The following is a 282,400-nucleotide window of genomic DNA, read 5'->3' on the forward strand; positions in this document are numbered from 1 at the left end:
AGAGACTCTAAACCTGACACATAGATTAAAAAGTGAAATGATGCTCATTTACAAGTATGTAGCTCTTAAACTGCATTAATATTTGCTGATATTGACTAATTGTCACGGTACCAGAACGTGAGCGTGTGGTTCGAGAAACGACAAACCCCGGGGCGACTGGATGCAAGGAGGCAGGTAAGTTTCCTCTGCTTTAATATGCGAATATGAGCCACAACACCAAATGGATGTTGTCATTCGCATTCTAGGTTGAATCGGGGAAGGGACAGGATGAGAGGGAAGAGTGGCCAATCAATGAATGAGCAGCTGGCAGTGGCCATCTTGCCAATTTATAGGAGTCATGTTACCTCATCTCCGTGTTGCTCCCGGTCACATGGATGGAATCATGTGACACTAATTTGCTAATGTCTTTGACATTTTGTGTGAATGGATGTATAAGAGGCATGATGTAGACCTGTTGAATATATGCTTTCTTTTTGTAAAAACTATATGCGTTGCTGACCCTTCTCAACTAGATGAAATAAAAAAGGTCCACATCAACACTGCAATGTTCAGGCCACAATAGACTGGGAAGTGGGAGGTGCTTGCATGGCAGCACATATATTCATTTTGAAGTGCGACACAACTCATGTCCCCAGCACCCATTCCAGCCAGCCAGGCTGGATTTCCTGGAATTACTCTGGATTGAAGTCTTCCGGTTTGCATTTTACATTATGCGGCTGTAGTCCATGTCGTCCAGGGTCGAACGGGACACTGGAGGCCTCATACCATATTTCATATGCAACGTCATGCTCCTCTGTTTGAGACTGCTGATGTGTTTGTGTTCCTTGTGTACATTCTTTATACTAACACTGTGCACTTTTGGACCTATGGAGATATTCATGCAAATTACTCTGAAATCTAGTTATGGCCCTGATGAAAGTAATGCACAATTTTTTGGATGTTTTTACTAATCATTATAGCAGCATTAGCACACACCACATTTATTTTGCATATACACAGTCCTTGAAAAGGACGTGTCTAATTAAGACTGACCAAAATGAATCATGGAACAGAAGCAAATTATATTTGCCCGCTGGCTTATTTTCATAGTAATTACACTCATATATGTATATAAAACATAAATTGTCATTTTCTCAGCGTGATTACATAGAATAGTCTTAATCCAACTCCTTTTTTCTGTACCGAAGTGAACGCGAACAATGCGTACTGCCAGAAGCCGGACCATTCGAGTTTGCTTTATTTGTCAAAAGCGGGCAAAGTAGCCGCGAGTAGCGCTGACCTGGCCGTCGGGCTCTGGAGCCAAATGTAATTACAACGCAGTGGCAGGAGGAGAGGCTTTAGCTCCACCGGCTCTTGTTCGCTTTTCAAAGTCTGACAGGCGGCACATCCTTCCTCCCACTGCACCTGACATCCAGCTGCTTAAATCTCCTCTCCACAAAAGGCCATCGCTCTTCCTCTTTCCTCCTCCTCCTCCTCTCCGTGTTCTCCTTGTTCTTTTGTTCCCCGGATCCTGCACATCACTATTAGAGGGAGTGGAAGTGGTTATGAAGACATTCCATGCCGCTGCTCAGCCCGAAGCATGGGGCGCTGATTTAAATACCTTCACCGCTCTGGAGAATGACACTGCAGGTTCCATGTTAATTTGTTACAGGCGTTTTTCTTTCTCTTTCTGTTTCTAGAGTAAAAGAATGAGACCTGCAGTCCGGTGTGTTCAACATGAGGGATTTCAAGATGCGCGGGACAATTAAAATTTTAACTCTACCTCTCCACTCCCGGCTAAGTGTGCCTACAGAGGTGACATGAAAGTATAAATATAACAGCAGAAGGAGAAAGCAGGATTGCACGTACGTATGAGCGAGAAAGAGGGTTCACTAAAACAATATCATCACAGAACTCCAAGCAAAGGGAACATGGTTCGGTACAAGCAGAACTTAATATTTCACAGAACCCATCCATCCGTCATGAGGATCTCCAGAACTAGGCCCACAGAGCCCTGGATCTAGATAACCAGAATGCACTGCTGTCACTCAATAAATTATTACCCAGCCATCACACTGCCATGTATATATATATATATATTTTTGCAGTCTCATTGAAAACTATATATATAAAACCATGGTTGGGGGTTCTGATTAAAAAATAAAACAATTTAACATATCTTTGATCCTAAATTCAACCATGTATATTCTTCAATATACATATAAATACACCTTTTTTGTATTTGGTGCATTTGTCTGCTATTTACATAAGCATCTGTTGAAATGTACTTGATGATCCTTGGAAGTGAGAAAGTCAAAATTAGATCATTTTCAATGACCGCATGATTAGTGCATAAAGTGGGAAAATTATTTACGTTCAATTTATATTTTAATATGTTTTATATTATAGCAATTCACATCTATCATTACCCTTCAATTGACTTTCCAGTTACTTTCAGTTGAGTCAACAAACCAATGCAAAAGCATGAAATGTAGATTTTTCAGGATGTTTTTATTTCTTAAAAGCAGACAACACGCTTAATTAGGTGTAATTACACTAATTTGACATTCCTTCTAAATTGCAATGTTGTGACATTTCGATTGAAGAATTTCCTCTCTTGCAGTATAGAATTATGGAATCGCAAGACAGAAATTGAATAAAATATGTCTCGTTGATTAAAAGCCAATGTTTCCTGTTGGTTAAAAGGTAAACATTTCATGATACTAAATCTTCAAAGCCTAACCTATCAGATTGTGAGATGCGTTTACATGGCAGCAGCAGTCAGTAGCGGTATAGAGAATGTATTTCTTTCACCAGCACAGAGTGCAGCGCCGCCTCGCCACGCCACTCAGCTCCAATCATATGAGTGAATATCATGTTACAAACATGTCAAGGGCACAGTGCGTCCGCCTGGCCCGGTTTCAGCGACAACAGTGCCAGTCACTGGACCTTAGCCTTGCTCTGGCCTCCACAGAATAATGGCACAACTAACTGGGGTCAGTGTAACAAGTCGCGTCACCCGGTGTGTGCTCCAAGAGCGGCGTGTGTGTGTGTGTGTGTCTTCCGAAAAGGACAAGAGTCGAAGCCTTTTGGAAGGAGTGAGTAGCTGATTGCCCGTAGCTACATAACTCCCCTTCATTCCTTTAATCTACCGAGCCTCCCCACCCGTTTCATTCCCCAACCTGCGCCACTTGCTCCTCTGTTGAGATACACAAGCCCTCCTTTCTTGGTGGTGTGTGCTTGTGTGCTGCCCCACTATGCCCTGTCATGTTCAAATGTAAAAGGGATCATCGTTAGATAGGAAAATGGAGATTTCAAGCGGTGAGAATTGAGTAACAAGACGAACAGTCAATTAACCAACAGGTTCCGAAGAATCCCATTAGAGTGAGAAGAGAAAAACAGGAGGAGGGTGGAGGGTACAGACTGTGTGCATGAAAGGCTTCTTCAATCAAATCCATTTAAGATCTTAACACAGAAACTAGTCTGTGCATTTGCAAGGCTGATGAATTACAGTTGCAGTTAGGGTCTTCATGCCGATATATTCACCCACAGAGGGCCATTTTACCTCATTAATATGCACTTTCCAGGCAGTGATGGCTTTTAAAGAAGCGAGGTCGTAACGGGAGCAGCCGACAGGGAGTAGACCTCCCTCTGTGGAGAGAGGAGAGATGGGTCTGCTCAGCCAGCCTCTGTGGAACACATGGCAAGACTACCAAGCAGGGCGATCAAACTGGGGGCTTACTGTAATTACTGGCATGTACGCACGCTGTGTCTCAGTGTGTGTGTGTGTGTGTGTGTGTGTGTGTGTCTTCACCAGAGATGAGCCTTAGTCTCTGGCAGCAGAGTCATCATCGGCAGCAGCAGAGAGTATTTGTGACTGTGGATTGATGTGAGTGTTATCAGACCCATCACTGGGGACACCGATGTGTGCTGCGACCTCCATCCTATCAGCAATCCTCCACTCTCATCATCGGCACACAAGTCTTTTTAATCTTAGTCGCCCTTTTGTTCCCCTTTGGGGAGCTGGGTGGGTGGGTACACGTGTGTTTGATTTGCAAGCTGACCAGACGTTCTGCAGAACCTGGTTTCCATCATTTATTATGGTCAGACTGATCAAATGTGAGCATTTCTTTTTCCATCTCTGAACTAACATGTAGCTGTACAAATAAATGTAAACATTTTCCAGCTGATTTACATATGCACTAATAACAGAAAAATAAAATCACCAGAAAGCACAATATTTTGTTCCACTTCTCCAGTTGAGGGTGCAGCAAATGCAGCAATATCAAGGTGGCCATCTGAGGTGCAACATGTGATCCGAAACCATGTGAAGCTGGTTAATTAATGGAGGCGGCAGTGGCTCTCAAGCGGCTGTGATAGAACCCCCCGCAATGCTCACTCATTTCAGATCCAATCTCAATACACAGGGGCTACACTGCCCTCTAAAGGCCAATGTGAGGAGTGGCCCTGGGGTCTCACCCTCAGCCAGGTGCGGTGGTTTCACTTCACATGTGCAGGCATCGATCTGCTCGTTGTCTTGCATGTACCGTATATGCAAGCAGTTGATGTAATTGCAAGGTACAAGCACTTCCTGTGATGGTTTATTACAGACATCAACCATGATGTGCTATCAGAGCTGCATGCGTCATCTTCATTTGCTGTCTAACACAATCCTAGCAACAACAACATCAAACAAGTCGTCAATGCCGGGTTTGAATGGCCCCACACCTACGTTAGGTGAAAGTGAAGTGATTGTCATTGTGAAGCACATCAAGCACAGCACACGGTGACATATCGAAATGTGTCCTCTGCTTTTAACCATCACCCTTGGTGAGCAGTGGGCTGCCATGTCAGGCGCCCAGGGAGCAGTGTGTGGGGACGGTACCTTGCTCAAGGGGACCTCGGTGGCACATTGGCGGTTCGGGATTTGAACCTTCCGATTATGGGTCTGCTTCTTGTATTTGGAAAATATAAAGAATAAAATATAACACAGTGAGAGTATTGAGAATATGTACATTGAGAAACTATTGCAGATTATTAGTATAATTGTGCAATACTGCAGAGCCTGAGTGAATCTTTTTTTGTTCAGTTCTCATATGCTAACAGAGGGCTTCACCTTTTTTTTTGCATCGCATTTGGAATTCAGTCAGAGGCTAGAAAAAAAGTGTTATCTTTCTCAGGAATTTCCATCACACTCACATGCTGTGATAGGAGTCTGGAAGACTGTTTAATCGTCTCAGAACTGGGATGAACGGAACCCACTGGGATACCCCGCTGACACGTACATGCCCCTGATAGAACCAGTGCAACATAAGATATAAGAGTATATAATGTTAAGGCAATAGTGAGGTAAACCTACAAATATGGATCACATTCATTTATAATTGGAAAAGCTGCACAAGGATCTGGCAAGTACTTTCTGTCTCAGGATGATATAAAATGTAGGCCAGGAAAAAAGAAAAAGACAAGTGAATAAATGCACCCTTACATTCTTTTCCCTCAGTAACTCCAACAATAGCCCAAGCCGTTGCTTCGTTAGTGTCAAAGGCAGTGGTTTAATTTTCCCTGTCAAAGATTAACTGTAAATTCGCCTGTGGTGGCAGTGGCACAACAACGCGTTTTCGCTGTAATTAAAGGGAGCAAATGTGCAGGGGGGCGTTTGGGCCACACTCGCCGGACCCGTTGCCGAGGCTAATGAAGCGGTTTAATGTCAGTATTCAGCCCTGGCGTCCCCACCTCAGACCCACACAATGTCAGATTACTGTTCACAGCCCTGCTGTTCCAGGCTGGAACTATCAGCCACTGTGGGCTGCACATAAAATGTTTGCTGCTTTCTGTCAACATCAAATGCATAAACTGCACAATAATGCATAATAAAGTCATAGCATTCTGCGAAAAAGATGGATGACTTTCGCCTTGTTTAAGCCACTGAAGTTTTTATGACATGTTTTAAAATTGAATTTGTTCAAGTCAAGCTGGCGTCAGTTTCATGTCCTGTCCTGGCAGGACAAGGTCACAAGGGGCCGCTACTGAACCATTGACACTGAACTTTTTTTTTTGTTTGTTTTTGTGCTTTTTTGTGTGTTCTTTTGTTGTGCCTTATGTCCATACTTACCTATACAGTGGGGTAAAACTAACATTTGGCAGGCACCTATTGTGCAAGTTGTCCCACTTAAAAATATGAGAGGGGTCTGTAATTTTCATCATAAGTACACTTCAACTGTGAGAGTTACAATGAAATCACATTATATGATTTTTAAAGAATTTATTTGTATACGGTGCAGAAAATAAGTATTTAGCACCTACAAACAAGTAGGAATTCTGTGCCTCATAGACCTATTACTTCTTCTTTAAAAAGCTCATCTACCCTTTACTCTTTACCCGTATTAATGGCACCTGTTTGATCTCATTATCTGTATAAAAGACACCTCTCCAAACCTTCAAACTGTCAGAGCTGTTGAGCTTGGTCCCCACACATGCCTCTCATGGCTGCCCACTTCTCACCAAGGGTAAAAGCAGACGACTCCTTTTGTGAGAATGGTAAGGAAACAGTCCAGAACTACACAAGGGAAACTGGTCAATAACCTGAAGAGAGCTGGGACAACCATAACAAAGGTTATTATTAGTAACCTTTTCCTTCACGGACAACTTTGTCGTCATGGATTAAAATCCTGCAGTGCTCTAAAGGTCCCCCTGTTTAAGGCAGCAAATGTCCAGGCCCGTCTAAAGTTTGCCAAAGACTCGTGTTTGGAGGGGGAAGAATGCATCCCAAGAACACCAAACCCATTGTGAAGCAATGGGGTACTTCCTGGAAAGTGGACAGGACGACTGATGAATGGGTCCATGTATTGTAAGGTTTTGGGCAAAAACCTCCTTCCATCAGTGACAGTATTGAAGATGAAACATGGCTGAATCTTCCAGCTTGACAACGATCCCAGACACACTGCCCCAGCAACGAATGGATTTCTACGTAAAAAGCATTACAAGGTTCTGGAGTGGCCTAGCCAGTCTCCAGACCTCAATCTAATAGAGGATCGGCTATTTTTACTATTGACCAAATACTCATTTTCTGCAACATTATACAAATAAATTCTTAAAAATCCTACAGTGTCATTTCCTGGATACATTTTACATTCTGTCTCTCACAAACTAATGATGAAAATTACAGAATTCTCTCAACTTTTTAAGAAGGACAACTTGCACAATTGGTGGCTGCCAAATATGCATTTGCCCCACAGTATATGTTTGGACGCTTGGTCTCATTCTTGCGTATGTGTTTACAAAAATGTGCATATTTTCTTATTTTTTTGCATTCTGATGTTGTGATGTTGTGATCAAGATCATTTTTATGTTGAAAAAAAACTTTCATCTTTGTAAAAATGACTCTTACTGCTCTTTCCTTTTAGGGGCATATATTAGGGGCATTGTTTAATTCTGCCTGATCTTCTGTTTCACTGCGAAATGCCACCCACAGTAAGTCCAGGCGAGGGGGCAATGTATGTCAGCAGAATCTTCTTCCATGAAGGAAACAGGACACACACCTACAGAATGAGGCCTAAAACAATTCACTGCACTGTATGTGATGAATCTACCCAGAGGGACAGAGACATCAGTGCAGCACTTAATCACGAACAAAAACAAGGTCTGTTCTCCACCTCTCCGAGCGACTGAGGTTTCCTGGTAGAAAGGTTGCCCCTGTTTGCCTGCTGTGTGGCAGCAGATGCCCCTCTGCAGTCATTCATGTCCCCAGTGTGGCGAACGATGGCCAGTCTCCCAGGTCAGCTCCTGGGGGAGCCTATGTCCTTTCCCATAACACAGGCAGGCATGGCAACTTTGGCCTACAGGAGCTTCAAAAAATCTCACCTCCCAGAAACCCTCTCGCACCTCATTGATGCAGAAACTTGTTCCCAAATGTGTATCTTAAATGTAATACGTTTCCCGGACACAAACGTGTAGTGAAATTTGTCATGGGAACCTTTGTCCTATATGTATTTCTCTTTCAATTTTGACCACTATAAATTTGATGCGGTTATAAACAACAGAGCTCTGCAGAGCTGGACTCTATTCACAGGTGTATAAAACACGGACATTAAAATGTTTTTCTGCAGCCTGTATGAGTAAAATAAATGGCTTTCAATGTGTAGAAGAACATTGCCATAGTGCCACCATCAGTACTAGATGTCCTAAACATAAGGCATCAATTCAAACAAAGGTGGGTAGAGAATAAAAGAGCTATGATTACTGGTCGACATCAGTGATTAATTCACTAAATGGAGGAGAAAAAACTTGCAGAGAACTATATTTCAAGAAGCTGTGGAAATGCATGTCAGTTCTCACTGGTTCCCAACTTCAGCACACGTCAATTCCTGGCACCATCACCATTTCCAGCATGAGTGTGGTGGAAACTGGGTATCTGTTAAGTTTGAAGTGAAAATAAAACTGGTAGTACAGGCAAAGGAATGAATGTTTGAACCATGACCATCTTGGGATTTTGGAGGTTTTAGACTGCATGCATTAACCATTGACCAGATTAAGTTGTGTTTTTGTGCCGTTCAAGAACCCCAATACATTAAAACGTTGTCCATCATACATTGCAGTTCATATTTATATGACCATATATACATAGTTCATCTGTGTTTGCTGCATGCATGAATGTACCTTCATTTACAGCATTTATCAGACGCCCTTATTCAGAGCGCCTTCGAATCAGTAGTTACAGGGACAGTCCCCCTGGAGTCACTCAGGGTTAAGTGACTTGCTCAGGGACACAATGGTGGTAAGTGGGGTTTGAACCTGAGTCTTCTGGTTCATGGGCGAGTGTCTTACCCACTAGGCTACTACCACCCACCCACCCATATTCCTATCCATTCTCCTCTAATAAATAGTTCTCTCTTGTAATAATTTATGTTGTAGTTTTATGAGGAGGCCATAACACATGAGAACAATATTACAGAAAGCAACCACAGCAGCTGAACTCAAGAGCTCACCGACACAAAAAAAAAGATAAGAAAGAGCATCTGAAAAGTTTGAGATAAAGCGCCTGAGACGCTGATAGACTCTGAGCCTCCAGTTTACAGACAGTCGACACCTGCAGGTTCATATATATGTAGACAGGCTTCTGGGCAGGTTTTATCTGAGAACATGTAGTCATGCTCTGCATAGTGCAGATACTGTACATCCTCTCTTTGTTTCTCGGAGACACGGAGAGGAATGTACCACTGCGGGTAGCAGCTGGTCCTTAAAAAAGTGAGTTACAAATAAGCCGGAACAATTTCTAAATTGAAAGGTCCGATTTAAGCAATGTAAGGGAAATATTTTTTTGGCATGCAATGTTGAAGTTACTTAGGCCTGCTTGAGTTATTAAATGGAAATGTTATATATGCTGTACACGCCTGCTGCCAAACATGGTCAACATCTGATGCGGCATTGAGGCTGGAGAGAAAAATAAAAACATCTACAGGACAGTGGCTGCAGATTCCAACCCCCCCTTCCCTGACTTCTAGATGAGCAGTTTAGACAAGTGATCGTGGCAAATACTTCTAAATATCTCTCAAGGTTTCAGATGTATCTCAGACAGAGCAAAACAGACAGTACTTGCTTGTCTTTGCATCAGACCATGTATGCACACACACCCACACACACACACACACACTCACAAACACACTCCAATGATCCATTGTTCATTATTCAATCTGCCTCAGCCCATAACACCCTTGACTAATGGCAATCACACATGTTTAAACCCAGTGAGACCCCAAGCATTCACAACAAAGGTCCTTCAGCAATGGGCACAGGGGATCAAGAGACCTGCTGCTGTTTTCCCCTGTGCTCGTCTCCTGTGAGGAGACATGAACAAGTCTGGAAGTGCGACGGGAAAAAAATACACCATCAAGGCCAGTGTTGCGGCAGGTGCAAAACTTGCTGAGAAAAGGTCATTCAAATCTGAGTGTGATTGTTTTCTTCCATTCCCTGAATAAATTCATTCTGGTTGAGCCTGGTTTATTGTGATCCCATCCAATTTGAAATCCATTTTTATGCATGGACAGGTGAGAACCCCAGAGAAGTGGAGGAAAGGCAGCATGATCAGGGCTGCCAGTGACTGGCATTCTGGGATTAATTGGAGACAGGGGGGAGGTGTCTGTTCTAGAATTTAATCCAACAAGTGGAACAATATGGCCATTTTAAGTGGGAAAAAACAGCTGTTGCAGACTTTGTAACACAATCCTTTTCATTTGTATTTGAATTATTAAACTGATCAGCTTTGAAAGCCAAAAGTCTTTTGGCTTTAAAAGCTAAACGTATTTGGCTTTAAATTGATCAGCTTTTAAAGCCAAAACAAAATACATTAGGCCATTGATTTTTAGAAAAAAGAAAGGGTTAAAGGTCAATAAGTGGTAAATGTAAACATTACATATAGCATAGATAGTTATAAGCAGTTCTGTATATTATATAGTATAGAATATACTATATAATAGGTATACTATCTAGGTATATTTACCCCCTAAAAAAAGCATTTTTATTTATCGCTCGTGTAATAAAAACGCTACCTTTAGCATACCTACTCTGTGGGGGCTATGGATGCTACGGAGTTAACATAGGAAAGCAGACTACGTTGGCAACGTTGAAGACTGTAAAACAAGGTCTTTTTGTCTACTACATGAAAAAAACAACTACAATGAGCTAAAATGAGTAGATGTTTTGAAAAATGTCTCTTACTCTGTACTTAAGATGAATGCAGTGTAACATGGTTCACATTAGCTGCAAATGTGGAGCACGCATTGCATATTGATTTAAGCATGTATATATTTATAGATGAATCCAGATACTAAACAGCTAGGTTTGACCACCCCAAGGTACCCAGACTGGAATTGGGTTCTTCAAGTTATTATTCTTCCAATAAGGGTTCTCTAGCCCTCAGAGTCAAACCCACTCTGTAGTTGATTAGACTTTTAATTTGGTTATACTTCCAAAATGCTCAATAACCACTCAAACCAAGGGTTCTCTAGCCCTCAGAGTCAAACCCACTCTGTAGTTGATTAGACTTTTAATTTGGTTATACTTCTAAAATGCTCAATAACCACTCAAACCATTAACCCGCGCACAGCCGGGGGTAAAGGACCATCAGTCGCTGCTCCAGAGTGAACGCACCTGCAAAGCTAAGAGTGAAATAGGTTCTTATGGCATCACAGGCCGCACGCATTGCACTTCCATTATCTGAAACAGCACCTGCTCACCGAACAGGATCAATAGGCCTGATTGGAAGCACCGGGGGAAATTACATTTCCAATTCAACATATATATAGTTCTGCGGGTAAATAATACAATCTCCACTAGGCCTATATCAAATGTTATCACATTCTCTGTCATTATATTCCGACAGTGCACTTCATATAGTTTACCACCGAAAACTTGCCCCTTTGGGTAGCAAGAAAGCCGTTGCCACCCACAGATATAATAATTATTTTATCAGCTATCTAGAGCCGCAGGCTTGTGCACGCCAAAAACCGATCAGCATGTCAATAAATGCTGCCAACAGACGAAGCAGCGAGAAGTGCAGTCTTCTCCATCACACACTGACATCTGGGATCAGCAGGATATTTCACCCAGACGTTACATCCAGCAGTGGAGAAATTCTCCTTTTCCTCCTCAAACTTTTAGAAAGGGACATTTGCCATCAGTAAAAGTAAAGACACTCATTATGACCCTAAATGTTACTCTGTTCTCTAGGAGACAGAAAAACGTAATGAGACAAATGGCACTGCGGAACACACCTTTGCAATCTAATTACGTTCAGTAAAGGGGGGGGGGGGGGGGGGGGTTTAATGACAAATGACAGTGTTAAACTTACACGAATAAGAAAAGACAAAAGTCGTGAGACTGACCAAAAACGGAAAGCTCATTTGGCACAATTTGGACAATTTCACTTAGGGGTGTACTCACTTTTGTGAGTTACTGTGTATGGTAAAACATAATGTAATGGACAATGTCTGGAATACATATCTGGCAAAAAATGTTTACAGTCCTATTTCTAACAGTTCTGTTTTTAATCATTGTGGTTCTAATCTTGCACACTGGACATTTCGGCAGTTTTGAACATAGCTGGGTGTATTTATGTAATGTTTGGTCTGGTCTGCATTGCAGGCACATCCCCTTCAGCTATTTTCTGACAACACAGAAAACCTTGAGACAGCTTTACAGCTTTGATAGAACAAAGGGCAACGCTGTTAATAACTGGAGACCAGAGGGGAGAGCTTGCCATTTCGAATCACCTTGTGGGATTCACTGGGAAAGGAAGTATAAGGCAAGCAGACTATAACTGAGCCCATTTCTGGTCGCATTTCTGTCAGTTTGGACAAAAATCTGTATTATTTAGCAGGATATCTGAAGCATGACACCCCTCTGAAGGATCAGCGTTTGGTGGAGGGGGCTGTGTAAGACACACCTCTCTGTATCTGCAGCTTTCCCCTGCAATCTGAGGCCGTGATCTGCCCACCACTGTCCTCGGTGGACATTTCCGTGCTGAGGAAACCCGAGACTCCCTCCAGTGGCAAGCTTCTTATGAAAGACACATTGTGGAAGCAAACACCATCACTGAAATGCACAGGCAAGGTTCCCTGTGTCTTTAGCCATCATCCCCTCCATCATCCAGTTTGGTCTCAGAGAAGTATTCATTTGAAAGCCCCACTGGATCAAATCTTCCTCAGACAAAGTACCTTTTCACTCCCGTCCGAATGCCACACCCAAATCCAAAATCAGCAAAACAGCCCCACCTGCTGGTGGAGAATCAGGAGGCCAAAGCTGTGGTCCATCGAGCAGAGGTCAGTCATCTTCGAACGACCCCTCGCAGCAGCCATTACAGAGTTTCAAGTGTCATTTCTTCTCCACAGGACACTAACCATGGCTGGTCTCTATGTGGAGAACATTGGGACCTACTAAATAAGTGTACTAAAAACAAAGTACAGGCAGGGCCATTTATATGGATACACCTTAATAAAATGGGAATGGTTGGTGACATTGAACACATTTTATAAGTTCACATTTATAAGTTGTCACCACCCATCTTGAAAAGTTTGCCCCCTCACATATACTACTGTGCCACAAACAGGATGTTAATATCACCAACCATTCCCATTTTATTAAGGTGCTTCCATATAAATGGCCCACCCTGTAGTAACCTTATGTGCCATGACAAGAACATACCAACAAAATAGTGTCGGCTGATTAATCAGGCAAATCAATACCATTCTGACAGTAGCATGCCACTCCTATTTAAATATTCAACAACTTCATAATTCGTGAGCATTTCTAATTAGAATTTTTTTATTATATTGTATGAAGCTGAATGTAATATTCTGAAATGCTGTAAATTGTCTGGTTGTAGACTGATAGACTGTTGTTAAAATTAGGTGACAGGAGACTGACAAATCAGGAACTTATAAATCCGACCTCATAAAGAAGTTTCTGTTTGCCTGAAGACTGAGGGTGTAACTGTGCGATAAGGTGAGCGTTCATCACATTATTGATCTCCTGTTTCTCCTCTCTCCGCCCTTCTCCAGCCTTTCACGGCGGACAGGAATGAGGGACAAAGAGAGACACAAGTAAGACACAAAACGAGCACAAGGCTCCTCAACGTCGCACACAAGGACATCTCAAGCACATGTGGCCGTGTGACCTTCACTCCATCTGTTCGAGTCACTTCCTTGCTCACGTTCACTAAGCACAGAGGTGACTTGTGGGCAGGTGGGCACCATCACAGATGGCTGTTCGCAGCTTTGTTTTCTGATGTGGCGACGCTTACGTGCTGGTGATGGACTGTTCTTGTCATTTCTGCTCTATCTCTTCATGGCTTCTTCAGTGGTTCAGTACTATATTAAAACAACAATAAAGTGCAATATAGGAAAAGTGCAGTTAAAAACACAACCTCTTCAGATGGTTTTTCTTGAAGTAAGAATATAAATATGTGTGTGTGTGCATGTATATATTCTCATTCAATGTGTTTTCTTTATTTTCATGACCATTTCTCACTGAAGGCATTAAGCTATGAATGAACACATGTGGGGTTATATAAAAAAAAAGGTGTAATAACTGAAAACATGTTTTATATTCTAGTTTCTTCGCTCTGATTACTGCTTTGCACACTCTTGGCATTCTCTCGATGAGCTTCAAGAGGTCGTCACCTGAAATGGTTCTCCAACAGTCTTGAAGGAGTTCCCAGAGGTGTTTAGCACTTCACTCTGCCTTCACTCTGCGGTCCAGCTCACCCAAAACCATCTCAATTGGGTTCAGGTCCGGTGACTGTGGAGGTCAGGTCTCCACTTTTTGTTAAGTACATAACTCCACATGTGTTCATTCATAGTTTTGATGCCTTCAGTGAGAATCTACCAATATAAATGGTCATGAAAATAAAGAAAACACATTGAATGAGAACTTTTGGCCTGTGTGTGTGTGTGTGTGTGTGTGTGTGTGTGTGTGTGTGTGTGTGTGTGTGTGTGTGTGTGTGTGTGTGTGTATATATATATATATATATATATATATATATATATATATATATATATATGCGCGCCTGCTGTGTGCATTGTGAAATGTTATATTATGGCCAGGGCATATTTTATGGAATTTCAGCCAAATGCCAGCCAAGAGAGCTGCAGCTTGTCAACGCAACACTTCTAATTATCTCTGCGTGACATGTCCATGGGGGCCAAAAAAAAAAATTATCCTACACCACTGACAGCTCTGGGCTAAAAGCTTCTCAGAAAGCTTTAGTCCAGTCTGCCTTCCGAGGTTTGACATTTGGAGAAGCTCAAGCTGAATACCTGATTCTCTCTTTCAGTGGGGGGGCAGTGGTGGCCTAGCGGTTAAGGAAGCGGCCACGTAATCAGAAGGTTGCCGGTTCGAATCCCGATCCGCCAAGGTGCCACTGAGGTGCCACTGAGCAAAGCACCGTCCCCACACACTGCTCCCCGGGCGCCGGTCATGGCTGCCCACTGCTCACTCAGGGTGATGGGTTAAATGCAGAGGACAAATTTCACTGTGTGCACTGTGTGCTGTGCTGCTGTGTATCACATGTGACAATCACTTCACTTTATTTTTATTTTATTCACCGCAGTTCAGTGAAAATGGCGTCCTGTCTCCGACAGGGGGCGCCAGCCACCCGAACCGTTACTTGCAAATGAACGTGATTCTTCTCTGATTTCTCATTTCATTGTAGCTCCCTGCAATGCTTATTCCAAAAGTACAGAAACATGTGTTTCCATTTCCCTCGCCATATCTGGCAACCCTGTTTCCATTTCCACTCATGAACATACATGTAATAAAAATAGGATTATGGAATCAGTTATAATCATCCAGTGAATTTTGGTGCTGAAATGTGTTTTTTCCTTTCATCTGAGATTAAGTGTGACCGATAACCCCCTTTTTGCATCAGGAGAAGTAAAGTTTCCGAGGAAGTCCAGAACTTAAATGTTATCAGAATTTACACAGCCTCTTAAATGAATAGTGGGGTTTCCTCCTGGCTTTTAGCAAAACAAAAGTTCTTCTGAGATTAGATTTAATCAGTGCAATGAAACTAAGGCCTTATTAATTTCCCTTGTGGGTCTGTATTATTCTTGTGAAATTTTGAAAAAAAATGTGAAAAATGAAGCAATAAATAATAAAATATATTTATTTATTTTTCCTGGAATAAAGAAAGGAAATTTCGGTTCATATTTGGCATACAGAGTGCGTTTGGCAATTATTCAGTGTTAAGACAATGCAGCAGATTATTAGGCACAGTAGATCGGGACCTTTACCATCTATTACTCTCAATCTGTTCACACCTTTCCAGACTATAAATATACATCCATGACGTCCACCTCCCTCCCAGAAATGCTGAAGTGCGCTTTTTAATATATACAACCAATCAAATAAATCAGGGGACGTTCCTACGACAACTAAAAATATTAGAAAAAAATAATTACATTAAAAAGAGGAAGGAAAAAAAATTATCATATGCCCTTTGATTATAGCACAAGTCACTTTGTGGCACAGACCTTTTCCTGGTGATACAGAGAAGAGTGTTTAAGATTTGAAGAAGTAATTCAAGTGGCACTTTGTGAACAGTAGCCCTGTCCGTAAGGCACGCTGAGAAAATAAAAACCCTAATGCATCAATACACTACATCACGTGCATAATATAAATGGCACTTGCCAAAAACACAGACACTATCAATATACTCTACATGACACCTTTTCGTGGTTCCAAAAAGGTGACAAGACGTCTGACACCCCCATACCAGCCCTATCAGTGTTTTTAAAAGGGTAGGCACTTGAATTATCGCTCGGACACTAACAAGCACATTTGCCCTTGTCCTCATTTTTAGGCTCCATAAGGTCACTAGTGCTGTGGCCGTTTGAGCGCACGGTGCCGTCCGGAATCCAGGACTTGTCAACGCAACGCTCCATCCTCTTCATGATCAGGTCCAGCAGAACGTCCACAGCTTTGGCCACGTTCTCGGCATTTGCCGCGCTGGTTTCAAAGTAAGGAATCCTGTAAGGAATGGTAGAAGAAAGCTGTTGGTTGGGTGTCATCCCATTCCAAATATTCAAATTATGCAGAAATGTATACATCTCAACCAATCAGAGCCCACGGCTGAGACCTACAGAAACAGCAGAGACAAAATGTTCCACAGAACCTATCTACAAAACCATAAAAATCATTTAAAAAATGAACACATTCAGCTCATGTTCGCCGCCAAACACTCCTCTCACAGCCACTCCCGACTGGAGTAGTCGGTTCATTTTACAGAATTGGGAAAAGTTTGCCACATATGGCACATTACATGGATATAAAATGACCAGTTCTTCAAATAATTCATGACAACACCCGCTTTCGTCACAGAAGCTGCTTATTGGTAGTCTGGGTTGATCCAGGATCCCACTCGGCCTGCCGAGGGCTCTGGCCCTGCGCAGGGCTGATTCACGGCGCACGAAGGCGCAGCCCGTCCCATCGCCCTCGATAAGCCGGTGAGTGATGCTTAAGAAAAAGCAGCCAGAGGAACGAGTAAATATTTGATCGGTTTTTCTTAAAGGAAGGGCCCTGTTTGTACACCGAAGCGAATTGCTGGCAAGCTGCTGTACAAACACGGGCCAGACACTGCCCTGTTAGCAAATGCATGCGAGGAGTCACCGCCATCCCCGTATACCCACCCATACTTCTCTGCCAGCTCCCGGGCCTCCTGCTCGCTGACGGCCCTCTGGTCCTCCAGGTCGCACTTGTTGCCGCAAATCACCACATCTGGGTTCTCGCAGTAAGCGTGCATCTGTAACTGACCTGAGAACAGCCGCCATCAGACCACCCACCCCGACGCAGGCCCGCACGGGCTCCAGCTCTGTTAGCAAGGAACAAGACGTACTCATCCAGTTTCTGACGTTGAGGAAGCTCTGCTCATTGGTCAGGTCGAACAGGAGGAGGAAGCCCATGGCGTCCCTGAAGAAAGCTGTCGTCAAACTCCGGAACCTTTGAAAGTGGGAGGACACAGGCCTAAATCTCAGCTCGCGAACCGTGAACTTGTCTGGTCCGAGTTTCCTTACCTCTCCTGCCCGGCTGTGTCCCATAGCTGCAGGTGGATCCTCTGTCCCCTGCCTGCGGTCCCATCTGGGCCATTTGATTTGTACACCTTTGAAGGAGACAGAAACGGTTGAATTATTAAGAGATAATTACTGTTGTGGTCTTCCTTTTCTCAGGATATAAATGTATTTGCTTTAATAGCCCTACGCAAGAGGCATGTTTGGTTAAGTGACATGCACTGTTTATTCTTTAGGAGTTTCCTCTCACTCGTGTGTGTCATGCTCTGGAGGACTGGGAGCAGCTGAAGACAAGTCAGAGATCCTGGACACATGAAATCTCCGTAATTAATAATGACTATTGACTATTGATCATGCCAGTAGCAAATCATTACTGGTGGGACAGGCTGCTGTGATGGCGACGCACAGCATAACTGCTGCGATCATGTTTCTGTAATTAAAAAAATATATATACATCTAGATAGACAGATGATGCAATTCATAGATATGATCTTTTCTCCGAAACACCACATGCTTTTCACCTTTATTCCAGAGTGTACAGTCTTCCATTCATCCTCAAACTGATACATTTTAAACTGCAAATAGAATCTACACCTAAAGGCAAGTCATCAATCAATCGATTCACAAAATTGCAATGTCATGGAACGTCTGGAGAACAGAGAAATGAGAAGAGAAACTCCTTTTTTTCCTCATAACACCTGAACAGAAACATTCATGTCAAAAGTGTGCTTCATTCAACATTTCCAGAATATTGCTGTAGTGTCGCTACATGGAAGTGCAGGTATTGTTCTCTTCTTTAAGGTGTGGCCACAGCAGTGAACGGGAATAATGGACAGACACACCCTCTGCAATTTAATTATTTTTAGCAAATTAAATGTAATTAACACTTAACCTGCGGTTTGAAGTAATTGATAAAGTGCAGATTAAAAAAAGGATAAAAAATGTGTTTTAAAACATTACAACACTCAATCACATCCTAATTTAGGTCACAAATCAAACAATGTGATTCCTGAAGCTGATGATCGCTAATAAATATTTACAGCATTTACCAGACGCTCTTATCCAGATCGACTTACAGTCAGTTGTTGCAGGGACAGTCCCCCCTGGAGCAACTCAGGGTTAAGTGTCTTGCTCAGGGACACAATGGTAGGAAGTGGGATTTGAACCCGGGTCTTCTGGTTCATAGGCGAGTGTGTTACCCACTAGGCTACTACCACCTTAATGTCGTCTTCCAATACTAATTAACAACTCAGTCCTGTGCTCACTGACATGCATGGGGGTACCAGCACCCTGAAACAGGAAATCTCTTATTCAGCTGGGACATGAACACACACGAAGTCCCAAAAATACCAAAATACTGACACCGCACATGCTTTTTATTACCTGCATGCAATAATGCTCATCCTACTGCGGAGCAGTAGACAAGCACCTTTTCCCACGATACACTTTACTATTTGCACTTTGGGTCGAATGCGAAACTACTTCATTACTCTTCAATTTACTCTTCGAGTCGAACATTGAAGATCAACATACTCACCACCCGCTTTTCTCTGAAGTCTATGCCCACTGTGGTGATGAATTTGGAGTTAAACCTTCCATCGGTGTACTGGTAGAGAAAGCTGGTCTTCCCCACCCCCGAATCCCCCAGGGCTAGGAACTTGATGAGGTAATCGTAGTCCCCATCAGACATAGTGAGTGGTTATTTCTGACCTGCGGACAAATGCAGACAAACACGGGCACTTTACACGTTAAAGAATCTATCCACCAAAATAAAAAAATTTAAAAACGGCTGATCTTTCTGGCGAAGGACTTGTGGAGATTCACCACGGTTAGGCGCCTGCAACAGCCCGCCACAGATAAGGCCGTTTCACAGCCAAAAATGCATTTTTTTCTGCTTATCTTTGCTGACGCAGTAACAGGAAACAGGATTTTTTTCCCCTTCCTCCCCTCTTTCTGCCACAGGTGTCCCGCGCCGACCCCGCCTCACGGCCAACACCGTGATCAGATTAGAGCCAATCGGGGGGAGGGAAAGGTCTGGCTGTAAAATCAAGGCTTCGCTCCGAACAACGGGTAATTAGTTCACAGGCTAAATGCCATTAGGATTTAACGATTGTGCATCTCACACGTCTTTTGTTGGACGAGCACATGACGCCAGGCTTTCCTTGTGATGACATCCGAACGACACGGTGCATGATTCCGGCGATGGCATGACATCCATCATATGACCACGAACAAGTCCTGCATTCTTTCCCCCTCAGCCACGTTAAGACCCCCGTCCATAAGCAGCTTAAGACTTTCAAGAGAGGTTGTTTCTCAATATTACAGCAGAACTGTGCTGGACCGTGTGAACAGTGAAGGCAGAAAACAACCCCACCCCCCCCTCCACACACACACACACACACACACACACATGGGCGCATGACGTCTCGCCGGCCGTCTGGTAATGCAGGTCCTGTGCTGATGGCCCGTTGGATAAAACCCCGCCTGCAGGTGCCGGATCAGAACCAAGGGAACAGACGCAGATGCGTCTATACCCTATATTAACGATCAAACTATATGAAGTTTGATCGTTGAATAAAAGAAAATTACATTATATATATATATATATATATATATATATATATATGTATGCAGTATTTTATTTTCTGTATATATACACAAGTACATACTTCCTCATTTCTTCAGAACTAAATTCTACAAACACACCCCAAGATCTTCACCGTCATGGCTGAGGTCTGAGCATGTCTCAACACGGCGGCGAAGTTTAAAAGGAAGCTACAGCAACGATGAAACGGCTGATACTCCGTCAATATTAGCCAATAATGTGGTGGAAGTTTCACGCATTGCAACGTGCCCGAGTGGGCGTGGAACCTTGTCATGTTACAAAAAAATAGACACAAAAGTATTGCCGGCATAGACAGTCTATAAGTCACTGGTCAGAAAACGTAAAAAATAACAACAACTTTCTGCTCTTACCCCTCCACGGTGGGCCAAGAAAGCGAAGGAATGTGACGGGCAACCCCTCCTTCAAAGCTCACACCATTATGAGCTCCACACCACCGAACTCTCCCAGAAAGGAGGCGTGGAAGGAGGGCGGGGCACCAGGCCCACACTCGCCCGGCTTTTTCTTCCTTTATTTATCCCTGCTTTTCCATTTTAAAGCCTTAAGTGGCAGGCCTTACACTCAGATGTTCCGTCTGAATCGTGGTCTAATGAAAAAAAAATGATATTTAAGTAATACGTCAGACGGGGTTTATAGTTATAAACAGGCGAGGTGCATAATTCCCCAGAGTTTCATGTTTCTCCGTTTTACCAGGACTTCAGCGGGCCGCTTAATTGCACTGTAACAGGAGCGGGATAAAGCGGAACAAAGTCTGGTGGCGGGCAGCCCCGGCGGAGCGGAATTCGGTATCCACCCCGGGCAGGAATCCAGCTGGGATGGGGGGGGAGTCCGGAGACGGCAAGTAAAGTGGAGACGGGCCGTAGCGGCCGCCACTTACATATCACTTCCTGATTTACGCCGCTCCGCTGCAAACACCGATGATCAAAGAAGCATTTCGCAATAAATCATCGAGTTACTGCAAAAGCAAAGGGAATAAAAGGAGAGCCGCTGGCATGCGGAGCAAGTGCATCTCTCTGGAGCGCCGGATTTGCCTCGCTCGTTTGAATACGGCATCAACAGCCAAACCGGCAGCTACTGGGGTCAGTCTGCACGGCGCTAGGCACCGCTTATCTCGGCCGTTCTTCATCCCCATCCCCATCCTCAGTGCTTTATCCTGACTGGTCAGGTGACATCAGACATGCCACCAACGCAACGGATCTCGGGTCTCACGCCGCGGAGGGAAGGCCGACTCGACTGCCGGAGTTGCACCGTGGCACGCGGGCAAGGGAAGAATGGCTCGGGCTGGGATCCGTTGCCAAGATAACCCGTGTTTGCATAGTGTGCAAGCTATTTACATACCGCCTGTGTACATTGTGCACAACTCTCGATGCAATAAAGCGAGGGTCGCACATTAGGGGTCGGAGGTCATCCTCTCCCCAATATGGAGCCCCTGCCTGCATGCCGGTGGGGAGGAGGCTCCCATCTAGCGCAAATCTCGTTTGAAAACTGGAAAAAGATGCTCCATGTTTTGCATCGACTTGTGCAAATGCTGGTCGGCAGGCACAGCCAGTGATCATGAGCCACAGAACCATATGTTCGGAAACCATTTCAATTTTTACAATAATTCTCATTATTATAATAAAACGGTATAGATGGACATGGGCCAAAACATAAAACTACTGCAAAAAATACTGCAAAAGACTATTAGATATTAAAACTGGTGATGGTGTGAGGGGCTTTTTTTGGGGAGGGGGGCTTATTTCTAGCTCTAGCCGATCGATCATTTTATTTTATATAATTTATGGGGGGAGGGGGAGCTGCATCACTACTTCGGCAACAAATAAGGAGGAGAAGGATCATAGCGACCATAGTTTCTGGCGAAAACTACAACTTATGAGAAGTATCGCCGATAAACACCCACCGAGAAACCACGTGGGCGCGACCACCGCGACCAGGCTGGACCCCGCTCGCAGGAAATGTCGTCATCTGTCGCCTTTTCCAGGCAATTAAACACGCCACACCGGCCCACCCGCGTATTAAAGCGAGCGCGATGTCGCCACGGCGCGGAAAGTGACATTCTGGGGCAAAAAATATGTCGGGATGAACGTGTCGCACTTGCCTCCAGCGGCGCGACTCACCGGCAGATGCGCGTCTGGCGTGGCGGAGGCGACGTGGCCGCCCCGAGGTCCGAGTGAGAGGTGCGTAGCGGCCGCTGGCGTCGACCTCCGCGGCTCTGATCATTCCGTGCGCCGCGCTCGGTGCTGGAGGCAACTTCACATCACTTCCCGTTTTACTGCCCCTCCCTCACATACCGATCCAGGAGGGTTTTTCTTTTTTTTTTATAGAATTCACTCCACGGCGCAGTGCAAATAAGCATATAACTTGTTTTATTACTTTCAAATAAAGAGAACCTCAAAAAGTCTCACTTGACTCCGTGTTTCTGCTAATAGCTGCTTCATTGACGTGTGGATTTTAAAACGTGGCTGCACATTTCATCTTGCGCCTATACCGACGCCGGTGCTGTGGCGCCCCCTGGCGGCGTGACGCTGTACCGAGCTCCGTATGGCAGGCCGTCGCTGTCAGAGATAAATCCGAGCGTTCGGTCAAGTCTGGAGTGAGTGGAGTTAACACGAGCTTCTGTTGCATGGTGGACTGGGTATCTTTACCCCCTCTAAATAACCGACAGCACACAGGGGAATTAAAATCTGTCTTATTTTTTATTTTATTATTCTTCCTTCATCATCATCATCAAGGCACGTGGTTTATCATTATCATAGCTAGGTATGAAGGTCCACGCTAGAGATTGTAAACCAGGCTCCAGAAGGCCTCATTTCTGTTGGTCACCCCCTGATGGGGCAGCAGCGTTTGCATCTTCAGGCCGCACCACAGACTCGGGGTTCGGACGAGGGGGTTCGAACATGGGCCGGTACACATAAATCCCCCCAGCAACTCCGAGCAGCGTCGCAAACGCAATCTGGTGAAAGGGGATCCTTCGTCGAAGCATTGCTCCTCGGGTGCGTTCACACCATCACTTGCTGCTGCGGGGTCCAAGGCTGCTGTTGAAGGACAGAAGAAAACAAGGCGGCTTTAAATCCATCAAATTAAGAAAAAAAACTATTCCGTTCGTGTCCTGTTCAACTCCTGCCTCTGGGAATCCTATGTACGCTTTACTTAGAACGCAAACCATTCAGTGCACTTGCTCATTTATAACTCTTATGTGAATAATATGGAAAAATCGGTTTTGGGGGGCGGGGCGTTGTAAACTAAAAATAAAGATTTTATTTTTTTTTTTATTTTTTAGACTTTGCCAGTATCATTTTAGATTCTGTTCCTACCCTCTCCTTTATCGTGCTGTACTTTTACATTTACGGCATTTATCAGACGCCCTTATCCAGAGCGACTTCCAATCAGTAGTGACAGGGACAGTCCCCCCCTGGGGACACTCGGGGTGAAGTGTTTCGCTCAGGGACACAAATGGTAGAAAGTGGGGACTGAACTCGGGACTTCTTTATTTGACAGTGTCTTACTTGTGTTCAACGGCAAAGTTCAGAGATCACGGCTCTAGCTGCTAGAACCTTTCCTTCCAAACCTACTAATCCTTCCAGAACGCATCAGTTAGCCAGCATGCTAACTGATGTTTAGTTTCCGTTTTTAAGATACGCACCGCGCGATTCCACGCTGGAGAAAAGATGCGCGCCCAACTTCTTCAGCCTTCACAGACAAGCTGACACGAAGACGACGCGGGAAGAAAAGAAAATCTCACGGTTGTACGAAGCTACGTGTCCAACTGGTTCGGCACAGCAAGGTCACTACGCGACTACGGCAGGCATGCGAGGTCCAAAGGCGCGGCGGAAAAAAGCGATTTGCATACGTTGAAATAAATGCGGCTTCTTACGGGTGCCTTTATCTTTCTGCGTGCTATTGTGGATCGGTCAATATAATGTACTAAACTAAATAAACGAATTAGCCTATTCTTCATTCGAAAGGCGGCACAATGCAGGTTCGCGTCGATTGGTGACGTCACGGAACACGGAAGTGTTGCGGGTGACTGCATTGACTGTCATGCCTGCAGCGTCTGCCTGTCAGGCTGATGTATAAAAACCACTTGCTCGCAGAATGGAAGCGATTCGTCGACGGATCGGTCTGCGTAGCAAGTCGACGCTTATTGAACCAGTTAGGTTGAGAAAGAGAAAGTCGAAACTGTACAATAACGATGATCCTGCTCAACATCGTAATGGTAATGTTGAGCTTATTTTTGCGAGCAACACAATGCTTTGTCTGCATATCGGTCGGTTCCGATTCTGTCAGCTTTTTGTATGGATTCTGATGCAATGTGTCACGTGCAAACATCGCACAGGTTTCGAAGAGGGAGTTGGTGTTCGGCATGTGAATGATTTTTCCTTTATATGTAGCAGCCATCAGAAGCGCCTTTATGATGTCGCGGTGTGGAATGTGTCTGCGCTGCTCTTCCCATGTTAATCGTGTCCGTTCTGCTCATCGTGCAGGCGCCTTTGGGCTCAGCGTCACAGCGTTTACTGTCGCTCTTCGCCTCATCAACTGCTTCCTGGTGCAGACCAGCTTTGTGCCTGACGAGTACTGGCAGTCCCTGGAAGTTTCCCACCGCATGGTCTTCAGATATCCTCTGCACGTCAAAGCACTGTATTTAAACTGATGTTACCTGGCACAATAGAGGTTACAGGAATGAACAGTTTCTAATTGATTAGGTAGGTTAATATTGTTCCAGTTTTACAGAAAACCCCAAAAGAAAAGAAAGGAGAAACCGGGGGGCAGAAGCGGGGGGAGAACCCCCACTGGAGAGAAACTCTTTTACACTCGACATTTGACTCCCAAAAAACTCACCACAGACAAATCAAATTGTCCTTTGATTTCTCTGCCTTGACCAAACAGGAAGACAGTGGACACCCACTCGAGACATGGCCTTCCCGTCATAGCACCTCAGGCCATTTGCTGGTCTTTTGGCACCCTGGTAGTACTTCTTGTGAGTAGAAGGCCACAGCTTGATAAAGATACAAGCAGGGGTCATCATTAATGATAAGCCATCTTTAACGGCCTCAGCGTCAGGTTCCATAAATTACAGGCTCTTCCTACAAAAAGGAAAAACACAAACAAGACAGAGAACACAGACCACACATCACATGAACACGGGATGTAACAGTATCATATAATAGTAATACATAATTTAGTTTGTATGGATCTGTTTAAATCACAGTGTAACTCCTTAATGTATTACCTATGGTTATGTGACCTGGGAATGGACGGAGGGAATCAGGGGCTACTCCTACCCTCTCGTCTTTGCAGTAGTATACAAATTACTACATATGCTAAGTTATGACACGGTTCTGCTTTTGGTAAGTGGCAAGCGCATCTCTGTATTATTCAAATTTCTAGGCATACAATAAGAATACATTTGATACACTGCAGCCATGTTATGTTCTTTTTCTGTTTTCTCCCGACAGGTGTGGTTACCTCGTGTTCTACAGGCGCTCCTTGCTGCATTGGCCGACATTAAATTGTTTCTGCTAATCCAGACTCTCGAACGGCCAGATGTTGCCAGATGGACAGTGAGCATTATTTATTTATTTATTTATTTTTAAAAATCCAAAGTGAATTCATTGTTATTTGTTGACTGGAAGTATTTCAGTCAACTTTGCTCCTGGTTCACATGGTACTGCTGCACACGGACCCTCACCAACACCACAGAGACCATGTTGACCACGCTGGCGCTGTGCTACTACCCGCTGCCAGGATCGAAAACACAAAGCCGGTTGGATTTATTGTTTATGAGCGATTCTTGTTGCCACTTTAATGAGGAAGTGTGAGCCTAATGCAAAATTTCTTTGTGTCTCTTTAGTTCAAAATATTTGGCCCTGGTTGCACTGGCCATCGTTGTCCGTCCTACTGCCCTGATAGTGTGGCTTCCTTTGTTGGCAGTCCACATCTGGCAGGAGGATAAGAAGTTGAAGCTCATTATTTACCATGGCCTTCCTGTAGGGTAAATATAGTAAATAGAAATTTAATAGGAGTTATGTACTTAACAAAAAAAGGTGAAATAACTGAAAACATGTTTTAAATTCTAGTTTCTTCAAAATATCCGCCCTTTGCTCTGATTACTGCTTTGCACACTCTTGGCATTCTCTCGATGAGCTTCAGGAGGTTGTCATCTGAAATGGTTTTCCAACAGTCTTGAAGGAGTTCCCAGAGGTGTTTAGCACTTGTTGGCCCCTTTGCCTTCACTCTGCGGTCCAGCTCACCCCAAACCATCTCGACTGGGTTCAGGTCCGGTGACTGTGGAGTCCAGGTCTCCACTTTTTGTTTAGTACATAACTCCACATGTGTTCATTCATAGTTTTGATGCCTTCAGTGAGAATCTACCAACGTAAATGGTCATGAAAATATAGAAAACACATTGAATGAGAAGGTGTGTCCAAACTTTTGGCCTGTACTGTACGTTTGTTTGTTTGATAGATGCTTGATGCATTCTATTTAAAGAAATATTAAAGGTCCCCTATTATGTTTTTTTTTTTTTTTTGCTTTTATGTTGGTCTGTTGTCCCCTAATATTGTATCTGAAATCTCTCTCTGAAATTCAGCCGTGGTGCAGAATTACAGCCACTTTGATCCAGTCCCACAATGAGATTTCCCCGGGACGTGCCGTTTCAGTGTCTGTAACTTTAAATGCTAACGAGGAGGAGAGAGGCGGAACGAGGAGGAGAGCAGCCTTTAGAAGTTGAGGGGGCATTCGCGGAAACATCGACACTTCCTGTTTGCCGCAAACCTTTTTAACTTTTTAGGGGAGGGGTGGAAACTCTCTGGGTAGAGAAAGCATGAGAAAGGGGAGGTAACCTTTCCCCTTATGATGTCTGAGCTGAATGCAGAATGACCAAAGCACTCTTTACACCTATCACCATCTCTAGTCACTGCAGGACCATAGACAGGATAAGGGATTAATGTTAAATAATCTCACAAAGTGAAATTTTCATAATAGAGGACCTTTAATGTAATACTTTCATTCACAGGGCAATCACCCTAGGAATAACCACAGCAATTGACAGTTTGATACATGGAAAGGTAAGCTTATTTGTCTAAAATTATTGGCCATGTTAATAGGGACACCTGGCCAGCAGGTTGAACTTGTTTGAATTTAAGCATCTTCGAGTTATCAATAATTCTGTTTCTTACCGTGGTATTTTGGATGGCTATACCTAATAAATATCTGGTCCTTATTAATAATAGCTCTTTAGTCAGAAATGTTCTATTGAGGCATGGAATGAATATAGATTGCCTGAATTTCAGTAAATGGTCATAAATCATCACAGACAGGATGTTTGACTGCTCTGTTGTTGCACCTTCCCAGTGGATCCTTGTCCATTTCAACTTCTTCAAGTTTAATGTCTTCCACAATGTGGCTGAATTCTATGGATCCCATCCATGGCACTGGTACTTCACTCAAGGATTTGTGGTAGTTCTGGGTCCTCATCTCCCATTCTTTCTCCATGGTTGCACTTTGGCTTCCAAAAGAGACAGAATATTGATATTAACTATTTTCTGGACAATAGTTATTTACAGGTAAGAACACTCCTATATCCTATATAATATACCTATTACTGGAAATATATGCTTAAATGCTGCATTTTTAGTGGATGTTTTTCTGACAGTTTGTTAGGTCACAAGGAGTTCAGATTCATCTACCCGGTGCTCCCCATGTGTATGTTATTCTGTGGTGAGTATTTAGATATACATGTTTCTTAAAGTATATTTATCAGCATTCATAAGTCAACTGGGGTAGTGATGGCCTAGCGTGTACATTTACATTTACATTTACGGCATTTGGCAGACGCCCTTATCCAGAGCGACTTACAACGTGCTTTCAAGTTACCATCGATGAAGAGATCAATTCCGGTTCACTAGGACCCCAACTATGAATACATCTATTTAATTCACTCTGTTGTAGATTCTGTACACAAAGTTTGACAAGAAAATTACAATTTAATCTAAATATTCTTTAAAGAGGAAGGTCTTGAGCTGCCGTTTGAAGGTGCTCAGTGACTGAGCTGTTCTGACCTCGAGGGGAAGTTCATTCCACCACCGAGGGGCCAAGACGGAGAAGAGTCTGGATGAATGTTTTCCTTTTACCTTCAGAGATGGAGGGACCAGGCGAGCAGTACTGGAGGCTCGGAGTAGACGAGGTGCAGTGCGAGGTGTAATGAGGGCTGTGAGGTAGGATGGTGCTGCTCCATGTTTGGCTTTGTAGGCCAGCATCAGTATTTTGAACCTGATGCGTGCAGCTACTGGGAGCCAGTGAAGGGAACGTAGCAGAGGGGTGGTATGGGAGAATTTGGGAAGGTTGAAGATCAGTCGTGCTGCTGCATTTTGTATGAGTTGTAGAGGTCGGATGGTACATAGAGGTAGACCAGCTAGAAGGGAGTTGCAGTAGTCCAGTCGTGAGATTACTAAGGACTGAACCAGTAGTTGGGTGGCCTGGGTTGACAGGTAAGGGCGGATTCGTCTGATATTGTAGAGAAGGAATCTACATGAGCGGGAAAGATTGCTGATGTGAGTTGAGAAGGAGAGTTGGTTGTCTATTGTTACGCCAAGGTTGCGGGCTGTTGCAGAAGGAGAGAGCTGCGAGTTGTCTAGGTAAATAGCAAGATCCTGATGTGGTGAAGAATCTGCTGGAATGAATATTAGTTCAGTTTTGGTGGGATTGAGTTGGAGGTGATGGGCTGCCATCCAAGACGAGATGTCTGTTAGACATGCAGAGATTTTGGAAGCAGCATGTAGATCAGAGGGAGGAAAGGAGAAGAGGAGTTGTGTGTCGTCAGCATAGCAGTGGTAGGATAATCCATGTGAGGAAATGACCTCACCAAGTGATCTCGTGTAGAGGGAGAAAAGGAGAGGACCTAGCACCGAGCCTTGAGGGACACCAGTGGAGAGTCTACGTGAGGTAGAGGTGGATCCTTTCCAAGTCACTTGGTAAGATCGCTCATCAAGGTAGGAAGCAAACCACTGCCATGCTGAGCCCCGAATTCCAAGCCTCTTCAGGATTGACAAGAGAGTCTTGTGGTTAACGGTGTCAAATGCAGCAGATAGGTCAAGGAGAATAAGAACTGATGACAGTTTTGCCAATCTGGCTGCATGTAGCTGCTCGGTAACCGCCAAAAGGGCAGTCTCGGTGGAATGAGCTGTTCTGAAGCCAGACTGGTTAGGATCCAGGAGGTTGTTCTGTGATAAATGGAGTGATAGCTGGTTGTAGACACAGCGCTCAAGGATTTTGGATAGAAACGAGAGGAGGGAAACTGGTCTGTAATTGTTAATGTCTGTAGGATCAGCAGTGGGTTTCTTTAGGATTGGAAGAACCCTGGCTGTTTTGAAGGCGGATGGTACGTGGCCAGATGAGATTGAGCCGTTTATGATATAAGAAATGAAAGGGATGAGGTCAGGGGAGATAGTTTGAAACATTGCAGAAGGTATTGGATCTAGTGGACAGGTGGTTGGGTTGCCTGTGGAAATAATCTGAATGATTTCATCAGATGTGATTTTAGAAAATTGATTTAGAGTAGTTGTCGAATTTTCAGAGGGAAGAGTAGGATTAGTGGTGGAGAATGTCTCACAGATTTTTTCAATCTTCCCTGTGAAGAAGTTGGCAAAATCATCAGCTGTTAATGAAGTTGGGGCAGGGGAAGTCGGGGGGTTGAGTGTAAGGAAGCGGACCCATAATCGGAAGGTTGCCAGTTTGAATCCTGAAGCAGCAGAGTAAAGTACAGTCCCCACACACTGCTCCCCGGCTTTTCATGGCTGCCCAATGGGCTGCCCAATGCTCACTAATGGTGAGGATGCTTCACAATGACAATCACTTCACTTAAAATTTGATTGCAGGCAAATCATTGGCAAGCCTGAAAGTATGGAGGAAGCCAGCAGCATACACCTTATTGACTGCAAACCTGATCACAGCTCTGTACACTGGACTGGTTCACCAGCGGGGCACCCTGGATGTCATGGGTCACCTCCAACCCCTGTGTGACCATGTGACCCCTAATTCATCTCAAACACAGGTTCTCTTTCTGATGCCCTGCCACTCAACGCCCTTCTTTAGGTATTCAAATAATGACCCAGCTCTTCATTAAAAAAAAAAAAAAAAAAACTATTTCCCATAATCTTTTTTTTTTGTTGTTGTTTTCCAGCCATATTCACTGTCCTCTCAAAATGCGCTTCTTGGAGTGCCCTCCAGATCTAACAGGTGATATGAACTATGTGGACGAAGCAGATGCCTTCTACACAGACCCGGGTAGATGGCTAGCAAGGACGTATCCCTACAAGGAATCTCTACCCTCCCATATAGTCTTTTTTGATGTTCTGGAACAGGTATGTAAGAGTAATGGTTTTGGTTTTTTGCTGAAAATAATTCTTAATTTCTCTGAGGCACACCCTTTTTTTTAAAGGTGCAAAGCTGAAATACCACACATGACATTGTTGTCCATACACTGAGCATTATTAATAATAACAGCATGATGGGAAGATTTTTTTTATTCATCATATACTTTCTTTCCCGACAGGACATCTCCGCCTTCCTCAACGCAAATGATTTTGTGAAAACTACTGACATTTTTCATACTCACATTCCTGACGGCAGAGTGGGAAGAAGTATACTCATTTATGAGCAGAAGGGCTGACCTTGTATCATAGTCTCCCAGGGAAACAATTAAAGTGGTCATGACCCAAAATGTGCATTTTATATTTGTAATTTTTCCAAATGTGAATTAAAATATTTTTTTAATAAATAATGTATTTCAATGGAAACTTTATTAATTCATAACAAATGATAATCAACCACTGTTCTTCCAAATGCCAACTGTGTTTTCGATACGACTGCCTTAAACATACATTTTAAAGTTGTTACTGTAGCCCATCTGCTGCTGTTCCATTACTCCATTCATCATTGGTGGGTTTCTGAATAGATCCAAACTGACAACAGCTGGTCTATAATGTACCTCTAAACACACACGCACACACACACAGGGGTAAGTGTTTTATAATAAAGTGGACCAACAGCAGTCCCAAACACGGTTAATGGCACAACATTTACAAGCAGGAGAGAAGAAAACCACCAGCCACAACTTTGACATAACTTTTATTTCAATAGCGTATGTGCAAACCACACAAGTGCCAGCCTCATGAGAACATCCTGCAGCTGGAATGTTGTGTAAAGGTTCAGGAGAGCAGAAGCTTACGTCGCAGCATGGAAGGAGCTAATTACACATCTGATGCACAGCAGTCCTGCACTCTCAAGGCCTTCATGTCAGGGTGGAAATGGAGCTGTGCGTTGATGCCAGTTAATGCCAAGACTTCCTGTACATGCATACGTACAGCAGACTGAATTTCAGAGGAATCACGTTAGATTTCAGTACGTACTTTTTTTTTTTTTCTTCAATCAAATTGAGCGTGGATGCTTTGTCCTTCCACACCTCCCCAAAGAACACTGTAACATGTTTTAGAGACATAGGGCAATGCCTTTCAGAAACGAGATCAATGCAGATCACCATTCAAAGAATCCAAAAATGCGATTTAGCCAATTAGAACAAACAATTTTTAACCCTCAAGGCACCAACTGGCACCAACTTATATATCTCATATTTCACAATTCTTTTAACAATGCAATAATTTATGAATAGAATGAACATTGATTTGCACAGGATTAGATGAAGTGACACTTCAGCATACACCGAGCAACCACAGCAAAAAAAAAAAACAAAAAAAAACAGCAGCAAAGATACTATTGTGCAAAGTTACTATTAAGGGAAGTTTTAAAATCAGACATCCAAAAATAAACATCAGCCAGACCATTTAAGCCAGTGGCAATTCTATACTTATAAATTACTTTTTTTTTTTTTCCACTCTTTAATATTTGGGATCAAACGGCATGGGACCCAGCTCTATTTTGACTTCTGCCATGTGTCTGTCTGGGCGTCCTGGTCTGTTCCACTTCCGCTCTTTGTGTGGCCGCGGGCGCACTCTCTCCTGCTTTCTCTGCTGCCTGGCCTGCCTGCTTTCTTTAGTCTTAGAATTGGGGTCTTCAAAGGGCTGACTGAAAAATGTACAAACAAGACAGGAAGGGAGGGGAGGGGAGATTTACCCATGAGCTTCATTCCTGCTTCACTGCACTCATTCAACATGCAGAAACCTACTGAGATTCAGACCTAGTGACAAAGAGAAGACAGAGAACAGCTACTGAGATGCTCAGTGTACAGTTTCATGCATCTGGCAGGACTGGGCAACATATCTTCAAAAAAAACATCTACGATACTCACAATGACAGTATTTCAGATATTTAGAAAAGTGGATGTCACTTAAAGCAAGCACCGTTGAAACTTTCCTTTCTACATTTTTATAATATCCATGTTGTTATGGCATTTAGTGTGTTTAAATGCCAGAAATGTGTCCTGCTTTTAACCATGGCAGTGGGCAGCCATGACAGGCGCCCGGGGAGCAGTGTGTAGGGACGGTACTTTGCTCAATTGCACCTCAGTGGCACCTCGGCAGACTGGGATTCAAACCGGCAACCTTCTGACTATGGGGCCGTTTCCATAACAGCTATATACATATACATTTTCTGGTGGGAATCGTAAGTTTGGACAACATGAATCAATTTATTACATTTACTAAAATGTAAAACAAGATACAAATGGACCTGATATTTTGGGGATATGCTGCCCAGCTCTGCTCTACCAGTTAAAGCAGTGCTCTTACCTTGGCCCATACCGTTTTGAATACGTGTCTCCAAAAAAGTGCTTATAAATGTAGTCGTCCAGGTCTTCAAACACATCATCACTATGGCCGTGGTACTCGTCCATGTCTTCGAGATAGTCCTCCACCCCGCTGACAAAGTCTGTGAACAGCATCTGGTCGTGAATGAACACTCCATTGTGGAAGAAGTTGTTGATGAAGCCCTCCAGCTCGTTCCAGTGGTGGAAGTGGTCCACCTCCTGCTGCAGGTAGCTGTGGAGCAGCTGGTTGAACTCATCTGCACGTATGGGGTCCATGGCTTTGTTGAAGAGGCTCATGGACTCCTGGTAAGCGCAGTCAAACACTCCAGTGCATCCTTTGAGGGAACCTTTCTGGCCCGCTGTTCCTGCACCCTTTTTGCCCCCTGGTTTTCTGGTGTTACGATCGGCATAAGATGAGGAATCCATGGTGGACTTCCGTGGGTGTCGATGGAGGGGCTTTTGGGGTTTATGGTGCCATGGTGCATCATCTCCATGCCCTGTAAATTTATCTTGCACACGATCCTGGTTCCTGTGTTTTGTCTCCATCTTCTCGTGATACTTCCTTTCATGGGGCCTGCGGTTCCTGTCAAAAATGCCTGAGGCGCTGTCCTTGAAGTGGCGGAAAGTGGATTTGACAGAGTCAGAGAACTTCCTTAGGTTTTCCTTCACGGCCTCTTTGGCCTTCTTAATCTGCTCTTTGTGGTGGTGAACAAACTCTTTGGTGGAATTCTTCACAGCGTCAAACGTTTCTTTGACTTTTCCGAACATGCCGTCCTTTGGCTTCTTCACTTTGGACTGCCTTTCGCCCTTGGCCTTCTCACCTTCTTCTTTGCTCTCCACATAAAGCCTCTCCCACAGGTCAGAGCGCTGCTGCTCAAAGCTCAGCTTCTTCTCCAGCTCCGCCAGTCGATACTGAAGCTCCTCGGTCTCTGGGTCAGCACCACGGCTCATCAGCTCTTCCTTCAGCTTGTCAGTGACCTGCCGTTCGCGATCCAGCTCCCCGCGCAGGGCCTGAGCCTCCGCCACCAGCGCCTCCCTCTGGCCGAGGATGCTGCGTACACGCTGCCTTTCCTCCTCCAGGTGGTCCTTCAGGCGCTGGTTCTCAGACAGGATGGAGTCGGCACCAGTGCCTCGCTCCTCCAGCTGCCGGATCTGAGCACGCAGGCTCCACAGCTCGTCCCTCAGTGCGGACAGGGACGCCTCCTCATGATCCAGTAAGTTCTTCAGCTGCTGGTTCTCCTTAGCCAAGCGTTCCTGGTCAGACTCCATCATGCCTCTCTCCGCCACTGTTTGCTTCAGCTGCTCAGACAGAACTTCCTTCTGGGCCTTATTTGAAATGTAGAATTCAAACAGGTCAGTGTCAAAATAATAATACAGTCTAGAATAAATACTATTTATTCCCGGATTAATAAACAGCTATGGTGAAATTTGTTGCAGGGTGTACAATGCAGTAAGCATTTTCTGTCCATGTTGTTCCAATTCTGACAGAACATCAGGTCCACTGAGGCAGAATCAGCAGCAAAATGGATTTTTGGTTACCTGTAACTCAGCCTGTCTGAGTCTGAGCTGCTGGTTTTCTTTAGTTAACTTATCCACAGGCCCAGTGAGGGAGAACATCATGTAATGCTTTTCTAGGTCTTCTCTCAGACTCTCAGACACTTCCTGAATGTGCGGAGACAGCATTTGCAACTATGAGCACAAGACACACTCGTGCTCCCAATCATGTACTTACCGTTAAAAAAACGCCCATGCAGGTTAATGTTATGTACATGCAAAGAAGGGGAGTAATTTAGAAAGAGAGGAAAATAGCAAACCATTTTTTACATTTATAAAAAACTTCAAAAGGCGTGATGAGGCACATTATAAATAGACTCCCACATGGACAGCATGTGTCAGCTGGGGTGTGTGTATGACCCAATTTCTGAAGCAAGCGCTTCAGACAACAACAGAGAATGATTAATTTATTAAGGAATTAAAAAAAAATATGCAGGGTTATAAACCAGCCTATGTTGGTGCTATTATGTTTTTTTTTTTTTTAATACGATGCTGTGCTGTGTTTTATTAACACTACACAATGTATATCTTGGCACAGGAAGCAGGTTAACCATCAAGTACATGTCTGCATTATTAAAATTGAATGCAGCAAGAAATTGCTGCTGAGTAGTGAATAGCTCCTGCTAGTCTGTGGAATTTTCCTGCTCAACTGTACTTGGCAGTGCACCCTGTAGCCAAAACAATAGGAGATATAAGCTTAGAGAGATGGAGCTGAAACAAACTTCACCAAAGAGATCATCACGAGAAGAAGGAAGACAGGGAAAGGGCAGAAGACCAAAACATAACGCATGAATGTCGTTATTTGTATAACCTCAACATCCGGTTCACACGTCTGAATTGATGGGTCATCAATGTCAATGTCAAGGAAGCTTCTTTGCGCCATGGCACGCTGTCTTTCTCGGATCTGCACCGTACCTGTGAACACCACACACAGCCAGGGACCATGAATCACATATGTAACAGTTTTGCATGATCTGAAACAAGGACAAGCACTGCAATTCTATTGTGATGTCAAAAAAGTGACCAAAATGTCCATGTCAGGGAGGACACTGTTCAGGTGTCACACTGAAGGGCTCCTGTTAGTGACACATGCAGGACAAGAAGAGACTAAACCAATCAGCACAAAACAAGAACCATGTGCTGAAGTGAAATCCATGTCAGTTATATTGATGTGGCAGTTTGGTGTCCTCCCTGACATGGACTTAATGAAACATAACTCTCGGGAAGAAAATAGCATGTCAATGTAGTAAATACATGCATTTCATAAATGGATATATATGCAGAGCAATTTTAAGGTGACATGAATCAAACATACTGAAATGACACTGAGTAATCCACATATGCAACATGAACAGGCACATTTACAGCAAAATGTAAATGAGAAATTTGGATTTTTCCACTGCAGAATACATTTCAGCCCAGTAACTGTCTCCTGTCTCAGAAAAACATCCAAATTGGAAATGACGTTTGTCATGCCTTTAGATGATATTACATATACACATGCAATATCATTTTGATTAAATATACGTACAGTCGTGGCCAAAAGTTTTGAGAATGACACAAATACTGGTTTTGGAAGCAGTTTGCTGCTCCCGTTTTTATTATGGCAATTTGCATATACCGGGGTAAAGTCATTTTCTCCGATGAAGCCCCTTTCCGATTGTTTGGGGTGTCTGGAGAAGAATAAGTGAGCGCTACCATCAGTCCTGTCTCGTGCCAACAGTAAAGCATCCTGAGACCATTCATGTGTGCACAGCCATGAATAGAGAATGGCACAAAAACATCCTCCGACAGCAACTTCTCCAAACCATCCGAGAACAGTTTTGTGAAGAACAATGCCTTTTCTAGCATGATGGAGCACCGTTCCATAAGACCAAAGTGATAACTAAGTGGCTCTGGGAACAAAACATTGGAATTTTGAGTCCATGACCAGGAAACTCCCCGGTTTATAATCCAATTGTGGTCAATCCTCAAGAGGTGGATGGACAAACAAAAACCCAGAAATTCTGACAAACTCCAAGCACTGATTATGAAGGAATGGGTTGTCATCAGTTAGGATTTGGCCCAGTTGTTGATTAACAGCATTCCAGGACCAATTGCAGGTCTTGAAAAAACACTTTTTTTGCAAACACTGCAAATATTGACTCTTTGCATAAACCCTTTAAAACTATAAAAAAAAAATAAAAGCCTTTGAAACGTATATGCTTGTAATTATACTTTTTGGCCACAACATAAGTGATTAATGACTAACACAGGAAATAAAGCAATACAAGTCACATGACTTATCCATCTACGTCAGATGAAGAGCTTCCAACTAGCCCATACCTTCATATTTACCTAGAAGAGCAAACCAGGAACAAAAATATGTAATGCTAACACAAAGCCACTCCCTGTTTTGAATATTTCAATTGGAATCATTGGTAAAACTCACCATAAAAGTGGCCGAAACCCATACTGATGGCGATGACCAGGGCCAGGAGGATGCACTTATTGAGGGTACCATTAACCTGGCCCTGGTGTGTCTGTGATGCACGAGGCTCCGGGGCTTCCTGCACCTCTTCTGCCTCCATCTCCACAGGCTGCCGCTCCTCCTCAGGTTCTGAGCCCACTGTGCTCCTCCTCAACCTGCGCCTCCTTACGGCTGGGCTGGCATCAGTTTTCAGCTCTTCATCGCTGCTGCTCGACTCCCTCGGTGCGGGCTGCTCCCGGGGGAAGGCGGCTGGAACATCCCATGGTTATGGTGAGTATTCCACAACACAATAACCTAACTAATGACAGAATCATTATATTTATATTATATATTATATTTTCATAATTAAAAGGTTACATTTTTCAAAATAACACTCAAGCTAAAATTTCCACAAACAAAACTCATGGCTTCTCAAATTACAAATGCCTACAGAGACCTGCAGGTTATGCAATCTCACAATCTGACTTGCGAAATGTTATTAAGAAATCACACTCCTTAAACAAATTGACACACGCGTCAAATCTGGTATTTGAATAATCTCTAAGTATCTATGTGAATGAGAGATTTTATTTAAAAAGTGTCCCACAAGTAAACACACAGCAGTACAAAAACCATGCCATGCTCATACAAACACACACACACACACACACAAAACCAGTAAAACTAGTTTACACCTGCACCCTTTATAGGCAGGCATGCGACCAGACCACAGTTCGACCCAGCAAAGACCACCTGAGAAAGAACGGCTGCCAGACAGCTGCTCTTTCAGATGACTGCCAAAGTCTCGCAGACTCTGAGAAAATGACCACTGGCTCATCATCAAACCTGTTTTCACACGTGGACAAATAAAAAGGAAGGATGCGGTGTTCTTTTTCCGTTCTGAGGTTAAAACTGAAGAGCATAGCTTGAAACATTATCTTATAATCACATTAAATGAACCTAACATTTCTGAGAATGGATAAAGGCAGATATGCCCATTAACAGATTGCTGTGTTTGTAGGACACAGCACAATAAGAAACTTTTTGTGATTACCACATCTTTAATTTAAGACCTATTGCATGGTCTAGTGCATCAAGCAGATGTGACATTTGGAAACATGCTTGCCATTAGTGGCTGTAGTTAGAAAGAAAGATCTTTATTTCATTTTTGCTTCATGAGAAGATTGAAATAATTGCAATGTTCATGTTTTTACAATAAAATCTATTTAGGGCATCTACCTCACCTTATCACACACTGTTGGTATTTGCTAGGAAAGAGCATGGCGCTTACTGTTTTCTGCAGCACTGAAGGTGTAATGGCTGCTGCAGGAGGTGCCCATGTAAAGGTCCTCACTGCCATTGGCATCTTCATCTTCCTCACCAACTACACGCTCCTCCCTGGAGGAGTCTCCAAGAGTGACTATGTCGGAGTGATCACTGGAGGAGCAGAGGGTCACATGCTCCTCTGGGACAACCTCCGCCCCCGCCTGAAAATAAAAAACTTAGACCTCTCATTTTCTTCTTTCATTGTATTCATTCGACAACCTTAAATGTGACGTCAGCGGGCTACATGGATCCCACCTCAGGGACAGACTGTGCCTTCTCAAAGCTTTCTGCTTTTAAAGTGGTATCCAGGGATGATTCATCCAGCTCCTCCTTCTGCTCATCTAAAACATACAGAGAGAAATGCCGAGGCGATTGACCCTCAAATGACTTCGCAAAGGCAGTTTAGATACACATTTTTTGTTCAGTATTCCACTATACGACTACCGGATCAGAGGCTCCCGTGTAAAACTAAAATTTACTGCCCATCAACTTTGAGTGCAACGTGAGAAGTTGGTGCCTCATACCACAGGCAGAGTGTGACTCGTCCAGCTGTACAGGGCCACTCTCTGAGACTTCGGGCTCACTTTCAGGAACATTCTCTGGACCAATGGTCTCTATGTCTGAGCCCTTAAAATACGGGGACGGACATTAAAACAAAGTATAGCAAAAGACCAGCTTGCTTTAATAAAATGAGCCTAAACTGAGACACGCATATGAGTGAGAGAAAACAAGCATGAGTGAAAAGCATATAAATGAATTGTGATGGTTCAGTTCTGACCTCAGTACTAGTGGGCTTAACACATTCATATCTAATCAGCACAATGTGCCATTTACCTTGGACTGAAGTAACTTTGTTTATGAGTGCGTATTAAATTTACTTATATCGAGGGTATGAAATCCGGCAGCTAGGTGAGAATAGATCTAATATTACAATGTGAAGATCAACCTTGGTTCCAAAAGACTGTTGCACGGGCGGCATTGACTTACCTCATTACTAATGATGGTCCAGCCACAGGAGGATTCAGTGTCGCTCGAGCTCTCTGACATTGCACCGTTTACCAGCTGCAATAATGCCATGGCGAAAGTCAGCAAAAGTGATTTTTTTTTTTAAATAACAAGGCAAAAGAAAGGTGCCTTGTTATTCATGCGCAAATGTTCATCTGATTAAAAAAAAGCAAAACCTCAGGGTCATATTTAAACAGAATGTTTGTTTAACTAAAATGTCACTCTGACCACAAAACTAGTGGAGTCAATCACTTTTGCCACGGAGATGACATTCTGTTGCATTATAATGCACTGAGCGCGCATTTAAGAGCAGCTTTCCGTATGTGCGCTTTAGCAGGAGAAGTGTAGAGCTGGATCTGTCGTGGGATGAATAGGGAGGAGAGGAAATGGAAGCAGACTGTTGCGGTGCGCTGGCCTGTACAGAGCTTCAGACACCAAGCTAACCAGCGGCTAAAAACGAATACACACAGGCCTAAACGTATTCAAGATAACTGCAATGTCACGTAGCTAAGCAGTCGCCAGCCTTTTAAACATATGCTACGCAGCTAACGTGCTTGGAAATTCATTCAGCACGAGGTACAAATTGCGCACCAAACTGTAGTCTACCTTAGTCGACCTGCAAATCAAAAATACATACATACCTGCTAAATATTATCTTTATCCAGTGTAGATAAGTGTATGGAAAATCTCAACGCAACTGCGCCCTCACTTGCTAACCTCACCACCAACAACAACAAAAACATCCACCCACCGACGTGGGAGAAACGAGGGCTGCGGAAATCCGGAAATGTAGTCTTTCTCAGTACTGGCTGAACCAATAAAGGTGTTACGCTTTGTGCGTAGACTACATTTCCCACAATCCAACATATTTGCGCAGATAAGTTCTATTGGGCCGCCCCAGCACTGTTATGATCACGTGGGTTGTATCGTGGCAAAACTAGTGTCGCGTGATTTTGTGTCAGCATTTCGACGAAATAGCCGTGCAACAATGTAAGTTAATATATTAAATAATACAACAATAATAATGACGTGTCTTAACTAGTGCCAATAAGCATGCTCACAACTTACGCTAGGCTTTTACGTCAACGTAACGAGGCCGCAATGAACGTTGCTAAGGAAGCTCAACTAGCGTATCCACAACAGAGATGAGCAGCGGCATGTGCGGGTGTGGATAACAGCGTCGAGATAAGAAAGTCAGAAAGTGAGGCAAGATCCAGTCGCCATAAAGGTATGAGCGTCATTTTCGGCTGAGTAAATGTGTATTATTTGTACATCTGGTTAATCATATTTTAATTGAAAAATGCTTCTAATGACTACTTATCACAGACGTAGATGTTTTTTAGACGTATTGGTTAAAAACCAGTCGCGTACATTTTGTTTTATGTAATTCTAAAGTACAACATTTTAAAGTGACTCAAATTGTTGACTTGTGAAATAATTAAACATGGAGCCTGTAGTTGAGGTATTATGTGCGCTAACTGCTCTCATTCATTTGTTTGTTTCGTTCTTTATTTAAAGGAAACCACGTAGCTCAGAAACATGACAGACCCGGCGTGCAAGGGAAGCAGGAAAGACGCACCCTGTGCCAATCCTGGTAACCCCGTGTTTTCATGTATGGTAAAAGGAGTCCCACGGATGGCATCTCAAGAAGTACCACTGGCAAAACCGCAAAGAAGCCCATTTTACAGGATAACGTCATCTGATTATGGGGGCCTGCCACCAACGTTTGAATCGTCACCCTGCACCTACCACCCGCTCTCTCAGAGATTCACTGAGGACCTTGGAAAGTGTGGCATGTACAGAGACAATACCTTTAACACCAGTCTGGATAGGAGCAGAGTTTACGACTGTCCCAATTTAAGTAACACAATGTGACTGTTTGTGTTTGTGAACATTAAAAGCAAACTTTTATTGTTGATCATAACAACAGAATGTACGACTGTGTTCGCATTGATTTCTTTCCTGTTGCCCAAATTGAGTAATTGCCAAAAGGAATTGGAAAATGTTTCAGGTTTTTGAAGTTTCTGAGCCCCCTTGAATAGTTGCCCTAATTTTTTGCGTATCTGCCTGTAGTGCACTATTGCCAGGGTCAATCTTCAGAGCAGCCTGATAATCCTGGAGACCTATAAAATGTAAGAGAGATCATTAAAATAGTTACACAGTGGTCCATTTCCATTAGATCCGCAGTTGTTTGGACTCCGTTCATAAACTCATTTATATTCAAGAGCATGTTTAAGTTCAAGGCAAACCTTCAACATAAAGCTCCAATTCACAGAACGCTGTGCCTCGTCTGACGTGCGCTTTCATCCTGGCACCAGCATTGTCTGCCACCGGTGGAGTCAGCAGCTCCAGGGCCTGTCACAGCACACGTTTCATTTTTGTACAACGGCGACAACAGTCACACTGCCATGATAGAACATGTGCAAAATGCTTACTTTGGAAGAGTCTTCGATGGCTTTGTGAAGATTTCTCATCTTGAGGTGACATGCCGCCCGGTTTGAGTACAGCGCTGGGATTTTTCCGTTCAGCCTCAAGGCAAGGTCATAGACGTTGATGGCAGCCTGGTAGTTCCCAGCAACGAACAATTTACTGAAACAGTGCAGGAAAATCCGAAATTAGTTTTGTCGGGAAAATGCATCACGTCCACAATTGTGAAAACTGGAATGGAATTCTACTCACTCCCCCTTCTCCTTCAACCAGTCAGGGTTTCTCTCCTCTTCGCTAAGGTCCTCAAATTCATGCAAATCGGCACAGACGCCACCACGTCTAATCTCTGCTTGTTTCTTAAGCCACTGGTCAAAAACAAATCCAGATGTATGAGCACATTTGTGAAAAAGCTTCAATAAAACACTGTGTTTGATGTAAAAAGAGAACCGACTTCCTCTTCTTCAGGAACTCTGGACTCCCGTAATGCTGTGGGGAAGACCCTTGGTGTAAAATGTATTTTAATGGCGCCACTGGACCTCGGTGCCGGTAAATCAGCTCGCTTTTCTTTCCTGGAGCAATTCTGCAGACCTACAGAACAGCCAAAAAAATGACAATGCTGCTGTTTCAGTGAAATTTCCTGAAAATGGCTCTACTGACCTTGCTGGACGGCTCTAGTTGTTTGTGAAGATTTGGGCAGTGATGGAAGTCCTGGCTTTCTTGATCTCTGCTCTTCTGTCATCCGTTCTGATTCTTTTGCCTGTTTCCTTCGACGGCCTGCCTCCTCCTCCTCTCTTGCGCTCTGTTGCATCTTCCAGGCCTCCAGCTCCGCTGCAGCTCTGTTCCGTTCCCCGGCCTTCATTTTCTGAATCGTTGCCCTCTCCTCGTCCTCCAGCTAGAAATGGAAGACATCACTCAAAGCAAGCGAGCATGCAAGCTAATATTACCGGTGCACAGTAGGAAGAGACCAATTCACCTTCATCATTGTATCCAGTGTGTATTTTTTCTCCTCTTGCACCTTCTCTGCTTTTGCTTTAGACCTGGCAACGGCCTTTTCCTGAGCCGCCTGAATGGCTCGAAGCCTGAGATCTTTTAATGTTTCTTTGTCAGCTGTCAACACGACAACAAGACATCATCACTCAGCTTCTAGTCTTTCTAAGTGAGGACCAGCAAAGTCGATCCACTTGTCTACACATACCATGTTTTACTGTCAGATGGCTCCACATTTCTTTGCTCCTTTTCTGCAGGGTGAACAACATTTCACCTTTTTTGATTGTCGCAGTGCTCTTGTCATCCTCAACAGGAGCAAACAGAAAAGCCTCAAATAAAAAAGGAGGGAAGCGCACCTAGAAAAGAACAGCATGGCATCACAACCCATACAATAAAGTTAGCTAAGGACTGGCTATGAATGGATAGATAGAAGCCGGTTACACGTTAGATTATTAGCAGAGATGAAGACGACTTGCCTTTAAATATTCGTCTGTCGAAAATACGTCGACTTGACTGGCAGACATTCCCTTCAAAGGCACGCTTACGAACACGGCGGAGTCCGTCTGCTCCCATTTGTAATCCTGCACAATCACCGGCATGTTTTTTTTTGTTGTTGTTGCAAGAATAACTTCAGTAACACCAGAGACGCTCTGTCGGGTTGCTAGGGTAACACGCAAAGCTGACTGGGCATCGGCGTCATGACGTCACAGGCACGTCCTCACGTGTTGGTGGGTGATGACCCCTTTCCGCAGGTCTGGGATCAGACCTCCGTGTCTGAGAGAGCTGTTGCCAGATCCGCTGCTTATTAGCGGAAACTTGCACCCTTGTTTCAACTAGCTTGACAATTAACATTAACTTCATTCTATTCACAACTACGTCTATGCAACGGATTAGTTATACTTTTATATGACGTAATACATAAAGAAAAAAAAAATTAATCGATCAACCATACCAGTATTGCGGGTCACAGTCTGTGTACCGACTAAAATGACTTTGAGGTGACAGCGACTCCATTGCTGTTACTTTGATCAATAAACTTATTCCTTACTTTTATGCTGTTTTGAAATTTTACTCAGGTAAAAAAAAATCTAAATCTCAGAACACAAGACAAAATGATCATGCTACAATAAATTTGACCTTACGCTTGGCCTTCTGACTTCTAGTAAACCTGCAAACATATTTCTGATCTATGTGTTTATAACACAATCCATGTCCTTAATTTCAGCCCAGATATGGTTATTTGTAACACTGTGGACAGTCAACAGTAAATTCCATGAATGTGTCCACTATTTCTGTTTCTTGCAAGGGACCTGTTGCAGTTGGTTCAGCTTTCAGTTTTGTATCAAATGTATGTGCCATGCTATAATAAGTTATCACAAGATTAAAATATAAACACTTTTTCAACTGGTCTCAACAGTGATCTTGTGGACAATGGTGAAAAACAGAACCATTTAATGCTCCTTGCATTACATTGTTATTTATTTGTGTCTGCTGGACTGGACTGGCACAGTACCCAGTATCAAATACCGTGTCATCAGTATAACTTCTTTCAACGACTTTCAAAACAGCAGTAAGATCTAATAAATAAATTGTTTTCTGAACATTGTACCTGGCAGTGACATTTATAAAGATGGCAGATGTGTGTTACAGAACTGATGGATTTTTTTTGGATGGATTTATACATGTAATCTACATACCCGAGTAACATAGCACACAGTTTACATTCACAATGCCACACTACTCAGATGAAACCATTTGACCGGTTATTCTGGAACCTCTGGGACACAGGATCCTGATCAATGGGGAGAAATAAAATTACAAAAAATATATGTTTTTCTTAGAGGAAGAATAAATCAATACTATCTCTGCTAAGAAAAAAATAAAATTGAAATGGAGAGACAAAATGCATATGCTATACATATTAATAAGACGCAAATAGGAAAGCAATGCTAATACAGAAATGCAGTAATTACAAAGTTAATCCATCTCGTACGAACCAGAAGCAAAATAAAAACAGATTGTACTGTAAAAATTGTAGGCCTATAGATAAAGAAAAGTGCCGAACATAATATACATTTTTCATAATCACCACCCTCATTCTACAAACCCCAGCAGAACATTCAAAGAAGTGCATACTGCATGAAGAAGGTATTTATAAAAAGCAATCACATACAGTATATCTAAAATGCAGATATACTCGACTCCACTGCATGCTAACATATATTATTTCTCTCTTTATCGTCGTACATTCATACAAATTACGTCCCTCTCTCCACTGGATACCCACTGACAATATGCTACAATATTTCATAAAAAATAACAAACAAGTCGCTACATTCAATGGCAAATCCATAACAGTAAAATATTATTATATTATTATCAGCGACATAAAAAATATATTAGCGACAGGAATATTATCGGAGAAGGTACGAGTCACCGTGAATTTCCACCTCAATTAAAAATCCCAATTTGTTGTTTCATATTTCACACAAACTGCAATATGCCAAATATGACAAGCACTTCAATGCACAGTGGACCAACAATTTAGCAGGGCGGAATAGCAGATTATGTTGGATTACAACTCTTATCATACTAAAAAGGCAATAAATGGCACCTGAAGCAAACTTTTTAATCTCTTCAATGGATTCTGGTAAATATTCGTTGCTACTTCAACAAAAAGAGCTGAAATAATTGTGTTACTAGACCATTTTAATCGTGAAGATTATCTTTCTTGTGCGTGTCCGATCGACCTGACAGCCCAGCCACTGGGACAGTTCTTAATGGCGCCTTCAGTAGAACTCAGCAGATGGAGACGATCAGCTGGATGTTGGATTTTTACTTTACTTTTCTGAAATAGATCAAGTTTGAAAAGGACCGCAGTTGAGCGACACACTGGTGGTTATCCGTCGATATTGACCGGGGCTGACCCTGCCGTGTCCCTTGTTCTCACCAGTTGTGCTCCCTTCTCCTCCATGCAGGTGTCACAGCCCCAGACGGCTGATGCCTCTGCCGCCAGCAGGTTGTAAGCCGTCTCCGTCATCCCAGTGCAAACCCGGTGAAACCATTTCTGACATGAGGCATCACACAAGATGGCTTCCTGGTCGTCATTGACCTCACTGAGGCATATGCCACATGGGTACACAGGCTCGGCAGACGTTGGGACATTAGGGCGTTTGGGGTGGGCTGCAGACTTGCCACCGCTGCTGCTCCTTCGCTGCCTATCGAGGGATGGCGGAGACTTCTTCAAGGCATCCTGGATGGGGTGGATGACGCCGTTGATTTTTTCTGCGGCGTCCTGTCCCTTGGGGGCACCCCTTGTTTTGGACTTCAGGTCGGGAGTGCTGTCCTGACACGCCTTCTCCTCGGAGCTCTGACTGTGCTTTCGTGGAGACGTGGACAGCGCTGTGCTTTTGGTCAAGGCATCACCCCCGTCAGCTTTGGATATTAGCGGGGCGGCCTGCTGAGATGAGTGCTGCTGTGGCGCTTTTGGAGGTGGCTTTCCACTGTTGGGTGCGTTTTCAGGACCGAACCCGGGGCCCGGACTAGAGCTTTGGTTGACACTGTGATGTGCCATCTGATTGGAATCCTCTCCTGGGCGGGGCCTGAAAGGCTGACCTGGTGGGATTGGCATGTTGCTGAACATGGACTGATTGCCGTAGTTGAGGTTGTCGGGCTGGCCGTAGGCCATCGGATTATGAACGAAGAGCGGGAGCTGGCTGCGCATCTGGTACGGCTCCCCATATGGAGAAGGCATTCTGTTGGGCACATGTGGAGGCATCCTTGGAGGGCCATACCCACCTAAACCCGGGTAGTGCGAGGGACCGAAATAGGGGTTTCCAGTAGTCAGCTGCTTGAACGATGGCACACTGTAGCCATCGTCAAAAGGATTGGAGGCAACTAAATGATCAGCACTTGGGTTGGGTGGCGGCGCATACTCTGAGAGTGGAGCGAATGATGGAGTCTGAGGAAACAATGACAACGCAGATTATTATATGCCAAAGAAAAGATTTTCATACATTTCAGAAGACACTCACTGGCCACTTTATTAAAAACAAGCACTCAACCAGTTATAGTGTTTTTGTCAGGAAAATTAGACATCAGACCACAGGATTGTTCTGTGTTCTGATAAAAAACAATCAGGAACGTTCTTGACCGTGGCACTAAAGTGTAAAAAAAAAAAAAAAAAAAAAAAACAATCCACCACCCACACCGAGGATGGTCTGTCACCCGAATGGTGCCCTTCGGTCCGCTGACACCCATCTGCTGGTCAGTGAGGCTCGTGTCCCATTCGGATTATTTCCTTGATCCTGCCCTTTAATGTAATGCAGGTAACCAGAGTTGAATTTAATAAATTGGCCAGCATTTTTTTTTTTTTACGGTGCATCCACTACCTGTGGGTTTGATTTTCGTTTTCTCTTATCCGGACTCCCCAGCAGCACTCCTGGCCCACCTAACCCTTCAAGTCCACCATCAGCACCTGTAAATGTTCATACAGATCTCAAACACACAACATGCTTCCCACGGACGGATTTAATAAGGCGCGACTTGATTTCCACGCTGGGAAAGAGTCCGGATTTTTTTCCCCAGTTGACCAGTCTTGCTCAACTTCTGAAAAATGAACTTTCGCTTTTAGGACGTAAAAAAAAAAAAACACGGACAGACCAACCAAGTCCATTTCGATCGTGGAACTTGACCTGTGCGCTTTACTGCAGTTTTGTGCGGTGTGGGGTGGGGGTCCGTGGGCGCGCTGCGTGGGGTCTTGCCCCGTGTTGGGTGGGGATCGATGCTTTCGGCAGCTCGCAAATCGAACTGCGCAAACTTTTGCGTCGCGCCGCTTTCCGCGCATTCCGACGCGGTCCGCGCTAAAATGCGGGGGGGAAAAAACGCGGAAACTCCGGCCACTTTCCGCCTCCGTGGGTTCTGTTTTTTTATTACCCCGCTAGCCGAATCGCGGCCGCCACGCGTCCCGCTGTCATTCAGGTTGCCCAGAAGGCCCCGAGGTAGGCCGGCCAGCTCCGGCAGACCGCGGCGGAGCGCAGACGCGCCCGGCCCCGCCGACACCGACCCCGACACGCCGGCGAAAAGAAGCGAGAAAGCCGCGTTACCTCTGGCGCGCTTCACGCCGTCCTGTTCCGCGGACATTACGGGCTCCTCACATGACGCGGGGCGGGGGGGTCGAGAGAGCTGACGCGCTCGCGTGTCGCCGGTTCTCGGTGTTGGGTGTGTGTGTGTGTGTGTGTGTGTTGTGTGTGTGTCGCCTGCGAAGTTTAAAAGGAGCGGACCGCTTCAACTTGGCGGTATAGAGCCGCGGGAAACGGGGCGCCCCGGGCAGACACCCCCCTCCGCCGCGACATGTGAGCGTGTCGGACGTGGAACTCACACGCGGTTTCCGAGCGCTGCGTTCATCGTCGAACCGCCTATTGGCCGCCATTCGTTTCCGACAGAAAATTTTGAAGTGAATTTCTGACTGTAAAAAAAACTCTTTGCTACGTGACATGAATTATCGGGTTCGTGGCACCAGAAATGTGGGAGGGGTGCTCATACTGAAAAAAAAATCATCTTGAAATATTGTGAAATATGTATATTTTCGCAATCTTGCCGCCAAAGCAGCGCTGACGTCTCGAAGCATAAAATAAGATGGCCCTTTAATAACCCCACTTGTGTGGGATATATGTTCATATATATATATAATGTATGTGTACATATGTGGTGGTAGCAGCCTAGTGGTTACCACACTCGCCTGTGAACCAGAAGACCCAGGTTCAAACCCCACTTACTACCATTGTGTCCCTGAGCAAGACACCTAACCCTGAATGTCTCCTGGGGGGTCTGTCCCTGTAACTCCATTTACATTTAACTACATCAAAGTAATGTGCAGGACCCGAGGTTTCCCAGGAGAACACGGTCCAAAGCGTCACACTCTCTCTGTCAGCTTTGCCTTCTCCGCATAGTCCAAAAATCTCTCAAAACCTTGCATTTGCTCTTTTTTTTCTGCTTCCAACAAATCAACTTCAAGGAAAAAACTTGCAGCCAAACATATCCCACCCACAGACGCCACTGTAACAAGATAATGTTGTGGCTGATTGGTGTATACTACTGTAAAAGGAACCACACTTTACATTGTAAATAACCTTTATTTAAAACTGGTAATCATTCACATTAATACTTTACGTTTGAATCATTTTTGGCTTCCATATATATAATGATTTTTTTGGCATAGGCATGGTTGTATAGAAAGCACACACTAAACACCATCCAAAAAGCTCAAGGTAAAAAGTTGCAAGAGTGAAACAAAACAATGAAACCGCCAAAAACAATACTTATGAGAGTTACATTCAATTTTCAAAGCTTGTGGGCAAGTTTACAGTGCCAACGGAGAGGCAGCGCCCATGAGTAAAACGCCGTGCAGCCCACAGTCACCTCGCCGTTGCACTTTTAAACCTGCGCACAGCTTTTACAGGAAACACAAAACATGGCAGCAACGGTAGTGGCGTCTACCGATGCTGTCCACTTCATCCCTTTACGCAATTCACGAAAAAAACGGAACATTCAGTCACTTTGCAGGAGTAATTTGCGTCACAAAATTCTCTGAGCACTGTGTTGCAACGGCCACCCCTGTTATGTACCTGAGGTAGACGCTTTGTTGGATCTGTAGCACGGCCGTCAGAACCAAGATCTTAACAGAGAAATTTACATTATCAAGAAAAACAAAATTAAAATGCAGAACAGAAGTCCATAGAAAGTATAAACTTAACAATTAAACACAGCTTTCTGGAACAATGTTCATCTGCAATACTTTAACATTAATCACATTAAAGACATTTCAAAGGTAAACCAAAATTCAGTCATTTGTATAAAACAAAATGTGGTCTCCTAAGGAACTGCATTCTAGTGAGAAAAAAAACTGTTAAAAACAAAGGTAGAAAACAGAATATGTTCAACAGAGGATCACAACCAAATGCCAATGTTCTTATAGTCTGTGAACTATCACCATATAAGCATGTGTTGGTAAAACCTGAGGACAAATTGAAAGAATAAAACTCCATGCACATTAGCCAATGTGCAACGCTGGCTGCCAGTTCTTTGGTTCACATTGTTTGCTTTATAAATTAAAGTAAAACTGATTGTGTCGCTCTGATTTGTACAAAAAAGTCCTCCTGGGACCCAAAGGTCTCATTGGCTTTCCTTTGATTGAAAAGAAATTTGCATCATGTGACAGAAAATAGTATATATATATATATCTCTCTCTCCATATAATATTCACCTACAGAATAAACATCCTGCCACACTGGCAAATTTCTTTAGAGGAAACCAATTCAGACGATTTGGTGGTTGCACACGTAACTGATTATTATTTCTTTTTAGGATAAAAGTAGCTGACACCCCTGGGGCACAGTAGGAGTTTAGCCACATCTCCATTGGTCGCAGGAGCTGGCTACACTTGCAAGGAGCATCTAAGATGATCCACAGGAGACTTTAATCTTTGGTCTAGTCACCCCAAAAATGGTTGGGTGAAGAAGAATTAAAAAAAAAACAACAACAACAGAAAAGAGCAAACAATTCTTTGGGTAATAGCGGCAGCCACCGTTGCACATTAACAGGGGACAAACTGAAACTAATCTGAACGACAAGTGCTAAACTCGTGTTTCTACTCTATAATAGTATCCACTATTTCTAGAATAAAAGTAACTAGAATTTGTACTCAGTAGTACATATGAACCCAGAGAAAATATATATTTTATTAGGTAAAAGATTTTTTTTTCTTTTTGGTATTCATGCCATTCTTCACTTCCATTTCACTGATTCCACTCCTCTTTTTTGGTTTTCAACAATCATTCCTCAAACACATTAAGGCCATCTGTATGGTTTTTTTAAGGTCTGCTGTGTTGCACGTGGCAATACCAGCTATTTTTGGTTAGAGCTATTTTTGAGTAACGCAACAAAAAGTGGAAATCAAATCTACCCACAACAGTAAACCTTCCTCAGTGCACTCTAGGGTTGGGCTGATATTACATTAAATGTCTTGTTCATAATATCTGGTGACTTAGCAGGTGACTGTTTAAATAAAAAGGAATTTTAAAAAGCAATGAGCCAACGGCCTGGTCTCATCATTGCAAAATTGGTGACGGATTTCTTATTATAATATAGTGTAGCCCAATTAGTTGCTGTTACCCGTTATCAGTACTGTTTGTTATCTGCCCAACCCCAGTACACACACAAACGGCCACAAAATAATCCTTGGCCGTCTCCTCCAGAGAAGCGGCCATAGAGAGCACAGATCTGATGCTGGCACAAGATACAAGAGAAACATTCAAAAGCAGATCTATGGCAGCTAGCCCTAGTTGAGCGTTCCAGCTCTGAGAAGATACCCTGTCAACCATGCAACCATCGGGACACAGCTTCTTCAAATGTACTAAACCTAATTCCCTGAGTTTAGAAGAAGAAAAAAAACCACTACAAAATAATGCTTAAAGTGAGGTAGTATAAATCTGGGACTGCAAGAACACAAACTACTGTATGGTAACAAATAAACTTTCAGAACTGTATGCTTGCTGCTGATGAGTTTAAAAAAAAACAAAAAAAAAACCTTATTGGATGTTTCTGAATGTGGATGAATCGAAATAGACCTGAAAGCTCCACAAACAGAGTTATGTGAGGTTACTGTCATAACTACAGAAAACCCCAAATGGCTACAGTGTCCTTACAATCCCATACTTCAAAACATACATGAAAAAATAAAGACAACACAAATCTAAAAGCTAAATTAAAGCAAATTATTGCTATCAGGAAATTGTGTGTCAATGGGGGCACCCATTGCAAGTATAAGTAGATATTAAATATATCGCTGAAGTTTACCGCAAGGTAAACTGAGGTAGATAATAAGCAAAGAGAGCTCCACTCTCATGTTTGCTCCAGTGATAAACTTAAATAATGTCAAAAAGTGTGACAGTCATTTCACACATTTTGACTATAGTTTGGAAACATTCATGGTGGGTGAGGTTTTTTTTTTTTTGGGGGTTTTTTCAAACACTTAAACAAAAAAGAGAAAGAAAATGGATCACATTCAGTAAAGAGAAGACTTAGAAAGAAACCTAAAGCCAGCGCCCCGGACTTCCAAAAAGCCTCCTGGTTTTTGGCTTCCCGCTCATTGTCCATTGGAACAGGGAGGGAGTAGGGGAAGGGACAGTTTTGGGCTGGACAGGAGGTAAGGCGGACACACAGGACTAAAGGGAAAGTGCAGGTTGGGACATTTCTGAGGTTTGACGTTGTTCCTGAACAGGGTTGTCTGGGGGCAACTTTGCACGAGGATATGCCCCTTCCTCTGGGCTACCACTCTCCTCGGCCCGAAGGGAGGGCGACTGGGGGCTCTGGAGCGACAGGTTTGTCATTTCTGTTTCGTTTTGGGAGTATCGGCCAGAGTCCCCTGTCTCATGGCTGCCCTCGCTACTCTGGGATCCTTCTGTGTCCATCGAGGGCCCGAATAGAACCTGGAGAGCAGTGGACTGATGTGGCGACTCCTCATTAAAGCAGAGCATGGTGGTCCCTGGCTGGTAGAGACACACGCCATGTGATCTCCTCTATGTATTAAATAAAGTGAAAAAAAAAACAACACAACATGGGTTATAATTAAAGTTCACAAATCCTTTCAGAGCAGCACAATCAAATTTAAATTAAAAGGAATAGCCCTAATAGTGAAATTCTTCTTACCTGGCCTGTTTCTTTCTCCTCCTTGTGTGAGAAAAGCCATTTCTTTTTCTTCTGTTTTTGTGTATTGGGCCTGACAGGTCCATAACTATTTATAATTAAATTGCTCCCACCCTAAAAAAATGATAATAAAAGGGAAGCTTGTTTGGTTTGTTTTTGTTTGGTTGCAAAACTGGTTTAAAAAAACTAGCATGGTCTTACCTTGGCATCAATGAAGTGGCTTGTGGCCATCATTGGCACCCTGACTTCAGTGTGCTCTGTCTGAACCTCACTGGCCACATTATGCAGTGATGGAGGTGTCTGTCCACTGTTTTGCCTCACAGTTTTAGTACAGGTTTTCCTATAATTCAATTATAATGAGATAATAATGGTCATCGCTTTTGGCCATAAATCTGTACATATTACCACCCAGGCTCAAGCATGGTAGAAATGAAAACGGGCACATAATTACCTGGATTTTCCCCGGCAGACAAGGATCAGGGCACAGATGACGATACAAATCAGTGCAATGCACACACCCACGATGATGCCAGTCATTGATTTCTCGTCGAGGTGGTAGAAACCATCGGAAAACACTGTAGGGCACATAATTAGTTAGTGAGAAGGTGCACAGTCTCTGCAGTCTTCACATGGACACGTTCATCCAATTCATTCACAGCAGGGAAAGTGGGTCACGCTAACAGATAGCAGACATGCCCATTATTCACAGGGCAGCCTTGCAATGTAAATAATTGAACTGGGAATGGAGGGTAGAGGTTAAGCCACTGGATGCAATACCTGTCCAGCGAACATCAGGCTATAATGATGAGGGAAATATGGAAAATGAGGCTGTCAGAATGAGGGAAATATGGAAAAGCGCCCAATCAGGGTGAGAGGCAACAGCAGGCGATGGTTTTAAAGCCCACTCACCTTTGGCATGAGGGATGTAACCAGAGGAAGGTCCATTTGTGTTGACAGCCAGCTCCACCGCACTGGAGAATGGCCCATCGCCCATCTCGTTGGAGGCAGAGACTTTGACCAGGTAGATGTTTCCAGGTTGTAGGTTCTCTAGTAGTGCCATTGTGATGCTCCCTGAAAAAATGGACCAGAACTGTTGAAGAACCACGGCTGAAATGGTTTAGTTTAATTAAAAATGATTACAATTTGCAAATTACTGCAAATAATAAAATAACATGATACTGTTAATGCCTGTCTATTCAAATCTGATCTGATTACATTTCAGTTTAAAATCTTTTTTAGTCAGGTAGTATTTCACAGGTAGAATTATTTGAAACACAATTTTGAAATTTCAAATTGTAAAATGTCAGTATTATCCATTTGATATTTTAAAGATTGTCATTTGTCCTACTTAGCAAACACGGGTATTGATGTTGCACGTTCCAATTTGAATACATCATTAAATGTGGTGATAATATTTTACTGCTATGTCACTAACCTTAATTTTCAACTAACCCTGCTGAAACTAGCTAGCTGTAAATTTATGTTACAGCCATAAAGTGGAAGAACTAGGATTTACTGCATAGTGAAAAAAAACGAGGAGAACCTCTTGTGACCATGCTTCACTAGGAGGGTCAATGGCCGAGGGTGGTGCCCATTCCAGTCCCTAGAGCCACCCAGCCCTCGGCACTACTGCAGCTGAGCCCTTGGCAGTAACTGTTGTGAACATAAGGATGATTTACACAGCTGACGGCCCAAAGCAGGGCAAGGGGCCTTTGTGCATGACCTTAAATTTGACCCTCCTCAACGACGGACCTGGGATGCCTTAGACTTCCAGCAGTCATCTGCTGTCAATTATGCTTATGCTGCAGGAGTTCCTGAAGGTTCGGGACACTTACAACTTCCTGGGATTTGCCTGCGCCTGACCTGGCATGCTTGATTTATTCATGCGTGTATGAACAAGTGCTTTCAAAGCACTTAAACTTCATGCAATTACACTATGGAACTTTTAATGACAGATCTTTCAGAAATCTATTCTTCAGCTGATTCGATAACAGCCAGCTCTCTGCAAGTAAGCAGGAATTATAATGGCTAAATGACAACTATGGACATATATTGAAGAATGGGATGACATATTGATTTCCAATTGATGGTGTAGTGAGGAGAAATTCTGTTTTTCACCTTCTCTCTGTAAGATCTGCCACTCTCCAGCCACCCAGGCCTTCCGCGAAGCATAGAGGATTGTGTAGCGTGTCACTGCCACATTGGCCTCATCTGGGAGTTTCCATGACACCAGGGCCGTGTCGTCCTCGATCAGAGTCACCTTCACCGCTGATGGTGGCTGCGTGGGCGCTGTAAGAGACAAGGTGAAAGTTAAACTTGGCAGGGCACAACCATCAATAAAAACAACGACCCACTGAAAGTCACTTCTGCCTCTTTTATTTTGAAAAATGAAATGCTCAACCGAGCTCAATCTGAGATGAGTGCCATGTTCCAATATATGTGGTTTTCACCCAGCTAAGAAACTAGAAACCTGATGGAAAAACAGCTACTGAAATATGATGCATGGAGAAAAAGTCGATCCCTTTGCACACACAGCTTTTCCCCATGAGCTGTGACATTCAGCCTTCTGAAGAAGGGCAGAGAAGGGATGGGTGTAACAGAGTGGGCACACACCACATTAATGAATACTTGGCTTGAGACTGAGTTTAGTAATGAATGATGTGCTTAGACCTTAAAATGCCAGATCTTATCATGTAGACATTCAAAGCAGCAATGGATTCTACTATATAGGTACCTTTGTATCCATAATGCAATACTAATATTCAACGAAGCATGGACCCCAGTGCTTGAAAAGAAGGTGCTTTGTTGAGCTCACCTTCAGGGAGCGTGCTCTGGTACACAACTGGACTCCAGGGACTGGAGAGCTGGTCTACGTGGAGACGAATGGCAAACTCATAGCGGGTGTTGGGTTCCAGGTCCTGTACCATGAGACTCTGCTCACCACTACAAAATCCAGAGGAACACCAGGGGGGGATTTTCAAAAAGTAACTTCAAATATCTACATTTACATGTTTCCAAGTCATTCTAGCTCTAAGCACTGTGGGTAATGTAAAGCCGGTTGAGTAACAGCAAGAACCGGAGACACTCACGTCTGCAGGTAGAGCACCAGCGAGGCATTCTGCAGCCCCACCGGGTTGCAGCGGATGGTGTAGTTCACTGCTTGACCCGAGCTGAAGGCAGGCCGGCCCCAGTGCAGGTACACTGCAGATGAGCTATTGGTCTGAGCATACAGGTGGTGAGGAGGCGGTGGAGGGGGAACTAGCCGATCACGGACAGCTAAGAGAGACGGAGGCAAGATACAAAACATGCTCTGGTTACCACAATATTGTACATATATATGAATGCATAACAAAATACACGAGAGAAATACACAATATTTTGTAAGGGTGGCCGTATTATACACAGGCCAATATGGTAAATATTACAAACACTTACAGACACATCCAGGGGTGCTAATGGTCTGGTCTGCTTGATATCCTTCACCCATAAAATTGTAAGCCAGGAGCCTCACGTGATACTTTCTCCTCGGGTCTGCAGAGAAAGGCCCAGAATATATATAATAATCATACTGACGTTATTATAATTTAACACCCTATCTGTGAACATATATGTAACTCTGAGGGACCCTGGTCTACGAGGTAGGGTATGAATGGATATATGATAGGGGATGCTGGAGGATCAGAGCTATAGGTCTGTGGTCAGCTCCTGCCCTTTCTCCCCTCACCATCCATCACCCTGCCAGCCATCTGTGGATGAATGGGGGGATCAGAGTCTGTCCTCAGACCCCCTCCCACCCCCAGAGCTGAAACACAGCAAGCCTGCTGGCCACTGATCATTTCCTAGTCAGTTCTCGGACAGGGACGAAGTGGGGGTGGTGATCCCATGGGAAAGGACGATTGGTCAGTCACATGGCCAAAGTCAGTAACCTCCCAGATCCATGATGGAACAGATGTCTTATGGAAAATCCCTACTACCATTTGGTCAATTGAGTACACTCAAGTACTTTCTGTGTTTACCTCATGCTTTACTAAAAGTAGACTTAATGTAATATAACAAGTAAAAAAATACATAGAACCTAGAAAAATATGGGTCATTTCTATGTTTTGTTCCAAACACATAAAAAAACAGTACAAATAAGGCAGGGTGTGTTTACAATATAATTAGTAATCATTACAGAAACCACACCAATAGTTCAACCTTACAGTCCAAGTAATGACTTACTGCAACCCATAAATTCTAGCAAATTCTGTCACTGCTCATTAGACACACTGGAAGATACTTACATGTTACAACATACACAATTAAGAATATGCAGCAAATGGGTCTGGTCTAAGATACAATTGCAATTATTATTGTATTATTATATTCAAAATTATTGGAAATTATAATAAATTAATGTACATTATTATTATAAAGGCATTGTGAAAATAGTTTTTATGAAACTGCATTTTGTGCAGCACTCAACTCAGGCAGTATGCGATAATCATTGTGGCCACTAGAGGGGGCAGAGATTCTAGCCATTATTGACGGCAGAGAGTAATGAGGCATCATTGAGAAGAGCAGCAGGGATGTCCCTCTCCTGGGCCTAATACATTTGGTTTGAAATCAATGTGTGAAACAGCTGAGGTAAGAGCACATGCAAAAGTGAAGGTCTTTTAAACCACCTATCTTTATTCCTAATATTCTTTTTAATACGGCTGAATCACTTTTTCTTTAGGAATCCCTTAATAGACAAGAAGTATTTAGCTTGCAGAGAACAAAATGAGGGGAGAATGTTAAAAATATCACAACACCTCTAAGGAATCATAAACAAATCCCATGCCCTGTTCCCCTGTTGGCAGCAGAGCTTGTTTGCTGAGAAAGGTGTTAGGGTTTCCAAATGTCTGCCTGACCTCTGACCCCAGGGGCCTTCTAGTGGGAGGGGGCAGTGCCAGGCAAAAATGGGGCTTAGGGAGGGGTTCTGTGGGCTGGGGAGTTTCATTGGAGCCGGTCTGAGGTCATAGGGTCATCCTGAGATAAAAACTCCAAAGAATCCTAGGTCATGGGTGTGGAATACAAGTCGAGCCTCCCCCTCCTTCTCCGGAGCCTCTCACTGCCCCCCAAGGCTCTAATGGGAGAAGATAAAGAAATCGTTTGGGAACGGGGGAGGGGAAGGATAACAAACTTTTTTAGGCTACTCCTGAGGGCCTGCAAGTTATCTTTTTAAGATAAGGTATGGTTAAAAGATTAAATCAAGTTATGGAATAGAAATATCGGCTGAATTTACTCAGCCTTTTCCCTCATGAGAATACAAAACCCGAGCTGGGGTATCTCTATATAAAAGTTGTCTTGTGTCAGTGTCCCCTCTGAATACTGTGGCCAGGGTGACCAGCACCACAGCACGGGGGCCTAGTGACGAGAGGCCAGCTCAGAGAGGGGAGGCTTTGACATCTGGGCCATGACCTCTGACATGGTATGTGGGCAAGCTAAATCTTGTCCGGGCATTTTAAAGGGGGGAGGGAAGCCTTGGGAAATTGAGCAGAAAACTGTTTGGAAATACTAAGAAACAACAGGGGTTAAAATATTTCAATTTTAAAGTCAGATGCAATATGTTATAGTTATTGCTGTACAACTTATAAATGTAAAAAAAAAAGTTTTTATATTTTAAAGCAGAGTGGTTTCCAACACCGAGGGAAATATTGTAATGAAGGTCAGCCAAGCACCGTGAGAAACCCTTGATTGCGGTGAGAGATATTGGGTGCCCGGCACACTGCACACAGGGTCACCTATGCATGCACTAATTGCCCCTCACAATAAACAGTGCTCAGAGGAATATGTGTATTAGCCAGTGTCCATTCAGCCAAATCCCACCCACTGATAAGAGAGCTTTAGCTGTCATGTAATAGCAGCCAATAATGTGTGAATGTGTGACACAAGGTGTTTGTTCTCCTGCTACTGGTGGAAAATGAGTAATGCTCCATTCATTTAAAAATGCCACTTACAATTTGAAGACAATTTCATGAACTGTATGTGGTCACCTGAAGTTTTACTGGCCATGTGTGTATTCTGTGGGAGTCCAGGACTGTGAAAGCCCTCCACAGCATGCAAACACAACCATTCATACGTTTACGATCATTAATAAATGAAGAAAAAAGAGAAAACACCAAAAAATGAATCAGTAAAAGCCATTAACAAAGTTAATGGTCCTCTGTACATTTACGTAATTCTTTAACAGTCATAGTCTGCAACCATAGTCTGTACAGGAGTTTTGATGAACCACCCCAAAGCAGTATATTTTACTTCACATTCACACACACAACTTCACCACCAGGACAACACGCTCCTCTGTTTCCATGCACATAGCAGACCTCTCTTCTGACATGCAGCCATTGAAATCCAGACAGTTGTTTTATGGCTGCATCTAGCCCACATGTATCTTACCCTCTGGCAGATGCCTGACATGTAATAATTAATTGTTTGGTGTGGCAAGGAGTAGCAACTGGCCCGCAGCGTCAAAATAAATCTCAGCAGCCAAAGGCCCTCAGGAGGTCGCGAGAAAAATAAACTACAGAGAACATTACATGTTAGAATGGTAGTATATTTTAACCTTTGACAATTAATAATACATAGAGTAATACCATAAGCACAGAATAGGCAAGAGCAAATATTAGAGTAAGGAGAAAACAAGAAGTATATTCAGCACAAGCCTTTGTTACTGCTATTTCACCAGTGTTCTTACTGACTCTGCTTAATGAAAAGCAGCCTCTCATGTATAACCTGGTAACTCTTGCGTACAAGGCAAATAAATTAAGGGACAACATTTGGTAACAAAGAACATAAAGTGGGAAAGACAAAAAAAAGCGTAACTATCTATCAACTAGTATACAAGTGACCATCAGGAAAACACCGAATAAAGGTCAATGAATGGAGTTAATGTTTCAAATTTAAGTCTCACAAAGGACAAAGCTGTCATTTAAAGACATGCACAGACATACTCAGTTTTTCACAACTGTTTTAGCATGACATATAATGTCACAGAAACACGCCAAGCTCAGCCTAAAGCATGCACATGAGCTTTCCCTCAGAGGATATGCTCAGGGAAGTGGTGACATAAGTCACATGCTGTCACTTGAACTTTGGCATGGAGGGAATCAGTGCCGAAATGCCCTCCCTGGGGTCAAATACTGCCACACACTTCTCAATTATAGACAAACATGAATGCTGGGACAAATGAATAGATGATGCCCAATTTTAATTAAAAACAAATCACCACAATTTAATGCAATACAAATCACTGTTATAAATATTAATATACTAAAAGTAATTGTGCAAGTAATTAAGGCCTAGTGCAATATAACCTTGATTGCTGTGATACAAACTAATATAAATGGACTTTTTAAATGATATTGTTTTGTCATTAACCTCACAATAGCAGCGATATTGAGCATAAACAAAGATTTTAATTCAATCTTATTAGCTCCTAAACATTTTTGTCCATAAGCAAATTAGCTAATTCTTTTAAATAAATGCCTATGACACTGGATAACATATGCTGACAGTGTCATGCTGTCATTAACACATCAGGCTGATACCAAATGCCCTCATCAGCTCACCCAGATCAAAGGCCAATTAAACAGAATCTTAACACCGATCCTCTCACGTGAATCCACCAGCCGTCACAACTGACCCAGGAAACCCGACTCCTCGCCTTCAGCACCGCACATGACCAGTATTTTCCACAAGCGAAGAGCACGGGGCCTCAGGTGAGTCGGTAGCGCAAGTACACGAGGTGGACGGCTGAATTTAGTTGCATGTAGACCACAATAGCAGCACAATAGCAGGCTTTGATGTAAGAAGCCCTCTAAGCTCAGAAGCCAACAGTTATAAAACGCGCCATAAATCTCCCCCACAATAACAGACTCCTTCTCCTGGAGACACGGCCATTCCATTCACCTACAGCAAGCCTTTTGTCAAACAGACTTAAATGAGGCCATTAAGGCAGTCCAGATTGATGCTAACAGAAAACAAAGACCTGGTATGAACTAAGGGCACATTTCTAAGCCATAAGCGATAACTTTCCTTTCTTATATAAACTGTACATTAATTACATTCATTTTTATATTTTTTATATAAAATTAAACAGAAATGAATATAATTTTTTTAGCAATATCAAAATATAATGTAGCATTAGCACTTTGAATATCATGATCCATGCTAATAATATTCTATCATGCTACACATGTTTTATGTATATTATATATGTTTGCACATATTTTCACAGTTTAAAAGGATGCAAGCATCATTATTTATTAAAAAAGTAAAGTCTTTTACAGTTAACTGTTATCATTAAAACATAATGCAAAAAAAGCTGTCTGTTTTCCACAACGCCTTAAGCAAATGGACAGGGGTGTCAAATGGCGTCACTTCCTGCTCTCATCTTGCCTGTTTTCTTTTCATCTTACATCATTGTTACAGCACGTCAAAACCTCAAAATGTGATGACGCGGCAGCTTCATAGAGGAGCAGCTTCCACCACCTCCCTCTCCTCCGCACCCTCGTTCTATCTGGCCCACACTGATTTAAAAGTCAGTCGCTGGCCACCTGGCTAGCCTTCTCCCCCACAGATGGCTAGCTGTCCACTCACAGCACACCAAAATCTGACCTCTGGGCCAGAGAGGGGGAGCAGCTGTGCCGGACATCCATACGCCAACCTCAAAGCCCCTCCTTCTCTAGGTGGACAGCCTGGTGGGAAGCTGCTGGATGGACACACACTGAGATTTTGGGAGGTCGTGGGGTCACGGAGAGAGGTAAGAAGCGGAGGCCAGAGGCCTGAGCGCCTTTTCACATGGAAAGACCCCTCTGGAGATAAACCACATGTCTGCCTTGAAAGGCCTGACTTGATATATCAGGCCAGTGCCCTTAGCTGTCAATAGTTACCCCTGAAAGGAGTTTGCTCCATTGTTCCTTCCCAAAACCACTGGCTTCTTTCAGGCCCAGGAAAAGAAAAAGATGAATTGCAACAACAATACCCTGATGTCTTTAATCAGAATCTAGAGGCTAAATGGCTAAATGACGACAAACAGAAAAAGGAGTGAAGAGGTACATACGTACCCAGACCACCGATGGTGTAGTGGTTGTCCTTGGCATGCAGCTGGATGGGTGGGCTCTCTGGCTGACTCTCCTCATGGTAGTAGAGACGGTAGCCCTGGACTCCTGCAGCATTGCCTGGGGAGGGCTGCCAGTGGACCACAATGGTGGTACAGTTGAGAGGCTCTAGCTGCAGCTCGGGAGCCAGGGGCACTGGGAGGGAAGGGGCGGGGGGGTTCAGAGAGACACGGAGAGATGAATCAGCTAAAGTCTCAATAACAGGATCAATAGCAGCGGGACGTTGAGAGCACAACCTTTCCTCCAGGCTTAACAGTGTGCTAATCACCTGGGCTTAATGTGGGAATTAAAGCAGTCATTGGTGACCAGTGTTTAAGCTTGTCATTAAATACCAAGGTGCCACTGACAAAGCACCGTCCCCACACACTGCTCCCCGGGCGCCTGTCATGGCTGCCCACTGCTCACCAAGGGTGATGGGTTAAAGGCAGAGGACACATTTCGTTGTGTGCTGTGTTATGCTGTGTATCACAATGACAAAAACAACTCACTTTCACACTCAATATGTAAATACCAGAAAAAAGTTGATATTGAACGCTACATAATACAAATATTGTGATGTCACATTTGAACTGTGAAACAAAGTACTCCATTTATCATCAACACATCTACTTATCATAGAACAATACAATATATAAAGTAAAATCTATAAAAACTGAGAACTTTTTTTAAAAATATTCATAATATAGGTCTTCAAACTAGCAAACTAATATTGTATTGACTGGATTTCACACTTTTTGCTTCCCTCAACCAACTTAGGTTAGACACTGGGGATAGTTTTCCATCAGTCCTGCATGTGATTCTAGTCTGAATAGTTTTCTTCAATAATCATGTCATGATTTACAAAACAAGTCGTGAAACATCATTTGTATCATTTTTTCAAATAAGTGTGTCCAGTTTTTGACTGGTACTGTAGCTGATAATTGCCAGAACTACCAATAAGCACTGTAGACTGATTACACAAACAAAAGAAATAATACAGAAATAACAATAGTTGTGATACCTCAGGATAATCCCATATTATCATGACTTTTGGGTATGGTTAAATATTTAATTCATACTTCAGTTTAATCAGTAGTCAGAAAACGCCTCCAGGCCCTATTAATACTCAGCTACATTATTGGTGGCACTTTGACCACAGCAGCTACTACAAAAACACGAGGCTGGAATCAGCGCTGGGTACACAGGAGAGCAGCAAGCATCGGTGGAATGTGGGCCCGAGTTTGCCTTCACTCCAGCTCTTGCCCCTCGCATCGAGGAATGTTTCCCACCCAGCTGTTGCCTTGCTTTATCTGATGGGAATAACAGGCTCTCGTACCCGCCTCTTCAACCCCCTTCCCCTCTCCTGAGGCCCACTCGCTCCTCACTGCGTGACAGGCAGATCCACGAGCAGCCAGAAATCACACTATCTCCTCATCTGAACACTCGCTGATCCTGTTGAGCTTACCTGGCTTTTTGGGAACTTACAGAGAATCCCCACTCTATAGTTTTTTGGGGTGGGGGTAAAAGAGAACCTTCCTCTGTCTCTCAGTTTCTTTTTATGACCCATGACTGAGGCCATTCCCATGTTCCCTGACAGTGCGGGGCAGGGGTCGCTGGGTAACAAACCCAAAGCTTTAACAAGATTATTTGAGCAAGCTCTTCACACAGGTTCCTCTCGCCTCACAGCTTCTGAGTACACCGGGGCCTTTTTATTATATTATTCTAATTTATTATAGTACATTTGGTTTTGACATACCTTAAAGGTAAACTGATGACACTAACAAAAATGCAAGAAAAGTGTACAAACCAACAGGAATACAAAGTATTGTCTTCATATGGTATACAAATCAATAAATAAAGTATGAGCCACACCTTGTGTATTTTAACCTGTCTTCACAGACATCTGGTGGTACTGTGTGGTATAAACGGTATGAGATATAAATTTGACCAAAATTGATTTTGATTTTACCAGTCAACCGCAGAAATATCCGCTCCTCACCAAAACAACAAAGTCGCATCACCAGTTTTGGGCAAGAGCACAGAGCGAATGCCCGTTTCCACAGATCTTCAAAAAGTCTTAAATTCAAGTTTCCAAACAAATAAGGTCTTAAATATCATTAAAAATGACTAGTAATCCTTAAATATAGAGTTTAAAAGTCAGAACAACGGTTCACACCGAATAAACAAAATAAAACAAGCCTTCAATCTGTCAGTAATCTGCCGGTCACTGCGCACCTCCAGGTTTACTAAATGCAGCGAGCATGGAAGTGACCAGGGGCATCCTAGCCTGTTTGGTGCAAAATAGTCATTATGATCATAAAAATCTCAAAGTAAAATCTTGGAATCCTGGAGCGATTGCATGATAAAATATGAACACATTATTACTGGTATTTCACTCACCTTATGAGTGTGACAGAAAGTCCACTTTCAGAGATATTGTTTTATCTGGTATACAGTTAAGCTATATGTTATACAACGTCCTGCTGCCATGCCTTTGCTATTGATACGTTACCCTTTCAACAGTTACATTTCAATTTATAAGCCGCAATATATAAAATATACCATCTATCCTCTATGGTTCAATTTGTATCGCAATATGAATTTTATGCCATATCGCACAACCCAAACATCTGATTACTAAATTATCACAGTCATAACAGAAATGTGATTTACCTTTGTTATTAGAGGCTTTGGGTGTTCGATGGGAGGTCCAGGCTGACTGCTCCCCCCAGCCCACCTTGGTGGCAGCAGCAATGCGGATGAGGTAGATGGTGTCAGGCTGCAGGCCCACCAAAAGGTGCTGGCTGTGTTCTCCAGACAGCTCCAGTTGGGTGACGGAGGTGTCAGTGCTGGTCCGGTAGGCCAGACGGTAGGCGGAGATTCTGCCCCGGCTCAGCTTGGGTGGCAGAAGCTGCCAGGATAGCTTGATGTCTGTGGGGCTGCGGCTGGTAAGGCTGAGCTCAGGGGCCCGCAGGGGGACTGCAGCAAAGTAAAAGTAAAACATTTTTAGACACTGCAGCACAGCACACGATGACACAATTTGTCCTCTGCATTTCACCCATCACTCTTAGTGAGCAGTGTGTGGGGACAGTACCTTGCTCTAGGGGACCTCAGAGGCACCGGAATTCAGGATTTGAACCCACAACCCTTCGGTTACTAGTCTGCTTCCTTATTAGCCCGCCACTGCTATCTGAAGAATGTTTAACTAGCCATGGCTCCTTTAATAGCATCCCTTAGGATATTCAGCTGACATTTGTTCTTTGTGGCAAACCCGAGTCATACCATGTACACATGCCTTTTAATATCTCAGCTCACATTGAATGGGCTATGGAGGATCCAGGCTGCTGGGTTACTTGCAGAGAACATTGTTATGAACTTGACTCATTATTACAGTGAATCGGCACAGTTATACGTGAATCACTGTACAAACGTACATAGTGCTTTATCATTATTTATTACAAAAGTACATATTTACATACATGTTCTATCTGCAGTGATGTTCTACCAAGAGACATCCTGTTGGAAATGGTGTAGATAAGGCTGTGTGTGTGTGTGTGTGTGTGCGTGTGTGTGTGCGTGTGTGTGTACAAGCATATAGCTGTGACTCACCATCCTCCAGAGTGTGCTGGATAACATGATCAGACATGCGGCTTGCTCCCATGGGCATATAGGCCACGATGTAAAACGTGTAGTTGCTGGCAGGTTCCAGGTCATCAATAATGTAGCGAGTGGTGTCGTTTCCAATAACAACCTGGTATTCTTCATTATTCATACCTAAAAAAAGTATTCTGTTTAGATATACTCCCCCATGTACATCTTTACTACTTTTAAAATGCCATGCATCCCTTTTTATGAAAACTGAATGAAATGGGCTGAATGGAGTGTATGAAATGGGCTGAATGGAGTGTATGTTTGACTCATACACAAAAGATTCTTAGCTAGTGTGAAACACCCTGACCTTGAGCACATGAGCATTTTCTTCTCCGCCGCCTTGGAAAGACTCAACTTATCCAAGTTCTTAAATATTGATGCGTTTCCATCCATTAATTAAAAATACGGTTAATGGAAACACATCAGTTTTGAAATGAAAATGTTTTTATGCTCACAAGGTGGTATTTGAGACTATTCAACCAAAGGCATGGACTGGCAACACTTTTAACAAGTCACATGACATTCTACAGTACATGCCATGGTATGTCTGGACAGAGGAGGAATTACTTTTTTTGTCACACAGCATCACCGGATAGACAAAATTTTCTGTGTCATGCAGAAACGGTCTCAGGGAGGACACAAACGTCCATACAGCTTAAAGTGTCTGACATTTGCATGTACAAGGTCAAAGCTGAATTCCTTGCATCCATTTTCCCACATTCGCGCCTTCGTACCTGATAGCAGTTTAATTAGGACTTATTGGGAAGGTCACACAAAGAACTCATTTAAAGCCTGGCGCCCTGAATCGGCTTGTCCCGATTTCTGACCTGGTAAACAGACTCCTTGAGAGTAGGCTAAACAGAAGCAGCCCTTGTTAAGGGAGTCTGAATGTGCCTTTTTTTAAAGGGAACAACACAATGCCTGACTTCCAGGAGGAGTTGTGCCCTCCCTGTGCCTCCATAAACTCTACAGTGCCGGATTAACGCTCTTCAACAAGCAGCCTAATTAGCCACCACTTTCAATGGGGCTCCCATTTATTTCCGATGTTTTCTGGCCGCACCCGCAGACACACACTGTTGCACTGTTTCAGCCATTCTTATCAACCTAAATGGCCGGGTATTCTCTGGCCCTGGACAAAATGTGTCAAAAAGTCCTCATCAATTATGTGAAAACTCTTACAGATGCCAACTATTCTGACTTTTTGTTAATCGTAGTGCTTATCAGTACATAGTTTGACAGGTGTTTCTTTTACAATAAAAGGCTACACGGTGTGAAAAGTGCTGCTTCTGCCTCTTCAACAACAATTACTATTCAACAGCGATTCGGAAATTACTACCCAGCTACAATAGGGTCCAACAGCAACTACCGTCCAGACTGAGATTCCTCTTCAGATTATACATATTCCCACAGGATGTTTCTGCCACCCACAATCTCTCAAAAACAAGGATTTTTGGTTACATAAAGGAGGCACTGCATCTTTAAAAGCAGATGTTAAGATGTAAGGTGGTGAGGCCGGTCCTGTTTGTATAGAGAAAGCTGTTGTTCTTGCTTTTGGTGGGATAGTCATTCTTTTTCCTTGACCTCAGCCCGGCAACCAACTATTAACAACAGATGGTCAATCTCCCACATTCCTATTTCAGGGTATGGAGGAAGTGGGAGCATCAAGAACTCTAAACATTCGTAAATCTAAACTCCTGAAGAAACAAAGTCCATTAATCTGGCCTGGTCTTTGGTTATTCAGTCCCCCACTCAGCAAATGCATGAATCAGCTAAATGGTATCTAAGTGAATTGGAAAATAAGTGTTTATCCTGCACTTCACAGTTTTTCAATTATGCAATTAGTAAATAATTATCCAAATGATCCATTGCCCCTTTGAGGTCCTCTTATGTTACTTTTGCTGATAAGTTGCTAGGCAACAGTCACTGCCTTTGCAGGAGACAACCTCAGACAACCTTAAACCTGAAACCATCCATAAAACCTGACCTTATGCAATACTATAGCTACAATCTCTAAATCAGCCAATTGAATGATTCTCATTAATATTACAACAAATATGAAAACTGAACTGTCCAAATAAAGCATGACCACAATTAAGTTTATTTATGAATTCTCTTAACAAAAATCTAATTTAACAGTTAGAAACGACTTTTATGAGTGTGTAGTTCTTTTTTAGGCCTACCTTCAGCCTTCATGTAGTGTATAGAGTAGGCGATGACTTTGTCTGAGTTGTACAGCGGCCTCTCCCAGGCCAGCAGGATGGCAGAGCTGGACACAGTGTCCGCACGGATGTTCCTGGGAGCGCTGGGACGATCCTCTGACATGACTACAATCAGCCGGGCCATAGACAGCACTGAGCCCAGATCATTCTCCGCCTGACACTGGTAGATGGCATCATCCTCTGGGATAATCTGATTGATGACCAGTTTGCTGAAACAAACAAGCACAAAAAAATTTCAAGCTTAAAGAGGATCCAATAAATGGTAGGACAATTTCCCAGGTTAAGGGGATATTGTCATTAAAAAAATGCCATTAGCAGTGTGGTAAAATATTATCACCTAAAATGGCATTAGCAGTGTGGTAAAATATTATCGCCTAAAATGCCATTAGCAGTGTGGTAAATTATTTAGGTGTCTCTTATTTGGCTGACATGCTAATTAATTTTTTATTGCAGAGGAGCTAAGTGAAGACAATTTTGTTTAAGGGTATTCCTTCTAGAACCTTAAATAACCTGGTACACAGTATGGTAAACACTTCAAAACAATTACATCTCAGGCCTTTTAGATATAAAAGTTATACATTTTTCATTATTCTTAAATTGGAGTATTCTTATTTAGACTACATTTAACCAATTAAAACAATTTATAAAATGCCTATATTTTAAAAAACAAGGAACAGTTACATAATTGCACTAAAGTTAAAGTGATGTGATTGTCATTGTGAAACACTGCGTATAGCAGAGCGTCAGTGGTACCAAACCGCCAACTTTCCCATTTTGGGTCTGTTTCTTTACCTGCTAGGCCACCACTGCCCCATACTAATTATGTAATTAGGAAAGCCGCTTTTTCCTTGAACCAACCTGTTGTACATCTTGATCCTTCCATTAGAATGGATCCTCTCGCCATTTTTCAGCCACGTGATGTGAGGAGTGGGCACTCCCTCGGCCTGGCAGACGAAGCGGGCAGTGCCCGCCCGCGGACGTGTCAAACTCTCAGGCCACTCCACAAAAGATGGGGGAGCTGTAAGATACAGCAGTCATCAGCATCCTTCAACACATTAACAAACAGGCTGTGGTTGTAATAGCTAAAACAGAAATGAGGCACGGCTTCTGTACCTTGAACAGTGATGTTGGCCACTGCGATGGTGTAGTTGCGGGTTCCGGGAGTGGTGGCCCTGCAGATGTATACTCCTGCGTGCTGGGGCTTCACATCAGAGATCATCAGGTTCCCGCTGCCGAGCACTTTAGTGTTAAACACGTCGATGGACTTGTGGTCGGCTCGGCTCCAGGATATGATGGGTCTGGGGTTGCCGGTGGCCATGCACTCGAGGATGGCACTCTGGTGCAGGGACACAGTAATGTTGTGCGGCCCAGCGATGATGCGAGGCTTCTGGGGGAGTTTGGGATGTGGAGCTGTGGATGGAGGTGGAATTTGTATGCTGCTGACATTAACAGAAAAAAACATGACCTGTACCTCAGTGGAAGTGCTATTTTGTGTGGTATACACACCAGGGGTGACAGTTAGGGTGGCCTCTGTGCTCCTGCGTCGGCTGGCAATGTTGGTTGCCACACAGCGGTAGTTTCCAGCATCCTTCTCTTCCACACCATGGATCTGCAGCACGCCACTGGGCAGCACAGTGAATCTGAACCAACAATCATCATCAGAGGACAGGAAAGTGAGAAGCGAGGACAGCAACACATGGCATATTAATAAAGTCTATGTTTAAAGATCTGAATTAAATAATTAGTCAAAAGCAAACATTCTACAACACATACACAAAAGACATGTTTTTGTAAAGCATTTTCTTAAATTCATGAGTATTTCATTATCACGTTGCAAATGTATAATGGCATCCCTGTCATACCAATCCGTGAAAAGAACTAACCTCTCTGTAGCAAGGGGTAAAGTGACTCTGTTCAGCTCCCACGTGATGATGGGAGGAGGGATTGCAGTGATTTTGCAGGTAAAGCGTGCAACAGACCCCTCTGTAACCACTATGGAGGTGGGCTGGATTGTAAAAGGCGAAATAACTAGAAAAAAAAAGATAAAAAAAAAACAGGGTTAAAACAGTGTTCAAGCAATGTTCATGGCACATATGGCCTCTACTGATGACCTGACATTAAGTTCCAATCTGTCAACTATGCCAATGATCTGGGATCTGGGAAAAGGCAGGTAACAATACACATTCTTGGAAGAATTAACAGATATAATGAGAACATACAATGCAGAATTGCTGAATTACAAAATATTTCAGAACAACCACTGTTTAAGGGCTCGACAAAATGTTTGTATTCCAGTTGAAATGTCCAAAACGCATTATGTCACAGAAAATGAATTTAAGAATGTCAAGAGAGCCAGGAATGTAGTCTAATTGTAAGCCATCATGGAAAGATCATACACACTACTCTTAAATACAGCAAAATTTGTGCAGTAAGAGTTCTTCAAACTACTATGCTGATCTACCTGTTTCATTATTAATAGATCTGTGAATTCTGGAACAAAGGGGGTTTGTGGGCTTTCTTGTATCTTACTTGACATCTAGATTCTGACTCTGACTTCTGTAGATGGAGCTGAGAGTTTCCTGAAGCAACAGCACATTTAAACTCTTTGCTGAGATCACAAGAGCAAACTGAGCCTCATTAATCTCATAAATAAAACCCCTGAGCAGCTTTGCTAACAGAGACCAGTGGATCCGATGACACTGACGCTCAGCGGCAAGCGTTCCATAAAGCCACCAGCAGAGATATACGCTCGCAACTGATTGATATAACCTGATCTGAAGCAATTGATTTGTTTAAATATTGTCTTGTCCAATCAACTGAAATCCAAAATGTTACACCGCAAAACCCTACAGAGAGCCATGGCTCAAAGAAAGAGAATACACAATAGAGAGAGAGAGAGAGAAAGATTGAGCCACTGTGCTTTGAGATCACTGATCTACTTTCCCATGTTGCAGTGGGGGGAGGTTCAGTGAAAGGTGATCTGGTGACTGAGAGCAGCAGAGAGGAGATGAATGACCAGTGGCCACCAAAAGGGCCGGAGCTGCTCTGTCTCAACATCACATGAAAGGCTGGATCACGTGTACCCAGCCTCAGCCTCCTGTCTCCATACAGCATCGGTGCCCATCTCACTGCATTCCATTCATGAACATAACTTTATAAAACAGTCAGCACTTTTTGTCAAATATGAAAATATATATTTTTAAAAAGACAGATTTACATGTAAAATACTATATTTTGCAAGCATGAGGACAACTGGGGAAAAAAATGTCACAAAATGGTGTGAGTTACATAAAGCCTTTGTGCTTTTAGCTTGACATTGGTCAGCCAGCTGAACCAAGTGACTGACAAAACAGAGCTCATTGTGCCCAAATCTTCCTATCTTGTTGACTCTGTCTTCTAAAAAACAAAGGGGGTGGCCTTTCAGGCCCCCTTGGAGCGTACAATACATTACTACAGCTCAATAACAGCTTGAGAGGGTCACTGGCGAAATGCTGGATGGGCTGTTTTCTTTTAAGGCATAAGGCCGTAAACCCCCCCCGCCGTTAAAAGCCTCCCTCCCGGCTCCTTCTACTCCTGAAGAAGACCCCGGTCAATGATTTGTTAAAAGAAATCAATGCCGACCCTGGCTCTAATGCCAACACACGCAGGATAAATCACATTTGCAGGAGGTCTGAGGTAATCTTTACACAAAGGTCCAGGGATTGATACAATCTACTTAATTATAATCTACAGTAATCAAATCAGCCATGTTTCCACATCCCACTCGCACCAAATAATCATTAGTTAAGGCAGACAAGGATAAAGAGCCAATGACCGGCTTCGCGTCTGAGGAGCAAGCACTGCATTTACGGTGGATTACAAATTTTAAGGGGAGATTCACCTGAGTTGATGAACTGTGACTTTCTGAATTGTGAAACCCACAGACAGAGCCATGTATAAACAGACAAACTGCTGTGACCTCTGACCCTTGAGTTTAGTACAGGAGTGATGGGGAACACCATATCCCACCATCATTCTCCCATGCTGAACCCTCAGGTTCCTGACAGGAGATCAGGAAGTAGGATGCAGTCCTCAACACTGGTTCCTCCCTTTTAAAAGTCTTCTGGGTGTCATAAATAATGACACGGCAACAAAAAGGCCATGGTAGGTAGTTAGATCCTTCTCGTCAAGATACGGATAATGAACAAGCAATAGTAGTGGAAGTGGTTTCTTAGCGAGTAAGGAAGCGGCCCCTTAAAATAATAAAAGTTGCCGGTTCGAATCCCGAGCCACCAAGGTGCCACTGAGCAAAACACCGTCCCCATACACTGCTACCTGGGTGCCTGTCATGGCTGCCCACTGCTCACTAAGGTTGATGGGTTAAAAGCAGAGGACACAGTTAGTTGTGTCACCCGTGTGCTGTGTTGCAGTGTTTCACAATGACAATCCCTTCACTTTCACTTGTACTTGTTACTGTAGCTTTTATTATGATGCTAGCAAATGTGACATACAGTACAGGCCTAAAGTTTGGACACACCTTCTCATTCAATGTGTTTTCTTTATTTTCATGACCATTTACGTTGGTAGATTCTCACTGAAGGCATCAAAACTATGAATGAACACATGTGGAGTTATGTACTTAACAAAAAAAGGTGAAATAACTGAAAACAAGTTTTATATTCTAGTTTCTTCGCTCTGATTACTGCTTTGCACACTCTTGGCATTCTCTCGATGAGCTTCAAGAGGTCGTCACCTGAAATGTTTTTCCAACAGTCTTGAAGGAGTTCCCAGAGGTGTTTAGCACTTGCCTCCACTCTGTGGTTCAACTCACACCAAACCATCTCGATTGGGTGACTGTGGAGGCCAGGTCCACACTTTTTGTTAAGTACATAACTCCACATGTGTTCATTCATAGTTTTGATGCCTTCAGTGAGAATCCACCAATGTTAATGGTCATGAAAATAAAGAAAACACATTGAATAAGAAGGTGAGTCCAAACGTTTGCCTGTACTGTATATCATTTTTTTGATAAATATAAGCCTTCACTCAGCCATCTCAATACACACTGACAACAGGCTACTCCCAGCTCTGCAGGCGTATAGCCTGTCGTATCAGGCGTTGGCACACTGAACAGCAGGACTTTGGCCACGGCCGCGTGGCTGCTCCTCTGGAGAATGGTTGCCCTCTCCCCTGCCTTTGGTGAGGTAGTGCACCAAATTCCTTCTCCTCAAGACTTTGCTGACCTTTGACATGTCAGATGTGAGGGGGTTCCCTGCCTTTAAACACTTGGCCCCCACTTCTGCCTGCCAGCAGCACCATGGTTGCTCCTCTTCGAGGCAGGGGTAAGGGAAATAGTAGGTTCCACTAATGGGCCGCACCGCTGTGCCATTGACACCCATTGATATAAAGGTCAGGCCTTTTGTTCCAACAAGGGCCCACTGGTTTATACTGAGCGTGCAGTTAGCTGCTTTTAATTAAATTGGTTCTGAGCTGCTGAGCCTCTCCTCTCCTGGTGCATCTCTACAAAGCTGACCACTAGGAGCACAACCTCAGCCCCCGGGGCCTTTTGGGCGCAGTCCGAACGCAAGCACCGCTCCTCTGTGTGTGCTGGAGAGGGGGTTAGGGTACGCACCGGTCCCAGTCAACATCAAACACATTCCTCGCGGTTGCACAACGTAACTGCTGTGACAGAAGAGGGTTCTTGGAAGACCAGTGCCTTGGGGCCAGACAAAGTCGAGCTTCCGAAATTCTCACACACACACACAAATACACCGTCTGCTCCTGAGAGGTCGCATCAAGAAATGGCTTTATTGATTATTGAACAAGCCCCACTGTTCTACCCTGACCAGGCAGACTCTGCCCAACAGAGGTCTGTGCTCCTGCCCCAAGCTACTGAGAAACACAGATGACCTTTTGTTAACCAGAGAGATAAAATTAACAATGTCCAATTCTTTTCAGATAGAAGTTAACACGAACTGCAGCTAAAGACCACCCAAATCAACACATTATTTCATGCAAGCCGCAAGTGTGCTTAGCGGATTGAGTTACAAGACATCTGTGCAATAAATACAATAATTCCCTCCAGACGTTGCACTATGATCTTTTATTTCTTGCATATTTTATTCCACAAACCATTTACCACAAAATGCCTTGCTGTTAAGGTCCATTTTCGCTTATTTGTAGTGGGGTAGTTGCTCAAGATGGTAGATTCCTAACCAAAAACCCAAAGAATATCTGTCCATCTGCCCCCACCGCTGACCTCACCCCTGACCTCTGACCTCCACAAATCCTGGCCAGGGCCGGGCTCATTCAGGCAGAGCCTCGCAGGGCCACCCCAATGCAGAACTGAGCCTGCTGGCTCCCTGCACACTGCCAATCAATCACCCAGGGGCTCTGCAAAGGGATCCGCCCGCAGATCACATATCCCACATATCCCTGCCCCTGCACAGACCTGATATAGTTTCAGGCCATGGGCACCCATCTACTGCAATTTCCACAAGTGGAACCTGCGGTGCCACATGAGGTTATCTGTTTTCTGTGGTGACAATAGGCAGCAAAAAGAATCCTGTTTGTGTTGATTACAATCACTTTATTTCAGCAAGTATGTTAGGAATGTTAGACACGTTTAAGACAAAAAAAATGCTAATGAGAAAAATGCTAATAAAATCATTTATTTTTTACACGGCCATTGAGCCACAGTGTATTTTGTGTAGTGTAGCTGTCCCATGGTCTCCCATATTTTCCGAAAACCCCCTCTGGCCCTGGTTGTTCAGAGCACATTTCGTGTACAGATGGACATCAGTGCTTAGATGTCAGCCATGTCTCGGTTTTTATTCAATTTGCTGAACTGCTGCCCAAGAATACATTGTTTGGTGTGGAACATCTGTACTTAGTTTCTGTGTAGAACACAGAGTTGCTGCACCTATGGGGTTCAAAACAGGATATATAACCTCAAACTAAGGATCTGGACTGAAAAGTTATTGAAAAAGTTAAATCCAAAAAGAGGGAAGAGGCAACTGTCACATTTAAGACATTATTCCAAATCCCCACTTTTTTCCTTTTGCCACTTTTGCCAGTTAACACTGGGTCACTGGACAGGTCAAACATGGACAAAGGTTCCCTTGGAGACTCCAGGGGCCAGTGTCCCATCCCACCACCCCCCTGGTCACTTCGACCCCCACCCCGATCCACAGTCAACACTCGAGGGTCTTCCAGACCCCCCCTTTCGACTCTGGATAGAACAGGATTGTTCTGCTCTTTTCACGGACTGTACAGATTACAGCAGCAGCCGACTGTATCTGATTCAGTCTGCGGCGTTTCACAGGAACACCGGGAGGTAGAGGAAGTCCAGGCGGTGCTGTTAGGGACTCTTTCAGCTCGTTGTGTGGAGAGGACATTATTATGGAAATGAGTCTCCGCATAGGACACGTCCACTTTCCTCTCCTGGATCATTAGCAAATGAACCCATCATGCTTAGTGCCACACCAGCGCCTCATTCATGCTGCTGTTTTCCTGTCCCCAACATTACGTCCTGTGCGTCTTAGCGAGGGGGTTAAACCCCTTGTTTTTCTAGGCCTTCCTTGGCGTGTCCAGCTTCTTCTTTTTTTTAAACCACCAGTCTGAGTCCCAGGGCATCTGTTGACAGGTCAATGGCTGCACCGCTCTGCTAATTCACTCCAGGCCCCCGCGTGTCCCTGGCGGTGCTAAAATGCAGGAAGTGGCCGGAAAGGATGCAGATCTTTTCCTCTTCAACACCCAGGCTGTTTGTGGCTTTGTCCTTGATTAGAACAAGCTGCGACTGCGGGGGTCTGAGACTCCGGTGGTCTGGACAGTGACCGGGCGGAAGCACAGCCGTGAACCGACCCACCGAAACTGAAACGGGAAAGAATTTCGGGTGCCCTGCTCGCTTTTCCCTTGCAGGGCGACTGGTTTGGTTAACTAAAGAAGGCATTCAGGCCCATTATTAAAACCTTTTCACAAAACAATAGCTGTGTATCAGGTAAGAAAGCAGGGCAACAGAACGCAGTCCTCTCGGTGTCATGTCTTCTCACGTTACTGTATTTAATGGGAAGACTGCCTTTACCAAAACTAGGTTGGCAGGAGATACATTAAAAGGATCAGGTCTCAGCACCACGCAATTGTCCATATAGTCAAGTGTTTCAAACCTTATTCAGACTTTTGTAGACTTTGCCTACATGTGATTATATCTTTTTATATAATCACATGTAAGCAATATATATAAGAAATGAAATCTGAACTAGTGTTTTATAGATGAATCATTTTTCATAAAAAAAAGCAATAATATTCGCATTTCAGAGAAAAAGGCTTGCTTGGGCTTTGGAAGTGCACGTAGGAAGCGGCTCTAAAGGAGAGGAGCATTTGCCCAAAACCAGCCTCGACGTTTCCATGTTGCCTTAAAGGTCCTGAGGTGACAGAAGTGACAGAAATAGCAACAATGGTAACCTAATCCAGCAGCGAAACTAAATGCCAGCAATCAGTAAACTGAGAGCAGTGAGGTGCTGAGGTAAATAACCACAAATTAATTCACCCTAAATGAAGACTCCTCAAGACAACGCAGCTATACGCACCACGGCATCGCGTAAGCTCACGTCACCGCAATAATTTAGACGTCATTGTGCTTATATTGCAACCTCGCTCCTGCTCGTTTTTTAAGGAATTTTCTTCAGGCTCAACTGCACCCACTTTGAAAGATTTGTCCAGGGTCCCTTTGTGTTTCTGAAAGAGAACGCGCCTCTGAAAAGCACAGCAAATCAATCACCGCTGCACCGTCACCCAGACTCGGAGGCTACAGGGCAGCCCACTGGTCACTGGCCTGGCCAAACAAAGAGCGGCTCCCAAGAGTTGAGGGCAGCAGGGGGCCGGGGTGGCCGATAGACAGTTTTCCACCAGTCCCATCGCTCCCTTTCTCTCGCACGGACACGCACACGCACATTTATCTCATCCCTGAACTGCTCTGCCACAGACCGTCATGCCCCCGCTTCTCCATTACAACTGTGCTGTTGTTCTTAATCTATTTCTGGCCGGGTCAAACGGTCAGCCAGTGAGTACACTGGGCTAAATAGCCTATACACAGTGCAGTGATCACATGACCGGCATTATATCAAAACCAAAATATGATTTCTGTCTTAATGAAAAATGCCTGGCCTGGCAAGGGACGATCCAAACAACTGATGGGCAAGAAGACCTGTGACCTCTAACAGCACTGCAGGAGGAAACTATGGCAACCTTTCATGCACCATGAACGAGGGAATAAATTATTCAGGAGTTATTCCGCGCCAAATTCTTGAAACAGTCCCAAACTGTGCAAGCAACGCCATGCCCCACGTCTGCGTTATTAAACTGCTAAGCCAGTGCAATTCTTGTGTTATTCCATGGCAACAGAAAACACAGGCAGTGCAAACGGAGAGGTCAGTCATTTCCCGGTGTAAAGGCCGTCTGAGCGGCCATTCAGAAGGCACACAAAGGACACAACATGAAAGTGAAGAAGAGCAAAGCCATGAAAACATTTTATGCCAACCCGTTCAAACACATAAAAAAATGAATACATCTGTTCCATGAAGGAATGCAGGATAGAAGCATGGTCCCCAGGGAACTGAAGTAAGTAAGTAAGACCCCATCAACCACTTCACAAAAAAAAAACCACATTACCGATGGAGAAGTTTGTAGTGAAGTGATTGTCACATGTGATTTAACCATCACCCTGAGTGAGCAGTGGGCAGCCATGACAGGCGCCTCAGTGGCACCTTGGCGGATCGTGATTCAAACCAGCAACCCGCTTCCTTAACCGCTAGGTCTCCACTGCCCCAGACACGTTCCCTACATGAAAAACAGCCCTGACACCAAATTTACTGATGTCACCTGCAGATGAACACACACACTCACACAATGAAAGTGAGACAAAGATCTCATGATAACCATCGCCACCGTAAGAACTAAGAACCGCTGTTATTTCTTTACCTGATAATGCAGCATATCTCCTGGGGTCAGAGGTGAGCAGAGGCAACAAAAGGTGCACACATGCCGTCCCACCAGTCTCCCCCCCGGCTGAAGGATGCAGCACGCAGTAGGCCACGCTTTCCCATAATCCTATTCACAGTGACCCCCCCCCCCAAAGTGCACACACAGACCCGTCACAAGTTAATACTTCATAGTGCAGCAGAGTGCCAGTGTCCATGATGACATTCTAGTCATTTCCGTGAGCATAAACTTAACCAATCAAACTACGTGGATTTCCAACGTTGAGGTTGTACCTATTACCCAAAATATATTTACATTTTACTTTTTGAGGCAGGATAATAAATGAAGCTCAGACTGCTGGGACCAAATGTAATATGAAAAATAAATCTGTCAGGAAAAACAAAACTGGACAAATTAAGCAGAAAAAAGATACCTTGACAGCTAGCAAACTAGCCAACAAACCTCCTCAATACACACAGTTTTTCGTTCTCGCATTCTCATGAACCAAGCACTGTTCATTCATAAAAACATTAAATTAACATCAACTTGATTTTTAATATCCTTTATATATATATCCTTTTTTATACTTTCACACTTCGGATTGGTGTCACTTGTTTAAAATAATGGTGAGAACGCATGGATTTAGCATTGTGTAACTGTGCTACCTAGCTAAATAGCTTTTTTACTGTTACATATAAATACATTTTTTATATGATACTTTAGTATCTCTCACTATTCATTGACATTTATGGACTGAGATATAAGTAGAGTTTAAAAACTGCATCGAACTTTTACAGACCTCTGTCATTACCATTATTGGCCTTCTCTGTGTGAATAGGGCCAGCTGTCCTGTCCACTGATCTCTGGACAAACAAATGCCCTCAAAAGAAATCCCTTTCTTCACAGGGGCAGTTGGGGGCAAAAGGGACAAAAGGAGGCCGGAGTGAAAAGCTTTTCATTAATTCCAGAGTAGCAGAGCAGAAAACTGTCACATGGAGCCCGCTGGACTCTTCCGGGGGAAATCACGTCAGTTTAAGTGATGCAGATTGTGGATTTTTTTTTTCTCAGATTGTGTCCCTCTGCCTGCGGAGGTCTTTTTTCGTTTTACTGAGCACTTCTCAGGTACCTGCAAATTTTACAATCTTCCAGGCAGATCGTCAGGCAGGTGTAAGTGTGCCTTTAAAACAACCCTGTAAACTCGAAAGTTCATTACATAAACCTGCAGACGTGCTCCATTAATGCAGCCCGGACACACACCCACACCACACACGCGTCCGTGAAGGCATTTAATGTCAACCGGTGACTGAAGGCAAACTACTGGAACGTGCTGTAAAGCCGGGGGAGGGGGCGTAACACTCGTATTTTGTTGCTTTAAGACATTTGCTGCTCTGAAGGTCCATTCCTCATCGGCCTGTTACACAACCTGAGCCTCATTAACTGTCTTTTACTACGTCCACACTTACAAGCCTGTGTGCCGTCAACAGCAATTCCTCATCACAATTCCAATTTCCCACCCAGATTTACCATTTACAGTTTGATGTCCTGGAAGAGTCCGAAGGAATCCGCTCAGGACAAACGCATTCTTGTCTGTCAACGTGTACTTGTGAGGGGACTGTGAGGGTTTGACGTGTTTCCAGAAGGGTAGAGACGGTTTCAGCACGGCGCGCGGACAGCCGTTCGCTTTCAGAGGCTCACGTCCCATGCTGGGACACTGAGACAAGAGGTCAGCCTTCTTAAAAAAAAACCTTCAGAAAAGCTTCATGCGGTAACGCTAGATTATACCAAAAAACACACCAGTTCCAATGGTACAAAATGTCACTGCACACTAAACCATGAATCATTACGAATTCTCCATCCAAAAATGTGCTTTCACATAGTGGATATCGTGGTAACTTACTGTGATACCCACTATGTAATCCTGCAACTACAACCCAGTAAACTTTTTCTGTGCGAATTCCTACTTCCTGCAGCGAAAGCTCAGATTTCCTCAATGAAACAAAATGCAGAGGGGGGGTATGAAAGGAAGGTAAACTCCTTTGTGAAAAAGCAGCCCAGCAAGAAGGATGGCCTGGGGGGTGGTGACACCCGGGAAGAAGGACCCCAAAGGCCAGCGCTGCCTCACTGGCCAATTTATTGAAAGGACAGAGTCACGCTCACTCCACACGGCAGGAGAGAGAGAGGGAGAGAGCCCAGGCATTCCCGAAGAACAATCCCTGGCCATCATGAAAGTCTGGGCTGGTGAATGGGGGTCATATGCTCTTTAGCACCAGGGTTACCAGCTCCCGGTCAGCTCCTAACCTTTCAAACCCGCAGCTCGGTCATTTGCACACCAATGGCCATCTTCTCTTCAGAGGAGTATCTTTTTGGGCTGCAGGCCCGTAACTTTGAAGGTTTAATGCCCTCCCCCACACACAATAGAGTGAAAAACTTTTCCGAAGGCCCTTCCTTTCCTCAACTCTTTAAGATGAATTAAGGAACGCTGGTCGGGCATTACACCACCAAAGTGGGGATCTCGCAGGGCTGGAGGTTAGATGCCTGAACAGGAGTGGAGCGCACCCCACCGGTAGATTGAGAAGTACCTCTTGGCCGAAGAGATTTCCTGTCTCTTGCCTGTTAAAATATATCGGTGCAATGCTCTCCATTGACTATTCCATTATTTCCACTCCAATTATGGCGTCTTTCAGCCACCCACATCCAAACCCATTCTGGCAAATCTTATGACTGATACCAAGTAAGACTGCTCTTCATGGCTGGGAAGTCACAGCAATATCTGGAGCGTGTCAACATACCTGCAATAGTAAGGCGAGCTTTTTGGCTCAGGATGGCTCCATATTTGTTCTGAGCGAGGCACTGGTAGAAGCCCTCATCTGATTTGTCTCCTCTCCTGCTCTCCACCTCGGAAATGAAGAGCGAGCCATTGGAGAGCAAGTAAACGCGGTCGCTCTCCGCAACTTTTACTCCGTTCTTCAGCCACTTGACGGCAATGGGTGCCTCTCCGTGGGCCTGGCAGTCCAAAATGACAGGATCCTTCCGCATCACCGTCACATCGTGCGGCTCTTTGATGAAAAAGAGCTCACTGAAACATAACACACCTGGGAAGAACAACGGAGAAAGACAGATGAGAACCAACCAGACAGACCTCATCAGACAAACTTTCAACACTGCGGGAATAAGGACTCTCCGGCAGGCCGGAATCATGTCCGAGTTTCCCATTTAATCTGATTACTCACGGCTCATAAAGTCGCGGGCTGAGAACAATTTTGGTTCTATGCGTCACATAGAACACTTTACTGCATTTGCAGCGTGAAAGTCTATTAATGCATCAGTTTCAACTCATTTCAAATCAAACTTGTTCACGATATACATGTATTCTGTCACCAATTCATATTATAGTAATTTTATTAACTGATGTCTAGTAATGTCTTTATATCAAACATATGATTCAAATACTACAACAATGACAACAATTCATGCAATATTTTAGAATATGGGTAATAAAGCATAAAAGAAGGGAAATATATGTCTTGCCAGTTTAAGCTGAATTGATCATGAGGAGCTGTCAGTTCAAAGCCATGCATTAAAAACTTGCCCTCCTTATTGCAATGCTTATTTCTATGTAGTCGACGCTGTTTTAATGGCATTTTGCACGTTTTTGTAGTTCGTTTCAGTGATGCATGGCACTACACCTCGCACAAGTTGTTCATTCCGAAGAGAAACGGCCAGTGCTCAGACCGACGGGCACATAAAAGTGCGCCCCGACACGCAGGCACAGACAAACATGCAATTATGACCCAGACATTTTTAAATAGTCAAAAATGGTTGCCGAGAGCGATCCACGTGAGCATGCTGAGTAAGGAGCGTCTCCCGCTGATGCTGAAAACTATTTCTCATCTCCGCTATTTAAATAAATAATTTTTAAAAAAGACGCGGTCTTACCTGAGATTGGGAGAAATACCGCAAAAAGCAGCAGGCGCTGGTATAATTTCCGTTTGAAGCCAGCCATTTATTCTGGATGTTCGCTCATGCTAGAACCTTTGGTTCCTGCCTCTAGCTGTGATGGCCACTAATGCGGGACTTCGCCGCGCGCTCCTCGGATCGCTGCAGGGACTACTTTCTTTTTCACTCAGCTGCCGGCGGAGGAACACCTCCTTTCCCTGCGCGGTGCGTTTGAGGTCCTTGGGAGAGTTCTTCCGCCAACTTGGGCAGTTGGACCCGCTGCTGGGTCACCAAGGTCAGAATTAGCATACGATCAGAACAGTATGATATCTAAATTGCTTAACAAGCATATTTGCTCACCTATAAAATGTATATTCATGTTATATGTGCTAAATTTGAAAACGTATAGCTCTTGAAAGTTTTTGTGTTTAAACAAAGTTAAATTTTCTAAAGTGAAAGTGCAGTTTAGAATATAAATCTAAGTGGGCCATTTTTTCCCATAATTTTAAGTCAGTATGAACTCGCATTAGTTCCCATGAAAAAAAATGGGAAAAGTGAAAGGTTCCCATGGTTCATTTACTCCTTGTCTTATTTTCCACCCACTTTAACATACTGTAGCCCATGCACTTGTCTCCTCGTGCGAAACAGCAATCCTAATCTTGGACTCACTTTACCTTCTCCATCGCCGTGGGCATACATTACATCCTGCATTATTCACAGGGGCAGTTTATCCTGTTCAGAAAAGCTTTCAATTTCTTATTCTTAAGCAATCTTTAAACTTTAGCTTTAGCTTTAGTCTCTGGGGTACATAACTTGTTATAAACTTGATTTAAAGATCTAGAATAAAGACACACTAACCTTGTGCAGACCTTATTACGTTAAATAAACGTACAGTACATCAACTTGTAAAGGTCATAACTGAAGTGTGATGTTAAATGTTACAGTATTTCAAATGTCTGATATAAATATAACAAACATGAAACAGGAAATATACAAAGATGCAAAGAAAATATGAAGACATCAGAGCTGAAAACAGGATATAGGGCAAATAGAGCAGAAAATTCTCTGCTACATTCCTGATGGTTCCGTTTTGAAGTGAGCATTTTGGCAGATGCCAGATTCTCTGTAGTCTATGCATACATTTTTAAAGTGCTTTAAAAGCACCAAACAGTCCAATCAGGGCGATCCGTGGAGCATCATCAGGTTTACAGATGGGCTTATAGCCCATTTGCAACATTCAGTGTGACCTTTTAAGTGGCGAATAGACTATTGAGGTGCATGCCATTATGTTTAGACAATTTCAGCGATGGTCCAGCACATGAAAATTGTAATTGTAAAATAAACTGAATTCAGGGAATTTTCCATATCCATGTTTCTGAAAATTGGATAGTTTGGGGTCTACTTATAATTGATTGAAATGTCATCTGTATAACATTTATTTGGTTGAAAGTATTCATTTGAAAGCATTAAACCTATTACATGTATCTGTGTCCTGTCATTATTAAATTATTATTATTCAGTACCATAACATGACAAAACATTCAAATCTAGAAATGTATGCCAGAAGTGTTTGCATGAACACATGTCCCAAAATCAATTATTTTTGGTTCCCACCACATAAAGTAGGCAGTTTATGTTAATAAGATCTCCTCCAGCGAAAAGGAGTCAGCGATCCACAGTGCAAGATGGCCAGGAGGTGGCCAGCCAGCTGCTGGGTAAATACCGGTATTGATCGGCTGTCCATCTCTTTTTGTGTCGCCGGACTGACCTCTTCTCCCCTCTCCGGACCTCCATTCAGAATAAGAAAATAGGCCCAGCTGTATCATGGACAGCACCCCACGCAGCGGTCGATGTATGTGTTATTTGAAGGTGAAGGTGATTTTCCCTTGCTGACTGTGTTTGTGCTTGGATGTTGAAAAAAAGTCCTCTGAACATTTACTTCCAAGCGTGAGGAAGATTTAATATGAGCATTAAAATAGCAAAGTGATTTGAGATTTGAAGTTGTCATCTAACAAGTGTTACATGGTGTGGTGGTGTAATGTACTCAAATGTATATTTGTGTGTATATGTATGCGTGAGAATGGGAGATAGGAGCTGCCAATGTGCTTATGTTTAAGGGTTAGCTGTGCAGGTCCCCTCAGAGGTCAGATCAATAGAGTAAAAGTCATTATCAGGTTATGAATGTTCAGACTGCTCAGCGAAAGGAGATCCGGCAGCAGCATCGCCCTCTGGATCCCCCACCACTGGATAATTACTTAGTCACCCTACCCCACCACAGGCCCATCCCCACTGACCCTTGCATCCAAGTGGATGAATGGGATTGTTTGTGACCTATCACCTGACCCCTTGGAGAAGTGGGGGGTGTCCCTTCCCTTTCAACAAAAGTACCGCTCTTGAGAAAGGTTGGGAAACTCCTGGTTCCCTCTATCAGAACCCATGGTATATCACAGGAGAAAAAAAAAGACTATTCTTGAAATCCCTGAATATTAGGTATTAAATTCAGTAAAATATCATTCAGCGAAAATGCACAACCATCTCAATGAATAAGCATACATGGTTCACGTAACGACACTAAATGGCATTAAATAGAAGTTTCTTGAGTAAATGTATTTTAAAGCGCCATCTTGTGGACTGTTTTAGACCTGCAACGTCAGCACTTTTTATTAGAATGATAAATGACGTGTCCATTATATGTTATCCCAGATTTATCCCATAGTTCACATTTACACTTCAGATTCATAAAATTTTTTGGATCTATAAATAAATGAAAAACATGTATTTATTGCACTTTACAAGAGAAAAATTCATGTTTCATTTTATGTACATAATATTATCCTTATAACAGCCAAAAGCCACTAGAAAACATTGGTGGTTTGGGATTTACAGCCCCCTTCTTCAGTACATGGGCCAAGACAAGACAGTAATACACACACACACACACACACGCTCATCTTAACAAGATGTGCCTTCTTACAATTTATAAGCCAAGGTTTTGACAGCCCAACCCAAATCTCTTTGTTATTAGTGCAAAAGATGCTGTATATGGTTTACAGCAGATATTCATTTTTCTTTTTGCCACATATTACGGTCATTCCCTGAATTTACATTTAAATAATTTTAAGACATTTTAAGAAAAAAAATGATTGGATGGACTTTCGTAATACTGTAATATCATAGACTTGTTTTATTTTGTCAAAGTGATCTCGAAATTTACAAAGAAAGCAACTAATTAGGTCAAATTGAGCAAAGTGCTGAAGTCCAATAAAATACATGACAACTTCTGACAATTCTCTCCAGGACACACACACAGCAGCTTCAATTACATACCACTGTAAATCAGAGCCATGGCTCACTTTTATTCTGACTTTCTAATTTTGATCACATTCAGCCAGAAAAGGCAAGACAGAGGAACAGAGTGCCTTTCAGATGCAATTACAACAAAATGATGAAACATCAAAGGCTCTAGAAACATAGAAACAAAGGCGTGTGATCACCATAATAAACAAGTCCTAAACAGTTAAGCGTTTTTTTTCTATGTTTACCTTAGTGAAGGCAATAGCAAGAAAGTAAATATTAAAAAAAGTACCGGTGATATTTCATTAATTGAAAAAATCTGCCATTTCTTGATGGGCATGCAGTTAATAGAAAAAAAATTGCCTCTACCAGTAATACAAAATGCACTGCTAGTTCCTGTCCAAATAACAGCATACATACACACACACACACACATGCACACTCTATATATATAAAAATGCAATATATTTTTACAGTCATAGTTCAACAGCATATTAAATATATTTATTCATTCAATCAGTAATCAAGAAATATATTCTTAACCAGTATCAATTTTTTTAAAATGGACATCTTACAATTAAAGGCATTTAACAGTCAGGTTAAGCATGAAAACAGAATGTGCTTAAAATCAGCAATGTTGACATGTAAACTTTTACTCAAGGTAACATGTACAGCTCTAGCGCAGGATGTTGCGATATGAACATGCTGATTGGGTAAGACTAATCGTTCTTCCTTTTTTTTTATAAAAGTGCTATGCTAAAAAAAAAAAATGATTTAAATAGAAAGCTTAAAAGAAAAATCAAGCACAATATTTTCAGTCATCTGTAAACAGATAGCAGAAAGTGTAAACGTATGCTTTTATTGTCCAACGGGCCCTTCAATCCCATTAGAGCATTTACTATGGGCACCACCAACTGTAGCCAGCTTTCCATCCAAGTGTACAAGTAAATTCAAGTAAATGATTGAAAGGTCACAAAGTAATCAACATGTACTTCCATTTAAGTGTAAAATGTATTAAAATTGGGCAATTTTGGCAGATACATTCATTACAAGTTGCAAGTTAGATCACTATATTTCTTCTGCTTGGCAAAGTATGACCTACAGTAAATATTTTAAACACAGCATGATCTTGCTATACTACGTGATAACATTTGGATGGAAATGCAGGTAATAATTACTGCAAAAGAGAGACTCGCTTCTTAAGGGCTCAATGAAAACCAAACACATGAGCAGTACTTAGTCTTAAGCAGGAATACTTTCCAAGGACCTGAAAGAAAGTAAGTATGGTCCCACTTTTGGAACCCACAAGGAATTAATTAAATACAAACATATATGATAATTGATGACAATAATCACTCATGTAGTGTGTGTTTGTGCAAGCGATTGCTGAATGAATATATCAGCAAGCTTGAATCCAAAAAGGCTTTCTAAAAAGCTTATACAGAACTTAACAAAAGATTATGTACAGCAAAGGGTTACATAAATATAACATGCATAACTGATTATGTACGCTGTGATACATAAGACATAACTTTCCATGATTCATACAATGATTACAAAAACCTCTTTTCTGTAAACTGCAGAGACAATATCACCACGCCAACTGCTCTGCAAGACAAGTTATGTGCAGCGCAGACTGGGCGGGGCTGTTCCGGAGGTGCTGTTTTGAGTGTCCGCGGACCAGGGACTCCCTGGGCCTGCTTGCAGCACCTCATGCTCTCTCGCAGGATTTCCTCACCCAAGGCACACGAGGCTCCTTAATCCACTCCGTCGAAGCCCTGCGCGTTCTCTATCGCAATGTTCAGCTTCTCTCTCACTTCCTCGAATGACTCATATGGTGGCAGATCCAAACGATTAAAGCTTTAATAATAAAAAAAAAGAGAACAGATTTTTGTGTTATATAACATTTTGATGTACAGGTGGCTGATATGAGCTGCTGGAATCTGAAGTGTGGCAATCACCATGTGTGGGCTCTGGGCAGCTTGTCGCGGGTGCCCCACTGCTCAATGGTGAATAGCTGTGGTCCATTGGACCCTGTGGAAAAGGACACGGGTGTTAAGAAGACTCAAAGGCCAGTGGAAACATTCTCCAAGTCAATTAATTTCAGTTTGGGACAAAACTCACCGTACAGCTCTGCAAAGCCGTTCATGGGCACTCGGGATGTGCCGGTCACAAACTGCAGCAGGCGGATTCGCTTCTCCGCATCCATTAGGAGCACAGTCTGAGAACCACGGCAAAGCATCAGAAGCATAAACTGGATTCAAGAGTAGGTCTTCCCATCTCCTGTTAGGTCAGGTTATACACTGTCTATATCATTTAGACTGGCCCATGACTAACCCCAAGAACTCACCTTCCAAAACCAAAGGATGACCGGGTGGTTGGGGCCATAGCCATTTTTATACTTTGTGTTCTCTCTCCAGTCATTGACATCCACGTCACCCAAACCACACATCAGAAGCTGAGGAAAAATTCATGAAATTGTCTAAAATGATACAAACGATGCGAAAGATCCACTCAACTCAGTACTCACCTCCAACTCATTCTCATCAAAGATCTTGATTAGGTCCTGGGGTATGAGTTCGTAGAAGCCCTAAATTGGAATTAAACATTTTCCCAATGTAATTTGAATTCTGTATTTAATTGCTTAAATAATTAATACATAAGATTCCTCACCTCCTTGAAAGCTGACATCTGCATCTGGATCCGATTTACAAACCTCCATTGCATAACAAGACTAAACAAGAGTTAAAAAAATATTATTTAAAAGTCTTTTAAAGCATGGGTGCTGGGATTCTCTTTGTGTCCAGCAGAGGGCAAGAGCACTTACTGAATGTATTCTTTCTTATTCCTGTCATTCACTATTATCTCAGCACCTCCCGGCTTCAGTTCATGCTGGTGAGTCTGTCAAAAAGAAGGAGAGATATGTCATATTAGCAACAATCTGTCCCCCTTTATACAAATCATAAAATAAGTGAAGAAAACTGCGTACCTGTCCGAACAACTCTTCATCAATAGTGAACCTAAGGTCCAGATCTGTGGGGTCATTCTCCAAAATCCATTTCAGGGAATTGAAGTACTCGCTGTCCTGTGAAAGAAAGCACACACTTCAGTCACAACCTGATGGCCAAGCCAGACCTCCAGCTTCTTGCAGGCCTGAGAGGAACTCACCACTGACTCCATATCCTGCAGGGTGATGGGCTTCTGCAGCATCATCTTGTAGAAAGGACGGATGAAAAAGGCTGAAAAGGAAAACATACAGAAAAGACAGGAAAAATTAGCCAAGCAAAATGAAAAATTTGGTTTTGAAAACATTATACCAATCTGTGTATGTGTATTCAACACCCATCCCATCATAATCATAAATCTTACCATCTAACAGCTTGCCATGGTAGACAGCCATGCCTGCCACACGTCCAATGAACTTGAAGTAGGAGAGGTGGTCTTCATTGCACAGGCCTGAGTTGGGGTTGATCTGAAGTGTGTAGTTGTCCCTGGGCGACAGATGGTCACAGTGATTAAAAAAACCCAACAAACTAACAGAAGCAGCACATCTCTAACTGCAAATGTCTAATTTCCTCTCATTAGGCTGATCCTGAGCCAGTGTAGAGTCCATGACAAAGTCTTGTCGCTTATCTATTTTGTAGAAACACCTCCTATTAACCTGACTTTTAATTAATCAATTGGTGTTAGAAATAGCTCATATGAAAAGCTAAAACCCTACCAAATGATGATTAATTCATTGAAATGAATTAGTTTCACTGAAAAAAGATGATTTAATCCAGACAGAAAGGTCAAATTTTGTCGCTATTCAGAAATTAAAGAAATTTACTGCAAGTACAAAAATGTCAGCAAATTACGTAATGGTGCAGTGAGATCCAAATTGAATATCTTGTATGACTTCCATGAGCTTGAAGGACTGCATCCATGCGGTTTGGCAAGGATTCATACAATTTATTGATGAAGTCATTACATTTACATTTACATTTACGGCATTTGGCAGACGCCCTTATCCAGAGCGACTTACAACGTGCTTTCAAGTTAAAGTCATCGGGAATAGCAAAGAAAGCAGTCCTGCATGCCTCCCAGAGTTCACCAATATTCTTTGGTTTCATCTTCCATGCTTCCTCTTTCATCCGACCCCACACATGCTCAATGATGTTCATGTCTGGTGACTGGGCTGGCCAATCATGGATCTCGGATCCATGCTGGCTCCAGTAGGTCTCCAGCAATATGTACTTCAAGATTCATGTGAAAAATCCATCTTCTGCCGCTTTTCCAGCATCCATCCTTTTAGCAGGCTGTGGGCCTTGGCAAATGCCACACGGTTTTTCAATTGTCTTTTGTTTAGTGCTGGCTTCTGGGCACTGATTCGACCATGGAGGCCATTTCGAGACAGAATCCGACAAATTGTTCTGGTTGACAGAGAGACTTAAGGTGGCCAGGTCTCGTGGAGCTCTGCTGCTGTGGAAAATGGGCTGGCCTTGAATTTTGGAGCCAACAAACGGTCCTCTCAAGCAGTTGTCTTGTGGGGTCTGCCTGACCTGGGCTGGTCAAAAACATCTCCAGTCTCTTCAAATCTTTTTTTAATCCTCTGTTCTTGACGCTGAGACACATTGAAGGTGTCTGCCACATCAGCAGTGGACCTGGTCTTCAGCCTCTTGATAATCAACACTTTAGTCTCAGGGTGAATCTTAGGCATGTTTGCAGAGGTCTAGTTGCAGTTGATGTGAAGGTCTAGTGTACTGGGCTTCATTTTATGCACACCTCACACCTAATTGATCCATTATTATTCACAGGTGAAGCTCATATGACAAGGCAACAAAAATTATTTCTTTGCAAAAATTGACTCAATGGGCTTTAGCAAGCTTTGAATATTAGAATACTTTTTGACAGTTTCGTTTTGCACTGAAACATTATTGCAAAAGCTGTTGGGAATCAATTGAGCCATTTTAATGAGCCATTTAAAAAATCTTGATTAGGAATATATTTCAGCGGCACTTGAGGTCAATTTGTACACAAGCGACAAGACTTTTGTCAGGGATTGTATACGTTTTAAAGACCAAATGGAGAAAGAAAAACTCACGTTGCGGAATATTCAAAGAGTCCATAATATGGATTAAACATCTCCTTGGAAATAAGAAAAAACCACTCTCGAGCCACACCCCCATAGTCAAGGCCTTTCTCTCCTTCAAATTCGATCCACAGACGAGCTTTTAGCACATCTGGCCGCTTGACAGAGAGGATGCGCCTGTAAGAGTCTTCAAGAATTGCATTCCGTCGCAGCTTCATCTCAAAGCGGCTGGGGATTTCTGCCTACAGATATAAAGGAGGTTAAAGTGAGCTGAGTGAAAGTTTTTGGTACCTAAGGGCCACTGAGAGTCAGTGTAAAGCATCTTTGTCTGGTATGATTTTAAAAACACACACACACACACACACACACACACACAAAAAAAAAAAAAAAAAAAAAGACAGAAATAGACATGACTGGTGTAAGGGGGTAGGGAAATGTATACAGAAATTGATCTGGGTGTTGTCATGTTGAAGGGCTTACTGGTTTCTTTAGCTTCTTCCGGAAATATTCATATTTTTGCTTATAATCCCTGGAGTAAGGCACAGCCTGCAATAGAATGAATGAAACAGTACAAAAGAATCACAATCTGATACACTCCAATCCAACACATCAAAGGAATATATACAATTATATCATGCAAAATACAGACAGAATAAACAATCCAATGAAAAACACACGGGCAAACATGCATAAAGTTTCTGTTTTTTTAGCCATGACAATTCACATTCTAGCCTCTGCTTAATTTCATATAATAAAAAAACAAAGATAGTTTATGAGAAATTGTGTGTGGATTGTGTGTCCAAAAAGAGCTCAAAATTGTTCTAGGGCCTTCCTGAACAGACGTAAGATTATAGATACAGTACAAATATGTAGAGGGTTTTATACAATGTTTTTTATAAAATGTCTTACAGGTCCAGTGATTGCTGAATTTTGTAATCTGGGATCCTCCCATTGTGTGGTCTTTGTGTCTGCGATGAAATAGTAAAAAAATCTGTTGGAAAACTTCACCAAACAAGAAATTTTTGTGGAAAAAACAGAACAGACCACTCACTGTGATCGATGTAGAACGTTCTCCCATCAGTGTGAACTCTCTCCTCCCAGCCAGGCTACATTAGGGTGATAATTACAGATGGGTTATTGTGTCTATTAGTGTTGCACTTCTGTTGTGCAGTTTAATGTTTTGTGAAAATGTAATGAAAAAGAGGAATGTTTTATCAATCCCCCCCAGGAGGACTTTTTTTTTTTTAACATATCCAATTCTAGGAATAGTTATGTGATCTATTTTGAAGGCCCGCAAAATGCTAAATGTTTAATGTTAACATTTGTGTGCAAGTATTTAACGGTCAACCATGCAGTACTTACTGGTAAAGGTCCGAGGTCAGTGGGATCAAGTGAATGTCGCTTCCTCATATGCACGGGGATTTTCAGACGAGGGTCATCCTGCAGAGTGACACAAACAGGAAGTTACTTTGAAGATCCCTGCACACAGTCTCACTATCACATAATTGAACTACTCTGATGTTTATAATGTCACTAAAGTTACTAAATTCCCTGTTTGGGTATTAGAACTGTGAAAAATATGAAAGCATGCAATTCTGATTCAGTTATTGTTATTCTTGTAATCATAATGTCCTCTACTGGATATGCTACGGTTACTGAATTTTCTACCCATGTGGTGGTCTTGCTGTTGTGGTCAATAAAGAAGGGTCGGCCGTTGGGAGCACTGCGCACTTCCCAGCCAGGTGGCATCAGGCCACACTCATACTGAGGCTGGGGACTAGGGGATCGCTGGGGAGAAGCCTCAGGAGACAGCATGGGCTGCTGGTGCACCGTGGATCCCTGGGTCAGGGCAGCCTGTGCTGCCTCGGAGGTCGTCTGCAGACAGATCCAGGACAGGGTTGTACAAATAGAATTTATATAATCAAACATGAATATTAAAGTTATATTTTAGCATTAAGCTAGTTAAATTAGCCTCAGTGTAGTGTAATTAAATGAATTCTAAGTATTCAGATAAAGAACAAATACATTTATTGGTGCAGCAAATTCTATGCCATATTTAACCAAACCAAATATACCAATTCAACATACACTTTGACATATCTTAATGGGATGGGGTTTAAAGGGAAAAGTTCAGATGACAAAAAAACGGAGCCTACCTGAATGAGTGGTCGAGTCCATGTAGTGGTTCGACTGTTGTGGTTCACATAGTAATGTCTGCCCTTACTGTCCTGCTTCTCCTCCCAGCCTGGGGGCAGGCCTGCTGTGGTGGGCAACAGCTAGCCAATGACAGTGAGGGGAAAACCGAAAAACAATGTAAGAATGCCTTGTGGTCTTAAAATAGCATAACAGCCCCTGGCAGATAACATCCCCCTAAATCACTCGCAAAAGGCGATGGCCTCCAGGGAGAGCGATTTAAACTAAGCTTCCGTTCAGCTGACAAATGGTGCAGACGAGCTGCATCTGGAAGCTGCAGGCTTTCTGGGGCAAACCAAACAACCAAAAAATGTCTGTAAGACCCACCACAGTAACTCAAGAAATTACTTGGTCATTCACAATGTTCTGTAGAATTATTTGCTACTTGAACATGTAAATAAAAAAATCTATAAGAAAATCTGTTACTGACCACTGGGAGGACTGGGTGCTCCTCTGCTGTTAAAGTCTGTGCACTGCCTCTACGACTGGAATGGCCCTGATGACCCTGAAGCTAAACGCAGTGAAGAAAACGAACAAGGAGTTTTGGATGACAGAAAGAAATGCAACATCAATAGTTTTTCCAGATTAATGTGGACTCACAGTAGTGAGAGAGGCGCGTCGGTCGCTGGGTGTGGCCGCGGCAGTCGTCAGGCGACTCAGCTCCTCGCAGAAGGAGTGGAACTCGGTCGAGTAGTGAGACGGAGGAGGCGATTGCTCGTGAAGGCCGCTGCTAAATGCCGTGTTGTCATCATCCGTGATGATCTCCCAGCTCTCCGGAGAATCGTGGCGGTCGCTGCCCTCCTCGTGTTCGGAGATCTGCCGGCGTGTGATGAAGGCGTGTTGCGCCTCCATGTGGCGGTGCTGCCGCTGCTCGGCCTCTGCCTGGCTATCCCTGAATGTAAATGACAACAACAGCAAGGCTTTTATTCAGCTGCATGAACTTTCACTCATATCTAGCACAAATACAGTACAACTGTTCCACTTTTTAACAGGCCCGGAGGAGCACATGACTAAGATGAAAGGGGTCATTTTAAGGGCCCAGACATGACCTAAGCAGATTGTCGCAGACTGTGATTTCTTGTATAATGAGCATTCACTACCACCTCTCAGTCATCTGACCTCTGTTATGATCTCCTGATCTTATTTTGGAAAAGGACAGACTGAGAGGAGGCCAGACTGAGACTTACTGTACAGTGGGCCGATGCCACTGAGTGGTCCTGTTCTCGTGGTTGACGTAGTAGGTCCTCCCCAGGTTGTCCTGCCGCTCCTCCCAGCCAGGGGGCAGTGCAGGCAGCTGGTGATTGTGCCGTGGTCCGCAGATTTCCTGGCTCTCCAGAAACTCCCAGCCAGGCTGCAGATTGAAAACACATAGTTAGGGTGAGACGCACAGTACGAACAATATGTTAAAACTGATTCCAGACCCACAACATCTGCTAAACAGTTACTAATCATTAATTAACCTCATTAATTATTCATTAAACAGTAACCAAGCATAGTTATCTGATTCAAGGCTTTGAACTCAAAAGCCTTACAACCTGATCCACTTAGGCTATAATGTGATTAATGAGTTTTTATTGAAGTCATCTCAATAATTCAATGTAATTAGGGTTCGTTTTGAAGCTTAAACATAATTTATAAAAATGTTTTATATGTAACATGGTACTTCAGTGTTAAGGTACTAAAATACATACAGCATACAGTACACATTGCATGCTTATTTTTAACCTCATTATCAATTAATGTGCCAGTCAATACTTCCATATTGTTCCAAAAACAGATGATGTACAGTTGCATCTTCGTTTAGTGCCTGATCAAGCAATATTGTGGCTACAAATCTTTCTAGGGGTTCTTCAAATGTAAACTGCTGACGGATGACTGTAGTCTGCTTGTTTGAGTGCCTCAGGCACTGATTACATTCAACACAGGGAAGAATGATGACTGGCCAGTTATATCAATAACCCCATTCCAAAGATGGGTGCTACATTAATACGGAGCGAGTCTCTAGTGTTGGACCTGCTTGGAAGAGGCTGGCGTCTTCACTCCTGCCCAGAGTAACTATCTAGGGTCAGTTGGCTTGGGGCACATTACAGAATGTTTTCAATAAAAAAAACCCAGATCACTCACATCCAGCTCCTCGTTGTGCTCAGAAGAGTCCTCCTCTGAAGCACCATTTTTGGGCAGGTAGGTCATCTTCAGACGCAGGTGACCTTTCACCCTGGACTTGTGGCTGCATTTAAAAATATTAAATTAAAATATTAAACTATTTGACTATTTCAAATTGTTTTGAATAATTAAAAAAAAACAATTAAGTGCTGCCAACCTTCTAGGGTGAAGCAGGAAATCCTTGAATGTGTAGGGCCTCTCTGTGTTAGGATTTTCTGTCTGGAATATGAATAAACAAATAAATCTAAAAAAAAAATCATTACTACACATTCAATGTAGGCAGCACACAGATGGTCACGACAACAAACAGCTCTGTGGGTGTTGTAGTTTCTGTTATCCTGACCCGGCAAATAAACATGCACCAGGCTTTATTTCCATTACTGGACACACGCTCTTCAAAAATGAGGGCGTTCCAGTTTACATAAGCAAACGATCTGAGGGGAATAATACAAGATTTGTGCAGCTGGGCAAAATATTTGGTATTTATGATTCATGTGGTTCAAATGAAAAGACCAGCATCAAATATCGCCTGCATATACATCAAGCAGTGAAGGAGTAAAATAAAATGAGAAAAGAATCTCACCGGAATCTGATGCAAAGGCACATCCACCTGACCCAGGAAATCATCACGAGTCTGGGGACAAAAGGACCAAAATGGAGCAATCAAGCAGGAAGAACAACAGGGATACAAAACAGAAGTATACATTTATTTCACAGAAAGTAAAAGTACTACCATTCAGAAGAAACCCATTTCACCCCAGCCCCCTGCTTTGATATGACACGGTTCGCCAGCTATGTGAACTGCTTCAAACGTGCTGTCTGAATTACATACACAGTATCAACATGGCACCACAGAAAGCCCTCCAAGGCCAAATAAACATCTGTAGCTGCCACCGGCGACACAGAGGTTTATTTGAGTTGCAGTGCAGTGCAGTGCAGTGCAGTGCTCCCCCACCCCACACTATGCCTTCAGTTGGATAGCCAAGACAAGAAGGCCAAGAACCCGGGCCTGAGCAACACAAAGCCAGGCATGTGTGTCTGTGTCACTCGAATTTCGGTATTTCGGCACAACCTGCAATTACACAATCTTGATCAATGCTTATGATAAAGTTCAGCTCGATCTCAGTGATCAGCATTGTGTTTTTTTATTAACACAATAAAAATGGCAGAAATTAGCACATTGTGTGTGTGTGTGTGTGTGTATTGCATTACTTTTAAAAGACACGCAGATACTGAGGGACTGGAAAATGAAAGCAACGCAAGCAATACCGAGTGATGTGGTTCACCGTGTATAGCTAGCAAAGAGCAGAGGTGGGCAGCGATAATCATTTCGTTGTGTCACCATGTGCTGTGCCATGTCACTTTCACATACAAGGCAAATAAGTCATTTAAAATGTGTTTATGGTTCTACCACAGCCAACAAAATTGTTCATATATAGGACCAAATAAAAACGTAAAAGAAAGCTACATTATTCACCAATATTTCACAACTAAATTTTGCTATTTTTCTAAAATAAAATTATTTATCCAAGCACTAGAACCAGACTATAGCTGTGCTGAAAGGTCACCGTTTATTCTACAACAGAGGACAACAAAGCAGTTACAGGGAAATATAAGGCATAGAAGACAAATACCATTCTAGTCACAATGTCCAGGGCCATTCATCTCAGCAGTTCACTTGGAGATCACTCTTTCCACAAATGTCCACCAAAATGACTTCTAATTAATAGTCTTTATGTACCCATTCTTAACAAAAGATCATTTGGATGAAGCACGGCCGTTTGCATACAAACGAAGCACACCCATTGGTTGTGCCAGCGTTCTGGGAAATTATGAGACAGCGACGCCGAATTACTTCAGGCAGGATTAGCCTGAAATGAACTCAGATTCCCTTTGTACAAAGATTGAGGTCAAACCACAAAGCAACAGAAAAGCATTCTTTGAGTACGGCTCCAGTTGAATTCTTTCGCATAAGAAAAAGGTATTATTTGAAAAGCTAAACAAACCATTTTCATGATGAATGCACACGCACAGAAGGAAACTGTGTAGCTCGATGCAATAACCTGCTCATGGGGAGAAGCAGAAGGACGTGTTTAGTGGAAATTGTCCGCATCAGATAAAATCAGGGAATGTTTCAAAAGTGGTCAAACTGCCACGCACCTGGCAAAAAGACCTGGGAAACAAAGGAAAGATGATTTGCAGGGCCAACCATTTGAAGATCCAACAGCAATGGTATTTTCTGCAAGTAATTTTCTGCTTGATATATATTCAAAGTCAAAGACAAAAGATTGTGGTCCATCTGCATGTGGGTCTACAATTACTGCAGATGTTCCTAAAATATATATCGAAGAGACTGACTATAAAACTGGAACAGCTAGCTATTTATTGCATAGCAGTTAAAAGCAAAAACCCTCATTATGGCAGTTACCAATGCTGAGCATGTTAAAATATTATACAACAATTCGCAAAAATTACTTCTGAAAAAAAGTATTTACCATTTGATTGATTTCTGATGCCTTGGTGAATGTTGTGTGAAAATGTAACGTAGGCCATGCCAGCAGGGATCAGTAACAAGATGAAAGGTAAATCTACTGCCGTGATAAGAAATTAGTCTTGTGTGCTGACGAATCCAAACGGATTGTCATGTGCTACCAATTTCCAACAGTTAGATGGCCGTTAGCACAAGTAGCTCTCGGAAAACAAGGTCATGTGCCAATGGATGCAAACTCGACATGAACCTGAGCAGGATTATTCATATCTCAGCGCAAATAGCGGTGTTGAATATAGCCATGGCAGCAAAATGCCTGTTTTTGATACAATTCATTCAGAATCAATATATTGCGTGTGGACACGTCAGCAGCCACAGTCAAGGGGATGATTGGTGAAATTCAACACTTGGTCACATCTGCCTAAAGGCTGAAGCTGAATTTGTAATACAGTCATGACCAAAATTGTTGGCACCCCTGATATTTTCCCAGAAAAATCAAGTAATTCTCACAGAAAAGTATTGAATAAACACGTTTTTGCTTTATTCCCTTTGTGTGTATTGGAACAAAACAAAAAAAGGAGGAATAAAAAGCAAATTTGACATAATGTCTCACAAAACTCCAAACATGGGCTGGACAAAATTATTGGCACCCTTAACTTAATATTTGTTTGCACACCCTGTGGAAAAAATAACTGAAATCAGTCGCTTCCTATAACCATCAATAAGCTTCTTACACCCCTCACCCGGAATTTTGAACCACTCTTCCTTACGCTTTGTCCTGCTGGAAGACCCAAGATCTTAAATGCAAAGCCAGCTTTCTGAGCCTGGGCCCTAGAGTGCGAGCCAAAATCCTTTGGTTATCCTCAGATTTCATGATGCCTTGCACACAGTCAAGGCACCCAGTGCCCGATGCAGCAAAACAACTCCAAAAATTCAAATTCTTTTTTTTTTTTTTTTCAAATTCAATTTTATTTGACGCATACACAGTCACAGTGGCAGTAAAATGCTTTACTGCCATAGGCCTCAATATTGCAAATATTGCAAGTATATATATGTGTACCAGGTAGGGTGAATGTGTGCAAATGTGTAAATGATCATTGAACCTCCACCATGTTTGACTGTAGGTACTGTGTTCTTTTCTTTGTAGGCCTCATTACGTTTTTGGTAAACAGTAAACAGGTACAACAAAAAGCTCTTGGTCTCATCTGTCCAGAAGACATTTTCCCAAAAGGATTTGGCTTACTCAAGCACATTTTGGCAAACTGTAGCCTTGGTTTTTTTATGTCTCTCCTGGGTCTCCTGCCATAGCGTTTCACTTAATTTAAACGTCTTCAGATAGTTTGCGCCGACACTGATGCTCCCTGAGCCTGCAGGACAGCTTGAATTTCATTGGAACTTGTTTGGGGCTGCTTAGCCACCATCCGGACTATCCGGCATTGCAACCTTTCATCAATTTTTACCTTCCATCCACGCCCAGAGATTAGCTACAGTGCCATGGGTTGCAAACTTCTTGATAATATTGCGCACTGTGGACAAAGGCAAATCTAGATCTCTGGAGATGGACTTGTAACCTTGAGAATGTTGTTTTTCTGGTCCTCACACAGTACTCTTTTCCTCTTTCTGTTGTCCATGCTTATTGTGGCACACACAGACACACAATGCAAAGACTAACTGAACTTCTTTCCTTTTTATCTGCTTTCGGGTGTGATTTGTATATTGCCCACGCCTGTTACTTGGCCCATGTGAGTTTAAAGGACATGCTCGAAACAATATATATTTTTTTTATCCACAATTTTGAAAAGGTGCCTATAATTTTGTCCAGCCCATTTTTGGAGTTTTGTGTTTTTTTTTCCTCCAGTTTTTGTTTTGTGCCAACACACACAAAGGGAATAAACGTGTGTATAGCAAAACAAGAGTTAATGCAATACTTTTCTGTGAGGAATACATTTCAGGGGTGCCAACATTTTGGCCATGACAGTACTTGTTCAAATCATGTCATTATTAGCCATTTGTTTTTGGGCGAGAGCACAGAGAGCATGGCAGGGTTTCCGCAGATCTTTAAAAAGTTTGAGTTTCCAGAAAAAAACAATGCCTTAAATATAATAAAACATTACTAGTAATCCTTAAATCCAGAGTTTAAAGGTCTTAAAAATACATATAATCAGTCACATCATACAAATACCTGGTATTTCACTGGCCTTATGGGTGTGACAAAGTCCACTTTCATTCGAATTGCCCAGATATTATTTTATCTGGTATATGGTTAAACTATATAGAATAGAATAACTATAAGAATTGTTGAAGTTTTTCAGATTTATTAACTAAAAAATGTCGGGGGAAAGTTGTATAAAGTCAACAATCACTTCAGCCCTCCTCCGGTCAGGGCTTTATGGCCTGGTGGAAGCCTCTCCTCAGTAAAAGTTTGCTAAAAACACCCGAAGATGGCGAGAAATAAGATTATCTTGTCTGATGAGACCAAGATAGAACTTTCTGGCTTTAATTCTAGGCGGCATGTGTGGAGAAAACCAAGCACTGCTCATCACCTGTCCAATACAGTCCCAACAGTTAAGCATGGTGGTGGCAGCATCATGCTGTTGGGGTGTTTTGCAGACAGGACAACTGGTTGCAATCAAGGAAAAGATTAATGTGGCAAAGTACAGGGATATCCTGAACGAAAACCTTCTCCAGAGTGCATAGGACCTCAGACGGGCCGAAGGTTTACCTTCAAACAAGACAATGACCCTAAGCACAAAACTACAATAACAACTCCGTGACTGTTCTTGAATGGCCCAGTCAGAGCCCTGACTTAATCCCAATTGAGCATCTCTGGAGTGATCTAAATATACCAACGTTTACCATCCAACCTGGACGAAGAGGATCTGCAAAGAGGAATGGCAGAGGATCCCCAAATCCAGGTGTGAAATACTTTGGCAAATTTCCCAAAAAGACTCAAGACTGTATTAGATCAAATTAGATACTAAATACTGAGCAAAGGGTCTGAATACTTAGGACCATGTGATATTTCAGTGTTTCTTTGTTGATAAATCTGCAAAATGTCAACAATTCTATGTTTTACTGTCAATATGGGGTGCTGTGTGTACATTAATGAAAAAAAAAAAACTTTTTAGCAATTTAACAGAGTGAAAAATTTAAGGGGATCTGAATACCTTCCATACACACTGTATACAGTCTATGGTTAAATATATAACGCAATATGAATTTTATGCCATATCGCACAGCTCTACAAGTCCACCAACACTGCAACTTAAAGAAACTCCAGGGTCAGTGTTACACAAGAAGCTCATAACAAGTCACATGGAATGTCTAAAATTAGGTTATGCAAGAGGGCAGCCTGCTTGCATTAATTGCTGGTGTAGGCCTTTCCTGACAAGCTGTTAGGCCCCACAGAGGGAAAAGGGAGAGCAGGGAGGGGCAGGGCCGTGACATTTGATGCTTTACAAACACGGCTAGGCAGGGGGACCCACCAGGAATGGGAACACACCAGCCTTTTACTGCGCCCAGCTCGGCCAAGGCTGGTATTCCCCCCTCCCTGCCTTGCTGACCCTTGGCCTGTGTTGCCTGGCCTGCATGGGCCGATCTGAACACAGCTCCCGTGTCACGTTGGAGGGGCTGAATTTGAAGTTCCGAGCAGCGCTCCGACGGGTCAGACTGACTGGAGTCAAAGGAAATATTTTGGAGGTGCTTTATTTTTAGCCAGGACGGTGTGTGTGTGTGTGGCTGTTATAATTAGTCTATGGTAAATAGCTGAAGTGATTACTCAAAGTGTTAACAGAATAATAAAAACAGACACTCTCGCAGAACTGTGGCACATGTGCTACGTACACGTTTAGAAGATAGTCGCACTGACCGGCTCCTATCCTTGCGTTCTTTCCTACTCTTGGCATGCATCTTAATGGCTTGCTGTTATGCAACCAAACACCTCTGCATGTTTGTCTACATCGGGCTTGTTAATTGCATGACTTGGCTGCAGCTGCCTTCCCGGTTACTGAACTTCGCTCCTGCTCGCATGCAGAAGTTGTGGAAGTGGAGGCAAAAAGCTACGGAACACAAGGTGCGGCATGGCAAGATAACGTTATCACGTGGATCCCTGGGACTTTACGCAAGAACAAAAACCTTTACTGTTACACAGATGCCCTCTTTACTGGGCAGAACTTTTTACACTTTCAGAGAACATCTAACAAGCAATGGCCAACCAGAATGTAATAATCGCTAAGCTAAACTTAACTCTCAAGTAGAAGTGAAGTGATTGTTAAGCACAGGAAGCACAGTCACAACGCTGACATTATCCCGTCACCCAGACGCCCGAGGAGCAGTGTGTGGGGACGGCGCTTTGCTCAGTGGCACCCTGGCGGCTCAGGATTCAAACCGGCAACTTTCCGATTACGGGTCTGCGTCCTTACCCGCTAGGCCACCACTGCGCTGAGAGCAGACTGCTCAATGACAATTTGAGAGAGCACAACTTCCCTCAGACTGACAAAGTTCTGTGGATGCGGAATGAAACGTCTCTACCTCAAAGAAAGAGAGTCCAGTTGCCATGACTCAACTTTCAGACAGACTGCACGATGGTTTTGGCAGAAGAACCTAAACGTAACTTTCAGTTTGGGCAAGGAAACCAATTTTGGTTTTGCAATTACCCTTAGCGACCCTTACCCATATCTTTGGTACCACACAGTGCCTTCTAATGTGATGCCTTGGAAGAAGAAGGTTATATCTATGCTAAAAGGAAAATGCTTACTGTGTTATTCCTTCCAGAGCAGGGAGGAGTGTGATCGGTTTTGTCATCGGTGTGCATGTCCCTCCCAGAGCTGGAGATTCTTGTTCCAGATCCATGAGAAACATAAATGTGTAAATGTGGTGAACTCTTGGAGCTGGTAGTCTTGGTTTTGGAAACGTGGCATGAAATCCCAGTGTTTGCATAAGGCACTTCAAGAGAAATGCTCCTCTGAAGAACAGGATGGCGGCTCTTTTCTTCCACCACCTGGCCACCCGTTACCCAGAAAGCCCCGTGCGAGCTCTCAGACTGTTTGGACGTAGGCAGAAGGCAGGCGGAGGTGCTACGGAAGAGCTTTGTAATCCCTTTGGGCTTTTTGTCAGAGTCCACGGTTTGGTCTGAGTGATTGGGAACGTCGGCCCCGGCTGCGGCCACGTTCACCAAGTGCAGGAGCGTGCTGGAGTGGCGCTCGCCTGGCTCGGCGGACACAGGCTTGTCCTGGGCGTCGGAGGGCAAAACGTTGAAATGGACGATGGGTCTAGCGTCCCTGAGCTCAGCGGAGGGCCAGCTGCTTTTTGACAGCCGCAGGCCGTTAAGTGCCGTGGCGATGGATCCTTTGCCGGCTGCATGCGGCTCGTCGTCGCAGGGCGACAGCTGCAGCTGGTGGGACGTTTGGTACGAGCCGCGCGCTGGAGCCGCGGTCACCGGCTGAGCCACGGGGCTGACGGGGGAGGCGGGAGGCGTGCTGCAAGGGCTCCGCGGGAAAATAACCAGCGAGCAGCACCGTCTCAGCGGCACCCGGGCTTTCCGTCGGGCGACGCCGCGGTCGCTTGGCGCTGCTGCTGCCCGTCGCTCGTGGACGTCGGGGTCAAATATGCTGGTGCTGCTGGAATAACCAGCATCGCTGATTGTGCTGCTGCTACAGGAGCCGCCGTCAGACCCGCTGCCTGCCGGCCCCTCGCCGTCCTCCCTGGCGCTCCCTTCCGACTCGCCGTTGGCCCGGCAGGGCTGTAGGGAAATCTGCAGCGTGCTCTTCTGGTTGAGCTTCGGTATAAGTACGGATGAGCAGCGTTGTAAATTGCAGTACTCTGGTGACGGTGGAGGCAAAGCCAGAGCCAGCTGCCCTGGAGCCACCTGCATGTGGACGGAGCCGCGAGCAGACGCTCCGAGGCCGCCGCAGCTCTCCGACAGCGGGTCGGTGTTGCTCCTCCTCGTCGCAAAGTGCAAGCGGAGCTGCCGTGCCATGTGCCTGCCTAGTTAATCCCGGGGAAGGAGCAAAAAGCAAGGCATGGCCCCCTCCAACAAATCAACACGACGGCCGAGAACGAGAGAAAGCCACCGCTCCGGGTCCGGTCTGCCGATCAGAATCATTAGCGGCGGCACATAGACGGGATATCTCCGGTGACAGCCTGCATTCCTCTCGTGGCTGCTTCGCAGGCCGACAAGCCAGGGAGAGAGTGCGGAGCCCCTGGTGGGGTCTGTCTCTTTAAGGAGCAGGGGGTCTATCCTGTCAGCGGACAGAAGCCCGGGCACCCCGCCCTCGGCTGAATACGCTCCGCAGCAATTTCGCAAGACGGGATCGCTAACTCCTTTCTCTCTCTCTCCCTGCTGGTGGGCACTGCGTCTCGGTCATCAGGCTCGCCACTTCTAGTGCTCCTCCTGTGCTGCACCCCGGCTAATATTTTTACCCGCCGGGGTAGATGTACAGGAAATCGAGAGGAATGACTTTCGGCACAATTCTGCATCGAACAGCATCCACGCTTTCCCGCAAATTCTCAAGACGCTGCGGTTAGACATGAGCTGCTGAAGTCTGCAAGCTCACACAGCAAATGTTTGATGCACAGATAGAGGAATGGCAGCTCCGGAGCGCCGCTTTGCCAGAAAAGGACCAGAAGGGGGTTGAAAATGTGCAAGCGAAGGCAAACGACCCCCTCCCGACAGACAAATGATCTCTTCCAGAGTTGGGACAGCTCAGACTCGCAGGGATATGTGCCACATCATGCGTCATTTGACACCTTCTGTTGCAGCAAGTGCTGGTTCTGATGCCAGTAATGTCGTTGACATTCTAATCCATCAATCAAGTACAACTACACCAGGCCAAACTATTCTGTGTGCAGTCGGCAAGCAAGGCAGAAGCGCACCCATTAGGTCCAAAAAAACTCTACTACCACCGCCACTCATAACCAGTCCGGTGGCTGTTTTTATTTGCCAAGGGTAATAAATACGGGGACTGTGTTCATATGCATGCGAGAGGTGTTGTGCACCTGAAACAACTGACCTTTAGTTTTTGTGGGCAGCCACTGCAGAGGAAACTGGGCTCGCTTAGATGCAAGAAAAACCTGGGCACCGGTCGTTTTTTTCCTCTTAGCCTCCGAGAAAACAGTCATTTGACTGCTACTGACAACATAAATATTTGCGGACCCTTTTGCGAAACTCATTCCAACCATGGCTCTGATAGTCATTAACTTTCCAAACTATTCTTGGACCAAATGCTGACAAATCACACACAAGCTGTTAAAAGGAGGCTAGAAGTGAAATAGACTTTAAGGGAGAATGAAATGAATCACTGTGTGAAGCATTTCCTCAAATTTTTTATTTTATTTTACCGTAAGCATTATTCTGCGAGGAAGTCTTTCGTTCAGCATTTCACAAAACCCATGCTTGTTCATGCTTTGCTAAAAGCAGTTACCCCCTTAAACACTCCCTTGGGTATATTCCATTGGCCATACCTTGGTTTTCGAGAAGCAGTTTTTAAAAAGGGTGCATTTGTTCATTCATGCCAAGCAAAAGCACCTAATAATTTACAGCCCTTGGGCTTAGAACCAATGCTAACAAGCAAGACAGGGCTCTTCGTCTTAATTTCAGGCTTACAAATGTATGTAATAATGCATCATTTGTGACAGTCCACATGTCACTTTTTTATCAATCCAAAAAGGACCTCCAGTTCAGGGTCATGGATTAAACAAAAAAAAAAAAATCCAAAGTACATCGAAGTAGGAGGACTAGGGAACAGCGATAACCATATCCAGAAAACCATAAGGCCAGTCATATTCCAAAATGTCAATAGGTTTGAACATTCCTGACAGGTAATATGGCAAACAAACAACTTGATTTTTCACACTTTTTTTTCTGATATTGCCACACTGAAACTTATCTTATCTTGCACAGCCACTTCATTTGCTCCACGTCACTTTGGCCACAACCAACCCATCTCCAAACAACGTGCAACCTTTCCAGTCAACAATGACTTCACGTAACTGCAAGTCATCTCCATGACTTTCGCTGCCCTCCTCAGCTGTTTTCTGCGGTTCCGCTCTCTGCTAGCTTTACACAGTGAATCACATGGTTCCATATTCCAGCGCCTCAACAGCCGTACGTCTCATGAACACACAAACAAGAGATGCAAAATTCTGCCATTTGTACAGTGACAAATTGCACTAAACTGATCACAGAGACCAAGCTGAACTTTGAGACATGTTCAAAGTTACCTAGGCGTGATTCATTTTCGTGAGGGGGACTTCAGGGACATCCATACTCACCAGGCGATTCTCATCAAACACTTCCAGAAGCAGCCGATGTTTTCTGGGATGGACCTGAAAATAAAAAATGATCAAGGATAGCCTTTCATTTTCTCAATGAGGGATAAAATGATAAATTCTATCATGTTTTGTCAAAGTCTTTGGGGGAGGATTTGATGCCATGATTGAATTGAAGATACAAGACAATAATAAGGACTGAAGCGCAAACCGCCACATGCCAGACCAAATAAAGTCACAGTTTGGGCGTTGAGTCACTACCAGATTTCAGAGGGCCTGCTAATGGCACCAATATGAAGTGTCTGTAAAACACGAGAGGTGTCCGTCCTGGATAAACTCAGGCTTGGCTCCAGCGTCTGATTACATTTTGGAGGCGGTCCCATTCCACAGAGCGCTACGTACGCTGCAAATGGACGGTGACTCACATCAGCGTGCTACTGCAATAAAACCAGACTCATGAAACAAAGATAGCCTCAATGTAGATGCACAATGCACAGCTGGAGGCGGACACTGTACACCAATCACAGTGCCAGTTATTTTCTGGAAGCATGACATTCCAGGTACAGTTGTTGCTTTGTTAGACTGGGAGGTTATCCGTTAGCTGATCGATATGGGGGGGCACGGGACCTGAAACGCTCACCTTTTCCAGTAACTCTGTAAGGAAATTTCCCACGTGGCACCATGAACCCAAACTGGAATGAGGTTCGCTATAAAACAAACCTTCTCTGCTAAACAAAAAGCACTGGTATCCCCCATCGGAGACCACGAAGCGACTTGAAGTTCCGTTAGAAGTTCTATGTACAGCCTCTTACATAATGATCTATAATCAAGGTTATCCATGTTTGTGTGCAATGCCATTTTAACTGTCTTCTGCAGACCAGGTTTAAAAGAACGTCAGGCTACAGAGTGAAAGGTTCGGCACCTTTTCAGTTCAGGAGACGGCATGCCTCAAAAATCATCTCATCCTCAAATTTTGACTTGTGTTCACTCAATGTCCCAGGATCTTTGTATTAGGAATGTCCCAGGGTGTCTGCTTTTTGGAGGTTAATCTCTCACAGTCAATATCCCACTGTCAGAGGCAGGTACTCTGGTCTGGTCTTAGAAAATGCAGCCTAGAAAATGTTAGCCATGAGGATGGCAACCCCTTTGTCCTGGCAGCACTAACTCGTTCTAAGATATAGTAGTTATGATTGGTAGTTTTTGGTTTCTTGAGTAACATTAATATGTCATTCGTATTTTTATTTCGTTATTATCTTTGAGTGGAAGAGTGGGATGGGGTGGGTGAAGCTACAGTGTTCTACAGAAATTCTGTGTGGAATTTCTATGTTCCAGTTTCTGTTTTGTATACGTTACGTGGAAAAAAAAGGATGCACTGATCATCCGTATCGGCGCCCAGGGTACCAGATCATTTGCATTCATTTGCCTCCATGGAGAAACGTAGCACCTTGGCTCTGCATAACCGGAGAGGTTGGTGAGGATCACATGCTGCGTACTAAACCGACGCAAAGCTGAGAGAGGCGTATGCAGCCTGAAGACTTCCTGAAACTCTCTCCACGGAAAAGACAAACCGGTCAAATGACGCTGCCAGCCAACGACACAGGCTGGTGTAACAGGTCTGATGACACTAACACTACACAGATTCTGCCCTTCAGGTGAAATGACACATGCAGTCTTCTTTTCATGCTTCAAACAAAGTTCCCATTCTAATTCCCTGACGTTTCCATGGTTTTCCCTGAGCAAAAAGCTGATTTTCCATAACCTTCCGTATAATTAAATGTTCAATATAACATTTGGGTGCTGAGCAGAAAGGGGTATTTAAAGGAGTTACAGAATTCCAAACTGCATATACATCACTGCTGAATATAGGCAGCTTGGCGTTTCGAATGGAACAAACCAAAACTTCAACATGCATCTATTATTTTATCACTTTGGGTGAGCCAAACTTCTTCATTTTCAAGCCAAATATGTTGAAATTTACACCTGCCTGTTCCTGTACACTGGGAACAAAAGACGGGTAAATACACATCAGGTTTTGGCTGCTGCACTATAAAGTATTAACAAAATTCCCTGACTTGGCACCCAAATGATCCAATTCCCTGACTTTGACATTCCAGAATTTCCCTGACCTGTGGGAACAGTGTCATAAAATAATCCAATATTATACTTGAATATTCATGTTGAGGTTATGCATGGCATTGATATAAAAAAAAAAAAAAAGACTGCACGTGCAATACAGGTTTACTAAAGAGATGGCAGCGAAATGTGAAAATGTCCAATCAGACCACTGAGCCTGACAGCCCAAAACAAATCTGACTTAAAGTGTTGACCTGAGAGGTCGAGCCGCACCAATGAACACAAGCTGATAAGCCAGCGGACTGTTTTAGCACCCGCCGCTAACATTTTACTCTGCTACACGCTGATGAGAGATAAGAGGCAGAACAACAACAGAAACCACGGACAGATCGCGGCTTGTAGGCATCGAAGGTTAGCCCCTCATGGGACGGAGGGCTTAAGCATCTGTAGCCGACGGCACAGTCCATTCAATCTTTTAGGGGGGAAACGTACCTGCAGCAAAAGTGCTGAAACTCCCAAGTAGCTAATTATAGCCCTGTCTCAGAGCAACACGCTGAGATAACGCATAGCCACGCTTTTCCATGACATCACAACACAAACACAAAGCCAATCGGCCGTAATTTTCACTTACTCTGAAATAGAATTCCTCGTTCCACTTTGGGTCCAAGGTCTTTTTGGCAAGAAATGGGAGAGAGGGAGAGAAACAAAAGTTTAAAATATCTTTTTTTTTTTTTTTAATTACTTCAAATTCATAATGAGTGCTAGAAGTCACCTTTTTAATCGTCTTAGTCTGAAGACTCGTCAGTTCACCGTTTACGGGGTCATAGAGGGAGATTCTTGTATAGGGATCACTGTAATATTCATTTTAAAAAAAAAAGTTAATGCTGACTTGACATCCATGACAAAGATTTTTAAAGCTTCTTTGTGTGTGTGTGTTTAGGACAATTGAAAAGAGCACCATCTAAAGGCTGTTTGGAATAGGACTTCATGGGTCCAAAAAGAGTGTATGCTTGTACAATTTATAATGTGTAAAAATCTATAATCGAAAATTAGGACACTTCAACAGCAGGGAAGAACTTTGAACTTTTGCAGTACCATGTGCAGAAACGCTAGTTGGTTTTGTTTGTCCCAAAACATGAACGGCACAGTCGTCATGCACCCAGATCCACATTTCGGTTTGGGTTCATGTGAAAACCCTTCTTTTCCCAGGAAGCAAAACAGTCGTCAGACTTGTTATTCCCCCCACTATACCCTTCCCAAAAAAGGAAGCATGATGTCAGCCCTAGCGTTTGGTCACCTCCTTGACGAATGCCATTGTGCTATTGTTCTTTGCTGGCAAGTAGCCCTGATTCTTAATACTGGCTGTGCGCCTGGACAGGCAAGGCACGTCTCAAGAGCCCCAAATCAAACTATTGACCCAAAAACACATAAAAACAAACCTTCCCATACGTAACCTGTGCCAATGGGGAAAACTTTCTGTATGTATCATAATTATGCTGTAGGTATAAATTTGAATTTTTTTTTCCTACTCACCTCGCCCCAAGGATATCTTTCTTGGCCAGTCCGATCCCAGCAACGACTTTAACTCTCAGAATCCGCGACTCATCCTACAAACCGGAAAGTAAAGTAAATAATCAATACACGCCAAGGGGTCAAGCGGAACACAGAAGGAAAGAGCTGCTACTGTTACACGTTCATCGGTCAGATACCCCGGTTACTGAACTGGGATACTGATGCCGTGCACAATCCTTCGGCCCTGACTCAGAGTCACATGACAGCATGATAACCAGCATTCCTGATCACGGTACAGGTTAGCCCATGTGATCCGTGTCATAATGTACACGTCCAAGGTACAATGCAGACCTCAAAAGCAGCGAATGGACCTGTGTGGAATAAAAATCCCATTTCGATCCGTGTTGGGCGCGATTAGATAAGCAGGGGGGGGTCGTCCCACCCCGAAAACAGGATGTCACGAGGTACTGCTTTTCAGTTCTGAGGATGAAAGTAGTCAAAGATGCTAGCTTGCCGACTGCCACCGGCCTCACTCACAGCTAGCTAAGTTGCTATCGTGGTTTCATATCAGATCAGAAAGAATTTACATTAGAGGTTTTTTGGGGTGTGAAATATATAAGTATAGCGGTGGCAAGCTTGGCTTGTCACGTCTGAACCGCGTGTTGTGGTCCACACCTCGCCATAGTGAAAGCTAAAGCAATTCGGTCGCGGTGGAACAAACCAAAGGTTAAGTTTTCCCCCTCTAATAGCAGCACCAGGCCAACATCTGCCCTAAACGTTCAGGTTATTATTATTATTGCCGTTTTCATGTTATCTTGGTCGATATATTACCTCGTCGGTCGGAAGCCCTCGGACTTCGGGTACAAGTGCAGCCATATTCATAATTCCCAGATTCGAGAATCTCCCGCAGGACGTGTGGATGCGATAAAGGAGGTATAAAAAAAAAAAAAAAACTTAAAAAACGTTCAATTTCAACTGGTCAGCCTTCCCTCCGCACGCCCCCTATTCACGCTACACTTTATCCGTAACTTGAGAAGGGTTATACGGAGAAACGTGTTCTGGTGCTGGCGACGCTGCTCGACACTGGTGTTGTGTCGTCCGCGAACGATTCGTTCAAACGAACGGATCTTTGAGAGAAAAATACGGAATGAATCACTTTCTCAAGTGATTCATTCGTTTCTCAGTTCAGTTCAGCGCGCCTGAAAGAACGAATCAATGAACTGCACGCTCCTGAATCGTTTTCACTTTTTAAAAACATATTCAGTTCCTGGATAAACAAACCTGAAACGCCGGACTGGCAGTAATGAGAAGAGAGTGGGACTCAACGCGCATAGTCATTCTGAACCGCTCTGTTTTGACTGTGCATAGTTAAAGTAATAATTATAAAAAGAAATGAAATGGAATAAAAGAATGTGGCTATTGAAAAAGCAAGCAAGATAAAATGCAAACAAATATTGATGTTCAGGGAGAACATAAGCCGAGACATCATTGGGTAGTGGCTATGGATTCTGCTGAAGTGCATTGTGCATAGATTGTGCAATGTCCAGTGTAGCTGTAACAGATTACAGGCTTGTGATTACATGAGCAGTCAACAACAGTGAACATTCAGACAGTCGGGTTGTGAGGTGGCATGGCCTGGTGTGCACATCAGAGAAAAAGCTCTGCTGCCCATAGAGGTAAGACGGGCCGAACGGACATTCAAATGGCGGGAAGAGGATGATCTGAGCGTACGGGAGGAAGGTCAGACAGATATGGAGGGGCAAGGCCTTAAATGCTAACAGAATCCTTTTCGATTCAGCCTGTGACTTAACCGGAAGCTAGTGAAGTTGCTGCAAATCGGGAGTTATAGTAAAGGTAAAGACGGCAATGAAATGTGTCCTCTGCTTTAAACCAATCGCCCTAGGTGAGCAGTGGGCAGCCATGACAGGTGTCCGGAGAGCAGTTTGTGAGGATGGTGCTTTGCTCAGTGGCACCTTGGCCCCATATATGATGGATTTCTAGTAATGATACGGGCGGCTGAATTCTGAACCAGTCGAAGCTTATGGAGAGTTTGGTGTGAATTTGATGTGAACTGGTCCTTATAATGGACACTTAAAACATCATGATTTATAAACAAGTTTAGTTTTTACAAAGGTACTTTTAAAGGAACACAGCCACAACACTCAGTTGAGGAAATTGGTTTCACAGGCTCCTTCCTGCCATGCACTGAATGAATCTTTTTAGTGAACAATTCTAAGAATTCAGTACATCTAAAAGAACTGCTGTGCCCATCACTACTTGACACCATCCTGTCTCTGGCCACGCCCCTATCATTCTGATGACCACACCCCCACATCCTACTGACAGCATTCCAGGCAAACACGTGGAACCCACACAGCCTAGTGCAATTTACAGCGTTCACATTCACTACATTCACTAACTACACCAGTCAACCCGTCCTGCTCAGAGTCATGAGATCTGAGGGACGGAGGAGGATTAGAAAATGTGGGCTCAAACTGTTAAATCCTTTATTTTCAATAAATTGTTAAACGTTAAAAATAAATATTACGGTAGTAGAGGATAGTAAAAGATTAAATGCCATTGCTACATGATGTTTTTAATCATATAGTGCCAGTCTATCTATCTATCTATCTATCTATCTATCTATCTATCTATCTATCTATCTATCTATCTATCTATCTATCTATCTATAAGCAAAGCTTCTCATTATTCTGTAACTGCACAGTAATATGCATTTGCATTAGAGAAAAAAAATCAACATAGACTGTGTGAAGTGATGAAAGATATACTTAATTGTTTAAATCTAGCAAATATCTGCTGTCAAACAATGTTGCTCTCAGCACTTCCATTTCCATGATCCTGATGGGAAAAAAATGGATACAGTGTGTCTATTTTAAACCACCGTCAGCACATTATCTCCAAAAACAACTGAGACAAGCAGGACTTAAAGCAGAGCAGGATAATTTACAGGTAACACAAATACATTTTTAATGAGCTAAGGGTCAAAATGACCTCTTTATACACAGATTTACAATTAATGATGATGAGGCATTGTACAACCTTTATTTGATGAATACAGTAAATGCTATTTTGAGAATGCAGAATAAGCATTTACATTTAAATATAAAAGGCAACATAAAAAGTAAGCACATTTACGAAACACATTTATGTAGATAGTGTTATTTACGGTTATAGTAACTGTATAGTTACTTATGTATGTATTATTAAATAGCTGGTACAGGCCTGCATTAGATAATAATGTACACCATTATAAACGTTAGGGTCATTTAGTGATCTCCTTGATTTTCCAGGCCAGATTTGTTGCTTCTTTAATGAGTGCAAATGTTTTCACCTATATTAAACTAATTGAGTTTTTTTTTTTTAGTAAGGAAAGAAGAGTCACTTTCTGTCTTTTTAATGAACACAGAATTTCATTAGAATTGCTAATTGGTCTCTCTACATGCATATTCCATGTTCCATATGTACAGCATGATCAATGTTTGGACTGATGTTTGACATGCACCAAACTTTTGTTTCCCCACCCAAAAAACTGTATTGTAATGAGCTGTAGTGCATATGTATATGTGATTGTATGAATATATTTAAGCGAATCCTGCAGGAAACATTTTAACGTTGATTATATTAAACTTTTTTTTTTGAGGATGGTCATCTTTTATTGGACATGCAGAATTGCGCCTAAGAAAAAAACAGTTGATCTGATAAAATGATTGTCTTCCTCTTCCAACGGTTTCCATACCTCTCGTTGGTGGAGTTCGGCCTCCGGGCCGCGGGGGGCGCTGGCGCGCCTCCAGTCCCCGGTCTATCTGTCCTCCGAGAGCGTCGCTGGAAGAAGAACGCTGCGCACCTCACGGCGATATATATATATTTTAACGCCTTCTTTATACATAACCGTGTTCCTGATTAACATCAAAAGAATACGAGGTAGGACGCGCTAAATGCGCGCTAATTACGCCAGGGTGCAGAACCACGTGGAGAGATGACGCTGGTTGTTGCACAACTGCACATTATCGAACCTGACATGGCATCTTGGCAGCTCAAGAGCTCCAGAGCTGAAAGTTACTACTAGGATTTGGTTAATAGTAAGATCATGCATATCTATATTTCCTGTGTAGAGTATATAAGTATAGTTGCATTACGACTTGGTACTAAAGTGTTCACTACAGCTCACATGAAGCAGTGTATTTATTATACATAAGTATGACTATTCTCTATTTATCTTCGTAGGACTAGTTTAGCATTATTATTATTATTATTATTACTGTCATCTTTTCTACTAGGACGAAATGGCTAATGAACAAACCGAAACATTCCTAATTACAGGAGGAGGAGGCTATTTCGGTTTTCGGTGAGTAATCCTTTCACTGTGTTTATTTTTTTTTTTCTTTTTTTAGTGTAATTTTGTGTGCTTTTTTCAACTTTGACGTTGATGGGACGTTTGATCCTTTGCGTTGCACTATTCACATCAGTCGTTAGATGTCGCTGTTGCAAAGGCTTTGAAAAGCCAGTGGACGTTCAGTTTCTTCTTAATCCGTTGCTTTAGTTGAGTTGGGTTAAAGGCGTTCGTCTTGAAATGTATGATTTAGTTCTGACTGAGCTTTCTTTTTTTAGCCTTGCCTGCTCTCTGCATGAACAGGGGCTCAACGTTGTTCTGTTTGACGTGCGGCCCCCGGCCCATCAGCTGCCTGATGGCATGGCGTTCTGCCAGGGGGACATCTGTGACTACGGTCAGGTGGAGCAGGCCGTCCATGGGATGGACTGCGTCTTCCACTCAGCATCTTACGGCATGTCTGGGAGAGAACAGCTAAATCGGCGGCTGATTGAGGAGGTGAACGTTGGCGGCACTGAGCACGTTCTCAGGGCCTGCGTCGAGCACAGTGTGCCGAGGCTGGTCTACACCAGCACGTTTAATGTGGTTTTTGGGGGACAGGTTATAGAGGAAGGGGACGAGAGCCTGTCCTACCTGCCTCTCCACCTGCATCCTGACCACTATTCCAGGACCAAGTCAATAGCAGAGATGGAAGTGCTCAAGGCCAATGGTGCAAAGCTGAAAAATGGGACGGGCGTATTGAGGACCTGTGCCCTGCGTCCAGCTGGTATATACGGCCCAGGTGAGCAGAGGCATCTGCCAAGGATCATGGGATACATTGAGAGTGGGATCTTCAAGTTCGTGTACGGAGATCCCCGCAGTCTGGTGGAATTTGTTCACGTTGATAATCTCGTGTTGGCACACGATCTGGCGGCCAGAGCATTGACCCGCGGACAGCAGTACCGTGCCGCCGGCCAGCCATACTTCATATCTGACGGCAGGCCAGTCAACAACTTTGAGTTCTTCAGACCGTTGGTGGAGGGTCTGGGCTACACGTTCCCGAGGGTACGCCTGCCCATCACCCTCATCTACTTTTTTGCATTCCTCACGGAGATGGCGCACCACCTGATCGGCCGCGTCTACAACTTTCAGCCCTTGCTTACCCGCACGGAAGTCTACAAGACCGGGGTGACCCACTACTTCAGCATGAAGAAAGCTCAGGCGCATCTGGGCTATGAACCGCGGGAATATAACCTGGACGAAGTCGTGAGCTGGTTCAGGAGCAGAGGCCACGGCAAAAAGCAGGGCGCCCCTCCTTCTAGACGCCTGCTCTTAAAAACCATGATCGTCGCTGCGTTTATAGCTGCGGTGCTGTCATGTCTGCCAGTTGTGGGCCAATAGCTTAACCGTGCTTAATCGTTTTGATCTACACCAATTATGCCTTATCGGCAGATAACCGTCCTGGTTCCAACATTTTACTGTCACTACTCGTGTTTTTCATTAGCGGGAACTGTTGGACGGATGTGATCATAATTATTGTATTGCAATAATTATAAACAATTACACATGTTTTCTTGTCTCGTCTGGATTCTCAATAGTCACGTTAAGCAAACACGTACGCCGCCGTTCAAAAGTTTAGTCATTTAGAAGTTGCTTCTAAAGGAAAGGGTTTGAATAGAAAAATTACGTGTGTGAGTGTGTAATCATGTAGTGGGTGCAACATTTTCTAATGCACTAGACACTGGTGTGGAAAAGCCCAGTTTTAGTGCTTTTCAGCTGTACTAAGGCCACTGAAAAGGGGGTTCTAATAATCAATGAAGCTTTAGTTGAGGTTAAAGTTTGGGTTAACGAACACAGCATACCAAAGGAACTGATACTGGGCATGAACCTACACTTTTTGAATGGTTTGTCCAGAATACTTAGAGGAACTAAATAGATAGGAACATATTTTACATGTTAAGCATGATCATCCAAAAAGTCCACTGTTATTTAAGGTCACTGTTTTATGCTGCCAGTCTAATGTTTTAAGACGCCGTCAGTCAACCTCGGTGAATTTAATAAACGGAATGACTACATTTACATTTACGGCATTTATCAGACGCCCTTATCCAGAGCGACTTACAATCAGTAGTTTCAGGGGACAGTCCCCATGGAGCAACTTGGGGTTAAGTGTCTTGCTCAGGGACACAATGGTAGTAAGCAGGATTTGAACCTGGGTCCTCTGGTTCATAGGCGAGTGTGTTACCCACTAGGCTACTACCACCCCAATAAGGTGGCCGTGCTCGCGTAGCTGGACCGGGGGCTCAACACGCTGCTCCCCTCGCAGTGCGCCTTATTGCCATATGCAGGTCCGTGAGATGCTGGTCAACACGACGGACGCATTAACTCTTTCAGGGCTGCTGGAGAAGAGTGTGAAATACTGTCATCACAGCAAAGGTGCTCCAAAAAAAACTAATGCTTTGTTAATGACTCTGCATCAAGTGTGTCGTTTCATGCTTGTTTTTAAAGTTGCAGTTCCAACGCGGTTAGACGGTAAAATGATGGCCCGTAAAGGGGTACACATTTTGTTCCCCTTTTTAGCAAACTTATAAGAACTTGCAGGTGAGAACTGCTCCACGTTCTGGGTTCTTCTCGTCTCCTCCTCCTCCTTTTTTTCAGCCTGCAGACCTCGGCACCCCCTTGCTGAGTTGGTTGCAGTCACTCATTGTTTCGCTCCGGCATTAACCACATTCCAGAGAGGCGCAGCGCGCCCTGTGCACTTCCTCGCATTCCTGCCGCACAAACGAGTCCCGCCGCGCAGCTCCGCGCCGCACCGTCGCGCCGCGCCCGGACCCCTTTTTCTCCGCTTCTCCGCCGGACTCCCGGAGGGACGGATTTTTTTAAAAAAGACTCGCGGGCCGCGAACAACAGTGCGCCGGGGAGGGAGGGAGGACGAGCCGAAATCACCGGGAAGGAAATTCCTCCGCGCAGCGCGCCATTGACTGTAAAAGACCTTTCAACTTAACAACAAAAAAAAAAAAAACTGAAATTGACAATCGTCCTTCCCTCCCCCCGCCGCCGGCTGCTGGAACTTGGTTTCGCGGGGAGATCGCGGCTGCCGTCGAGGGCGGAGGGACATGCGCGCCGGGGGACGCGCGGCGGAGAGCGGCTGCCGCGGCTGCTTGGTGCCGCTTCTCCGTCGCTGAACTCCGGGGAACATGGACCACTACGAGGACGACCTGGGACTCAGGGCCGGTAAAATAATGGAGGACCTCTCCCTGTACGACGCGTACCAGGACGGCATTTTCACTTCCAGGGAGAGCGTGGATTTTAAACCCAAGAGGATGAATGGGAGCCCGGCGCCCCACCAGCAGCTCCACGGCGTGGAGACCTACGTGTCGGGGAATAAAGTGTACACCGTGCGCTCCGCCAACGGCAGCCGGGGGGTTCCGCTGGACCTCTGCAGCCCCCCGAGGGACGTCGGCTACGGCGAGGACGGCTACTGCACCAAATCCGAAGTTGCCCTCCCCTGCTACGGAGCCTCGGACCGGCACAGGAGGTTCTCCCTGGAGGTCCAGGGCCAGCGGTACAGCGCGGGCTGCGCGTACGACGGCGTGGTGCTGGCCAAGCCGCTGCCCCTGCCCGGTGGCCGGAGCCACGACGCCCGGTACGGCGCGACGAGCCCCCGCTCCAGCCTGGCCTCCTCGCTCTCCTCCCAGGAGCAGAGCAAGCACTCCAGCCCGCGCTCCAGCGTGTCCAGCCCGCGCACCAGCCTGGTGGTGCCCGGGGGCCTGGCGCACTGCGAGGGGAGCAGCGTGCTGAGCCCCCGGTCCAGCTACGCGAGCACGGCCAGCGACACCAGCAAACACTCCAGCCCCCGGGCCAGCCTGAACAGCTACGACTGCGGCAGCAAGCCGAGCAGCAACCGCACCAGCGGCATCAGCATGGGCTACGACCAGAGACACGTCAGCCCCAGGTCGAGCACCACGAGCCCGCGCTCCAGCTACTCGGACCCCAGGTACGCGCCCCCGGGGGGCCAGGAGGCGGACGGCGGCGCCCGCGGAGCCGGGACCGGGATCGGGCCGAACTGCGTGGCGAGCCCTCGCTCGAGCATCTCCAGCCACAGCTCCAGAAGTTCCCGGAGCTCGAGGGGCTCCATGAGCGCCTACCCGGACCTGCAGCTGCCTTCGCCCCGGTCGTCGATGCAAGAGGAGGCGGCGGCGGCCGCCGCGCAGGACTTCGGAGACGCCGACGGTCCTCACCGCGGCCGCGCGCATCTCCCGGCGTTCCCCGCGGCCGCGGAGCCGCCGCCGCCGCAGCTCGGCGTGATGAGCCTGGAGCTCGGCGCCGGGCAGCCGGCGTCTTTCAACTACGGCGTGAGCACGACGAACCAGGCCGCCGGGCAGAGGTTCAAGCTGCCCTACCAGGTGACCCCGTGCCGCGAGAACGGACCCAGCCAGGCCGAGAGGAGGCTGGACGCGCTCACACTGGAGCTGGAGAAGGAGCTGGAGATGCACATGAAGAAAGAGTATTTTGGTAAGAGGCCAGACACACAAGCAATAAATAAGCAGTGTGGATGGGCGAGGACTCGGTGGTCCGAGTGTAGCAGTGTGGCTGGGCGAAGACGCGGTGGTCCGAGTGTAGCAGTGTGGCTGGGCGAGGACGCGGTGGTCCGAGTGTAGCAGTGTGGCTGGGCGAGGACGCGGTGGTCCGAGTGTAGAAGTGTGGCTGGGCGAGGACGCGGTGGTCCGAGTGTAGCAGTGTGGCTGGGCGAGGACGCGGTGGTCCGAATGTAGCAGTGTGGATGGGCGAGGACGCGGTGGTCCGAGTGTAGCAGTGTGGCTGGGCGAGGACGCGGTGGTCCGAGTGTAGCAGTGTGGCTGGGCGAAGACGCGGTGGTCCGAGTGTAGAAGTGTGGCTGGGCGAGGACGCGGTGGTCCGAGTGTAGCAGTGTGGCTGGGCGAGGTCGCGGTGGTCCGAGTGTAGAAGTGTGGATGGGCGAGGTCGCGGTGGTCCGAATGTAGAAGTGTGGCTGGGCGAGGACGCGGTGGTCCGAGTGTAGAAGTGTGGCTGGGCGAGGACGCGGTGGTCCGAGTGTAGCAGTGTGGCTGGGCGAGGACGCGGTGGTCCGAGTGTAGCAGTGTGGCTGGGCGAGGACGCGGTGGTCCGAGTGTAGCAGTGTGGCTGGGCGAGGACGCGGTGGTCCGAGTGTAGCAGTGTGGCTGGGCGAGGACGCGGTGGTCCGAGTGTAGCAGTGTGGCTGGGCGAGGACGCGGTGGTCCGAGTGTAGCAGTGTGGCTGGGCGAGGACGCGGTGGTCCGAGTGTAGCAGTGTGGCTGGGCGAGGACGCGGTGGTCCGAGTGTAGCAGTGTGGATGGGCGAGGACACGGGGGTCTGAATGTTGAAGTGTGGCTGGGCGAGGACACAGTGGCTTCACTGCCGGTTAAATGTGCGGAATCAGAAGAACCTCGCATTTCACGGCTGGTCTTTTTGCTCATGCTGAAACGTGTTACGTCGGTCAGAGTTGGGGGTCTTTGCCCTGTGTTACCCCAACTCCCAGGCATATTGAATTATCCCGGGGTTCCATTCGGGGTTTTAAGCTTTACTTAACTGGATGTGTGTGCATTAGACTATAGCCAGTAGAAGTGGGACAATATATCATATGCCGTATAGTTTCATTGTTTTGGTGGTGTGCCCCTCTTCAATTACACAGAAATCACGAATATAATGAAGTTATATATTTATTGTCTCTGCAGTGAATCGTTATCTTCATTGGCAGCTTGTCAGTGATTCTGAAAACAGTATAATGTGCTTTTGAATTGTAATCGATTTGTAATCTGCTGTAACCAGTGACCACCTCCACGGACCCACCGCACTTACCCAGACGATGAGCTTCTTCCCCGGTATACACTTTTGTGTACTATAACAGTCATTGGAATTGTGGAGGAGAGCGTTCCATCCCGACCCTGCTCTCTCATCTTAAGCATAATCGTACATAACAAGGCTGCAGAAGCTTTTCAGAAAGAATAACAAGCCCACTCTGTACGGCTAAGAACAACTGGCCCTGTGGAAGATAAGAGTTCCCTTTTGCAGGGAAATACTAATTTCTGTTTTGGCAGTGCTAACGTTTACACAGAGCTGAGTGGAGATGAATGGAACCTTCTGTTCTGTCTGACTAGATTCCCCTCAGTGATTCAGTGGTTTCGCTTGTTGAAAATGGCCATTGGGGTTGACCTCTGCACGATTCCCCCCCCCTTTTTTTTGCATGTTTGCATGCCTTCCACAGTGCTCAAGTTTTTTTTTTGGATATATGTTCAATTGAACTTGTTTCGAAATGTTTTTATTTATTTATTTATTTGCACGAATAAGGAACATTTTGACACAGGAAGGTGGCTGGAGGGTTTGGCGGGTTTTTATGTTGTAGACAAATGCTGGCCTGTGTTGGCAGCTTAGGAAGGAGCAGGTGAGGCCAGAGATTGCAGACAGAAGCCCCTCACATCGAGCCCCGCCGAGCCAGCTCAGGTTTCCCTGGCGACGCGGGAGAAATCGATCGGCCCGGGCCATTGAGATCCTCGCAGTCACACTGGGCGCTCTTCTTGCGGAGGCCTCTGTTGTGGCGAGCAAGCGGGCTGTGAATCAACAGCTGGCCCGGGGTGGAGACCCTCCCAGCCACACCTCCCCCACCAGGCCCTTCATTAACCAGCCAGTGGGGAGTCGGGTGGCACCAGACACTTGGCACACGGTCTTGGCTCGCGGGCCAGACATGGCTAGTGGGGGTCAAGTCTGATCACCTGCTCAGAATAATAATGATAAGTCAAGCTTGCGTGCGAGTCGCACGCGTGAAGGTTTGCTGGACTTGGCCATGACTGGGCCAGATTCTCTGCAACCATATTTTGTAGTTTCGTTATAGTTTGAATTGTCATGAGTAGCTAAAAACTCACAACATGGTCAAGGTGATAGTGGGTTGGAAAAGCTTTTTGAAAAGGCCAAAACTTGAGGGGAGAACAGGATGGCATCGAAATGGTAAAAAGAAAAATCTGTCTAAAACGTTGTCACTCCTGAGAGTGGGGAGAATTTTTTTTTTTTTAAAAAGGCAAGAATATTGAGCTGTGCTTCTCTGAACCCTTGTGTGGACCAAACATCTAGTTCTAGTTCATCCTTGTCAACTGCCAATGACGTTTACTCCATTTTACGAAAGTGAGCAATGCGCACCACCGAGGACTTGTGTAGATTTGTGGGGTTGTGTAGATACGGACCGTGCTTGGTGGTAGGCCCTCACAGGCCGTGCAGAACTGTTTTGGAAGAAGCTTTTTGGCACGTGGTCCTCTGGAGAGTCCCCAGTGTGCTCTCTGTTGTTATTCATGTGCCGATTTGGACCAAAGTTTCCATTCTTGGGGCAAGCCTTTCACACTGAAATACAAAAATACCTTACACACACAAACGTGGAGATATATAAATTACAATTTAAGGGAATACGTTTTACACTGAACCTGATTAAAACTAAATTAAAGTCCTTGTTAACAGGATCAAATGTAATTGTGCAAATGCACCATAAAGCTCACTCATACCTTAAGTGAATAAAATGCAAGAATTAGTAACAGAATGATGAATTTAGCAGTATTGTGATGGATGGTCATTGTTACACCATAGCTGTGTTTCTCAATATTACCCCCCCCCCCCCCCCACACACACACACACACACACACACACACACACGCACACACGCTCACAGACATGCATGACTTTGTGGAAGTGGAGATTTCTTGGTTTTTCTTTAAAGAGAGAATCCAGCGAAGTTCTGCCAAGGCGAGAACTGCTCCGCACCCACCTATTCGAGAAGCGCTGCTCTATAGAACCATGTTTTGTGGCCGTTATGTGTAGTCTGAACTGAGACTGTCACTGTTGTAGTCTAATAGCAGGTGACCAAGCGTTTGTCTTGCATCAGTGTGCTCTAGAGAGGCTGACAGGCAAGCCCTTTTTTGATGGCAACTAAAACGTTGATGAGTGGTATGGGTGTAACAGGAAGTATGCATGGCCTGGGGAAAGAAAAGGGAAACCTTGTGTTGGAGGGAAGGGACTCCTCCTCCTCCTCCAGCCTTCTCCCGTGCCAAATATGGGCAGCACTAGCTTTTAATAGCAGGGCTATTTTTCAGCCATACATTAACATACCGATTCAAAGAGGCACAAACTCGCTTCCTTGCCCGAGCACAGAGAACCATGGCCGGCCGTCCAGCGCGGCTTTTATGGGCCGGTAAAGAAAGAGTCCTTTCATTCGGGTCTGTGAGAAAAGTAGTGCCAGCTCAGGCCAGGTGGGTCTTCCTTGATAAAGCAGATGCGAGAGCGGCCTGCCCCACTGCCTTCGTGGAAGTTTTAAATGAATGTGCCCGTGTCCCTCCTTTCCCAAGTCTTCTCTTGTACAACTATGGGAATTTGATAGATAGGCACTGTGTGTACTGTACATTTTAAAGTAAACCGTTCAGTTATTCGCCAGAAAACTCTCCACCGTTGTTGTGAAATGCACAGAACCATGAATAAATCCATTTTGTGCTAATGCTAATTAGCTAATGCTAATGGCTGATGACTCGTGGTTTTGTTATTCTGAATTTCATATTCAGAATAGAGGGTACGTCACTTGCACAAAATGTGACTGTTGTGACTCAAAAAAAGTGTCGGCAACGCTTCTGTGACCTCTGACAGCATTTACTGTTGCGCTCACTAATTACCTGTTAATAGCCGTGGGGAGGGCAGCGCCTTGACTGTGGCTGAGGTAAGAACGCACCCTCGGGGCGTCGTCTGTTCCCCGTGAAAGGAGAAGTGAGTGAAGGCTTGATGCTACGTCACCTCGAGGCGTGCTATGGTATTACACGGCAAGGCGGCGACGCAAGCTAGCCAACAATCTCAACAACTGTTGATTGTTTGCATGCCTTTCAAAATGGTAGAATCATAGTACTTTGCACATTGTGCCTTTTACTGTACTTAGTTGCACAATTATAACTACCACAACTCTCACTGATATAGCATGTAGCTTTAGCACGAATTATACAGTACAGGCCAAAAGTTTGGACACACCTTCTCATTCAATGTGTTTTCTTTATTTTCATGATATTGGTAGATTTTCACTGAAGGCATCAAAACTATGAATGAACACATGTGGAGTAATGTACTTAATAAAAAGTGGAGACCTGGTCTCCACAGTCACCGGACCTGAACCCAGTCGAGATGGTTTGGGGTGAGCTGGACTGCAGAGTGAAGGCAAAGGGGCCAACAAGTGCTAAACACCTCTGGGAACTCCTTAAGAATATAAAACATGTTTTTCAGTTATTTCACCTTTTTTTGTTAAGTACATAACTCCACATGTGTTCATTCATAGTTTTGATGCCTTCAGTGAGAATCTACCAACATAAATGGTCATGAAAATAAATAAAACATAAGAAAAAACACCTGTGTGGCCTGTGCTGTATATATAGTTGTAGTAGATTGATACAGGAGGAAGCTTTGTGCACGCTATAGGCTCTTTGTAAAGCGTAAAAGTGGACAATAACTTTTTCAATTAACATTTCTCCCATTTTTACTTTAATATGAAAAAAAAGCCTGATTAAAGGCACTGAGAAAGAATTGATTGTCATTCTGCCTTTAAATCACTTTGATCCCAAAATACTGTAACACATTTCTGCTTGCCTTTTATTATCTCACTTGCTGTCGTCGTATGACTCAGAGGATATCGGCACTCACCAGGACAAGATTGCTGCAATAAGACAGGATTCGCGTGTCCGGGTGGCGTGTCGTCACGCCAGTCGTCACTGACTTCTGCTCGGTCCGCTGTGTTGAGGTCTATCATGAGAGGGCTCTTCAAATTTCTGATTTTAATGCCTTAAGTCTTGTATTTATATATTTTTTGGTGGGTCTTTGTCTATTTAATGCTATTTTTTTTATTTCTGTTCTGCTTCTATTGTCCTTTTGTGGTGAAAATGGTTTGCTAAAACAGCGAATTTGTAGATATACTTAAAAGGCTTACATTTAACTTCTTTAAGCAAGCAGAAAAGAAACATAGCTGATAAAAGAAAAGGTTTTAATCATTTGTTTTTTGCAGCATTGTCTGCATCAACTTAATGGAAGTGTTTCCGCGAAATGGGGTTCCACTCATGATTTATTGGGTTATTAATGGCTGATATTAGTGTTCTGTCTGCATATGAATATTGGCTTGAAATTGCTCAGATATGCGCCGATTAGCACACAGCGTTGGATTTTCTGGGGCATTTTCAACACCCTTCATGTCAAGACATCTTAACCAGGTATAAATATTCAAAATGGCTTTATTTGCAGGGGGAAAGATGAGTCCTTTTTTATTTCTTACTTGTGTGTGAGTCACGTAACTGTCAATTCACCATTATTACTGCAGCAGAAAATTTAACACTGAAATCAGAATTTGTGAAATCTTTTCATGAAATCTTTTATTATCGTGTCCTCTAATGACCTGATGCTGTGGTTAGCTTTGTGTGATTTAAAGCTGCCTTTAATTTTTTTTGTGGGCTATCTGGTTATTTTGATAAGATCGCAGTTATGGGGAAAGAAATGTTGTCCCTATCGCTGGTGGCTGACGGAGCAGAGTCATGTGTTTCTGTGTTGAAAGAGGAAGTGACAATATTTGAGTTTGATCCAGCTGAACTTGAACATTCAGATACCAGTCATTTAAGAAAATTGTTTTATTTCTATTTTTTTACATAAAATTTTGCCTCTTGAGCTGAAAGTCACTGTACATTTCAGAATTTTGGTTGGAGGAATAGAACCATTAAAATGAACCTCATCATAGAGAGACTGGGAACCAGGCCCCGCCCACCCCGACCCCCGTCGGGACACTGCGTCCTGTGGGCGTGGTGACCCCAGGCTCACCCCACCCAGGCTTTGACCCTGCACTCGCTCTGGAATGTGACCCCCGGCAGAAGCCATCTTAAGATGGAGAACATGGCTATCATCATACGTTCTGCTGACTCACGCTACCAAAACCAGGATCCCACCGCAGAACAATAACACTAAAACAGTAAATAGGCTGACTTCTGTCCAGATCTCCTTATAGCTTCATACGCCACCATAAATGAAGATTCCTCTCCGCCTAAATCCTTAGTCTCAGACGTGTCAAAAATAAGATCCAAATGCCTGTGCTGTTACCATGGTTATCAAAAGCCTGTGCTTTCCGTTTCTTCTCAGGTATCTGCGTCAAATGTGGGAAGGGGGTGTACGGGGCCAGCCAGGCCTGCCAGGCCATGGGCAACCTGTACCACACCAACTGCTTCACCTGCTGCTCCTGCGGTGAGTATGACGCGCCTTCCGGTGCGAAGGTATTACCTGCTCAGGGTCTGTGAGAAACCACTGGCTCCGTAGGGGTAATGGGAGCGACCTGAATGGGAATGGGGCGGGCATGAGTGGCAGCGTGCTTTTGGTCCCCACAGACGCTGCGAAAGAAAGGACTGCTTTACTTTGTCTCGTGTCCGTCCGCAGCCAGGCTGAAAAATGTCTGCTTTCTCGGTGTCGGGTTCCCAGGTTCCCTCTCTTCTTTTATACATCTTCCTCTGCCGGTGTGTGATGGAGGCTTATGAAGAGGGGGAGAGACGGCTCCAGGGCCGCTCCGTCACCTGACTCCCGAGCACCTCTCCTGTTTCAAGTGTAAACAAGAGAGAGTGGATGGCGAGAGTGCCGAGCAAGGCTGCGTTCATTCATCTTGGTGTTATACATGGATATGGTTTCCTGTGGCTTTTGAAGAAATGCATATGATTTTCATGTAATTGTATACATATGATTGTAGATTTATTGTTTTGGTGAAGAATAAGGGGCAGTGTCTAATCCCGAGCCCTTTCTGATTCATTCCAGAGAAGATGAGTCTCTCTCTCTCTCTCTCTCTCTCTTTCCTTTTTTTTTTTTTGGTGGGGAGCAGGAGGTGAAATATGATTTAGATTCTCACAACTGTGATTTTACACATCCTGTGAAATTGAAGCCCTTGTTTAATTACAGGAGACATTTTGTCTTTCAACTTTTTTTTTTTTTTTTTTTTTTTTTAACCATACCAGCTTCAGTTTTCAGAAGAAAGATTTGGATTGTTTATAAAAAAAAAAACAGTTATACTGGTGCATTAAATATGTTTAAAATGAATAGTTGTAGCAAATTTATGGTTATTGAGTGCCACAATGTGGACCAGCCGAATGGATCTGACCAAAAGAATGAACTATAACACAACCCGGTCACAAATCAAACACGAGATATGCTTTTTGCAATCCACTTGTAATCTGCGTACTAAGGCCGTATAGTCAAGTGCATAAAACTAGCAGTCTTAATTTCTGTTGAATGATTGTAGGAAAAGAGAGAATATCTTGGTCATGTTGTAGTGTAATGGAAGCCCTAATCTTTTTAGCTTTACATTGTTTAAGATTGTCTAATGACTAAATATGATTTCTGACATCTACTGCAGACTGTAACTTAAATCATGTAGAATCGCATAACAATGAGATGTTGAGGACCGAGATAATTTCCAGCCTCGAACGTCTTTTAAGACCTTAGTATTAGTTCCGACCATAATCTCAACATGCGTTAGGAGCAGCTTTGATGGCCCTTTTGGCTCTCTCAGGATTGTTTGTCTTGAGTGTAAACTCTGTGACGTGTCCTTTGGTTCTGCGTGAATGGGAGCGTAAGCTTTTAAACTGAGTGTTTGGACTCGATCACACGGCGAGGTGGAGATTAAAAGTGGCCGCAGATGTCATAACACATGTTCTGATTGATGTGGGGCGTAGAGTTTGGCCCGTTTGCTCGATAGGGGCCGAAATGTGCCTCCCCAAAGTGTGTTTGAATAAGTCAGCTTCCGCAAATGCTCTGAATCGGCTCACCGGTAGCCTTGGGCTTTGTTTAACCATGCATAATTGAGCCCTCCTCTTGGCTTACTACCATGGTTGCACCCTTTTTTTTTTTTTTTTTTTTTTTTTTTTTATGAAACGGCCAGGAATGCAAACTACAACCCCCCCCCCTCCTTCCATTTTATTCGAGCTGGCCTTCCCATGAGGCCTTCAATCAGCCACAAATTGCGGCTGGGCTGCTTATCAGACGGTCCTGAGCACGGAGCAAACGCTATCACACACACGCCTCTCACATGCCGGCGACGTTAACCTCATCCCACCCCTGCCAGAGCGCCCGGCGGGGAGAATCACATGTCCCCGTGTGGCCGCTGTTTATTTCACATGCGTGCCTCCCAGCCGTGATTCACTCTGTTGCGCTACTGTTGTAACGACAGGCGCGCAAGCGGGGAGACGGCCGCGGGGCTCGTGTCTCTGCACCCAGAGACACCTGTAGCACCGGGTGCGCTCTGTTGTCCCCTGGCAACCGGGAGAAGACGCACGGAGGGAGCGACGGTAAAAACTGTGTTTTAACTTGTCCAATTTTCCACTGTTTTTCGCCTGAGACAGCAGTAAAATACATCACTCAGTGGTGGACAAGTCAACATTTCATCTCAGAAAACATGTGAAACCGGATTTTAAACCCACTTAGCTAATGTATAAATGTATAATTGCGCAGATTCAGAAGTCAGGTCGCTCTCCTCCTTGTCCTGCCTCTCTCCTACAGACACCGAAACGACACGTCCTGGGGACATCTCATCAAAGTGGCTGTAATTCTGCACCAAGACTGAATTTCAGAAAGAGACGTCAGATACAGTATTAGGGGGGCACATTATTTCATGTCATGGGACCTTTAATTGTTGCTAAATAAACATATGCAGCAGCTGAAATATGTGTTGTAGCATACAGACAAGAATCTTACCCCTAATAGCCTTAAGGTACAAATCCTCCAAATAGCATTTTATACACAAAGTAGTTTCCACACTTCCACACTTATATGGAATAAATGTATAATTGTGCAGATTCAGAAGTCTAATCTCAGATATTTACTTAAAAAAAAGAAAAAATGTGGTAATGTGAATTCCCAGCCCTCTCCACTAAGATGTCCTTATTAACCATGTTTCTCAATATGATTATCAAACACTTTACAGGCTTTTTGACTATTGTTACAGAAAAATTTGGTTGTGCTGTGGTCATTTTTAATGCAAGATATTTGCTCATGTTGCTACCTGATCTGTGATTGCTACAAAATGTTGTGGTTGTGGTGGTAGTAGCCTAGTGGGTAACACACTGGCCTATGAACCAGAAGACCCGGGTTCAAACCCCACTTACTACCACTGTGCAGGTGGGGATGGTGTCGGGTGACGGTGCAACAACACAAGGCAACAGAACAAATTTGTATCAGAACCTAACGTGGATCAAAGTGGCTGTAATTCTGCACCAAGACTGAATTTCAGAAGGAGACGTCAGATAAAGTATTAGGGGAGCACATTATTTAATGTCATGGGACCTTTAATGGTCGTAAGTGAAGTGATTGTCACTTGTGATACACAGCAGCACAGCACACGGTGCACACAGTGAAATTTGTTCTCTGCATTTAACCCATCACCCTGAGTGAGCAGTGGGCAGCCATGACAGGTGCCCGGGGAGCAGTGCGTGGGGACGATGCTTTGCTCAGTGGCACCTTGGCTGACTGGGATTCGAACCGGCAACCTTCTGATTACAGGGCCGCTTCCTTAACCGCTAGGCCACCACTGCCCTAAATAATTTGCTAAATAAATACACAGCAGCTGAAATGTAGTATACAGACCCCTTAATCTTTCACACTGCATTTTACTGACACAGTTGTCTCTATTTTGACCACAATTTGATTTCATGTGAATATGTTTGGTGTTAAGTCCACCTCAGTCAATTTATATTTGAGCAAAGCTGCTGCAGCCCATGGACCATTCCCTTTCTGTGCTCCTGCCAGCTTCCCTACGAGTGGTGATATAACAGCATGTGAATGGCGGTTGACTTTGTTTCCACAGACTGTACATTTGTGTTTCAATGGTGGAAGCCTGGCAATAACACGAGGAGACATATTCAGTACGGTGTGGCATTGAAAACTGGCAGAAGTCCGGGTTCCTCAAATCTGGCCATCCTGTCCTAATGTGCTTTTTGAGAACAATTCTCCCAGGTATATCATTTTACAGTCAAGACGACGAACAGGAACTGGGACCAAAGCAAGGTGAAACCAAAGAGAACCAGAAGTACTTTTGTAGCCAAACCATAGCGAGCATTGTCCTCTGATAATACTTTATTTTAAATTATGGTGTATTTGATGTCAAGTCAGCTTACAGTCAGCTTTGAACAAGTGTTTTTGGGTCTGTTTGGTGCCTAATATGAGCAGGATCAATAACATTGGAACCTTTGGTAATTGTTTAGGAATTCTGAGTCTATGGAAGTTTGGGGAGAATGTATCAGAAGAGATGAATATTTTGGTGCCTTATTCTTGCTCTTTGTGAATAGGCTCGTTTTGGTTTTGGTTTTTTGGATGTACAGCAGCGCCACACGCACAGGTAAAGTGAACGTGGAGCAGGAGTGTGAAGCCCTCTCTCGGCCTGGGCTTCTCCTTTCTGGCTCTGTAGTGGAGCACTGAGAAGAGGCAGCAGGTCCTCACACGTTGGAGATGATGGGGCTGAAATTCCCCCCGTGAATCCAGGCTGGGTTACTCACCACCTCCAGTAGCTCCAGACAGCCCTGGGCAGGCCTCTCCTGACCACAGCCCGGCCCACCAGCAGGTGATAAAGACCCGCTTGTTCTCTCTGGAGGGGGTGGGGTACACTGGCTGGTTTTTAAGCGAGCACCACAACAGGAAGGAAGGCTATTTTTTCCCCCATTCAGTCAGAAAGAACTTTAAATACAACCACAAAACCAAAGGTTGTCCACATTTAAAGCAGGGAGGGCGACCAGTTGATTCAGAGCTGGGAAAGAAGAACAAGTCTCACTACAGTGAATGTGAGCAGGAAAAATTCCTCTTATCCCGTGTATTGTTTAATGGTCACATTAAACGGGGTGGAGTCACGTTTGCACCACTACATCACCGTGCTCGATATATTGAGACACGTCATGACCTCCGCAATGTGTAATGCGTCACATCGTTAGTCAAGTGTTGCTAGTGTGATGGGAGTTTGAACAGAAATATTGTGAGAAAAGGTCTACCCAATTCTGACCTGTTGTTCTCGGGAACTAATTTAACTCCTAAACTTTAGCTCTAGGAAACATGAGTGACGCGAGTGTAAGTTTATGGATCAAATGCATGATGTGTGAAAACAGTGGGAGCTTGAGATATTGAAAATAAGATGCTTTGAAAATGCATCAGAGACACGTCGTCTTTCAAGAAGAGATTAAGCTTTAGAAAATAATTAGAACTGTCTGTCACATTTTTACCAGTAAACATAATTTCATTACTGAATCAGCCCAGAGTCTGCTTCCCACACACTGTATGTTGTTAGCTGCCGTTGAGCGTAGTATGCAGTATGATTTGCTTTATACTCAGTCTTTTGTGGCACAATTAATTTTTTACGATAGTAAATGCACCATTTTATATACTGAACATCACCAGCTCGCCATATTACTTTTTCATAAAAAAACAAAAAAAAAAAAAACAAAAACATGACCAGCAAGATCGACTCATCTACCCTGGTCAGCAGTAACCGGTTTGGTCGTTAGTTTTGCGGTTAGTCCCCCCTTGTCCCCACAGGCCTTAGGACAGGCTTATGTTACATCACAGTTCCTATGGCAAATGCAGCCAGAAGAAGGACAGACGGGGGTGAATCAGTTGCCCAGGTAGCCCCTGCCCCTCACTGCCTTCCTATGTCTGAACATGCCTAATGTAATGCCGCACCGAAACTGGTGCCGACCCATTGCTTTTGCATGGAATATATTATTTATAGGAGATCTCAGACATATTGTGAATAAACCAGCAATACCCACCACAGCATCGTCACTGAATGTTCTTCGAATATGGCTACTTGTAATTATGAATGAAATGTCAGATGACGTTGCTTAAAATAAAAGAAAAATCCCAATATTTTTGAGAGCGCTAATGTTCATGACCTTAACTGCCAGAAACACAACCCAAATATTGTATAATTAGCTCCCATATAATGAAACGGTGCTTTCATCATTGCCACTTACAGAGCAGGAGTAAAAGAAAAATGTAAACACTGCAGCCATTGAAGTACTTCAAAGCAGACGAAATGATGGCCTGTCTGCAGTTGCCCCTCGGTGAAAGTTACGAGAAGAATTTCCCTGAAAAGGAGGGCGGAGGGCAGAGAGGAACGCGTTTCATCTCTAGAGTCACAGTTGACCCTTTCCCGAGCTTACCTGGGGAACCAAAAAAAAAAAAGTTTCATGAACAGTCAATGTACAATAACACAGATACGGCTGTGGGTTTTGAGGAATCCAGAGAATCTGCTGGAAATAGAAAGAGGTTTTTGTAAACCGCCTCACGCCTGGACCGCATTCAGCTTCTCGTTGGGGGCAGCAATCAGGTCTTAATTCTGCCCTGAAATGGCCATGTCCATTAGGAATAATGATTTTTATAAGGTTTTTTTTTTTTTTTTTTTTGAGTGCCCGTTGTGCCCCCGGCAATCATGCAGGGGAGCTGAAAGAAGGCGTTCCCATGCGATCTGAGAAGGATCAGCCGGCACCTCGCGGCACGTTCGGGAAAAGCCCACGGGGGATTTGTAACTGTCTAGTTTGAGAACCTGCAGGAAGGCCAGACCGAATGCGGCGCTGGCTCTTTGTGGAGTGGCCAATTAGCAGTTTATTATTCATATGAAAGGGCACCGCTGACTCGCCGGTGGTTCCGCTGAATAGTGGCCGGCGACCAGCTGTGCGGCACACAGTGCGCGCAATTATTCACAGGCTCTTTTTGATGTTTGGCACATTATAGGGCCCAAGGTGTCGGCAAACCTCAACACCTCGCAAGGTGTGGATCACTGATGCACGCATGCAGCTTGAGGTGGGTGAGGAATGCATGGAGGACACTTGACGGAAGGACATTTATCTGGCATGGTTAGACGAAAGGTCAGCTCAACACAAAGTGATTGATGCTGTGAGGAAACACTAATGTCCCGATGGGAGTGATGATGGTGATTTACCCCATCCTCAGGACAGACCCTGGAAATGATCACCATGTCCATGTTCGGAAACATGTCCATAGCATCAAATGATGGAATATTGTATGGTGATGGACCAGTGACTATTATCAATTTCCTTCGGGGTTCTTATTCTATAGTGAGAATTTGTGGTGATGAGCTCTAAAGACGTTGAGTAATTTGGCAAACGAGGCCTTTTTTAGGAATGCCACATGTCCCGCAGTGCTCTGGGACAGCGAGCAAAGGACACTCACTGCGGTCCAGCTCTCCCCCCCCCCAACCTGTGACAAAGGCCTGGCCGAGAGAGCCAAAGGAGCGGACCCTCCCCCTTCCTACCTCACCCCCTCCCTCGCTCCGTGTGTGGAGGGGGGTGGGGGGTGAATGGGACCAGCCGGTGACCTCAGACAGAAGGAATGTCCCCGTTTGCTCAGTCCCCCTCCTTCCCAAACGTCTCTCTCTCTCTCTGTGTGTCGTTCCAGGCCCACCGCCCATCAGACGTTTATCAGACTGCAACTAAACTCAGGAGGTAAAGAGCCGCCGCCGCCTCTTGCAAGCACGGCGGAGCTGCTGATTTAGTCGTTTCGGCGCTGGGTGATAATGATTTCCCTCATCCCGCCTTCAGCGCGAAGATATTCAGCGGCGGCGTTATTTTTCGTGCCCGTCTCCCTGCGCCTTGTCTCCAAGCCCTTTGACTCTTTGTGCGAATGTCGCAAGAGTATAAATTTGGCGGCCAATAAACCCAGTGACTGCTGGGGGTGGGGTGGGGTGTGTATCGGTGGATGGACCCTTTAGATTTATAAGGTCCCTGTGGTCTGACTGCCAGTTCAGGGCAACCCCCCTTTAAAAAAAAAAAAAAAGGGACTCTGCCACTGATTTTGAGCACATGTGAATGGTTTTCGAGATAAAGGCCTGAAAGGGACACCAGGGCCAGAGCCACTGCCCTGCTGGTGTGGGTGTCACTTTTTCACAACGCTCCAAATAAAACACAAAATCGACATGCAAAACAAGAACCATTCACAGCATCCGGTCATCTAGACTGGCGGTTCTCAAACTTTCATGATGAGTACTGCTTACGTAGTGCTGCCATAAGGACTGACATTAAAAACCACTAGCATGCGTCTAATGAACCACTTTACACTATGAATATCCCTTTACTTTTGAGATGTAATTTTGTCAGAATGCACTGCCATTCAAAAATATAGGATCATGCAAAAAATCATAGGATCATGCAAATAGGTTTCTTTAATTATTCAAAAACCCTTTCCAAAAATAAAGAGTTGCAATAATTTAAAAAAGGAATAAATCTGCTGTATCAGCAAATGTGGGTTCAAATCCAATTTTCAAACTCTTTTCATGACACATCTTTGGTGGAACCCTCGCAATGGACCCTGACCGACGTGAAGGTACCGAAGTTGTTTGTGGACGGGCTTTAACAGAACTCTTAACACAACCTGTAATCATAAAGTTTGTCTTGCGTTTTATCACCACCATGTCGTTCTGTCGGAACGGGCCAGGATTTGATGCTCTGAGCGGGAGCCTGACACAATGCCTGTACGCGGGGGAGGCTGGGCAGCATTATGGGCCTCAATCGATTGAGACTGGCTTTGGGCCGGATTTGCTGAGGATGGGTGGACAAAGCCGTGACATGGCGGGGTGCGCTGAGGGCTCATGCCCATCTGTACTGGTCCTCAGCTGCTTGCAGACACACCGCTCTTTTGTTCAGGTTTTCATGGTTTAAGGGGGTTGAGTCTTCTAATCACTGGGCTTTTTATGACCTCTCTGGAGTTGGGGACGGGCTTTCTGGGTTTGAGGGAGAACACATCGTTGTCACCTGGTTACGGTATTGCTCACTCTGACGTGTTTGAAAATTTCCTTTTGCAGGAAGGAGACTGAGGGGGAAAGCGTTCTACAACGTCAATGGAAAAGTATACTGCGAGGAGGATTTCTTGGTAAGTGTGTGTGATAAAAAAAAAAAAAGGTATAAAAACACTTTAGTAGAGGTTTTCTGCAAGATGTTTGCTAATACTACATACATTTATAACATGGATATCTTCATACTTCTCTCATTTACAAAAAAGGCCTGTTACTTAAGGCTTAATTTAATTGATTCGATTTTGCATCATTATCATTTGCACCAATCAGACTTTAAGACCGACTTAGAAATGCTATAAACGGACAGACAGCAGACTTAACTGAGAGGACAGAGGAGAGGAAACGTCACCATGTAGAATGCAGCTCAGTTTTTTCTCAGTTTGGATTAACGTAACATTTGAACGCATTCATAATCTATTAAATAAAGTACATTTATGAATAGAGCCCTTTCTATTAATATAACATTTAGTTATTAATGCTTTGTCCTTCGTAGGGCTGTTTTCTACTTTTAGAAATTCTGTGTTTTTCTGAAGTATTTAGTGAGGAGTGTACGTACTTAAGCCACCTCTGGTGAGTTGTCACCGTGTACTGTGTGTCTGAAAGTAGTAGTGTCTGTTGATAATTTGATAAGCATGTGGATTTTTTTTTTTCTGTTGAAAGTGTGTGTGTGTGTGTGTGTGTGTGTGTGTGTGTGTGTGTGTGTGTGTGTGAAGCTCACAATGCACACCTTAATAAATTCCCCAGTGGAAACTCAGTGGTACTTTAGATCCCGGTCCCCAAAACCCCCACCCAACTAATTCTGCCTAATTTCCTCTAATTTCCCTAAGGAGTACAATTACACCAGCGATGCTCCAGCCCCAGTAATTACACAGAGAGTCTAGTGGTTGTGCAGGTTTCAGAATCATTCTCTGTCATAGTCTCACACATTTTCTCTTCAAGAGACATAAAAATTACCTCAAAATATAGAATAATAATATATATGTAGATGGTCAAACTGTTTATTTACAGAGTAGCATAACAAACTAAAGTAAACTAAAAGCACTCGATGTCCCCAACATTCAGACCTTGCAACATGCAGACCTGGCCTTGCCTGTACTAGTCTCTTTAAAACAATAAAAACGGCTTTCCATCTGTCGGGGACTGGACGCTCCGCACGCGATGGACGTGACTACACTCAGGACTGCCCCGACCCGCACCGGGGGTCCGGCAGATGGTGCGTCTGAGGAGACAGGAGGGCTTCCTGCTATTGACCCGCTCCTCCCAGCTCCACCTGCTTCCCCCTGACTTCAGCCCCCAAACAGGTCATAACCCCTGAGGCAGATGGCAATCTCGCGGGCAGGTCTCTGGAGCACCTTCTACGCCTCTATAAATACCCACCCCCATCCTCCTCCGGTGGGCTTTAAATGGAGGAACCAGGCAGCAACAAAGAGACATCTTTTTTTGAAACCCCCAGACATGTCAGCTCGGAGATGCACCGACTGGCCTGGGTCAACATCATTAAGAGCGCAATTTTCATAATGTCCTGTTTTACCTCCAACGCTGCCATTTAAATGGCAGTAGTTAAGTGTGGAGATGGTGTGAAATTGCATTCGCCTGGTCCACCTCCATGCCACGCCTCTCAGACAGATGCGAGGGCCCTCATGGAGCCCGACTGGGGAGGAAATGAGGGCCTTTAGTAACACAGTCACTTTTGCCGCCTTTCTAACTGAGAGTGGGAGAATACATTTCCGTGAAGAATGCCACTAATCAGCAGTTTGTCTAGCTTTTCTTTATTATTCAGTATATTTTATGTTAATTACATAATTACGATTATGAAAGTTGTCATTTGTCAATGTTGTCATTTGTTTCATTATAATTTCTAATCATTGGAGGTTTAAAATAGGCCTGGTGCAATAAACCAGTATGCCAGTATATCATGTCTTTTTACATCCCATAATCCCCTATGTGGGTTTATAACAGTGCTTCATTGAAATGAACAGGGAAATGCACCATGTGTGGGAAAAGCAGCGTGAGAAATGTTTACTAGAGCTGTGGCTCCTCCTATGGACCATGTCTTTAGGAGAGGTTGCCTGAGGGGCTTTTCTGTGAATCTGCTCCCATTTCTGGGATTTTGCCTCCTGGCTGTTTTCCCTGGGATACTCGTTCCACTCTGGTTTAAATAGTATTTGCCATCCTTAACTAATTTGGGCAACTTTCTGCACCGCAGTATTCGGGCTTCCAGCAGACTGCAGAGAAGTGCTTTGTGTGTGGCCACCTCATCATGGAAATGGTAAGAACCAAAGGTGCCTTCATGAACACACTCAGGTCGCTTTAAACATGCCGAGGCCCTAATGTCACCTCCAACCGTGTTGACAGATCCTGCAGGCGCTGGGAAAGTCATACCATCCTGGATGTTTCCGCTGCGTGGTCTGCAAAGAGGGTCTGGATGGTGTACCCTTCACCGTGGATGTGGAGAACAACATCTACTGCGTGAAGGACTACCACACGTAAGGCCCAGCTGGAGCTGGACACTTTCGAAACTCACAAAAGAGCGCACTCTCAATAACACAACACCATTTTAATCATTTAATTATTTTTCCAATGCTGCATTAAGAATGTCTTTTTTTTTTTTTTTTTTTTTTTTATTCCTTTGGGACACTGTGGTCTTTTATAGGTCTTACACACTAGGCTTCTAACACCCTAAACTGTTCCTCCAGTTGTATAATTTCATAACTTGAATTGCTAAAAGCAACATTAGAATTAAATCCAACGGTTGTGAAGCTAAAGATTTTCACCTCTAACATTTTGCTGTTTTAGGGTTTTTGCGCCAAAATGTGCCTCCTGCAACCAGCCCATCCTTCCCGCCCAGGTATGCATTTCCCATTTCCGGCTGCCTCTGATATGTTCTGTAAGAAACGCTTGATTAACGTTAGTGTGTGATGGGTGGTGTTCTCTAGGGCTCTGAAGACACCATACGAGTGGTGTCGATGGACAAGGACTACCATGTGGAGTGCTATCACTGTGAGGTAAGAGCTGCCGCCACTCTCCAGTTGGGAAATAATGGTGTTTTCAGCAGGCAGAGGGATGAGGTGAAGTAATGACAGGCACCTTCCGGAGGTGCTCATCGGCATGTCTCGGTGTATGCTGTGTAACGCCGAGTCTCACATAAACACGCAACTCATCCGGTCACTCGGGAGAAACGCTTGCGTCATTTCAATTTTGTCACCTCGACCTTCCAAAATTGGGCCGACAGTTGTCATCGATTAAAGAAATTAATGGCTGGTGAGAACTGTTGAACACTGCTGTGCATCCACCCACCCCGCCCCTGCAGCGTGGGTTTCATTTTTCAACGCTGATGCACTATAGTCCTGAGATCCGCAATAATGAAAATAAATGATGCAAGAGCTAGATGCTCAAGGGGTGCAAGTACGATAGATAAAACAGCACGTTTCTTGAGTAAATAAGCTGTAGAGGTCCCCTATCATGAAAATGGTGATGGGTGTAAAGCGTTCTTTGACCATTCTGCTTCACCATTCAGAGAGCAGCAGCTCAGATGGTCGGATCTGGAATTTGTCCCCTTATGATGACATAAGGAGAAAGATTGCCTCCCATTTCTCATGCTTTTCCACCCAGAGAATTTCCCACATTATCTCGACCGACCGTCGTGGCCTGAAAATGAGTGAAGCATTGCAGTTGCTTGGTGACTGAACTAAAAATAAATTTTTTGCTCATTTTAGCATCCAGTCACGCGAGACTCTGAAGAACCAGTGGGTTCATGTTATTTTATCTGGACAAAATGGTGTTGATGTCATTTCCACAAATGCCCACTCAACTTCTATTGGCCGCTCTCCTCCTTGTCCCGCCTCTCTCCTCCTCATTAGCGTTTAAAGCTACAAACACCAAAACGGTGCGTCCTGGGAAATCTAATTATGGGATCAAAAGTGGCTGTAATTCTGCACCATGTGTGTAGAAAGAGGCTTCAGAAACAGTATTAGGGGACCAATAATACCGATCTAAAAAATAAATTAATTAATTAATTTATGCTACTCCGTTTTGCTTATGGGGTCTCATGTTGTCAATTACTGGGGGAAAAAATACAACCCCATCAGTTTTGGAGCAGCGTGTTAGATATCTCCACCACCATCATCAAAATACCAGATGAAGGAATATATTTTGGGACTGGAGAACTGAAATGATAGTTTTATATATATTATAATACTGTATAATACAGGTATGTTAAAACATATCTTTACATTGTTTCTTATCCCATTAAACATAATCTAAAATAATATGTCTGTGGCTGGGTCCTTAGGACTGTGGACTTCAGCTGAACGATGAGGAGGGACATCGCTGTTACCCTCTGGAAGGCCACCTGCTCTGCCACAGCTGCCACATCCGTCGTCTGAAAGCCCAGGTTCCATCCCACCCGCCCCCCTGCTACCCCCTGCACGTCACTGAACTGTGAAGGGCTTGGTCCCCAGGTGCCCCTCCAGCAGAAAGAACAGGAGAGAGCGGAGGCGAGTGGATCCGAGCGACTGTGTGAGGTGGAAGACTTTTCTGGAGCGGAGAGACACTCGAGGAGAGGAATCCTCCCAACACTCCCCCCACCAGCCGCCACCTGCCCCACACTTACACACCTCGCCTAGCGAAGTGGCCTCTTCCTTCCGCTCCACCTTCTCTGGTGAGACGCCGGGCCGGTCGGCAGCCCCGCAACTTCCACAGCGCTGGGTTTGGAACATGGTCCCATGTCATTTCAGTCACATCTGTTTTTTATTTATTTTCTCCACCCTCGCTAAAACACCGGCCCTCAAACGGTGAGGGAGAGGCTCCAGCGCGGCCGGGGCTGACGTCAGCGGGCGACCCCTGAACAGGGGCGGAGCCAAGGGCCACCGTTGGGGAAAAGGACTGAAGGCGTGTTTCCAGCAGGTGGCAATACTTCGGCGCTAATGCTCCATTCCAGCCATGTCGAGACGAGAGAGAACGCGAGAGAAAAAGAAAGAGAGAGAGAGAGAGATGCTGTGCCTTTCTTCACCACGAATCTCGCACTTACCACTTAACTCGCCCGCCACCATGCAAGCCCTCCTGCGACTCCGCCTTTGCCGCTGAGTGGCTGTGATGCCAGGGGTCCAGTGGCTTCGCTGAACTCGTCAGTGGTGTTCATTCCATGTAGCTCAGTTTTTTTTTTTCCTTCTAGAATTACCTGACCTAAAGAGATTTACAAACTGTGTCTTATATAATTATATTCCTATAAGACTTAGATGCACATAGAAGTATTTTATATATGAATATAAATATATATATAAATTAAAAAGTATATATATATTTTGCAGAAATGTTCCACATAAAGAATGTAGAAGTCTAGTCACTTTTTTTTTTTTTTTTTTTATTTTGTAATCTTGTGTTTCGGGATGGGATCTGAAGGTGGGTGCTGATCCTGTGTGTTATTTCAAGGATCCATCCATGCAGTCCAGCGTGCTCCTAATGTATGTCCAAGTGGACGACTGAGAGAGATGCTTCTCACGAGCTCTTCTCTCACCATGAGACCGACTGCCGGCTGCTGCCCTGGAGCCTGGGAGAGCTGGTCCCAACCAGGTCCTCCTCAAGAGATGTCTGTCTTCTGACCCCACTAGTTGATTTTGTAGGGTCAGGGTGCCAGTGGCTGGGTTGTGAGTGAGTGAGTAAGTAAGTGTTTGTGCTTGTGCCAGCGCAACTGCCGGCAGCATCACAGTGAGGTCAGTTTGTAACCAGTTTGCCACGGGGACGTTCCTCTCTGATACTACTGATGAAAAAATCCGTCATGTTAGAGAACACACCACTCCCCAGCAACATCGTGAAAAAATAGAACCACAGCAGGTTAACAATCTACATAATGTGCTCATTAACTCATACATATACACAGGGGTGCACATAATATTTTTAGTGAGCTACTCAGGTGAGTACCAGGAAATGGTGTTTGGTACTCACCCCATACATAGCGTGGTCTTAATAAGTGCAGTCTTCCTCACTGTCCTCCTCAGTATTGCTCCCACTGACCTCTGCTTCAGCTTCCTGCATGGTAGATGATGAACATGCTGCAGATGCACCTGCCTGTCCTTGGTTGAGCCTCCGATTAACGGTCTCCATCCACAGGTCAACAGCTGGCTTTGGGTCAAATGTCTCTGTGGTCTGCTTTGACAGGTGAATGTGCAACAGGGCTGAGAGATGAGCGTGTGACAGACGAGATCTGTACTTGGTTTTTATCAAGTTGAGATGTGAGAATCCCCTCTCACAAGCTGCACTGCTTAAAGGCAGTGTAAGAGACAGCTTAACCACCTTGTTGATGTTGAGTAAGCATCTGGGTTACTTGTATTCACTATTTGGACCAAGTCATACACAGAAGAGGCTCCCAGGCGTTTTCCTGCCTGCTTTAAGCGCATCCATTCTGTCACAGTGGTGTCTTTGTCAAGATGCAAGATGGCCTCATATTTCTTGAGAATGCTGCAAACAGTTATGTTTCCAAAAATGTGGAGGTCTTGCTTTTCCTGAGGCCATGTTGAAGGATCAAATACTAAGAAATGATCACATGACTTGAGGGAGTCATATCTGATTTCAAACTCTTCAATTAACCCCCTGAGTAAGTTTGTCTTGTCTCTGTCAGCATCAGCATTAGAAACAGTGTGTGCTCTGTAGTGGCCCTCACTATCAAGCAGAAGGGTGAACTGTCCAATGGCCACCATGAGTTCATCCTTACATTCTCCAATAATCAGCTTTTCCTTCTGAAACCTAATGGATGTGGTCTTTAAAATGTTGCCAATGTCAAGCATGTTTGACAGAAAGCATTGAAAACGCTCTGTACAGATATGCTGCAAGTCACTGTTATCACTCGTAGCCAGTTGCATTTTAATGGCTGGCAATAGTCTTGATATTTTTAACAGTGTTTCATGCCTCCATGCAGACCACCTGATATTATGAAACTTACCCAGCTTCACAAAGGGGATCCCATTTTCTTCACACAGCTTCTTCAGGGCAGCTATTTTTTTTGCTCCACCTTTTTGCAAATAAAACTGCAGCAGCTTGACCACGGAGCAATTAAATGTCTCACAGTAAGGAACGTTGCGATCAGCTGATTTTAAGCAATTCTCCAGTGTGTGTGCCGTGCACAGAATGTGCACAAGGGATTCTCTAACTGCAGCAAGTTGCCGGAGTTTTGGCACAACGCCGTTGTACATACCGACGTTGACAGCAGCCCCGTCTGTGCACACAGCGACCAACTTTGTTGCCCAGTCATTCAAGCCTGCGTTCTGGAAAAGTCTCACAAGTCCGTCTGTTATGGCCTGCGCGGTTCGATCAGTACCCAGTTCAATCAGTCCAAGAAAGTCCGACGTAAATTCTCCGTTGCTGGACACAGACACAATGTAAACGATTTCCTGCTCAGTTTTTGTGATGTCCTCAGATCCATCAAAAAGCAGCCCCCAAAATTCGGCAGACTGCAATTTGGCTCGTAACTCCCCGCTGATGGTGTGAGCGATGCTCTGCACGATTCGTGTGCCCCCTTCACGTGAATGATATGCAACTCCGACATTTACTCCTAGCCGCTTCAGTAAAGGAATATCCTCAGAATATGAAGACATGGGACGTGCGTGTTTAGCTTTATGGAAAGCGAGGAGAAAAATATTAGACAGAGCTTGCTGCTGTTCTTCATTTAGCTTGTCTCGCCATCTATTAAGCGGGCGACTGGACATTTCTTCTCGGCTAGCTTGTTTATTAGCAATGACTTGCGCCACATTCACATGCTCCTTGCTCTTTTCATGTTTCTCAAATAAAGGATGGTTAAAATTCTTTGAGCCCCTGTAAAACGCACCTGATTTGTCTGCTATATGTGGATGCGAGCGGCAAATCTTGCACCACATTTCAGTGCGCTCACTGTTAGCTTCCAGCCACTGCACATCTTGGAGCCACTTTTCCGAAAAAAATCTTTTCTTCGGCTCTGGCTCCGGTTGGCGTTTCTTAGCTGGTGGCGAAACGCCAAAGAAGCTGCTTAATGTCTGTTGTTTTTTGGACATTTAGTTGGTGACAAGCAACGTGTAAGATTAAATGAGATAGTGGTGTTGAAAACGTGATGGTCAAGTACGCAAAGGCGCGTGGTGACACAATTGTCACTACGCATTCCTAATTTTTGTCGCGCATGCGTAACTGCGTACCAGTTATGTGCACCCCTGCATATACATATATATAGACACATAGACATGCACACAATTAACCAAATCACATCACTTCATATCATGATACCCAAAGGTGATATGTTTTGCACTTGGAGAATTTGCCTCAGAACAGTCTCACGAGAACAGCACAGCACTCCATCCTGCTTGAAGATGTCTTAATACACGGTGGAAATGTACTACTTTTCGCATAGCACGCAGGTAGTGTCCCTGTAAATAGGCCAGTTAGATTCTTTGTTGTTGTTTAATGCTCCACCAAGTAATTCCAATGAAGAGTAGGCTTCTCTTTGTGTCTACGATAGTTCTTCAGTTCATCTGACATCTGTCCTATCATCCTATCACACTTTTTTTTTTTTTTTGTATCATTAAATGTTTGACTAGATGTTTCATGAACATAAAAAGGAACGTAGATTTATTTATCTAAACATACGAAGTCTAAAGTTATTTAATGTATTAAAAGTTGGAACAAATCATTTAACCGTAGTTGATATAATCTGCTTTTTCAATAAAGTGGTTTTGTAGTTAAAACATGAATGGCTCAGTACATTGTTCTGCATTTTGAGTCCGGGTTTTACATGGGGGTAAGATTGTGGTGCAACAGCTGGATATTCCCATGGAGTTTTCGATTAATTCCCTCGGAGGCCTCTCAATTTACTACCACAATCCAAGTACAGCCATGTGAACAAATTAGAACACCAACATCGGCATTTCAGTGTTAAATCTTCTTTTTAATTATGTCTGCAGATAAAGTTAATGTAATTCACTTATTCACCCTGACATTTATTACTTGCATTCCTGAATCGTCTGAAAGCACCAGATCAGGTGAAAGTGATTCGAACATCTAATCACTTCCTCTTTAGAGAAAATTTAGATGAACTTGTAACCTTCATGTTGTCTGTCTTATGTATAGAAACTACAACATAGTGAATAAAAAGATTGTATTCATGTAAAAATTACTTATTTAAAGGGCTTCAGAAAGATGTTTGTAGTGCCAGATAATTACAGTGAAGTTTGGGATGGACCATTACACTGTGGAAAGTGGAGAACATTTAAAACACTGCCAACGTGGACAGGCCATGCTGTCCTAGAACGTTTAACCCAAGAGCAGCCTGCACGATACTGAAACACATCCCCAAAACATACATCTAGCATGAGAATGAGTCTGTACAAGGTTGATTTACTTTGCCGGTGCGCTGTCAAACTGGCAAGACTGAAGTTTATCAGAGACCACCTTAACAAAGAATCAGGACTTTTACAATCATTCAAAGGGTTGGAATTAAGGTTGCTGTGCTTTACCTGTCCAGCTCACGTCATAGAGTCCACTATAAATATCAGAGGGTGCCCAGAAGCTGAAGCCCGGGTGGACCACACAACCTGATGATGGATCTACCAAGTTCTGGAAATGCCAAGACTAAGCCTGGATCAGAACTGAGACGCTGTGCATGCAAGATGACCTCCAATCATCCCGCATCTGATGAACTCATCACAACACAAATGAATCCCTTTTGAAAGAGCTCTTTAATATCAGTGAGAACATTCCATAAACATATGTAGGTTTTCACTGATATTAAAGAGCTCTTTCAAAAGGGATTCATTTGTGTTGTGATGTCATACAACTGTTCATGCAGGTTAACGAATAATGCAGTTTACCTACTGCCGCAAATTACACTTATTTATTTATTTTTAAAGACAATAAGTGTTAATGGAGCATCGGCGTCTGTCTGTTTATGAAATGGACGTCATTTAACGTCATGTTCAACTCTGGCATCATTAAATACGACTTTCTTTGACGATTTGGTATTTGCCCTGGGGTATCTCTGTGTGGGCAGCCATGTTTCTGTCTTGAACCCAGAGGTTGCTGACGTAAGCTTGTGCTTCCCCATGACCCTGGATAAGTGGCTTTAGGAAATAGATGGATGGAGGGAATTATTCGTGTATTCGGACAATAACAAACAGCATTGACATTTGCTTAGAAAGAACGGTTCCAGTTACATTTTTAGCCTGATGTGGTCCACAGAGATGGAGAGCGAGATGTTGTGTGTCCGGAGTGGGAATGTTTATCCTGTATCCCATATGAATCAGAGTTAGTGTCATTACAGGCTGTAATTACATCCCTGCACGCAAGTCTACTGTCAGCCATGTGACCCAGCTGTACGGCGGGAGCAGCTCCTGCCCTGCCCTGATGCCCTGATAGTGCAGCCCCTATGGCATTGGCTCTTAAATTAGTCCAAGGTTTTCTGTTACTTAAGACTTGTACATATCTACATAAACAGAACATATACAGTGGGTACGGAAAGTATTCAGACCTCCTTAAATATTTCACTCTTTGTTATACTTTAATAACAAAGAAAAACTGAAATATCATGTGGTCCTAAGTATTCAGACCCTTTGCTCAGTATATAGTAGAAGCACCCTTTTGATCTAATAAAGCCACATAACTCAACATGTGTTCATTCATAGTTTTGATGCCTTCAGTGAGAATCTACCAATGTAAATGGTCATGAAAATAAAGAAAACACGTTGAATGAGAAGGTGTGTCCAAACTTTTGGCCTGTACTGTGTGTGTGTGTGTGTGTGTGTGTGTGTGTGTATATACTGTTTATTTACACACACATATACTGAAAGAAGTATAATTTTGTGAAAAGGGGTTTTTATATTTAATTGTGAAAGGTAAACCTGCATAAAGGCTATATTCATGACATTCAAAATTAATTATTGTTTGTTTTAATGTTAATTATTGCTGTGCATCTGACTTTCAGCACCTCGGAATGCTAGAAAGTCACTTACAATAAATCAGTAGAAAATGTCCGACTTCTCAGTTTATGCTTGAGGCTTTGTTGAAGGTCTACTCCTCAACTTACATCACTATAATTACTTATACTAAAAAAACAGTAATCTAATATTTTAATAACAATATGCATATATAATTTCAAAGTCGGGATTATTCTTATCCAGCCAGAATATCCAGCCGGATTTACATCTTGGTTCTTGACGTGAATCAAATTCGGGCAAACCAGCAGGGATTGTAAACTGAGTTAAACCATCATCTCCTGGTCAAATGTAAAACTGCACTCCTGGGGATTTCTTTTGTGCGGGTGAGGGGCTTTAGGGATTAAGATTATAATTTAACTGATGCAGAGGAGACCAAATTAGCCACCAGCTAAACTGCTTTGCGTTAACTGGGGCGCACATTAGGGGACGTTAAGACCCTAAATGCTTAATGCTGTTATCAAAGCCACAATAACACCAGTTCCGGGTTAACCTGATTTAGAGCCTACTGCTGCATAGCTCTGTTGGAATTAAACAGGTTACTGTGGTTGTCTTTAATTCCTACCATGGATGTGAGCCATTTACAGTTTCCTTTACTGTTCATGCTCTACTCATCTACTCATGAAAATCCTGGTGAATGACAATCTTTTGACACTCCTTAAAAGTGTAGTTTAGCCAGGTATAGTTTAATGCCTGCAGTGTCCACAGGAGCAGGTTGGAGGTCCCTACACCAAGGCCACACAGGCACATTGATCACAGTCATGCTGCTTTGACTTGCCATTTCTTCCAACATTCGTCCCCCTACTATGTGAGTGTGACGCCCTGGAGTTGCATCCCTCATCAGGACCAGGTTCTTTAAAAGTGCATCTTTTGAACTTGTTTTGGTGTTTCCAACAGATAACTCTGGTCTCAAACTTACACCCAGTACCTCCAGAAAAAGGCTTGGGTTGCAGTTCTCGGCCGTGTAACAAGCCAGGGTGCGGGGGCACAAAGGTGCCATTATGTTTGGGAGTTAAGGTGTTGCCCCCATTCACAGGGTAAACCACCAAGGGAAAGCGGCCTGTTGCTATACACACTGGAAACTTTCTTTTGGACTGGGAGACCACTTCATACAAATTACTCAAGGTCACTGGTGCCTGACCTGTTCCTTGGGATGCCTGAGTAAAAATTTTTGTTCTGCTCTCTTTGTTCTCAGTGTCTAGGTCATGTATTTAATGTAGTCATGGACTGAACACTGCTCTGAGTTGACACATGGTAATCAGGTGTTTAATTCATCTCAGCCAAAGAACATTTAATGACAGGACTACGCGGTGAACCCAGATGTTCATGTTGCAGGTGAGGGATGGCAGGGAGGCGGGCGTCTGAGAAGCAAGGACCACCCAGATCAACAGGTATCATTTGCAGCATGGCTGCCACTGACCGTGCGCTCAAAGAAAACCTAGTAGCCGTGGGAATGTGGAGACTTCCCGAGTCCTCTGGACAGGCCACCAAATCCAAACTCATCAGGGCGCCTGAGAAAGCAGACTCACAGGGAGACGGATGGCGCAAGGATCAAACCGCTAACTGCAAATCATCTTGTACAAACTTGATCTTTCCTGTGTGGTAGGCCTAAAGGAGCTCTCGCTCTGAGCCAATCATCTGCAAACACTGAAGGCAGGCAGAATTAGACATGGCTACGTAACCCGTGGCAGCGAAGAGAGGGAGGGGAACGCTGCCTAAACACTGTAAAATATTAACATCCTGTTTGCTTTTGCCTAGAATCTTATCTCAACCTGCTATTTTCTGTCACTCTCCAACAACGGTGGTATCTCCACGGTGCAGATTGTAGCCAGTTGGACCATTCCAGTGGTCACTTATGCCAGAGATTACATTTTCAGAGACAGAGGAATACAAGGAATAAATTCATAAACAGCCAGACAGCCGCAGTCGGCCCGCTCGTCTCCCGTCAGCTGACTGAACTTGGGGATAAATGCACATTTTTTCTTACTGCTATGTTGCCATGGTGACTCCAGAATAGGGCGTAGAGACTGACTGACAGGCTATCTATTATCAATGGCCTCTGGTACCTCGAGCCATTCAGTACCTAAATGTTTCCTTATTACATCCATTAATGTCTTTACATATTTTTGTTTGTTCATATTTTTTTATGTTTGATCCATGTCCATATGTCTCACACTGTAGCAGTCAGGCAGAGCCTAATTCAGCAACAGCATTCTGTATTTCATTGCTGGCTGTCACGACTACGGACTTACGGGGGAAGGAAGCACAGAGGTTTGACATGTTGGGAAGGGGTTTTTATTAACAAATAAACAATAAAGAAACACAAATAAAGACTGGCGCGGTGGCCGAAAACGATTTAACTTAAATAAGGAACTGAAACTAACCCGTAGGCGTGTGGCGATTGCCAGAACTCAAATTACGAACAGTGTTACCAACTAAAGTTCACGAAAATGCCAGCGACCCCGAACGGGCAGAAACTTCCGGCATTTATGGGGCGTCAGGATTGGCTTCCGGTGTGGAGCCCAGCTGCAGGCAATCCTGACAGAGCCCCCCCTCCAAGGGCTACGTCCTCGGAGCCCCAACAGTACCATCAGTGGAGGCGGCGGGGCGGACGGCGGCAACCACAGGGCTCCTGCCCTGCTGTATCCTCCCCTTGGAGGACCCGGTCCCTCGGGCTGGCTCCCCGGCGTGGTCAGGCGTGGCGGCCCCGGTCCCTCGGGCTGGCTCCCCGGCGTGGTCAGGCGTGGCGGCCCCGGTGCCTCGGGCTGGCTCCCCGGCGTGGTCAGGCGTGGCGGCCCCGGTGCCTCGGGCTGGCTCCCCGGCGTGGTCAGGCGTGGCGGCCCCGGTGCCTCGGGCTGGCTCCCCGGCGTGGTCCCGCTAGGCGGCCCCGGACCCTCGGCCTGGCTCCCCGGCGTGGTCCCGCTTGGCGGCCCCGGACCCTCGTGCCTGGCTCCCCGGCGTGGTCCCCGCTTGGCGGCCCCGGACCCTCGGCCTGGCTCCCCGGCGTGGTCCCGCTTGGCGGCCCGGACCCTCGCCTGGCTCCCCGGCGTGGTCCCGCTTGGCGGCCCCGGACCCTCGGCCTGGCTCCCCGGCGTGGTCCCGCATTGGCGGCCCCGGACCCTCGGCCTGGCTCCCCGGCGTGGTCCCGCATGGCGGCCCCGGACTCCCGTACCTGCACACAATAATCAGGGGCCGATCCATCTGGGTACGTGTGGGCCCTGTCTCCACATGTCCCCTCTGACACGTCTTGTTGTCACCCCCTGCACCGCGCAGGGAGATTGTCCCAGAGCCTCCGGCGACTGTTCCAGGCACCCCAGGCTGGTGCCTTCTGGGACTATGCAGCCCCTCTCGCTGCACGGCCCTGGTGCCAAGGGGGGGGCATTGCCAGACCATCCGGCTAGCCCCTTCTGCGTCCGTTGGGACAAGCAGGCCCTCTTCCTGCCTGTCCCAGCTGGGTCCTCATGCCTACCCGGGGGCTCTATGGCGCTCCACCCCTCTGGAGGCAGACGCAGGCCCATGCCTGCCCCGCCCTCCTCACTGGCTACCGGAGGACCCAGCTCCATCGCTTCCCCACCTCCCCTCCCCTCAGGAGGAGTCCCCAACCCGAACTGCACCCCCCCAAAAAATTCTTTGGGGGAGCACCCCCCCCGGCTGGACTTAGGGGTACCTTGGGGCTTGTCCACCTCGCCTTGGACCAGCACATTCGGGTCAGGAACCTCCTCCCTGGGGTTCGGCTTCGCGGCTGGGTCGCCATCTGGTGGACACAAAGAGGGGAAGTGGGGGCGACATACGGACACATATGCCACACAGACACACACAGACAGAGACAGACAGAAGAGAGGGTCGTCTAGTTCCCTCTCTGAGCACTCCGGGACCTCCTCAGGGGGCACAGCCAGGATCTCGGGAGGCGCGACCTTCTCGTCGCCCGCCAGTGCTTGGTCTTCTTGCCCCGGATCCTGACTGGCACTGGATGTGGTGGAGGGGCAGAGTTCGATCCCTGGCTCAGGCCGATCAAACTCCGCCCTCAGTCTCTGCTGGAAGTCCCGAAAACTGCTGTCTGTCTCTCCCTGCTGCCAGAGGGCTGCGCTCCAGCCCCATGCTGACCCAAGCAGACACGATAGGATGGTGGTGGTCTTATCAGTGTCTGCTGCCCCACTGAAGGGTCCCGGGACAATTGGGCTGTCCCACACGGGGCTGGGCACGTCGCTGGAGATGGTGGTAGGTGTGTGGTGTGGAGGGGGGTGGACGTCTTCTCCAGCAGGTGTGGGCGCTGGTGCTGCGCTGCCATTTCGCTGGGGAACGTCCGGGCAGAGGGAAGGCGGGTCGGCGACTGGAGCAGGAATGGAGGATTCCCTGCGAGGCAGTCCCGGCAGCGCAGTTGCTGGCTGGCGACCTCCCGTCGCCCTCTTCCACCAGCTTTCCTCACACTGCTGGGAGGGACGTGGGTTTCCACGGACCTCGTGACGATCCTGGATGGGCGCGATGGGCGGAGCCATCCCGGCACCGACTGCCCAAACGGCGTCATCCTGGTCGTCGTCCGTGTCCACCTCGTACCCCCGGAAGTCACATGGGTCATCACGGACGCCGCGATGATCTCGGACGCGCACGCTGGGCGGAGCCATCCCGGCAACGACCGCCCACCGAAAATCCACGTCATCATCGCTTTCGTCATCCGTGTCCTCCCACCGGTGACTCCAAGGGTCGTCCACCCTGCGGACATCCTGGACCCATGGCGCGATAAGCTCCCATGGGCAGTACTCTGGCCATTCGGGCTGGAGGCTGCCCACCTCCTCGCTGGAGGAACGCCGCCGTTGTTGTTGCCGCTTCTCACCCCCCTGGAAGTGACGTGGGTCCCCACGGACCTTGCGACGATCGCAGACTGGTGCGATGGGCGGAGCCCAACTCTCGTCTCCCGTGCTCTCGTCGTCGTCCGTGTCGTCCCAGTCCACGGGGAGCCTTGCCAGCAGAGCGCAGAGTTCTTGGCTCGACATGCCGAAGATCGTGGGGGTCGCATCTTCTGCGCTCGCTGCCCACGTCACTTCCTCGCTGCTGCCGACGCCAACGTCCTCGCTCCGCCCACTCACCCGCCGACGTTGTCGCTTCCGGGTTTCGCGGAGTTTCCCGGGGGTGACGTCATCACGCGGCGCCGCGTACCACGGCTTCTCGGGGAGAAAACGCTCCACCAGAACGGGCGGCGCGTCTCTCCCCTGGCGTCCGCGTTCGCCGCGCCGGACTGCGTCTTTCGCGGCGTTTCTTCTCCTCTGTTTTTTACCTCTGCGCTTTTGGGGGGGTCGCTGGCATTCTGTCACGACTACGGACTTACGGGGGAAGGAAGCACAGAGGTTTGACATGTTGGGAAGGGGTTTTTATTAACAAATAAACAATAAAGAAACACAAATAAAGACTGGCGCGGTGGCCGAAAACGATTTAACTTAAATAAGGAACTGAAACTAACCCGTAGGCGTGTGGCGATTGCCAGAACTCAAATTACGAACAGTGTTACCAACTAAAGTTCACGAAAATGCCAGCGACCCCGAACGGGCAGAAACTTCCGGCATTTATGGGGCGTCAGGATTGGCTTCCGGTGTGGAGCCCAGCTGCAGGCAATCCTGACACTGGCGAGCAAATGGAGGGGGAATATTTGAATTGTCCTCAATGGTTGCTCTCCTTGCCCTCGGAATAAATTCAAAACTCACTTGTTATGTTCCTTTCTAGCAAGCCTGAAATAACTAAGTTGTCTGAAGTAAAGTATGGTTGCTAGGCAACAGGCACTGGAAGCCTATCACTGGTATCTGGGGTCCCCGAATTCTGTACTAGGCGATTCAGTCATTTGTAACCAACAGCATGATTCAGGAGCAGCGATGTAAATAAAATTAGATAACTGCAAGTGTTAATGTCACATGCAATGCACTATGCTACTGATATTTGTTATTTTATATACATGTTTTCTGGATAAAGCACATGGGAAACAGAATGGTTAGATTTTACTGAATTAATTGTGTTTTAAATGTTTTGAACAGGAACTGCTTCTGGTGTTTTTCTTTATTGAATATAAAGTTGCAGTTGTGTATTTATATCGTTCCCAGCTGTGTTTAGTATCATATTTGTTTATGTGCATATGCGGCCAACTGACCGCACAACATTAGCTGGGGAGTTACAGTGCAGACAAGGGAAGAGACCTTTACCCCTGTGTTCCAGTCAGAGAATAAGTACTGAGAACTCAAAAATAGAAGATTTTTGGAAGCCAGATGTCAGGAAGCAGCGCCACCTAGTGGCAGGAATCGGTTCACACTGAGATGGTTTGAAAAACAAGGTGTTTTTAAATATTACACATGAAAGATACTGTATAGAATATAAAAGTATATACTAATTCAAATACAATTTATGGAAAACATATGTATAAAAGATGCATACTCTGTACCACATTTATCACAACATTTACATTTAGAGCATTTATCAGACGCCCTTCTCCGGAGCGACTTCAGGGACACAATGGTAGTAAGTGGGATTTGAACCTGGGTCTTCTGGTTCATAGGAGAGTGTGTTAACCACTAGGCTACTACCACCCTACCACAACATAGGGATATGTGCATTGGTGGCCTAGCAATTAAGGACGCAGTGCCATAATGAGTTGTTGGTTTTAATCCCAAACCGCCAAGGTGCCACTGAGGTGCCACTGAGCAAAGCACCGTCCCCACACACTGCTCCCCGGGCGCTACCCACTGCTCAATAAGGGTGATGGTTAAAAGTAGAGGACACATTTCGTTGTGTCACTGTGTGCTTCACTTGATTCACCACCTTAAATTGTTTTATTTTTTCGTATTTCAGACCAGTTAACGTATCATAAATGATCTATATTAAACCCTTATAAAACGGCCGTAGACTGATCAAAACTTTGGAATAAAAATTGGAATGGACTGAAATTAATATATAAATGTGGTTGTTTTTATCATGAGTGAGATTTTCTTTGAACAGAAACTTGTGATGCTTAGTGATTGTTATACCAAGGTAGGTGAAGCGTTTTTCAGCTATGTTAACAGGTTTAACTTGTGCCCTGAGAATCTGCCAACTGAAGGCAAGGTTGGTATAGAGGTCAGAAGTGGACAATTAAATTTTTTTTTTTTTTCCATCTACATTTAACAAAGAGATTGGCCTAAACGAGGAACAGTTAAGTAGGTCTGTCCCACTCTTTGGGATAAGGGTTATACAAGGAAATTTACCAAAAAGGAGACTTCCAAGGTTGCAACAAAAGAATTGCTGCTTTCCTCCTTAGATATTGATTTTTACAATCGTGTTCTATGTACTGAAGAAAGGTCAAAGTTGCTAAAAAAAAAAAAATTCTCTGCCAATGGTACTGTCCTTAAGGCATTCAGTGTTGAATACATGAAGGAAATAATGTAAATGCTTCGTTGATTTTGGAGTCATCTGAAGTAATGTCTCCATCCCCCATTTTAATTTTATCACCAACAAATTACTGGGTTTTATCACCGTACAGATCCAGATTAGTCTGAAGTTCTGGCTTATTGCATAACTCAGTGACTAACTGCTGACAAAAGTTGATATCTTTGATATGACTTGTCAACTGTAATTGTTCTTTATTAGCCTTTTTTCCCCATGGCTGCAGTGTATGATATAGTTGGTCCCCTATGAAATGCCTTCATGGTGTCCCCGACAATTAGGCTAGAGATTCCATCTGTGCTATTTGTAGAGAAGAAAAAAAAAAAAAAAAGTATTTGCTAATGATTCTAAACCGTTCAATTGATGTTAAACACAATTAGGATGTTAAATGATTAACTGATTGTTGGAATGATAACTCCTTAGCGAGGGGCTCCAGGAACAGGATTGGGAATGATATGGTCTTGCAGCACTCAAAGATCAGCAGAATTCACATCTGGACTACATACCAATGCTTAGCCTGAGTGAAGCAATGCAAGTCCAACAGAATTCAAATTTCGATGGTCCTTCTCCATCCGAAAACACAGGTAAGGCACCGATGTGGTGTAAAGTGACAGGTTTTATTGAGCAAGCTATACAAGGGTAGCCATCAGTCAGAGCAGACACATCTCACAGGATTACATACAACCGTTATTTAGTCTTTTCACAGACACGTTATCCACAGACGCACACATTTACACAGACAAAGGATAACAGACACAGGGAGCTGTGCCACTGAAGTGCAGGAGACCTGGATGGCCAGCAGTGAATCTGGCCAGTGGCCTCGGGGACGCAGGTGCAACACTATGAGACTCAAGCAAAGTTCTTCTTGAGGAAGTTGATGAGGCCGTTGGTGGAGGAGTCGTGGGAACTCACCTCCTTCTTGTCTTGCAGCTCTGGCTCAATCTTTTTGGCCAGCTGCTTGCCCAGTTCGACTCTGTTGTGTTGGACACACAAATCACATACATACATAATTTTACAGAGGCTATATTAAAAACATACTATAAGTTATATTAATGCGTATATGTGGGTTATTACCCAAATGGATAGGGAAGAGAGAAAAAAAAAAAAAAAAAAAAGACAATTTGTAGCTCTGGACTTGTCTGATTTGCATAGCAGAGTGTTCCATTTCAAGCAGTACATTATTCGCCTAATTCATGTCTTCACACATTTCCTGGTCAAGTATAGACAGTGTGCACACAGAAATTGTTAATCATTATTTTTCTTACCCCCACTGGTCAAAACTGTTGATCTCCCACATGACTCCCTGCACAAAGATCTTGTGCTCGTACATGGCTGCAACGAAACACATTAAAAATTAACAGTGAACTGTCTAGGTAGAGGCAAACAGGGTGCAGATTAGTAGATGGGGAAAAAGGGGGTGTCTAATTTAGGCCAATGTAGTACATAAAATAAAAATATCTATTTCTCATGGTTATTTCTCATGGTCTACTAAATTGTAACAGTAAATGGTAAAAGCTCATTCTAATTGGGAAAACTAAAACCTTAAACACCTTGGTGAATGTCGCAAATTTACATTTATATAGACAGGTCAATCAAAAGGTTTATACTCAATGATTTCCTGTTATAGCTTTCAATCCGTGAGGAACTGAAAATACAAAACCCACAAATGCCATTGGGTTTCTGTTTCCATCAAGGTCCAGCTATTTTTTTGACATGTCCACAGTAGAAACAAGTGTTCACTCACCAATAAGTGCTCCAAGCATGAAAGGAGACAACTTCTTGAACACAATAGAGTTGGTTGGCTTGTTCCCTTCAAATACCTTCAGGAAAATGCAAACACATTTTGAGTGTGTGTTTAAGTGCAAAAAAAGGCCTCAAGAGGGCAGAAGTTGCTTTGCCGACTGGTCTCCTACTTTGTGCGGCAGCAGCTTCTCCAGCGCCCCCCCACTCAGGCCTCCTGCCTCCAGCTCCTTCTTAGCCTCATCTTTAGTCTTGCCTTTCATCAAAGCCTCTGTCTGAGCCAGGAAGTTGGCTATAAGTATCTGAGAACACAAAACAAGCCCATTAGTACCATCTCTCCAACAACTTAAAATAATGTGAATAGTGTGGCTACAATTTCATTAGGAAATTTCTAATTCTTACAATACAAAATGGTATACTTTACAACACATTGCTGACCAATTATTTCAATATTAATTGCATAGAATGAATTGCTTTTGTTGACTTTAACCCTTGTTACAACCCAAATACAAGCTCCATAACAGAACAGTTACCTTGTGGTGCAGACTGTCCCTGATTGGGTGCTGGGTCTGGGCTGGTATGAGGAAGTCAGCAGGAATCAGACGAGTACCTGTGGAGCGGCCAGGTTTCCCGTATCACTTACACACAAAACAACAATGCACCAGTGTGCTTAACACGACACAACGTTCCTTGGACAGAGTGGAATGCTGGACACACCTTGGTGAATGAGTTGGTAGAAAGCATGCTGTCCATTGGTTCCAGGCTCTCCCCATACAATAGGACCAGTATTATAGTTGACACGAGTACCGTGGTTTGTAATGTATTTCCCATTGGACTCCATGTCACCCTATTAAAAAAAGAAAAACATAATGTTAACATCATATCTCACTTCACCAGGATAATTTCCTCTTCTGTGTCCACAGTAACATGCCTGCTGGAAGTAGGCTGCAAAACGATGCATGTACTGGTCATATGGCAACAAGGCGTGTGTCTCGGCCTTAAAGAAGTTGATGTACCAGATGCCCAGGAGAGCCAGGAGGATGGGAGCGTTCTTCTCAGGTGGAGCAGTGCGGAAATGGGTGTCCTGTGAAAGACAAGTTCCTTCATAAGCAACTGACAATTAAGCCTTTTGTAAGACTAATAAGTAATGAGACACATACTTACCATCCAGTGGGCTCCAGCAAGAAGCTTTTCAAAATTCTCAAAACCTAAGAAAAATGAACACTATAATCATGAACAAATTAACCTTCAAAGTTGAATAATTTAGCAGCAACTTTTCTAACCCGCAGGTATTTACATACTCATGAATAAAATACAACATAATATCAACTATACAATATCTATTTTAAACAACGGAATGCAAAAATTGTCAATGCCACACCATGGGCCCTAAGGTCTCTAATCATAGATAAAAAAAAAATTTTTTTTTAATGTTTTATCACATTTATAACTGTGGCCCTGAAGTTCTATTAAGACCATATTCAGGAAGTGACAATTTCAGGAATTGAACTGTGCAAACTGAGAAGAGCTTCAACTGTCACTCCTACACTTTTTGTTGTTTGGTTTTGAAAGATCCGGCTTGTCCACCCTATTATGAAGAATATTTTTTTTTATAACACACACCAATAGAAACAGAACTATTATGTCTGATGTCTATAAAATGTTAAGTCAGCCAAGGGTGAAATAATAAATGCATGAATAAATTGTTGTTCCTTATGACATGTTTGTAATTTCAACAGGTCACTTTTCTGACAGAACGCTAATGCTTGAAAGTTTTCCCACCATGCCAAATTTTGAATAGAGAACAGGAAAGGCTTAATTAATTCACCTAAGCCAGAAAAAAAAAAAATATATATATATATACATACCTATGTGCAGTGCAATGGACAGACCAATGGCGGACCACAATGAATAACGTCCACCAACCCACTGTACGGGAGTAAAAATAAATAAATAAATAGATTAAATTAATCCAATTACTGGATAATACGCAATATAAAAGGAACTACATTGCACAGCAAAGGTTTGCACAATATTATTCTACTTCCTACTCATGTGTTCATCCCCTAAGCAATGGTCCTCTAGAACCTCAAAACAGAAGTGTCTTCCTTCCAAGTATACGAGTAACAAGAGTGGAACAGTCAAGATGTTAATTGCATGGCTTGGGGCTATAACGAGTCATGAAACACAATGGAGAAGCAGTCCCCTCCAAAAAAAAGGCTCCAGCTTCGGAAGATAATGACAACGGCCACACACGCATCATTCTTTATTCACCAGGATTTAATTACAATGAACATACTGGGTGGTGGTAGTAGCCTAGTGTGTAACACAATCTCTTATGAACCAGAAGACCCAGGTACAAACCCCACTTACTACCATTGTGTCCCTGAGCAGAACACTTAACCCTGAGTGTCCCCAGGGGGACTGTCCCCGTCACTACTGATTGGAAAGCGCTCTGGATAAAGGAGTCTGATAAATGCCGTATTAGCTCTACACGCTAAGCCTATAAATCAGTCCACCTAACTTTAAAATCTGCTGAACCAGGGAAGTCTAATCAACGTCAACAGTGTTGGTCCAATGAAAGTCTCATAGAGGGCATAGGAACAGGGGGGGGTACCCTTTAAATACCAACAATGTGGCTAGAAGTAGCATCTGACCTTTGCTATGACCCAGGATTTACAGTGACCTCCCCATGGGAGAAGGTCAAGGCTGCTTCTGCCCTCAAACAGCAGGGCTTCTGATTACCCAGCACCTGCCAGTCTGTGTGTCCAGACACCCACCCACTTCACGGGTCAGAAGTCTGCGAAGTCTATTTTCAGCCACCAACAAAGTGCAAGGGTGAAAGTGAAGCACTTACATCCCAGAACTCGAACATGTTGTTGGTGTCAATCCCGAAATCTTTCACTTTGGGCTGAGGGGTTAAAAATAAAATAAAAAGTGGATTTGGGGTTAGCAGAGACATTCTGAGAGGATGTGAACATGCAGGTAGAGCTAGTTGGGTGCAAACACTTACAGCATTGGTAGACAGGGCCACAAAGTGTTTTGCCACAGCAGATTGCTGAAAAGGAATTGGATAAAAGCTTGAATGTAAAAAAGTCTTGGCCATATTTTCCATAGACATTCTGATTGCAGATAAATGTGAAGATGCAAAAAAGTAGTTCAAGTGCCTACATCTTTTGCAGCCTGCAGGAACCATTCCTTGGCAGACTCCGCATTAGTGATTGTTTCCTGTGTAGTAAACGTCTGCAAAAAAACAAGAAAATGTCATTTGAATGATATATTGGCGATTTGTTCATGCAAACTATTTGCTTTCCTGCAGCAGTTTGCCCTGCCCTTGCTATTGAAATACTGTGGCATCATTCCAGTATTCACCAAAAGGGTTAGCAGAGCATGACTTTGCAAAATCTTTTGTCTACCAACAGGTAGGCGAAAGCAAACCTCATTCTGAAACAAAACACTGTGGATGTTCGAGCCGAGGAAAAACAAAAACCTCTACCTTTGAGGCAATGATGAACAGGGTGGTCTCGGCGTTGAGCTCGGCCAGGGTCTTTGCAATGTGAGTGCCGTCGATGTTGGAGACAAACCAGACGCGCGGCCCGCCCTTGGAGTAGGGCTTGAGAGCCTCGGTGACCATCAACGGGCCCTGTGAAATCCAGCAAGCACATCACACACCGTAACTTCTGCAATATAAAACTACACGTCACCTTCCTCCGAGGAACAGGACTTACTAGGTCAGACCCACCGATGCCCACGTTGACAACGTCAGTGATGGCCTTCCCTGTGAAGCCCTTCCACTCGCCACTGCGAACTTTCTGTAAGATTAAAAACTTCCATCTACAACACTGTTCTGGTTTAAACTTTTTACATATTTTCTTATGATGTGACGTAATTTCCATTTACTAATAGTGAATATGACGACTCAGCACCACACGACAACTTTCGGCCATCTTGTACTCACATGACAGAAGTCTTTCATCTTCTGAAGCACCTTGTTAACCTCGGGCATCACATCATTCCCATCAACACTGATGGGTGCGTTGGAGCGATTTCTCAGGGCCACGTGCAGGACCGCTCGTCCCTGTTCACATGAGAGAGGACGGGACAAGGGACCAAAACCATGTCATGCAAACCAGTCAAGAGTTCTGTTTTAATGAAAGTACAGAACCTCGACTTTATCGTGGATTTATCATTGCTAACGTGCCGTAGCTCGTTGCCATAATCTTCACCTCAGTAAAGTTGATTTTCTCTCCACTGAACATCCGATCTCTGGCAGCCTCCACGCCTCTAGACTTGGCCTAACAAGAAAGGGCGCGTAAGATGTACAAGTTCTTAAGCAATACAGATTAGTGTTGAAATTTTATATAATCAATTTTAATCTTTTATAAAGATGGCTACCCCTACAGTGAATATACAGTACAAACAAAAAGTTCAGACACAATGTGTTTTCTTTATTTTCATGACCATTTACATTGGTAGATTCTCACTGAAGGCATCAAAACTATAAATAAACACAAGTTATGTACTTAACAAAAAGTGGAGACCTGGCCTCCACAGTCACCGGACCTGAACCCAATCCAGATGGTTTGGGGTGAGCTGGACCGCAGAGTGAAGGCAAAGGGGCCAACAAGTGCCAAACACCTCTGGGAACTCCTTCAAGACTGTTGGAAAAGCATTTCAGGCGACGAACTCTTGAAGCTCATCGAGAGAATGCAAAGCAGTAATCAGAGCAAAGGGCGGCTATTTTGAAGAAACTAGAATATAAAACTTGTTTTCAGTTATTTCACCTTTTTTTGTTAAGTACATAACTCCACATGTGTTCATTCATAGTTTTGATGCCTTCAGTGAGAATCTACCAACGTAAATGATCATGAAAAAAAAAAAAGAACACATTGAATGAGGTGTGTCCAAACCTTTGGCCTGTACTGTAGATGTTTTATACTGTAGTGAGGCACAGATCCATAATGTAAATTTCGACACACAGGAAATTACCAGATCGATCAGCATGGCAAAGACGTCCTCGTTGATCAGGTTTTTTGAGTAGTCCAGAAGAATCTCTCCATCATCAGTATTTAAAGTCAGGCTATTAACACAAAAAACGACTGTATCAATACTCCATAAAACCAGCAAGTTAAAAACACTACACAGACCAATAATTGTAATAAAATAACAAAATATTGAATATTTAAGTATTTATTTTCCAAAAAAAAAAATAATAATAATAATTGGAATAATTAATAAATGGAATAATTTTAACACAAGTACGCGTGGACTATTTAAGTCTCGGCATATATGATGGACAGATCCACACGGGAAGCATGGGGGGGGGGGAAGGAAGATGCCGGACTGTCGCGATAAGAGCAGCCTGGCGCCGCACACGGTGGCCGCGACGAACCGCGAGTCGTGACGCCGCCTCACGCCTACCGGCGACGACGGGCGCGATGTGCGCGGCCGCACGTAGTCCGTCCGGGCCTCCGTCGGGATGAGCCCGCCCCCCCTGCACGCAGTTTCACGACCCAGCAGAGCAGCCCGCAGCCTGGCCGTGGTGAACGCTACGCTCCCGGCACACTTGTTACGTTCGAGGCCGAATTCACGCAGAAGGACGGGAGGCATTTTGCAAACAAAACGGACGCTAACAAACGTAGCGCTGCTGTCTAAAAGGTGTGTAAAGGAGAGAATAGGCGATTTATTCATTTTCCCAGGAGCGTGAGAGGCTGCGTGTTACGTAACTCATTTCTGGCCACGCCCCTTTACAAACTGAATGACGCGCATCTCAAAGGTCAAATCCGACATTATCATCGTTTTTAATTGTCCCAGGTTACCTGAACTTGCTGAATCGGTCTTTGTCCTCTTCGAACAGTTTCCTCATGTTGAGGTCTCCGGCGTTAGACCGGAACCACTGCTCCAGCTTCTGGTAGCTGGCGTCGCCGGTGAGACCCATGTCGTCGCTCGGTGCTCCGGGATGCCGTGCTCAGGTGCCCTGGCCGAGTCACAGCTGCGTGTGCGCGGGTTAGATGGCTCTGAAGGGCAGCTCTTCAGCTCCGGCCTCGGGTTCGCACGGCTTCCTAGTCCAGCCAATCAGCGCGCGGCAAGTTGCCCCGCCCACTGTGCCGTGTCCGCAGCGTCATACGATAGCATGGTGTCCTATGGGCGCTTCTGCAGGCTTGCAGTGCTGACAGTCCTAGACTGTCCCCATTGGCCAATAATAAAACAACATTCTTATAAAAACTAAAACCATCTCACTGCCAGCGGGCTTCACGCCTCCTCCAGCTCATTGCTCGGGCCCGTCTCTCTCAGACACGCAGGTTAGGGGTGAACTGAGGAGGATGAAAGCCAGGAAGGCAGTGGGTCCAGGTGGAAGTCCTGCGCAGATCAACTGGCTGGATAAACACTGTACCTGCAGCAGCTGCTCCTGAGGACCTTTTAGGATTCTGTGGTGGCATCAGCCATCTTTTATGGTGTGGTCTGCTGGGGACAGAAAGAGACCAAACTGGCTGATCTGGAGAGCCAGATATGACCTAGGATGCCCTGTGGACAGAGTTGTCCACGTTGGATAACATGCCCACCCCATTCAGGAGACCCTGACGGCACTGAGCAGTCTCTTCTGCGTCAGACTCCTGCAGCTGACCACAAGTTCATAGACTAACAAATACACAGATGCAATACACCATGGTGCAATGTGTATAAACCAACTCTAAACATATAGACTTTTTAAATCGAACTTTACATATTCACTTATAACATTTTGTTTAAGCTGCCACTTGACATTAAATCTGCCCCTACAACCTCTGTTTTTAAAGGCGGTCTTTAAACTAGTCCATTTTCTTTAGCATTCCCAGACTTTTAAAGCTTTTACTTATTTTTGTGGTCTCTTCAGACCTAACTTTTAAAGCTATGTATTTTTTTATATTAGTTCAGCCTTGCAAAAAGTAATTTTTTTAAGCTGTTACTATCCATGTATATTACTTTGTACCTCAGCGACAGTAATACGCGTACATCAGCATCATGAGAACAGTGCATCTCTTTCGGTTGGCCTTTGCATTACTACAGCATGAGAGATCTTGCAATCTTGACCTAAACTATAGGTACACATTGGAGTACAGTTGTAGTGACACCAGCTTGAAACAGCCAGACAGCGATCACAGTGGAAAGACCAGATGCACAGAATCTGCACGTGCAAAGCGTACTTTGAGGCTGTAGTGTTCACAGTAATTAACCATGCAGCACATCAGTAATGACTAGTTAACCAGGCACTGGAATCCATTGCTTGCACATCATAGCAGATCGGGGTGGAAGGGAGGTTTGCTCCTCACAGGAAAAATTTATGACAATTTAACAGACCTGTGAATCTGTCGTTGCTAGTCATTGCTATTAAGATGAATTGAAAATGTGGGTGGGGGGACTGTTTAATAGAAACAAATTAAAATGACATTGAATTTACAACAAAAATTAAACAATGCATGTCAATTTCTTTAAATATGCTCCATATAACAGGTGGGCACAAAACAGGATTCTAAAAATGTTTTTCCCCCCCATAGTTGTGATTTTGTTAGAGTGCTAAAACAAATATAACAAATAAAATATTCTTATAATATAAATTCAGCAAATCACAATGACACTAGCTTTCGAAGTACAAAATTAAATAGAACTAGCCTTTGAAATCACTTTGTTGAAAACGTAGTCAATGAGCTCCTGGGAGGGGAAAAAAAATTAAAATTAAATGCATATCAATATACTGTATTGAAATTAAATATTTATTTACCCTCAATTTCTGCATGTGGAGTAAGGCCACACTGTCCAGTTTGCAAACGTCAAGGTCATCCTTGTTGTCTTCTGAAATGTGCAGCATCTTCAGAAACATGATTAGGGGAAGATGGGAAAGAGAAAATAAAAACCACCACGGCAGGACAGGCGACGTACGGAGGCTCATTAAAAAACTATGAGGGAAGCAGCTACCGTTCCGTGGCCGGTGGCTACACTCGCGCTAAAAAACGACTTGGACACTGGGATATCGTCAGGAGTGGCTTGAGCTCTGGTTCTGCAAAGAGCCGAACTTGAGTTAATAAACTCTTCTGCTGAGCACATTCATACACAAACCTGAAATTACAAAAGCCACCTGTTACTGGAACCAAAAACTGGAGTTGGGTCGCTGAGCTTGGCAACACGAGATTGAGTTCTTTTCGCACCCACACTCGAAGCAAACCTTTATTAAAAAAATAAATAAAATAAAAATTACAACTAAGCAGTGTCATTTCTCAACATACATGGTCAAGTTTTTTGCAACCACACACACTACCTCAGGGAAGTACTATCAGATTCTTGTAACCGCGTCTTGCTCCTCTTCTGTAATGCAAAATTCAATAAGTGACAAAAAATAAGACTCAGAATAAAGAAGCCACTTTAAAAATTCACCTTCGGACCCTCCGTTTTTGTGCCAGCAGCAGATTTCTGAGGTCCTTGGTCGCTTATCTTAACTAAAGCCAATTACAGACACAAAGTTATAGAAACTGCCGTTTCATGAAACCCAAACCAAAAATAGGTCACGACCTTTCTTGCTGGGCTTCCTGGCGAGTGGCTTTTGAATCTTCGGAACGTCCGCCTGCGGTGAGAGGAGCATTGATATTGCGAAAAAGGAAATGGGCTGGTGACAACGTCTCATAACGAACTTGTACCTTAATGGTGATTGAGACTTCTCCAACTTGAAGGTCATTTGCTTTAAAGAAATACAAAAGGAACACTGGTGACCACTTAAAACCTGGTACAAATCATAGAAATGACAGTTCGGACAAACTGTGCTGTATACGGTTAGAAATGAACGGAAGAGAAGGAATGAAACATCTCTGGCCGGGCAAACGGGGAAGAGCGGCTCGTGAACCGCCACCGGGCCGGATGGAACCGTACACCTCGAACGTGGCTCAGGCTGGAGCGCCTTCGGCCTACCGGTTTCCAGGTCTTTTATCAGGGTGTTCTGCAGGGACAGGGGCATTTTCATCAGTTCCACTTGGAAAGCCCGATCAGCAGTGGCTAGAAGTTGCTCCAGCTTGGTTTCCATTTCTTTAATGCGCTGCTGGGCTGTTTAGGGGGAAAACGAAAATGTGGAAAGCACCTTTACCCGAACCCGACATGGTCAACGCGCTTCCTTTCCTTTTACCTTCTTTCTCAAACTGCTGAATGAAGAGCTCCCTTTTCCTTTTGAGCATCTGCTCGTTGGTGAGCTGCCCTTTGGGCTGGCCATCCGAGCTCCGGCTCACCTTCCTGGTCCTTCTCCCCGACATCACTTCCCCGGAGCAGGCCCTTCAAAACGCTCCATTTATCACCGCGTAGGCGGTAGGCTCACCCGAGCCTAATTGGCTAGGAAACTTAATTAGCAGATATTAATATTAAACGAGTGAGAATTAGTCCAGCATTAGTCTTGGTCGCAGAACGTCTTCGTTAATTAACCAATTTTTGCCAACAAGATGGTTGTCAGATCCACAAATAAAACAAGCACCAAATCATTGGCATCTGTCGGCTAAAAGTGATTTATTTCGGGCTTCATACAAAACGGTTCACTGTTCTTTTCTCGAACAGAGATGTTTAGCTTTTTATGCACACAAAAAAGCTGGCGTACAGAACGCTTATTTGTCAAGGAGGAGCGCTCCTTCTAATCACTTCCGTGTTCTTAAGCGAACGGGGTCCCTCAATATAATTCCGACTAGAAACGTGACTTTCCCGGAACAGAATATAGCAGGCGCACAAAATGTTCTTAGACGTACACGTTCAACATTGTTTTTGTTCAATATGTATGTTCAAACTAAAAAGTTATAGAAACAGTACAGTATAAGTATTACAACGGTACAACATACTGTTACGTATGTTGTGTACAGCACAATAAAAGAAAACAGGGATATAACTATCTGGATTTAAATTCATTTTTTAATAATATTTTTTATTATTTTATTATTCCATGTTGAACAATTAGATTGCATCTGCTGAAGTTATTAGTTGTTACCAAAACATTAATTATTTTGTCTAATTTAAATCAATTGACGTTTCAAATCATGATTTTTTTGGGATATTTGAGGTAAATTCTGTCGATTTGTTGGTAGGGGGCGCTATTGGGCTTAAAACGCTTGTGAACGGTGTAGTGTTCAAATGGTCTGTTAGTAATTCTCATTTCCTGTGTGAGTGCTATTGTTTTTGTAGGAGTGTAATTGTGTTTAATCGTGTTTGTAGGAGTGCAATTGTGTTTCACTGTATTTGTAGGAGTGTAATTGTGTTTGACTGTTTGTAGGAATGCAATAGTGTTTGTAGGAGTGTAATTGTGTTTGACTGTGTTTGTAGGAGTGTAATTGTGTTTGACTGTGTTTGTAGGAGTGTAATTGTGTTTGACTGTGTTTGTAGGAGTGTAATAGTGTTTGGCTGTGTTTGTAGGAGTGCAATTGTGTTTCACTGTATTTGTAGGAGTGTAATTGTGTTTGACTGTGTTTGTAGGAATGCAATAGTGTTTGTAGGAGTGTAATTGTGTTTGACTGTGTTTGTAGGAGTGTAATTGTGTTTTCCTGTGTTTGTAGGAGTGTATTTGTGTTTGTAGGAGTGTAATTGTGTTTGACTGTGTTTGTAGGAGTGTAATTGTGTTTGGCTGTGTTTGTAGGAGTGTAATTGTGTTTGGCTGTGTTTGTAGGAGTGTAATTGTGTTTGACTGTGTTTGTAGGAGTGTAATTGTGTTTTCCTGTGTTTGTAGGAGTGTATTTGTGTTTGTAGGAGTGTAATTGTGTTTGACTGTGTTTGTAGGAGTGTAATTGTGTTTGGCTGTGTTTGTAGGAGTGTAATTGTGTTTGGCTGTGTTTGTAGGAGTGTAATTGTGTTTGGCTGTGTTTGTAGGAGTGTAATTGTGTTTGGCTGTGTTTGTAGGAGTGTAATTGTGTTTGACTGTTTCTGTGTACACAAGAAGAGATGAAAAAAAAAAAAAGACATCTTTACTGGTTTCATTTTTATTGTACAAAACAATTCATTTCAGAAATATTGACAATTAAAAGAAGACATATTTCAACAGTCTTTTGTGATTTCTTGGGAAAATTTGCAATATGTATTGATCATTACCAAGCGTTCCATTGTGTTGTGGAAATGATGGAAAATAAAGGAGCTATATAAACATATAAATACAAAGATGAAATATACAATTTCAGCTTACTAAAATATTTGTTGCGACCTCTAGCTCTCCACTACAGAAGGCACCTCTGCCAGAGAGAAATAGCAAAATATAAATCTCTATCTGTGAGGCAGCTGGTAAGAATTCGTACGGAAAATAACATTGCCAGTTCCCTTATTATTACACCAGCCCGCTTACACAGACAGGATAAAGACAGAAAATATGACATTTCCCAGATAATGTCACACCAACAGACCTAAGATTCTAAGTTCATTAGTTAGAATTTGTGAATATCAGTGCACACTGTAAATGCTGATGATTTTTCAGGACTGTGACAATCCTTACCAAAATTAAGCATCCATTATGATATCCTTTCATGATCAGCAAACCATCACCACCAAACCCAAGATGTGCAAAGTAACAGCAAAAATAAATAGAGGCAAACTCCCCAAGAACTCAACAACCGTGTGATTTCTACTGCAGGAATGACACGGTCTTTGTTCAGCAGCTTGTTTTGGCCCCGTCCATCACATGTACCATCTTCAGCAGGTTATGGACGCTCTTCCAGGAGCTCAGTTATACTTAGTAAACCTTAAAAAAAAACTGTAAACTTCATGACTGAACTAAAGACAATGAAAAGGAAAACAAAGTCATAAATGACGTCCCATTCCAAACACAACAAAGAGACATATACGTATTTAGCGTTCAGTATATTCAAATTGAATTTCAAATTCAGAACATATTTAGCGTTCTGTATATTATGTGTCAATTTGACACTTCCCCGCCTCCATGGTCGCACTTAGGCACAGATGAAGAGAGATTTGAATCTTAAAATGAAGCACTAACATGGTATTTTAAATTAATGCTGTAAGCATCCTAATAAGGGTTAGTCCTGACAAAAAAAAAAAAAAAAGAAACGTGGCACTCATCTAAGTTGCTCCTCCAGTGTTGCATACTCTTTGAGGAATTTAATGTGGAAGTCCCGCACTTTGTCCAGTAGCACCTTCAGCTTCTCTTTAGGTGGCAGTATAGTCATTCTAAGGAGAGATAACAACGCACTCATTTATGGCATCTGTCAAATAAGGAGACACAGGCTTCATGTATTCAAGGTCTGTAACTGTATGGTTTTATGCCATAATAAACATGCCAACGGTTCCCTTTATGTTTTAAAGTGAAGTACTGGGGCACCTGAAATGGAAGGTCCCCTCTCTCTGTCCAAAACCACTGCCGGGCACCAGACAGATTCCAGTTTCTTCCAGAAGCCGCAGGCAGTACAGCATGTCAGGATGCATGCCCAAAGCCTGCAATGCAAAACACATCAACCATCCACTGCTGCATCTTCAGGAAACTTCATCTCAGTTGAGAGGAAAAACAGGTCCACGTGACAGCAATATAGGACAGTCCCTGCAGTGTGTTCCGTCAGGCTACTGGAAAAACTAATTCCACCAACTGCTGCTGTGCGGTTACAGCGCAGCCTTTCCTTTTTTAGCGCTTGCCACTCAACCAGACTTACCGGTTCATGAAAGGCCGAGCTGAGCAACTCGTGCCTTTAAACTATGACTGGAATGTACCAAAGCTCACAAAGAAACGGAGTGAGGAATGTTCAGAATAGACTTGTACGTCGTGTGCAGGCTGACATGATCAACCACGGAGTTCTATGTGATTGAAGAGCCAAAGTGGCGGAAGACGCAGGCTGACCTTCGCCTCTTCCACAGCCTTGGGTGGGAGGAGGATTTGAGGGAAGGCATACATGGCGCCCTGAACAGGGTTGCAGCGTATGCCAGGAACTCCGTTCAAGATCTGCTCGGTCATTTTCGCCTTTTCTGCCAACGCCCCCAAAACTGCATTCTTCTCCTGGATAATAATAATTAATAAAAAAAAAAAACAATGAAATAAAGAGAGAGTTGCTACCAATGCACACAAATAAAGCATGAGCTTTTAGTAGCACAAACATCAAAGACGCTAATTTAAGTTGACTGACAGACTGACCTCATGAAAGCGTGCATATGAGGGCTCCTCAGGGTGGGGGGAATTAACAATGACATCCATGGCAGCCTGTCCAGACACGGGGGGGCACAGTTGCACAGAGCGTAGCTTTATCAGCTGGGCCCTGACGTCAGGGTCCAGGTTCAGCACCTCCATGTACCCTCCCCGGAAGCCACATCTAGAGGTTGGTAACGAAAGGTCAGGTCACATGAGGGGGCACGCTTAGGTGGCGGAACATTGTGGAGAGTCCATGTCACTGAGGATATTTGTGGATTTAGCTGGTTCACACAGACAGGTCACTGGAATGTTCCAGGGTCACAGAAAGATGACCCCGGCGCTGAAGGCTGGTGTTGCAGTCACATGCTGACTGGGGCCCAGGGTGGTAGCAGAAAGTAACGTGGCCGAAGACTCAATTACAGTAAATCGACGAATCAGGGCACGGAATGAACTGATACTCAATAGTTTTACATTTAAAAAGTATTCAGTCCATATGCACCAACATGAGTTTCGGAGAGACACTTACTCTCCTGTGTATCCTTTGGAGGTGGAGTGGAAGGAGGCCAGCTCCACGCTGTTAAAATACTCCGGGCCCATCTCATACAGCACTTTCTTAAAGGAATGGAACTCACAGTCCGGGGAGTAAACGTTGTCCTGATAAACCTGTGGAAAAAAAAAAAAAAAAAAATATCAATGGATGATGTTGGGAATCTGATTGGAACACGTACACACGTGGAACCCTAATGATAAGCCACACACACACTATCCTTACCCCCTGAATCCTGTGTATGGTCGAGGATTCTGGAGAGACCACCACAGGCTGCACACACACACACACACACACACACACGCACAAAGAATTTTTTTGTGCGGCTGGGGGGACATGGAGAACCCAGAGGAAACCCGCACCAAGACAGGGAGACCAAGTAATCTACACAGACACCAGGATTCAAACTCATGACCTTGCAGGTGCGAAGCACCGACGCAAACAACCGCGGCACTGCGCAACCCTGGATTATAATATCTGAGGGGAGGAAAGGTACTGCACTTCCTGTCCTGTTGTAGGACTAATGATATAGTGGTCTCAAAAAAATATTAATTTGCCTAAATTGGGTAATTTAGAAAATATCAAACCTCATGAGAAGTAACAGGCTGGAAGAGTTGTTCAGAGTGGTCCTATAAAAAAATTAATTACCTCATCAGACATGACGAAGAGATTCTCTTCATAGGCAAAGTGGAGGACTTCTTCGATGCACTTTCGGCTCTGAACCTGACCTGCGCACGAAGAGGAACAAGTAGAGCGAGGAAGTGAACGTTAAGCCAAATGTTAGATATCAGATACCAGGAGACTTCTAGGATGATATGGGCTGAAAGGCCCCATGGCACGGCCCATATTTCTTTAACCTATAATCCAGGGGGGGGGACGCAGGAAACTCAAACCCATCCTTACAGTCTACCGTGTCGGTGGCTGCTATACGAGAGTCGTACAGATATCCATTTACCTGCTTACCAGAATACTAGCACTGAACAGAAGCACTCAATGCCATAAAAATCTACAACGAGGCCGGAGTGTTGTCATTAAAACCAATCATTTCTGATTCATATGCCTCTGCAAAAAAAAAAAAAAAAAAAAAGATGAAATCACTGCCTTTTCCTTGTGTTTGACTGTCAAACACAGCAGCTCTGGTTTTTTATTATATTTACTTGTATAAAGCTAAAAGCACTACAGTATTTGGTGAGATGAGATGAATAAAGTGAAGAGATGTGTGATCATTTACGATCTCCTGCCTGGCCGTACCAGTAGGGTTTCCTGGGTTGATGATGCAGAGGACCCGGGGCTGACAGTGCTGCTTGGCCGCTTGATAAGCCCGGTGGAGCTCGTTGATGTCCAGGGCCCAGCAGTTGTCCTCGTCCAGATAGTAGTTGACCTGCACGGCCTCCATTTCAGTGATGGCGGCCGAGTAGAGCGGGTACTGCGGGATCGGGATCATCACGCCAGTGCGCGAAGAGCCCTGGCCCGAGACCAGCATCCTCAGGATACTCTAGAAAAGACCAAAAGTGAGGAAACGAATACAACAGGACGGTAACATACTCTCTCAATTAAAATGGTTCTGTCCGCACTAACTCTGTTCTTGTGCTGCCTAATTGTTTCAAAAACAAAACCAACATTTGTGGTCCGTCTGTTCAGGACATTTCCGTGCAGTTATGGTTTACCTGTTTCATTTGTATCGACTTACAGTACAGGCCAACAGTTTGGACACACCTTCTCATTCATGACCATTTATTTTCATGACTATTTACTTTGGTAGAATCTCACTGAAGGCATCAAAACTATGAATGAACACATGTGGAGTTATGTACTTAACAAAAAGTGGAGACCTGACCTCCACAGTCACCAGAACCCAATCCAGATGGTTTGGGCTGAGCTGGACCAACAAGTGCTAAACACCTCTGGGAACTCCTTCAAGACTGTTGGAGAACCATTTCAGGTGACGACCTCTTGAAGCTCATCGAGAGAATGCCAAGAGTGTACAAAGCACAAAAATAGCACAGGGGGCTATTCTGAAGAAACTAGAATATAAAACATGTTATTTCACCTTTTTTTTGTTAAGTACATAACTCCACATGTGTTCATTCATAGTTTTGATGCCTTCAGTGAGAATCTACCAACGTAAATGGTCATGAAAATAAAGAAAACACATTGAATGAGGTGTGCATTTTCCATCCGAAAAAGTATATAGAGTGCAAGTTGCACCACTTAAGAAGAAGCAATTCTCATTATAGGTTCACTTCAACTGTGAGAAACAGAACGTAAAAAAATATTCTGTTAGGTCTGTGAGGGACAGAATTCTTACTTGTTTGTAGGTGCTTTTTGGCACCATAACACAAATATTTAAAAATCATCCAATGTGATTCCCTGGATATGTTCTTTTTTTACTTTCTGTCTCTTGCAGTTGAAGTGTACCTAGTCGTTTACGCGGTCCCAAGACGATTATAACCCCACAGTGGCGAACAAGCACCACACACAGCGTCTGAAAACAGGGCTCTGTTTCTGCAGGCTTTACTCACCACAATACCATCGCTGGCTCCTGTCGTCAGATATACATTTTCCCAGTCAGCAGGCACGCCGTGGTCCCGCTGCTCTATATATGAAGCAACGTCCTGTCTGATGAAGTCCACGCCCTGACTCGCAGTGTATGAGCCTGTCACAGAGCGTATAATGATGAATTCCATTATTTTTAAATCACACAGGGCAGTGGTGGCCTAGCGGTTTAGGAAGTGGCCCCGTACTCAGAAGGTTGCCGGTTCGAATCCCGATCTGCCAAATTGCCACTGAGCAAAGCACCGTCCCCACACACTGCTCCCCGGGCACCTGTCATGGCACTCAGGGTGATGGGATAAATGCAGAGGACAAATTTCACTGAGTGCACTGTGCTGCTGTGTATCACATGTGACAATCACTTCACTTTTTCAGTTTGACTTTGGACTTTGACCTTGGCGGATCGGGATTCGAACCGGCAACCTTCTGAATATGGGGCCGCTTGCTTAACCGCTAGGCCACCACTGGTCCAGAAAGCCTTGCGTTATATATGTGGGACATGGAGCTCTGGTTAACATCTCTCACGCTCACACACACACACACACACACACACACACACACACACACACACACACACACACACACAAAGACACACACCAAGGCTCGTTCCGCCACATCCTTGAAGTATGCGACGTGCTCTTTTCTTGGCATCCTCTGGAAACGTGGGGCTGTCCAGCAGCTCGGGGAACGTACAGAGAGCAACCACCTGAGGGGGGAACACACGCGCGCAATAAGTAGGACTGCAGCCAACCTGACATCTAGATGATACGAAAGATCGGAAATATGAAGTGAGATTTGCCACTTGCGAGGTAGCCCTGAAATTATGAGATCATTTAAAGTAGTGCATTAAAAAGGAAACTGAATGTGCCGTTCCATCGGAGGGGGGACTTTCCTTTAACATAACGAGACACCAAACTCTGTGGGACGACATGAGCTCAGGTGGGTGGAGGCTGCATGGGAACAGGTGATTCGTAATGCATCATAATCCGTCCTGCTGCACCTTCTCACCTCTCATCAGGTCGTAAAGAGCCTGGTTATTAAGAATGGATGGGCCAGCCACTGACGACCACTGAAGCTATTTTCGGGGAACACATATCTGCTGGCAGGGAAGTCGCTCGGAATCCTGGGCCCCATGAAAAATATTGAGCTCTGGGACCCTTTGGCCTACATGCTATGAATAGCTTATTTTGATCCAGCGGTGGGGCCCTAGAGTTACCACAACCTCTCACCCCATTAGTGACTCGGTCTTAACGATCATCTTGTGAAGCTGCTTATGACCATGACCGCAGCACCGCGAGCCGTTATGATGGTAAACAGAGGCAACTCATGAATTATACTTTGTTTTTTATCAGTTAAAGGTCCCCTAACATTAAAATGTATTTTTTGCATTTTGTTATTATTGGTCCTCTAATTCTGTATCTGAAGTCTCTTTACAGCCACTTTGATCCAGACCCACAATGAGGTTTCCCAGGACGCGCCGTTTCGGTGTCTGTAGCTTTAAATGCTAATGAGGAGGAGAGAGGCGGGACGAGGAGGAGAGCGGCCTATAGAAGTTGAGGGGGCATTCGAAAAAAAAAAAATGACATCAACACCGTTCACCAACCACGATGTTTGCCGCAGACAGGAAGTCGTGTCTGTGTTTTTCCAGGAAAAAAAAACAAAAACCTAATGGCAAATTCCGGATCCAACAGTCTGAGCTGCCGCTCTCTGAAACGGCAAAGCAGAACGACCAAAGCACTTTACACATATCGCCATTTCTAGCCACTGCAGGACCATAGTCAGGCGAACTGGTATTAAATGTTCAATAATCTCCCAAAGTGACGTTTTCAAGATAGGGAGCCTTTAAATGAAAATGAAATACGCTTCCTCCGTAGAGTAAAGTAAAGAGTAGGTATGTTAACGTTAACTCTACATCTGTCCTCGGGTAGAATGCAGTCCTGCACGGCAGACTGCGTTCGGGTCTCTTTTCGAATCGCGCACTGGCCTGTTTCGTAAGAGCCCTGTTCCCAGCGCTTGGCGCCTACTGTTAAAAAAATTGTTCATGCCCCATTTAGCATAGCACAGAGAAGAAAGAGTTTGCGTTCTACCAGTTGGCCCATTTCTGAGTTGTTGGTGATGAACACTTGCTTATTAAAATCTCACGGTTTTATGACCTGGTGAAAGGGAGTCCTGCGTTTGTGCAGCTTTATGTCATGAGGTGGCATTACATTACAATACTTCAAATTGCATTTAAATGGTCCAAAGTGACTTGCATTCACTACTTACAGGGACAGTTCCCCCCGAAACAGGGTAAAGGGACACAGTGGTGGCGGGATCTCGGTCACGGGGGACAGTTTAGACCTGAAAGCACTGCGGCCATCTGACGAGGACATTGCTGCTTTTTCTCAGCTCAACCAGACATACGCAAACGCGGCGCCTCGTCCTGTGCTCCAGTCCCACACGGCCTCTTCACATTACACCACACCGCGCTGCCGGAAGTTTCTTTCACTCTTCCCACCTTGTGGTGAATCAGTTCCTGCAGCTCCTTTCAGAACATTCTGCTGAGCGATGCGATTGGGAGGGACGTCCTGAACGTTCTGGACAGTGTGTCACATGACATGATTTACATCCCTTTTCATTTTAGTGCTTATCAGTTAGAGTGTGCCTGCTGAGTATTATCTCCATTAACTTTGGCTAGTAAATGCCAGTACTTGTGAAGGCCCCAAGGTCGGAGTGGCCCCCGATTGTTCCGCTGACCGGTGGGAATAGCCGCCCGGCCCCGTCGCCATGGCAGCGCTGGCTAGAATGTGCACAGTTTTCCATTCTGCTGACTCCCGAAGCTCTGTCCCATCTTCTCAGGTATCCCAGACAATTCATCCACCGCCCAGAGATTTCCCTTTGTCTGCAGAGCAAACAACCGGAGCGCTGTGGCACCACAGACAACAGCGCAGTACATCAGGCCACCAGCCACCGCATGACAAATATTAAAGTCCCCTGACATGGAAATGAGATGATTTAACAGTAATACGAGTTCCCCTACCCCAGGGGTCCCTGTGGATTAAAATAAATCATAATTTAAGTGTATTTGATTTTTATCCATTTTTTTAATAGTAGTTTGACATTTTAAGATTATTAGGAGATGCCCACCACCCTGCCTGACCACAACCACCAGAGCTGCTCATCAGTTTAGATACGTTGCGTTTCAAAAGTAAGTTATATAGAGTTAGGATTGGGCCACTAAGTTAGGACGTCCAGATCTCCTCTTTGTCTGGCCGGGTTTTGTCCGACTCATCTGGTTTATTAAATGTTTGTCACGTCATCGGCACCTACACGCATATTAGTGCTCGTAAAAAAAAAAAAAAAAAAAAAGTTATATTGTGTGTTCTGATATCGTTAACACACCCCATCCGCATATGTGCAATTATTTTTGCATGAAGAAAACATTTCACAAGCAACACGCTAGCCTACTTCTGAGCATAAAAGTAAAAATATTTGCAGTGTTATAGTCATTTTAGGAATTTCTGACTTTGGGGCAAAAGAAGAATTTGTTTCTTTTGGGGGAACTGGGTCCAAACGGCTCTTTGAGTGTTAAGGGTTTCCGACCCCTGATCCATCCTGTCTATGAATTGCGATAAGCTGTTCAGAGGGCGGCAGCTTTTTTTCTGGTATTTCCGCGAATGCCCCCTCAACTTCCATAGGCCGCTCTCCTCCTTATCCCACCTCTCTCCTCCTCATTTGCATTTAAAGCTACAGACACCGAAACGACCGAAATCTCATCAAAGTGGCTTTAATTCTGCACCACGGCTGAATTTCAGAAAGAGACTTCAGATACAGTTTAGGGGACCAATAATACCGATATAAAAGCAAAAGCAATTTCATGTCAGGGTAAAAGTCCCTTATTCAGGTGACATGGAGATTCTGAAAATCAATTCATTCAAGTTTTCTTACCTGTCGAAGAAAAGTGATCGGCTGCTGTCCCATGGCATGAGCATCTCCAATGTTTGCCTTTATCACCTCAGTAAAAGGCTGCTTTCCTCCCTGGGCCGACATAATTAAATCAAACACAGAGAAGATCACATTTAGAGGTGCAATACTTAGTGTCAAAGGAAAACAGAACAGATCAGAAATGGAAATATATGATGCAATTCCACACACAGGCCTAATACACTGGGTTTCCTTGCTGATATCTATTCACTATTATTGTTCTGAGATGTAGTCTGCGAAAAGCAGCCTTGGCAGGGTTGTGTTCACTAGAAACACTATATAAATACTATACTTTCAAAAGTTTAGTGTCATTTAGAAATGTCCTGGCTTTTCCATGAAATTAAACAAAATTAGTTGAATAGAAACATTAAAAAAACATTAAAACAGAGAAGTCTGAAACAACGATGTAGTCAAACTTGCATCTTCTGATGCACCAGATACTGTACTAGTGTGAATTTGGCCAGTTCTTAAATAAGTGACAGACTTGACACACAGGTTTTCATTCCAAACCTGCCACACTAATTACCAGGCTTTTGAGAGACTGGAAGTAAGATGTTCTCCAGATGCAGGGCGGGGCTTTTTTGGTTTAACCCTGTGGAGAACACCTTGGATCTGTAGGCGTACAGGTGTCTCTTGGCCAACGTCTGACCAATTTGTGGTGATCTGATTCAAGCGAGTGTCGCACCCACGAGGCCCACGGTCACAGGTTCAAACCCCGCTTACTAACATTGTGGCTGGTAAATGTTGTAAAATAAATAATAAAACCCTACTGCGTCCCAGAGAAAGACGCTACTCCACGGGGTATATTTTGAATAATATATAGATCCCCTTTTGACCCCCTTGTCTAGCTGTGGAGTCTCCACCCCGGATCTTTAGTGGTAGGACGCGGTGGGGTTTATTATCTGCAGCGAGGATGCGGCGCATGACGCAACCCCTCCGCTCTCTGTCACCATGTGGCCAAACTTTGATTCCATCTCAAACGTTGTTTCGATGTTACACGCGGTGAGCGGGTATCACGGCCACGTTTACCTCCTGCAGGTCCCGCTCGATCTCGCCGGCTTTGGTGACGATCGGCCCCCTCACCGCGTACTCCACCGCCTTCACATGCGGGTTGAGGGTCTCCATCGTCAGCGTCTTCTCGCGCATCTTCCCGGCCGCGGCTACGGTGGCCTCCGCCGTGCTGAACCGCTTCAGCCCCACCGGGCCCTGCGATTTGAACCTCACGAAGTCCTGGTGGCATCCCGACTTCGGCATCAGCGGCGCGGCCCGCTGCTCCAGGGCACCGGCGACCACGGAGCGGTTCACCAGACAGTGCAAACGATGCATTTCGGACCGAGAATGGGAGCCACGGACGGAGCCGGCGCCGGATGATGAATGCTGGCCGTCGCCACAACACCCACGGTTAAAATCGCTGTCACTTCACTGCGTCGGCGCACACGCCCCTCTCCAGCCAGAGCCCGGTTCAAGAACGTTTCAGAGGAAAAGAACGACGACCCGCCGCGTATTTTACTTCCGCGTTAATCACGTGATAAAGACGGGCGCTGCCGATTGGTCAATGTGACTAATCAATTTACATATAATCTAGACCAGGCACAGTTGCGACTGAAACACTGTGAATAACTAATTTACTGCATTTTTCTCATTTTTGCTCACCTCAAACCAATTAGAGTCCTCATTGAACGTGTGAAATTTGAACGACGTCCGCTTTTTCTTTCCAAAAATGACGGTGAAAGATTTTTTTCTAGAGCAAGTTTTTCACTTCGTCGAATCTTTCACATTTAATACATTGTCTTTCTTACGTGGCTCGTAGGATGAACCTAATTACTGTGAACTAATTAATTATAACATATTCTACTAGTAACTCTAATTAAACATCACTGTTATAATGTTTTGACATATATTACATATATTTTTACATATTTACATTTACAGCATTTATCAGACACCCTTATCCAGAGAGACTTACAGTCAGTAGTTACAGGGACAGTCCCCCCGGAGCAATTTAAGGTTAAGTGTCTTGCTCAGTGTAGAATGGTAGTTAGTGGGATTTGAACCTGGGTCTTCTTGTTCACTAGGTTACTACCTCCCACATATATTATTATGAATAAATCTGTAAAAATTAGTAAATTAGTTTCATCTTTACACAGGCATTTTACTTGTAAGCTTTTTGTGTTTTTTGTAATTAGGAAAATATTAACTACTAACTGTAGTTGTTGGATAACATTGTATCTATTGGTTTTGGTTTGTTAATAGAAAAAGTTGATCAAGTGTACCTGGTTAAACAGGTTTTTTAAAGGGGGGGATTACTCTCTACAACATTCGCAAGATTAGGCCTTTTCTCTCGCAACAGGCTACGCAGCTCCTCGTCGAGGCAATGGTCATCTCCAAACTCGACTATTGTAACTCTCTCCAGAGGCTGGAGCCTCTGCAGTCACCATAAAACCACTCCAGATGTTCCAAAATATGGCAGCCCGTCTCATCTTCAATCAGCCAAAATGCCCTCCTCCATTCGACTAGCCGAGACTACCACCACCTTTAAGTAGCAGGTGAAAACCCGCTTATTCAGAAAGTATTTCAGACAAATCTAACACTTAAACCAGCACATGCATACACATTGCACAAAACAATACAAAAATATATATATATATTAGAATTTTTTTCTTCGCCTAGCACTTAACAATCTCCGAGCATGCTCTTTGCTGACAAGTTAAGCCTTATCAGGGCTCTTAGTTTTGTAAACTCAAAATTCTATAGAAATCGAACGAAAATTGCTGGTAGCTTCCTCTTGTAAGTTGCTTTGGATAAAAGCGTCTGCAAAATAAAGTAAAGTAAAGTAAATGTTTCCAACTTTGAATGATTTCTGAATCTCTAAAACACTGATTGTCCTGATCAGCCTATAAATGTGATTATCGATTAGCTGTTTGTTTTGGCCAACAGACCAGGTTTCCACTGGAAATGCATTGAGGGGGAAGCATGGACATTAAAAGAGTTTCCTTTGGGAAAACACAGCAGAAGTAAGACAAAGCAACATGTCTCAGATCCTGGGATCGAGCAGTCACAATTCCCTTGACCTTGACTTCCACTGGACAGTCGACACTTTGGCTGAGGGTTCCAGGTCAGAGAACTAGCCACCCACAGGTGCATTTCAAACTGACTCTCTTCTAGTTCTTATATGCCAGGCTACTACAGAATTAAGACCTAAATATATTATATACTGAACATAATCATTCAAAATGTTTGCCAGATATTTTTATTATTGTCCTAGAAAAATAAGGTATTTGAGGGACATTATGTTTCGGGAGCCAACTGTAGCCATAAATACATAAAGAAATGTTAGTGTATTATTACGTTTGTGTATATATGGTTTATCTATTCATATTTAAAAATGAATTGATTATTTTTTTTTCAGTCCATCTCCACACTTTGAACAGCCACACTATATAACTATACACTACACACTATAACTGAAACAATCCTATATTTCACTCTAAAGAGAAAAAAATATTACCTTTCAAAATCTTCCAAGGTAACAGCCATAAATAGGCTTAATGTAGTCACACAGAGCATGGCTGAAGGTTTTGTCCTTGGCCATATATTGTCCAGCTTAAACTTCGCAAGTTAATAACACATATATTAAAATATTGGTTTTATGACTTGCACAACTGAATTAAATATTTTAGGTTATTAGATTGTGTTTGTCATGAATAAATGGAGTAAACATGGGAGCTTCCACCACCTTCTGGGGGGAATGGGCTACTGCAGGAGCCCTGTCACACAAAGGCCACCATGTGGTACCTGCTATGTTTGCTGGCAGTTTTATAGTGACTGAAGGACATTAGGACAACAAGGTTACTGTTACGGGGGAGCAGAATACACTTTCCATTTTTGTTTCAGGTTAAAGTGAAAGACGTATTCATACCACTATATATTTGAATTGGCAGCAGCATTGTGTGTTTCTACAACCCGGAGTGGAGCTGAAAGAGCACATTTCCCAGCTCGGCCGCATGATTCATCAGAAGCTCGTTTTGCATGTGAAATGGTACTTTATACATCGAACAGCCGGGGCCTTGTCTGCTCTCAGTGGAGGCTTGCTGGCCATTTCCCAGCTGAAAGCAGTGCTTGATGGGACACACTGATGTCTGTGTCTTTGTGCCCATCCCTTTATTATAAAATGGCTGTAGTTTAATGTTCAGGGTTTATGTATAATTGTTAGTTTGGACTGAGAAACATGGATCCTCTGTTCTTTGAGGTTTCATTGTGTTTCTGCTAATGGTGGATTATCAATATAGCCTCAACAAGATTATAACAGTTCCAAACAACTATAGTACTCTTTACTTACAGTAGTGATAATAGTATTGTACTTTATTACAAAATGCATATTCAGGGCTGTGGGTAGTGAATATAAGTATTGCTCATGTCTGCTAACTGATTTCTGAAATGACCACACGTGAAAGCTACATTAAATGCCCCAGTTGTGCTGATAAAATGCAGTTTGACACTCCGCACTCCGTCCTACCGCACTTTCCCGTGCACATAAATATTAATGTGATTGTGTGCAGACACAAGACCTGTCCTGGCGACAGTGCGAAGAAGACCCTTTCAAAAGGAAGTGAGGCCAGTAGCAGTGTGAGAGTTTAGACACACAACCATTGAATGAACTTTACAAAAAAGGGGGCTTTAGACAAGTTTTAACACATCTCAACCACCTCAAAACAAATTCTACACAAAAAGTCATTTCCAGTGTTCTTATTTCGTAAACGTAATGATGTAACTATGGGATTAAAGGAATCACAAGGGATAGTAGGAATGGGAGCAGTACTGGTGGGGGATGGGTGCCCATGTTGGGTCCTTTAAGGCGTTTCGACTTCTCCAACATCTCAGAAGCTTTCAACAACTGTTCCTGGGCATCATGCAAATCAAACATTCATAGTAGCACCCGTATGTGTAGAATGTAAAGTTTTGGATTTATTCTTCTGGATTTTTTTTTCAAAACCACGTGCCTGTTGGCAATGATTGCAAAAAGATTTGTTTTTTGCTTGTGCCCTTCACAGCTCGCTGTTCGCTGAAGATTTGCGACGAACCCAGATCAGCACATATTGTTCTCCGACCATGTGACGAACGCGGCGAACAACGCATGCTCCGTTCGGGGGACGCGGACAGAAGACACATCACAGGACACAAAAATCCATCGGCTCTTACATCTACGTATATAAATGTGTGTGTGTGTGTGTTTCCTTTTCCCCCCAATCCTGCGCCGGAGAGCGGCCGCGCATGCGCGCCGCGGGGACCCTGGAAAGCCCATATTGAGCCGCTGGCCAGTGCGCATGCGCCAACGCTCCGGTGTGATTGATGTTGCTCGGGCTTTACGCGCCTGAGCTCCCGGGACCGACCAGCTGCACTTCGTATAATACAGAACCAATAAATAAATCAATGAATAAGTTAAATAAAAAAATACATATGAAAAGTGCGGCAGCTCTGGGAGTTTAACGGCGAGAGGCGGGGACGACGGGCCTGCACGCAAAAAAAAGAAATTATCAACAATTTAACAAGCTGGCACCGTAACGACGAACAATTGACAAAAAATGTCAGCGAATAAAGCCAAGAAAGTGAAAATGGCCACCAAATCGTGTCCCGAATGCGACCAACAGGTGAGAAATACGATTATTGTTTTTAATGAATGTGCCCCTTTTAAACGCGGTGTGTTTGCTGCGGTGCCGAAGGGAAATACTCCAGCAACTGTGTCAAAAGTTGCGAACGGGAGGGGAGTGGAGACGTGAAGCGGTCTTTCCACGATGCCTCCCCCCCGTTTTCCAGTTTTCTGCGACAAAATTCCTGATTAAAATCCGGAATATTGCTGCTCGCAGCTCGGTGTAGCTGGACGTTTCCTTATGTTCGGTGCACCGTGAACGTCGCGTGTCGCGGCGTGTGCGAGACATCTTCCGTCGTTTTAACCAGAGCAACTTTCCGACGTCTGAGAGAATAGGAATTCTTTTTATTAAACGCTCGCCGCGACTCGGGGAGTAAGCTAGCCGACACGTATGCCGGCGGCAGCCGAAATGGCGACATCGGAGAGAATATGATATCCAATATTTCCGAACAATGCCCCGCCGGAAACCGGCCGACGCGGCCAGAAGCGACGCGAGACGTTAGAACGCGAATATTTAAAAAAACCGGCGACTGAGAGGTTTGTGGATGCGCCCCCTCCCGTGTCCCTCTGTCCCCGTCCCCCCGTCCATGTCCCCCTCTCTCTTTCCTCCACGCGACGCGAAGGACAATTATTCCCAACGCGGCGCAGATGACCGAATCGTCCCCTTCCTCTCATTTATTCCGTCTGATCGAACGCAGACTTTTTATTCTTATTTTTTTTTTTTTTTGTCTTTAAACATGTTGCGATGCCTGTGTTCACACTTCGGGAGAATATTAACCTTGACGTGTCTCTCTCCCCCCCCAGATCCCCGTGGCCTGCAAGTCGTGTCCCTGTGGATACGTGTTCATTAGTAGGAAGCTTCTAAACGCCAAGCTGAACGAGCGACCTCCGCCAGTGTTGGGTAATGGCCTAAAAACCACACGAATTCTCACGCCATCACCACACCAACTTCACACAAAGGCAGTAGGTTGAGGGAAATATTACGTTTCTAATGTAGAACCACGTTTATAAGCCTTTTTTTTTTTTTTTAAAGAAAGGAAACTGATATTAGACCACTGAGCCCTGTGTGCTTATTCCATTGTTGGGATCCGGTTCTCGAATTGCATGAATATCATGTGGGATGACGCGGATGTCCCCTTGCTGCGCTGGTTGTTATGGTGTTAAGCCCACCGGGTCGGGCGCAGAGCGCTTTTAATAAGCAGCATGATATATAGCAGTAGTGCCTGGCCTGGTACTGCGAGCGTTGGGGGGGGATGGGAACGCTAATCACCCCCCCCGGCTGAAAAGCCCAGTCCCGCCGCCTCCCCCCTGCGTGGAAAGTCGAACCTCGGCCAGGCTGCAGTTTCGTCCCCTGACTAAATGTCCAGGAGTGGAGTAAATGAATCACTATGATCTGCTACGTGAATAGTTATTTTGAAGAGAAAAATTATTATAATATAATATAGAAGAGAAGTTACATAATCCACGGGCAGCCATCTGATTATATGTAACGACTGCTTATAATGAGGTGTTTTATTAAGGCTTAGGGGAGGCGAGTGCATAGCAGAGGCTTTTTTATATAACATACTCTCAATAAGCGCCAATATGTTACAAAATAATATGTGTTTTAGTTTATATGTAGTATTTCTACACAATACAGAATTGATTGAAGTGACTAGATCTTGTAGAAATACGGTGGCATTACTGTTCTTAATGGCTGAGAGTAGACAAGGAAGTCTTGGATCACGGCTGCCTCTGTGTTTTAATGAAGGGTGTTAGCCGGCATTTGCTAATTCCCCTTTCAGAGAAGTTCACCATTTGTTTCCCTTCAGCGGGCTATCTGCAGGCCGTCTGTGGAATTCAGGTTTCCATGTCAGCACAGGCTTCCTTCCAACAGGGGAAAAAATATATATATACACACACACACACACACACACACACACACACACACACACACACTGTGTGGCTTTAATAACTGGCGCCCTCCCCCTTGCAGTCCCTCTCCCGCTCCCCAGGTAATGAGGAATCAACAAACTGCAGCGAGTTTGGACGAATTGCGAGTCGGTTTGTTTTAGCGCCGGCCTCGGCCATGGCATTTCACTTGCGAATACCTCCCGCCAGGAGGAAATACATTTTGGAGCTAAATATTTCTTCTGAGGAACGCTGAATGATAAGGCAGCAGTGCGACGCAGCGATTGTGTCACGGCCCTCTGCAAATAAAATAAGTCACGTCCTTAATCCCCCTCGAAACAATCGCGCTCCTGTTAAGACAGGCCGTTCGCAGGGCTAGAATTCCTGCGCTGACGCGTAGTAGGCAGAGGAACTGTGTGCGGTGCAGGGCTGACTGGGGAGGGCTTGTTTATTTGAATGAAAATCTGAAATGAAATAAGAAGATGTTTTTTTTTAATCCAAATTGTTTTATTTTTTTGCGTGAAATTTGACTCTGAATGTCATATGAACAGTTTTTTTTTCCACCCACGTCCCATAGGTGTCGTGACATGCCATTGTTTCGGTTCGTTTTGAGTGTGAAGAGCCCTAAAAATAAAGACTGTGAGAGTTGCTGTGCGGCAGGCCTACTTCCTGCCAGGCTATTGAACTCACTTCACCGATGAAATCACTCAGGACTCGCTTTTATATTTGATGAACGTATGCAGAAAATCAGCACATAGTCTTCAGAGCTAGGCTGGGCTAAATTTTTTTTTAGTATTAATTTCACTTGCCTAAATTGAAAATGTAATTCTTCTTTTGTGAATGTTCTGAGACCCAAAAATTTAGAATTTTGTCCACTAGAGGCAGTAACGTTCCGACACACAAGCAAATCGTTCAATACCTCATCAATAACATGAATATCAAAAAAATTTTTTTTAAGTATTTATGCTTTCTTTCTGTGTCCTCAGACAAATTGGATGTGAAGAGAAGGCGGCCGGAAAGAATCCGCAGGGAGAAGATCAATTCGACCTCACCCAGTGATATGGAAAACAGGCGGCGCTCGCGCTCCAACAGCCAGTCGGAGCAGCTTCGCAGAGGGCGGGGCCGCCCTAAGACTGCAGGCCCGAAGAAGCAGGAGGAGGAGAGAGGTACATTCATTCTTCTGTTACAGAGGAAACTTCCACAGCCTCCGTCAGTAATTCTGGTTAGAATTAGTGGAAATAAGCCACAACCATGCAGAACGAAACTCATTCCATTATTGTGACCCAGTTGCCTGCATATGATACATTTTCAGCTCAGGTTAAAGATTTTATCTAGATGCCACGAGATGTCATGTTTTGAGTCGACTTTCAACCCTCAAACTTTCACAAGAGCCACTCTCTCGCTCTGGAGTCATCTGGGGAGGACATAAACCACTCAGCTCATGGGTCGCATGGTTCATTTTCATCTTGCAACAAACATTTCGTATGAAGGCGGCCAATAAACGCTGAAGTGGTAATCATATGGGTTGGGAAGGCCAAAAAAAAAAAAGAAAACTACTTCAAGCTGCAAATTTTGTACGTATCTTCAGCCACGGGCGCTGAACATTCCAGGGTTTTGTAATCAGTTTTGAGAAGCACTCCTCGATTGGTTAAGCATTGTGACAAAGCGGGAGCCTGTGTGTTCAGATTAATGATTTACAGATGGACTACTTTGCTGTGCTTGCTGTTAAATAAATCATGGTGTCACTTTCAGGCCTTGTGCTGTGTCAGCTGTTCCAAAGAGGGGGGAAAAAACTTTTTATTCTTCACCCTCATAATGCAGCGTTTTGTTTGCATCGCATTATAAAAAAATGTGTTTTTTGTTGTCTCTACAGACAAGCAGGAGAAAGAAGTGGACATCTATGCCAATCTCTCAGATGAGAAGGCCTTTGTGTTTTCTGTGGCCTTGGCTGAAATCAACCGCAAGATCCTGGGCCAGAGGCTGATCTTATAGCGAGAGCTCAGCGGGGGAGACGACCGACGGGGAAAAGCTCGGGATGGCTGGTGCCGAGACCCTTGTATATGCCCTCTGCAGCTGAGGGGAAGGGGGGCGGGGGGTACGTGGGTGCTGGTGCTGGTGGACTGAACTGCAAAACCCTGAAAAGCTCCTGACGGCGCAAGTCACTCGGATTGGCCGACACCTGTGGTGTTGCCTGGGCAACCTGCGAATGCGGACACCTGGTCAGTTTCTCAGGAGGAGGTAGCGGCGATTCTCGCTATTTTAAAGTCAGAGGGCGAGGGATGGAAGCGGTCCAAAGGGCATAATGAGCTATGTATATTTATCAGATTTTAATGAGATTTTATATAATATACTGTACATACAGAGCGGTTCTGGTACTGTACTCTTGGCTTCAGAATTGTAGGTGTGCCCATCTACTTACTACTCTTTATTGTAGGTAACAGGAGGCCTTTTTTTTTTTAATTTTGGGGAACACAGTTGTACTATTTATTACTGTATGCCTGTTCAGTTTTAATTTAAATGCCTATTTTATTTCCCTTTTTTCCTTTTTTGTTTTGTTTCATGGACGGAAAATGCACACCTAATGTAATATTTGCTCTGTACATGAGTATATTAAATGTCACAGGAAGAAAATATGCTGCACTTCTCAGTTTGTATTTTCAAAAGGGAAGCTAATTAGTGCCGCGCTCGGCTCGGTTTCTTGCTTTTGCGCCTCCTCAGCTGTCAGTTATAGATGAGAAATCTGCAGGAAGCTGCACTTCTTCAGGCTAGCGTTTCACCAGATAAAAGCCCCTTAAAGGGACAATTCACCCCCCCCTACAGCTTACATTTACATTACATTTACAGCGTTTACCAGACGCCCTTATCCAGAGCACCTTACAATCAGTTGTTACAGGGACAGTCCCCTGCAACTCAGGGTTAAGTGTCTTGCTCAGGGACACAATGGTAGTAAGTGGGGTGTGAACCTGTGACTGTGGTCTTCTGGTAAACAGGCGGGGGTTTTACCCACTAGGTTACTGCCACCCAGCTTCTGTCTGTCCAAGACATGTCCCTTAAAGGAATGAGCGATATAAAAAAACCTAAAGAAAGGTTTTCTGGAGGCATTGTGGTATTTACTGTAAAGTAAAACAGTCACCAGTCTGAGTAACGGCTCAGCTAAACTGTAGAAAGCTGATACGAAAATAACGTTTTTTTTTTTTTCTCCCATTTTTTAAATGTTAAATTTGTGAATGTGGTGGAAATGTCCACGGCAAATGGCACAGTGCAATTTTCTGCTCTCTTATTTGCTTGTGAGTGAATGTTTAGCAGAAGCTGTTGAAACTGATCTTTTTTTAAAAAAAAAAGGAAGGAAGGAAAATATTATCCAACTACTCAGACAAACCATCGAGATTTATGAAATTTTATACGCTCAAGGTCCCCTCCCCGCTCCCCTTTATTCTTCTTTATTCTGGAACAGTTAATGTAGCAGCAGAACATCCTTGCAGGCTAAATGAGGTTTAATGAATTCATTTACACACACATACACACACTAATCCATAACGATGAATACACACAAATACACTCTTTCACCACAAACATTCTGCTCGAAGGCTTTGACATAATTTAGTATGGCCGTCCTGTAGGTAAACAGTTGAAAGGTAAATTGCTGCCCCACATTTATTCCTTGGGGAGGCGGGAGGGCTAGAAACGATGCTGCTATAAAAAAAAAAAAAAAAAAACAGACTGATGTTCCTTTAACCCCACAACTGTCTGTCTGTGCGTAGTAAGATGGTTGATTTTATATTGTATGTGGGATGGTAACATCATGATATAATTTGAAAAGTTTTATAATGAATTAGTAGCTGGATCAAAGTATGCCGCTGTTGGTGTTCATCACAGGCTAGACTATGAGTTTTTAAATCCCTTTTTATAATAATTTACTGGCATTTTGTTTGCTGAACCTGCCTTATTGTCTGCTGTGAGTGACTAAATGTGACTGAAATCTGAGATGGGAGACCTCATGAGGGAGTCTGAATAAGCAAAGTGTGGCCATTAGGGACACCCACCGATCGTCACTCTTCTTCTCCGATGGGAGCGGCCTGCTGCGTTCTCCAGAGACATCGTTCTGGAGAGAGGGTCTCCTGTCGAGTATCCCCTTCATGGGACTGCCTCATGCTTCACACCAGTCACCCTAATCCGTGGGTATAAACTGGCTCTTAAATATGTGGCAACATAATGCCCTGTATGCATTTCATCAGCAGTAAATGTAATGATGTCACTGGAGGATTAGGAGCGCTGCCTAAATGCCCTTCCCCAGGGGTCACCGAGCCCATGCATCACAGGCGAGGTCTGAAGTGATGGCGAGTTAGCTCTGTCTGCAGGATAAACACAGCGCTCTGGTGGCAACTTTAGCACTCCTCTGTGCCTAATTGAAGAACCTTGGGTCCCAAAGCCTGAAGTGGGTCACCACTCAAATCACACAATGGACAACCTGGGAAAGAAAACAGTAGTTTGGGTTTTGCATCTTAGGTTACAGGAATTAGAGCTGATAAACTATGTCATGGTCAGTGGTCATCTTTCCACTGCGCATATAAATGTAACGTGTTTTATGCAGAACATGAATATGCATTGACCTAAAAAGAGAACGCAAGCATATTGCATGTTCTAATTACGCTGATCTGGCATTCACACGACCATGCGTCCTCTTTTAATTTGACTTAAAAAAAAACAACAACTTCAGAACATGATGGCACTTGGAATTCTATGGGACAACACTGTGGGTTTCAAATAGTTTATGGATCAATGGTAACATGGTGGAACAGAAGGCCAGAGGAGCAAAAACAAACATTGGTGAGCAATAACTGTAATTACTGACATTTTTTTATTAACGTGTGATTGCTGCTATTTTTTTTTATAACATTTTTATTTATTGCATTTTTATTTATTTATCTTCCTGCAAGTATATATATAGTATGCAAATCACTGGCATTCAGAATAACAGGCATATCAATTTTATATACAGAACAAATACATTGTCTATGTCATTTATTTTGTGCATTACAATTTTGCGACAACACAAAATGATAGAACATGGCTCCATTGTCCACAGTGTTTACAGGGTCCGTGCAGCTCCTTGTTTTTTTTTTAAGCCAAGCATTCATTTTATTGACACAATTACATTAATAAACATTTGATACATGCAACACAGTTTGTGCATTTATTTACTCATTTGAATTTTGGGACCGCACAATATAATACAATGCAACTCCATTGTCTACAGTATTACCAGGGGAGGAAACGGCAGTTGATAATAAATGAGTTTGTGGGTCACATGACCATAGCATGATGTCATAACCAGGAAGAGGGACCATTGTTCATACCACATGGGGGCCATAAACAGACATTTTTTTGTAATAAAAGGAAACATTTGACTAAATCAATACCATTTTCTTGCTTGAAATGTGTTATGTGTCTCAATCAGTGTCCTACACTGTACTGTATGTGCTGAGTGGTTATTCAGGAAAGGTTATCTTGACCTACAAGCCAACCTCTGAATAATGATGAAGCACTGATGGGAGTCTGCCCTACATTGCTTTCACTGAAAAGAAAAGTAGTGTTCTGCCTGAAAGTGTCACTGTCCAAATCAATATAATCATAATATGCTCTCAAAGTAAACCAGCCAATTCTTTTTTCCAGCAGAATCCCCCCCAGCTGCTGGTTCCGGTTTGTAATACCTTATCTTGCCGCTAGATGGCAGAGGGGCTACATTGTATCATGAGCATCACGGCTATTGATTGACAAAACCTTTCCACCACGTATCTTTGAAAACCTCACAACCATCTTTGCACATCCATCTCTTAAATTCGAATTTAATTTCATGCCGCAGTGTTGCCATAGACCAGCATTTCCCATCCCTGGTCCTGGAGGAACATCTGCCTGGAAGGTTTTGTTCCAACCCACATAGAAGACTCTTTGGAGTCCCTCCAGGACCAGGGTTGGGAAACACTGGTCTATGGCAACATGCTGGTGGTTCTTGTGTTAATTTTCACTACAGATGTCGAGTAGCACAATAGTGCAACAACGGTGTACAATACATATCTATGTGCTATATTCACACCGCATTTGTTTGCTGGACGTTCAACAGACTGTTAAACTTACAGTCTTACTGTTATACTTGCTTTATGACACATGAAACGAAGAGAACCATTTGTAGGCTGCTGTTCTCATGTTTAGCTGGTGGACAGAAAAATGTCATTAGCCCACATTCCCCTTGATGTCTTCGCAATGATATACTTAAAATTCTGTACCTATATCATGCTGCGTGACAAAGTTGCCCTTATATTAACGAAGATTAACATTACCTTAAACAAACGTTACATTTAGTGACCCCTGGAGTTTGGAATAGTTTGTTCTTGTTTGTCTTTCATATGAAAGGCTCAGCCTAGAGCCTGAAGACTTTTGCAGGATCAGCTTTAAATTATTTCTCTATTCCAGGTTTTTTAATACTATTTGTATATACAATCTTTGACTCAACCATAATAAAAATTGCATTCACATGAACCACACAGCCCTGCTTTTCAGTGTGTGTCTCGTCATTAGGTCTACAGTCTTCTGCCAGTCCTTCCAGAGACCTGACCCAGTCTCTCCAAACACCGCCCTCTGACATGGTGGTGGAGGCTCTGCAGCATCTGATGAAAAGATGAAAATGCTGACCCCTGAATGCCCTTACGAGGCAAAGACAGGGGGCTCAGGCTCGGAACTCGATGCCTCCACTGTGAAGTGTCGCTGACGCATTCGGCCAGACTGTGCTCGGCACAGCAGGGACAGGATCCGGTCCCCTCGCAGCCACGTACATGCACACGAAAAGATGCAATCCCATTTACTGACAGAAGCATATGGATAGACATAGCCCGGGTACTGACATGCACAGTGATGCACAAGCACAATCACACACTGTCTGGAAGATGGTGGGGACAACCCTGAGGATGGATGTCTCTGTAGGAATGCATGCAGACAGGGCTTCTCTCATCACTTTCATCCTTCACCCTTGATCACTGTGGTGGAAGCGGCTGGGCTGGGCTGGGCTGAGCTGGGTTGGGTTTTGTTGTTGGGGTCAGAAGGAAGAGCCCAAGTTTCGGCTGGGCCCCCCATGGGAGCTGTCCCAAACAAAAAGACAAACCAGGGCCCTATTAATAAAACAGGACTGTCACATTTCCTGCATAGCCTCGCTAATCTCAGGCAGCTGTTATCTCTCTGCAGGAAGCGGCGTCCAGGCCCAACGCTGCACTGGAGCGCCTCCACTATCAGGTCGGGGCGCATACCCAGCAAACGGGGCGGCTGTGATAAGATAGAGGCGTCTGTGTCAGGCCAGGTCCAGAGCAGTGCAGAATGAACCAGCATCACACGCCGGCACCTCCTGTACACCTTCTCTAGACAGGCTGCTTCAGGGATGGATGGCCCCGCGCACCACTAACCGGACATTGTATGGAAGCGGACGGGGATGGGGACGTCTCTTTACCGGTCCCTCCTGCTCAGCACCGGAGGGTTCAGCGTATCCGACTACATCCGCAAGTTCACGGTAAGAAGATATTTGATGAATAATTCATTAGGACTTTGGTATCAAGTTAGTATTGTTGGGAAAAATCTACATGATATTATATTTTACAGTTAATAGGAGTTGCACTGTGGAATGACTTTCAGAATTAATGCAGAAAAAGAAATATATATATATTTTTATAATTTAGTTTGTGTGTTTTGCAAGATTCCTTCATTTTTTAAAGTGACAGTATAGATGTCTGGTGCACATGGTGTACCTATTTACTGATGTGCTGGATACCTGATAACAAACAGATTGAATAAATTTGGTGTTTCGAAGAATAGATTAAAAAAACAAGAAAAATCTAAAATAAATAAAATCTCAATTCATAATTACCTTTTTTTATTGCGTGCTAATTGATAATTCTCTTTATTTATTTATTTATTTATTTATTTACTTTTTTGCTGAAGTTCTTGTCACCATCTGTTCCCATCCTGGTGTGGAAAACCACTTAAGCATCATTAAAGAAATTTACAGAGAGTCAATATTGTGGTTTTAAAAGCAAAATTTTGTTGCGAGTGCATGTGTCAAATCTTTCACGGTGTCCTCCTTAATGTAGCGGAGTTCAGCGTTGAATCTGCTGCACCTGTAGGTGTTAAGAGCATTGTTATGAAGACATTTTTTATTTATGATCTTGCTATAATTCAGATGGGCTTTGATGTGTTTTAACGGCCGAATGTTTACTGTCACGATTGTTTAGTGGTCCTGCTAGACCACTATGCGCCAGACGTTTCATTATAATGCCAGGGGTCGAGCAGACACAAGTCTGAATGTGATAAACACTTCTCTGAACAGATCCAAGTTTCAACCATGTGTCCTGGCAAAAGGAAATGATGCCCATTGGGGTTTTAAACCATGGAATATCCTGATTCTGGCCTTGCAGAAGTGAGTGCAGCGTATAGCACGCTGTCCCCCTGTGACCCATCCCTTCTCTTCGGAACACCTGTTTTGTTTTCACTTGCTGCACCAGCTGCATGAGACAGAGCATATTTACAGTGCACCATTTTGGCATGGTGCTCAAGGGGTACAGAGATCAAAGCTGAGTCAATGCAGCGTGAGGTAATATCTGTGATGCAGAAATGTCTCATCTGCCTGAATAAAGAAGGTCTCTGTCATAAGTGGCCTTCAGAGGATGGATTTTCCGCGCTTCTGGGAATAGTATCTTCTGTCGCCACATTCTATTACCTAAATTACTTTTAAAGGCTGTTGTTTTGTTTTTTACAGTCCCTTTTGTTCCTTTACGTATTAGTATTATTCCACTTATGTAATATCACTGGTTATATGAATGAAGAATACATCTGAATATAGCCAAAAATGAGCAATACATATTTAGGGATTTATAATAATTAAAGGAATTTATAATGCCCACCACACCAACGGCTCATGGAAAAGCCTTTCTGGAGCCACATTCCATTGGATGACCAACCCCCTGGTGGTAGATTTCCATTACCTCTCCATTACATAATGTGTTTATGAATCAGATGGACTGCCCCTGGCAAAAAAAAAAACAAAAAAAAAACATGTCTCTGGGGAAGGATTTATAAATAAAATGCCGGACATCCACGTGGCCCATGTCTTCAATTTCAAGGAATTTCATGGTGCCATTTTTAAACTAACTTATTGTGTGTTTGATTTTGTGGTCCAAATGAATAACAGAGGCATGTTTAGCTGTAAATTCAACAGTAAGTTACACCGGCTACACCGAATGTGCAAAATAATGGTCTTTGGCGTGGGGTCAGCATAATAAAAATTCTTCTGAGGCATGAAGCACTTATTCAAATCAGAGATAACAAAAGCAACTGTTGGGTTGCCAGAATGTCCAGCTGTGTTTTTTTCATCTTATTTCAACCAATCGGAAACCTGGATGGAATTCTACGTGAGCGGGATAGATTCCAGCTCACCATTTATCATCATTCCCATGTCCACAGGGGTTTATTTTAGAGTAAAGAGTCAGCCAGTGTCAAGTCATGTTCAGGCCAGCTTGTGGGTCATCGGCAGCAGCCATGGAAGGCAGGCCTTCCTTTGGACCCGCAAAACAGCCCGGTTCGGCCCACTTGATGTAGAGGGATTTCATTATAAAAGTAATCCCAACAAAATGGTTCTTATCTTTGGCACACGGCAAGTCATTTCGAAAGGTCATTCCTTGCGTGCCCACCTGTCAGCAGCCTCTGCTGATGTGAATGTAAATGTTTTGGTGACGTCAAAGCAGCGCTGGAACTTTGGCAGCCGCCGGTCGTTCTAGGTCATATAAAAACCCAGGGACAAGGGGAGCGAGCGAGAGAGAGAGAGAGAGAGAGAGAGAGAGAGAGAGAGAAAGAGTGGTTGGGGGAGGACAAATAGAAGGGGACCGATAAGATACGCACATGGAGGTGTTTATTTAAGAGGTGTCATGTCTGTGGCACATACTGACAAGAGGGTACGGCGCAGCAGCCTGCTAGAGAGAAGAGCACAGCTGCCTGGAGAGAGGGTCCTGAACCCATTCAAGTAGGCTAGTCTGCCTCCGTGCTGCAGGTTAGAGGGATTAGCCGCACTTCCTCTCTTCTTCGTCCAGCGATGAGTAAGCCGGTGACTTTGGCCACGTGCATTGCCAAGATGTACGAAGGGAGCCGACTGGACAACGGCGCACCGCCCGGGGGGCCGGCGAGGAAGCCCGGCGTCAACAGCAACCTGCTCAGCACCTTGGGCGGCATGGAGGTCAAGCTCGGCCAGCTGGAAGGGAAGGTGGAGCAGATCGCCCTCGAGCAGGCAGAGGTGCACAGGAAGATGGACGCCGTGTGCCAGAGCATAGGCGCCCTGGAGAAGGACTTGAAGAAAGGCGACAGGGAGCCGCGGGCGCAGGACAGCAGCCCAGCCACGCTGGCAGAGGTCAGAGCTCTCTGTGGCGAGATGGTAGCGTTGCTCAAGAACGTGCGGGAGGAGGGCCGCGTCCAGCGACAGAAGATCGAGGGCATCGAGAGTTCGGTCACCGGCGTGGATAAAGTGCTGGGCTACGTGGGCGAAGTGTTTCGCAACTCCCGTATTGTGGAGTTCATCCTGAGAGGCATTGTGCCATGGAGAAGACAAGGCCTGCTGGACGGCACGGAGTTGGAGGTCAGTTAGCAGGGATGTCCGGCGTGGTCCTCGGTTCCTCTCTCGCTGACTCGGCCACGAGTGCAAACACGGGGTCAGATCAGTGCAGTTCTTTTATTACACTACATTTTTTCTGTCTTTTGAATCTTCTGGGGTTATGGGAGTCTTGTAGATGTTGTAAGCAGCACATTTTGCTTTTATTCAAACCAAACATGTCATCCCAAGCGCAGCTGCATACCCTCTGCCAGTTTTTGTGCCATTGTGTGGCTTTGTTGTGTAAAGACACTTAACCGGAAGAGACCCATGTGAGTGCAGCTGCTGGGGCCAATGCTTGTTCTGTAGTTCAGGAAACGTTATGCAACCAGAAAAATTCCAGCAATCTGTTTCTAGAAACCTCAAGGTCATTTGCTGAATTAGCAAATAAAAATCTTGCTCAGTTGTGTTATCTAGCTATTCATCAACTTTATCTAGCTATTCATCAGAAAATTCATACTTTTGTAAAAAAAAGAAAAAAAAAAGAATCTAGTCTTTCTGCTGTTTAGAAGCATCATCCAGCATTGAGAAAAAAAAGATGATTTAAGATTATTATTTTGAAAGATGGCCATTAGACATTTTGAGGTTTAATGCAATGTTACCACTGATCCGGACAAACCGTGGCTTTTAGAATTGGTGTACGCTTCTGTGAACAGAGTTGTCAGGTCACCCCTCACCCACCCCAAGCACCATGACCCCTCCCTTTCCCCCCCTTGAGATTCTTGTCCACAGCAGATCCACTTACAGATGGCATCCCCGGTTAGCTTTGGCTTTGTGTGGAAAGAAAACAGCCTAGCCGCTGGAGTCTGATTTGGTGTCTTACACTAAGCAAAACTGGCATCTCCATGAAGGCTTCTGGGCAACGTTCCCAGTAGCACCAAGGAATTTTTTCTTCAATATGTTGACTTAAAAATGCATTATACCATTTGCAAACAAATCATGTGACTGTGGCACACACTGTCAACCACAAGCATCCACAGGCATTAACAGAGCAGGATGGTTCTTCCTTTTTTGCAGAAAAATGCATCTGAAGATGGCAGTGTGAACCGTACGCTTAACATCTGCCATTGCGAAACACAGATTCCGCAGGATATTCAAGAGTCTGCCAAAGGTGAGGCAGGCTGTTGGCCAGCAATCATTTCCTATTCATATGTGCGTGCATTAAAGCAGTTGTTTGCTTTGCATAATTATATGGTGCCGCATTGTAAAGATACGTACTTATTTCTGTGCCAAAATGCTTTAACTGTTATTCAGGGTCTGCTGCATGACAATTTATGTGCCACATTGAAGGATAAAGAACCATTTGAGTGTTAATGTTTCACCCCTGTGACAATTGCTGCATTTGCTATATCTGCAATATTCTGTGAATACCGATTTTACACTGGCTGACCCTCTTTCCCTGTACAGATGAGCTACGGCCAGAGAGAGAGGGGACATCTTCAGCTACAGCACACAGCCTGGATGCACCAGCGAGGTACACAGAGTCCCAGGCTCAGGAAGCGGTTTCAGTGTCTACAGAGTCCCCCGTCTTACTTGAGCAAGACAAGGAGCAGGACTCTGACAACAATCCATGGCCACCTAGCATCTGTCAGAACACCAGCAAGTGGCAGCGTCGTCCAAAGGAGGTGACCATCCAGAGCAGGGAGCCTACCAGAGTCCAGACCTTTGACCCAGAAAGCCAGAATGGGGTCATAACCCCAGAAATACCTGATCTGGCTTTCAAAATACTGCCTGAAGTGGCAAAGGAAGATGATAATGGTGTTTTAGTGACACCCATTGATGATGAGGCTGTAACCATGGTAACAGCTAAAGTAACACCAGAAGAAGTTTTACTCCCTGAACCAGAAAGGTAATTTTGTTTTAGATATGTGTGTGTCAGTTTTGGGGGACCCAAATTTATTTACAGGGCCTGAAGAGGACTAATTCAATCCCATGACAACAATAAAATTCAAAAGCAGAAAAATGCAATACCAGTAGGTGGCACCAAATATGAGAGGTCATCTTAAATTTGGCCCGATTCAGTAATTGTTTTTTTCAAAACAACAGTTACAGCAAAGTAAATGTTGGCCAATGGAAAGCCTGTAAAATAGCAGTTTCCTCCAGAGTAAGATAAAATTGTTTGCAATGTGATGCAATGTTTCATGATACACAAGCAATGGCTATAGTTGTTTTTTATGGCCTGTCTAGTTTTAGTTCAAGCTGACATTTTAATCTTAGTCACGTCCATTCTCATATCAGTCTAGTCAAGTTTCAGTCGACGAAAAATCAGAGCATTTTATTCATATTTAGTCAAAATTAGGGGCAGTGGTGGCCTAGCGGTTAAGGAAGCGGCCCCGTAATCAGAAGGTTGCCGGTTCGAATCCTGAGCTGCCAAGGTGCCACTGAGGTGCCACTGAGCAAAGCACCGTCCCCACACACTGCTCCCCGGGCGCCTGTCATGGCTGCCCACTGCTCACTCAGGGTGATGGGTTAAATGCAGAGGACACATTTCACTGTGTGCACAGTTTGCTGTGCTGCTGTGTATCACATTTGACAATCACTTCACTTTAAACTTTAAAATTATCCTTGACTATTGACTAGTCTAGTTATAGTCAAGAACCACTAATGACATTTTAGTCAATGAAAGTTGTATTTTAAACTCTTTTTTAACCTAGTCAATATAGTATAAGTAGAACAGACAAAAACAACTTTCTTTTAGTCAAACCCATTTTATAATTAAAACAAGTTTATCTTATCTTATCTGTTACCTTATAGGCTCAAGAATACTCACATATCAATACCCAGACACACACATACCACTTCAGAGTATGGATGTCCTTGAATTGGGTACACATTATAAGCCACATCTAGATGACCTCTGAGTAGTCATGTCTACCCCTCTGTTCCGATGCCGTGTCACATCAGCGCCCAGGTTGGGAAGGAATCTTAAAATGATCTGTAGAGAAAATGGAGCCTCTCATTTTACCAGCAGACTGCACTCAGCTCTGCCATGAAACAGAATTATCCTGAGTGTTCGGCTCTGACTGTCCCCACCGAGGCACAGACCTATAGGTCTCGCTTTCTAAACACATGCACGTACTACATCACAAATGCAGCCCCCACTTATTTTGCCTTTCCTCCAGTCGCATTCACTTACCGCAGAACACATCTCCACTTACTAAACATGACAATTACTTCTACATAAATGGACAAAAGAACAAAAGCCTGCAAATTCTCTCTGCATGTTCACTCTCTAGTGGTCTGATGGACTTTACATTTACAGCATTTATCAGACGCCCTTATCCAGAGTGCCTTACAGTCAGTAGTGACAGGGACAGTCCCCCTGGAGACACTCAGGGTTAAGTGTCTTTTTCAGGGACACAATGGCAGCAGGTGGGGTTTGAACTTGTGACTTGTGCGGTCCTCTGGTTCACAGGCGAGTGTCTAACTAGACATACTATTTGCTCTCCATTTACTCGTGGTAAACAGGACCCACCGCTTCTTTAGATATCACAGTAATGTGAAAATTACATAAGATGTGATCTTTTGGCTTAATTAACAGCTTCTGACATGTTTGACATATTAGTGCTAATGTATGTTAGTGGTTCATAATTATGGATTATTATTTTTTTATTTACAAAAGATCAGCTTTCATCTTCCAAAAGAAAGGATTATGGCTGCTGGCTTTTACATCAAACATACACTGATAAGCCACACCATCTATGTAGGTTCCCCATGTGCTGCTTAAACAGCTCTGTCCCAATGAGGAATGGGCTCTGCAAGAAGGTGACACATAGATGTTTGCAGTAGATCCTTTAAACTGTGATGGAAGGAGGGTAGGAGGAGCAGACTAGCTTCTTCCAACACATCCCAGAGATTCTCCATCAGATGAAAGTGAAAAAGTGATTATTTTAGTCACTGTGATTCACAGCGCAACACATGGTACACATGACACAATGTAGCCATTTCTCTTAAATTTATAATAATAATAATAGTGGAGGGATTGGCATTGTGATACACAGCAGCACAGCACACTGTGCACACAGTGAAATGTGTCCTCTGCTTTTAACCCATCACCCTTGGTGAGCAGTGGGCAGCCAGGAAAGGCGCCTGGGGAGCAGTGTATGGGGACGGAACCTTGCTCAGTGGCACCTTACGAGTCTGCTTCCTTACCTGTTAGGCCACCACTGCCCCAGAGATTTGGCATCAATCAACTTCTTGAAGTCTTCGAAAACTCATACCCAAACTGTTGTTTCTGTCCAGTATCACCGCGGCCATAAAATGGGACACTTTCATTATCGGACAGGGGCCGGTATGGTGCTGGTATGCAGCAATATATTTTACAGCTGTTGTTGCTGTATATGTATTAGCCACATGCATCAGTGGGTCTTGGGGACCCATAACTCTGTGTCAGATTTAGTTCAATATGGTGATGCTTCTAACTTTAAAAGCTGCTGTTTCAGGATAAAATTATGTTCAGTTACGTTCTGGATAAAATTGTAATGCTGACACCACACCCTCTGCATGACCTCTGATCTTTTTTTTTTTTATCTACAGGATCATCAATCAGACAAAGGGGGCCAGGTGCACCGAGGGTGACACGGTGTCAAAGACCCCACAGTCACCAAGAAAGGATACTGAGGAGCAAACGGAGAGCCAGCTGTGCCCTAAGGAGAACTTAAGAGCCGGAGTGGTCACCACAGATTTACCAGAGAGTAAAACTCCAGCTGACATTCACACGGCAGCAGAGGAGCCCACATCTACACCGACCATACCAAAAATCCAGCAGCCACAATCAGAATCTGGGAATATGGTTAAAAAAAATACAGTCTCAACCCCAGAAGCTCTAGCCGTGGAGGAAAGGGCCAATGTGGCAGTCTGTCCTGCAGTGGCTTTTTCTTCTGAGAAAAATTCATTGTCCGGCTCTCCAGGGACAGTTTCTGATAAGCCGCTAATGATCATAGGTGAGTAATACCCACAACGGACTCCACTCTTGCTGTCCATTCTCCCAATGTTCTCATTTTAAATTATTATATTTTAAAAGCCTTTTCATGTCTAATGGATCACCAGTGTTATGATAATCTGAATTTGTCAAAAAAGCCTGTGGGCTTTTATCTTTGGCAGCGCGCAATACCAGCAGTTCTTTCTCTGTTCTACCTGTTTTTCCAGATGACTGCCCTCCTCAACCAGCCCCCTTTGAGCATCGCATTGTGAGCGCCAAGCAGGTCCCCATGGGGTCCTATTACGCAGTCAAACAAAATGAGGTTTTGGGTGGGTAAGTACAACTTGCCTTTGTTTTCCATCCATGAATTGGAGATTCGATGCACTTCATTTGCAAGCGAACGTTCCTCAGTGGTGGAAATCTCTCAATCTGCTGGGTTTTGGTAACCAAAAATGAGATGAATTCTAATTAGAGGCTTGTGTTTGTGCCATATTTACATTATAATTTTTGCAGAAAAGGCCATGCTGAATGAGCGTGTACCTCTGCGTAGACAATTTGTTAAATACACAATAATTAATTTGCTCATCACAAAGTGGGACCTTGATTTGAAAACAGGTAATTAAAATAGTACATGATCTATTACAGCTGGAGATGAAAAGCTGTTTGGAGTGGCTTGCAGGGTGGTTTCATCAACATTAATAATATTCTTTGACCTTGAATGCATCACACATGATCCTAATGCCTGTCATGGCTGCCCACTGCTCACTAAGGGTGATGGTTAAATGCAGAGGACATTTCGTTGTGCGCACGTGAGCTGTGTTGCAGAGTATCATAATGACAATCACTTCACTTTTACTTTAAAAAAGCAATTAGTTATAGCTACTAGCAGTGGTGGACAAAGTACAAAGTCCTCCATTTATATTTTTATTTGGGTAAAAGTACAAAAGTATTTGCCTTCAAAAGTATCAAAAGTAAAAGTACAGTTATTTATTGTGGCTCTAATGTCTAATTTTAATATACTGGTTAAATCACTTAATTTTAGGTCCATTTTTGACATACATTTTTTGCGGAATTCCATTAATGGCAGTTTTAGGACTGAATGATAGTACTAAGTGTGAGTTACTGAGCGCTTGCTGATATTGAGAACTGATGCAGAGTTTTTGGACTAATGGACATTTTGTTTTTCATTCACAATATAATTGTTTTGGGTGACCATTATTATATAATGGCTTTAATCGTATAATCAATATTTATTAAATGATATATGTGTTCTACACATTTGAAAAGACTGTAAATACAATGTATTTTACAGCACATGTAAAACACACACCTTGCTGAAACTGTAGAATCTGTATGTTTCTCACTGCAAAATGAAAAAAGATGCCAGATACAGAACGATTTATGAAAATTATCTGATAATATGTCTGCATTTCAATTGCATCATACTGTGCATAATAATACATTTGTATTGCATTAATGTAATTTAATGTAATAATAGATTTGATTTTCCAGCATTAAAAGTTAAAATCATGTTGATCACTTTTATTGCTTTTTATCACTTTTATTGTTAGTACTTTTATCACATTTATCGCTGAAAATCACATAGAAGTAGACTTAACAGGTGTGACTTTAGAACAGTGACATTCACTTTGCATACTTGAAATCAACATCAACTTTCAGGATGCAGTGAATCTGTGCTGCATGGGATGTGGAGGGTTATTTTGAAACAAACTTTCATAGCCATTAAATTACAGAATTTAATTTTGTGACATAATCAAGCATTTATCGCATCCGCACTAACAGGGCCCCATATAATTTAATTGAAATTTAGCCACCAGTTCTCCAAATCATCATCAAATTGATTTGGTGTTCATCCCTTTAGTAGAAGAAAAAGTGATGTGGAGCAATGGAGCTGTTCAGGCTTTACTTTTATAAGTCTGCTTATTTCTAGGCCACCCAGATCCTTGCTGTGTTGATGCTAAGTTATTCTTTTTTCATGGCCAGTTTCTGCATGGATTCAGTCCAGTTCCTCCGGCCCCGGGGGAGAGTCTGAGATTCCCAGGCCTCCTGCCCCCTACAGTCTGCCAGAGTCCGTGCAGCTTGGATAAGGTTTCCACCACCAGATGGTATTTTTTACTGCTGGCCCTATCGCTGCCCTGACAGTCTGGCGTTTGCCCAATTGCCTCCACAGACAATGGCCATGCAGATAAGTCCGGAGTGGAGAGCTAGACTGTCTGCAGAGCTCGGCGATAAAAAAAATGGGGCAGAACAGCCAAGTGAACAGTGCCGTGCGATAGCATATAACGGTGGGGGGAGCGGTTTTCAGGCAGGCAGGCCTAATCCTCCTCCCATTCACTCCACAAATAAGCATTGGCTTATTTTCTGCTTGTCATGGTCAGGGTTTATTTTTGGGAGGTGTTGAGCACCTGCTTTTGCTGTGTCCACTTTCTAATCCACGCATGGCCACTTTAGCAGGGGTGAACCAAATTGAGAAGGTCTGAATAAATCCTCAGAACGCCCCAACAAAGACAGAGATGGAACATTCTATTCGAATGTGATGGTGAAGGCACATCCTTGAAGCATTAACAAGTGCATTGTGTTTCTGTACCCCTAGGGGTCGATTTGGGCAGGTCCATATGTGCGCCGAACTGTCATCAGGACTCACACTCGCTGCCAAGATCATCAAAGTGAAAGGCATGAAGGAGAGGGTGTGTATCAGGCTCCCCTATTGGGTCCCCGTCCTCAATATCCAACCAACCCCTTACTCAACCTCTCTTTTCTGCCCAGCAAACCCCCTCTCCTACCACACATTCTGTTCCCGTTAAGTAGATTTATGAGATCCATTACACAGCAACAAGCAGTAGAAGTACACAAAAGAATCTAAATACATCTAAATCTAAATCAAGTGTGGGAAAGCAGAAGCAAGACAAAAATAAAAAAACTCTACTAAGAACTATGGGAAAGACACACCTGAGTCATGGACAGTTCATACCTTCTGAAACTTCAATTATCTTCTTGTGTTATTCTTTGCATTGTTTCACATTCTGGACTTTTAATCCTGTGCATTGCAGCATAATGCAGCAAGTCAGCATATCAGTATCTAGTTATTTTGGACCAAGTGCTGCACAAACTCTACGAATCATATTGCCCACACACATGCAAAGAAATTGCACATGCACACAGCTATGAATGTAATATGACACTTATATCGCACTCAACGTCTTTTTAGAAGAATAAGAAAATGATCAGCAGATGCTTGTGATTGTTGCATTTTGCATCTCTAGGTCATGTCTAGTGGTTTTTCAAATGTGTTCAATTTTCTGTTCTGACACCAGGCTGCACATTGTCTCTGTCAGGAGTCTGAATAATAATCTACCATAAAAAAAAACTCTTTTTCTTTTAAAGGATGAAGTAAAGAATGAGATTGGGGTCATGAACCAGTTAAACCACGTCAATCTGATTCAGCTCTATGATGCATTTGAGTCACGGACAAATCTCACTCTGATTATGGAGTAGTAAGTAATCTTTGTCTTGTTTTTTGGCGGCCTTGTTCAGGTAGTCGAGGATCGATGCAGGCCAGACACTGTGAATCATTTTTCCTGGAATACACAGACAGACAGACAGAGAGAGAAAGAGAGAAAGCTTCCTAATGTTAGGTGGGTACCAGAAAACAAAGACTGCAGAATGAAAAGCCAATAGTCCATGTTCACACTATTAATAATTTGAAAGGGAGACAGCTGACACACTTTACATGCCTTATATGGTAATATCTTATCTCAAATGCTCCCAAACAATACAGTGAGAAGAGCAGTCAGTCTTTCAGACAGAGAAGGGCGCATTTCTAAATATAACCATGGGCCTAGTGAAATTTAAAGTATACTTTTATCCGTCTAATTTGATATAATGCATTCCGCCCAGTTTGTTTCATATTTAAAAACGCTATTTTCCAAGTAGCACCAACTCTGGGGCTTGTTCGCAAGCGTACGATTACACATGTCTTTAGGATGTACGTGAACAAATCAGCTAAAACTAGAAAAAAACACAATCGTTAATGATGCTTGTGCAAGTGATACATTGATGGGCGTAGGCTAGAATCATCCAGAATAAGGAAGTAGAGTGTGTGAGAGCTCCCATTTTAAACTCATATATAAGATTTTGATCAGGGTGATACAGATAAGTACGCACAGATCACCATCATTACTTTAGTTGAACTTACTATAAATGAGCTCAGTTTGTTTTTGACTATTAAGTATACAAAATTCTGTAACATTTCATAATTTGTTTGTGTTGATAAAATCATTATTTGAAATTCTCTGCAATGTAGTGTATTTGACAGAAATTGTTGTATCTGAATGAATACATATTTTCTTGACTGGCAGACTGTGGCAGACTGTAAAAGCTAAAAGAGCATCAGCATGCATAATAAATTCTGTGTTTTATTGGGATAGTATTCAGAATTCACGAGACAAGAAATTCCTTGTATTCTATATTGGGATAGAATTCATTGCATTCATTTGCACATCAGTTAGGCCCTATGTACATGCTTAATACGTGCACGTGTTTTAACAGCGTCGGCGGAGGCGAGCTCTTTGATCGCATTGTCGATGAGAAGTACCACCTGACGGAGCTGGATGCCATCGTCTTTATGAGACAGATCTGTGAGGGTGTGCAGTATCTCCACCAGCAGTACATTCTGCATTTAGACCTCAAGGTAAAGCCGCCGAAAACAACCCACAGCGTGTCATGTTAACGCACACAGTGGTACGTAGTGCCACGAAACCCCGGCTCATTTATCACTCACACGCCATCAGCTTACACGTAACGTCCATGTCCCCTGTGCACTTTTGTCCCTCGCAGCCGGAGAATATTCTGTGCGTAAACAGCACCGGGAACCAGATCAAGATAATTGACTTTGGCCTGGCCAGAAAGTAAGGAACTCCGCCATTGTGTTATTTATATTTTTAAAGTTTTACTGCCTTCAGTGAGTCACTCGAGCCGCTGATGCTTTCGCTCGGTACCCAGACACATCCCGTTGCCATGGATATAGTCAGTCTTCTCACAGAAAGGCCCACCGAGGAGCTGAGTTCGGCTTTTGCTTTTTTGAACGAAGGGCTTCTAACGTCTTCTTCATTTATTCCTTCCTCCTCCAGATACAGACCCAGGGAGAAGCTTAAGGTCAACTTTGGAACACCTGAGTTTTTGGCACCTGAGGTGGTCAACTATGACTTTGTCTCCTTCCCGACGGACATGTGGAGTGTTGGTGTCATCACATATATGCTGTGAGTGTGTAGCCATGGCAACGTTATTCATACCAATGTGTCACATGCTGTGAACATTGAATTTTGCCACAGCAAGTGTCTTGAATACTGCCTCCAAGATACATTTCACCTCATTTCTCTCTTAAAATGTGGCAGCGGTGGCCTAGTGGGTAAGGAAGTGGAGCCATAATAGGAAGGTTGCCGGTTTGAATCCTGAACCGTCAAGGTGCCACTGAGCAAAGCACCATCCCCACAAACTGCTCCCCGAGCGCCTGTCATGACTTCCCACTGCTCACCAAGGGTGATGGTTTACATTTACATTCACAGCATTTACCAGATGCCCTTATCCAGAGCGACTTATAATCAGTAGTTACAGGGACAGTCCCACCATGGAGACACTCAGGGTTAAATGTCTTGCTCAGGGACACGATGATAGTAAGTGGGATTTGAACCTAGGTCTTCTAGTTCATATGTGAGTGTTTTAGCCACTAGGCTACTACCACCCACCATAAGCAGAGGTCACATTTCACAATGACAATCACTTCACTTTAAATTTCTAAATAATCTGAATACTTAAGATACTTACAAAAGAATCAGAATACTTAATTCCTTAGCCATTTCTCTTAAATTTATAATTATAATGATAGTGGAGGGATTGTCATTATGATACACAGCAGCACAGCACACTGTGCACAGAGTGAAATGTGTCCTCTGCTTTTAACCCATCACCCTGAGTTAGCAGTGGGCAGCCATGACAGGCGTCCGGGGAGCAGTGTGTGTGGACGGGGCTTTGCTCAGTGGCACCTCAGTTGGACCTTGGTGGCTCGGGATTCGAAGCGGCAACCTTCTGAATACGGGGCCGCTTCCTTAACCACTAGGTCACCACTGCCTATATAACTACATAAAATATAGTTAATCCATGAAAGGTTAGCAGTCATAAAGACAATGTGTACGCCTCTTTGACCCAAATTTCATTAGTAAAACACGGATGTTGGCAGGTAGGTGAGAAACCATGTAGTGAGAAGGTCACTCAAGTCCCTCAGCGTGTGCTCTGCTTGTAGACACTAACTCAGTAAATGCTCATTTCCTCACAGCTGTTGGAAGAGCTTTGGGAGGATGGGGCCACAATGCATGTCTGGCCTACTTCACACTGCCTGTCTGTCCCAGAACCCGGCCCTGTGGCTCCATCGTGCTAACTCAATTATTCTTCGCTATTTAGAGAGGGACGCGCTTCAGACACCCAGCAATGTGGCACCGGCATCGCTTACCAGATTCCCTAGATGTGGCCCTGTCCAAGGCACACATTCACATTCTCTTTTTCTTCTTCATTTCATTTATTATATTTTGATGGGCAATTCGAGATCCTGGGACTTTAAAGCACTTTATACCAGTGTAGATAATAGATGCCTCAGCCTGCTTCACAGATGCCCTGTCATTTATTGGCCTGCAGCAGCAGCTTGTCCAAATGGGAGGCGCTGCAGTGTCTGGTGTCCCTGTGAAACAGCTGGGGTCACGGTTCCAACCTCAGCTGTGCTTTTCTGAGCCAATATGACAGGCTGTCGCCAGATAACAAGACAGTGGCCATTGGTCATGTGTTTGGTTTCAGTTAACGAGCAATAGTTCACCTTTAAAAAATGCTTTTCATTATACCAGTTGGTTTATTACAATATTCTACAAAACAGATGTATGAATGGTATTTTTGTCTGATCAATTTTGATCATGCGATATGTTCATAAGGGTGGTAGTAGCCTAGTGGGTAGCACACTCGCCTATGACCCAGAAGACCCAGGTTCAAATCCCACTTACTACCATTGTGTCCCTGAGCAAGACACTTAACCCTGAGTGTCTCCGGGGGACGGGACGGGACGAGTTCCCGTAGCCTGTCTATGGTCGCTCTGGATAAAGGCATCAGGTAAATGCTGTAAATGTTCAATGACAAATTATACCAACAGCAAACCCATATTGTCATGGAATTTGAAACGGCTTATTATGTAAGGGAGAAAATGTTTAGGTCAGTGGTTCTCAAACTTTTCAAGAATACAACTTTTTGTTCCACGTACCACCGTCATTAAAATTAAAGTAGCGCTGGCTAGTTTTACTCCTAATATGAAAACTACTTATTATTATCTGCCATCCAGAGTCAATACTGCATCCAGAAACATGCAGCAAACAAGAATATGCACTGTACTAGATTGCAGATGTTAAGGATAGTAAATTCACTGCATTAAACCGGAGTCTTCCAATGTACCCTGGGGATGCCAACTCATGATATTCTAATTCATGGTTCTCCATCCCTGGCCTTGGAGGTCACCAGCCCCGCACACATGACCTCTTTCCATGACCCACCACCAAGAACTGGGCGTTCAATGAGGATAAACCTGAAAATATGCAGGACGAGCGTCCTGCAGGATTAAGTTTGGCGAGCCCTTTTCTAACTGATGCCCATAATCACAATATTGTTGATATTTGTCACCCAGCCATACTGCTGATGAAGGCTTTTTGAGCCTCCCTCTGAGTTATGAAACTGCGATGCTAATTCTGCCCTGTTCTGCAGATTGAGTGGGCTGTCTCCTTTCATGGGCGACACCGACATGGAAACCATGAACAATATCCTCCACGCAAACTGGGACTTTGATGCTGAGGCATTCGAGAACGTCTCGGAGGAGGCTAAAGACTTCATCTCCCGACTGCTGGTCCCGGCCAAATGGTACACCATATTTGTTCTATTAACCTACATCTCTCTACTGTTCTCTGCAGGGGCTGTTCTGTCATTATTTCAGCTTTTTCCACAACCCTTTTGTTTTTCTATTTTCCAAAAGTAATGAAAGCCTCTGCTACCCAGTCACATTATTCTGAAGCCCTTTTGTACTTGACAGAATGACTTAAGTGTGACACATCGGCTTCAGATTGATATTTACTCCTCTGACTGGCTATTTAGCATTTAACAGGCAGTGTAAAATAGCAGGCTGGCATGACAGGTGGCAGTGAGCCATTGAGGGGGCTCTGCTTTTATCTTGAACAGTGAGTGTCACTGTTAATGACCTGTTAAAAGCAACACTCCCCCACCCCCGGACACTGAGGGTGACTCACGAGGGGAGAGGACTTTGTCTTCTCTGTGACGCAACAGGTTTTGGGGGATACATCTGGACCATCTGCATATAGCTGATGACGATCAATAATGTCAGTGGAGTGTAATTAACATACACTTAATGGGCCCTGGGAAATGTCAGGCTCATAATGGGGTTGGGTCTAATGAAATGGCTGGGGGTCTGTGGTCCCGCCCACATGTTGATAATGAATGTAATGTCTGCTGCATCAAGGTTTGAGATGCTGTTTTACTTAATGGTGTCCTATTTTCCATGAATAAATAGATGTCCTACATTAGAGTCTCACATTTGGGTAAAACTGTAATAAGACGCATGCTCCATTTGTGTAAGTACATATATAATATCTTCCGAAATTGAGATGTTTGCCATTGCCGTTGACAGTAGTCGCCTCAGCGCATCAGGGTGCATGAAGCACAGCTGGCTGAACAACCTGGAGGAGAAGGCCAAGCTTCACCGCGTCAGGCTCAAATCGCAGCTCAGGCTGCAGACATACCTGGCTGCTCACCGGCAGTGGAAGGTGGGTGCAGACATGCCGCCTGAAGTGCTGCGTGAGGCCCCAGATTATTTAGCCAGAAAGACTCAAATTAAATTACATATCCATTAAATTACAAACATGTTGTTTGTAGGACACTTTCTCTCTTTAGCTATGTTTTCGCGTTTTCTTTTGCATGTTTAAAATTGTGTTCTGTAGTGTACATCTGAAATAACGTCTATCCTATCTAAATGCATTAATTCTATCTGTGTTTACATGCATTACAGTAAAATTATAGTATTGGTATTTTAACCCTTCCCCCAAGCAACTACCACAGAAAATATATTCAAATCTTCTTGAAGGGCGTGGTGGTTTCTTCGGTATCGTTGAAAATATCACATTTTTGCTGTTTTTCTTTCACACAGAAACACTTCAATGTTGTTGCAGCAGCAAATCGGCTAAAAAGGCTACAGAAGGCCCGATCTGGCAACCCTGTGTAGTGCAGGCACATTGGGATGCCCTGCTCCACCCTGAGAGAGGGAGAAGTCTTAGCCATGTTTTTTTTTTTTCTTCTGCCATACCTGAACTGCAGCATAAGACTGGGCTTCTAAAAGACAATAACCACCCCCCCCCCCCCCACAAAAAGAAAAGAATCCTGACTTTTGTTCTCATCACTTGTTTTTATACTGTACATTGCCTGAGAAGCAACACTGTGCACAGTGGGTATGAAGCTGTTTTTTTTTTTTTGGTTTGTTCTATTCTTATGTATCTATTGCTAAAAGTGTACATAAAAGAGAATTAACTTCCGTAAGCTTCCGTAGACTGTGGATCCACATCTCTGCATTGTTGGGATGTGGAACAGCGTGGACTCCCTTCTGTGAAGGTTACTCCTACTCCGCTTGCTCTATACATGTGCATGTATGAACTCGTGTGATGCCATTTAACATATTCTGACCCCGCCCTCGCTATTATAATCAAACACATGTGCAGACAACATGCATGCACATCTGAATTTGCATGACTGCAGGTTTGCTGCATAGGACTCTGTGCCAGTACACATCTGGTGGAGTTCTAGCAACTATGTATAAACAAAAATACACATTGCAGTAAGGGTGCAGGTTTTTCTTCTCGACATGAACACAAATGTGGTACACACTGCTCACCCACCACTTGAACATAAATGGGCTCTTTTAAGAAGCATTATATTTGTCAGCTGCCTCCCGCAACTCAGTCTGTATGATGGATGACTCATCAGTTTAAAATGGATTTTTTTTTATTAAAAACAAGTGAGCATGGTGAGGGGTGGAAAAAAAAAAAAAAAAAAACTGCTGTGGATCTGCTCTCAGATCTACTTCGATCAAAACAACAAGGCTTTTCTGGACACAAATGGAAAATAATTCTTTGTGTCAGAAGGTCAGTTGTAATGGAGTTTTGACAGTGAAGCTTCATGATTAACTTCCAGCTTGGCTGTAACCCCTGGCGACATTTTAACACTCCCATGCATTACTGGGAGAGCAGCGCTGAACCCCAAGCCAATTACAGGCTTCTAGAAGCAACTTGCAAATGACTTAGTTTTTTCCAAGAAAATCCCTGAAGTTGTCGCAACATTACACAAACATTAAATAGGAAGACAGAGCCGGGGCCACTAATACAAATATTGAACTAAGAATAAGGTTTTAAAAATAATAAGCAGATCATTAATATATCAGCACCCAATTAGCTTTAGTCTTAACAAGACCATAGGGGAACGTAATATTAAAAAAAAATAAATAAATAAATAAAAAATTGTACAGCATCACAAATGGATAATAAATAAGTATGAAAGGAGGAGATTCAGCTGTCCATTTTCTTGGCTTTCAGGGCATTTTCCAATATCTTCTTCTTCCACGCTTCATAATCCTGTTTCACACACTCCTCAGAGTCAGCCTCCTTAAGATTTTTCAGAGATGTTGGGTGCTCGTCATCTGAATGGTGGGACAAAATTTGCTTAAACGTACTGAGCTGCCATTTGCAAGCATAGGAGGGTGGGACAAATGTAATAAATTCTATATAACCGTTTTATTGATCACAGACAAATGCTTGTCTGTTCCCAGCCCTTTCACCAAAGCCACCCGAAATAATCTGTCAGCCCGTATTTTCATTCATTAAAAAATATGGAATGAAGAATGACAAACATCTATCTAAACCCCCACTGAGTCAATGTATGGAGACATACAGTATACATTAAAAACCTTACCCTGTTCTTCCTCCTGTTCTAAGGTCTCCAGCAGTGTTTTCTGTCGCTTTTGTGCTTTTTTCACTGGTTCCTTCATGTGAGTCACGTCACCTGTGAATCGCTCAAAAAAGTCAGTTCTCCTAACCTAATAAAGTACTGAATCGTTATTTATTCAGTAGGAGCATTCAGAAGGAGGGTCAGAGTGTCCATGTACATCAGCTGACCTTACAGCAGTCATGCTGCAGTCATGGCAACCAAAACTGAGGAGCCAGGTGACCTCATGTCTTCAGTTTGTATTAATCTGATGTCTGCATTAATCAAGTGATAAAGCAAAAGAGCCTTTGAATGAATGGACTCATATTTAAAGATTGAATGACATGAGAGAGGAGGGATGAGGACGACAGTGGCCTATAGAAGTTGAGCGGGCACTCACGGAAATTAATCAACACCATTCACCAACCAACATTACCACAATCATGTTTTAGGGGAGATGTGAGAATTCTTTCAGCGGAAAAAGCACGAGAAACGGGAGGTAACCTTTCTCCTTATGACATCATAAGGGGACAAATTCCAGATCAGCCCATTTGAGCTGCCGCGCTTTGAATGGTGAAGCAGAATGACCAAAACACTTTACACCTATCACATTTTCTAGTCACTGCAGTACCATAGACAGGCTACGGGAACTCGTATTAATGTTGAATAATCTCACAAAGTCAAATTGTTATGTCAGGGGACCTTTAAGTTTGCAGCTGCACAAAGAGAGCTACACCTTTCACTACACCACAGAAAATTGCTGTACAAAAAAAGTGCACAGAGAGCAGATGACACTAAGCCCTGACATGAGGATCTATCAGACTTCGACCGACAATTAGACTCCCTAATCATATAAATGGGTAAAGTCACAATGTACTTGCAATATCTGGAGATGGAGACACTCCACCTACAGTTGCATACAACTGCACCCACTTCACTTGTGCTTCACCTGGGGGGACAGTCCCCCCCTGGTGCAACTTAGGGATCAGTAAGTGGGATTTGAACCTGGGTCTTCTGGTTCATAGGCAAGTGTGTTACCCATTAGGCTACTACCACCCTTTCATTGTGAGTGTCTAATCCACTAGGAAACTGACACCCTATGGAGCTACTTTGGGGCAGTGCAGTGGCGGCCTAGTGAGAAAGGAAACAGACCTGAAAGCATATGGAGGCACCACACCCTGCTCCCCGGGCGCCTTTCATAGCTGCCCACTGCTCCTCAGATGATTGGTTAAATGCAGAGGACACATTTCACTGTGCTGTGCCACATGTGACAAAAAAATTAATTTCACGTCACTACGTACTGCAGATTTGCTGTCCTAGGCTCTGTAACTGGGAACAGAGTCTGTCAAAAATCCCCTTTTTTGCTCCTGACGCGGCCGCCAGCTTCTTCTCCACTTTTATCTTCATGCATCTATTGGGAGAAAAATCCATAGGATGCATTGCTGTGTCTGCAAACAAACTGGGCTTCAGCGGTGCGCGGAACATTCCTCACCTGCAGGCGGTGAACAAGGCAGCCGTGGTGAAGAGCGGCTTGGTCAGGTCCAGGTCTTGCTGCTGAGCGGCTGGCAGGCTCTCTTCGTACCTGCGGCATGATGTTCAAACAAGTTCCTCAGCATAGCATCTTCTACCTTTTAATGATTTATTGAGTTTTGTGAGTTTAGGAACTTTACAGTAATGTTTCATTTCATATTTCAATGAAATAAACAAAGTAACTATCCAATCAGCCAGTTCATTCTGAGGGTCATTATTGCTCCCCATCACACCCAACATCCACGCTATTAATATATTCAGAGGCAGCTGATTTATTGTGCTGTGTCCTGTGTACAGATAGACTCATGTAGAGAGACAGAGACGGCGTGACATCTAATTTCAAATGTTCCCAAATGACACAGAGAGAAGAGCAAATAGACTTTCACACAGAAATGTCCACAGGGCGTTATATAAGCAGAAAAAGCAGCCTATAAAGACAGGGCTGTCTGATAAAAGCTATAAAAATGTTCTAGCACTCATCATCATCATCATCTCTCTCTGAAATCACACACGTACAACACATAGGACTGTCAGATTAACAGATTATTAAAAAAAAAAATCCTAATATTTTAATTTGAGGGTTTAGTAATGACAACAATGAAATTGGTTGATTATGGTCATTTTTTTAGTAAGTAAAAAGCTGTAACCATGTTCCAATGACCTCACACTTACTGGCCATGAAGGTGAGTTTGATTAACCTAAATTTTAAATCTGCGGCCGCTTTCTTCTGCCACAGCACAGAAACAGCTAATGATCGATTGATCTGGTATTGATGAAGGGATCTGCTAGGGAGCAGCACTGGACCTCTACCTTCCAGCAACTTCCAAGAACATCCTTCATAAAAGCCGGGTCTTGTACCTCGATAAAAGTGGTCTTACAAAAAAAATATAATAATAATTTTTAAGGTAAAATTTTAATACACAACGTGATTATTTCCAGATCAATACCATAAAACCGATCCATCAAACAATGCAACACCTACAGTCAGGCTGCACAGAGGTACACGGTTGCTTTTTCTCCACCTCTGTCTGGAGCTTCTCTAAAGATGCAAAAGGATAGGGGCTTCAAAGGCCAAGATAATGATTCAGAAACGTCACCTTTAATCTTGACAGTGACCCAAAGCACCGAGCCATAGCTGAAGCGAAGCGAAGATCAACGTGCTGAAATGAGTGTCTTGGCCGCAGAAGACAGCTTTGTGCAGGTGATATCCCCCCATAAATGCCACCGAGCTATAAATAAATGCTGGTGGGTGGGATCATTTGTACGGTAGTATACCAAACTTTGGGCACCTTGAAAAATGACTGAGCAGAGGACAAGCTGATCACCAAAATGCACCATTTACAGGTACAAAAATATCCAAAATATTAAAAAGGGCCTGGAGCAACCAAACATGGTCAGTAATTAGGATCACGGTCCTTGGCAGGTACAGCAGCTTGTAAATACTTTTTGCAGCAAGTCGGTCATATGCTACTTGGATTGTTATGGACAAGTTTGGGCCTTAAGGGCATCTGGCCTTTCCTAACAATGATTGTGAACAAGCCAGAGCTCAATAAGCCAATTAAAGCCCAGAACTGTGGCCTGGCATAGCATTTATTTATTTATTTATTTTTAAATTGTGACATGTATGCCCTTCCATGAATATCAAAATCTCACTACACAATTCATAGAGAATGCAGATATTAGAAATTAAATATGCATATAATATGAAAGCTTTTCACCATATTGTAAAAGATTGTGAAAATGAATATCAATACAATAAAAAAAATCCATAATACCAGTAACGTCCAATATTTATAAAAACAATAAAATACACAATACTTAAAAACATCCAGTCCATAAACCAGTAGATTCTATCGGTAGGTCCCTGGTTTGAGTCATACTCCTATTCGTGTAAATCGTGCTGCAACAGAGTCCCGAAAAAAGGGATTAAAAGCCTAAACTCTAAATTACCTGTTTGCACGGAAATGGGCTGATAAGGAGATGAAAGAGGCCAGCTTTTGCACAAATTATTCCTTAGCCCTCATTTATTAGTGCAGCATCCTGTTTTTCTCTCCATTAATGTTTAAAACGAAAGCATTCTTCTCAATATAGCCAACTGCAGGATCTGTTCAGACAAAATCTTAGACTTTCCATTCTCTTTAAGGTTGAATAACAATCAGAATGATAACCCATTACAGGATCATGTTATCAATCATACGTTTGTAAGGTTTTCAAAGCAAAATTGTATTAGTTTGATCCAGATACAAGCTAGCCAGCATCAGCTGTGTTCATTTCAAGACTTGATCCACTTTGCTTTCAAAAAGTGCCCTGATGACAGCCCAAATGCATTATAATTAGTGTTGGGCCATTATCGGCATTAACGTGAGACTCTTATATATATCGCCGTTAATCTATTCACAAAGTTGGGTTGGGAGCTGGGTCTATACTACGCAAGCTATTGTGCCGGAGTTAAATGGTTACACTAGATTTATAAGTATATTTCTTCTTTCTTGTGTCTTTTAGTTTCTTATTTCCTAAAGACTTATTTTGTTTTTGAGAGCCGGTTCAGGTCTCTTGGACACATGGCGTGAGCTGTGAGAGCTGCATGGGGTTTGTGTGCAAAAAGTTATTTCTTTAATTTTAATTTATGTACATATTAGGAATAATTTGCATGTGTGTTATTTTGTGAATATTTTTTTTTTATGTTCTTTTAATACTGTATATTGTAGAGAGAGGTGCAGAAAGACGCAATGTGTGACGCGATGTTCTGACGCGACCTTGCTTTTTTTTACAGGAATGCAGTATTGTAAATTGTGAATGCTTTATGTTAATGTTCAGTTCTCTTGGACACATGGCGTGAGTTGTGAGAGAGAGAGGTGCAGAAAGACACGATGTGTGACGTGACCTTGCTTTTTGTACAGAATACACTTTGCACAGAAAATCTCTTGGGTGTCAGCTCATCATTTGTGGTTCAAGAAACAAAATCAAAAAATTACACAACGCAGAAGAAGAACTACTACACTATGATGACTTTCACCTTGATATTTTAGCACGGATGTATATCTAGCCGAATTGCACTGTAGGGGGCGAGAACGAGTCTTCGAACTGTGAAATGACGACATCAAACGTGACGTGGTAACATGGATGCAGCTATTTAACTGAATAAACAGTTGCTAATACAAGTTCATCTTATTGAACATAATTTATTTTCATCACCAATTATCATAGTAGAACAGCTTTCTCAAGCAGTTTGTGATGCATTTTGGAAATAGGAGATGAGCCCCTGGTCTAATGTGTCACCTGGCTTGAGAAACCCGTTCTCAAAGACTTACTTTTAGTCATTATTTGGGTAGCACACATATTCTGAATGCCTTCGGCAGAATTCAAATAAACCATTTTAATCTAGATTAATTCCAAGATTACAGTGAGATTAATCTAGATTAAGACAATTAATCTATGCCCACCTCTAATTATTATATATATATATATATGTGTGTGTGTGTGTGTGTGTGTGTGATACACGGAAGCACAGCACACGGTGCACACAGTGAAATTTGTCCTCTGCATTTAACCCATCACCCTGAGTGAGAAGTCGGCAGCCATGACAGGCGCCCGGGGAGCAGTGTGTGGGGACGGTGCTTTGCTCAGTGGCACCTTTGCGGCATCCAGGCATCCGTACCGGCAACCTTCTGATTACAGAGCCGCTTCATTAACCACTAGGCCACCACTGCCCCACTTTCTGAAGTGTTGTAATAACCATGAGAACCATCATATTTACACAAATATTTACACAAATAATACTTATTAGCATTATAAAAAGAAAATCCCACACATATTCTCACCGATGAAGTATTTGATTGGCAACCTTTGCGGCATCCAGGCATCCGTACTGGACAGCCAGGTCCCTGAGGCCCAGGTTCGCCTGAAGTCCCAGCATGCACTCCATAGACCGGAGATTACTCTGATACGCCTTCTTACTCAGGCCAGATAGTTTGTTCGCATACTCCTGTTGACGAAACAGATCACACTGCAGGCACCCCGTGCACATCACGCATGCGCATTAGGCCACAAGCGCATACTCTAAAATACCTTGTCCAGGGGGAACTTCATACAATTCGCTGCAAGCTCCAGACATATGACCGCTTTGCTCGTGGCCGTCGTGTTGGCCAGTCCCGTGCATCTAACTTGAGAAAGTCGCATGTATTCTTCAGCTTGGCTGCAACGACAGGGACGCAGGGCATTAACCACCAGACCGAACTGCCAACTAGCCGCGCTAAGTCGATCTTAAAACGAACACATTGAACTCATATACTCCTAAATTTCATTAAACTTCAACATGTTCACCCACCGCAGTATCTTGGCTGACGTTATGCCCATTTTTGAGGCGAGTTTAGAAAACATTTCCGTGTCCATTTTCTCCTTGTCCTTCCAGCGCGCCACCAAACGCAAAATGTTTCGCGGGAAATTTCACGTTTGCAACGCCCACCGTGTGTTTCTCATTATACCATTGGTTCCCGTGAACAGGGGCGTTGCCATTTACTTTTTCGAAAATGCACGCACGTCTTTGCAAATCTGTTGAATTTCCTGATTCTATCCTCATAGGAAGTGTGGAGACGTTGTCTAATAACGTTACTTTGCCAATTTCCTCTCGTTTGCTCTTGTACATTATACACCATTGACGCAACTCATCCCCGTCTCTCTCGCAATTGAGCGTTGTGATTGGCCGTTCATCCCGTTCGTCATTTATCTCCACCTATTGATTGCGGCTTCACGCTCGTCCCTCTTCGGACCAGCCAATCAGCACACGGTCTGGGGGAACGGGCGGATCCGTGCGCTGGGATCAGTCACATGACTGGGACGAGTTTCAGGGGGGTTACCAGTGTTTCCTGAAACAGCCTTTTTTATCATGGTAAGTTGAATATTGTACGTATTCCGCACCTACCCTCTTTATCGGTGCGCAACGACAGTAGGCTCGTTGTCGTCTCGTCAGCAGAACGCCTCGACGCCCGTTTGCCTTCAGTAGTGTCTGATGTTAAGGCCTTGCTGGCGAGCTAGCATCAGTTGCTCGGGAAACAGGGGCATTTTTTTGCCCTCGGCACCGGATGGGAATATAAAGGCTTTAATGTAATTGTTTGCCCGTTCCGGGCCCGCGGAGCGGTTTGCGGTTGACTAATTCGTATGCGTCTCCGGCGTTGCGGGGACACGCCGACACGCTAGCCCATTGCTAGCAGAGGCTAACTAGCCGGACGGCTAGTGGTTTCAAGAGCGCTTGGAGCTGTCATTCCTGCTTTGACGGCAGATGGGCACACTGTCACCGCGGCCTGGCGTGCACATCGGCGTCGGTATTCCCGGGAGAACCGTCGTTGCCTGTTTCCGCAGGATGCATGTCGGGAATGGGGCTGTCGTCGCCCTGGCTTGTTGCATTGGTCTGGAAAGTGTGTTAAAAGTCCTTTAATGTTAAAGCGTCCCCGATCCAGATAGTTCCCTGTTGGTATTTTGCTAAAATACCTATCCTCATAATGAACGTAGGGTTTTTTTTTTTTTTTTTTTTTTTTTTAAAAGGTCTGCAGGTTATCCATAAGTCACGTGCTGTTCTGGCACCCAGAAGGGGAATCTTTGGTTACTATATTAAATATCATTTTAACAATCATAACGCATAAAACAGGTACATAGCCTTGCTATGTTCTGGGTTGTATTTCCCCATAGCATTTTAATATATTTAACTCAGAAATTACTCCTATGATAATTATTACCTTAATCATCTGCATTAATATTATTTTCTTTTTAGATGTTCTAAAGATTCATACAGTAACCAATTTCTACCAATTGTTTAGTAATGGCTCTTATTCACTTTTCTTCCATGTTGATTGAAATGTGGAATTCGACTAAATGAAATAAGTGGTGTGAAATTTGTTGTGAATATAGATAAAAAACGGGACCATTTGTATGCTCTGCACTGGTTTAATTCTGCTGTGGAATGGTGCTTTTAAAGATGAGACAAACATTCATGAATTGACTTTGAACACTAAGATTCATCATTATCACAACCTCTGTTCGTCCAGCCTAGAATTCCCGACTCCCTGTTCTTGGTTGGCGATGTAGATCATATATACCGTAGCAGCTCCAGTCTACATGATGGGGGAATTTAAATCCACCAGCTGGCCTGGGCGGGGCCAGGGGACGCCGTTGCCGAGATATGCTGCTTGCCCTGCCGCTGCCCTGCCGCTGCCCGTTTGGCCCTGGCTAAGCAGCAGTAGATGAGCCGATATGTGAAAAATGGAACGAATGCATGCCTGTTTTTTTTTGTTTCTTGTAGCCAACCACACAGCAGTCACCCCAGGATGAGCAGGAGAAGCTGCTGGACGAGGCTGTGCAGGCAGTCAAGGTGCAGTCCTTTCAGATGAAACGCTGCTTGGTGAGTAGCTGTGTACAAGGTCTGTTCAAGTTGACTGCGCTTGTGCTCCGGTTCATGTATTTATTCGTTTTTTTTTTCTTTTTCGGTCTGTTAATTCCTGTCCAGGACAAGAACAAGCTCATGGATGCATTGAAGCATGCCTCAAATATGCTGGGGGAGCTCCGAACTTCAATGCTGTCTCCGAAAAGTTACTATGAGCTCTGTATCCTTGTCATTACGTGATCAAAACGTGGACTCAGCGAGCGTTATCTGGCACATTATGCAACATGGTGTAACAGGTTTATTAATTCTGGTCATGTTGTGTCATGTTCTGAACTAAACCAGAGAGTAGATGGGCATAGTCTATTCTCTGCTTATTCCAGAGCAGTTTACAGCGCTTTAACACACCCATCCTTGAAATCCCTCATTTGTTTCACTATGACCCGATCTGTAAACACCATTCGCTTAATAACTCAGAATTTACCAAAAAGGAAGGTTTTTACTGTCATGTAATGTTAAGATTTGGAATTAGTATTTGGCCTGGATAAGTCTATGCCTACTTTGCTTTAACTTTTATGTAGACATGGCCATCTCTGATGAGCTGCACTACCTGGAAGTGTATCTGACTGATGAATTTGCTAAAGGCAGAAAGGTGGCTGACCTGTATGAGCTGGTCCAGTATGCTGGCAACATCATCCCCCGACTGTGAGTGTAACCTGTCACCCCGACATCTGTGCAGAACCAAAAGAAATGATGCTGCTTCATCATCTCTTATTATTTTAACTCTGTTTCACTTTCAACAGAGCTTCAATTCACATGGTTTTTGTAGAACTATTTTGTGGCCAGATTGCATTTTTGTGCCTTTAGGTTGACCAGGGACACCGTACATCTGCAATTCTGTTTAAATAGAGGATGTGTGAAAACATGCTTTTCATAAATGTGCAAGACTAATGTTGTAGTCATTGAAGTGCATTGTATCACAAATACCAATATCCCCAACTGAACTATTAAGGGGTAGTACAGTGCATCCGGAAAGTATTCACAGCGCACCACTTTTTCCACATTTTATGTTACAGCCTTATTCCTAAATGGATTAAATTAAATTTCTTCCTCAGAATTCTACACACAACACCCCTTAATGACAATGTGAATAAATGTACTTGGTTTTGGTTAATAAAAAACCCTTTTACATAAGTATTCACAGCCTTTTTCATGAAATTCAAAACTGAGATCAGGTGTGTTTTCCCCCTGAGATGTTTCTGCAGCTTAGTTGGAGTGCACACACATCTATATAAGGTCCCACAGTTGACAATACACGTCAGAACACAAACCAAGCATGAAGTCAAAGGAATTAACTGTAGACCGCCAAGACAGGATGGTCTTGAGGCACAAATCTGGGGAAGGATACAAAACAATCTCTGCTGCTTTGAAGGTCCCAATGAGCACAGAAGTTCAAAACCACCAGAACTCTTCCTAGAGCTGTCCGGCTGCCTAAACTGGGTGATCGGTGGAGAAGGGCCTTAGTCAGGGAGGTGACCAAGATGGTCACTTTGTCCGGGCTCTGTGTAGAGAGGAGAACCATGGAGAAGGGCAACCATCTCTGCAGCAATCCACCGATCAGGCCTGTATGGTAGAGAAGCCAGACAGAAGCCACTCTCTAGTAAAAGGCACATGGAGTTTGCCAGACTACGCCTGAAGGACTCGGACCATGAGAATCAAAATTCTCTGGTCTGATGAGGCAAAGATTGAACTCTTTGGTGTGAATGGCAGGAGTCACATTTGGAGGAAACCAGGCACCATTCATCACGAAAGTAATATCATCCCTACAGTGAAGCATGGCAGCATCCTTTTGTGGGCATGTTTATTAGCTGCATGAACTTGCTAAAGGGAAAAAGGACTGCAGCAATGTACAGAGTCATCCTGGATGAAAACCTCCTCTCAGACAGAGAGCAGGTTCATCTTTCAGCATGACGGCATCCTAAACATACAGCCAAGATATCAAGTGTCCCAGCTTGAGCCCAGATTTGAGTCCGATTGAACATCTCTGGTGAGATCTTAAAATGGCTGAGCACCGATGTTCCCCATCCAATGTGCCAAGCTTGTGGCATCATGTTCAAAAAGACTTGAGGCTGTAATTGCTGCCAAAGGTGCATCAACAAAGTATTGCGCAAAGGCTGTGAATATACATGTGGTATATATAAGAGTGGAAAGGGGGTCTGAATGCTTTCAGTTACCCACAGTATATCAATTTATTTATCTATTCACACACCGCACTTATATACACTATTTAAATAAATGCATGAAATGCATTTTAATGTATTTTAAACTAACAAAGAACAAGACCTTGTTTGTCATGCTGCAGAAATGGAATAAAAAGTGCATTGTGTAATTACATAGTTGTAAAAAAAGCTAAGACACAGCCATACTTATAGTGGCAATGAAGATATTCATATATCAATTCAACAACTTTACTCCCCTCGCAAAACTCCATGTATAATTCGGAATGTTTGCTAAAGCTGTCCTGCTGCTCCAAGAACTTCTTGGAAACTGACTTGTGTACATCTTCCGCTTTTTTTGCCTGTTTATCTGGTTGAAATCGGAAATACTCCCTGTCAGTGCTCTTTACATTTTTTTTTTTAGCTAACTTGCCGCTGAATTAATGCTAATTAATGCTTAAAGTGTGTCTCTCATGTAAACATTGGGTCCTCCAGGTAGCCGGGAAAAGGGCTGCCCAATGCAATTCCTGTTGCCAATTTAGTCAACCGGCTAATTGATATAACAATGCTAATTGATATTGTTACTAAATTTCTTTATCAATACTCAATCAATACTAAATTTAAGTACTGATTAGTATGTGACTATTTTTTTTTACAACATTAGTAGTACAAATGTCCTAGATATAATATTTTTCTTTTATTTTCATTATATACCATCTGTGATTGTCTGCACATGAAGGCTTTCTTCTCCCAATGCATATTTTTCTAGTTCCAATTGAACACCATTAGATGAAGCCATATGCTATTCCATCATTATTTTGTTTGTCTCCTGCTGCCAGTCTGTCACCATGTCTCCCCTGCAGATGGTGAGGACATTGTAGCATCTGCCCTGTGTCTCATACTAATCTGTCACCTCTGGCTCGTTCTTCCTCCGGACCCTCAGGTACCTGCTGATCACTGTAGGGGTGGTGTATGTGCGCTCCTTCCCTCAGTCGCGGAAAGACATCCTGAAGGACCTGGTGGAGATGTGTCGTGGGGTGCAGCACCCTCTCCGGGGCCTGTTCCTCAGGAACTACTTGCTGCAATGCACCCGCAACATCCTCCCTGACGATGGGGAGCAGGCAGAGTACGAGCACATGTCAATCTTTGGATCTTAAGTGCTACTTAATCTGTGATTTAAACACATAAATTCTGTGCACAGTTTCTAAAGGCAGGTGAAGTATTTATTAATCACCAGGAGGTTTATTAGTTCGTAGTGTCACACTGAACCAAACTCAGTGCACTTTCATTTACAACATTTATTCTATTTTTATTTTTTTTGTAATTTAGTTACAACAATTTCAACAATTTAGTCACAACCCAGGATTTTACTGTAGAAACAGTAGGGTGGTAGTGGCCTAGTGGGTAACACACTCGCCTCTGAACCAGGAGACCCAGGTTCAAATCCCACTTACTACCATTGTGTCCCTGAGCAAGACACTTAACCCTAAGTTGCTCCAGTGGGGGACTGTCCCTGTAACTACTGATTGTAAGTCGCTCTGGATAAGGGCGTCTGATAAATGCCGTAAATGTAAATGTAAGAAACATTCTGAATTGTGAATACTTTTTTGATCAGTCCAAGGTGGCCTAGCAGCAAAGGAAGTGGACTCGTAACCGAAAGGTTGCTGGTTCAAATACAAAACTGCCAAGGTCCCACTGAGGTCGTCCCAAGGTACCGTCCCCACAGACTGCTCCCCGGGTGCCTTTCATGGCTGCCCACTGCTCACTAAGGGTGATGCAGGGTTAAATGCAGTGGACACACGTGCTGTGCTGTGCATTACCATGACAAAAGCAGTCACTTTCACTATTTGACCTCCTGGACCATACAACAGAAACATTTACCTTACGTGTAGTTAATACCATTTTATATACCATTTTTTTTTAAGATTCACTAGTATTTCAGACTGTATAATAAAGAATGCATGATAAATAACAATATAATTATAATGTAAGCAGTCTGCTCATGTTACCCATCTGTGGATGAGGAACATGTACTCAGTTTAGTCTCCATTTTGCAGCAGGATTGCCTTTCATTATTCCTCAAATTTAATTTGTGTGGCTTTTGTATAAATTTGACCATGTCAGATACATGAAATTGCCAACCAGTGAGCAACCACAGGCATTAACTCACCATCATCAGATATTTCTTTATATGCTAGAGGATTGGATCTCCAGTTTCAGCTCAGTGATGGTGCAGTTTATTTTTATATTTTATGTCAGTGAAGTGAATGCCTCGATGCTGCTACCCCGTCTGTCTCTGCAGGGAGGAGATGACTGGAGACATCAACGACTCTGTTGACTTTGTGCTACTGAATTTTGCTGAGATGAACAAACTGTGGGTGCGTATGCAGCACCAAGGCCACAGTCGTGACCGGGAGAAGCGAGAGAAAGAGCGGCAGGAGCTCCGCATCCTGGTGGGGACCAATCTTGTCCGACTGAGCCAGCTGGAGGGGGTCAACGTGGACAAATATAAGCAGGTGTGTACTTGTCTGGCATTCATTTCTACGTCTGTCTACCTGACTTTCCTCTAACTACAGTACCAAGAAGACATTTCAGGTGGGTCCACAGAGGAATCCCACTCTGCAGGTACCTGTCTGCCATTACGCAGTGAATGATGTGGATTATGTGGATATCAAAAGAAAACCACCCTTTGAAAGCTGATTGTTTTTCTTTTTTTATTTATTTTTAAATAATGAAGCCGCAGCATCCTGTCTTGGGGTGAGAGTCAGAGAGAGCCGGTCTCCATAAGATGAGAACAGCACTTGATCTTAAGAGCTGCTGTCAGGCAGAGAGAAAGCTTTCTTTCTTTTGATGTGTACTTCTGGTGTTGTTTGTGTGCCTTGATCTCAGTAAAAAGGGGCGCAGCCTCAGTCGGACCTGAAATAAAGAACATTTTATTTCTATCTATAATACTTTATTTATTTATTTATTTTAAAAATTAATTTATGAAAGTGCGCCTGGAGCACGTCGAGTGCTCCGTCCTCCAGATATGCACAGAACTGTGGATGTGTTGATGTGTCTTGTCATGATGCCATTGCAGCCTTTTATCACTGCGCAGCAAAAAAATAAGACTCCTGATTACTTTTGTCATTTATGAAATGAGATTTCCGAGATGGAGAAGAAATCCATTGAACCACAAGTTTGTTAGTACATGATAATTTATACAACGTACAATTGGAACGCAATGAAATGTAGAAGTATGTTTCCATTAGTCTGTAATCTCCTAATGAAACTCTGTTAGCCTTGTAAATTGTGAGCAGGGCCTTTTGCACATGACATCTGGCCATGTTTCTATGGTACTGATGAACCGATGAACGGAACATTAACTGTTGTGTCAGTGCATTGAAATGAGAGATTGAACCCAGCAACACCTGAAAGGCAAAGACAACAGAATAAAGATAAAAACAGCATTTGCAGGATTTTTAAAAATAAATTTTGGTCCATGTGACTGCCGCCTGTACGAATGTAGAGGTGTCCACTCTTCACGCAGGGATGTCTGTGACATCTTTTTTTTTTTTTTACATGCCAAATGTGTCAGGCAGGATTTCCAAAAGTGATGTGCTTAATATGCCTCACTGACATATGACTGACACCTTGGATTCTAAAATGCGCAAAAAGATGGATGAGGCACAAATCATTAGTTGGTCTCTAAAAATAGATTTCAGAATATAACCACTTGGTGTTACTATTGATTCTCTTGATGGTTTATGCCACTGCAGATTGTTCTACCTGGAGTTCTGGAGCAGGTGGTGAACTGCAGAGATTCACTGGCACAGGAATACCTCATGGAGTGCATAATACAGGTATAACAGAGGCTGTTCTGTCAAAGCAGTCCATATCCAGGTACAGTTCCTTTTGGTCATGAGTAGACAGTTATTTGTATTAATTAGTTGAATGCTCTAATGGAATTTTTACAATTTACGTTTTCTTGTTGCCCATCCTTTCCACATATCTGATCTCACACTATAGGGAATTATAAAAGGTCTATCTTATACACAGTAAGTTTAAAACTAGACAAGTTTTGTGTGGAAGAAGGTTTTTTTTTTTTTTAACCCCGTAATGAGTCATTGTCCTACCCTCAGGTTTTCCCGGATGAGTTCCACCTGCAGACACTGAACCCGTTCCTGCGCTCGTGCGCCGAACTGCACCAGCACGTCAATGTGAAGAACATCATCATCGCTCTCATTGACCGGTGAAGTGCAGCAGAAATGCAAGGCCTTTGTCTGAAGTTTCTTTGTTGTGCGTGTATGTTTGACTCTGTGTCTCTCTCACCTTCTCTCCAGATTGGCACTGTTCGCCCACAGGGAAGATGGCCCTGGCATTCCAGCAGAAATCAAACTGTTTGACATTTTCTCTCAGCAAGTAGCTACTGTTATACAGGTATTTGTTGTACTACTGGTGTATTCACATATGTGAATTATATATTTATTTGTTGTTTTAAAACATTTTTTTCTTAACTGTATGCATGTAAGTGGTGTTTGGCACAAAAAAAGCTAAATATCAAATGATTTTGTTCTGTAAACCTAGTTTTGTTTTTTAGTTCAGCTGCATAACTTAACAATGGCTTTAATTAAATACTGAATTTTGATGTGTGAAAGGTGTGTGTGTGTGTGTGTGTGTGTATGTGTATCTAAATGGTGGTTTTATGTGTAAATTGAATATTTTGCTGTACAAGTTGAACGATTAAGTCTTTGCAAGTTCAGTAAAGGTTTGTTTTGTCCTTCAGTCCCGTCAGGACATGCCCTCAGAAGATGTAGTGTCCTTGCAAGTGTCTCTCATCAACCTGGCAATGAAGTGCTACCCAGACCGTGTAGATTATGTAGACAAGGTGTTGGAGAGCACTGTGGAGATCTTTAACAAGCTGAACCTGGAACAGTAAGTGCAGTGGGACCTATCCATATTCTTCTGCCAATAAACAATTGCAACACATTTCCACTCAATGGTAATATGAACCGTTTTAAAATGACCCTTTTAGCCGATGACAGCGAGCACCAGTAAATTGAGTGTTTCCTCTGCTTCTGTAATTTTCCTTTTCAGTGGAAATCTTGAGGCTTCCTTTCAAAACCAAAACGACAAAGATGAACGGTTTTAGATGAAGATAATGATGTTTGTACATTGTCGATATAACAATGCTGTGTGTTTTTTTTTTTTTATTTTTATCCTTATACTTTTTTGATCCACTACCATCACATTTTCCACTTCTTATAGTCTGCTTTAAACCTCTCCTACTCTCCAACTTCAAATGTCATGCAGTTACAGTTGTGCAATGATGGTTGTATTTTTGGCTCATGTTGACGTGCATTGTATTCATCAGCATCGCGACCAGTAGTGCTGTCTCTAAAGAGCTGACGCGGTTGCTGAAGATCCCGGTGGACACCTACAACAACATCTTGACTGTGCTGGAGCTCAAACATTTCCCTCCACTCTTCGAGTACTTTGACTACGAGTCGAGAAAGAGCATGAGCTGCTATGTGCTGAGCAACACCCTGGACTTCAACACCACCATCGTGGCCCAGGAGCAGGTCTCTCCTTCACACCCAACATCCCCCAACCCCCCGTCCCAATCACTGTTACTGATTTAGGTGGAAGTTTGTCATCAGACTGTTCAGATAAACTTACTGTCCCCTATGAAGCCTCCCCATGTTGCTGTCATTAAAATTATGAGTAGGGATAAGTGCTACCCCGCTCCCCCAATACATCATATTTATGCAGGTATATTCTTCAGGATATGCAATTAATAAATTCAATAAAAAAAATTATAAATTTAAAAAAATGTAGGAACAGTGAGCAGGAAACTTTTTCCCATATTGATTTAAAGAGCTGTGAAATTATAATCTGTATTTCAGTTAGTTGTGATAAATTATTTTCTGTTATTTTAATGAATATAATTCTGTTGGTATTAATTAATTTGAATGTCAGTGGGGAAACTCAGAACTTTTTTTTTCTAGGATCAAAATGTTAATTTAACTCCAAGTCTGTAATTCTTTGTGTGAGCATGTGTCTACATCTTTTTAAGTCTTTGTGGTCCCCCGGTTCCCTTCTTTCTTTCTCCCCCCACTCTACTCCCCCCTGGCATGCAGTTTAAGGGTGTTGTCAGAACCTTTTTTAGCTTGTCACTTACTGTATAGTCAGCTGTGAATCACTGTGGTTCATGGTGCTTAATTGTAAGTTCACAATTTGTGTGTGTGTGTTTCACAGGCCCATAGGAATATTTTATTAAAATAGCTTACATTTTTCATCAGTTGCCAATATTTGAGGGTGAATATAAATAACCAATGACTTTCTAGTTGTACTGATTTACTGTTTTAGGTTTTATTGTTTGTAGTGTAACTGGCCAACACACACAGTCCCACCGCACCTACTTCATCAAAAGAACTTTCTTCTCTCTGTTAACAGGTGGACGCCATCCTGAATCTGGTTTCAACACTGATCCAGGACCAGCCGGATCAGCCAGCTGAGGACCCCGACCCTGAGGATTTTGCTGAGGAGCAGAGCCTGGTGGGCCGATTCATTCACCTGCTCCACTCACAAGATGCTGACCAGCAGTACTTGGTAGGTGGCTCCACTTCCTCCATTTTCCGCAAGTAGAGTTGCTTTGACCTTTTGTTGCTAGAAACTTGGAGAGAACCTATTTCTCAGAACCAGGAATAGAAACATGGCTTTCTAAAAGGGAAAGAATTTGTCACCCTCATGTCACACTCAATTGAATGTGATCCCTTGATTGTTCCCTCAGATTTTAAACACAGCCAGGAAGCATTTCGGAGCCGGGGGCAACCAGAGGATCCGCTACACCCTGCCCCCGCTGGTGTTCGCAGCTTATCAGCTGGCCTTCCGCTACAAAGAGAACTCCTCCTCGGTATGAGTCATAAGACCAGCCCGCCTGTTCCCTCCCTCCGTGTCACCTGATAATGCACTCCAGCAGGGTGTTGCAGCATAGCACCAGAGGATTTCAGAAAGCACCATGCCTTAGTCATGAGCCGGGAACAAAAGAAACATGCCATTCTTCTTTTTTTTTTTTTTTTTTGGCGGTTCTTTCCACACCATTGGAAACGTCAGAATAGTTTTTAGCTTTTCATTCCAAGAAGGTTTGACAACAAAAAAAGCACATTTTTCTCCCCAAAATCCTGCAGAGTCTAAAAATACCAGACAGATGGACTATTCACAGAATGTAATGAAGGCACAGTTTTTTTGTCTTATTTCTCTATGTATGAGCAGGTGTTCTTATACCCTCAGTCATTGATTTTCAATTCAAGTTGCGGGGAGGTGGATGCTACTGAAAGCTCCATGATTATAGTACTTTTCTCCACATCTTCCATACAGGATGACAAGTGGGAAAAGAAGTGCCAGAAGATCTTCTCCTTCGCCCACCAAACGATCAGTGCCCTGATCAAAGCAGAGTTGGCAGAATTGCCCCTTCGACTCTTCCTCCAGGGAGCGCTGGCAGCCGGAGAGATTGGATTTGAGAACCACGAAACCGTGGCTTATGAGTTCATGTCTCAGGTACATGTGGGACCTGTTTTTTTATTTAAACGCACGGCCAGCGCTGAGACCTGTACACCTGCAGCTCAGGAGCATTTCCTGCCGCTTGTGCGCGATGACCGTCACAGACGATATTGTGACATCTTTTTAATAGTGCATATATGCTTGTGTTCGATTTATACTCCACGCCAGGCCTTTTCCCTGTACGAGGATGAGATCAGCGACTCCAAGGCCCAGCTGGCTGCCATCACACTCATCATTGGCACATTCGAGCGCATGCGCTGCTTCAGCGAGGAGAACCACGAGCCCCTGCGGACGCAGTGTGCCCTCGCTGCCTCCAAGCTGCTGAAGAAACCGGACCAGTGTCGTGCAGTCAGCATCTGCGCACACCTCTTTTGGTCTGGCCGCAACACTGATAAGAACGGAGAAGAGGTTGGTCACAGAACATTTACCAGTCTAACCTTCAGCATTTCACTAGTATTTATTAAGTATTAACCTGTTATATTAGCACATTGTCTTTATCATATTTTTTTTCCTATCTGCATCTTAGCTATTTCACTCTTAACACTATAAGAGGCTGAAAATGTGAATCTTTTACAGAAAATTCTCTGAATATTGTAAAAAAGAGGGTATTTTGGGAATCCGATTCCTCAGTTGGAACTGTTTACCTTTGGCATATCATTATTGCCATAATCATGACATGCTCATTACCATGAAGGAGAAGTTCTTACTCTCTTCCTAACCCTAACTGGTTGAGAAGCCAGGAATATGAAATGCTATCATAAGAGCAAAGGTCTGCTGCTTTGAAATACCTAAAGTATAAACCTTTTTTTAAAATAAATATCTCATAGTTTTGTGTCTCAATTTTTGGTCTGAAAGGAAAGATATGTTTGCATGTAACATGAGACCCTTATCCATAGAGAGTGGCTTCTATTCAGTAATCACAGGTTCAGTCTCCCAATCTCCCCCCCCTTCACCACAAACAGAATATTAATCAACCCATGACCCCCTTGGTTCAAACCTGTCATATGGTTAAGCGTTTAAGAAATCACTCAAATATTTGCCTCCATTTAGGGGATAAATGGTGTTGCTTCTGCTCGTGCATGCATTTCATGCATGGTAATAAATGAATAATGAATTTACATTTAATTCAGGTTTTTAGAGAAATGTTCAAGTCCAAAATGCAAGTGCCGTCTGGGTTTTTTTTTTTCTTCTTCTTTTTTTCCTGGTGCAAATGTGGGCGGTGAACACGGGTGGGTGGTACTAACTTTCAGCTCCAGATTGCCACCGCAATCAGGCCCGAAGGACGTGAGATCTGGTGCCTTTGAAACCTTTGAAGCTGCATTTATAGAAAATAGTTGCAAAGAACTTTCTTAATTGCCACGTTGCCATTTTCTTGCTTAAACGGGAGGTCCCATTTAGGTTAATTGCTCGACATTGGGCACACAGGGTATCTTTGCCCAATCAGTAGTGCATAATGGGTGCATGTTTGACCATCATTATCATTTTACATGCTTGTAGGAGGATGAGAGGACATGTATTTATACATCAACTGCTTGTGAGGAAATCAGTGCTGTTTTTCTGAAGGCTCTTATGTAGGGATTTGTATTGGCAAGGATCTCACGATACGATTATATCATGATATATTGTGATACTGTACCTATTGCGATATTTTACAGTTCACTCAAAATGTAAAAACAGTGCTGAAATACAAGATGCTGTGATCTGTAATTCTGGACTAAACTCGTCTACAAAAATGTTGATAATTGATGTCCCCATATCTATTCAATATCACCACGTAAAAAATGTTGCTGTATGTAACACCCCTAAACTAATTTATTTTCTGTGTGTATGATTTGAAAATGCTCTATGAAATTACGTGTTTAATGTGAGCTGAATTTTTTTTGTCTATGAGATAAATAACTGCGACAGGATTCACCGCTGCTTAAGTTCATAGCGGAAGGCAGATAGATATGACAAGATGATTAATTACCTGCCGTTTTGTCTGGATGAATCGGGTAAATGCCTTGTTTACACTCATCTGTCTGTGTGTTTTCACAGATCCGAGATGGCAAGAGAGTGATGGAGTGCCTGAAAAAGGCTCTGAAAATTGCCAATCAGTGCATGGATCCGTCCTTGCAAGTGCAGCTCTTCATCGAGATCCTGAACAGATACGTGTGCTTTTACGAGCGAGAGAATGACGCGGTACGACCCTACTCTGTGCTTCCACTCTGTCTATTACGGTTGCCTGTCTTGACTCCTATTTTAGAGGTTGCACAAACACACCCCAACACCACATGGACACATTTTCTTTGTTTGTGGAAGGAGTCTCAGCACTGACCTGAATTTCCTGGATGACTGGAATTAGGTTGGGACTTGCTGAAGCACATATCGTCGCTCGGGGTCTTGCAGTTATTAGGCGTGCAGCAGGGGATGTGAGGAGCAAAGCAAGATAGGAAAAGGCGGAAAAGCACCCACACTCCCTGCCGGGAGGAAGAGGGCTTTATGTGTGCATGCCCGCCACCGGCTCTCATTATCGGCCTCTTAATCTGAACACCCAGCGGGCACGGGGCACCACAGCTTGATTTTCTATGAAGGCAGGACAACAGGAAACAGCCCGTGCACCCACTGGCTTTTTGTTGACAGAGTGCTTCTGGCTCTTGAGATGGTGCCGACACCATTAGAGCCATTTAATTCTCTCTATCGCAATCAGATAGTTCATTATGTCTGAGAAGGTGCGTGATGGAATGTGCTTTCTCATTTCATATATTCCCGCCTTGTTTCTCGTTTATTCGTTGGCAACACTCACCTGCGAACCTGAAGACCACAAGGGGCGTAAATGCCATAAATGTAAATGTTTATTGTGACAGGAAGACATAAAGTGAGTTTAAATAGAGAACATTAGACATGAAGACATTTCTAAGTCATCCTATCTTTTAAAACTAGTAAATGTAAATTCAAATTCAAATTTTATTTGTCACATACACAGTCATACACTGTATGATATGCTTTTAATGACTGCTACAGACCAGATTATTGCAAATATTGCAAGTAAAACATAACCAAATATTACATATATTTTGTGTTTTAGGTTAAAGACAAAAGTGTAACAGGTAGGGTGAAGGTGTGCAAATAGGTTGAGTCAAAGTATAAAGTGACAAGGTAAATGTGCAAGGATAAAAAGAGTTAAATACATATCAGATTACATATCATATATACCACATACAGAAGTGGTATTTATGATAGGAGACAGGATTTCAATGTTGAGTGTAAAAGATCATTAAATGGTTGGATGTTCATTTTAGCTTTCTATTATTGGATTGATTGAATTTATTTCAATCTAACTGGTCTAATTTTTAACTTAGCCCATGCATCTCAGAAAATTTAAATATTGTAATATGTAAAATGTTTTTCAGATTTTAATTCTGAAAGGGAAACCGTAATGCTATATGTTACATTTTGCTATTTTTTAAAAAATAACTTGTTTTTAAATATTTTTTAAATATTACCTCATAAAAGATATAATACAGAAATGTCCAACTTCTGAAAAGTTTCTTAGCTAGTACTTGGTTGAGGGTGAAGAATTGAAGGTTTACCTTTTTGAGTCTCTTGGTTCGGTAATCCACTATCCTCAATGCACTGCTAATTTCTATACAATGCCCCTATTTCTAAACAACATCCCAAAAATGTGGTACAATTCTACTACAATATAAAGTTTTCTTTATTTTCTTCCACAGGTAACTGTGCAGGTTCTTAATCAACTGATTCAGAAGATTCGTGAAGATCTACCCAACCTGGAGGCAAGCGAGGAGACTGAGCAGATCAACAAACACTTCCACAACACACTGGAGCACCTGCGCCTTCAGCGGGAGTCCCCTGAGGCGGAGGGACCCGCCTACGAGGGCCTAGTGCTGTAGGGGGGCGGGGCGCCACCAACGCAGATACACCTTTTATGTACATGCATACAAACACAGAGATATATATGTGTATATACACATGCAGACACACACCAGGGTATTCCATTCAGGGGCCACCGCCAGCTCTGCCTGCCTCCTTGTCCTCGCTCGCTCACTCTCTCTCTCTCTCTCTCGCTCATTTTTTTTTTTTTTTTTTTTTGTCCCTTACGGGAGGACTTTGTGACGGATGCTGAGATAACCTAGTTGCTGAGAGCAGCTGTCCCTGCGATTCTTGTCCCTGGCTCCAGCAGTCCAGCGCCTGCTCCTTCTACCTGTGGCCCTCTCGTGTGCGCGTGTGTTTTTTTTTTTGTTTTTTTTTTTTTTCTCTTTTTCTTCATTCTTGTCTATCGTTTGGCTTATTTTAATTTCCTTCAGCCCCCCTCACCTTTTATCCCTTATGGTGGCAGTTGCCAGTTTGTAGGCAGGAGAACAGTTTGCTGGTGTATGCCTCGGTGTAGAGATGCCTTGCCTTGTACATTTGAATTCACACATTTGAGGACCCTGCCAACGAGCAAGAGCGTAGCTATGGCTGTGAAAACCCTCGTCCCTGTTCATTCAGTCACCTTTTTTTGTCAAGGGGTGCATCTCATCTCATGAATATTTTCTGAATTTTGAAATTCCCCATATATATATTGTTAAGTGTAATCTAATTGTAAACCAGCTAATCGAGAATAATGAGTGTCATCGGTTTCATGTCATTTGCACAAAATGAATAAATGAATTGATATTAATCTAACATGTCTGCAACACAATTACTTAAGTGGTGTCAGTTGTAATGATCGACAGCTCCTGCTGTGTCTGCTGTCGTAGAAATCGCTCATGAAGTGGAAGTGCACTTTTTTATTTGGGGGGGGTGCTGATGATAAAAAAAAAAAAAAAAAACTGCTTTGATCAATAACCAATCACCGTCAGCCAAAACATATTTTCCACTAAACTGCTCCTCCTGCCCTAAAACGTGGAGGTCTTCAGTGAGCCGGCTTTACCATCGATTTGCGCTGTGTGGATCTGTTGCTGGGTAACCGCACCAAGGCTCGCAGGCTTTGGTTCTTCATTGTTGGACTCATATTGTCCTCAAACCATGATTGATGATTTAGTGCCAACACCCCCCGTCCCCTCCACGGCATTATTCTCATTAACTACTAATTACTTCCTAATTAAGAATCTTTTCTCCATTTCTACAACTCTAATCAAGGCCCCCTTTCTTGTTTGGGGGGGGGGGTTTAAAAGAAATAATTAACATACGAGACCTTTCGTATGAGTTCTGAGTCACCGCTGTGTTGTGCAGGAGGCTACATTGCTCTTGACTCACGTTGGCACGCTGTTATACTTACGTAAGAGGCCTTTCGGGATGTCCTCAAGTTTCACCACCTCGTTTCTCCTTTCCCCACCCAACTCTAATCCGGCATCTTGCACGAGTAATGCACACTAACAAGTAGGCTTTAACAGTCATCGTGGGAATTCCTTTATTTATACTGTATTTAATCTTGCACTCTCCGTTTCATTTTTTTTCAGGGAGCCGAAATCTGTTGTCAGATCAATAACAATGGAAAGGTGCATGTCTGTGGTTTTTACTATGTAGGTTTCCTTCATTTCCCTCAACCACTTGCATTAAAACACATCTAAACAAACGTTACATTCTGTGTACGTGAAGCTTTTTTAGAAAGAACGAAAAAAAAAAAAACCTACATTAACTCAGCTGTTACTCACCATTCTACGCACATGAAAAACAGACATGTTCTCTTTATGAACATAAATTATCCATAATTATCCATTTGTAACACCCTATAACTAAAGACCAATTTGATATTGTACAGAATGAGTAATGGATACATTTGAAAAAATTTACTACAAAAGACCTTGACTGGTAAGCAAATATTAAAAATAACCAAATAAATAATGTAATGTTTGGATGGTGTGCGTTATCAGAGGGCATAGTTCGACTCCACCCACTGGCCTAATAGTTCTGAGGCAGGTAGTGGGGCTGGATCTTAATCTTGGTGGGACACAGCAGTTTATTGAAGGCTCTTCTGAAGCTGCTGTGGCACAGAGGGTACAGGACGGGGTTGATGGAAGAGTTGACCCACAGCAGCCAGAAGGAGATTTCGTACAGGTAGTGCTGGACGCACTGGCCCTGGCAGGCGGCACGGATGATCATCAGCAGGGTGTAGGGCGCCCAGCACAGGCCGAACACGCACACGATCACGGCCAACGATTTGGCCACCTTCTTGTCCCTGGAGAGGCGGAAGCGGCTGGCCAGGCGCGCGGCCACATCGCTGCGGGTCCGAACCGGGCCGAAGCAGTGCTCCGCGGAGTTGAACCGGTGCGGTTCGGTGGGCTGTGGGCCCAGGTCCCCGACCTGGAGAGGAGGGAGGTCAAGGGTCGCACTCTCCCTCCTTTCTCTCTCGCGACAGACGTCTCCAGGGGCGGAGACTGAGACCTTGGCGGTGGGGTGGCGGCCGAACCTGGAGCGGCCGTTTCTGCCAGGGATGGCCGCGGTTTCTACCGATCGGACGAAGAAAACCCGGTTCAGGCCGTTCCCAGCCACCGACTCCATCTCGCAGTTCCTGAACTCTATGCTGGCCGGCTGCTCTTCCCGGATCACGGCTCTTTTGCGGATGTTGATGTAGATGCTCAGGTTGAAGTAGGTGACGCTGATGAACGGCGTGAAGAACTCCACCGTGGACGCCGTCATCAGGAAGTACCAGTTGAAGTAAAACTCGGCGTAGCACTCGCCGCTGGGCACCACGCTGCCCCCGGCGATGTACTCCCAGCTGATGATGGCTGGTCCGTACAGCAGGAACGCGGCGAGCCACACGCTCGCCATCTTCAGCACCGCCCCGCGGGTCACGCCCTTCTGACACCTGTAGCTCACCTGCCCAACACAACGGGAAATTTGTTCAATAAAAAAAAATGTAAAATTCATTAAGCACAGCACACGGTGCACACAGTGAAATGTGCCCTCTGCATTTAACCCATCACCCTTGGTGAGCAGTGGGCAGCTATGACAGGCGCCCGGGGAGCAGTGTGTGGGAACGGTGCTTTGCTCAGTGGCACCTCGGCGGACCGGGATTCGAACCGGCAACCTTCTGATTCCTTAACCGCTAGGCCAGCACTGCCCCGGCTAATGTTTATTAAATTAAATGTTTATTACTGTTTAATGTTTATTAAAACGAACAGAAATACGACGTGATGATATCTATATTCTCACCAATGGGTGCTGCACTGTTCATAACGGGGCGAATAAAAAAATAGGTATTAAATAAATAAGAAAAATACGACGCTACTCATCTCTGCGGGTGTGCTGTATTATAAATGATTTCATATTTTAATATTGTATGGAAGCTACGCTGTTGGGATTTTGAGAGGTAAGCCTCACACATTCCATGCTGTATTAATCAATCGATCAATCGATCAATCACCCCGAGAAGACGGAATAAGCGCATTGGACGTTGATCTGGTGCTCTGCTCACCGCCTTGGTGACGGACAGGAACCTGTCGAAGCTGATGAGGACGATGTTGAAGACGGACGCCGTGCAGAGCATGTAGTCCACCACCAGCCAGAGTTTGCAGAGCCCCCTCCCCAGCCGCCACTCGCCGGTCAGCACGTACGGGATGTAGACCGGGATGCAGAAGCCCCCTGCAACGAGCGCGGAGCGTCAAACCGGCGCGTGTGGATTTAAAAAAAAAAAAAAAAAGCGGACACTCACCGACAAGCAGATCCGCGATGGCCAGGTTCAGGAAGAAAAAGTTGCCGTGGGTGCGCAAACTTTTCTCCACCACGAAAGCCAGGATGACCAGCGCGTTCCCCAGCACGGTGGCGAACACCAGCACCGTCATCAGCACCGCCAGGACCACCGAGGCGGACGCGGACAGGTGGACGTGGTGCGCGCGCCGCAAGTCCCCCGGACGCGTCGCGGTCCAGTTCGGGGAGAGGTCGCCGGCCGGTCCCGCGGTGGCAAAGACGGAGGACATGACTCCGATCAGCCCTGCGTCTGGGACGCGCCGGCGACGGGGAGTGTTCCACGTTCGGGGGCTGCTGGTGATGCTCCACGGTGGGCTGCGTGGTTATTGGCTGCTTGGCTGCTGCGTGGACCACGTGGACCAAGATGCTCATCGCCGAGCTGCTGTTCAGAACTTACATGCAACATATTACTCTTATTGAACAGTCCAACTAAGAAGGAGTGGGAATTATGACGCACAATTATGATCGATGGTTCCCTGGACACCAAGAATTGTGATTATTCTGTTACGAAATGACAGGGACCTACAGGAAAGTCACCAACTAAACCTGTCATAAAACCTCATTTTAGTATTCAGTCCATTTCTATTCATCTTCTAATAGTGGAAGTGGGGAACACGCACCTTTCAAACTTACTATACGCCTGTTCCAACTGTATCTGGCTCACCCTGCCGTCCATGACTTTTAAAGCAGGTTGATTATTAATGTAGAAAAAATAAAAAGTGAAGTGATTGTCATTGCGACACACTGCAGCACGGTGAAATGTGTCCTCTGTATTTGACCATCACCCTTAGTGAGCAGTGACAGCCATGACAGGTGCCTGGGGAGCAGTGTGTGGGGACGGTGTTCTGCTCAGTGGCACCTCGGCAACCTTCTGATTACGGGGCTGCTCCATTAACCGCTAGGCCACCACTGCCCCATATGTGTCCCATATAAATATGTCGATGAAGCCTTAGAAGCTGAATTTGGAAGCTATCTGGATAAGGCCGTCTGATACCACATTTGAGGGCCTCTTGTTTCTGTCCTTCCCTTCGTGTGAGAAAGCCCAGTGCATTATGGGTTTACAATGTATTACAGCCAGATGTACTAAATGTACTGAAACCTGGGTGAAATGCACAATGAAATTGATACTTTCAGAAATAGGGAATAACAGGCTGCAGCAGCGTAATTACTTTCCCTGGCAGCGATTAGGTGGCACGCATCCGCTTCGTTTGTACTCTCTTACGTGCATCTAGCAACTGATGCGTCTCCAGTGGGAGGACACATGCAACAATTCAACCAAGAGTCTCCTTTTCAGTGCTGAGAGTCCCCGCTGTGATTCGGTGGCTCTTATAATAACCCGCTATCAGATTCTGCCATATTTCCCTCCAGTGCCCACCTTTTTGTGTCTTGACAAAGAGCAGACGCCATTGTTATTTTAATACAGTTACGAACCTTACACTGTTCACAAAATTAGAAATAGAATCAAGAGAATGACACTGGATTATTGCAATTACGTTGAGAGAAGCAAATAATGCCAGATTTTTATCTCTGAAGGATGCGTAAAGAAAATAATTTCCGAAAACACATGAAAAGACTATGAATCCTGTAGTGCTGAATAGCTGTAAAGTATTTGGGGTAATTGAGGATAAATCATGGCTTGATGAGGCAATGGAGCACCACTGAAAATGATTATTAATATTCACAGCTGCTGTGTGTCCTCAATGTAGTACAGTTAATATCTTCGCTTAGATTCACATTTACATTTATACCATTTGGCAGTCACCTTTATCAGAGCAAATTACAATGTGCTTTCATGTTACCATCAATGAAGTAATCAGTTCTGGTTCACCAGGACTCAAACCATGAATACAATCATTTTCTGTTGTAGTTTATCTTACATTAGTCACACTACAAGAAAGTTGCCAGTTAGTCTAAGTATTCCCTAAAGAGGAAGTCCTTAAGCTGCAGGTTGAAAATACTCAACGACTGTACTGTTCTGACCTCGAGGGGAAGTTCATTCCACCACCTAGGGATCGAGACAGAGGAGAGTCTAGATGAGGGTCTTCCTTGTACCTTCAGTGATGGAGGGTCCAGGCGAGCAGTACTGGAGGGTAGGAGAGTGTGAGGTGCAGTGTGAGGAGTAATAAGGGCTGTAAGGTAGGATGGTGCTACCCCATGTTTTGCTTTGTAGGCCAGCATTAGTATTTTGAATCTGATACAGGGGGACAGATACTGGGAGCCGTTGGAGGGAACGTAGCAGTGGGGTGGTATGGGAGAATTTGGGAAGGTTGAAGACCAGTCGTGTTACTGCATTCTGTATTAGTTGAAGAGGCCGGATGGCATTCAGAGGTAAACCTGCTAGAGTTACAGTAATTCAGTGGTGAGATTACTAGGGACTGAACAAGTATATGGGTGGCCTGTGTTGTTAGATAAGGGCGGAACCGTCTGATATTGTGATATCTGATATTGAATCGAGAAGGACTATAGATACTCCAAGGTTGCGTGTAGTTAAAGAAGGAGAGATCTGAGAGTTGTTCAGGTAAATAGCAAAATCCTTATGTGGGGAAGAATCTGCTGGAATGAATATTAGTTCAGTTTTGGTGGGATTGAGTTTGAGGTGATGGGCTGCCATCCAAGATAAAATGTCAGTTAGACATGCAGATATTTTGGAAGCGGCATGTAGATCTGAGGGAAGATGAGTTGTGTGTCATTGGCATAGCAGTGGTAGGAAATTACATCACCAAGTGATCATGTGTAGAGGGAGAAAAGGAGAGGACCGAGTACTGACCCTTGCCAGAAGGGCCGTCTCAGTAGAATGACCTGCTCTGAAGCCAGATTGGTTAGGATCTAGGAGGTTGTTTCACAGACAGATGAAGTGGTAGCTGATTGTAGACTTTAGGACTTTAAAAAGAAATGAGAGAAGAGACAGAGAGAAGAGACTCTCACTGGACACTGGTGTGTTTGACTGCAGTACTGACAGTAGATGAGACTCAGTAATAAATACTTCTCATATTAGGAAAACATGACCTCTAACTATAGGCCTGCACTACTGTTTTTACTGAAGGTACTTGGAGAGCCAAATAATTTGGTGTTTAAACATGTATGGCGGTATTGGTCCAATAAATCTGACTGACAGAGCATCAATTTTTCAATTCAGCATCACAGAGCAGAGAACACTGCCAATTTTATCATGATTTTTAAACCAAGTTTTTTGAATTGCTGATTACACATTTCTTTAAGGTGTAATAAACCTTTTTTTTGCACAGACCTCAAGTGAATGACCCAGTGAAATAGTTTCGGATGAGGTTCTCCTACACAAGTGCTCTAAGCACCAGTTACCATAACAAAGAGCCAAGCACAGATGTGTGCCCTTCACTATCATTTTTAAAAATACATTTTAAGAGCCCCCTCCCCCCGGTTCATCGGCAAATGAAGCAGCAAATGTGTGCTAATTGACCATTGTGAGCCTTAAAGGTAGCTTTATCAGTCGCAAGAAAAGACGGTTTTAAATCAGGCAAGTGATTAGATGACTAATCTGGCTGGCCCTCCTGGCAATCAACGGGATTTCATTTCTCACTGCTGTTAATTGCATCGCAACGCAGGGAGGGACGACTTTTCAAATTAACAGCCCTTTCACGGTGGCTCCTTATACTTACCATAAGGTGTGGGGTACAGATGACAATCAAGCCATAGGTGTCCATGTCAGTAAACAACTGAAAGCTCTGTGTGGTTCCTGGTCCCTTTTGGAAATTGGGTCAAATAAGTTATCTGGAGACTTCTATCATGTTTTTTTTCATGGGAACAGACAGAAAACTTAAATCCACACCTTTAAAACCCACCGGAAGAAACCGGAAGCCCAAGTATGGAAGGAGATGCTTTTTTGTCTGGCATTTTCATCATCCTTAATAACATGTAAAGTCTACTCTGAACGTGCCTTTTTAGGCTGTTAGCAGAGGTGGGCAATACCTGGGATCTACAGAAAGAGGTGTGTGTTTGAACCTTCAATTAATTTTCTGAAGGACATGCATATGCATCAGGAGGGTGACATGAAAGCAAGAGGCCAGTTGTGAGGATGACACTTGATGCAGGATGCAGATGTCTTTGTTGTTGACAATGATACCACTGTAGAACCTGCCTGCCTGTTCATCTGACACAAATACGCATATTTCTGCTCGTCAAAAAGATCTCGTTGTCACAGATACGGTTTGGCATTTTGGATGGCATCACGTAGTCATCGGACATGAGGTGTGAGATGGCCGTGCAAGATTTGGCATCACATCTCCATTGCGCATTACCAGTCCAATTTGGACCGTGGATTTACATTTCTCTAATTTCCAGCACTACAAAATGTTGAGATCGGAGATATTAGAACAACTCTTACACGAATAGCTCACTTAATTAATGGCAACTCGATACATGCGCAGCACCCTTGTTGCAGACGCCCACAGAACAAGTGTTCCAAGCAGCCAGAAGGATGGTCAGTCGTGGACAAGGACTTTCATGCCAGGCTTGCATTGTTCATATCTGTCGCACGGTTTTATTATTCAGTTTTCTACAAAACCGATTACCTTTGACCACCAGAAAACATACATTTTCTGCAGAATGGAATCTAAACATTTGCATGAAGTAGGGAAAACAGGCATTAACACATAAATGGCAACTTGGCACCACAAACTATAAGCTAATGTGTCATTTGGCAATAAAAATCTCTATTTGTGTGCAGTTCTATATCTTACAATTCATGGTAAACGTGTGCTTAAATGTTATCTGATACTGAATAATATAATATGTTCTTCTTGGGCCTTTGTGAGCAGGATAATAGTTTTGCATGCTGTAAATAAGATTCACGTCCATACATGAGACATACTTTTAAAGCCAACAGTGTTGATATACTTGCTTGTCATTGTGACCCTTATTATCTCTTCATGTATCTAATTATCTTAATTTACCATGCCCTATTTAAGATCACATGCTTCCTCACTGCCCTTGTTCCTCATCTGGTGTGCATAGAGCCCTATGCACCTTCAAATGCTTGTGTATATTCTCTGCTGTAGTTTGTGACCCTTGTGCCTCTTTTCTCTTTACTTATTATTACATTTCCAAAATGTCGTGCACTTGTGCCTCCTGCCTCAACTCAGTCATGACAGCGTTTATGAAGTCTGGCCAGAGAGGGCCAGAAATAATTTGGTTTTAATATAGCAGACTCTCCCAGCATCGATTCAAAGTACACAGAATTTACTGCTTTCAAATGAAACATTTAAACAGGGAAGGTCAGACATGCAGACATGGGTCTAAGAAATGTAACAAAATCCTCTGTTCTACGTCGTTTTTTTTCAGTAAGCATCCATCAACTCTCAGGGATGAATTCACTCATTGTGTGCAATTTGAAGTCCAGCAAAAGAAAACCAATTTACAACAAAAGGAAAGCTATTCAATATGAGTACAAAGACAAGCCAACATCAAAGCAGAAGGGCTCTTTATAAAACATTCAAATGTACTGGAATCAAACTCTAATCGGAATTTATGTGACTAACTGTGGAAATGCTTAATAGATAATGTCTTACGTAATACATAATGTCCTTTCTTCTAAATGTTTTAAGTCAATTCGTCCATGATCTCCTCTATTTGACGTAAACCAGCAGACATCCAATGCTTTGAAGAAAAATTTGTGATTACACATTAACCAGCTGATGTAAGTGCTGTATGTACATGCGCATTTGCAAGAAAGGACCAGATGGAATGGCATGAAGACAAAAGAATTGTGGACCAACGCACAATTACAAACACCAGCACATTTACACAGGGTGCAGTGAATAGTGATGTAAGTGTGAGCAGTGGCTGAGGTCATACCACCATTCAACCATACATTCTTAACAGTCAGGTTCTACTGAATTATATACCGTTACCTTCATGATGTAGATGATTTCATCCATAGTGACTTATGGACGAAGAATAACAGCTGGGGGTTGACTTTCTGTGGCATTTTTGTCAATATGTGATTGTGCTTTCTTGTGTATAGAGCTATTCCTGTACCCGTCTCCATCCAGGATTGGTTTGTCAGCATGAGAGCAAGAGAAAATAGCTGCAAGCACCAGCTACTTAGGCCTGGTTGCACTATAAGACGGAATGTTTATGCTTTAGGCAACCGCGAAAGTGATTAAAACATCTACATTTTGGTTAAATTGCTTTATCAGCAACATCTGTTTCCATACAGTAAATCTTGAGCACTGAAATTATATCACTGACATCTACCGGGGACACACATTCACACGTTCATCAGGATGAAGTTCAGATAATACTTTTCATATTAAGAGTCTAGAATAGCCATTATAATTGGACTCTCGCTACATTATTGCTCTTGATTTCCAACTAGCCATGAGATTATTCCAGTGGGAAAATGTGAAGCTAATTGGTGCAAGGAGAGGAGAGGGTTGCTCAGTCTCCATACATATGCATATATGTTATGTAAAGTGGGAATTTCTTTAATTTAATTTAATTAGGTGTATAATGAGCATTGTTAAGGGGAACCAGAAATTCAGCTTGTTAATTGGACACGCTCCACATAAAGCACAGTCTCTGGGGAGCTCATCTTATCTAATAACACCTTTATTCAGTCACAATTACGCTCCACTACCGTCCCAGCATGTGTAACTATGCCCACAGCCCTTTCACCTCCAAAGCCACTGCACTGACCTGTAAAATCCATTTCCATTTCTAAGCTGTTTCTCTTTTTGCAAACAGATTGGCCATAAATTACACCCTCTGGCCACATTTCGCCCACCTCTAGTTCTTCTCAGTTTCCAATATAGCAGATCTATCTTTGCATGTCGGAACATGGCATAGACCCAGAGTCCCTGATTTCGCTGGCAGTAATTATATTTGGTTTCTTTAGTTAAAAACTTGTTTTTTTTCTCAGAGTTGTTCTGAGTGGCTGTATGCTGTGATGGACAAAACGAGATTACTACTACGTATTATTTTATATTACTGCTGTCTTAGCATTGTATTCACTGGTGAACTCAGGAAGAAGGCACCCTTCTGGTGCATACCAAGCTGAAAAGGTGTAGTTAAAGTGCTGGCTTTCACACCCTTCCACGGTTCTTTAATGATTGGGGAAATTGTGTGGCAGTGTTATTTAAGGTGACCTTAACTTAGTCTAAACTAGATGTTTCCTATGGGTGCTTATCAGCTGGAAAAGGGTGCTGTCACAAAGTGCCCTATATTTGGACCCTACATGATTATGGGCCCCAAATGGTATCTTTGGCAACTGCTCTTTAGGTTACTCTCATAAATGGAATTACAGAAGTGCTTTTTGAGGTCATTTGTATCCATTTATGAATGGTATATAATTTTACAGAGACATTTTTTCACTTAGATATTTGGGAGCCACTGTCATGCACTTTGACTCTTGGAAATAGGTTCACTTTTCTATTAGACATATCCCAGTCCAGTGGTACCCAACCTTTCTTTCCTTTAAGCCCCCCTGCCTGTGTCCAAGGTAAGCCAGGACCCACAAGCCCAATTTCTTCTCGCATACACTTTTTTTTACATGAGAAAACAAATACAAAAAAAACCCCCAAGCTAATACACAAGGACAGATTTCAAACAATCTTTTTCTTCACAAGGAAGCAGAACCATAATCAGAAGGTTTCCGGATCAAATCCATAAGCCTGTCATGGCTGCCCGCTCCTCACTAGCGGTGATGGTTAAGAGCAGAGGACACATTTTGTTGTGTCACCATATATTGTGCTTCACAATGACAATAACTTCACAACAACCTCTAAACATGTATTCAAATAATCAGTGCTCATCTACATGTAGGCTATTTATTTTATTGCAAATTGTTCGGTATAAAACACAAAAATAACGTCTGAAAAGAATTAGCAAATAAAATTCGACATTCCAACAGGAGCTTGTCAGATAGACCTGGTGTGATTCTGTTAGTTGGTAATTAAGTGGGATTAGCTGCCAGTTTCGTTTCCCCCATTGTAACTGTTGACAGGCGGTCAAGACCCAAGACAACAATAAAAATCACTTTGACATCTTATAATCCACATCCCACCAGGCCATTAACGCGTACGTCAAAATCTATTTTCTCCACGGCAGCTCATGACACATGCTGCTGCTCTTGTGTAATGGTCATGCAGACACTTTCACAACTCACAATTTGCTAGAAAAGGCATCGAAAATAAAATGATATAACAATGCGTAATTGCACCACTAGGTGGGTAGAATGTACAGCCCACGTTTCAGCCTGTCCAAGTGAACTAAGCCCCGTGCTGCGTGCTAAGCATGGGGCTTGTTTTCTGGTGCAAGGTCAGAGGCGTCCTTTGTATAAATAGATTAAACAAGAAAGGGCCTCTTGGTAATTTTCTGTATTTGGAAGAAGACAACATTTTTTTTGTTGGTGTGTAATTAATCTGTCTTCCAGAACACAACTTGTTATGCTTTTCTTTTAAACAGAGTTTAAAATGAGAGGAGCCCTATGACTGACAGCTCTTGCCAACACTAATTCCTCATTCTGGATGAGTTAAACCTGTGTCCTTCAATATGTCCTATGCCCAAATCAACAACAACATTTATTTGTCATATAGCCCATAATCACATACAGTAGGTCTCAGTATGGGCTTTCATAGGCCCCACAGTTGACACCCAACACAACACAGGAAAAACTCCACAAAAGGAGAGAGTTTCTCAAGGAGAGAGAAAAAGAAAGGAAGAAACCTTGGGAAGGAGTGATACAGAGATACAGGATGCCCTTTCAGGGTAGAGTGAGCCTTGGTGTCAGTGCAGGGTTGGTGATTATTTGTCCAAGAATAAAAAAAAAGTCCAAAGTGCATTAAATATTGCATATCATTGCAATGTTTAGATGCAATATAAATCTTGTGTTTATTTCTTGATTTATTGTTGTTTTATCCTACACTACAAGCCCTGTGTGTAGCACATAGCATTGTGCTTAGCAAATTAAAAAGCATGCCAGTGTCAAAGGACCTAATAGACCCAGAAGGTGAACACTCTAAAACCATGTCTTATACACATTCAGCCATTTGTCCCCTGACTGATTTAAAAACAATAAAATGACCCTCATCATTAGATATCATTGACCCTCAAATGATATCTAATCTGGAGCTCACATGCAGTCAGTGAAGGGACAAGTGAAAGTGAAAAGAGCACAAATGTACTATTTATAGGTATATTTAAATATACTTGTTTTATTGCTGGTTAAAGAAGCTGCAAGTCTGCTTCCAAAGGCCAAGATCATAATAAAAGGCTGTACACATTTAGAAAAGGACACTACACATCCGTCCCTCTGAGGTACAGGACGGTTGCCATGGCAACATTGTGAACAGATTTCATGTTGACTCCTATACAGATTTTGACGCTGATTTCTGCGCTTTGAATGCCCGGACAAATTTACCATGTAAATAACTTTCATTGGGAATTTGAATGTCTTTACCTAATGCATGACTTTTTGGTTCCCCCGACCTAAAGCTCCATTTCATAGTCAAGCTGGCGGTTCGGAAGACAAAGTCCTGCAGGACTTTGCACAACAGGTGGTGAGTGATAATTCGGACCATGTCGCACTGCATAGGCTGTCTTAGACTCAGTCGCTCATGACGTTTGCGTGCAATGACGACAGTGACAGAGCTGTGTGGACCAGCCAGATGGTCTGCCGGAGAGCAATGAAATAATGAAATGAATGAATGCATAAATTAATAAATAAATGATGGAAGGTTGTGCCAGTTAAACTGTGCCACTGGCATTACCGCAGTGCAGATCACCTTCTGGTCCTCTGACCTGGTCAACTTTGACAGGTGAAACATTTTGTCCTTTAGTTTATCGTGTTTGCAGCATGCATCGCTCTCACCAGTATCCATGGATACCTATTCAGTTTATTTAGTCTTGGTGCAGTTTGGTGTTTAAGATGCTTTTCATTTTCAAACACAAATTCATTTTCACCACTCAAAAGGTGCATAAAATCTGTGCCAGGGTGCTAATTAAAATGACACAATGGCTGCTTTCATTTCTTATGAATAAACGATGCTCTCTGGGTTTACTTAGAATCTACTCTTCATTCAGCTGTTATCTCACATCCCACAAATGATCCCTGTGCTGTATATCAATCATGGTTCCTGCTGAAGGAAATGTTTATGTGTGCATTTGTCATGCATCCCTTGTTCTGAATGGGTTGAATATTTGTAAAGTTTGTTGGAAAGACCCTAAGACGCTGTGCAATGTGCCATAGTATTTTCAGGTGATGTCCTGTGGGTAGCATTTCTGTTATTATTTTATCCATTATTTATTTAGGGAATGGTGGGAGGGGTGAGAGATGGGAATCCAAACTCCATAAACCCAGACTGCTGTGACAAAAACAAAAGCAATGTATTGCGGAAGAAATACCCGCTACCTAACAGTGTAACATCACGGAAAGGTAGAACAAAAGGCTTTAATGAAAAACTGATGTCGCTTTCTTCTTAAAAAACAATGTTGCTTGTTCCATTTCTGAAAAATACCGATTCGGTTCAAAGAAAGGGAAGAAATGATATTGCAGTGCAGATCCATATACCTCCAGGTACATGGAAAAGAATACCCTTACCCTCTTACTGTTCTCTTGGCAAGTTTTTCAGGAAGGAAATTCATTTTAATAAAAGCAGAACTAGAGCAGCAATAGGTTTGAAATGACAATTTGCTAAAGTCCGTTTTTGGAAATTGGGTTGTCAACAAAATTGCTGACTAATGAAATTGATGATAAAAACAAAGGGATAAGGAAGTTTTACTGATCACTGATAGTCATTAATTTAGCAAGATTTTGTGACATTTAATAACATGTTATAGTATGTTATATAACACAAATGTATATACATACTAATTTATTTGAGGAAAAAAATAATATAGATAACATAATATAATTATAATATAAATAAACACCTGAAACAAATAATAATCACCTGAAAAAAACACCTGAAGAAACGTATTTACTGACTTCAGCAAAAGCGACTAGATTTATTGTTTCCGGGCGTTTTAAAATGAAAACGATATGTCCTGCCCTCTAGTGGTCTTTTAAACAGTGAAAACATTTTCACTGTTTAAACTTTTAAACTGTGAAAAAATAATTGGCGCGCAATACTTAACTTCTACATGCTAAATTAAACCATTAGTCACGTTTTAAAGCGTCATGCATAATATGAATTTTCTTTTAAATAAGTAAAATATTAAGCTTTAAAACTCTTTTGAAACCCCCCATGACAATCTTGTGATGTTCAGATGCTTGTGATAGAGCATGGAATCGTCTTCTGATAAATGAATCTTTTACATGTTGGAATTGTCTGTGCACCTAGACAGCCACTGTAGCACTTGATTTATGACGCTTCCTGTAAAGAAAAAACGATGGCACAGACGCGGCACGTAAAGTGGGCGTGGCGCAGCCTGTGACGCGGCACGTACGTCCTTCTCATTGGTTGCCCGGCCTCGGCCGGGGAAATTTTGAAAATGCAAGGGAGGAGAGAGCGTGTTATGCTTTATAAGCTAGCTAGCTAAACAGCTGCCCGAACAGCGTACATGTTTTAGTGTTATTACCTGGTTTAACTCGTGCAGAGGCAGTAGACGGGATGTCGGAAGATGTTATTTGCGCGGCCGAGTCCGAATCGGCCCAGACGGCGCTGTCGGCCGACGGCACCTCGCGAAAGGAGAAGGTGGACCTGGAGTCGGACCTGGAGTTGGGCGCCGCGCCCGTGGATGAGCTGGGAAGAGACCTTCTTCGCGTATCGCAAGGTGAAATACAAACCAGGCACCTTTCGGGTCAATTAACGTCTAATTATATCTTGGAAATTGTGAAAAGTCCAGGTTCGGCGCGGCTGATTCGCGCACTCCTCGGCCATTACGTCAAATACATTAGATTAGTGAAGTATATTAAGAGAACGCTATTCAGAACCATACATTTGCTCTATTTTTGTGCTAGATTTAGTTTTTTTTTTTAATAAATGGCCAGATCGCATTTTGATACAAAAACCAATGGCTTTCATTTGTTAAGTCACTAAAGAGGAATAAAGATGACGTTGATGGCCAAATGACACTGATTTGGGCCAGTGCATGTGACTCGTACCGTTCGGCTGCTGGGCAAAAAACTTTTTTTTCCTGTGCGACTGAGCCACAGATTATAAACACTAGACGTCGCGTCCAGCCTGTCAGCCGGCGTCGGTAACGCCGCCTTTTTGGACGGGGTTCCAAGCTCCATCGTCCACGCTGCTCTGACGGTACGAGCGAAGATGCGGGACACTTGCGCCGCGTACGGCTGTAATAACGAAGGATCAAGGATAAGAATGTTACTTTATCATCTTGTATGTTACGACATTTTGCGTTCGACAAATAACATTTGACCGGGAATCTGTCTTCCCGCCCCCGCCACATAGGAAAGACACAGATTCTGTTCTCCCACCTCGATATATATTGCAGTTCTTGACAAATCTATATTCCTCTGACTATAGTTATTTTTTCCAAGTAAGCAGGTAAATGGATGTTCATCTTTCGTATTAAATGTAAAAAAGTCATTTTTTTTCCATACAGTTCATTGTCAGTAGTTCTCTACAAAGCCAAATAAATCCCTTTTGCTTTGGACAAAAGCGTAAAATATAAATGTATGAGTGGTAAAAGCTACAGGGCTTATCATGAAGACTGCCAGGGTCTTTCAGTGAATATTGCTTTTTGTGGTGTTTGTATTTGCACTGTTCTGCATGTAGCAGGAGAAGTTTTTTTTACTTAAATGCAGATTATATTTTCAACTTAAAATGATGTGATGTTTTCAAAAACTGCCTCTCTATGAATTTATTCATGGCTCCGTGATAAACACATGGCTGACATTTGAAACAAACCAAGACAAAAAAATTTACTTCTCAAATTTATGGTGCTTTAATTCTGTATTCCGCCATGATCCTGATATATATATATATATAGATCTATGCGATTTAGTATTCCACCCGACAACCATCCGTTTTGCTTCGTGTCTCAAAGGGCTCTTTCAAGGTGACGATGAAGAGGACGAAGACAATGATGACAGTGGCACTGACTACAACAGTGACAGGCCTGGCACCCACCTACAGCGAGCTGAGCGCAGTGGAGATGCCGTCCTTCCAGACACCTTTCAGACCAACCATCTCCTGTACTACGAGAGGTTCAAGGCCTATCAAGACTACATGCTAGGTCAGCAGTCATTTAAAGGCTTAATTAGTGGGTGGTAGTAGCCTAGTGGATAACACACTCGCCTATGAACCAGAAGACCCGGGTTCGAATCCCACTAACTACCACTGTGTCCCTGAGCAAGACACTTAACCCTAAGTTGCTCCAGGGTGACTGTCCCTGTAACTACTGATTGTAAGTCGCTCTGGATAAGGGTGTCTGATAAATGCTGTAAATGTAATTATCATTCTAAACGCTGTGTGTCCTATATGTCCAACTTTGTTTTATTTATTCATTTATTTCTTCTCTATATAGGTGACTGCAAAACATCAGAGGTTAAAATGTTCACAGCGGACTACCTGGAGAAGATTGTGGAGCCATGTGACTGGCAAGCTTTGTGGCAAACGGATGTTTTTGATGTCTTGGTGGAGGTGAGCCTTGATGTCACCCAGAAGATTCATAATCAGGTAGAATTTAAAGGAGCACGTCCGTCTCAAGCCCAAGTTCTCTGCTGGTTGCAGGTGGTAGATGTGGACTTCAAGGAGCTGAAGGCGAAAGTGGAGCTTGTGCTTCCCCTGCAGTGCGAGACCCGAGACTGTGAGCTGACTGAGGAGACCATGAAAGCCCTGCTGGAGGCCACGGGCCAGAGTGTTCCTCTGCAGGAGCTCCACGTGGTTTTTGACGAGTCTGGGGACTTTGACCAGACTGCACTGGCCTTGGAGCATCTCCGGTTCGTCTTCGTTTGCCAGCAGTTAATTTTGTGTTTTTAATTTTAATATTAGCCTTTTCATACTGCATTAAAATGCCACAAATAGTTTCTGAATACTTCTGAAAGGTTCACCCTGATAGAGATGAGATGCTGTACTGAAAGCTGATCCGTTTAATAGTAATCTGTGCAAAAGGAACGTTCAGAGAATCCCAGTTGTCTTGTGTAGAGCTAGTTGAAGCAGCGTCGTGGTTTCACCTGGTCTGTAGGACCTTTAGAGTCCAATTCTCATTGTAGTATTTCAACTTTTCTCATTTGTGTTTTAGAGAGGTGGAGTTTCTCTCTTTTGTCTCCCTGACTAAATGTTTTCAAGAAGAACAAGTTTTACCAGAATGTCATCATAGGATCACTGTCTTGAGATTAAATTAGTGTTTTTTTTTTTTTGTAAGGTTTTTTTACAAGCACGTTTGGAGGAAATGGGATGAAGAGGATGAAGATGACGACTTTGACTACTTTGTCCGATGTGTGGAGCCTCGCTTAAGGCTGTTCGTATTCAAAACGTTTTTTAACTACATGAATTTTTTTTTTGCTGTGATGTAATTTTTGTACACTAGGTGTCGCTATGCAGCCTTAAATCAGTTTCCCTCTCCATGCAAGCATTGTAGGAAGGAGCATTCTATTTTTTCTATTGCTGTAAACTAGCCCTGGCAGTTTACATGCTTTTATAATAAAAAGGGACATGCAAATAACACTAATGTAGTATGTTTTAAGGTTCTACTTGCATTATCAAATTAAGTTCAGTGTGTGCATATGGAACCATGTGGAACACTTTGCAAATTTTATATACATACACACAGTACAGTACAGTACAACTGTTTGGACACACCTGTGTTTTCTTTATTTTCATGACCATTTACATTATTACTGAAGGCATCAAAACTATGAATGAACACATGTGGAGATATGTACAAAAAAAGATGAAATAACTGAAAACAAGTTTTATATTCTAGTTTCTTCAAAATAGCCGCCCTTTGCTCTGATTACTGCTTTACACACTCTTGGCATTCTCTCGATGAGCTTCAAGATGTCATCACCTGAAATCTACATTTACGGCATTTATCAGACGCCATTATCCAAAGCGACTTACAATCAGTAGTTACAGGGACAGTCCCCCTGGAGCAACTCAGGGTTAAGTGTCTTGCTCAGGGACACAATGGTAGTAAGTGGGGTTTGAATCTGGGTCTTCTGGTTCATAGGCGAGTGTGTTACCCACTAGGCTACAACCACCCTACGGTTGAAATGCTTTTCCAACAGTCTTGAAGGAGTTCCCAGATGTGTTTAGCACTTGTTGGCCCCTTTGCCTTCAGTCTGCGGTCCAGCTCACCCCAAACCATCTGGACTGGGTTCAGGTCCGGTGACTGTGGAGTCCAGGTCCCCACTTTTTGTTTTTGTACATAACTCCACATTTAGTCATTCATAGTTTTGATGCCTTCAGTGAGAATCTACCAACGTAAATGGTCATGAAAATAAAGAAAACACATTGAATGAGAAGGTGTGTCCCAACTTTTGGTGTGTGTGTGTGTGTGTGTGTGTGTGTGTGTGTGTGTGTGTGTGTGTATATATATATATACACACACACACACCCTCATATTTTTTTTTTTTTTGGCTCAGGTATTACGACATGATTGAGGACAGGGTACCGGCTGGTTTGGTGGGAGAGTACCATTCTTTGCTGAGCCGCTGCGCGGAGAAGTTTCAGGAGTTCTCCAGCCTTCGCAATGGCCTGAACAGCGACTCTGACTCAGAGCTGGACAACGTGTCCATGGTGGAAGGCCTACGCTTGTATGAGCAGATGGAGACACTGAAACGCAAGCTGAGGATCATAGAGAATCCCCTGCTCAGGTAGCTGATTCCACATCTGATTAAGCTGCATTTAGGGTTTTAAGACGTTTCCCCACAAGTGCTGACCATGACATGAGCCATGATTTCTTCTGAAAAGCAGTCCATCATTTTTTTATAGATTAAACCTGAAGGTGATTGGTACAATTAGGATGTTTTTAATGCTTGAGTTGATCCCAATACTTAAGACATTACATACAGCAATGGGAGGGCGAGATGGGAAAACACCCTCTTCTTTCAGGATTCTCCTGTTACAGGCCGCCACAGCGGATCAGCCGGTCTGGATATCCGCACAATCACCTGCATTCCCAGTGGCTGGGTTGCATCTAAATTTGAAAAGTGAATTTTCCAGGTCTTGAAAAATGTTTAAATATGAAGTAAACATATATATATATAAAATTATGAAAGTCATTGAAATCGGATTGACAAGTGAATGTGTAACGACGCAAGAAACGTTCTTCTACTTTTACAACCTCAACGTTTAAAACTAGCGCAGGTCTGTAGTGACTTTTCTAGCTTTTTACGTTTAAACGATCATTTATTCCATACAGTAATTGGAAAAAGTCATGGAAATTCTTTTGTAAAAATGTGTACGAACTCTGCTTCTTGCATGATTCAAAATTTACAGAATAGGAAACAAAAAGATTTTTTCTTTTAAAGCATTTATAAAATTAGAAACATAACGATTTCGTCAGCATTTTTTGACGTGTGTCTTCTTTTGCGACACTGTAGTACTGGCTCTGTGTTTTTCTGGCGCCTTCAATGCAAGTTCTTCTCTAACAGCCAACCTTTTCCCCCTGATTTTTCCTTCTGCCGTCTTGCTGGGATCTGTAATTGGTGTACGTGTTAGTATGCTGACACCATTTGAGTAAACAGAGCTTTGAAGAAATCGCCTTCATTAATCCGGCCACTCGGGCATGTCGCGTAATCGTTCCAACGCAGAGTAAACCTCACACGCTGAACTGACCCGCGTGTCCTGCGGCTCCCCTCTGCAGGTACGTCCTGGGCTACAAGGTGAACTCTGGCCAGCAGTGTTGCCGGGCCAAGGGGCCGCGGGCCGCGGGTGGTCGCGTGGTCCACGTGGTCTCGGCCTCCACCACAGTCAGCTGTCTGCAGAGCTTGATGGCCGACAAGCTGAGCCCAGAGTACTCCGGGGAGGAGTTTGAAGTGCAGGTATTCATCACGTTCTCCTGTCCGACTACCCATTGGAGTCTTAAGTCCATTCTTATGAAGCAACATTTAAAATGTTTGTGTGGGGTTAATTGGGCTTTGGAATCTCCTGTAACGAGTTTAATACTTTGTGGGTGATTTTACACAGAACGTGTACCAGTGAGGGGTGTGAACTTTGACCTTCTTTGTCGCCCCTCGACTACCTTGCCTCTTTTTGGAGAGACGAGAGGCAGACTCCCGCAGCTATGAATTTGCTTTCAGCCCTTCAGTGAGAAATGACTGTTGAGCTGCCGGTGGACCAAGCGATCCCTGCTAAAGCCTTGAGCCTTCTAGACCTCTGTGTGTGTGTGTGTGTGTGTGTCTGTGTGTGTGTGTGTGTGTGTGTGTGTGTGTGGGGTGGGGGGTTGGAGGTGTGCTGGTCCAGTGCTCGGGGATTTGCAGGTTTGTGCAAAACAGTCTGTGTGCAGTGTGCTCGGGTTTGATCTCTCTCTTGTTCTCCATGCTGTTGTCTCCCTTCAACACTGCGTGTTCGCTTGACTCTTCTCCTCGGCACTTTGATGCGTCGCAAATGTGCGTGCACCCATAATTCAGATTTATTTAGTTAAGGCCAAAACCATCAATGCAGTGACTGACACTACGATCAATATTCATTCCGGCTCCTTTAAGGTTATTTCTGGTTCAGTTTTAGGCGTGTGTGTGTTGGTCCTGCGTGTTGGAAATATAACAGTTTATGACATGCACATATACCTGCATTTTTGTTTCGATTTATTGAGATTATTAAAACATGAACAATAACAATGTTTTTTGAGAAATGATTGGGACCTTTCAACCTATGTACATCTTTTTAAACTAGTCCTTTACTAAACTTGTTCCTTTACTGTAGTCCTTTAATGTGATTTAATGCTATATGCTTCTTTGGGAAGATTCTTGTCAGATTTTGCAGACTGCGGTTTTGCTGTTTTTTTTGCCCACTGTTCTCTATAGTCAAGATTAAGTAAAAAAAAATTGCGAGGGGGTCTTGGGTACCGATTTTCCATTTCAGGAAACTGATTACCCCCCCCGGCCCGAGGTTTGGAATCAATATCTTATCGCTTCATTATAACTTGAGTCTTGATGAGAGATTCAGAGAGATATAGCATTAGTTCCAACATGAGTGATGGTTTGTGGAAGCAAAATGCACCCAGTGGATGCAAAATGGCTTTACTCGATATCCCCCAGCTTCCCACAGTGAGGCACTATTGTAGCTCTTTTGAATTGATCTCCAATATACTGTATGTGTTTTGAAGTTATTGATGGTGATAGTTAATTTGGAGCAAATGTTTTTTTTTTTTTTTTTAGGCCTGTTGATTTCCTCTATTTTATGAAAAGTTGTATCTTATATTATACTAATATGTGCCTGGGTTCAATGTAAAGTTTGATTCAATTGATCTAGTTTATTTTTTCAGTCTTTTAACTGTGTGTTCATTTTATTGTCTCTTTTTAAACGGACACAGTGTGCCTGACATTTCGGTGTGTGCCCTCAGTTCCACAGTGATCCGCTGCTGGCAGTCAGCGCCTGTTACGAAGGAGACGTGGTCATTGTGTGCCCGGGTCATTACAGCGTGTCCAGCTCCATTAGTATTCCAGACTCCATCTTACTGGAAGGTGAGGCATGTTGTCCTGTTCAATACCGTCTGTGGTGCGACACGTCGTGTCTTGTAGACCTCTTTTTAAATCTTATATTTCCCGCAGATTTACTCTGTGACTCAGATGAACAACTTGGTTTACATTTTTTAATATCATTTTTTTTAATTAAAAACATCAAGTACATTTTATTTATTTATTACAGGTCTATTTAAGACTGAGCATGGCATTTTTTTTGTATATGAGAAATGCTATTCTCGGGATGTTTATGGTCCTTTTTAAAAGCATAAAAAAGCAAAAACGATCATTTTAAAATATTCCTCATGTCTGTTTTTATCAGGCAGTAAAATGAAAATAAGCAATGAAGAGTTTTTTCCTCATCTGCCGCATATCTCACGAGAACAAGCCAGAGAACATGCATACGGCAAAGCCGCAGAAAGCTGAGGGTGGCGAGCAGGCCAGTGGAAGTAATTGTGGTTGATGGCGCAATAAGCAGCTCATAATGAGCGCAGGAGCGATATTAATGCATAAAGAGTGCAGGAGCGGATGGGGACATAAGGGGTCAGGGACAAGGCGGTGTGTCAATATATTTATGCAAATGGGAGACCCACGGAGTCAGATGGATGGAGCATGGATGGAGACAGCGAGGCTTTTAAAGCGCGCAGATCTGCTTCCTTCACCCCCCCACCCCCCACATGCAGAGTCAGGGAACCCCTGAAAGGCAAGATAAATGCAAACGGGTCGGGAGGTGGCAACGGGCTCGGCGCTAAGACAGGAGAAAAGCAACTCAATTAGACCACCGCTGGATTACCATAATAGAATTCCTCTCCTCTCGCCCAGGGCTCTTTGATATTTAGGGGCAGGATGTCTAGACTACGTTCTTATCTGAAGTGCCTGGTTTTCGTGTTTCCTGGTTTGGATAGTCGGGGACCTGTTTGAAATTGCATATATTATGCTACTTCACACAGTACCAATTATTGCGATTATTATTTCGTATGTTCAGATTTTAATCTAACGACTGTAGCAGACGTTTCCTTAAGTTATTACATGCAGAGTTACTTAAATACAGAACTTGTATGAAAGCATTTTAAATAGTAGTATAGCCGTTCATGAAAAAGAAATAAAATGTTAAAAAATAGAATTACGCTAGTTTGATAACATACTAGAGTACGAGGTTATGGTTTGATAATACGTATGTAAAAACACCCATTCTGTGCCCATCGCAAAATCTGAAACGCTGCAAGGTTGTTCCTTCTTTTTCTGTCATTAAAATGCCAAACATGCGAGGTGGTTTTTTTTTTTTTTTTTTTTTTTTTTTTTTTCTCTTCTTTTTTCGATCTGTGAAGAGAATGTAAAGAGCACACAAAACAGTAACAGTGAAATTGTGTTTTGATTATATTATGGTAGTAGCCGAGTCTGTAACACATCTGCTTATGAACCAGAAGACCACAAAGTCATGGGTTCAAACCCCACTTACTACCATTGTGTCTCTGAGCAAGGGGACTGTCCCTGTTAGTAGGGTGATTGTAGCCTAGTGGGTAACACACTTGCGTATGAACTAGAAGACCCAGGTTCAAACCCCACTTACTACCATTGTGTCCCTGAGCAAGACACTTAACCCTGAGTGTCTCCAGGGGGGGACTGTCCCTGTAACTACTGATTATAAGTCGCTCTGGATAAGGGTGTTTGATAAATACTCTAAATGTTAATACTGATTGTAAGGACGTCTGATAAATGTCGGGTTATGACAATCAATCTCAAAAGGCAGACTTTTCCTACTTCATCTTCAGAAAAATGATCTAAACTGTTTTTCGCACGAGGTTTCATCCCCCTTCATGGAGCGCTGCAATGTTTGCAGAATATGTGAAACACGCTGACGTCCGTCTCTGCTTTCCAGGACCACGCTGGGCTTTCAGTTATTATGAAGTGTTCCACTGAATCATCTAGCTTTCTGCTCAGGAAGTTGGGACGGTCCCCATGACCTTTTCTGCTCTATATTCTGCCCCTGGCATTTTGAAGGCACTCTTCAGATGCTGGCCAGTCTCGCATGCCTCCTTCGAGTGGCACTATAGAGGTCCGAAATGCCTGTCTGTGGACCATCTGTCAAAGAACAGCCGGCAACAAAGCTCCACTGTCAGGATCCTTTTGCCCAAAACCTGCTACGTTAGACAGCTTTGTTTGGGTTTTATTCACTAGACTCTTGGCGTGTTACACTAACCGAAATGTCTTCGAAATTAAGACTATTCAAACGAACAATCCACACCATTAATCTCATTTCAGCAGACTGTGTGCAATTACTGGTGGCCATTTTCGGTTATCTTGACTGTCCAAACACCTTTGTTCACGGGACTTGTATGAATGACTTAATCCATTTCGATAGGAGGCTTTTAGTGGGGTGATTGATATTGCTCTTGAATGGGTTTTCTGTGCCAAATGTCGTCCTTGCTTGTGTTCGCCGCTGTGATCTATCAATACCGGTCATGAATCAATAGCTGTCAAAATGTCGGCCACTTGTCTTTTTTGTTAATGTCATCCTGGTCTTCTTTTCTTTCTCCATGCCAAGGCTACGGCCTCCCGGACGAGGTGGTCATCGAGAAGAAGAGCAAGGGTGACGCCTTCGTGGAGTCGACGGGCGCGGGCGTCAAAATCTCCAACGTGAAGTTCATCCAGCACGACGCCATCGAAGGCATTCTGTGTGAGTGTTTGGAGCAGGTGCGCCGCTCGCCGCACACCCCTGCCCCCCCATCGCCGGCCCACTCAGACCCGGCCCTCAATAATTCATCCTCTCGCCGCCTGCACTTCTAAAGCACTGCAGTGGCTGTGCATCAGCGCTCTGAATGCTCTCTTAATGAGAAGCCCTCGGAGAGGCAGAGCGAGTCCTGTCCAGGTTACCGATCAGGCCAGGGCGCAGACGCATCCGAGAATGCTGGGAATGTCCTATAATTAAATAAAGCCTCCCCCCTCTCCCTTTGCCGGTCTTGTTTCTTTTCCGTTTCTCACCCTCCGTCCCCCCGTGTGCAGGTGTGCGTCAGGGGAAGCTGGAGATGGAGAACTGTGTAATGCAGTGTGAGACCACTGGAGTGATCGTGCGGACATCTGCTCAGCTCTACATGAACATGTGTGATCTGTATGGATCCAAGGTAGGGCTGCCTGTAACTGAGCCTGCGCCCTGTAGTGCCTGCACCTGGGTGTCGGCACTGTGTTTTTCCCTGCCTGGGTGCATTAAATCAGTTCATGTCACCTACTGATGCTGTCAAATTGTATTATCTTTATCTTAGCGCTGGTCAGATCGTTTATATTGTAACTGTACTGTATAGTATTTTAAATAAAAATGCACCAACGCTTTTAATTAAAAAAAAAAAAAAAAAAAAAAACAACCCATAAGGATGCCTTTTGCTAATAGGGCTCATATTTATCATTGCAGATATAATTGACAACTTGATATAATTTGAATTTGATCTTTGTCCCAACCCTGCTTTGCGTCAAACATGCATGTGTCTTGGCAGAGTTGTCTGAAGTCGTCTCTCTCTCTCTCTCTACAGGGTGCAGGGGTCGAAATTTACCCTGGCAGTGTGTGCAGTTTGGTCGGCAATGGCATCCACCACTGTAAAGAAGGGATTCTGATTAAGGTGAGATTTCCGCGAGGATGTTTTGACCGCAGGATTCCAGTCCGTGTGTGAAATGGAACGCGTCCAAGTGTGTCTGCTGCCAATTGTTGCTAAGGCAACCTCTGCTATGCAGCCATGCCCATCATTCCAAGTAATGATTTTCAAAGCCAATGAGTTAGATGGGGCCAAGGAGCTTGTTTTATTCCATTTATTTATTTCTCCTGTATTGCTCGGTGTGAAATCAAGTTATGTTGCTTCTTTTGAATGGTTCGTGGATCACAATGTCATGCTAACAGAAAACCAAGTGGCATTCCTTTTACAGCCTCTGACCAAAAACATTTTGGCGGTTTTGCTTTTGTCAGGACTTTGCTGATGAGCTGGACACCATGCCTAAAATCACCATGATCAACAACGTGATTCACAATAACGAGGGTTATGGGGTGATCCTGGTCAAGCCCAATGAGAATGCTGCAGAAGGTCGTCGGAAGGCCAGTGTTGCAGGTACCCACTGTCTGGTTGCTCTGAAGATCCTCCATGTAATGAAACGTTCCATTCCAGTGTTTGCTTATGCCATAATAATTACACACTAACCTCTGGCTGTTTGTGTTTTTAATATTGGCTCATCGTAGGGTTGAGCAGATAATCAATATGATCAGTTATTATTATGTCTGTATTGATTTTAGATTTTTACAAGTAATAGCAACTATCTGTTTTTTCTAATGAGATCTTATGGATAATTGTGGTCAATACTGAGATCCAATTTTGGCCCCAGCTCACCAGAGACTGCCTGGTAAAGCCCATTTATTTAGATCTGACTCTGCAGTAATGGAGCTGTCCCCTTGCTGGGTTCATCAGTGCTTCAAATGTTGTCATCTGAACAAGCTGTGGCCCAATAGTCCATTAAAGAAATGCATTGTGTCAAATGACACATGCACACAAGACAGGATGTAAAGAACCAATTTTTCTGCTCTACTTTCTCCCCAAAAAGATCTGCAAAAAACGTATTCATGTGCATAAAATGTGTATTAAGAAGAAGCCCTTGGGGTGGTGGAAGGTCTGCGTGTAATGAATCTCAGCCATGTTACCGAAGAATGTGCATTAAAGTAAAAATACGCTCGACCTTCAGACAAGAGCAAGTGGAAAGTGCTTAATTTTGCAATGAGATGATGGTGTGGCATGAAACAAGAGCGAGTGCTCTTGTCTTTGTGATGTTCTAATGGAGTCCATTGCCACTCACTGGACAGACTGGCTTCTGCTGATTTTAAATAAGAGGATAATGTGTTTTTTTTTTTTTTTTTTTTTTAAAAGGTGTCCCTTCATGGTGCCACCCCAGCACAAGTATTGTCAATACTGGATTTATTATAGGAAAGATATGGTTTGTAAAATGTAAAAAAAATCATATTGTGGGAATATTATACCATAAACATTACATGTTGGACACCTTGCAGCAAAATTAGTCAAAATTTCTTTCTTGTCTTATGTTGAATGGGGAAGTGCCTGGATAAGATGCAATATATATACACACACACACACACACACACACACACACACACACACACACACACACATTAAGGTTGGTGTAATGCGGTGGCTCTCTAACTTTTTTTCTATTATTGCCCAGCGGTGGCCTAGTGGTTAAAGAAGTGATCTTGTGATTGCAGTGTGTGATCACTATCCATTTCATTGTATACACTGAATGCTGAGTGCTGTGTATCACTTCGCTTGTCAGAAAATTTCATGTGCTGCTAAAGTGAATTATTGGTCTGACACTTCACATTGCTTGGTACAGAGTTAAAAATGTAAAGTTTAAAAAATATTTTACATTTCTAGCACAAGGCAAAACAAATCTGTTTCAACAGGAACCCTGTGGCAGCCCACTGCTCACTCAGGGTGATGGGTTAAATGCAGAGGACAAATTTCACTGTGTGCACTGTGTGACAAAATTAAGAGAAGATGATTATAGCGGTGTGTCGCAGAGCTAGTGCTGGTGCTTTTCTCTTCATTGTGTGCATGTTGAGATTGTGATGGTGGTGCACAGACTGCACACTGACGGTGTTAACCACACCTACTTTTTGCGCTGAACCCCGCAGCAAGAACGGCACTTTCACTGCAAGTACTGAGGGAAGCGTGGAGCGCATGTGGCGTCTGGCCTGAAACATATTCGCAAACATAAGGGATAAGAATTATTTGTTCCTCCATGATAGACTCTGGTGTTAAACATTAATAACTACTTTACTTTAATTACTTTACTAGTGTAAAGTAATAAAGAGGGTGGTTCCAGGGTATGTGTTTCTAATAAAGTGGCCAATGGCTGCAGTTGTACTGAAGGCCTATTGTAGCTATGAATAAATCCTGACTAATGCACTCCCCTGAAGCTCTAACTGTGTTCTCTTGTTGTAGAAGAGCTGGAGGACAATGGAGATAAAGAGACGGGCGTGGAGACCGGTGGAGAGAGGCCAGAGGGCAGTATGGATGTGGGTGGTGACATCCCAGTCATCACGGTGGAGGAATACAGAGCAGAGCATCCAACAGAAGTTGGTCAAGAGCACGCAGAAGGCAACGACGCCATCAAGCGTGAGCTGGTGGCCACTTCAGCCAAAAAGCGCCGCCTCCAGAGGTGCCATGCGAAGGAGGTGGGGTCAACACAGCCTGACGACAACCTGATGTCCCAGGAGATGTTCGTGTCCATTGAAGGCAACCAGTTCAAGAGGAATGGCATGGGAAGCTTCGGCACTTTCCTGTACTGAACCGGGTCTGCTTAAAACATGCACAGGCACACTTTACCGCCAAGCTAATTTATTCCCTCTTGGTTCTTTTGTTCACGTCGGTAATCGCTTCTGATGAACTAAGAATCGTAGCTTTTACAGCTGTTTTTTAAAATAAACAAGGTATTTTAAACATTCACTGTCATTCAAGACTTTGAGACTATGAATTTATGTTTTGACACTGATGTCATTCACTGATTTATAGGAAACACTTTATGATTTTTCAACAAGTACCTTTTTATTTAAAAAAAAAAAAAAGTTTTAATAGCATAAAGATATATATTCACTGATCTCGAGAAATTGGAATTTCAAATTTTGCACTAGCTATCACAGTTACGTTTATCTGAAAAAAATCTCTGATTTTGTTTATTTTATATGGGACGGAGCAAATATATATGATGTGTAACTATAAATTGCACCAAAACACCAAATCAAATTTTTAATCAAATTGAGAGATTACAAGGATACCTACATTGCTCAAATTTGTCTACCGGCATAGTTGTACCACAGATATAAACAACAACACAAGATTTAGCAATCATGTGTAAACCAGGCCGAATAGTATATTTAGCTCCACCACAGTTGGCAACTGGGCTGAGAATCCCTAAAATTGCACTAATTATTTTTGATTGGTTGTTTTAGCACTTTTTCACCTGTACCATGTTGGTTATACACACACATGCACACGCAGTCACGCACACACAAAGTTGCTCAGGTCCTCCACATTTAGTTTTAAACCAGACTGTGGTACTACTGGTGTTGGGAGGAAAAAGTGTTCCCTTGGCTTTAGGTTTCACCTTTTATGAGACACACAATTATTTAATTCCCTTTGATTAATTTCCATCGGATTAAGGGTCTGGTAAAATCCCATTATACCACAGGCAGCTTGATTAATTACATAATCCGACTTGTCCCGCCAAAATGCTGCATGTTTTCCTGCCTCGTGTGAGATATTTTATCTTGACCTCCCTGAGCCGGTCTTAATGTACGAATCCAAGCCTGAATGAGCAAAGAAATTCTGACTGTCTAAAATTCTGGTCCCTCTTCCCTGATGTTAATAATGGTAGAAAAACCCAATGCTCCCTGCTCAGTTTGTTTTTCTTGCCTTTATTAAAAAAAAAAAAAATCATCTGATAATTGTGGGTGAAATGGTTGCTCAAATTGGTTCATTTAGAGTCTGTTAGAATGGATTAAAAGCTTATTGAGGTGCTTAAAAAGAACATAACTTCTTTTATGAGAGTGATAGGGCTTGTTACAGCGTTGAATTTAATTGGAAGCGAGTACACCAGCTAACAGGGCTTGATTTAAGTGTTTTAAAACTAAGTATAGACCCATTTATTGTATAAAATAAATGTGAACGAAGTAGATGAAGTGAATGCTTACTCTGTACGATTGAACTTGTTTGGATTGACTTAAAACTGTTACAATTACATTGTTAATTCAGTCTTATAAACTCCTATCACTTGAACTTTGCATCAAGAGGTGCTTTTATTTTGCTTTGTCCAGGCATGTGGTTACAATGTGTTCAGGAATTCTACAACTTGGTGGAATAATTATTTGTAATTAATAAATGGGGGGGGAAAAAAAGGAATCGTCTTCTGATCTCTTTTATTGTGCTGCTTTCACACATTTTACAAATCTGGGGTGCGTTCAAGTACAGGGGCGATAGTATAGACGCTAGTATAGATACCAGAGGTGCTTGTATTTTATTTTTATGCCAAAATCTACGCCAGCGGGTGCACAGGCAGTCACAGTCATTTGATTTGTGGGTACCACAGAATAACAAAGCCGAACCTCTCTTGGTTTGTCACTTCAGTGTGGTGTTTGGTATTGCTTGTGCTGTATGTTAATATCTCATGTCGTGTTGGCCATGTCAAACTCAGAAAAGTTTTTCTGCAACGTAAGCAGTCAGGTCTGTTTCTTTCCAAGGCTGATAATGAAACATCCTTTTCCCTTTAGAGAGTTAAAAGGTGGGGGCATATTGATTTTTTTTTTTCCTTTTTGCTCAGCCCTTCAGTGGTTTGTTTTAGGCATCAAGCAGCGCAGTGGTGGGAATGGAAAGTGTCAGACTGAAAGTGTCATAATATGAGAGGACCAAAGCCGGGGCTCCGGGCAGCGGGGAACACCAGAAAGCTCAGCGTTTTGATGCTGTGTCCTTCAGATCTTTGAGTGGATCTTTCAAAATGGATGCCCGTTGTTCCGTGGGTGGCCCAGCCTTCAAAACGCTTCTGCCTTGCCACAAGAGGAAGCTTCAGCGTGGTCCTCGTTGGCGTTATTCTCATTGTTCTATCCCTTATCTCCCTTTTTCCCTGCGGATGTGACCTTCAGTGTCAAAATTGCAGCTCTTAAGATGAGCATTTACCTTCTGAAAGCCTTCTGTTGTCTTTCGGACACAAAAGTGTTTCTTTGTATGGGGATTTTTTTTGCCTTTTATGTGAAGTGTGAATAGAATGTAATTAATATCTGACAATCTCCATAATTACTGCTAATTATGTGTGGAAGCCTACAATGTTGTTCCCTGCCTCGCTCTCCTTGTCATCTTTAGGAGGGAGAGAGGCTAATGGGAAATCAGTAGCCTTTTGTGATTTGGCAGCTGAGCTGGGTGATTGTGGAGTCCCACCCATGGGCCCTTACCGTCTCTGGTCTGTACATGATGGAGGCCGGAAGTGGCACTGAAGAGAAAAGAATGCAATCACAAAGGTAACAGGGGAAAGATAAATTGTGAGAGGTCCTACACTGGCCCACTTTCCCCCTTATTGTCCTTGTCTGACCTTTTTTTTTTTTTTTTTTTTTAGACTGATAAGAGGTCAAGGGTTTTCTCTCAGTATGATTACAGTCTCTTCTCTGGTTTTCTAGCTCTTCACTGCTCTAAGTGAGTGTGTCAGTGCTTTAGTTGCGTTAAAGCCCTGGTCAACATTTCTCAATAAGGCTTTTAGTGAACGTTAATGAAAAGGTGCAACACATACCTGGAGAATTTAAAATATATTGAATTGGGGGGAATATTTGAGCAAAATACTGTTACCTTATTCTACGGTGTTATGGTGTTAGGTAAATAAGTAACAAAGGGAACACTTAAACAGCACAATGTAACCCCAAGTCGACACCCGCCACCTCATCAGGAGCATGTCCGGGCGCTGTAGGGAGGTCATACAGGCACGTGGAGGCCACGCCCACTACTGAACCTTATTTTGACTTGTTACATTAAAGCCTGTAGTGTGTGTGTGTGTGTAAAGACCAAAGTATTTATTAAGAAAATGTCATTCGTTCAGATCTAGGATGTTTTGTTTTTGTGTTCCCTTTATTTTTTTTTTAGCACTTTGTAGCTTTGGTGTTATCACTACACTGTTGACACTTATTAGTCGTTCCAGTAAAATACACTGCAGCTATTTCTGACAAAAGGACCCAAATATCGGGTAAGGGCCAACGAAGAAGATCCAACAGTGCCCCAACAGGCTCAACATAGCCTGGATTGACTTAGGAAAGGGACTTTCAAATGATCCTCAGACTGCTGACTGGTGTAAAAAGTTAACAATTGAACTAAAGTGACTTATCCTGGCTCCCTTAGAAATTAATAAAAGCCGAGCTGAGGAGAGAAAGCGCGATGTCTCATGTGATCACGTCCTTTTTCTCTGCTGTCCACAGACATCAAGTATACTCATTTCATTTCAGTGTTCGGGAGAAACACAACTGGGAGGTTGATTTATTGTGTAATTGTGGCTTGGAATAAAATGTGCTAGGACCACACTCTGGTGCGGCAGTAAGCCTTGTGGCCCCACCTCTCCAAGGCTGCGAGTTTGAATCTTGGCTCTGGCTTTGAATGTGTGTGGTGTTGCCCATGCTCTCTCCGGTTTTCTCCCAGCATGCATATACAGTAGGTATGACTATGTGTGTGTGTGTGTGAGTGATGTGTCCACCCTGCGTACAGTTTCCCGGAACGTTCTCCAGCAGCCGTGACCCAGTTGTGGATTCAGCGGTTTTGGAGGCTGAGTGAGTGAAATGTGTTGAAATAAATGACATCGCTGGATAACTTATTCAGGACCTGGACGCTTGATTCATAATGGCTTAGGCTGCATAACAAATCCACTCTTGTGATACATCAGTACAAAATGCACAAATGCCGCTGCCTAGTATTTTGAAAGCAAGATTTTTCAAAATTCAAATGTTGATCATTTGAATGCATTTTGCTTAGCAGGTCTGCATTTTGACTTCAAATTAGTATAGTTTGTCACGACTTTGAGCAGTTACAGAGTCAGACTGGTACCCCTTATACTCCCAGAATTTCAGAGCATCTCACAGACAGTTTGCGTTGATAGATGAAAATGCAGAGACTTTTGTTTTTGCCAAATCAAGCTCGTCCTTAGCTGATGCAACACCATCTGTACCGTTCTGGCAAGTGTAAAGCCCAAATCTGGCCTCGAAGTGTAACATCAAAATCAGGCCCATCTCTTTGAAGTTTCAGCTTAACATACGCTGGCTATTAATAAACAATGCAGCAGGTTCCTGGCACGCTTTATTACGTCGACAACCATGTTTCCATCTCATGATAAATGTGAAGGGAATTCTGGTTTGGAAACGATCACAAAATCTTTCATGGAGTCCTTAATTTGGATTCTTGGAACGGCATTCAGGCAGGTCAGCTGGCTGTTGCCACGGCTTCCGGGAAGAAGCCATCCGAAAAGTAGCAACTTCCATCCACATGCACTCCAGACAGATTCTTTTTGTTCCGTTGAGAACAAGGGTGCACATTTTTAAAAGGAACCCACCAACCGAAGATTCACAAGCTGTGGTCTGTCTCCTCTACTCCTGCCATGGGAAATCAATGCTATGCCCTGTCAATCTGAGGGCAAAGTGGGCAAAATTGAGGCTACGGAGCATAACTGGATGGCTAAGTTAGTGTGGGCGGGTCCGTCTACCCTTCTGCTGGCTTGAGGTCATCAGGCATGAGGCAGAAGTCATCCTCGATGTGCGCCTCGACGCATGCTGAAGCCGGCCGCTGGACGTGGACGCGGGTTCAGGGTGCTGCTCCGATCTTGGTGGGTCACTCGCCACAGTTTGCCTGCTGTAATGACCGCAATATCTCACACCATCTGTCACACTCCATAGGCTCCGGCAGGGGGTCCCGCTTTACAGTCGAGGATTAGGAGCCGTAATTGTCAGATTTTCCTGCCAGGCTGTTTCTTATACCACTGATAGGATCCCCACTACCTTCCCACGACTCCCACAGTTCTGCAGCTTCCCTTGCATACTGACAAGGAGATAATATCAGGGGACTACTTGGGAAGATACTTTTTTCTTTTAATTACTTTACAAGCCGTGAGTGAAATTTCTACTGCGTCATCACTCAGGATCTTGCAGAAGGTTTATATTTAATTCTATGATCTCAGTTCAAATTGACTACCACTGTTGACCACTGATTTCAGTGTTCTGTTTTTCATCATTTTTGTTTTCAGCAAGGGGGCTTCTGAGAGAACCTATTGTTGCATACAATACTCATTTTTTGAATGGTTTCAATTGTGAAAATGAAGCTTTATTAGGCACTTTGACTATGTACATTAATTCACAATGACACAAGAGATCACGTTATGGTGTGCCAATGGATTAAAACCAGCGATCATCACATCAGCGATCATCACATCAGCGCACGGTTCAGCATCGTTCAGTCAGAAGTGTGTCACATTATGCTGCCACTGTAAACATTGTTACATGGCAGAAAACAAAATGCCGGGTCAGAATTAACTGTACTTTCATACATTGATTAGAGTCGAGATGATGAAACATTTCTGGAAATATCAATTATGTATAATTCTAGATTCCTTTGGTTTGCATGTGTATCATAACAGGACATATCATTACTAATTCCTTGTGCAGATTTGTTAATGCTATGACTGTTATGATTTCCCATGGACTGGCATTTGAGGTCAGCCTCCATCTCAGATCTGAATAATAAGAGGACATTTCCATGTTGCATATTTGTGTCCCAATGATCCAGGAGGGACACACTGATAGAAATATGATGGACATCTGATGGCAGCCATTAAGGCAGCATTTGCACGGAAAGAACTCCAGTGGCACCATTAGTGAAGATTACAGGATGCTGTCGCATTTGTACATGGCGCGGTAGCTACAATCAGCACCGAGCGAAAGCTCCCCTGAGTGATTTTAGTGGAGCCTCGGTGCAGGAGTGCATCCCATAAAAGGAAAGCGGGTCAAGACACATCGCCGGACGACAGGAGAACTCCAGCTTTGCCTCCATTTCACAGCGTGGAAAACTAGAGTGCATACCTGTGGCTATAAATTCAAGTGCACAAAAAATCTTCAATGGCGAATTTGTTTAGTTATTTATTTCTTTTCTTTCAGCTTGTGTCTCAGCATGACATTCTGTTCTGGCTATTATCTGCATCAAAGTGTCACCACCCTGAGCCCTGCTCCATCTGCTGGGGCTCAAAGGCTCAGCCCCATGGCAAGCAGGGACCTAGACCCCCAGCTCCCAATGCAGGCCAGACATCCATAACCTTTATCCCAAACATGACTACCTACAGGGCTGCCCGCAGCAGTCGCCAGGTTCATCTGTGCTGTTTAGCCTTGGACAGTCAGCGTTGATGAGGGGACAGATTTGTGGCACAGATTGCCTTTGATATTTGACAAAATCTTCATGCAGATGACAAAACCCTTTCTATCAAATAAAAAACGAGTTCTTGCTCTAATTAAAAGCAGCGTATAGCTCAGTGGAATAAGACTATATGCCTGTGAGTTGAAGGTTGTCTTATGCAAGGTCTTTAACCCCCAGTTGCCTGGGCAACACAAAACAGCAACTGTTTCTCACAGTAGTGGCCTAGCGGTAAAGGAAGCGGCCCCGTAATCAGAAGGTTGCCGATTTGAATCCACTGAGGTGCCACTGAGGTGCCACTGAGCAAAGCACCGTCCCCACACACTGCTCCCCGGGCACCTGTCATGGCTGCCCACTGCTCACTCAGGGTGAGGGTTAAATGCAGAGGACACATTTTTGTTGTGTCACCATGTGCTGTGGTGCAGTGTTGCACAATGACAATCACTTCACTTTCACTTAAAAGTCTCAGAAGGATCGAAGACTGATTTGCGTGGGAGGAAATGTGCATTAATTATGCATAAGAGTTTTTTTTTTTTCCCTGCTGGATCGGGGATGGGGAAGACTCGGCACGTGTCTCCCCTCTGTGTCTCATTAGCATCGATTGACGACGAATTGGGTCAGGCGGGCTTGTGAGTGCCACGTGCCAATACACACAATATGTCCAGAGCATGTAAAACGCTGCCGTAGCTGTCGAGGTTCACAGCATCGGGCAATCTTCTCACGATTGAGGAACATTGATTACGTTGTTTCGTGTTCTACAAAGTCTTTTATGTCCTCAAAGTATCTTTGTATTCTTTTGAATGTTAGATCTTTTTGGCCCAGACTTTTAATGTTTTCTGCTCCCTCCTGCCGAGCAAAGTCCATGCCCAGCGCCTGCTTAGCAATTCCACCTGTGTCTCCTCGCCTCCAGTCAGCCTGGGCATGACTCCCCCTCCCCAGCAGAGCTTATTAAGGGTTGGGAGGGGGGGGATGTCATCCACTTTTGCAAACAAACCTGATATGCTGTAGGTGTATGTAGGTTATCTTGCATTCATTACCTCTCGCAGGTACACAGACATGGGGCTGACCTTTTGCTCATAGTTAAATCTCAGACCCGGCTGCCACCCCTCTGACCTCTGCATCGTCCCACCAGGAAACTGGGCAGGTGGAAAGAGAGAAAGCCTCCCAACCATTTCAATCGCTTTTTGCTTTCATGTCAGTGCTTTCCCGCCCCGCTGTGAAATCAGGGGTGAGGTCGGAGGGAAAACAAGCGGCTGCACATTGACCTCTGCTGTGTTCTGTTTTGTATGTCGTATTATTAGATGTGAAATGCCATGCGGAGGTGGCAGAAGGTGGGGCAGAGCGGGGATATTCCCACAAGAATGCAGCTTTTATATTAACATACAGTCATATAACTGTACTCTTTCCTCTCAACCTCACACCTTGTCACAATGATGACTCTGAATGGGAAGCGGAGAGCATTAAAACACAACATGGGTTATGAATATGAGCTGGAAGGAGGTAACACTAATAGTTTCACAACCTCATAGCTGGTGACACTCGGACTGTCCCTGTAACTACTGATTTGTAAGTTGCTCTGGATAAGCGCATCTGATAAATGCTGTAAATGTAAATGTATATTGTTTAAACCACAGACAGGCGAAGTGAACAAAATAGATTATCTAGTTGCAATGGCACTTAAAAAACAGTGAGTTTTTTAAGTGCATGTATCCGAAGCAGGTAAAATAGTCACGATGATCTGACAGACAGATTGTGACGCTGAACGACTGGGTCAGGCCATCTCCAAAACGGTGTGTCAGAGCTGGACCATGATGCAATAAAGGTAGGTAAGCTTGTCTGATGAAATACGGCTGGGCGCGTGTACATTTGCCTGGCCGAGCCGGCAGTGGGATGCTGGTGCAATGCTCTAAGAAGAGCCTTTCACTCATGAGTGTGTTACATGGTATTTACAGTTACAGTAACAGCCCAAATATTGCTGTAAACCACATGCACCGATTCATGGCAAAAATGTTCCCAGTTGACAGGGTCTCTTTCAGTAGCGTAGCAGCTGCAGGAACATTGACTTGCTGCACAAATCCCAGTCCAATCAAGCATCTATGGACCATGCTGGTAAAAAAAAAACAACACACACACACACACACAATCCATGGAGGCCTAAAGGATCTGCTGCTCTAATGAGAGGGTGCAATATTGGGCAGTTGGTATTAAAGTTGCGGCTTATTCGTGTACTAAGAACATTGCAGTGAACCTTTTGATGAATTGATGAATTTCAGACAAAATCAACAACTCAACTTGGAATTCCCTTAAATATGGTGTTTTTCTCTCTGTACCTTCCTCTGCTTTTTTTGCTGCCACGCCATCCAGCATAAGCCAGAACAATAGAGATTTTAAAGCACCTTTCTCTAACGGCAGGAGGCAATTCTGATTAAATCAAAGCCAGTTATTTCTTTGCAGACAAATCTAACATGACAGTTATATTATTTGCACACAAAATAAACTGGAAGGGAGATGACAGTTATCAAATCTCCTTGAACAAAAAAGCCCAGACATTGCTTTGTGACACTAGGAGGGCAGGGCTTGCAATGAGGTCTACAGCAACCGTTGTAAAGCTCACAATCTCCAGTTAGTAGGCTTGGTCTTAATGAGCACTGCCAGGTAATTTCCTTATATGGTAATTAATATTTATGTCTGCATTTTTCAAATAGAAATAAGAAAATGTGAATCCTTGGACTTAGTATAATGTTTTTGTAAACCTAGAGATTTTATATTGCTTCCATTGTGATCTCCAAAAGCAAGCAGAAAAACCGGTACAGAATCAAACCCCAAAATGCTGCATAGAGTACTGCATTAACTGGATTGCTGCATTAACTGCGTTAAGATGTCAGCTGCTCACACGCAATAACAAAGACTGATGGAAAACACACAATGTAGTGTAAAATGAAACTGTCAAGTTTGGGGATGCACTAGCAGACATGCTGGAAGCTGGATAATAATTCTCAGCGAGGGGAATGAGCACTGGAGGAGCCGGAGAGGAGGACCAGGGGCACTTGGCATGACGGAGGGAGACTGAAGGTGAGGGGGAACGGGAGTGGGAGGGAGGATGGGAGGGGGAATCTGGCTCCCTTGAGGATGGTTGGTGAGCGTGGGTCAGATGAAGGGGCGTCTTGGGTGGCACAGGCGGAGACTGTAGCTGTGTTCTGGGTGGACGGATGATGCGGCAGCATTCAGTCTCGGACGTTCAAATTCACAGGCAACCTTGAGGTCAGGGGCAGGCAAAGGTCATTGTTGGTTAGAGTAATAACTATCCGTTTTTCTTGGTAAAGCTAGTATCTCTGAGAATACATTTTTCAAATAGCAGGCAGTGTCCAACATGGCCGCCTGGGGGTTCACCCTGCTCAGTTCCACTTCCGGTTCGCTATTTTCCCGGTTGATCACGCTCGCCCTGGAGGGCTGACGGTGGAATGATGGCCATGACAGTAATGTATAATGTATAATGCGGTAAAGGAGTATAATGCACAACTATGGGTATATTCAACCCATGGTTGTGCATTATACTCATTTAGCAGCACCAATAGTAGAAAATCACAGTGGGGAGGAATATAAAGGTATATAAATAAGTTGAGTTATAATAATGTAGACACTACACTGCAATTTTCTAAGTGCCTTGTAAGTGACCTTGACCATTCCGTGCTGTATGCTGTACATTATATGAACCACCCGATTTCAAAGATCATGTAAATGAATGCATTAACCTAGTTACAAGGTACAATGTACCTGTATTAGACCCCAGAGTCGGGCTTTTATTTAGAATCATGCTATTCATGAATAGAATCATGCTATTCATGCCGTGTGAGTGTTTTGTAACATGCTCCACAGTCAATGTATCTATAAAAGATAGTAAATGCTGTGTAGAGCAGTTTAAAGTGGCATAGCCAGAAGACTCTGGGGGTGCACGTATCTAAGCCGACATCTCCGTGTGCGTGTGAGAGGAACTGTTTGTTTTCGCATCATTCCTGGAGATATAATTTTGCTCTAGATATGGATAATTACTCTTCAGCGAGTGTGATGTGCTGATAAATATATTTAATGCTGCCAGACCTGTTACTTACTGTGACGCTAATGGAAATTACAGGGGAGTTGGAAAACAAAGGAGCACTGTGCTGGGCTGCCTGTGTGCGGATAGGGATCGAGCAGGAACATGCTCACTTTTTTCCATCCTTGGGTGATGGTTCACACACACACACACACACACACACACACACACACACACACACACCTCCATCCTGTCTCATTCATCATGGTCGCCGCACTGTGTGATGCATCTCAGCTCTCAGACACTCCCGCTCTGTTCTGCACCAAAAGCCGTGTCCACCCACTGCGGCACGCATGTGTAGCCACAGCTAGATCTTTCCCTTTCCTTTAAAGGGCAGCGATATTCATCCAAATCAGCCACCCCTGTGTCAGCTCCCAGGCTGCAGTAACAATGGAAGCAGTTTCGGAGCTGTTACCCAGACAGACGTCTCACGTCTCCCAGACAGGTAAATAATGGCATATCTTTCAGCGTCAGCAGAAAAATAAAAAAAAAGAAAAGGAGAAAAAACGGGGGACAAGTTGCTCACCGTGTGTTCAAGGCCTGGATTAAAATAAGTGAGACAAATAGGCTCTGTGTAAGGACAGTGACTGAGGTGCCAGCTGGGTTGCTGTTTGCAGGGATTGTTATTTCTTCGGCAGCCTATTTTTGGCAAAGTGACTTATTCATGTACGACAAGCGCTGCTATCGGGGGAGATTTAGGCAGCTGTGACGTGATGAATATGCAACGCACGTTGGGTGTCACTCTTTATCAGTAGACTTATCAGTCTGGCCATCTGCACCAACTAACACGGTGGTTTGACTAAAGGTGCAACAAGCTTTAATGCCAGCAGGGGGGACATGAGTCACTTTGCTGCCATGAAATGTAAAATGAGGCCCTTTGGGTATTGTGCTTTAATTTCACTAAGCTTTCGTAAAACTTCCTTCCTGCTTCCGGCGGTTGTATTTCTTTGGTTTACATTAATGAGAGCTAGCAGCGCCACAAAGAAAGAGTCTGCGCCAGTCTGCTGCTCAACAGGTGGATGGACCCTCCAGCAGATGCTCAAGAAGGTGACTGACTGAGTAATGAAGTAAATAATTAGTTCAGGCGCTTGGTTGAACTTTGGCTGTCCTCTGAATTGGTCCTGTCAGAAGCTGGAAGTGTCTCAAACGTGTCTCACATAACCAGTTAGAAGAATTAGAAAAAGGCTCAGGCTTAAAACTGTTTTTTCTTGAAAAAGGAAATCTACAAAAAAAAAATGTTTTTTATTCATCTTCATTATGAAACAGATCTGTCTTTTTATGACAGCTGTGGTAGCAAATGGGCAGTTAAAAACTTTTTTTTTTATTTCATGTAAAGACTTCATACAACAGTAATGATGATTTATACATTTCATGAAGGTGTGAGGATCACAAGGGGAAAACATGACAGAATCAAGATAATAATGAATGAAATTGAATTATTTTGCCCTTTTGGATAATCTTATAATGAAATAACTGCATTTCTTTTATTGTATTAATAGCCCACTTCCCTGTCAAGAAATACTTGAAGATCAAAGACCACATTATCCTTATTGCGAAAGCTTACGTGAGGTTTGAAAGCAAGTGTGTTAACCTTTGCGCTGCGTCTACTGGCCTGGACCAGTAGGAGATCCTTGTGCATTCCATATACAGCTGATTCAGATTCAGTTCAACCTGAGCCAATGATAAACTGTCAGTTTCCTCCTCATCTCTGCTGTGAAATCTGCTTGCCTTGGTCCCTCCAGGTCCGGGGTAAGGGAGTTTGCTTTGGTGGAGGTTAGAAGGGTCCCCCTTGTGTGCCGGTCCTGTCAGACTCTCTCTGTTCTCAGCTGCTAGTCGCGGTGAGTGAGGAATGGCATCTGTTTACCGGCTCCATCTGTTCTCGCACATCCCCTCCACGGGGAAGGCATGCTCAGCACACCGGAGACTCCCGACGTTCCGGTGCATCCAGCCATCCACGTAGAACACGATGCTGCTACGGGCGCGCCGCCGCTCGTTATGGCATCCCATGGGGAGGAGTCCAGCCTCCCTGCACCTGTTGGTCAGGCTGTGATCGCATGAAAGTGGCCCCTGTGGGACCAAGCGGGTCCTATGCTAATTCATATGCAACACGGCCGGTTAACCAGTCAATCAAGCTAAAGAGAAAGCAGTTACAGTCACGCTGATGCATCTTTAAGGGCCTAATGATTAATTCGCCCTGTCACTATGCTCATTGGCTTTGCTGTCTGTGAGAACAAGGTTGTTTGCTTTCATCCTTTGTTCATAACAGTTGAACTTTTTGGAATTTAGGAACTGGTCCTTGAAACAACAATACCTCCACAAGAGACAGAAACACACAATGCTGCTGTGGGCTTGCTTACAGGCTCAGCGCTGAAGTAAAAGGACAATAAATGCAAACCCACTGACCTGGAGAGCAAAGGCAAATAAACAAGGTACCATCTGCAGGCAGCGCTGACCCATTCGCTGGCCCGTAGCATTCACCCAGATGGGCAGAAACATCTGGCTCCGGAGCCTCTGTCACAGATGAGGGTCTCTCTCTCCATGAAGGTTTCATCTGAGAGAATTAAAGATATGAATAAGGACTTTGCCACACGAATGCACTGTGCTGACGGGTAAGCTGGAGTACTCCCAGCGTCTATATCCGCTGGAAACATGGTCACACCAGGCAGCTCCGGGAGTCTTTCAGGCAAGGATCACATCTTAATGGCCCTGGCTTTGCTCGAAATGAGGGGCATGCCAAAAAGGATCCAGACATCTCTTTTAAAGTGCAGACCGAAAGGTACAAATGAGATGCTGGCTCCACCGTCAGACAGGCAACACTTCCACCAGGAAGCTAAAGTGCCACATAATGACTGTCCTCTTACCTTTTTACATGGCCGCTCCCCGCTACACTCCGCTGTGCTGTGTGACAGAAACTGAATTAATCGGGTCAAATTTTCCAGGCTAAAATAAATATGAGTCATAAAGTAAGCCCAGCACAGGAGATGTATGGAGAAGTCTGTTATATAAATCTGGTCCGGGTTCAGCCGCGAGATGGTTGTTGACAGCTGACGGCTTGAGAAATAGGCCATTTTGTCTCTTTGGCCCGCTGAGTCTCTGGAACATTTTGACAGTGAGCCAGCCTGCGATGATCTCCTCAGGGGGGAGACCTATAGCTGTTACACAAAGCGGTTTTGGGTACCGTCAGTACCTAGGGTGCGCCATGACCCCTCCATGACCCCGCCTCGCTGCATCGCATTGCATCATCGCCGCCTCTCTTGTCGCGTAGCAGGTAAAAGCCTCCTGTGTTGAAACTGACACTGCATACTTTAACAGCCTCTTTTCTTCACTTGACCAGAGATGCGACTGTTGTTTAAAGTGCGCCTGGAGATGGAAGGGGGGTGGGGGTGTCACACAGAGGTTACTGTATTGCTGTCATGATGAGAAAAAGGACAAATGCAGGGGGTACAGATGCGCATAGCACAGAGTAAATGCTCGTGTCATATTGCTTAACGGGCTGGGACCGATTTCTCAGCTTGCAGTGCATTGTAAAATGAGAAGGAGAATAGGAGTCCATAGGAATACAATCTGCAGGAGCAAAAAGAAAAGAAAAAAAAAACCCCAGACACATACACAGAGGTGCCATTTCTGTTGTGTTGTGGAAATGAATGCTGTCAAATATGGCCATCTGTCCTCGGCGCTAACGCCTAGTGTCCCTTTCTGCTATCAGGCAAAGCTTTCTGGCAGATATTTTGATATCTCACACGCCCCCTGCTCCCTATTCACAATAAAAGCTCATTTGGATGGCATTGTTGTGAGCCATGAACATCAGAAATAGCCTGCTTGTGATAAACAGTTGATGGGACTGATGCCTCTCATTTAAAATGGATTTTGGCCACATGCCGTCTCTTTTGTCTCTCTCTCGCCTGCTCCTTCCCACTGTTTCTCTACCAAAATGTCTTAACAGGTTTTCTTCTCTTCCAAAATGTCATGTTAATGTATGTTTTAATTCAAAATTCCATTTTCCCCCAGATTTAGCAGAGTATAGAAGGCATGATGTGGTGGGTGCCAAATTATTGTGAATTACTACTTTTATCTTTTTAGGGGCAGTGGCCCTATACATAAGATATATCTACACTAAATGGTTAATTCATGTGAAAAAAAAAATCGAAATGCTTAGAATAGAATAATGGGAATCTGGGGGATCAGTCACAACGAGCAGCAAAACCCTCCCAACTCTGGAAAATGAGGACAGGGTTGATATCCCATGGTGCACTTAGAACTCCACATGCATTTGGCAGACTCGCCGACAATTGTTGAATGTGTGCAGCATCATATCAGCAGATGACCTTCAGTTCAGTGTACATAAATAGCTTCTCATTTAGCATGTCCCTATAAAAGTTCACGGAAATGCACATTTAAATATAATGCCAATTTTGAGAAGATTTTCCTCATGGGATAAACCACTGACCCACCCTTTTTGTGCTATTTCATATCCTCCATAATCAGCATTTCAGCTTTTATTACAATCATGTCAATACAGTCCAATTCTAGGTCCACTTCTGACAGCTCTTTTTGCTGTCAAATTCAAATGAGACAAAAATGAATTGAGGCCAGAGACAAATATCTGCAGGTATGGCTATAAACTGCGTGCTGTTTACTCAGCGTCTTGCAATTAACTTTTTTCCCTTCTCCGTTCGCTTTCTGTTAGTCAGTCACTCATCTAAATGTGTCCATGCTTCAGCTATGATAATGAGAACAAATGGAAGAATTTTACATTCGTCTGTAAGGTTAATTCCAAATGGGGCTCAGCCGAACTTGAAATTGAGCAATATATATCACAAGGAGGGACAGAATTAATGTTTAATGGGGTCTGCAGATATCCATTTTTCTCTCTTAATGAGAGAAGAGATCAGATGAGGCAAAGTGGATTGCCACAGCCAAGGCCCGACACCCCGGCACTCCCAGGAACTGTTTCTCATCTTCCGCCGTTTACCAGAGTGCACGTTTCGTTCAGGAGAGACTTTTAATCCTGATAAGATGAGTAAATTAGGAAAGTCAGGAAGTGTGTGCGGCGCATGAAGAAAGCTGTAAAGGAGGTAAGATTAAACTCATGGGAACAGCAGTGTCTATCCTTGGGGTCCCATCATCATGGCAGGAGGCATTGTAAGTCCTGTTCATTTAACAAGTGCTAATCTGCCTCTGAAGGTGGCTTTTTAAAGGGGGGAGGTGGGGGAGCTTAACGGCGTAGATGAAAGTTTTCCGAGTCTGAACAGAGAAGCCGCCTGCTCCACGTTAATGAAATGAAGTGTTTAAGAGGCATTGCCGGGGATGAATTTTCACTTGATATTTGGCATATTAATTAACTGCTTAGCACACATAGAAAAGAAGGAGCATACTGTGTCTAATTCTGATACTTGCCATAAGTAAATTTACTAAGCTGAAGGCCCAGGATGCACTGGTGCTACCAGCTTTCTTAGTCAACATTGTCTGGTCTGTCTGTCACTAGCAGGCACAGCATTAACTACGTATGTGCACGACTGGCCATGAACCGCGTGACAGTAGTTTTCTTAATATGGCAACTTGTTGACATCCAGGTGAAGCTATACTGGACTTAAGTTGGGGGGGGTCAGTGTTCGCAGTTTCTGGTTTCTCGTTTGTTCCAAGAACTCCCACCAAAGGACAACGAACTCTTCTGAGGTCGGGAGGGAAATTGAGTGGGCTGTGCCGGATCGTTTGTGTCACTGTAAGGGGGAAGGAAATGAATAATATCCTGGGCATATTACAAATAATTAACATTTTTCGGAATCGGCAAGGAGACGGGAATGCCGGGAAGGTGAACCCAGTGCCCGGGCCACATGCCGCGAAGCGGCTTTGCCTTGGAGGAATCTGATTGCGTGCACACAGCACCCCGACCTTGAGAGTATTCTGCATATTGAAACGTCCTCACATTTCCACTTCCGGCACTCACATTATCACGAACGCGGCGAAATGTCGATGGAAATTTCCACAGATACCCCCTCTTCCAGCTTTCAATTTGAAGCCTCTCTAATAAGAAGAGATTACTGCCTCAGTGCTGCTACGGTAAAAAAGAAGGATGTGAATGTTGTGATCGAGCTGTAACGCGTTGAATGTCATCTCGTGATTGGCGTGAAGAGGTGAAACGGTGTTAAACCGGCGCCAACGGAGAGCCCCATTCTGCCCGACCGCAATTAAGAAAATATGAAGTAGAAAAAAAACCAAAACAAAATCTGTTTCCTTATTCTGGCCCCCCTGAGGCATATTGAGCGTGTATGTGTGTGGCGCTGGCTCGTGTGTTGCCCGGGCCCGGCATTCATTAAAGGAGGCTCGCTGTGCGTCGGTGGCCGTGGGAGCAGAAACAGCGGTGGTGGTGGCGGCTCGGCTCCGTGCAGACACTCTCGGCGCTCTGCGTCTGGGGGGGGGGGGGGGGGGGGGGGGGGCAGGACCTGCATACTAATGCGCCGTGCCGGGCGCCACACCAGTCGATCAGTGGGGATCGTCTCAGACGCCGGTGCTGCATTTCACTTAGGGCGTGTGAGAGAGAGAGAGAGAGAGAGAGAGAGAGAGACCATGCATCAGTAGTGGTGATGAAGTGGACACCCCGCCACAAACACATTAACCCTCCAGATTAGAGCCCCCTACAGCACGGCCTTCTAATTGCTGCATGTTTAATGTCAACAGTCCTTCTCTCCTCCCGTCCCCCCGGCTCTGAAACGCGGGTTCAAACCCAGAGAAATGAATAAAAAAGATGGAGGGTTTTCACAACCTTGCAGAGTAACAGAGGACGACTGTTAAGGCAAAGCGAGACGAATAATGCTAAGTAAACAATGCAAATTGCTCTGCTTTGTTTTCCATCTGTCTCCCCCCCCCCCGTCTCCGGGAGTCTACTTTCCTCCCCTTCCCGCTCTTTTTGTTTATGTTTGGGCACGGCCATTAGCATAATCGTCAAATATGCCTTCAGCACAAAAGGACACGGAGCTCCACGCTGCGCGTCCCCCGGATCCGCGGTCCTGACAGTGAGTTCAATGTGGCGCCGTGGAGACGCTCCCTCTCCGGTGGGAGCTCCTGCTCCTGTTCCTCCTGCTCTTCCATCCTCTGAGGTGTGTCTCTGTCGCCTCGGCCGCACGACGTCGCCACCGCGCGGTTCTTCCTGACGCCGGCAGGTCAGATCTGTTTCTCGTGGATCCTCAACCTGAGCGGTTATCTTGGCAGGAGAGTGGTGGGGGGGGGGGGGGGCAAACGGCACCCGCCCTCGCGCCCCGGCCTCTCCGGCACGCAACAGGCAGTGATGGCGGTGCTCCGGAAAACACGGCCGTCCAGCTGAGACGCGCCGCTTTCAGGTGCACTAATGGGCTTTATCGTGCTGGGCTGGAAGTGCCCTGTCTTTCCCTCCACGGGTTCCGCACAACTCCCACTCACAAACAGCCAGCATCGGGCGCTCATCAACCCTCTTTTTATGTGCAGTTGCGTTCTGTGGCCGACAAGATCAAACGGTTCATTTAAATGACTAGCATGCGTACAGGTCACGCTTAAAACTGCATTTTTATACATAAACACACAACGAGTCACAAGTCTCGTTTTGAAGCCACTTTTGAAGCCACTTGCAAAAAAAGTTCTGGGTGGTAGTAGCCTAGTGTGTAACACACTTGCCTAGGAACCAGAAGACCCAGGTTCAAATCCAACCAACTACCATTGTATCCCTGAGTGTCTCCAGGGGGGGACTGTCCCTGTAACTACTGATTGTAAGTTGCTCTGGATAAGGGCGTCTGGTAAATGCTGTAAATGTAAATGTAACTGTGACGCACTCTGGACTCTGGATCAATGGTAACAGGTCATGCGGTCTGACGCATCCAGTCTCACCATGTTCCATCAAGGGAAGTTCATGAGGTGACGCACCCATCATACCTAGTCCCTACTGTACCAACGTTATCTTCTGGTCTTGCTTCAGTTTGTCATATCTGGGTTCAGCATCCTTATGGACATTATTTTGCAACTTGCACTGAGTGCGGCGCCACGCGTTGTTCACTAGTGTCGTTCTTTCAAACATGAACCACTCTGTAGTTACTACCCTTTTTGTTGGTGTGTAATAACTTCTGCATGGAGGGAACGGTAGAATTTTTTTTATAAATAAGGTATAAAATTGCCAGAGCCCACTGAGTCACGGCTCTCATGCCTGCTACTCTCTGACTTAAAACTTCTGTCCGGCAACAATGTGTTTCATTGTTGTTTAACTTATTTTTTCATGTAAATCCAGAGGACCAATTTGACCCTGCTTGGTGTATAGTGCTGTGCTTAACGGCTGCTCAAAAATAGGGGCAGTGGTGGCCTAGCGCAGGGCAGCGGTGGCCTAGCGGTTATGGAAGTGGCTCTGTAATCAGAAGGTTGCCGGTTCGAATCCCGATCCGCCAAGGTGCCTCTGAGGTGCCACTGAGCAAAGGTGAGTTAAATGCAGAGGACACATTTCACTGTGTGCACCGTGTGCTGTGCAATCACTTCACTTCATCTGGTTACCTGGTTACCTGAATAACCTGAATATAATGAGTGAGCATGCTCCTCCACCATCTTTCCTGATGTCACTGAGCATCAAGACAAAGAATGAAGTTTGACAGCTCTGACATATCAAACTCTTTCTGGACGATTTTCACACATCCTGTCATTATGTAGCGAATGGTCCATCTCCTCCGTTTCTCCTACGCTTCTCTCGGTCCTCACCCCTTGTCTGAACTAGCCAATGTGACATTAGCACACATGCCTCATGCACGGAGTCTAATATTGTACAGTCTGCATGGCAAAAATCTTTCCTTCTGCGTCTGTCTCACTGTCACCTACCGGCACCACCTCCGGCAGGAGGCCTTTCATGCAATGCAGCATTGCTGGTCTTGGACTTCCTCTCACCCACCCCCTTCCACCCCAATTGTCCTCATCTGGGAGTTTCAAGCTTTATAGACGGATGTGCATGATTTGAGGCAGAGGGAGAGGCTGCAGCCGGACTCTCATGGCTAATTCATGAGAGCGTTGCTCTTGGTTTGATTTCGAGGTTCGGAGACTCACTCCTGGCAGCCAAAACAATGGCAATGTTTATTTCCATGTTTATTTATCAGTGCCACCGTGGGCGTTGGATCACTTATCTCCTGCATCGGTATGGGTCCTGTCTGTTCTAATGGGGCTTGCCGGGCCCATCCTCGGGGAGACGGTATCACACCAGGCCCTGCAAAGGCACCTTGGGGCTGCTTAACAAGCTCACAGAGCGTTCTCTCTTTGGGCCTTTAATTGCTCAGTGGGACTGACCACTCCCTGGGACGCTGCTGTCCTTTCATGTTGCGCAGATATGAGGAGGAGCCCAGGGACGCGGATGGCATCTGCCTGACCCGCGGAACCCCCGCCAACGCTGTCATCCCTTCCCCTCACCTTAATTGGCTCGCAATCTAAACACGGCCGCGACTTTAGACCACCGGCACACACACACACACACACACACACACACAAACACAGAGTGTGTTCTTCACATTCCAGTGTTTATCATTCAAATGTCCTACTTCGTATACAGCTAATGCAACTGATGCATTATTCATGGATTCTCTGGGAGACCCTGTCACAGTCTGTCATGTCCGAGTAGACTGTCCCCGCAGAGAGTCACTTGCCATGGGAAGGCCGGGAGAGCCGGGGACACGTGTGTCACTTATTTCAGACCGGAGTGGAGTCCGTAGGACGTAGGCCCGGAAGCGCGTTGACGTTGGGAAGACTGAAACGGACACGAGGAGCCGCGCTGGGCCCTCTGTCAGCGTGTTATTTTTAAAGTATGTAAAGATGGCGGATGTGTAATCAGGAGTTCAGTGAGCTGGGCCGGCGGTGACTGATGGCGCTCTGTCAAATTGTCAACTTTTCGGCAAGGGTGAGGGGGAGAATACACAAAATGAAGTCGTTGCAGGCTCCCACGCCCCGTTTTTCGCCCGATCTGTCTTGGTCTCAACACGGTCCTTACAGTTTCTGGGCCATTAGGTAAGGGGCTTCATTCACTTCCCGTTGGCCATGGTTTCTGCATTCGTTGCTCATCATTACGGAGATAAATTGAGATGTGGGGCTCGGAGCAGCCGGAGCAGGTGACACTCGGCTTCCCCGCCGTTTCCTGTTTGCTCTGGCCGGGCCCGGAACGAATGAGGCATGGCTTCTGTTCAGTGCGGCACAGCCTCCACTCTCCGATACGAGATTAATCCTCTGTGACCTGATAAAAACCATGGGCTCTCCTCAGCCCATCTCTCCCTGCACTCTTCTCCCTCGCTCTGGGTCCCGATATTGATAACTCAGACCGCGGGGTCTGTGGCTTGGTCCGCTCTGCTTCCCGAGCAGGCTTCTCTCCCCCTTTCTTCCCACCCCGCTGCTCGGAAAAGGCATTTCCCAGCCAATTCTGTTTAATGTGTGGCTGACATAACCCGCCATGCTCCGCTCCAGTGTAGCTAAATGCCCTGAAGAAGATTGCATTCGCGTTCAGGAGGGGTCATTTAAAAAAGCCTGCCTGCTGTACTGCAGCCGGCCCGCCATATTACACGCTTTATTACTTAATAAAGTGTGGTCAGCTGCAACCCACGCTCCCCCCCATCCAGCCGGCCGAGCAGGATAATCCGGGCTGCGGCGAGTATTAAACTCCCGGATCTCTGATGTAATACGCCATTTAATCATTGGCTTTATTCAGATCCACGTGGCGATATGGGCTGCTTTTTGGCCCACCGTCCTTCATGTCTCACTATATTTAACTGATGTCTCGAGTCTGTTTCTTTTCTTTTTTTTTTTTTTTTATTCTCTTTGTAAAGATTGAACCCAATCTGTCTTAAAACCTGGTAATACGTGCCATAGATCTCGGCCAGCAGAACAGCAGGCTCTCCAGGTCGCCACTAGGCGGCAATGTTGTTATTGCCCTAAAAAAAAGAAAAAAAAGAAAAAGAAGAAAGAAAACATCTAAGCAATATTGTTTACATGCAAGGTCGATGAAACAAAACAGGCCTCGCAGTATTTGTGCGCGTGCAATTCCCCGGGCCGTTGCTCTTCCAGATAAGGGTTCTTGGCTGATTGAAACCCACGGCTACATGCAAAGCGAATGGCACTCTCAGCCTCTTAATATTCTGAATGATGCTTGGGGCCGCTGTCTGAAATAGATCTGAACAGATTTCCGCGACTGCGCGACAGGGCCGTACCGCTGATCTTGACCGCTCTGAATGTATCCCACCGGTTGGTGGGGGAATTAAGCACGCGCTAAATTCATAAAAGTGCACTTACATCATCGTCTACTCGGACCCCCGAGAAGAATATAATCAGGCGTGTGCTGACCGGCGGCCTCTTAACCAGCCCGGTGGCAGGATTACAACTGGCGCTGAGTAATAGGCGGAGCCGTATAGTTGATTAATGCTCATTGGGGCCGTGCTCTTTATTGGGTCTTAAATTAACGTAGTTGAGTCGGCCACACGTAGCTCGGGTGAAGGGTGAGCACAGCGGCCTGAGCTTTACTGGCTGGTGGTCAATACGTCAACTCCCATCCTTTCCCAGAATGCTGGCAGCAGCCCGTCATGATGCGTAAGCGCCACTCGAGAAAGTTAACCAACGGTTAGCAGGGAGCGGGTCCCCGTAGTGTCCCTCTGTCTGAAAACGACGCTCTACATCGCTGCCTCTTCTGCAGCCGAGGCCTGGGCTGCGACAAAATCTCCAGCTGCCGACTTTGGCCTCCTGACGTTCCCTTTGAGCTTTTTCTTTTTTCTTTTTTTTTTTAACTGCGTGTGACGGATTAAAAGAAATGCATCACGTTGTGCCGTTATCCGGTGTTCCAGCATAATGAAGCAGTGTAGGTATTAACCGTCAGTTGAAACGCAACCTAAATAAGCCCTGGCACCTACATTTGGAAATTGGCATATCACTGCTTTTCGTCATTTTTGTTCTTCTTTTGTTGTATTAACCTCCCCCAACCTCCACCCCGTCTCTATAGCCGAGGACGTCATGTGTGCTGACAAACAGCCTCTGAGCTTTTTATATGATTGCGCACATGCTTTACGAACGCGTCTTTAAAATCCATTTCCTGGGATTGCACTGAATGGTATAACGTAGGTGGGAGTAAGCAATGCTGCACCAAGTGTTTCAAAACCACTTTAAAACACACTCACACGGTACACACTTACTGACAAAGGATGTCAACAAAAACAAGACACCCACGTGCACAAACACAGCACCTGATTTTTCAGAATAAATATTCATTGCACATTATTGGTGGAAGAGAAAATTGTAATTACATTATGGGGGCAAACAGTGTTTTTTAATGGGAAATAAAATGAATTCTGCACAGCATTGATACAAGCACAAGACATTTAAATTTACAGGATTCATCAGATGCCCTTATCCAGAGTGCATTACAATCAGTAGTTACAGGGACAGTCCAACTGGAGACACTCAGGCTTCAGTGTCTTGCTCAGGGACACAATGGTAGTAAGTGGGGTTTGAACCTGGGACTTTGTGGTCTTCTGGTTCATAGGTGAGTGTCTGACCCAGTGGGGCAGTGGTGGCCTAGTGGGGCAGTGGTGGTTAAAGAAACGGCCTTGTAATCAGAAGGTTGCCGGTACGAATCCTGAGCCCCCGAGGTGCCTCAGAGGTGCCACTGAGCAAAAGCACCGTCCCCACACACTGCTCCCCGGTCGCCTGTCATGGCTGCCCACTGCTCACTAAGGCTGATGGGTTAAAAGCAGAGGACACATTTCATTGTGTGCACCATGTGCTGTGCTGCAGTGTATCACAATGACTTTTTTAACCCACCAGCCTCTACTGGTCAGCACAACAACAAACTATACTGGAAAGTGTATCTTGGATCCTGTATTCTGTACCATTTTGCTAAACTAATTAGATGTAAATGATAATTAAGATATTGTTCAGGGAAATAATCGATGCTGAAAAATCCAAACCCACTTTTAATTATGCAAATTTAGAAGTGACATTTGACAGGCTGTCATTTTGTGTGTTGTGCCTCTACAAAAAAATGATAGTGTCTGCTCGTGCTTTCTTTGCCTGAAAACGGAGCTGTCAGATTTACTTTAATCTGACCGCCCCTCTATAATACAACAGATTTGGGTCTCAGTCCGAGGCTCATCCAGCTCAGTGCCGTAAAACAGCCAGATATCTATTAATGAGCCTAATGAACGTCAATGCCGACGAATAAGTTCCTGGCTTCTTGCGTTGATGTAGCTAATTGTCACCGGATCGTACGGTAAACGTCCTGTATAGCTGTTAATGCCATTTTTACTGTTGGAGGCACATTAACAGGCGGACTCTTTCAAGTGTTCCCCGGGGAGCGCAAAAACTCAAGTAGCCAGTTAAAGACCTTGCTAATTGTTCTTTTTCATTGATGCCAAATGATCTAATGGCACTCTTAATTTAGACGGCAAACGTGTAACTATGCCACAAAACAGACTGCCCAATGTCGGCCTGAAGAGGGGAAAGAAAAAACCAGACAAGAGCGAAGTCTTCTGGGATCACGGGGGCTTTTCGTGAGCGGACACCGTAAACTTACAAGATTACAAGATGTTACAAATGAAGGTGTGTGTGTGTGTGTGTGTGTGTGTGTGTGTGCGTGGGCCCCTGACGGAGACGTCGCAACACAAGCCGCGCCCTGCTCGACCTCTGTATGTGCTGTTGCCTGCCTCCCCAACTTAATAAATCAGTTTGATGGACAGACTCGGTGCGCGGGGCAGGGAGCGGCTGCCAGAGGCCGTCGGCGCGTTTCCGTGTTCCTCTCCGCTGCCATCAATGAATCATATTAGGAGGATAATGAACCATTTAATGACCTGTGTGTTGATTTATCAGACGCACTGGAGAGGCCAATTTAAGAATATAATGCCATAATTCACCGAGTTGCCGTTGGACGCGTCCTGCTGCGTCCCGCACGCTCAACCCCCCCAGCCCGGCCTCTGCCCCTCCACCCGAGTGTTAATCAGCTTGTCGTTAGGGGACGTCAGCCAGTGAGGGCTGTGCCGTGAGACGGCTCTTCAGTGGTCAGCAGCTTTTTGCCGCCCCCGACATACTGGCTCTCGGCGTGTGAGGCAGGGATATTTCTTGCTCGTGTTTGGGGCATTTACATTGTCTTCAGATCGTTAGATGGCCTTGGCTCAACCGGCAGCAATGGCGAAAGGTCTTCTTCTTTCTAAAGTCCTGTTTGCTACTGAAAAAATGAGTTGTGTGTTCGTCTGCTCTGCTGTACATCAAGCTTTTTAATGAATACAGTTATCAATGGGCAGGTTAAACATGATTTTGTCAGTCACTTGGGATTTTTGTCTGTGGTGTCACCGATCCTCCATTTTAGGGGTTATTGTGTAGGAAATTATTAAACGGCAAATGTGGAAGCCAAGTCAGTGAGAACTGTACTCATCTTAGCATTCAGTAGCTTTAAAAACATATTTATTTCAATTTTAGTGTGATGAAT

At 44.0% G+C, this 282,400-nt stretch overlaps 18 protein-coding genes and 1 long non-coding RNA gene across 37 annotated transcripts; 8 read left to right on the top strand and 11 right to left on the bottom strand.

Moving 5' to 3' along the window:
* Positions 1-15,622: 15,622 nt before the first annotated feature.
* rab27a (RAB27A, member RAS oncogene family) lies at positions 15,623-22,493 on the bottom strand. Of its 4 annotated transcripts, none has more exons than XM_028955727.1 (6): positions 22,281-22,493; positions 19,078-19,250; positions 17,547-17,632; positions 17,369-17,472; positions 17,169-17,286; positions 15,623-16,503 (listed from the first exon to the last, which is right to left on the bottom strand). In XM_028955727.1, exons 2-6 carry the CDS (start codon positions 19,228-19,230, stop codon positions 16,302-16,304), a joined length of 663 nt encoding a protein of 220 aa, XP_028811560.1. In that variant the 5' UTR covers positions 19,231-19,250; positions 22,281-22,493; the 3' UTR covers positions 15,623-16,301. The 4 variants fall into 4 exon arrangements, with proteins under 4 accessions (XP_028811560.1, XP_028811559.1, XP_028811557.1 ...); XM_028955726.1 differs by having other exon boundaries at positions 17,163-17,286; positions 22,262-22,475; XM_028955724.1 differs by having other exon boundaries at positions 17,163-17,286; positions 22,281-22,463.
* Positions 22,494-24,162: 1,669 nt separating this feature from the next.
* On the top strand, positions 24,163-30,940 carry pigb (phosphatidylinositol glycan anchor biosynthesis, class B). Of its 2 annotated transcripts, none has more exons than XM_028955721.1 (12): positions 24,163-24,379; positions 24,648-24,777; positions 25,394-25,511; positions 25,620-25,724; positions 25,797-25,927; positions 26,015-26,155; positions 27,179-27,230; positions 27,517-27,728; positions 27,818-27,882; positions 30,039-30,255; positions 30,344-30,524; positions 30,716-30,940. In XM_028955721.1, exons 1-12 carry the CDS (start codon positions 24,259-24,261, stop codon positions 30,830-30,832), a joined length of 1,590 nt encoding a protein of 529 aa, XP_028811554.1. In that variant the 5' UTR covers positions 24,163-24,258; the 3' UTR covers positions 30,833-30,940. The 2 variants fall into 2 exon arrangements, with proteins under 2 accessions (XP_028811554.1, XP_028811555.1); XM_028955722.1 differs by having other exon boundaries at positions 24,175-24,316.
* Positions 30,941-31,273: 333 nt separating this feature from the next.
* ccpg1 (cell cycle progression 1) lies at positions 31,274-40,023 on the bottom strand. Of its 9 annotated transcripts, none has more exons than XM_028955715.1 (12): positions 39,899-40,023; positions 39,240-39,314; positions 38,777-38,879; positions 38,508-38,593; positions 38,218-38,413; positions 37,680-37,772; positions 36,909-37,196; positions 36,803-36,814; positions 35,289-35,392; positions 34,463-34,585; positions 32,907-34,249; positions 31,274-32,244 (listed from the first exon to the last, which is right to left on the bottom strand). In XM_028955715.1, the coding sequence occupies exons 2-12, from the start codon at positions 39,297-39,299 to the stop codon at positions 32,058-32,060; spliced, it is 2,595 nt and encodes an 864-aa protein (XP_028811548.1). In that variant the 5' UTR covers positions 39,300-39,314; positions 39,899-40,023; the 3' UTR covers positions 31,274-32,057. The 9 variants fall into 9 exon arrangements, with proteins under 9 accessions (XP_028811548.1, XP_028811547.1, XP_028811545.1 ...); XM_028955714.1 differs by having other exon boundaries at positions 32,919-34,249; positions 39,240-39,412; positions 39,899-40,022; XM_028955712.1 differs by having other exon boundaries at positions 39,240-39,412; positions 39,899-40,022.
* A 144-nt stretch (positions 40,024-40,167) lies between these two features.
* LOC114765555 (uncharacterized) lies at positions 40,168-41,031 on the top strand. The gene is made up of 3 exons (XR_003742672.1): positions 40,168-40,247; positions 40,331-40,485; positions 40,776-41,031. It is a non-coding gene; the product is annotated as an uncharacterized LOC114765555 (long non-coding RNA).
* On the bottom strand, positions 40,939-43,343 carry dnaaf4 (dynein axonemal assembly factor 4). The gene is made up of 9 exons (XM_028955723.1): positions 43,148-43,343; positions 42,880-43,027; positions 42,658-42,791; positions 42,342-42,576; positions 42,136-42,272; positions 41,937-42,049; positions 41,693-41,846; positions 41,507-41,612; positions 40,939-41,380 (listed from the first exon to the last, which is right to left on the bottom strand). The coding sequence occupies exons 1-9, from the start codon at positions 43,268-43,270 to the stop codon at positions 41,265-41,267; spliced, it is 1,266 nt and encodes a 421-aa protein (XP_028811556.1). The 5' UTR covers positions 43,271-43,343; the 3' UTR covers positions 40,939-41,264.
* Positions 43,344-44,132: 789 nt separating this feature from the next.
* pygo1 (pygopus family PHD finger 1) lies at positions 44,133-48,018 on the bottom strand. The gene is made up of 3 exons (XM_028957087.1): positions 47,777-48,018; positions 47,063-47,148; positions 44,133-46,632 (listed from the first exon to the last, which is right to left on the bottom strand). Exons 1-3 carry the CDS (start codon positions 47,811-47,813, stop codon positions 45,571-45,573), a joined length of 1,185 nt encoding a protein of 394 aa, XP_028812920.1. The 5' UTR covers positions 47,814-48,018; the 3' UTR covers positions 44,133-45,570.
* A 3,568-nt stretch (positions 48,019-51,586) lies between these two features.
* On the bottom strand, positions 51,587-81,381 carry prtga (protogenin homolog a (Gallus gallus)). The gene is made up of 19 exons (XM_028957088.1): positions 81,262-81,381; positions 80,115-80,417; positions 69,252-69,396; positions 68,875-69,008; positions 68,482-68,778; positions 68,227-68,386; positions 67,330-67,577; positions 65,108-65,272; positions 64,172-64,477; positions 61,466-61,654; positions 55,812-55,907; positions 55,466-55,652; positions 55,192-55,319; positions 54,495-54,665; positions 53,286-53,447; positions 52,828-52,951; positions 52,578-52,716; positions 52,380-52,490; positions 51,587-52,249 (listed from the first exon to the last, which is right to left on the bottom strand). Exons 1-19 carry the CDS (start codon positions 81,326-81,328, stop codon positions 51,896-51,898), a joined length of 3,486 nt encoding a protein of 1,161 aa, XP_028812921.1. The 5' UTR covers positions 81,329-81,381; the 3' UTR covers positions 51,587-51,895.
* Positions 81,382-84,422: 3,041 nt separating this feature from the next.
* nedd4a (NEDD4 E3 ubiquitin protein ligase a) lies at positions 84,423-109,429 on the bottom strand. Of its 2 annotated transcripts, XM_028956309.1 has the most exons (28): positions 109,155-109,429; positions 108,345-108,418; positions 107,584-107,662; positions 107,443-107,481; positions 104,742-104,795; positions 94,566-94,616; positions 94,140-94,201; positions 93,944-94,046; positions 93,007-93,170; positions 92,420-92,711; positions 92,250-92,330; positions 91,783-91,902; positions 91,295-91,501; positions 90,989-91,066; positions 90,678-90,732; positions 90,536-90,594; positions 90,107-90,172; positions 89,639-89,868; positions 87,925-88,046; positions 87,724-87,794; positions 87,545-87,640; positions 87,383-87,456; positions 87,229-87,289; positions 87,086-87,145; positions 86,906-87,013; positions 86,680-86,776; positions 86,517-86,589; positions 86,313-86,415 (listed from the first exon to the last, which is right to left on the bottom strand). In XM_028956309.1, exons 1-28 carry the CDS (start codon positions 109,203-109,205, stop codon positions 86,313-86,315), a joined length of 2,730 nt encoding a protein of 909 aa, XP_028812142.1. In that variant the 5' UTR covers positions 109,206-109,429. The 2 variants fall into 2 exon arrangements, with proteins under 2 accessions (XP_028812141.1, XP_028812142.1); XM_028956308.1 differs by lacking the exons at positions 104,742-104,795; positions 107,443-107,481; positions 107,584-107,662; positions 108,345-108,418; positions 109,155-109,429 and adding an exon at positions 101,227-102,652 and having other exon boundaries at positions 84,423-86,415.
* A 2,703-nt stretch (positions 109,430-112,132) lies between these two features.
* sdr42e1 (short chain dehydrogenase/reductase family 42E, member 1) lies at positions 112,133-114,220 on the top strand. 2 transcript variants are annotated; one of them, XM_028956786.1, is made up of 3 exons: positions 112,133-112,265; positions 112,622-112,689; positions 112,953-114,220. In XM_028956786.1, the coding sequence occupies exons 2-3, from the start codon at positions 112,628-112,630 to the stop codon at positions 114,049-114,051; spliced, it is 1,161 nt and encodes a 386-aa protein (XP_028812619.1). In that variant the 5' UTR covers positions 112,133-112,265; positions 112,622-112,627; the 3' UTR covers positions 114,052-114,220. The 2 variants fall into 2 exon arrangements, with proteins under 2 accessions (XP_028812619.1, XP_028812620.1); XM_028956787.1 differs by having other exon boundaries at positions 112,164-112,423.
* Positions 114,221-115,049: 829 nt separating this feature from the next.
* wtip (WT1 interacting protein) lies at positions 115,050-141,228 on the top strand. The gene is made up of 8 exons (XM_028956935.1): positions 115,050-117,165; positions 123,835-123,936; positions 132,533-132,600; positions 134,730-134,792; positions 134,879-135,009; positions 135,320-135,371; positions 135,460-135,528; positions 136,815-141,228. The coding sequence occupies exons 1-8, from the start codon at positions 115,848-115,850 to the stop codon at positions 136,965-136,967; spliced, it is 1,956 nt and encodes a 651-aa protein (XP_028812768.1). The 5' UTR covers positions 115,050-115,847; the 3' UTR covers positions 136,968-141,228.
* A 10,235-nt stretch (positions 141,229-151,463) lies between these two features.
* gpib (glucose-6-phosphate isomerase b) lies at positions 151,464-158,690 on the bottom strand. The gene is made up of 18 exons (XM_028956311.1): positions 158,427-158,690; positions 157,597-157,687; positions 156,834-156,902; positions 156,566-156,685; positions 156,336-156,419; positions 156,104-156,250; positions 155,779-155,850; positions 155,621-155,665; positions 155,465-155,518; positions 154,476-154,536; positions 153,772-153,815; positions 153,539-153,691; positions 153,325-153,454; positions 153,141-153,217; positions 152,781-152,909; positions 152,612-152,687; positions 152,133-152,199; positions 151,464-151,840 (listed from the first exon to the last, which is right to left on the bottom strand). Exons 1-18 carry the CDS (start codon positions 158,543-158,545, stop codon positions 151,717-151,719), a joined length of 1,662 nt encoding a protein of 553 aa, XP_028812144.1. The 5' UTR covers positions 158,546-158,690; the 3' UTR covers positions 151,464-151,716.
* Positions 158,691-160,090: 1,400 nt separating this feature from the next.
* Positions 160,091-162,269, bottom strand: cdca9 (cell division cycle associated 9). 4 transcript variants are annotated; one of them, XM_028956315.1, is made up of 10 exons: positions 161,756-162,269; positions 161,545-161,676; positions 161,277-161,317; positions 161,152-161,188; positions 161,017-161,078; positions 160,901-160,947; positions 160,721-160,807; positions 160,561-160,642; positions 160,367-160,453; positions 160,091-160,296 (listed from the first exon to the last, which is right to left on the bottom strand). In XM_028956315.1, the coding sequence occupies exons 1-10, from the start codon at positions 161,877-161,879 to the stop codon at positions 160,243-160,245; spliced, it is 753 nt and encodes a 250-aa protein (XP_028812148.1). In that variant the 5' UTR covers positions 161,880-162,269; the 3' UTR covers positions 160,091-160,242. The 4 variants fall into 4 exon arrangements, with proteins under 4 accessions (XP_028812148.1, XP_028812147.1, XP_028812146.1 ...); XM_028956314.1 differs by having other exon boundaries at positions 161,152-161,203; XM_028956313.1 differs by having other exon boundaries at positions 161,506-161,676.
* A 1,292-nt stretch (positions 162,270-163,561) lies between these two features.
* gpt2 (glutamic pyruvate transaminase (alanine aminotransferase) 2) lies at positions 163,562-174,267 on the bottom strand. The gene is made up of 11 exons (XM_028956349.1): positions 173,811-174,267; positions 172,746-172,835; positions 169,416-169,524; positions 168,788-168,921; positions 167,517-167,760; positions 166,914-166,993; positions 166,245-166,381; positions 165,725-165,899; positions 165,434-165,589; positions 164,924-165,036; positions 163,562-164,772 (listed from the first exon to the last, which is right to left on the bottom strand). The coding sequence occupies exons 1-11, from the start codon at positions 174,105-174,107 to the stop codon at positions 164,661-164,663; spliced, it is 1,647 nt and encodes a 548-aa protein (XP_028812182.1). The 5' UTR covers positions 174,108-174,267; the 3' UTR covers positions 163,562-164,660.
* A 3,833-nt stretch (positions 174,268-178,100) lies between these two features.
* On the top strand, positions 178,101-182,949 carry c16h16orf87 (chromosome 16 C16orf87 homolog). Its single transcript, XM_028956694.1, has 4 exons — positions 178,101-178,429; positions 179,233-179,329; positions 181,305-181,484; positions 182,192-182,949. The coding sequence occupies exons 1-4, from the start codon at positions 178,364-178,366 to the stop codon at positions 182,308-182,310; spliced, it is 462 nt and encodes a 153-aa protein (XP_028812527.1). The 5' UTR covers positions 178,101-178,363; the 3' UTR covers positions 182,311-182,949.
* A 7,216-nt stretch (positions 182,950-190,165) lies between these two features.
* Positions 190,166-205,320, top strand: mylk3 (myosin light chain kinase 3). Of its 2 annotated transcripts, none has more exons than XM_028956884.1 (13): positions 190,166-190,981; positions 192,011-192,104; positions 192,401-192,842; positions 195,530-195,936; positions 196,142-196,247; positions 198,529-198,622; positions 199,470-199,570; positions 200,484-200,625; positions 200,772-200,842; positions 201,065-201,193; positions 203,727-203,879; positions 204,661-204,796; positions 205,177-205,320. In XM_028956884.1, exons 1-13 carry the CDS (start codon positions 190,445-190,447, stop codon positions 205,249-205,251), a joined length of 2,487 nt encoding a protein of 828 aa, XP_028812717.1. In that variant the 5' UTR covers positions 190,166-190,444; the 3' UTR covers positions 205,252-205,320. The 2 variants fall into 2 exon arrangements, with proteins under 2 accessions (XP_028812717.1, XP_028812716.1); XM_028956883.1 differs by lacking the exon at positions 199,470-199,570 and adding an exon at positions 199,320-199,429 and having other exon boundaries at positions 190,167-190,981.
* Positions 205,321-205,430: 110 nt separating this feature from the next.
* On the bottom strand, positions 205,431-213,173 carry orc6 (origin recognition complex, subunit 6). Its single transcript, XM_028956885.1, has 7 exons — positions 212,857-213,173; positions 212,598-212,724; positions 212,351-212,514; positions 208,492-208,581; positions 208,301-208,410; positions 206,988-207,077; positions 205,431-206,715 (listed from the first exon to the last, which is right to left on the bottom strand). Exons 1-7 carry the CDS (start codon positions 212,919-212,921, stop codon positions 206,585-206,587), a joined length of 777 nt encoding a protein of 258 aa, XP_028812718.1. The 5' UTR covers positions 212,922-213,173; the 3' UTR covers positions 205,431-206,584.
* Positions 213,174-213,322: 149 nt separating this feature from the next.
* Positions 213,323-229,499, top strand: vps35 (VPS35 retromer complex component). Its single transcript, XM_028956567.1, has 17 exons — positions 213,323-213,417; positions 214,825-214,923; positions 215,029-215,125; positions 215,484-215,607; positions 218,062-218,244; positions 219,421-219,634; positions 220,877-220,960; positions 221,240-221,349; positions 221,441-221,537; positions 221,884-222,032; positions 222,472-222,679; positions 223,554-223,709; positions 223,891-224,013; positions 224,478-224,657; positions 224,829-225,068; positions 226,698-226,841; positions 228,374-229,499. Exons 1-17 carry the CDS (start codon positions 213,415-213,417, stop codon positions 228,551-228,553), a joined length of 2,391 nt encoding a protein of 796 aa, XP_028812400.1. The 5' UTR covers positions 213,323-213,414; the 3' UTR covers positions 228,554-229,499.
* Positions 229,500-230,030: 531 nt separating this feature from the next.
* Positions 230,031-232,694, bottom strand: hrh3 (histamine receptor H3). The gene is made up of 3 exons (XM_028956568.1): positions 232,300-232,694; positions 232,063-232,229; positions 230,031-231,464 (listed from the first exon to the last, which is right to left on the bottom strand). The coding sequence occupies exons 1-3, from the start codon at positions 232,562-232,564 to the stop codon at positions 230,547-230,549; spliced, it is 1,350 nt and encodes a 449-aa protein (XP_028812401.1). The 5' UTR covers positions 232,565-232,694; the 3' UTR covers positions 230,031-230,546.
* Positions 232,695-243,812: 11,118 nt separating this feature from the next.
* On the top strand, positions 243,813-258,581 carry shcbp1 (SHC SH2-domain binding protein 1). The gene is made up of 13 exons (XM_028956785.1): positions 243,813-244,082; positions 245,319-245,507; positions 245,799-245,914; positions 246,005-246,213; positions 246,639-246,734; positions 247,861-248,091; positions 249,084-249,261; positions 250,782-250,902; positions 253,445-253,576; positions 253,903-254,021; positions 254,424-254,510; positions 254,852-254,990; positions 256,890-258,581. The coding sequence occupies exons 1-13, from the start codon at positions 243,920-243,922 to the stop codon at positions 257,234-257,236; spliced, it is 2,127 nt and encodes a 708-aa protein (XP_028812618.1). The 5' UTR covers positions 243,813-243,919; the 3' UTR covers positions 257,237-258,581.
* Positions 258,582-282,400: the final 23,819 nt, after the last annotated feature.

This window comes from Denticeps clupeoides, chromosome 16, assembly GCF_900700375.1.
Source record: "Denticeps clupeoides chromosome 16, fDenClu1.1, whole genome shotgun sequence".
NCBI classification, from domain to species: domain Eukaryota; kingdom Metazoa; phylum Chordata; class Actinopteri; order Clupeiformes; family Denticipitidae; genus Denticeps; species Denticeps clupeoides.

What these genes read in the sequence shown, in the direction of transcription:
- gpib (XM_028956311.1), bottom strand. Translation starts at nt 158,545, where the DNA reads ATGGGTCTCACCGGCGACGCCAGCTACCAGAAGCTGGAGCAGTGGTTC. An exon ending in TCCTGCAGGCTGCAAAAGAT is followed by an intron (nt 155,666 to 155,778) that starts GTAGGCACTTGA and finishes ATTCCTTTTCAG; the next exon opens with CAATCTGCTGTGGCAAAACA. An exon ending in ACATGTTCGAGTTCTGGGAT is followed by an intron (nt 154,537 to 155,464) that starts GTAAGTGCTTCA and finishes ACTCCCGTACAG; the next exon opens with TGGGTTGGTGGACGTTATTC.
- rab27a (XM_028955726.1), bottom strand. Translation starts at nt 19,230, where the DNA reads ATGTCTGATGGGGACTACGATTACCTCATCAAGTTCCTAGCCCTGGGG. An exon ending in GACACAGCCGGGCAGGAGAG is followed by an intron (nt 17,473 to 17,546) that starts GTAAGGAAACTC and finishes CCACTTTCAAAG; the next exon opens with GTTCCGGAGTTTGACGACAG. An exon ending in GAGCTGGCAGAGAAGTATGG is followed by an intron (nt 16,504 to 17,162) that starts GTGGGTATACGG and finishes CATTCCTTACAG; the next exon opens with GATTCCTTACTTTGAAACCA.
- sdr42e1 (XM_028956786.1), top strand. Translation starts at nt 112,628, where the DNA reads ATGGCTAATGAACAAACCGAAACATTCCTAATTACAGGAGGAGGAGGC. An exon ending in GGAGGCTATTTCGGTTTTCG is followed by an intron (nt 112,690 to 112,952) that starts GTGAGTAATCCT and finishes TTCTTTTTTTAG; the next exon opens with CCTTGCCTGCTCTCTGCATG.
- vps35 (XM_028956567.1), top strand. An exon ending in GGCAACATCATCCCCCGACT is followed by an intron (nt 215,608 to 218,061) that starts GTGAGTGTAACC and finishes CCGGACCCTCAG; the next exon opens with GTACCTGCTGATCACTGTAG. An exon ending in ACAAAGAGAACTCCTCCTCG is followed by an intron (nt 224,014 to 224,477) that starts GTATGAGTCATA and finishes TCTTCCATACAG; the next exon opens with GATGACAAGTGGGAAAAGAA.
- mylk3 (XM_028956883.1), top strand. Translation starts at nt 190,445, where the DNA reads ATGAGTAAGCCGGTGACTTTGGCCACGTGCATTGCCAAGATGTACGAA. An exon ending in TGAAAGGCATGAAGGAGAGG is followed by an intron (nt 198,623 to 199,319) that starts GTGTGTATCAGG and finishes TTTCTTTTAAAG; the next exon opens with GATGAAGTAAAGAATGAGAT. An exon ending in GGTGTCATCACATATATGCT is followed by an intron (nt 201,194 to 203,726) that starts GTGAGTGTGTAG and finishes CCTGTTCTGCAG; the next exon opens with ATTGAGTGGGCTGTCTCCTT.
- wtip (XM_028956935.1), top strand. Translation starts at nt 115,848, where the DNA reads ATGGACCACTACGAGGACGACCTGGGACTCAGGGCCGGTAAAATAATG. An exon ending in GCCACCTCATCATGGAAATG is followed by an intron (nt 134,793 to 134,878) that starts GTAAGAACCAAA and finishes CCGTGTTGACAG; the next exon opens with ATCCTGCAGGCGCTGGGAAA. An exon ending in TGCGTGAAGGACTACCACAC is followed by an intron (nt 135,010 to 135,319) that starts GTAAGGCCCAGC and finishes TTGCTGTTTTAG; the next exon opens with GGTTTTTGCGCCAAAATGTG.
- cdca9 (XM_028956312.1), bottom strand. Translation starts at nt 161,879, where the DNA reads ATGTCGGGGAGAAGGACCAGGAAGGTGAGCCGGAGCTCGGATGGCCAG. An exon ending in CAGGAAGCCCAGCAAGAAAG is followed by an intron (nt 161,079 to 161,151) that starts GTCGTGACCTAT and finishes AATTGGCTTTAG; the next exon opens with TTAAGATAAGCGACCAAGGA. An exon ending in CAAAAACGGAGGGTCCGAAG is followed by an intron (nt 160,948 to 161,016) that starts GTGAATTTTTAA and finishes TTTGCATTACAG; the next exon opens with AAGAGGAGCAAGACGCGGTT.
- shcbp1 (XM_028956785.1), top strand. Translation starts at nt 243,920, where the DNA reads ATGTCGGAAGATGTTATTTGCGCGGCCGAGTCCGAATCGGCCCAGACG. An exon ending in GGGAGGAGTTTGAAGTGCAG is followed by an intron (nt 249,262 to 250,781) that starts GTATTCATCACG and finishes GTGTGCCCTCAG; the next exon opens with TTCCACAGTGATCCGCTGCT. An exon ending in TCGGAAGGCCAGTGTTGCAG is followed by an intron (nt 254,991 to 256,889) that starts GTACCCACTGTC and finishes CTCTTGTTGTAG; the next exon opens with AAGAGCTGGAGGACAATGGA.
- nedd4a (XM_028956308.1), bottom strand. Translation starts at nt 102,447, where the DNA reads ATGGCACGGCAGCTCCGCTTGCACTTTGCGACGAGGAGGAGCAACACC. An exon ending in ATGAAGAGTTGTTCGGACAG is followed by an intron (nt 87,457 to 87,544) that starts GTACGCAGTTTT and finishes TCTTTTTGACAG; the next exon opens with ACTCACCAGCATGAACTGAA. An exon ending in TTGATGAGAATGAGTTGGAG is followed by an intron (nt 87,014 to 87,085) that starts GTGAGTACTGAG and finishes ATTTTTCCTCAG; the next exon opens with CTTCTGATGTGTGGTTTGGG.
- c16h16orf87 (XM_028956694.1), top strand. Translation starts at nt 178,364, where the DNA reads ATGTCAGCGAATAAAGCCAAGAAAGTGAAAATGGCCACCAAATCGTGT. An exon ending in GTCCCGAATGCGACCAACAG is followed by an intron (nt 178,430 to 179,232) that starts GTGAGAAATACG and finishes CTCCCCCCCCAG; the next exon opens with ATCCCCGTGGCCTGCAAGTC. An exon ending in GAAGCAGGAGGAGGAGAGAG is followed by an intron (nt 181,485 to 182,191) that starts GTACATTCATTC and finishes TTGTCTCTACAG; the next exon opens with ACAAGCAGGAGAAAGAAGTG.
- gpt2 (XM_028956349.1), bottom strand. Translation starts at nt 174,107, where the DNA reads ATGCATCGTTTGCACTGTCTGGTGAACCGCTCCGTGGTCGCCGGTGCC. An exon ending in TCGAGCGGGACCTGCAGGAG is followed by an intron (nt 172,836 to 173,810) that starts GTAAACGTGGCC and finishes ATGTCGGCCCAG; the next exon opens with GGAGGAAAGCAGCCTTTTAC. An exon ending in GAGCCAGCGATGGTATTGTG is followed by an intron (nt 167,761 to 168,787) that starts GTGAGTAAAGCC and finishes GGTCTTTTCTAG; the next exon opens with AGTATCCTGAGGATGCTGGT.
- prtga (XM_028957088.1), bottom strand. Translation starts at nt 81,328, where the DNA reads ATGGCTGGCTTCAAACGGAAATTATACCAGCGCCTGCTGCTTTTTGCG. An exon ending in CTGGTGCTCTACCTGCAGAC is followed by an intron (nt 55,320 to 55,465) that starts GTGAGTGTCTCC and finishes TGGATTTTGTAG; the next exon opens with TGGTGAGCAGAGTCTCATGG. An exon ending in GCCACTTCATTGATGCCAAG is followed by an intron (nt 52,491 to 52,577) that starts GTAAGACCATGC and finishes TCATTTTTTTAG; the next exon opens with GGTGGGAGCAATTTAATTAT.
- pigb (XM_028955721.1), top strand. Translation starts at nt 24,259, where the DNA reads ATGGAAGCGATTCGTCGACGGATCGGTCTGCGTAGCAAGTCGACGCTT. An exon ending in CAGATGTTGCCAGATGGACA is followed by an intron (nt 25,725 to 25,796) that starts GTGAGCATTATT and finishes GTTGACTGGAAG; the next exon opens with TATTTCAGTCAACTTTGCTC. An exon ending in TTTTTGATGTTCTGGAACAG is followed by an intron (nt 30,525 to 30,715) that starts GTATGTAAGAGT and finishes CTTTCCCGACAG; the next exon opens with GACATCTCCGCCTTCCTCAA.
- ccpg1 (XM_028955712.1), bottom strand. Translation starts at nt 39,329, where the DNA reads ATGGCATTATTGCAGCTGGTAAACGGTGCAATGTCAGAGAGCTCGAGC. An exon ending in AGGCACAGTCTGTCCCTGAG is followed by an intron (nt 38,414 to 38,507) that starts GTGGGATCCATG and finishes TTTTATTTTCAG; the next exon opens with GCGGGGGCGGAGGTTGTCCC. An exon ending in TCAGACAGGCTGAGTTACAG is followed by an intron (nt 34,250 to 34,462) that starts GTAACCAAAAAT and finishes ATTTCAAATAAG; the next exon opens with GCCCAGAAGGAAGTTCTGTC.
- pygo1 (XM_028957087.1), bottom strand. Translation starts at nt 47,813, where the DNA reads ATGTCCGCGGAACAGGACGGCGTGAAGCGCGCCAGAG. An exon ending in CGGCGTGAAGCGCGCCAGAG is followed by an intron (nt 47,149 to 47,776) that starts GTAACGCGGCTT and finishes GAACATTTACAG; the next exon opens with GTGCTGATGGTGGACTTGAA. An exon ending in AACGAAAATCAAACCCACAG is followed by an intron (nt 46,633 to 47,062) that starts GTAGTGGATGCA and finishes TTGTTTCCTCAG; the next exon opens with ACTCCATCATTCGCTCCACT.
- dnaaf4 (XM_028955723.1), bottom strand. Translation starts at nt 43,270, where the DNA reads ATGCCGGTGATTGTGCAGGATTACAAATGGGAGCAGACGGACTCCGCC. An exon ending in CCATCTGACAGTAAAACATG is followed by an intron (nt 42,792 to 42,879) that starts GTATGTGTAGAC and finishes TCGTGTTGACAG; the next exon opens with CTGACAAAGAAACATTAAAA. An exon ending in AACTAGAGCCGTCCAGCAAG is followed by an intron (nt 42,273 to 42,341) that starts GTCAGTAGAGCC and finishes GCTGTTCTGTAG; the next exon opens with GTCTGCAGAATTGCTCCAGG.
- orc6 (XM_028956885.1), bottom strand. Translation starts at nt 212,921, where the DNA reads ATGGACACGGAAATGTTTTCTAAACTCGCCTCAAAAATGGGCATAACG. An exon ending in GCCTTGTTCACCGCCTGCAG is followed by an intron (nt 208,411 to 208,491) that starts GTGAGGAATGTT and finishes TTCTCCCAATAG; the next exon opens with ATGCATGAAGATAAAAGTGG. An exon ending in CCTAGGACAGCAAATCTGCA is followed by an intron (nt 207,078 to 208,300) that starts GTACGTAGTGAC and finishes AGCGATTCACAG; the next exon opens with GTGACGTGACTCACATGAAG.
- hrh3 (XM_028956568.1), bottom strand. Translation starts at nt 232,564, where the DNA reads ATGTCCTCCGTCTTTGCCACCGCGGGACCGGCCGGCGACCTCTCCCCG. An exon ending in CATCGCGGATCTGCTTGTCG is followed by an intron (nt 232,230 to 232,299) that starts GTGAGTGTCCGC and finishes CGCTCGTTGCAG; the next exon opens with GGGGCTTCTGCATCCCGGTC. An exon ending in TCCTGTCCGTCACCAAGGCG is followed by an intron (nt 231,465 to 232,062) that starts GTGAGCAGAGCA and finishes TGTGTTGGGCAG; the next exon opens with GTGAGCTACAGGTGTCAGAA.